Genomic DNA, 267,502 nt, shown 5'->3' with positions numbered 1-267,502 from the left:
TACAGTGTGCTAGAAATAGTGTTACATCAATATCCAGGCAAAAGAATTTGCATTTCTCCTTTCCCCAGGAGGCTGTTGAGGCCTGGCAGCTGCTTTGTGTAACAGAGGAGCTGCAGGGAGGGCTGGGGACCATCCTCCTGTCACCTTGTCCCCAGGCCCTGGCATGGCACCCTGGCCCCACTGCTACAGCGATGCACAGGTCAGGGTGACAGTGACTGCAGGAAACCTATTAATTATTGCAGCGCAGGGGGCTGGGAGGGGGCTGCTTGCGTGCAGGCAGGGCCTGGGGCGGCTCAGGGCATCTGCATCACGTGTTGCAACCTCTTATAGTTCAGTAATAAAAATCTCAAGGTCTATTTGGGAGGAGGGGTCTCCAGCTGCATGGCCAAGGGTGGCTGCTGCTCATTTCAGCTGTGCCCATGCCCAGGCTGGCGAGTAGCAGCAGCTGAGCCCACTGACAAGAGGCAGGGAGGGGAACTGCCTGCACCTGGAAACACACGTGAAAGCACACCCAGTAATACGGGTCACCATTCCCACTACCCCTCATTTCCTGCTGGAAGCCAGAAAAGCCCCATGCCACGCAGAGGCTGCTCCTGTGCTTTCACCTGCTGCCCCCTTGGCACTGAGCCCTCAGTGAGCCCTGGCCACCACCCAGGTAAGGCTCCATTCATGGGCTGCATGTGGGGTCAGGAAGGGGCAGAGGCTCCTGCCTCCCCTGATGGGTTTGGGTGTCCTGTGGGCAGAGCTGGGGGAACCACAAGGAAGCCAGTGGATCCCAGTCACAGTGAGCCTGGGCACTGAGAATCTGAACATAATCTGAGCATCCTGGTGTGACAGGAGGGAGGAGTTTGCCTTTTGGTCTGTTGCCCATTGTTTAAGTGTTGTTTTCCTTGTAATTATGTGCATAAACCAGGTCTGGGCTGGGTGGCAAGGCTTATGGAGGTAGAGGCTCCTATAAAAACTAAGTAAGGAGTTGACCCTTGGTTGTTATGGGTCTTGCTAGGGTTGATTCACTGCATCCTGGAAAGGGCTTGCAAAAGACAAGACTGGCTTGCTAATAAACATAATGATGCCTCTGAGCAAGCTGTTCTGCTGCTGAGCATCCAGGTCTGTGGCGGTACCAGTTGTCCCACTCCAGGGGTGTTGGTGGGAGCTGGAAGGATGGACCTGGGGGCAGCTGCTCCTGGACACTCAGTATGTGCCCGGCTGCTGCTGAAGGGGAAAATGTGGTGTCCTCAAAACATGGGCACCTGGGAAACCTGGGCTGGGTCCTGCTCTGCACAGCTGCAGCCAGATGTTTGTCTGCAGCAGAGAAGCATCTTTCTCCTTTTTTTCCAGCAAAGGAGAGTAACAGCATCTGTTGCCTTGTGGGGGGGTTTTGCCAGCGTGGCCCTGTGCAGAGCATCCTCTGACAGGTGGAGCGATGCTCGGGGTGTCTGGCACTATGGTTTGGGAGCTGCCATGGGCGTCCCGCACCCCAGGAGCCCATCACCCAGCTGAACCTTCCCCTGACTCAATGTGTTTCACAATCTTCTTGGATACAAACTGTGTTTTTTCCCATGGAAGCCTGGATGGGAGCACCCTGAGACACAGTCCCTCTCACCCACTGTGGGAGGGGGCACTGCAGTCCCCCCACCCGTGTCCCTGCAGGCCGGGGCACAGCGGAGGCACGCGATCCCCGTTATGCCTGTGGTGTGATGAGGCTCCCCTGCCTGGACCCTCCAGCTGAGACTTATAGCGAATACAAGGAAAACATACAGGATCTAGGGGGGGGTTTGTTTGTTTTCTCTTCTGGGAGGCCCTTTTCTGAACACCGGCCTCTTGGGGGCGGTTGGGGATTATTCACTGAATGCTTGCTGGGCCACCAGCACTCGGTGGCTTCTCCCTGCCATTCCCTGCCCGACAGCGCTGCCTGCCTGCTGCCTCCTGCCCGCAGCTTGAGATGTGAGGAGGGAGTCTTGATTTTTCTGTCGTACAGAAAAACTTTGTCTTCAGCCATCTCAACAGGGTCACTGCCTTATTTTATTTTATTTTTTTTAAATGCCCAGCAAATAGCTGTTAACAGGGTGCTCTGACAAGGGCTTTGGCTGTTGCCTGGAGCCGGGTGCCCAGCAGAGACAGTGGCATCGCACTGCTTTCTGAACCTCACCCTTTCCCAGAAAATTCCATTTTGCTCCAGAGGGCAGGACCCACACATAGCCCTGGTGTGCCGCTCTATTGATTTTATTTGTTTTCTTGTGTTCCGGGAAAAGGTGGATGGGAGAGCATTGAGTGAGCCAGCAAGTTTCCGATAAAAGCATGGGGATTTGTGCTCCACAGGTTTGCAGGACACTTCCTTGGCCTGGGCTCTGGACTGACTCAGTGCAGGTGACCTGCATTCCTTGGGTGGATAACACAAAGTCCTTGCAAGGCAAATACAGATGCAGGGGAGGTTTCATGCAGGTTTGCCTTGGCATCTGCCTTTGCCACCCAAGCACTGGGGAAGCCCAGGAGAGCTCAGGCATCAGGTCAGAGCCTGCCTGTGCCCTGAAGGAACAGCCTGTGCTTCTCCACAGCCGTTTCGTGGGATAGTGGTGATGTAGGGCTGTGAGGAAACCCTGAGAGATCATCCAGGCCACCCCTAGATTGACTCCTGCATCAGCCCTGAATGACCCCACTGGTCTTGGACATTCCACCACAGCTCCCCAGGAGCTGCCGGGCGCACAGGGTGTCCTAATGAGTAGCTTGAATCTCTGATGAAATTTAAGCTTATTACTTCTCCTAACCCCATCGGATGTTGGGAGTGTGTTCATAACTCCCTGCATCACACTCATGTGTTTGCAGACTTGGTGTGTCCAGAATAAAGTCCTGCAGGCTCTGGCAGCTGCTCCTCCTGTACCTGGAGGGGTAATGCAGGCAGCTGTGCACAAACTCTGGGCTCAGACTTTGCTGGCTTCAAACAGCGGGTCTCTTGCTTCATGAGTGTGTTAAGAGCAAACATCACAGTCAGCTTGATTTTAAAATAAATAAATAGTAACAATAACATCCCCCCCAACCCCCCTGAATGACGTCGCTCAGCCTGTGAGTCACCCTTTCCTGCAATCTTGCTCTCTAGCCTGCCTTTGCACACTGATTATTCATACCTGAGAGCAGAATTCTGCACTGGTCTTTCCAGAATTACATCCTCCTTTCTCTCCATCCCCCCTTTTTTTGTCTATTTGCCAAGATCATCTGTATCCTACCCCAGCACTCCAGTATACCCCCTTGGGGCCATCTCAGCTGTGTATTCATTAAGAACCCTGTCCTCCAGCTCAATTAGTGAGCTACTGATGGAGCTGTGAAAAACAGTGTGTTTCCTTCCACTTCCACAGGGAACCACCAGTAACAAGTGAGAATAATTTTGCTGCATGTTTTGCAGCTACCTTGCCGGTTGAGTTAATCTTGAGTTTCATTATTTTTCCAGTGGAAGGGAACACAGTCTTGCTTGACAAAAACCGTACTAAAGAAGTAGTCACTACTGTTCTCTCTTGGCCTTGGGGCCATGTTACCGTATTGCAAAACAAAATTGATTTGGAGTAACATGAATAATTCTTGTTATCTACCACCCTGCCAGTTTCTAGGTGCTTTGCCTCCCTGTTCCCAAGCTGTTCTGGGACACCATGGGGGCCACCTCCAGATCCAGTGCCTGGAACAACCTGCCTTAGGGGAAATAACCCTTGGTGGTGTCCAGGAGGTTGGGAAATATTTGGAGTCCTGGCTTTGACCCCGTAGGCAGGAGAGAGGTCACTGGCCTGTTTGGAGAACCGGGTAAAGGTTGTCCTTTGGAGGACAAGTGGGGCTGCTTGGGGCTACGGGTGTTGACGCATCCCTACTTTCAGCACCCCAGGTCCCCAGCACTTGTGGCGAGGTGGCACCAGGTGGCAGCAAGTGACCAGCATGGGGAGATGATGCAGCACCCTGAGGGGGCAGAAGGGAGCCCTGATGCTGCACCCCCCAACCCAACCTGCACCCCGCACAGCCCAGCACCCCCCTGCGGTCCTGCTCCTTGATTTGGGCTGATGTCCCAGCAGGGTCTGGCAGCTTTCTCTGTGAGAGCTGGGTGCTCCGTTCATCCCTAACCTGTGTGTCACCCATCCAGGGGCAAAGCCCAGCATTCCTGTCTTGTGTTGGGAGCTGGGTGCTCTCAGGGTCAAATTCTCTCCTTCCATAAGATGTCCAAACTTTGAAGTTTAAGGGCAAGTCACCCCTAAAAGGAGTTAAATCATTAACTTGTTTTGCAAGAGCCTTGATTTGGCCTGCAAGCAAACCCCTCTGTGTTCCTGGGAATGCTGTCACCAGCTCACAAAGGCTGTTTCTGGGCTCTGGCTCAGAGGGGGGGGTATGGTGCGAGGGATGCAAAAGGAGAAAACTGAGGGGTGCTGGGCCAGAGCACTGCTGCCAGGAGTGGTGCCAGTGTGTGCACCCCATTCCCCAGGGGGGCTGGATGAGATGGGGGTGATGCATGTGGGATCTAAGCCCCCTGTACACCTAGAGAAGCGATGCCAGGCCTCCCATCCCACACAGCTCGGGAGAGCCTGTGCAGCATCCTCCTCTCCTCTCTGCATCTCTCTTCAGCACCCACTCCCCTGCCAGCATTTCCCATCCATGCAGCCTGAGGGCCATGGCCAGGAGGGCTCCTGGAAATCTCCCTGCAGTACTTGGGAGCTACTGAGCTGGATTTCGTTAGTGGGAGATGCATCTGGCCACAAGCTACCCGGAAACATTACCTGTCTCACTGACCGACTTTGGGTTTAGCTGTGTTTGAAGCCCAAGCAGGCGGCTCCCGGTGGAGGCTAGCACAGAGCAAATGGGATCAACAGCCTCTTCCTGTTGTGCAACTGCCACACAGTCTATGTAGAGAATTTCTGGGAGATTTGTCAGGGCTTTTGTGTTTCCAGATAATATTTTGTTTGCTTTGGGTCTTGCTTTCACAAGTGACAGGCTGAGAGGGAGCACGAACCTTGCCTAGTCTTCCCTCAAGTGCCATATCCTGCCCTAGGGGCTCCCCATGCCCATCCCAGCAGCCCTCACCTGCCCAGCCCCAGCTTTCCCCAGTCCTGCTGGCTCTGGAGCTGGGATTCTGGCACAAACACTATTTACGGTTTCGCCAGGCAGCCTGCACGTGTTCCTGCTCTTATGTAATAGTTCAGCCCGGGGTACGAGCCCACTCATCCATCCCCTGCCTGGGCTTTGGGTACCAATGCCTCTGCCCCAGACCTTGTGCTGGGGGCAAGGGACAGTTGAGTTCATCCCACTTGTGTGCAGGGCCTCAGGTCAGCTCTGCCCACGGGCCTTCTGCCTCCTGGCAGGGCTGAGATGTGAGCTCCTCTCGGCTCCAAAACCTGCCGCTTTCCTGCTCCCCAGTTCCAGCTTGGTCCTCTCCTGGTTGATCCTGGGATACGCTGGGGCCAACAGTAAGGCACAGAGCTGTGTACTCAAACCAGCAATTTCTAGCAACATCCATATTTACTTGATTTCAGGTGTCTGGGCTGTGCATACCCCTGACCTTGCTGTGTTTCTGCTTGTGGTTCCTGGATCAGGCACAGAGATGCAGGGTGGCTGGGCTGCGAGCAGCATGCCCCTGGGCACCAGTGGGGGGCAGGAGCGCTGGCTGCCCTGGGCATTGGGCTTCCTGGGCCAAAGCCACCCATGATGTGTGGGGGGAAAGGCAGGGAAAAGTTGCAAAAACCAAGGTGGGGGCCAGGGCATGAGGTGTGCAGCTGACACACATCCATGGTTCAGGGGACATCAGGGCATGGGCAGCATTTAGAAAAACAAACCCTGGAGAGGGTACTGATTCTGGCGGGAGCCTGGTGTCCTGGCCCCTGTGGAAAGAAGCACGGCTGCTCATGGTGCTGTTGGCATGTGTACTGTCCCTGGGCTGGGGTGCTCTCTCAGCAGTGGGGTGCAGGGCAGCCCTCTCCCCATCTCTGTGTGCCAGGCACTGAGAGCTGTTGGCATAAACACCAGCCACGGAGAGCATCCCGTGGGGGGCTGTGGGATGGGGCAGGTGGTCCTCTCGGCCTCTCACTTTTGGGTGGGTGCTGTGGCGAAGGAGTGCTCCCCTCCCACCGCTTCCAGCCCCCCGCCATGCCAGTGGTCCACCAGTGAAAGGCAGTCAGCTCATGAGAGGTGTCCAGGGTTGGGGTGGGAGTGGTGGGCCAGAGGAGGCAGGGAGTGACCGCCTGCAAAATATCCCTCTGCTTTTTCAGGCTGTTGTTTTAGCTCATTCCCATGGCCCCCAGGAGCTGGGTGACCGTGCCCTTGTGCTGGGCACACTAGAAACCAAACACTTGTCACTTGACTTCACTGCAGCCCTGGGACGCTGCTCTTGGTGGGTTTGCCTTTAATCGAGTGAGTGAGGTGCCTGCCAAAAGAGCAGTTTGGGGTCAGCTCCAGCTTTCCTGGGTGAGATCCCATGCCAGGCATGGGAGGAGGGAGGCCAACATCTCACCCTGCTGACTGAGGGAAGATGGCATGTGAAAGGCCACCGAGGACTGGCAGGCAGCGTGCCCAGGCAGCACCCTCCTGCCCGCTCTGAGCTGCATTTAAAACTGCATGTGTCAGCATCAGGGTTGTGGGTCACTCCTGTAACTGGGAAGGTTGTTGGCTGTTCTGGTGGGTTCAGCTGGAGTCGTTCATGTTGCTCCAAGAAACTGAGGGATCCCCAGGAAAGGGGGCAAAGCCACCACAGTGGCATTGGCCAACCCCTGGGATGGGAGCATCACCCCGCTCCGGGGAGGGCAAGCCCTTAGGGAGACAAGCATGAGGATATGGGTGTCATTGGGAAGCGCCAGCCTCTCACCAGCGGTGCTGGGAGGGACTGGAAGAGCAGCAGAAACCTTTGTATGGTCCCAGCTGCTTTTCCCCATTATAAAGAACACAGAAAGCTTTCTTGATAAGAGCTGCTGTAAATCAAAAGCTGAATCACAACCAGGAGCTCTCCTGTGATGTGCCCTCATGTCTCAGACAGCAGGGATGGGATGTAACACTGGCACTCCTCCACAGCATGGTTGTGGCCAAAGCTGGCTCCCATTATACTCACACCTCTTCCCGTGCCGGGACCACAGCTAGCGTCCTGGCCTTGAATGCCTGGAGGGACAAAGGTTGCTGGGTGGTGGGATCATGGAGCCCTTGTTCCAGATACCAGAAGCAATGAGGTTCTTGTAGTTCCTTTGGGGAAATCGGGAGTGATTTGTCTAAGATTTAGTCATCGGGGGTGGGGGTCACTCTCCTGGGATCATTACTGCAGCTGGAGTGATCCCCCCCACTTTGTCTCCAGCAGGAGCTGGTTCCTCATTTTCAGGCTCCGTGACACCGCCTGTCCTTAACAATCCCCGTGTCCTTCAGTAATCTGCCCCAAGGTAATTACAGGCCCTGTGTCAGCCCACCCATGGCTGTGGGCGTGTCAGAGCTCAGAGCACCCAAGAGCTGGTGCTGGACCCCTGCCCCGCTGCAGCCCTGCCAGCGTCTCCTTCAGTGCAGCCAAATTTTGGCCATTAAAATCTGAGTGCTTGCGAAGTAATCTGGCTGTTGTAGGCTAGGCTGACCAGCACCACTTAGTGTTAAAATTGCTCAGGAATTCCCTTTTTGAAACTTTATTCACAACTGCTTGCTTCTTTACCCCATCTTGGCTGTGGGGCTGGTGCTGTACGGGACAAATCACCCACCTGAGGCGGCTGTTGCTGAAATAGTTTTAGATGTGGCCAAACCCAGTCACATCATCATCTCTGCATAATCAGAAAGGAAATATAAAATCTGAAAGGAAATATAAGATATTATGTCATTACAGGCACTAGGCCCCTGTGGGATGGGTCCAGGCACACCTGACCTGACCTAGGGCATCCTCACACCTTTCCTGGACCCTGTCACACTGGGATCCTGCGCCCCTGGGTTCACGTAGGGAACTGAAACAAAGGGGAAATGCAGCCATGAGGAAGCTGTCTCCCCTCCCTCTAAAGACATGGTTTCACTGGAGTGTTTTGGAGGAGCACATGGTGGCTCCGTGAGCTTTCCCGATGGGAAAAGCCTCCTGGCGCCACTGGTTTGGTTTCTGTGGTGGCTCCCTCTGCTAAATGTTTCATTACAGGGTGAGTTAGAGATTTCGATATTTTTAGATGCTGCTCAGCACAGAAAACACAAGCACTTGGGACTTTATAATTAAAGCAACTGTTTTGGCAGTTGGAGCTCTTAGTTTGAACCCTCCTTCCCACAGAAGGATGCACAATGCCAGCATCCCATCCTGGTGAGGGCATGGCCATGCTGGGAGGGACAGGGTCCCCATGGGTACCTGCCTGCCCTGCCAGGAGGGATGGAAGGGCTCAGGGGGCACAGCCAGGCTGGGCTCTGTTTTTTTGAGACCTGTGAATCTGGAGCTGTGGGCTCCCCATGCCACTGCTCCCCCAACAAGGGTAGCAGGAGTGGGCCCACCAGGCAGGCAGGTTGGCATGATGGGGACCAGCACGCTGGGGCTTGTCCTAACTGCATCTGCTGTGCCCTTGGTGCATCTGAGGTGCACCCCTTCTTCATCCTCACCGTGGGAGTCATTTGTCCCAGTGCCCAGCCGTGCCCTGACAAGTTGGGCAGAGCCTGCCTGAGCCAGCAAAGCCTATTTCCCTTCACAGGTTGAGAGATAAACCTAAGAATAACGTTGTTATCTTCCACTTGATCCAAATCAACATCAGCCCCAGCTATAAATAGCCTTGTGTGTGTCTAGGTGGATCAATGTGGGGAGAAGGGCTATCCGCAGAGGCTGCGAGGGCGGGTTGCAGGGGATGGGGGTTTGATGGGGTCCTGAGGGGGTCTGTCCCCACTGCAGGGGGGCTCTGCACCAGACTGCAGAGTTGCTGCTTTGCCCCTGCCACAATTCCAAGGCCCTCGCCATGCTGGGAAGGGCTGTGTCCCCGAAGTAACCGCATGCCGATGGGTGAGGAGGTTCTGTCCAGTTGCAAAACAGGTCCCAAAAATAGTCTGAGATGAGCGCTAAATAAATACTGCCCCATGTACCCTCGCTGACATGGGCCCTTGCGCAACTCGTTACCTGAAAAGTCCCCTGGCACCGTTACAGCTGCAGGACTCTGCCCCGAGGGGCCACTGTGGGGGTCCTACCCAGTCTCATCCTGCCCACGGTTTCAGCCGGTGCTGGCATGCCATGCTGTGCCACCCAGGGCTTGCCGCAGCCCTGCGGTGCCCCATGATGGCCAAGGGTAGGCTGCTGGCACCCCCTAATTTAATACCTGCACCCCAGGTTTGGCTGTGCCCCTCTGCCAGCCCCCCCCACCCCAGGTGTGCCTCCTTCCAGCTGCAAACATAGAGGAAGCTTTGGAATGCAGGCAGGAAAAGAAACTGTTCTTTGGAGGGGAGAGCAGTGGGGCCGGGTGGGTCAGTGAAGAGGAATGAGCAACCGGCTGGGAAGTGGGAACCCAAGCTGCTTCCCACAGGTTAAAGAGGAATTACTGCACCAGTTAATCCCTTGGCTCAGCCACTGGGAACAGCCAAACTGGGACAAATCCCTGCTTTCGCAACTGTGTGTGCGTGCTGGGAATGGGCTGCTGTTGACTCACAGCATGGCCACCTGTCCTCTTCCCCATCACTGGGGAGCGAAATCAGGCCGGCACATTTCACACCAGTCTCAAAGCGTGGTTTTCTCTGGCCCGGCTGCAGGATGCCTGGTGGCAGTGACAGGCATATGCCTGCCCACCTGTGGCTCTCCCCAGCTGCTCTGAACTGGGAAACCCCCGCGGTGGTATGTTGGGTGGGGAAAATGATACAGAGATCTGCAGCGTGCCAGTGGGGAGCCTGGCTCTTGGTCCTGGCATCAGCAGGCACAGGTGGCAGGAGGGATGGAGCAGCCTGGCATCGCACCAGTCACTGTGCCACCTGCTAGGGGGTTTGGAAACCGGTGCTCTAGGTGCTGCTGTCAGGGTGAGATCCTAGCATGGGGCTGTTTTGGGGCTCGGGGGCACAAGTAGCCCTTTGCAGCAGGGCTGGGCCTGTGCTGGCTTTGCAGCAGTGGCAGGAAGGGCAGAGACCCCACAGCGTTCCCGGTGCTGGGCCCCGGCCAGAACCCTTGCGCTCACTTCTCTGAGCACTGAAATTAGCCACTGACATCAAAGAGGTGTGGGGAAAAAAAAAAAGAGAGGTAGAGGCTTTGTTTACTTGAATCAAAAATAATTTGTGGCAACGCATCTTCTTCCAAAGCAAACAGAGCACGAGCCTGTCCATGCTAATTTGGGAAGCTGAAAGGGAGTTAAATAAAAACGTGAACCTCTGACAGGGAAACAACTGGTGTCTCGTGCTAAAATAGAGCTGCGGACGCTGGTTAGCTTGAGCTGGCGGAGCTGGGGGAGGGCAGGGAAGGTGGGGTGAAGTCCAGGGCGGTGGGAGGGAAGTGCACCTGCTGCACTCCAGTGTCAGGCAATAAACGACAAAGTCACCCTGTGCTGAGCCCTGTGCCAGCAGCCAAGGCCAGCCTGGGTCCCCAGGTGGGCAGGACAGCGCTGGGGTGCTTGTATGGGTGGGGTCTGCTTGTGTTTGTATACAAGGGGTTTATATGTGTGTATATATGTATATGTGTGTGTGTATGTCTGTCTGCCCACTCTGCTTTGGACTTAGGCTGGGGACCCAAACAGGCTGTTGTATGAGGCACAAAAACCCCAGGAGCTTATGTGTGTGGCTAGGATTGTAGGAGGTGAAGTATCACCTCCTATCACCCTGTCTTTCATGAGACCCCTAAACGGCTGTTGGGGTCCCCAGCATGGATGCTGGCACTGGCAACATATGTCACCACCCTTAGTAGCGGGGACTCAGAGGTCGGTGCATGCTGGAGAGCCCCTTGCAAACGCTGTGGGGTGGTGGCACCCCTGGCCTGGCAGCAGACATGCTGTGGGGAGGGGTCCAGGCACTGCTGCTGTGGGATGTCCCCTTCAACTGTGTTTCTGCTGTGGCTCTGGGCATGCCCCGGGCAGCTGGGGGAATCCCTGAGCCGGGAAATGCCACTGTGTGATGCAGAGCGGGCAGCTGAGCTGAAGCAGAGGTGGCTCCAGCTTCCCATGCTGCTGGGCGAGGTGGCAGAAATCGTCACCTCTGAGTGATGCTGAGCGTCACCACATGGCTACTGAAAGGCCTCCGGTGCGTCACCGCACCGCTGGCACCTGCCGTGTGCAGAGGTGTGACCATAGGGAGCCGCATAAGAAAACCAGCTGCTTTTATGAGTGTGGCGATGTGTGTGTTTGGGCAACAGGGAGGAGTGGGGGTGTGTGTGACATTCATACCTGCTGTGGGAATGGCACAGGCTGCAAAGACAACCCATTCTGGCGGGTTTCTGTACGCTCCGGGGGGGACCTGGGAAACACCCCCAGTATCAACTCCACTGGGAGCTGAGGGACTCCCCAGTGCTGCAAAACACCAAAGGAAGCCCTCGCAGTGTGTCCGAGGGGTTGGGACCCCACCGAGTTTGCTGGGGCAGGATGGGGCACCAGCCAGCAGCCATGCAGCTGCAGGAACATTCTCCGTTAGGAAGGGCACTGGGCTCGGCCTTGCTCAGCTCTGGCCCCATGCAGATTTCCTGTGGCCAAAAGCAATTAAAAAGTTGCCCATGGGGTCAGGCACTTAATAACAGCCTCTGACCTCTCCTCCACACCCTCATGGGAAATGGGCATAGTCCTGCCCACACTGCTGGCTGTCAGCAGGACTAAATGACCTGCAATGGTGGGGAACGGAGCGCTAGGGGCCTCAGAAACCCCGTGTCAGCAGCACTAGAAATTGGTTTTATCCTGAGTTTTCTGAATTAATGGTGGAGCTGAGCCTTGGCTGTGCAGGGATAGGAGTTCAGCTGGTGAAAGGGTTTGAGCTACAGAGGATGTGTGTCCCCAGGAAGGTGTGAACTTCAGCCCTGTGTTTTCAGTCAGAAACGTGCTGCCTCGCCGGCTGCCTTCTCACTCACTTACGGTTTTGTAACTTGGTGTGGTTTGGCTTCACCTCCCCACTTGCTCTCTATGGAGTGGGAGAAGTCCCATCTTGCAGAAAGGGATTAATTGCTTGTCAGTAATTTTAGCCAGCAAAGCCTGAAATTACCTGAAACTGGAGCAAGGGGAAATGTGGTGCCGAGGAAGTCAGAACGGCAGGGGTAGCTGGCTGAGCTGGGCTCCTGGGTAAGCTCCCAGCTGGAGCTGCAGCAGCAAATACCAAGGAAAACAAGTGCGTGTCCAAAATCCAAAGCAAACAAAGCCACCCACACCCCTGAAATCTGCACCTTTGCTAATGACGGGGCTGGCTGGTTCCAGCAGCTGGCGCAGGTGGGTGCTCCAAAGAAAGCCCATGTCCATCTGTCCATGGCAGCTTCTTAAAATAACTGGAGCGCAAGTGTGTTTAGTGCAAGGAGATTAAACCAAAGGCAGCTTCTCTTTGGTGTGATCCCGAAGGGGAGGGCTCCAGGAGAGCCGTGCAGGCGTGCCGCCTGAGCTGCAGCATCACCTCACCCACCTCACCGTGGACCAAGACATCTTGCAAGGCTGAAGCACACACACCGCTCCAAGGGCTGCCCGTGCCACCCCAGCTTTCTCACCTGGGGCAAATGTAGGCTGATGTCGTCATTAATGATATGACACATGGGTTTTTACCCCTAAGGGTATTTCTTTAATTTAAAAATTGGGCTGGGGAGAGACCTTCCACCAAGTACAGCTGTTGTCCCACAAGTAGGGTCGTTTACCTGGTGTGCAATACAACAGTATACACACAGAGCAGAGGTATTTTATTTATTTCAGGTTTGCACAAAGATGGGTGCTAGGTGGCAAGTCCACAAAGCTAGCACACTGCACAAAAGAACTTCAGTGTATTTATATACTTCAGATTACATGAATACACATTTACTGTAGTGACCATTGGGTAGTTTCTTATCACTTTGTCCCTCACTGGTTAACAACATGCCTCTGCTCCCTTTACAGTTATAGTGTCTTTTAATTATTCTGCGCAAACACAAAGGGTGAGGGGGGGGCAAGTCTTTTTTGTTTTAAATTGAGTCAGTGGTCACAGTCTCCCTGCTGCCTTTACCTTTCCCCCAGTTACCATAGATTTTTGCTGACTTTCTGCTTCTTTGGTAATTACTCAACTTTCAGCACCTTCCCTTTTTATCAGTCTTTTAGTTTCTCTTCAAGTCGCTACTAAGGCCTGCATTGTTTGTACACACAATGAAGCCTTGATTCCCTGTCCTTAGAGGAGTTAAATACAGTATATCTAATTCTAACTTGAATAGTGTCACTATAACCTAGGCACTTATTCAAACATACTGTTTTACAAAGGTAACACAGTTAATTGCTAACAGAAGCAGGGAGTTTCGGGGTGCCAGCCCTGATGCCAGGAGGGAGGGAGCCAAGGTAATTCATTATTCCTTTCCCATCCAGGTAAATTGACAACAATATTTAAAAAAAAAAAAAAAAAAAAAGGAGGATGCTGGCTATGCTCTTGGAGAGGCTCTTGAAAGCTGTATTGTGGCCTGAGTAGGGAAATGTTGCAGCTGGAGGTAGGTACCAGGGAAGGGGTAGTGGACATGGCAGAGGGGGCTGCTGGGCTGTCAGGGTGGCCAGGGGGCTGCTGAGCCCACAAAATTCTGCTCTGGCCTCCAAGCAGGACTCTTCCCTGCAGCAAGCACTGGCTGCCCTCTCCTCCCTGCCCTACCAGCAGCCGGGCTGAGCCGGACAAGCCTGCTGCCACCCCTGGGGACCCCATTAGCACTTCAGTACCAACCCCCGGCTGGGTCCCAGCCCTGGGAGCAGCTCCCTATCTGAGCAGGGCACTCCCTCTGATTGTTCTCATGTCCCCATTTACTTCTGGCCAGTAACTGCCCCTCAGTCAGGAACACTGACAATATTTAACTGTGGGGCACATTCCCCACCTGATGTCACCAGCACTGTCCCCAGGCCCTTTCCACCGACAAGCCCTATCTAAATCACCAAATCCGCATCCCTCCTATGGCAGTGACGCAGGACCTTGCATGGGGACCTGCCCACTGCCCCTGCCCAGCGTGCCAGGCTGCCGGCGAGCAAGGGGGACCCACAGCAGCCACAGCCATGCTGGGTGCTCAGCCGTAGGCAGCGGTTTTGAGTCCAGCCGCTACCTGCTGGGTGCACAGCACCCAGGACCCCCTGGGATGCAGGGGGGACCCAATCTTGGTGCAGCCCCTCTCTGTGCCAGGCAGCCTAAGCAGTATGTCTGCCTCTCCCAGGCATGTCCTTGGCAAGTTCTGTCACATGTGAGTGTCACTTGGCAGAGAGGGGGACAGCACAGACCCCCGGGGGGATGGCAAAGCTGCGGGCATCCCGGGGAGGACACACTGCAGTGCTTGTGCAGGGCAGTTACTGCAGTCAGCCATGCCTGGGCTTGTACCAGCTGACACAGGTCCATGGCTGGCAGAGAGCTGATGGCAGCAGTTGGAGCAATTCTCACTCCTATAGACCCTGAGAGGAAACTCCCGGCAGTGAAGGGCATGAGGGAGCACACCCAGGACCAGGGCTGCCTGGCAGGCCTGAAGGATGGCAATGCATCCTGCAGGATGCTCTGGGGCTGCCACTGGAGCGGGAGCTGGTGTAACCCAGAGCTGCTGCCAGGGTGGTGTGGCTCAGCCCTACCCAGCTGCCCGGGACAGAGGGTACCCTGAGGCAGGTGAGTCTCCTAGGGAAGCCACCAGCTGGCTCCAGCATCAGATGGCTGCGGAGAGGGAGCATCAGTGCAGGGCCTTTTCCTGGAAATCCATTACATGTCTGACTCGCGTCATTCCCCGAGGGAAACAAGCGCAGCCTGGTCCCGCTGAGGCTGAGCTGCACAGCAGGGAGGTGATGGCACATCTGTCAGGGTCACACACACCCCCACCTGCGTGCCGGACACCGCTGCCTCGCGCAGCATCAGCACAGGGGGACGCCTCGCAAACCACGATTAAATGGTCCCTGCAGCCTGCTCAGCTCCCAGCAGGCAGGACCCCACGCTGGGAGGAGTTGTGAGTGTGCCCGGCCAGAAGGAAGAGGCTTTGGTCTTCGCTCTGTGCGTCACCAGCCTGGGGGGTGACTTCTCTGTGGCTTCTCCCCAGCACACTGGCAGATGATGGCCAATTTTGCCTGTTCTCTACTGCTGTGCCCTGGGTGCTGCAAGGGCAGTGGTGGCCGCCGTGGGAGCCCAGGCAGGGGAGAAGGGCTGCCCCATGCCCTGCTCCTCTCTGGATTTCTCCCTGTGCGGTTTCTGCAGAGGGATGCAGGCTTTGAATGGCTGAAACTAGAACAGCCAAACCCAGAACTTGCTCCTGCCCAGCTGGGCTGCATGCACAAGTGAATACTAGTGTGGGGGCATGGGCAGTTACCTCCTCCCCCCTCCAAGAGCCCTTGCCACTGGGCTGGGAAAGGTTCATTTTCCCGGGCATATTATAATCTATTAATTAGGTAACAGATACCATTGGTCAAGGTTTGGGTTTCATCCACCATGATGTCAAATGGAGGTCAGGTTCTTGGCTTGTCCCCTGCCCTGCCTGTCCTCATTTAAAGTCTGTGCTCCCCGCAGCCACAACGGGGGCAGTGGGGGCATCTCTGCTGCCTGCCCTGTGCTTGGCATGGGCATGCCTTGGTATGGTTGGTTGTGGTGCAGAAGCTTCTCCTTGGGATCTTGGATATGGGGAAGGAGCACAGAGGGTCTCCAGGACTTGCCCCAGCATTCCGGTTCAAGGCATGGGGGACCACACCGAGGCTGGGGGGACCACATGGAGGCTGGGGTGACCTTAGCATCACCCCATGCTCAGGCTGTTCCCAGTTTTCCCAGGCGAAGGAGGGAGCACGTGCTGCCAACTGGCACGGCAGTGGGATGGCAGGACTGGCAGCAGCCCATCCCCATTCCTAGCACGCCCACAGCTATTTTTACAGCCCAGAAACATTGCACTCCCAATGCCATGGGTTAGCAAAGGTACTGGGATGGATCAGATCAATGAGAGCAGCTTCCTCATGACCTGGAAAGGTGCAGGGAGCCAAGAGCTGGTGCTGGGGGGCTCTGAGGACCCTGGTGGAAAGTATCCCATCTTCATTAGCTGTTGGGGACCCAGAGCCCGTATCTGGAGCAGAGGTGACATGCAGCCAGGCTTTCCCTGGGATGCAACCCAGTGAAATCCTGGCATAGGTGGCTGGGGAAGGCCCACCCCACCCCAGATGGAGGAGAGCCAGCTGCCCTGTGAGGGCTTATTGCGTCATTGCCAGTGCATCCGCTTGCTGCTGCAGCTCTCCCCTCTTATCTTAATTTGCTTTTCTCATTCGCCGCATTGTTGTTTTGTTCTGAAGGAGCTTTTGGAGGTCATTTTGCATCCGACCTGCTGGGAGGAAGCAGGGCCACCCCTCTGGTCTCCCTGCTGCCCAGTGTAAGGAGGCCTTTCTTTTCCTCCTTTATTTTAGCACTTTGATGTCCTTATAATTTATTTTTGCAGCAGAGTTGTTTTCATGAAAAAATGGAAATGTTTCCCGTGGGTGGCTTTAAAATGAAAGGCTGAGTGAGGAGGCTAAAAATAGCCCCGTGTAAGCCGCTGGCTGCATGAGCCGCTGGGCTGGGCAGGAGCTGTCTGCTCACTGAGCTGGGGAGGGGACCTGGTGGTGCTGGGGCTGTGATCATGGGGACCCTTGCCAATGGTTAACCCTCCCTGCACTGGAGCATGTGGGCTGGTTCACGGGCCAAGCTCTGGATTGCTTTTCTTTGGAGCTAAGCTTGGTTATGGTGTGTTTGAGGCAGAGACATCCCCTCTCCTGGTGTGAGCCCTTGTTGGCTGGGTGGGGACATGGAGAAACCCCACAGAACCATTGCTTATGGCATGGAGTGCACAAGGCAGCCAGGGTAGTGTCAGCGAGGGTGTGCTGAAGCCCCCAGCCTCTCCCCACCACCAGGAAGGAAAAAGTCTGGACCTGATGAGCAGGATGAATCTAAAATGCCATAACTCTGTAGCTGGGTCTGCCCAGCCCCTGTCTGGCTACCAGCCCCAGCGTCTCTCCCCAGGTGTGCACCGAGGGCTGCCTCCATGGGAGCTGGATGTGTCCTGGATAGGACGTGGCTGTCAGCCCTTATCCACTGGAAGTGATGCTGCTGGGGAGAGCTCTCCTGGTAACGTCTCTCTTTACATGAATCGACTGCTCCGCTAACGGGAAAGTTCAGCCCCACTTACTCTGTTGACTCATCTTCTTCCCTTTCATCTTCTCTCAGAAGTAGCTTATTATATGGGGCTATAAATAGGCTCTGCTCCTGATTACATGTGCCCAGCAATTACCATTTCTTGCCTAGGCATGACGTGAGCAGATAGCCTCCTGGCAGGGATGTGTAATGCTTCGTTATGGCTGTGGGAATGGGAGTGGGTGGGTGGGCTTGTCTGGGGCTACCTCTTTTTATTTTTGATGGCAATAGCTCTGCGGGTGCCTCTGACTGAATCTCACCGCAGCATCCCTTTCTGCTACTCACCCACATCTCTTCTGTCCTCCAAGTGCTGACCCCAAAATCCTGCTGCCATGTGCCGGGGTCCTGCTGACTATCTCCCAGCCCTGGGGCTGCAGAGCAGAACCATCCAGGCTGTGACCTTGCTCTGCAGTTGCTGTGGGTGACTGGGCAGCATGGCAAGTCCCTGTCCCTGGGGACAGGGTTGATGCAGTCACTTGGCATCCCACGCTTCAGTTGCATCTCAGCAGGATCCAACTTCTTTCCTGAGTGTGACTTCAGAGCCCTGTAAGTGTGCCGGGGATGGCAGTGAGACCATTACAGAAGCTTTATTCCCTGCGTAGGTGCTCTCAGGCTGTGATTGAGTCACCCTGCAGCCATCTCTGACGATGAGGTGCTGGGCAGGCTGGCCCAGCACAGTAACTCTCCCGGGAGTTTGTGGCACATCACTCAAAGGCATTTGATATAAATAGACAGGAGGCTGAAACCGAAAGCTGTAATCGTGTGCGTGCCAGCACGAGACAGGAGTGGGTAAACACAGGTGGCTGCTGTGTCCGCCAAAAGGGTCCTTCCTGAAATGCAGCTCAGTGACATGACTGGCATCTCGCAAGCATGGCCCAATGACACAAATATCCCCAGCATGGTTGTGAGAAGGATGAAGGTGCTGGCAGAGCCTCCAGCCCCGCTGGGATGGCAGTCAGAGTCAACGGGTCTGATGCGGACCTTCAGCCTCCTCCATTGAGATCCACCCCTGGGGAGTCATGGACATTGAAAATCCTGGCAGGGATTGGGCTAACCCCAACTGCAAGCCCTGCGGTGCCAGGGATGTTTGCTGGGGCAGCAGTCTCTGCAGAGTTTGGGATTTGGGGGCTGGTGATGCAGCTCACATCCCCTTAGGCACAGTGAAGTCAGCCATTTACTTGGAAATTACTCTCAGCTGAAGGCAGGGGAGGTTAAATTGCAAGTGAAAGTCAAATATTTACAGCATTCAAATTAGCGCTGTGATCTGCAGGGCTGGAAACCTTTTGCACCAATTCCTACGTTGCACAGAAATGTTTGCAAGTTGGCGGCTTTGTCCTGCTCCAGTCCTGCCACAGAGAGCGTGAACCCTGCTGGCCTCACTTCCCAGTGCTGCCCTTGAGGGATACCAGTTCCCTGCATGTTTTCAGTGCCAGTCCCCAGCGGGTGAAGGTGCTGGGGTGCGCTGCCAGGTTTACAAGGCCAGGAAGAACAATGATCTCCATTTAGTGGATCTGCTCCATAATAGGGACTATTGTGACTCTCACATTCCTCAGTCACCATTTGGGTGGTTAATTACCCTTGCTCTTAAGTAAACAGATAATTGTGCCTTATTGAAGGGTGGATGTTGAAGAGACAAAAGATGGGGTATGGGCTCTGCTTCCTTCATTTGCAGCAGCTCCTCCTGGCCCTGCCATGCAGGATGAGGATGAATGGCTGGTGCCAAGTCTCTTGCATGGGGCTGCATCTACAGACCATGAACCACTGCTGCAGCTCTGCCCTCAGCCTCCTCTGACACTTTGAGGATCCTGTCTCCATGGATCCAGGGTGATTTTTGATGAATTTGTGTGACTTGGTGAATAGGGAATTGATCACTTGCCAGCAGGGCTGACGTCACCGACCAGCATGAGGGAAATGTGATGGGAACAACTAGTATTTATTAAGCAGCTGGCACTTGAAGAGAAGGACCCTAGTGAGAGCCCTGGGGAAGTGGCTGAGACCAGAGAGGCTGGGTTTCCCGGCAGATTTAGGCAGCAGGATCTGGACAGCCTCAAGCTGGTGGAAGCAGAAAACCTTAGTGCCCTGATTACTGCTGTGCCGTGGTTTCTAGTTTTTCTTTGCATTGATGGCCAGAGACTTAATGGTTTTAACATCAGAGCTGAGATGCTGGAAACGGCTCCAGTGATAAGGAGCCTGTCAGAGCAGGGATGTGGGAGCTCATACTGTGATGCCCCCAGTTCTCCATTTCCAAAGCCCTCAGCAAGGCAGGAAAATGAAAGAACCACAAGCCCACACTTTGAAGACCTTCTTTGTTCACCTAAAAAGGGAAAAGATCCTGAGCATGTGTCCATCTTCCCCAGGAGAGCCCACAGCAGTGAGGCCACCTTGAAGCTGCCCAAGCAGAGATGCAGGATTTGGGACTCTGCAGGCAGCTGAAGAAAACTCCTGGATGGGTACCCACACATCACACAGGTGCAGTGTGGCTCTGCCTGCGATGCCCATCAGCTGCGTCTCTCCCATCTGGCACTGGCCGCGGCAGGGTGGCACAAGCTCTGCCCCGAAAGCCCCGGATGGGGCAAGCAGGGCTGGAGCTGCTCTGAGGGGGTTGCAGCCCTTGCTGAGCAGCACAAAGTGTGACCCCACAGGGTGACAGTGGTAACAAATGACAATCATCCCTGCCAGCTGTCAGCAGAGGTGCTCCGCGGGCTTCACAAGCGAGCATGAAGTGAGCCTCTTGTCGCCTTTGCGAGGACGGGAAACCAGCGCGAGCCCTGGTTGGCTCCCTGTGGCTCACGGCACATGTGCATGCCTCCAGCCTCGTGCCTCCCTGCCGGCACAGAGCCAAGCCGCCGGTGATGAGGGAACCAAAGCGCTGTGGCCAGGAGGATTTTGCAGGCTCTTTCATTAACCTTGGCCCAGATACAGTTTGGTTTAATAATCCCTACACAGATTGCCCAGATCAGGGCAGCATTTGCCTCACCTCTAAAATGAGAGAGAGAAAATAGTCAGGAATATTTTTTCAGATAACTTCACTAGCTCTGTGACCCCACTGACAGATTTGGCCAAGGAAGATGGGTAGCAGCCTTTGCTCCGTGCCAGACACAGCTCACGTTCTTCCCATCTCTAGTGTGGCTGCTGCGCCTGCTCTGCTTGCGAGCCTGCCCTACTTTGGATCAGCCCACAACATCTTTGATTTTGAGGTCAGTGACAGCTGCTGGCAGGCCTGGCCTTACGCTGTGTTTACTTTTTAAGCAGCTCAATGCAAATATAAAATGAACAGCTTCCTTGGGTTGCTTTAACTGTTTCATTATTCCTGCTGAGGAACTGAGGATGAATTAGTATGGGGCTCACAGCCTCCACGCAGCTGTGGCTGTTTGCACTGGATGAGGCTTTGGTCCTTCTACTTAATCCTGGGTTTGGTTATTGAGCCCTCACTAATTGCTTTATGCTGGGCTCATGTATAATCTGCAGTGTAACTCTGTTACTCCTTTTCCCTGGGGGATGGAGGGGATCTTTTCAGCTCTCTGGTGACCTGCATCCTCTTCGCTCCAGGGGATGCTGGGCTTTTCTGGCGAGGCGTTTGCCCTATGCTGCTGGCAGTGCACCCCCTGCCATCCCATTTGCCCTGTGGTGCTGGCAGTGCACCCCCTGCCATCCCTTCCCCAGGCAGAGGCACCACGAATACGCCCTCCAGTCCTCCATCCACCAAACCCTCCCGCCGCCTCGCTGGGAGAGCCTTGGTCCCGCAGTGACAAGCAGCCAAGGAGCGGCAGGAGGCCAGCAAGACGTCATCTCTGTGCTGGGAGCACATGCTGTTCCCTTCTGCAAATGACTTGGGAGGAAGGAATTTAACTCAGAATTTCCTCGTTAAGAGCTCCAGCCCTTGTTCTGGTCAGAGTCTTCTGGGAGGGGGATTTTGGCCAGCTGGGGTGCAATGGGAGGGCAGAGGGTGGCTGTGGGGGACCAGGATGCTGCTTGGGGAAGGGTGCTCAGCCAGATAGGATCTCCCTATTTCCTCATTTTTGGTAATGGCTCCTGCACAGGTTTCTGTAGCCCTGGCTACCAGGGAGGCTCAGAGATGGAGAGGTAGAGAGGAGAGAGGTTAAAACTTGCCATGGCTCAGGCAGCCCCTGCGGGGCCCCAGAGGTGCTGGTACATGCAGTGATGGTGTCAGTGTGCCTAGGGAGGCATGTGAAGCATTTGCAGCCTTGCAGGCATGCCAAGAGCTCACAGTGGAGATCCCCTGCCTCTCCTTGCTGCCCCAGGGCTGCATCACTTGCCCTGGTCTAGTTGCCTGCAAGTCTCCTACCCAGGGGCTGTTGGGACTCCCATGCCCAATGCACAGCATCTTTGCAGAGGTGCAAGGCGAACTTTCCACTTTGCACGTGGCTGCTCGTGCCATCTCACAGCCTGAGCCACCTTTCCACGTGGCTGGTCAGCATGTGAGTTGTTCTTGCCCAAAAGCAAGAGCCAGGCTGGATATTGTGACCTCCCCGCAGGAGCAGCTTTCTCTGTTACTTGCTCCAGAGCCGTGATGTTCTGCTTTTGCTTGCTGCTGTTTTGGCTCCACAGTGGTCTGGGTACTGGGAACAGCCAGCATAATCAGCGCTTTTGGTGTCACTTGCTCGTCATGGACATTGAAGCCCTTTGCACATTTCTCTGTAGGAAGTAGGTCAGCATAAACTCTCTCGTCGGAAAGAGGAGAAGCACAGAGGATTAATTAACTTGCTTGGTATTGCAAGGCAAGGCAATGGCAGTGCTGCTGGAAAGCATCCCCTGGTCCCGGGGAAAATGGGGGTTCTCGCGGCAGGGCCCTCCTCCTCCCCATCAAGCATCAGCACAGTCACGATGCTCCTTGTTTGCTCCCCCAAACCAGGCTCCATCCGTCAGCTCACTAGTGCAGCTTGATTGTCTGCTGGCTGAGTGATAAAGTTGCCATCCTTACAGCCCTGCGGCTCGTGGTCACTGATGCCTGGATGTTTGCAGACGGTGCCTGTTTCAAAGCAGCAGAAGCTGGCAATGATGTAACCCAGCACTAAAAATAGCCCGAGGAAGAGTCCCTGAAGCAGCAGGAGAAACTGCAGGGAAGGGATAGATGGGAGGGCTGAATTCGCAAGAAACGGTATTCCCAATTGACGCTGATTCAGTCTGTCCTCTTGGCATTGACTGGGGTGCTAGTGCTCCAGGAGCGCTGGCTGCTGCCAGCTCCCTGGGCCCTGGCGACCTGATGGAGCATGGTCATCCCAGCTGGGAGTGAGCACCACTCGTCCCCATTCTTCCCAACTCTTCTATTGGTCTTTTGGTTTGCACCCTTAGCCATGGAGAGCTGGTGGGGAAAACTATAGCTGGGTGGCGGGCTGGCAGGAAGGTGCAGGTCCCAGCCACGGCATGTTACAGCATTTTTTGGCAGAAGACAAGTCTGTTATTGAGCGGAGCAATCCGATACAGAAGTCTTCCATGAAATAACTATGAAATCTGCAATAGCTGAGCCCGTTCCTCCATAGCACCTATGACATGAGGCTGAGCTTCCCTGCATGGCCATGGCCCTGAGGGGGCTTGTAGCCCTGGAGCTCGCAGCTGCTGCCAGCCTGTCCCGCAGCACCGTGGGCTCTGCCATGAGCACTGTCGTCTCCTCAGTGGGAGCAACTCCATCGAGGGGAAGAATTTTGCTCTTCCATGAATAAAGAGGATCTGTTCTGAGGCAAGCTGGACCTTGTTTAGGAGAACCTGGTAGAGTTTTTCCCTTCAAAGTGAAATGAAAAGGCTCACCTGCAAAGCTGAAAGATACATGGGGGTATGTTCTGACTTCTGCAGCATCACGTCCTCCCTGATGGCTGGAGTAAGGGGCAGACTGGTAGGTGGCTACTCGGAGAAAAGCTACCAGGAGGAGCAGGCAAGGGGAAGGAACAGGAGGAAAAACACATCCAAGCTCCCCCACAGGAGATATAATGAGAGACCAACAGGGGGCTGCCTCCAGGGACAGACCAGAGGATGAAAAGGAAAGGAAGGGAGGCTTTGGTTCCTGCGGCAGTGGGTTAATGTCAGAGCATCTGCAGCACGAGCCTGTGGCTATTCGATTGCTGCAGGCTTGTCAGGCAGGGAATGGAGCTGCTGGTGACTCTGTGCTGTCACAAGCCAGAGCCACGCTTGATTTCTGCAAGAAAGCAGGTATCAGTGCCTGGCCCATCTGCAGTGAGATGGACGGCGGTGAGTGAGGCGTCACAAGCCCTTTCCTTCCTGCACAAAAGGCGCCCTGTGATGTGTGAAATACAGAGAGTCCCCTCCCAATCACTATTTTTGCCAGCATTTATTTCTCCCATTTGACTTACTGGTGCAAAATCTTGCAAGCATTAAATTTGTTGAATGGGGACGAGAAGTTTTCTGTAACCGGTTCTTCACCCAGGGGGACTCGATGCGGGATGCCTGTAGCTGCTGAGCCAAAGCTTCTGACCTTCTCTTGCCTGCAAATGCCTCCCAAAGGGTCTGCTGGGACTGGCCCTGATCCCACAGAAATGCAGTGGGAGCAGGATTTGTGGTGCATCTCTGGGCAAAACCAGGCTGTGCAAAGCAGCCGCAGAAGTGAAAATGGAAATTGAAGGCTGGGGGTGGCAAGTTTAAAGCAGCTGAAGGACAAGCTGACTTATTTTGGTTGATATTTATATCTGAACTGGCTTTTCCCTGCCCTAAATAGTCTGCACAGTTGAGCTGAGCAGTACCAGTGACATTTCAGCAGTGCCAGGCAGGTAGGTGTGGCGGGGCGTGCGACCGCGGGATGCCAGCCAAACCCCAGTATCACCCAGCTTGGGAAGTTCCCAAACTGTTCCCTGGAGGAGTATCAGCTCTGAGTCGTGCTCCTCTTTGCGTGCTGGGGAGGTGAGGCTGTTTCAGTGAGGGCAAAGCCATGAAATTGTGACCATATAGAGGGCAGAGAGCAGTGCCTCGGAGCAAGCACATGATCTGCTTCGTGGTGAGGTCTGGGTGTGTCAACAAAGACCCAGGGTCTCTGGGCAAAGCCTGGTGCAGAAAGCACAATCCCAGACATGGGAGTCTGGCCCTAAGCACTGCCATGATAAATATAATTATTCCACAAATAATATCACAAATAGAGACAATTATTCCAGTCTGTTGGAATGGCCCTGGTGCTGCTGCCCGGCCCTGTGGGATGGGTAAAGGAGTGGGGGGATTTATTCACCAAGGAGCGCCTGAGGGAGGCTCAGAAAAAGGAAAATCGGATAGCAAAGCTGCAGGAGGGCAGGCGCCAGGGGACAGAGCTGCTGCAAGCCTATGAGCACGAGAGGAAACCAAAACTGTCGGCTCTTTCCGGCTTCAGCTGTGGCTGAGATGGTCGCCCACGAAGCACAGCAGCACTGACACAGAAGGCAGGAGCAAGGGGCTGACCTAAACCTGTGTATTTGGGTTTCCACTCTGGCTGCAGATTCTACAGCAGGGCTGTGAGTTGCTCCAAACGCACACCCCACCAGCCTCAGATTCCCAGCACACTCTCCCAGAAGAGCTGGAAGACCACGTGTGGGTGATGCCACCGTATGGGAGAGGCCATGGCTGCATCCCACCAGTGTTGTCAGTGCACGCCAGGAGGTGGGGTCCCACGGGAAGCTCTGCCTGTGCATTTAAAGGCTCTGGCTTACCCTGCAGGAAAACTTAGAAAAGACTGCATGGAAAAAACCCTCTGGCCTCTCCTAACCTTTGGGCACTTGCTATCTATGTATTGTTCTTGTTCTTTTCATGTGTTTTTTGGCAAGTGATTGTTTTATCCTACAATAACACTTGAATTCTGCTGTGGCAGCAGTTCACTAGGTAAGAGTCCTGCTGGAGAGTTACAGCCTCAGCAGACAGGACTGACGAAGGGACACAGCCCTAACGGGCGTTTTGTTATCAGGAGCCCAAGCCAGGTCTCCATTAGCAGCCCACAGACACCATCTCCAGCACTCAGTACGGCTGAGTGGGCAAGGCAGGCTTTCTGGGGGTGGGGCGCTCATCCAGGATCCCCAGGTGTGGGTCTGGCAAGAGTTCTTGCTTTGTGAAGAGGCTGAAGATCTCCCTGGGACAGACCAGGGAGTGGTTTGCATGCATTGCTGGCTCAGAGGCAGCTCTTTGTTGCTGCCCTCTTTTCTGATTGCTCTCCTGCATCTTCTCTGGGCAGCGGAGCAGGCTGCAGCAGGATGCGGGCACACGCAGTCAGTCCAGGCCTTCTGCAGAAACCCAACAAGCACAGGCGGGCTGGGCTGTGGCATTCAGCCCTTTCCTGGCAGGTAAGCAGCCTGCCTGGCTGGGCACTGCTGCCGTCCCCATTTTCAGCACACTGTGGATCATGTGTGCTCCCTGCTTGCCTGAAGCATAGCCAACCAATTAAACCTTAAACCATAACTTACAGATATTTTTGCTTGTGGTTCCTGGGTCTGGTCAGATCAGTTAAAAGGAACTTGGGGTGGAGAAAAACCTTTCCATTAATCACAGCCTTTTGCAGAAAAGCACAGATCCTTCACCTGTGATCCCTCACGCCCTGGCTTGTCAAGCAGCAGCTATCAGTTCTCCATCTCTGCAGCTCTTGAGAAATCCCAGAGCTGAGCTTCCATCCCAGTAAACAAAGTCCAGTTGTGTTTTTCTTGTGACTCATCCATCAATTTGTAGTTGCACAGGAGTAATAGAAAGTGCCTGGCAATGGACAGGCCTGCCCGGCAGGTGACTTAACTGCTGGGGCTCAGGCAGCTGGCTTTACTGCTGCCCTGTGTGAAAAAATCCCATCATTATCCTTATTCTTCCAGCTTCATTCTCATAATTATTATTTTTGACCCTGAGAGGACTGAGGATAGAGCATGGAATCTATTTCCGTGCAAGACATCTTTAAAGCATGACATTTCCCTGCTATTTCATTAAATTAAGTGCTGTCCTCCTTCAGTGGCCTGGCTTTTTGAGTCCTGAATCAGACACATTGTCTGATGAAATGTTTTGCAAGTAAATAATAACTAGAACCACGTGCATTAATTTGAACTACCACAGGCATGGTAAAAATGGCACAGACCACACCATGCAGACAGAGCACAGGTTTAAGATTGTGGATGAGGACTATGCAGTTAGAAAACTGCATTGGGTTGGAACTGGGCTGATTTGGTGATAAGTGGCTGAATCTCGGGGGGTTTACATTTTTTGATTCAGGGTCACAGTTTTCATAGAAATGAAATTTTGCAACCCTCATCGCAGCAAGAATAATATTGAACTAGGGAACTTCATAACAGTCCTCTGATCCCTGTAAAAGGAATAATTCCCAGATCCTTAGCAGGGGAGACAAAAAAATGAATATACATGAACTTTATGCTCAAGGGTGTTTCCTCTGGATCATGGATTTGACACAGCCCAAGAGGGAGAAGTTTGCTCTGCTATTTCCTATATTGTACCAGTTCTGTAAATAACGGGAAGTGCTTGTTCCTTTAAACTGTCAGTCTGGCACTTTTCACCAGCTCTTTAAAAATGTATATATATATATATATATATGTATGCACACACAGTGCACACAAGGGAGAGGAAGGTGTTTGTGGAAGTGAGATGTTTATTGCCTGTTTATTTTGTGAATGATTTTGGCAGTGGGAGAAACTGGCGCCTTTCCAACTGCCTGCGTGAGCAGATCCTCACCGGATTAAATGCTGCATCTCCTTTGTCTTGGAGAGGAGGAGGAGGCTTGAGGAGTGTTGGTATTGCAAGCTCCTATCCTAGAGCTAAGCGTCTTATATTCAACAGCCTCACACCATTGCTCAGGGTGAAATGTTCTCAAGAAGTGGTACGGGGTTACCCGGCGTGCCAGGCGGCCAAAGGATCAGCCTTGCCTGCATGTCTGGGCGCATGGCTAGCTGGAGGATCACCCTAGAGCTGATGGGATGGGGGACTGGAAGTTTAGGAAGTGACCACAAGCCATGTGCGGGCAAGGGCAGTGAGGGAGAGAAAGGCTTGCCAAGCTAAGCTCGATGCTGACGTCTTATTACAGGCATGAACTGTATCAGGGAAGCTGATCGCGGGGGAGGTAGGAGATGGCTGAGTGACTTGCATAGCCTGGAATTGCTCCCCCGCTAATTAAAAGGAATGGAAAGAAGCGCAGTGAGGAGCAAGGCTTGAGGAAACCTAATGCCGTCGTGAGCATGTGGGAATATTCCCAGCCTCTGGAGGGATTGTGCAGCCATCCACTGGTGAGGGATCCCATGGGGTGGCACCTCAGCTCCCCTTTCCCTGTGGCTGGGGAACATAAATCAGACATGAGCCCTTGGCCAGATCTGGGCTTGCAAACGAAGATTAGAACTAGTAGCATGTCTCCAGCCATAACTGCCAGTCTCTTGAGTGAATTACAGACCTGCTCTCTCATGACCAGCTTCAGCCCAAAGAGGCATGGATTTAAAACAAAATCTTTATATACCCAAGGAAAGTCACCAGTTTTAAATGGTGAGAGACACATACAAAAACAGATTTTGAAATTAAGATAATCATGAGGGTGCCAGATAAATGAGGAGACTCCAACAGGCAGCCTTGCTTGGCTTTGACTGTCAGCCCGATGGACAAGAGGCATATTTTAAACAGTGAGAATCAAAGGGTGTAATTGTTTCTTACACAAAACTGTACGTGTGCTTGTGCTTTAGAACAAGGGAGAAATCAGAGATCTCTCACCCTTTGGATTTCTTTGGCAAATCCAATGCTCACCTCTCCAAACCAAGGAGCTGTTCCCGAGCCTGACAGGCCCTGGGCCCACGCAGGGGCCGGCAGTTGGGGAGCGGAGGTGGGAGGTTTGAGTGAGATGTTCTGTGCGCGCAGCACTGCCTTGGCAGCCCATGGACAGAAAGGCTGGGTCCCTACTGGAAACAAAGGATGCCTTTTGCTGGGTGTGTTGTACAGCAGAATTGTGGTGGCTTGTGTGGCTTTTAGCTCTCTGACCTTTATTTAAATGAAATGCAGAGTAATTTGTATTTAAGTGGAGTTGTTCTGTCTCATTAGCGTGATTAAATAGATGGCAGAGCGTTACTAAGTTCATTGTCAGAGAGACTGTTGCTTAGTAATTTAAACTGCAATAATCTCATTATTCAGACTTTTTTCCTTACAACGGTGGTGGCTCTGTTGTTACAGGCACATTCACAGGCTTGCGTGCAAAGCCCAACAACTGCAATGGCATTTAAAACATTCGGTCACAGGCTCTGAGAAGTCATTCAGGGTAAACCTGAGTAGGGGGAGCATGCGGGACTTTTGGTCACGTACGCCTGAATGAGATTTTTGGTGGTATAGAAACAGAAACACAGAACTAACGGGTGAGCTCAGGCATACAGCCCTATGAGCCTCCCCTGCTCAGGGACTTGACAGATGCTCTTCCTCTGCCTCCCCAGTGACGCGAGCGGCCAAAGCGCCCCTGCGGCCAGGCCCCAGTTATGTCCCAAATAACGGCACGTGTTGCACACAGAGATAAACCGTTTTCAGGCAGGCACTGAGGCAAAGTTAACGAGAGCCCTATCGATGGCTGCTGCAGCAAGTCAAGGAGATGTTACTCTTGGTTAAGGGCACAGAAAGAAGAAACCCAACCCACCCCGCACAGGGCCGGCACCAGGCTGAGGGTGCCCGGGTGGAGGCTCGAAGCCTGGGGACAAGGCGGGGGACGGCTGAGGCGTTTGCCTCGCAAAGGTGGAGGCCACATCCTGTGTTTGCCTGGCAAAGCTGAGGCAGGGAGCCACGGAGGGGCTGCTTCTCCCCGCAGTCTTACTCCCCAAGCCCTGTGGCTTCCGTGGACAGGCTGCGGAGCGGGTACAGGGAGGCCCTGCGGGACCAAGCACTGCCGGAGCCGGCGGCGCCCCTGCCCCGCGCCCGGCGCCCCTAGCAACAGCGGCGCTGGCGGCCGCCCAATCAGCGCGCGGCGGTGCGGGCCGAGCCAATAGGGAGGCGGGCGGGAGGGCGGGGCGTGTTGGGGGGGTGGGGGGGGACCGGCGCCGCGCCGCCATTTTGACGTCTGAGGAACAAAAGAGGCGAAGCCGCCGCCGGCGCTGGCCTAACAGCAGGTAACGGGCGCGTTCCCCCGCTCCCCTGGGCCCGCCGGCTGGCCCGCCCAGTGCCGCGGGTTCTTGGCGAACCTGCTGACGGCCTCCCCTTCCCCTGGGGCAGTTGGCTCTGAGGGGGTGGCCGGGGGCTGCCGCTGGCTTGTGAGGCGCGGCGGGGCCCTGCCTCTGCAGGCCCCAGCCCCGCCCGCCGCGGGAGGTCGGTGCTTGGCCCGACGGAGGCGGGGGGTGGGCGGCTGCCCGGCTTCCCGCTGGGGATGCTCGGCGGCAGCCTCGGGCGTGTGGCAGGGGAAGAGGCGTTGCCCGGGCTCAGCGGGAAGGGAGGGGGCACTGCCCTGGTTTCCCCCCCGGCGGAGAGGGAACAGGGCTCTGGCCTGGCATCACCCCGGGAGATGCGGGTTTGTTCCGGGGTCGGGGAGGGTGGGGAGACGACGACAACGGCGTTCACGGAGCATCCCCGTTGGCACACCGCATCGCGCTCCCTGCCGAGCCGTGCCCTCCCCCGCGGGGCGGCGGTGGGGGTTACCGGGGCGGGAGGCTTTCCGCAGCGCCGGCCCGGGCTCAGCCCGGGGGGGCCGCAGTTATGTGGGCTTACGTGGCTGGGTGACCCCGGAGCTGGTTGTCGCCCCTTGCTGTTACTCAGCAGTTCTCATCTGTCTGAATCATAAGACGTTGGTTTTCCGTTTTGTCTGAGTGATGGATGTGCTGCCGGTTTGACGACTGTTTCATACATTCGGTAATATTACAAAATGAAAAAAGGGTGCTTCGGGATGTGTTGCATAATTGGATGTGCTGCTCACGAATACCCTTTTTCTGTGTAAAACGGAAATCCTTGGTGATGTCTTGTTACCAGCTGGTTTGAGCATCACAGATTTGTGGCTTGGGGCCCTCGGGCTCTTAAACAAAAACACAGTTGAGGCTTTAGAAATCGGCATTCTGCTTAAGAAAATAAATGTTATCGTTGTTGATAGAATAACAGCCTGTTGGTAGTTACACCCTGATATGTCCTTGGCCTTAATTCCACTGTGAAAAGTATGCGTGTTTAACACCGATATCTTTCCTGATATACGCTGGAATTTAATTGCCCTCTACTTCTAGCCTGTCTTTTTATTTTTTTGACACAGTGCCTTATGTGTCCCATATACTCCGGTGTTCTGGCAATGCATCCAGTGCCCATATGCTTTTTTAGACTCATGAATATATAAGGGAGCAGTTCTGTGTCAAATACTGTAATTAGAATTTCGTTGTAATGTTTAGTTCTGGAACATTAAAGCTAATGTGAGTTTGTTTTAACTTTTCAGTCAGATGATGTGTTATTGGTCATTACTTAACATGCAGCAGTGAAACGAGAGCAGAACAGCTCAGATATGACACTTGAGAATAACAAGGTCAGGGTTATTTTGGCTTTTAAACGTGTGAGAATTGTCATTTTTCCTCATAGCTTTTGCCTTATATAAGCAAAGTTATTTGTAAAATGTAAAATTGTCTTTAAGTTGAAATTAACTTGCCTATTTTCAGGATTTATGATAACATTAAGGAATGGAAACTGGGTTTATCTACACATGCATCCACACACAAATATGTGTATTTTTAAAATTTGTTTACCTTTGGCCTGTTTAGCATCTTCCAGCTTATTATAATTTTTTCTTGATTATGTTACTAAATGAGGAAGAACTTAATGATTAGCTGCCAGAATTCAGGAAAATTTCTTCAAAAAAGAATAATCTTAAGTGCTCAGAAGTGTCTCCTGGGATTTCGGGGAAGGATTACAGGCATTCATATGTACTGGTTTGTAAAAATTTCAAACCTTAAACTTGGCCAGGTAGCTTTTCATAAATTTATATTAACTCATTTAATTGAAAAGCTGTTTTCCTACCTTTTCTGTCCTTGCTGTTTATATCTTTCTGAAGTAATAATCTGTTATCTTGTCTGTGGTACTTTGATCATACAAGTAATGTAAGCTTTATGTTGCTGTTTCTTCTTGAGGAAAGGTAAATTGGAGCCATTGTAGTAACCATGTGATATAGTAACTTCAGAAGGAACTGGAAAGCTGGGTAGTGGTCAGTCATATGAATGCTGGGTTTTGTGCTCTCAGAAATTCTTTCCCTACCAGTTGCTTGCAAGAAAGACTTTGAATTTGTCAGTCATGCAGTTTTGGAAAAACAGGATGAGAAAAGATGTTAAAGAAAGAAACTTATTGCTGCCTGTCAGTGGATGGGCTTCCAGCCAGGTCAGTGGTATGGTGGTACTTTAATTGTTCTCTGATCAGCTGGGGAGTGGATGTTTTTTCTTTCAAAGGATAAGGAAAGTATGAAAACCTTGAGCCACTAAGGGTGTCTCAGTCTGTCAGCTGTGGTGTTAGGGGCACAAATTTCTCCCCTTTTGGTTTAGGAATAGGTGGAGGTGGGGAAGTGCATGCTGTCAGGTTGATGGTGGAAGACCTACTTCATTAGCAACATAAATTCCACAAGGATGTTGTATCTAAAGGGATAAATTAAATAGAAGCCACTCTTAAAAATCTTTAATTCTTTACTATCTGAATACTTACAGTGAATTGAATTAGATAAGGTCTGGGGAAATTCTGGAGTAACTGGTATTAAATGTCAGTTACTTTCGACGATTCTCATCTGATGGTGTTTGGAAATCCGGAGACAGCTGAGGTGTTTCTCTGGGAGGTCAAGAGCACTGCTCCCACAGCCAAGTCGGTGCCTGCCCGAGGTTGGGAGCAGATCCAGAATAGGCAAAACAAGTGTTTCCTTGGTAACGCTTCTGATGCTGTCCTGCCTGGGGAGCTGCACTTCAGATGGGAACGGCTAGGGGCAAAGGCAGGGTTTTGAAGTGAAACATGATTTGATGTGGTTTTTAATACTAAGCTGAGGTGTAACTTCTTCCTTTTTGATGTAGTTCATTGGTTTCCTTAATATTTCTGCACCAGTGCTTCAACACAGAACTTGTTTAATGGGTAGGAACATATTCCAAAAGTTCAGATACTGCATCAAAAGACTGAAAGCACAGAAATTAAGCTGTGACTAAAAATTTTGAATTGAATGTGCTCTTCTGCTCTAGCTGTACCTAGAAGTGTGGGAGGTAAGAGCTAAGCGCAGTGGAGTTTGAAGCTTTATTAGGCTGACATTTTACATTCATAATAATTCTTGTGTATCTAGTGAGCATGGGATAGAACCATTATCTGAAAGCTATCAGGTTTTTACACTGGCGTGTGGAAAAAACTTGCTGCCTCTCATTCAGTTCATCCACTTATCAGTTGTTGAATTTGCTGATGCTTAGCTTGTCCCTGTTGGCAAGAAGCTGCGGTTGGTCTCCAGGCAACGCAGGTCCGGCTGAGCATCTCTTTGCCTTGCTTGAAGAGATGAAAATTTTCCATTGCGGGGAGAGGATTTTTCCTCTCGCCAGTTCTTTCATCTGGCTTTCTCTTTTGCCCAAGGTTATTGTATCTTTGAAACAATATAGAGATAGTTTTCAAATATTAAGAGGCAACATTTTAGGGTTTTAAGGATATATCTGCAGATGTTCATTTCCATAGCTTTTGTTAGACATATCTCATTAGAATGTAATTTTTGGGCCTTTCATAATAACTATATTGTTTCAAAATAATTCTTTCTTCCTGCCTTTTGCAGAAAAGCTGTATGACACAATATGATGTGCAGTAAGTAGCTAGAAATTTCTCCTCCTGCAAAGTCTGAAATAGTGGAAGACATAATGCAAGCAAAATTGTTTCTTCAAGTGAAGGTCTAACATTGGTTGTGTTCAATCAGATGTTTAGGAGCTTGAAATCATCACTGAAATCTTTTGCATCTTCTTGACCTGTGTAGCACTAAGTCTTTGGAGTCCTGACTGTGTCTCAGAAAGGTGGGCAGTGTTAATGTAAGGTAGTGGTAATCTTTGCAATAGGTACAGAAAGTACTCGTTCACTCTACTGGTTATCAGATACTTAACTTGCCATCTTTGATGACCCTGCGTCTGGATTGCTGGTGTGTATATATGGAGGATTGTCTATTGGAGATAGTTGGAACCAATTAGTGCCCAGTTTTGCATTGTTTTACTGGAAAAGGAAAGGCTTGTGCATAAAATGGCTTTGTCCACTGAGTGTCTTGCTTTATGAAGACAAACTGTGCATGTGCCATGATGAATGTTTGGGCAAGAGACAGGACAGGTGGTGGCTGGTTTGGAGCTGTGTACATGCTCATCAGCCAGTTAATAGCCAAACAGAGCAGGTTAGTACTGAATTCACACAGTAGCCTTTTAGTTGTACTGCCTTGCTTGGTCCCTGTCTTCTGTGCTGGTGTGTTGACATCCAAAAAGTTGAAAGGAACAGAAAAAAAAAAAATTGAATGACTTGCTGAAACTGGTTAATGATGACCCAGGTTGTTGAGATTTATAGTGAACAAGCTCAAGACAGAAGATACAATTATTTAGGCTATTATTCCCTAGAAAATCACACTTAGAAGTTTCAGGAGTTTATGACAGAATCTGTGTTAGAATGAGCACAGCAAAAATGTTGAATTTATTTTCTTGACACACAGAGGGCTTTGAGCATACCCAAATAGCTGTGCAGTGCTGTGATGCAGAAATTTTTCTGCAGTGCCTGAAACCTTACCAGGAATTGTGGGTGCTGCCTAATTTCATGCTTATTGAAGATGACCTCTTTCTTTTAACATTTGCTCTCTTCCTTTTTCATATATTTTTCCAGAAGAACAGTAATTTATTTGCCTTGTGTTTTGGATATATGGGTATAATGTGATGGCAATTGATTTTTTTTTTTATGGTGACATCAGTTAGATTAATGTAGTTCTTTGTTACAAAGATGGGAAGTGAAACTGCTGATAGGCATCATCTTGATGTCTCTGAGGTGTTAGCTATTTCAGAAGGTTGATTCAATTTAACTAGAGTTACATTGATGGGTTCATATGGCTATAACTAGCACTGTAACTGGGAATCTGAGCTAATTTAGGAAAAAAAAATCTGAATCTGGTTTAATAGATCCAGTCAGTTTTCTGAAGAGACAACTATGAATATTGAAGTTGAGGGTATAGTTCTAGATGGGGACGGAACAAAATGGTTTGGAGAATCATTTCAGAATTCATGGAAATAAGTAGTCTTAAGGATGAGGGGTAAATGAAGTAAATGCTGATTGAGCTGCAGAGAGTTGTGTGGTAAAAGGAGGACTGTCTTCCAGTTGTTGTGTTGAAACAAAACCTTTTCATTTATTTAAACATAAATGCTGAATGGTTATTTCTTGTTTTAAAGTGCAAATAATGATTTAACTTCACACAGTTTGCTTCCAAAAAATAAAATGCTCTTTCATAAGCTTGACTATTTGAAATATTTTTTTTTTTCCTGACACTATGCTGCTTTTTAGAAATACAGAATTGGAACATGAGCACAGTGTGAATGGTGGTGCTATATTGCAGGTTTTTGAAGAGAAAATAGGTTTTTGGCAATCATCCTGTCTGAGTCTTCCCTTTTTGGTTAGTTGTGCAAACTACACTTGCTTGTGCTGTAGAGTCACTGACTGCTATAAAAATTGCCTGTAAATCAACAGATGTATTTAAGGGAATAAACTTCTTAGTTTACGAACTTACTATAGTTTTGTCCCATGATCAGGGCGAATAAAACTAGCTAGCTCTTTTGCATCATTAAATGTATTTCAGCCTGTGGGGGGTGAGAGCAATACAGCCAAGCTCCTGCAAAAGCTTCCTTTTATAGATTGTTGAAATTGATAAGATTTTTTTTCAAGTGGTTTCTACTGCTGTTTGAATATGTAAACTGTATGAGATTAAAATGGATTAGTTCTTTGACAGTGATTATTATGGTGAGCTTGTAATTGGCCCCAGATGGTGTACTATGAGATCACTGAAAGATAAAATATGAAATATATAAATAATAATTTTTTAAAAAGGCATTTTGAAGTACCCTGCAGGTGTGCTTGTACAAAATGTCCCTTTTACTAGGGAGAAACTGTGCTTGTAATGAGTTACATTTACCAGGGGAAGCATTCACAACCTTCCGTTTGGTTTTGTTGTGTCACATCAGAGTCTGTCTTGTAAGACTCCTCTTCTGTTCTTACTTGCTCAAGTCCAGTCTGCTGCAGTTTAGCAAGAAGCATGGTGAAATTATGCTTTCGTATTTTGGGGGTTTAAACTTCTATAGTTGCTCAGTCATCCTGGAAGGAGCTGTACGTTCAAGGTCTTACGAAAATAACTGGGTCCTAACTCTTTTTAGGGAAAGAGCATGTAGAGGTCACTGAATCATACAAACTCTTCCCTTTAAGATGCGAGTCTGTGTTGTGTTACCTGATTTAAGATGTGTTTTCAGTAGTTTGAAATGTTTTGAAACATAAATACAATTTTAGAAGATATGTTAAATGCATCTCATGAACTTGAGCTGTCCTGGAGCAAAAACTCCATCTATCATGATCATCAGAAGTAAAGTCTCGGAACCTACACTTGAAGAATTAGTTAAAAATGTGGATGGGCATGTCAACTCTGACTATTTCCTTCTGGGCTACTTTTTAACTATTTTCTACAAAAAGGGAGTAAATGTCTTCATTTGAGCTATGTTGATGGTATAGATAGAATATACACATAATAGGGATGCACGAAATACATAACTGCATTTTGGGCACCATTCTTTGTGTAATAGTTTATTTATAGATGATCTTTGCTTTGTGCTCCTCGGGAAATTTTTGCTCAAGGAGTTAGACTGGATTGTAGGATTTTGCCATCTAAGCTTAAATTTAACAATCTTGTCCTGTGGGCCGCTAGTGCTTATGGTTTAAAAAGTATTAGGGATTGGGATTTCTGAAGGGAATAGATAGAGAAGAGATTTGTGTAGTTAAGTGAATGTGATCTTTGAACAAGACTTGACAGTTGTCCTCTTGAGCAACTTCTCATATATGGCAAATTGGTCACAACTCAAGGGCCAGTCACAAAGATACCATGTTCTTTTACTGAGTGGCTAGAAATATCGTTCCCAGACTGCTAAATTCATGGTAATGAGAAAGGCATGGCCTTGGATTTATTTTGATCTTAATGTTGGAATTTCTGGGGGTTTTGGTATCTTGAATAACACTTTCATGTGTGTAATCCACACAGTTTAGCTCTTGCTGTCATATTTTCAGAAGATTAAAAGCTGAGTGCTATTTTGGTTTCTCAACGACAAAGGGCAGTATTGTCTTTTTGTAGCAACTGGTCTTTTTAGCTGCTGGTGCCAGATACTGTTTTAAGATGGATCAGTTTCTAAATAGGAAGTTTAAGTAGCTTAGTTTTGGTGGTTCAGGTTTCTTAAGTTTCCATGGCATTTTTACTTGGAAAAGAGGCTAGTTCTTAAATTACACAATCCCTGGAAAAACTGCATGGGACAGAATTGCATGCTCTTTTCTGGCTGAATATGCTTAGTAACCTGTAACTTGGCTTTATTTTAGTTCTAGGCAGATAAAATAGCTTTACTTGAGAAGTAAAACGCTGGCATTTCTCCAGCGCTTTGTGTAGGTGGCTCTTAAATTTACAGATTACAAATAGTGTAAGGAAAGCTGAAAGCTGTTGGTCTTTGGGATCTTGAAATATTAGTTGTACTGAGCACAGAACCTCCTCACTGAGGTTTAAGAAATTGCAACCGAGGGTCTGCTCTGCATGCTTCTGTTAAGAGAAAGCTAGAAGCTCTTGGAGACTGCCTTGGTTACTTGCCTGGCTTTCCCAGACGAAAGGATTAGGGAACTGGGTTTCTCCTGGTAATGTAGAGCTGGTTTAAGGAAGATAGGGGTAATGACTGTGCATGAAGAACAATAACAGAACATAATGCAACTTCAGATTTTTTTGTTTATAGTTTGCTCCCTTGATATGTTGTGCTTAATGTTCTGTATTTCTCAGTTTAATCTGTAAAACTTGTTTTCAAAAGTCTCTTTGGTATTTGCTACAAGAGGTGGCTCTTCAGCTGTAGTGTTAAATTTACAGGTGTAAATAAATGTCTTAACCTGTATGACTGTTTATTTCTCATAGTAACTACTGCTCTGTTTGGGTTATATTTAAAGGAAGACAAAACTAGAACTCCATGTTTAGCAAGTAAAAGGAGATAGCATAAACATGTTGCTAGTTTAAAAAAAAGTTTTGTGCTGAAAGAGTGCATCTTTCTATACATTTTTGAGCATCTTGGTGCATAATCTTTTCATTTCTGTATTACAGACAAAATTCTTAGTAGATAGAAAAGGCCTGATGCTCTTTTTACAAAGAAAAGGATCTCTAAGGGTGCTGGCTTACACTCTTAAGAAATTCATAGCGGAATAGGATCTTAAATGTAGCACTTGGGAGCCCTTTGCCATTGTAACCAGTGTTGGGCTGTCCTTACTCTCCTTCAGTGGAGGGAGAAAAAGGTCTGGAGGAGTAGTACCTTTAGGTGTGACATATGTGACCTGAGGTCCTCAGAAGAACCTAGGGCATTTCAGAATGTTTTTCTGTAGTTTTAAACTGCCTAGAATTTTTTAAAAATTATTTAGTGGCTTTGAACAGATGTTAAATGTTTACCAAAACGTTGGGAACATTTTTAAAAAAAACTAAATACTATTTCAGCTCTGTTTGGCTTGTCATGTGCCAGTGATAAATGAGCTCTGGCACAGAGCATAGAATTTTCTTAAAATCTAATGCCAGTGGATGTTATTCAATTCTATTGTCAAATTCCTCCAATAATACAGCAGGAAAAATGTATACAACTGGATACAGGGAGTTCCGGTAATTGGTGTGGAGGAGGGTAAGGGCTGTTGCTTTAATTTATTGAACTGATGAATAGATACTTTCCACCCAATAATAAGCATGTGTTCTTTCTTGGTGGGAATCTTTTGTTCGCAGCCTAATGTTAAAAATAGGATTAGCATTCTACCTTGATGGGCCAAGGCTGCTATCCAGTTAGCTCTGTCACATTCCCAAAGAGTTTTGCAAACATGTTTTGTAGAAACTTTGTGCATGAGTTCATGTGTTATTCAGGGTTCCTAGATTCAGTCTGTTTTGTGTGATTAAGTAAATTCATTCAAGGAATTTTTTTTTTCCTTCTTATCTGGAGAAGTTACATGGTGCTGCAGTTACCAGCCATTTAATAAGGACAGAGAGAATATCAGCACTTTTAACAATCACAGGCGGTTTCTTTTATTGGTCTAGCCCAGGCACCCTACATTCACCAAGAAGGATGTGCTCTTTTTAGGCTTGTTGTATCTGTAGGTGGTTATGATAGACTCATCACTACAGTGCCTGACTCCCATCACCCTCATGATTTACCAGTGAAGGCTATAGCAAAAGTATTTGTGCTTGGAAAAGAAATGCACGTGTAGTCTCAATATGTAGGTGTGGAGGAGTTGGTATTTTACTCTTGGATTTGCAAGTGTTCCTGCTTGGTATTTTACAAAACCTCATGCTTACTCATCTCTGAGTACAAGTCATGTGGAGATAACTTAATAATGATCATTACATTGATTTGCTGTAGAAGAGCTTAAATAACCTTGACTTATGTAGAAACCTACAGCTCAGCATCTTTTTTTTTTTTCTTTCACAACCACTTAGTTTAAAGTTATACTTAATGAAAAAGAAGGGTTTTCTTCCCACTCTAGTCTTTTCGAGTATGTTCAATACTTTATGGGTCTGGGTATTTCCAGACACTAGCCAAATTTGTTAGCGAATGTTGCAAAGAGCTACAGCATGTTGCTACCTTGTGTCATGTTTTGTTCTTACATTTAGGGAAAACCGAAGATCAGACAACTAAAAAGCAATGTGCTTACCTGTGTGATGTCTTTCCCCCACTTGATGCTGTGGAACTGCCCCTCTTCTCCCCATGATGTTGGAAGCTATTAAGTCTACTGTATTAAATATGCATTACTTACTGTTTAGGGGACTGTTTTAAGCTGAAGATCGACAATGTCAATGCACTCTTGTACTGAAGATAAACTTTTTCTTTAAAATTAGATATCAGAATAATATAAGTGTTTGCTTCTTGTAATCATGGAAAATTTCAGGCTGCTCTTAAGGCTTTTTCCAAAACCATAGGATTCATGTGAGCACATTATTACATGGGTTCTGCATTTCTACCTTAACAAGAGAAAAAGTTAGAAACTGTAGCTTTTATTGCTTAAATTTAGTTAAGTTGTTACTACTGAAGATATAGAAGGCTTCAGAAGCATCCTGGTTTGGGACTTGCATTATATTTAGATGTATAATACATCCTCCAAGTAAGGAATCTATTAAAACAGTTGTGATAAATGAATGCAGTGGTCTTTTGTCCATTAAGAATGAAAAACATCCATTGTACAGGGTTTGCTCCCTAATCTATGTGCAGTTCATCTTTAAAAATGTAATTATATATTTCTGATACTCTTTGAAGGCAGCTGACTGGACACTAGAGGATTTGAGTATCTCCATTCTAGTCTCAAGGACTTCTGGAGCAGAGCACACCAGAGTAACTTCAGTTCATCAGCCAAGCTGCAGCTGAAGTGAGTGTTAGAAGCAGTTGGTTTCCGATGTTAGACTGGGCAAATTTGCTAATAAAATAGTGTTATGTGTAGAGGAATGACATTGGTTTTCATCAAAATGCATTACAAGTTGTGTAAGAACTTTGGGCCTGGACATGTTTAACATATCTAATGTTTTTAATATTCTGATGTTGCATCCTCTGCTTTGTAGCTTGTGTTCTTTGATTCAAGGAATGTAACTTGCTATTTGTAAAGTAACAGAAAACTTGTAACAGAACATGTAGTTTGGTCATGTAAGGACGTATAAAATTCCCGTAACTATTCCAGTTTGATAGGTGTACTGTAGGTTCTTAGAGTGTGTTTATACTGCTGCAGTTGTGAAGGGTTGTTCTCTTTGAGCATTGTAATGACTTACCAACTCAGACCTGATGTACCTTTTCAATTTGTGCATGAAACACATGGTGGGCTCTCACAATCATGCCACTTCCCACGTTGATATTAGTCCTTTCTCAGCTGGTATTCATTTCTTCCTATTTTTTGTGTTGAAGCAGCTTTCTTTTTGACTTCTCCAGTGGGTCACTGATACTCTTTTTTTTTTTTTTTTTCTCCTGTTGGCTGACTGTGCCATTCCTCTGTTTCCTTGGAACCTTGGGAAGGGGCTTAGTTTTGATTCAGCGGGGTTATAGAGTTCTGGAGCAGGTCTGCAGGTAGCTATCCCACCCATCAGCTTCCTCTTCGCACTACCCAGTGAACTGAGAAAAGGACAGGCAGAAAGCTTTTCTGCCTTGCTATTTCTGTCAGTGTAAATCTGATTTATGGCTATTTGGAGCTACAGTTATTGACCACCCAAAGTAAAAGCCTACACTTGACAGAACCCAGTTTTAACAGATTGGTTAGTAGGGCAGCTCTGCATCAGTAATTCTACTATTACAGAGTTTTGGAAAGATGTGTTATTTTTGAGATTGTTATGAAGGAATGAGCTGCTGATTAATTGAGAGCTGTGATCTCCAGAGGATGTGTTCGTTAATGCAGTTATGTGTGGGACTAAGTTGAAAATCGGTAATGACATGAAATGCCTTCCAAAGAATGCTGTCACCTGAGATTAATATTAAAAGTCTGAATACAGGAGTGCATTGCAATATTCTTTTGATGGTCACTGTCACACGTGAATGACAATAAAATATCTGTAAGTGCCACTTCTCTTTTACAGATTTGAGTTTTAAACATCTTCTGCTGTTTACTGTAAGAATGACATTGCTTAAGCTATTGTTATTATGTCTAGACAAGTTTTTATTTGCTTCCAAGTTATGTCAGATTTTTCTTTTAAAATGCTTGACACGTGAAGGAATAGTACATCTGCTTTTTTTGGCTGATGTATCCTTTGTAAAAAGATCTTGGCCAAAGGCACTTAAAAGCACGTAGGAGGAAAAGGGCAGGGTACACTGAGCCTGTGTTTGGTATCTGGGAAAACTGCCTAAAAACAGCTGTTTTGTGCTTTTTCTTGCTCAAGAACATTGAAAACAAACCGGGTGTAGGATCAGAGGAAAGGCAGTGAAGAACTGCATTGTGCTTATGCTGGTCAACAACAGTGCCACTTGAAGCTGTTGGTCTTAGGTCAAAGTTTTTATTTCTGAGAAAGTGCAACCATACTTATGAGGTTGTTTATGGACGTAAGGTATTTATAAATGAAACAGTGCAAAGCATTTCTGATGGGCAGTGCAGTTGTGCTCTGGGTCCTGTTGTTAATCTAAGTGGCAAGATTCGCAATATTAAGTAGAGCCAAAATGACAAACAAATCCTGATTGTTTGTAGTGGTAATGTTAAAGCATGCAGCAAAAAAACCCTTAAGATCTTACTCAGGTTTTTTTTTTTTTTGCGAGTGAGAACAACTCCATTGGATGAAAGCAAACAATATGTTAGGTAAACAAGTGCTGTTTATCTTGAAAGGCTAAAATACATTAATTGTTCAAAGTGCAAACTAAAACCTGGATTCATTAAAATGTAAATTACTGACAAGATTGTGTGGGCTTGCTGCTGCCTTCTTGAGTGCTGTTCCTCTGTTCAAATCATATATGCATTATAGGTTTATAAGAATGCAGTAAATTGCTTTGCACAATTAAGGAGCTTGGTTAAAGGCTTTATAGCAAGGAACTCCTTGCTGACACCGTTCAGCAGTCCTCTTGCACACAGCTCTACACTGCATAGCTGTATTAATACAGCCTTTTCAGCAGGACCACATACTACAGAAATCTCATAGTAGGAACAGAACATGTGGGAGTTGCGCTGTGGTTTTGGAACATAAAAACAGAAGGAGAGCTTAGTAACGCAGGCACACTAAACTCGATCTTCACTTGTGTGAGTTTCCCCCTTTATCTCTGGCAGATTCACATTTGCCTTGTGGTCATGCAGACTGGATACACTGTGTTCGACTAGTTATAGATGTTTCTAATGTTTCTCTCTTTAAAAAACCCTCACAACTCTACCTAAATATTTCATAACTGATACTTTTATAATATCAGAGCTATAAAAACCTTGCTTTGTTATCCCTCCAATGGGAAATTACACTGTGTGATGTGCTGCCAGATCTTACTTTTCCAGGAAACAGTAGTGTGAGTAGTGTTGTCCAATTGTGCTTGGCAATTCCATTGCTGAGTGAATGTGGTGCACCACATGCAAGTATTGTCCAGACCACTTGGGTATATATGAAAGCAAACAAGTTGAGCTGCTACTAATGAGCTCCTTGGAGATGTGTTGGGTAAACAAGGTGTTGGGCACTGTCTGTGGTAGAGGTTCTTTTTGCTAGTCATTTCTATAGCGTAAACATTTGTGGGCTTAACTCCTGATGCAACTGATGCAGTAGGACTAGGACTAACTAGGTGTTTGAGGTTAAGGGATGTTGCAAGGTGCTTTCTCAGTTTCAAATGCTGCAGCTGCCAATCAGTGTCTCTGCATCAGGGTAATTAGGAAGGCGGCCACGGGATGGTAACACTGTCTTGGAAAGGGTGACTCCTGTAATGCTGATGTACTGTGGTGCTGTGCCAGTGCAAAGCTTTGTCACCACAGGATTGTGTACCTATGTAACTGTGCCTCTCAGTGAAAGCCAGCACTCTTCTGGCTTCTCCTGGGAAATTCTAGAAGACTGGAGGCATTGTTGGCTCTAGGAAATCCGGATGAAAACTCTTGAGACTTGTAAAATTACTGGTGCGTTATACAAACACAGACTTACAATTTCTCTAATAGGAAATGGAAGCAACTGTCAGAGCTTACCCGGGAGCTGATGTGGCTTGCTAGGTGTGCGTTTGGGGAAAGGTGGAGGTATGTTACATACCTGCTGGTAAGTCGCCTTACAGTCGAGCCTTACGTGAGGAGTAGCATGGCTCTGCATGGAGTGGGTGGTACTGTGGGGAGCCGTCGAGTAGATCCATGACTAAAGCACTAACAGTGCCACCTTCTGCCGGCGACGGCTGCGGGACAGGTTGTGCCGCCCGGTGCTCCAGTCAGGCCCGGGTACGCGGCTTCCACGCTGGCTGGGCACTGCAGCGTGGCTCTGCTTGGTCTTTTGGAAATGGCTTGTGTCCTGCGTGGAACTGAGAGCGGTTTACCTGTGTGTCTCCACGTTGTCAAGCTGTTGATGTTGAGGTCGATGAGAAACTTCTCTGGGGATACAGTAGTAGCATTGTGAAAAATACTAGGAAAGTAGTGCAAATAGAGATGGAAAGTTTACTGGGTTTGCTCTAATCTTAAAATATAAATAGAATATCAGAAGAGAGTATTGTTTCTGGGAAACATTATTCCAGATTCAATTTTACATATTCTTGCAGAGAGGGCCTGAGTATTGTTTTCTGTATTAAATAATTCACTTCTAAAAAAAAAAAAAAAAGCTGGTAACTTTTTGTCATCTAAGGCTCTGGAAAGAAAAGAGAGCAGAAAAAAGCTAACTGGTGTGTAGTGAGTAAAACTCTATCGATCTATTATCCTTAGGTGCAGGTAAACATTCCGGGAGCTGGAGTTCAGTTGATCGATATGTTGTTTCTTTAAACAGTTTAGTTTAATTCAATCAATGCCCTTACGTACAGGGCATGCTGTAGGTGTCTGTAGTTCTGTTTGTGCCACTGCTTTAAGCCCATGGGTCTCTGCTTTTCCAGTTAATGTAAAGCTGTTAAATATCTAAGGAGGACAAATAAAAATAGACCTGTGACCTAGAACACTTTGTAGTCTCTTTGAATTAAGTGCATTATTGTTCGTGTAATGATCTTGAGCCAAAATAAGTATGAGGTTGTTTTTGGCTGCAAAAAGTTAATCATTAAAGCTCAGGTCTAAAATTAGAGCAACTCAACTTAAAAATTTACCGGAAGGTAGAGACCAAGACAGTCATGTTTTGTGTTTTAGCTTTGCTCCTTTAATTGTATATTCAAGTGCAAGTTGCATGAAACTGGAGCCTGGCCAGAACTGAGCAGTGTGTAGTCACAGGGGTACGGCAGCAGATCCTCTGGATGCAGATGGCACAAAACACTTGGCCTTCTGCTGCGTTTACGCAAAAGTAAGTTCTTGGAAAATGACTTATTAGCACTGTTTTTCATCTGAAAAGTTAGCATCTGTGTAGTATTTTAAATATCTGACACGTTGTGGTGAGTAAACCAGTGAAATACGTGTTCAGCCTGGACCTCGGCAGGTTTCTGTGATTGCTGTCCTTGACTGGAAGGGGGGAATTGTAAACTTGGTTTTAATTAGGAATTTCTCTGGTTGGCCTGAGCTGTGTGCTGGTAACCTTCAGCGTGGGGGCGGGAGGGATCGCTGGGAACGCTGGCGGGCGTTAGGCGTAACTTGCGGTAGGACTCGCTAGGACTTACCATCAATATTTTTTAATTTAAAAAGAAAGTCAGGAGTTCTAGCAGCAGCTCGCCTTCTGCCCAGCGCCGCCCTGCGCTTGCGCGGGCGGGGCGGGCGGAGCGAGCGCCCTGCGGGGCTGTCCGTCCCGCCCCGCGGAGGCTCCTATTGGTTGCGACGCGCCGGGGGGCGTGTCCGCGGCGTACCTGCCTGGCTGCGCCCCGCGCGGGTCCGCAGTCGGCCGCTTCCGTGAAGCGAGCGGCGCCTGCTCCGCTTCTCTCCGCTCCCCTCCGCTCCCCGCGGCTCCCCCCGGCTCGGCTCCCCGCGGCGGAGCCTTCGCGGCCGGCTGTGTTAGCGACACCGCGCGGCAGCGGCTCTCGGCCTTGCTCACCCAGGCCTCAGCGTGCGGGGGCACTGACGGCCCGGCGCTCTCTTGTGTTTGTTTTAACAGACTTTTGAATCGAATAAACAGCTTCGGGACTCAGAGGCTTCTGGCTCTAAACTGCCTGCACTACTGTCGCCGCCTTCTGTCTAATGTGCTACAAGGATGAGCCCAGCATTTGGAGCTATGGAAGTGGAGCACTATTCCAAGGGAGTCCTGCTCGAGCCTTTTGTCCACCAGGTTGGAGGACACTCCTGTGTCCTCCGGTTTAATGACAAGACCATTTGTAAACCCCTTATTCAGAGGGAACACCAGTTCTATGAGACTCTCCCAACAGAAATGCGTAAATTCACTCCGCAATATGAGGGTAAGTTACCAAACCTTAGGATGGGGTTGGGCTTTTTCTTTCTGTAAATACAAGTGTGCTGTGCTCTCTGTTATCTCTGAAATCTCTTCTGTGTGGAAGAGATTTTAGGGTTTTCTTTTCATGTATTTTGATGTTGTCTGAGGCAGGCTGTGGAGATGCAGGGTGGAAATGCTTGCCAAGTTGGTGTTTGGGCTGACTAACAGCATTAGAGTAGAGCAGCCCTGCTGGTGATAGCCCATGTATCTCCCTTAGGCACAGGTAAGTAGCTAATAGCTTATGAATGTTTTCAGTAATTCTCTGCTGCTTTTTTTTTGTGGATTTCTACTCTTTTTTTGGCCACTTGTTTAATGTTTGTTTATAGGGATTTGTTAAGATTGGTTGACAGTGTTTTGTGTAAGCTTAGTTGTGGTTGCTCTTGTTTTTGGATTTCTCCTCTGACTCTCATTTTGATCACAATAAATACATGCCAGTAAGGTGTCTTGTTGAATATTTGCAGTGTTGTTTTTGCCATTAAGGAAATGAAAATTCATGGCATTTAGGTAGGCAAGGATCAAGTAACCGTGATGAGGCTGAGTCAGATGTTATGTAGGAGTGGAAATTCCAGTTCTCCTAAGAATTGCACTAGTTAACAGAAACACTTTTCTTTCTCTTCGCTATTCCATCAACTGCTGACTGGTGATTAATAAATATGTCTGAAGCACTTTTTAAAATGGAGTTGCTTTTTAAAGCACCTTGATTTTAACAACTATAAGGGTGATGAAGTTTTGCATACTGTTTGTGAAACTGGCAGAAGACTTCAGAGGAGATGTTTCAAAGTTAATACTCCCTGCACCCTTACAGAGACTTTTTGACACGTCTAACTACAAGTTCTGTTGGACTGGAAGAAAATGTCATCTTCGAATGATACTTCTCAAAATGTAATAGAACAATTGTACTAGTGTATGTGGCTTTTTGGGGAGTGTGGGGAGGGATTTAGGGGTAAGGGGCCTCACTTGGTCCATCTCTGTTATTTTTTTCCAGGATAAAGCCAAAGGCCACTTGCTAGCTGGCTCCCCCCTTTTTTCCTGTTGTCCTTTCCTTTGTGGCAGCAGGACTGTCAGGCAGAGCTGCTGCGCTCCCTGCCCCAGCTACTGTAGGTCTCGGAGCCGCCTGCCCAGCTCAGAAGTGCTAATCTCTCGCCGAGACCTCTCCCCTCTGGCCTAGTGATGAGCTGCAAGAACTGTGCAGACTGATTGATTTGAGAATAAAGAGAGAGGACTGAAAAATAAAATTAAAAACAATTCAGACAATTGTTACAACTTCTTCATTAAACACTGAAACTTGCTAATGTAGCACTGAGTGCGTCTCTGTCAGAGCGCTCCACTAAGACTCTTAACATGCAATGCAGTGCTCTAGAGATTCTTGAGGGGAGGATGAGAAAAAAAAATGCTTTCAAGGTTCACCATGTTTCTGTACCACAAACAGATTTGTTTTGTATTGCATTTTTGTTATTTCACAAGATTGCTGCATAACCAATATCAATAAAATATATTCCAGAAAGGAGAAGAAAATGTATAATTAAACGTGGTGATTCTAAGTGGAAGCTTTTGGACTAGTTTCTGTTGTAATGTGACATTTTCCTTGTTTTGCTCTACTGGCAAATCTTTCCTTTCCCGTGGGGATCTATTAACCAAGTCTTGTTTGGATAAGTGCTTTTTGCTTTGCTGTCATGCAAAACTTAAAGCTTTTGGTGTGAGGGTTTTTTTTTTTTGTGCAGGTCACTTTTCACTGCAAGATGTTAACAAATGTTTTACATCTCACTTAGGGTCAGACCAGTCAGGTTTTTTAAAATTAATAAAAACTTTTATTAATTGAAATTGTCTCCTGTTATTATTTGATTCTTACTTGACTGCATCAGAGAGAGAAAAAAACCTTTTGTATTGTTGTTTTGTCAATATGATAAATTGTCTTTTGTGAGGTGTCATTTTTGTCTAGGTCTTTTGATATTTGTTAGGTTGGCAGATGAGGTTTGGCCTGTGGCAAGATAGAAACTAAGGACCAGGGTAAGAGAAAAAACCAAAAGTTGCTATATTCTTAGTGTAAAATCATGCATTCTAAAAGGCTTGCTTGTCACTTCAGCAATTCATAACTGTCTGCATCCTCTCTCTCTTCAGGTGTGGTGTCGGTGAGCTTTGAAGAGGATGAAGATGGAAACTTATGTCTAATAGCATATCCATTAAATGGGGACCATGATAACCTAGAAAACTTAGATAATTCTGACTGTGAACCCAAAAGTAAGCTGTTGCGATGGACTAACAAAAAGACAATGTTGTTAGAAAATGAGAAGATATCTAAGGAATGGGTCCGACAGCATAGAAAAGAGGAAAAAATGAAAAGGTAAGTTTAATAGGGGGAACTGGAATGTGGAGTGTTGAAGCATAACATTTTTTGCTGTCAAATTAGGATCTCCAGAATTCCAGAGAATTCTCTAGAACTCTTAACTTTCATTTTCTTTTCTTCTCTCGTTTCTTTTGTTTTTCCTGACCTCTGCAGTGCAGACAGGTTCAGTAGTGAAACTAGTATGTCCTCAGCCCAGTAACATGTGGAGTCTTTTTTTTTTCTTTTTTTTTTTTTGCTCTGGTCAATTGAAAAATGTTTCCCAATGTTATTTTTGAAGCCTCTGGGAAAAAAAAACAAACAACAAAACAACCCAAACAAACCAACCTAAACCCCACCTGCAAAAGCACAATAGTTGGAAAAAAAACCCCAAAACACCACCAAAAAAAAAACCCAAAGGAAAAAAACCTCCCAAAAAACAACAAACAAAACCAAAAAATTATTTCAGTGTTACTATGCATGGCATACTTCTGTAGGAATCCTGCTTTATCCTTTTTAGTGACATTTTTCCCCTCATTCATGTTAATTGTACCCACTGTAAACTGTGAGCTGTGATGTATTGTGCTAAAAACAGTGACCTTAGCAAAGGATAAATCTTAAAGCGTATCGCTGCTTCTTGCATTATTTCTGTGGAAGTAACCTATTTGGCTATATGCTAATTTATATTAATATGGAAGTAGCTTTTTAAAGGTTGAAATATTACTGATGGGCAACTTGTCCATTTGTACAGAAAGCAAAATAAAGCTTATGCTAGCTGTTAGTGAAGGTCAGCAAAATAATTCGTAAAGTTAAATCCACTGACAACCCCTTTAAAGCGCTTATTTTTCTACTTGACCTCTAATTTGCTGCTTTGTTCTGTTTACTAGTCACAAATTGGAGGAAGAATTTGAGTGGCTGAAGAAATCTGAAGTCTTGTATTATACCGTAGAGAAAAAAGGAAATGTCAGTTCACAGTTTAAACACCATAATCCTTGGAGCATGAAATGTCACCAGCAGCAGTTACAGCGGATGAAGGAAAACGCAAAACACCGGAATCAATATAGTATCCTTTCCTGAAAATACCTCATAACAATGACCTCATAACAATGGAATGAGTAGGGCTCTGCTTTTTATTTCTTGAACATGCCAGATAAAAGTACAGAACAGGCTTAACTGCAATTCAGAGAGACTCTCTGAAGCCATGATTTATTTGGTGACTTTGAAGGGATTGCCAGCACTTTCCAGAACATGGGCTTTTCCAGCATGTCATAAAGTCGTTAGGCTAGGAAATTCAGATAACTTAATTCCAATCTAAAAATTGTGGATTAGTTAGTGGACAGGTTTTACAGCATATGGGATCCACCACAAAAAAAACGTTTACTAAGGAAAGCTTTCAAAGGAGAAGTGTTCTGTCACTTTTTGTTACTGTTTTTGATATTGGTGATCTTAAAAACTAGTGTAATCTTTGCTTCTTCAGCAACTTCCTAAATATAGAGGATCTTCCACTGCCTGGAGTTGTCTGCTTCTAGTAGTCTCTTTGTAGAGAACCTTTTTGATAAAGAAAAGCTGAATAGAAACTGTTGTGTAGGATTGGAGCATAAGAAATGCAAAAAGTGACCGAATCCATGAAAGCTGCAGCACACTGCTTTTGGGCTATGGAACTGTAGGCAAACATCTCCACCCTGGGCATTTTGTGGAAAAAATATTACTGTATGCAGGCTTGGATGCAACCGATCCATCCTGCAAAAATATTAAGATCTGTATACTTAGGTAGACAAATTCCTCATGTGTGAGGAGTTCCGGTGAATGGATTACTGGAATATCTCTGACTGATAAGCTGTTTAAAACAATAGAAAGCATTTCACAGCTGGTATCCTCACCATTTCACTGTAGATTATAATTAAATTACCTAAGTAAAAGTGTGTGATATCTCTGAAACAATATTACTACAGATGTTCTGAAGTGCTTTTTAACTTCTGTGTTACAGAGGTGGTGTGAAAATGCTTCACTGTTTTTGAATGGTAACTGAAGCACACAAAATTTCATTTCCTGAAAAAAAAAGCCTCTTGCTAGGCAGGAAATACTTCATAATTCCAAGTCAACTGCCAGTTTATATTTCTATATGACCCTGGTTGTTTTTTTTTTTCTACTTAATGAGGAAATTCACCTGTCTTGTCTAGAGACCAGTGAAACTAGAACTAGATATCCACTCTGCTTTATGCTGAGTTTATGTAACTGTAATTTTTGATAGGCTGCTATACACTGGGCATGTTTTGGATATGCTTAAAGTTAAGACTCTGGCACTATAAAATCTGTGATAATGGTTTTAAAACCTGTATTCCTCATGGTGAGGCTTGTTCCTTAACTAACCAGAATTCATTTTACTGGAAAACCTAACCTCTCGGTACGAAGTACCATGTGTGTTGGACCTTAAGATGGGAACCCGACAGCATGGAGATGATGCGTCAGAAGAGAAGAAGGCTAATCAGATTCGCAAGTGTCAGCAGAGTACATCAGCTGTTATTGGAGTCCGAGTTTGTGGCATGCAGGTGAGAGGAAAACTAATTCTGTGTAGGGCACCAGACTTGCACCCATTTCTGTTAGTGGGGTTTTTGGCTTACGTAGTCATCCCATGTGCTGCTGCCCTTGAGATGCTGTGCTACATTTCCTTCAGTAAGGGGAATGAGGCTTTTGGGTATCACTGGTTGAAGGTGGCAGCATCTGCAGGAACAACCTGCAGCACGTGTTCTGCATCAGTGAATGCATTCTCTGAGCACAAAAACAGGCTTCTGCACAATAGCAGCAATTCAAAACTGTGTAGTAAAAATACTGATTTGATTAACATTTCAGGATACTGTAGGAAACGATTGAAAGGAGGGTCTGCCAGTACATGCTCTTTGAATAAAGCGTGTGGAAATTTGCCAGAATATTAAGAAGCAATCAGTTCTGTCTTACAGACTTTGAAAAGCCACAAATCTTCTGCTGCTTAAAGGAGACTTGTTGCAAAGTGCAGACAAGAAGTGGCTTGGTAAATGTGATAAGACTCATGGTCAAATAAGGAGATAGAGTTGCGTGGACTTTCACCTGAATTTTTTGTTTACTTGTTTCTGTATTCCTAGAGTAACAAATGAGAAACAACTTGTTTGTATTTGAGTCTTTTCCGAAGCCTCTCTCCTCCCATCCAGTAGATTCCAGGAATGCCAGCAGTGTTTGCTAGGACTTGTTCCACAACATGACTATTGGCATGTTTGGTGTTCAGCTCACTGTTTAACTTCGGAGAAAAGCACAAGGCAGAAATAGAAGTGTGGGAGCTGCATTTCTAACCAAAGTGTGCTGGGATTTGAGCAGGGCCTGCTTATTGTTCACCTTCCAGTAGAGACCTGTGCTGGAAAACCAGGGGGAACTTTGGAGGCACCTGCAGTCCTTAGTTGACCCAGATGTTTAGGCATTATCAAGCTGTGTGGTGTATAGACTCCTTTCCTATAGGAAGGAATCTTCCTGCAGGAGCACCTCTGACTTTTTTAAGTACAGAGGATTATGGGGCACACCTTAGTTTTATATAGGAGTGTTTGCTGTCAGTTAGAGCATTCTGGGAATCAACTGGTACGCTGGTGAGCAGAGGCAGGTAATGAGCTGAATGAGTGGCTGTGGTACAAGTTGTAGCTTGACTTTTGAGGCTGCAGCTTTCCTAATCTCACTTAAACTCCTCATTCTTACATTCCCGGTGGGAAAGCTCAAATCTAAACTGAAGGAATTTGCCATTTCCTCTGTGCCTCCGAGTTCCACAGACACTGCTGGATCTGTTGTTCGCAGTTTCTGTAACTCTGCAAGAGCAATTTTAAGAGAGTAGTATGTCATCTTGTAAAAGCTTTCTGTAGCACATCTTTTTTTGTTGTTCTTCAAGGCTTTGAGTCAGTAGTATCAGCAATTTTAACTATTCCTTTTGTCTTGTGTGTTTGTATATGCAGGTCTACCAGGCAGGCACTGGCCAGCTGATGTTCATGAATAAATACCATGGAAGAAAACTCTCGGTTCAAGGATTTAAAGAAGCACTTTACCAGTTCTTTCACAATGGCAAATACCTGCGCAGGGAACTCTTTGAATCTGTTATTAAAAAACTGACTGAACTCAAGTCTGTCCTAGAGAAACAGGAGTCTTACCGCTTCTATTCAAGCTCCTTGCTGATCATTTATGATGGAAAGGAAAGGCAGGAAGTTGCTGTCGACTCAGACCCAGAGGACTTAGAGGACCTTTCAGAGGAGTCTTCAGATGAGTCAGCAGGAGCATATGCCTACAAACCAACTGCTAGTACTGTGGATGTCCGTATGATAGACTTTGCCCACACAACCTGCAAGTACTATGGAGAAGATAGTGTGGTGCATGAGGGCCAAGACACGGGTTATGTTTTTGGACTTCAGAATTTAATAGATATTATTAAAGAAATAAGAGACGAAAGTAGTGAATAAACAGTGTGAATGCACATCAGTAGAAGGCACTATTGTGACTCTTTGTATTCCAAAATTATTGGCCACTTTCTGGTGGTAGGAATCTTTACAGGCTCTGCAGGGATGGTCCCGTCAGAGTCAGACTTGTTCAGAGGGCATTTACTTATATTGGTGCTGGACCTAGCACTGGCAAAACTTGGTATCCTTATTTATTTTAACTTTCTTAAACATTCCATATTTGATTACTCAGATACCTCTGTTATCCCTGTGTGTATACGTTCCAATAAAATTCTTTTTGTTCATTGTAAGTGATGCTCCTGTTGTTGCTGGTGACTGAGGAAAAGCTGAACCTCTTGGTGTAGTGCAGAAGCAGTGTATGAACAGCAGCAAGGCTCACCTGCCTCGTGAGTCCGCCAGTGGAACAGCACTTCTGTGCTGGGCCTCCAGTAAGAGCGACGAGCGAGTCCAGCAGAGCCCCCAGCACCTGCCCTTTGAGGAGAGGCTGAGGCAAAGGGGCTCACGTAGGCGGGGGAAAAGATGGCACAGAGGGACCAAACGGCAGAAAGTTGGATGAGACACCTGTGGAGGTCTCTTCCAGCCAGAATGATGTGACTTTCATAAGGGAGAACTTGTCTCTCAAAATCTCCCAACAACCTATTTCCTCTTTCAGGATCTTGTAAACTAGATCTCTTGCTGTGTAACCCATTTGTAGAGAGCTACTGACGTTTTTTAATCTAAGCTGAGCCAAAACATGCGTAAGAAACCCCTACAGGATTAGCTGCAGTGGCAGCAACTCAGGGAGAGCTGCAGAGTCTGAAAAGGTATCCTAAGAGGCTTAAAATCTTACTTGGGACAAAGACAAGAAGGAAGTGTCAGAAGGTGAGAGGACAGTGAATAACTGAAATAAAGATAACAGAGTAACTCTAAACCACAGTTTCTTCTTTTGAAAGGAACCTTTCTTTGTCGAACCATTTTTAGATAAATGATTTCTGCTCTTGTGAAGCTTGTAAGTCATCATGATGGTGCAAAAGAAAACTGGGTGTGGAAGTGCTGAGGTAAGTGTGGGGATGTTGTTGCTTGTTACAGCTCCTCAGGATAAAGCAGCGAGTTTATGCAGAAATGGAGAGTTTGGGGAGGTGGGTGATGGTAGGATCATCTCCCCAGCCCATCCTTCAGCTTCCCGCAGGCGTGCTTAGGAGAGGAGAGGTGGGATGGGACCGGAAAGCTGCAGGTTGCTGGTGGAAGGTCACCCTCTTCAATCAGCTGTAGCCCTGCAGCTTTAGTTTCATATTCCCCAGCTGTTGCTATCAAGTTCTCCTGATCAAAGTCTCTCTGATGGCTGTCCTGTGCTCTTTTGTACTTTTTGAAGAGGTTTTTTACCTTTGCTCTTACAACATTAGTTTGTGGTTGCTTTTTTTGTTTGTTCCATAGTGTTCAGGCACAAACTGATGTCAGTCCTAAACATGTATTTTTACATCTTGTAGTCACCTCACTATTTCATGTCTGCACATGGGGGATTTCCCCATGAGGTGGGTTTGTCCATCCTTAACCTGCTAATTATTGCTGCCTCATGAGTCTCTGGTGCTGGGTGCAGCTGATGAGGGCCCCAAGCGCTGCCCCTGAGTTGGCCCCAGCACTGGCTGTAAAAAGCCTTGGGGCGAGGATGGGGCTATTTATTCTTGGCACTTTCGATTGCAAGATGCTTTGGGCAGGGATCAGGGCCGCTTCCTGCCTGCTGGCCCGCCATGTGTGGTGGGTGTGAGTCTCAGTCCCCTGCACAGGGACAGGGACTGCGTCTCCAAGGTGATGTTTCCTTTTCTGTCCTGCTGCTTAGGATGCGATGCCCTCTGCTAATGAGCTAATGACGAGCCTCTTGGCTGGCGCTACCCTACCGTCTCCTATCACTGGTGCTGCATATGAATAAGCCTGCCTGTGCAGATTCATCTGATACACGATTTGACTTTGTAGTCTGAAATTAGCAGGGATAAAGTCCTCTAATGTATCTGTGTTACGTAGGAACTCTGGAGGGAATTCATAAAATCCGATGAGAACAATCGCATTTGCTCTGATGCAAGCTGCCTCCAGAACAAGTCCTCTTTGTTTTGCTGCCTGCAGACAGGGTGCTGGGTACAGGCAGGGAGCTGCCCTCTCAAAAATGCTGCCAGCAGCGTTAGCTTGGGTCTAGACCTATTCTCAGCCCAGTACGGTGTCAGCAGCCTGGCCTGGAGTCCTTTGGGGTGCATCTATAATAAAAAAAAAAACAAACAGGTGGAATTGGTGCTGCTGCAGGAAGTCAGGGGGGCAAACCTGGCCCCTGCGGGCTCTGGCCTGTGCTGCTAAAATCCTTTTGCCAATATTGTCTGAGGATTAGTAGAGGCTGTGCCAGTGCTGCAGAGCAACAACAAGGTGGTTGGGAGCTTCCTGGGCCTGTAGCAGTGTGAGGTGGGGTTGGGGGGGGGGCTGGGACAGAGATGACCTTTTTCTTTAGTTGCTTTAAATCTGCAAGAGGAAAATGTCAGCAGGAAAAATCTCCCTCACCTGCACGCTGATCTAACCTGCAGGCATCCTGGCCCCCAGACCATGATCTCAAGGGTTAAAGAGGGGGTGACCCAGATGGCAAGTCCCTCTGAATGACATACTATCTTGCAAAGTTCAAGAGCAGGTTTGTTTTCCTTCCATGCTGTTATGCACAAATCCCTCCAAGCAGTTCCTTGTGTTTGTGGAAAGGCAATTGCGTAACTGCCAGCCTGGGACATGCTGGGGTGGGAGCGGGGCTCCCACGGCCCCTGCCTGCAAATGGTCACGCTGCCCGTCACCCCTGTGCCTGGGCTTCTCAGAGGACAGGACTGAAGCGAGCAGGTTATGGGTCCAGGGAGGGTGCCTGTGGTTGCTGAGGGGCCTGGGGGTCGCCCGCCTTCCGGGTGCGGCAAAGGATGGAGTGATGGAATAATGGGAGAGCAGCAGCCTGCTGGGGAAGAGGCTCGAGGGCTTTTCTGTTCCTCTTTTTCCTCCATCGGTGCTGGGCAGCTGCTGGCAGACGGCACCAGGCTGACCTCGGAGACAGATGCTCTGGAGATGTCCCTCCCGGCCAGGGCTGGCAGCAGGGCAGTGACGAAGCAGCCCAGCCTCCGTGTCCCTGTGAGAGAAAACATCCAGCAAGCTCCAGGGTGTGCGTGCCACGGGAACCCATGCTTCTGCCCCTGCAGAAAGCGCTTTCCCCTCCGGAGACACATTCTGCCCTCACTGTGTGTGCTCTGAGCATGGCTCCCCGCAGCTCTGGTCCTCCCTGGGCAGTAAGCTCCCCGCTGGCACTGGCAGGAGTGTGGGGAAGGGGCAGCTGGGCTGGCTCCCCGGTCTGTCCTGGGGAGCACTGAGCCCCAGCAGATGCACCTCCGCAGCTGGGCAGGGGCACGGGGAGCTGGGGCAGCCTGCACCCCGGCAGGGACACCCTGCTCTGCAGTCGCTGCAGCCTCAGCTCCGTGGATGATGATGCTGAGCGCACGTCCCTGTTCCTCGCGGCTCCCCTGTGTTTGGTCTCCTCCCTGGCTGCTTCCTGATGCTCGGAGAGGACCCACCTTTTCCTGCCAGCCCAGCCCCAGCCAGGCCATCGCCCAGGGTGGTTGCAATGTGCCGGGCCTGGCCCTGCTCCGGGGGCTTCTCAGGCCCCTCAGCACCTGCAGTCCTGCTTCTCTACGGCCTCCCTTGCGCAACACGGTGCTGGCCCTGGGCTCGTGGGGAGCTCGTCTTATGTAAATAGGTCACTTCTAGCCCAAAACTGGGGTGTCTGCTGGGAATCGACACAGGTCAGCTGGCCAGAGATAAAACGCATTCCTGTGACCGGCGCCAGCTTCTCCGGTGAATTGAGATCCGCTTTGATAGCAAGGCACTGGGGACTGGGGCGGGGGGCTGAGCGGGGATCTGTGGACCTGCCAGGATGTTTTGGTTGGTGGCCTCCCTGGTGTTGGAGCTGGGCAAGGCAGAAGCAAGAAGACAAGGGACAGCCCATGGCCCCCCTTGGAGGAGAGGATGCCTCTGTCTCCACGCTGTCCCCATCCTGTGCTGCTGCCTCTTGAGTAGCAGCTGGACTTCTTCCCCCGAGCTGGGTCTCTGCCAGCAGGAAGGGACACACAAATGGCTTTTATGGAGCAAGAACAAAATATTTCCTTGTGGCCAGGCAGCAGCATCCCTGCAGGGCAGCGGCCCAATGTTGCTGTGACACCTGCCCAAAGGAGAGCAGCGCACCCCGCTCACCCCATGGCCCCTGGGCTGCAAAGAGCTCAGGCCTCAGCAAGGCATAGGGCATGTCCTGCTGCCCCAAGCCTTGCTGGGGACAAGGGGCTCCCAGTGTGCAGAGGGACCCTGTGCCCTCATGGCTCCACGGCACCCACTGCACCGAGGACAGCAGGTGCTGTGTGTGGCCAAGCAACTGTGCCTTTGTTGTTTCTAATGGGTGGGGTCAAGTTTGTGTAACTGGACACTAATAAAACTGGTTTTAAGCCATTTCTATGGTGATGCCATAGTGGGCCTAAGGGCAGGCATCCGTCTGTCCGTCCCTCCATCCCTCCATCCATCCATCCATCCATCCATCCATCCATCCATCCATCCATCCATCCATCCCACACATGGGTCCATCCTGGGCACAGGGTGCTGAGGGTCCTGTGCTGCCACTTGGCCAGCTGCAGTGGTGCCCCAGCCTGGAGCCACGGAGGGCAGGGCAGAGGGCACCAGGAACGGCTTCTGTCCCCGGCTGGGAGCTGCCAGGGGGCAAAGCTGCCTTCCCTGCATTGTATGGAAATGAGGGTTGGCCAAGAGGCCTCTCACAGCTGCCTCTTGCCCAGCCTTCACTCACGGCCTGCGACTCAGCCGCCTACGTGAGGGCAAAGCAAACTCCAGTGGGGTGCCTGGAGCCAGGACCCACCATGCCAAGCACCCCGCTCCTCTGGTGGGGATCCCCATCCCAGCACCCCTCGCCTGCCCACCAGGGCTTCCTGCAGGCACCCGTCTGCCCAGGGCTCCCCCTCAGGTGAGGGGTGCAAGCAGGAACATGGTACCTGCCCCCCCCACCATGAACAGTGTGGGCAGCAAAGGGTGACACTGGCAGCCAGCCTCATGCGCTGCAGGCTGGTGTCTGCCACGCCAGGCTGCCAGCTCTGGATGAGGCCACGGGCTCTGTCCTCTTTTCTTTCTTGGGTTTGCACTGTAGCAATGTCTCCACCGGCTGCTGCTCTGCGCTGGCCCCACAGGGTCGTTTCGATCTCTCTTTGAAAGGAAAGCAGGGGAGCTCCTCCGGCCCGCAGGGCCAGGATCTGCTGCCCCTCTGCAACCCCTCACCTCGCAGTTCTTCCCCAGCTGACACGTGTGCAACAGAGAATGGGCATGAGAAGGGTGATGTTGGACAATGCAGCACTGGCTTGGTTAGAGACATGAGCCTGAGAGTGTGTCTCTTGTCCCTGGCAGCCCTGCAGCAGGAAGGATGGCATGGGGGAGCCCGGGGCACGGTGCTGCACATTGCGGTGCACCCTGCGCTCTCGCTACCAAGCACCTTGCCCCAGGTCCCCCCCTCTTCTCTCAGCATGCACCCAGGTTTTACACCACAGGGAAGGTGAGACAAGGAGCCTGGCTGCTGAGCCAATTACAGAAAAAGCAGTATTCCCCTGAAACAGCTGTTGCCGCAGCACGGTGTTGCAGCCTGCAGAGCTGTCCTGGCAGGGGAGAGCTGGGAAGGGGCCGTGCCGGCAGGCTGAGTGCGTGGGCCAGCAAGGGGCTCATCAGGTCAGGATGTGAGCAGAGAGCTCAATAAAGAACAGGGTGCCGCTGTGTGAAGCCAAAGGCTTGTTTTCCTGAATCAGAGTCTCAGGGCGGGCCAGGCTGTGTGCTGCTCCCCTCGCAATCTGCAGTGCCTCAGTTCTTCCCGCAGCATTCCCCTGGTCCCCCCACCGCCATCCCTCAACTCTCCCGACCTTCTGTCTTCTTCCTTTCCAGGAAGCGCAGCTGTTGGCAGCGACTGGCCGCTCCTTCCTCCCAGCCACAGGAGGGGCCTGGGCCCCCCGCCAGCCCCGCTATGGGCTTTGTGCAGGACGAGTTGCGCAAGGAGCCCTGTGGACACCCCGTCCCCGCGTGCAGCCACAGCAGAATGGGCCCCAGAGCCACCCACCACCCCAACGGCTTCGGCTCCTCTGTTCATCGGGCTCCACAGGGGAGTGGCTGCCAGCAGAGCAGCCCCTCACTGGTGTTTTTGGGCTCAGTGTGGAGCACTATGTCCCTGGCAAGAGGTGGCAGCGGGGTTTGCTCCTGCTTGGCAGAGGGCCCTTCCCTGCTGCTGGCAGGCAGTGCTGGTTTGGGGGCTTCTCCTGTAAGGGAGCAGATGTAGTTGGAGAGGTGAGACCTCCTGTAAGTGATGTCGGTGTGAGCACCATGCAGGCTGGACGCAGGGCTGCCCTCCCGGCCGCCAGCCACTCCAGCTTTCTCAGGGCCATACACATGGCACAGGGCGCAGAGCTGCCCAAACCTGTCCCTGCCTCCTGTGTGCGAGCCCAGCTCCGCATCTCTCTCGGGAGCAGGAACGTGCACGCGTCCTGAGTGCCAGTCACCACGGTGCAGCCGCCCAACCCCGTGCACTGCCTAGCTGCCACGTGCGTCACGGTCCGGGCTGGCCTGGCCATGGGTGGACAGGCAAGAGCGTAGCCCCGTGCCTCACACAGCTCACCCTCCTGCTCTGCTGCAGAGGTGCCTCTGGTCCATGGCCGCCTTGGCAGCTCTCCCACCTGCAAACCTCCTCTTCGAGAGGAAGTGGCTGGCCCAGCTTCCAGCAGAGCTGCGGGAGCTGCTGGCAGCATCCCTGGAGCAGGTGAGGGCACATGGCACTGCTTGTGGAGGGGCTGGGGCTGCTCCCACCCTGCCAGTTGTGCCGTGAGATTGCAGGAGCGAGACAGGGCTGCCTGTAATGCAGGCAGGGCACCGTCCCCTTCCCAGGTGACCCCGCTCCACTCAGCAGGGTGGCAGGGCCGATGCTGGCAGGGGAGGTCTTGAGGCATCCAGTTGGGAGGGGTCCCATCTACAGCCTTTTAATGAGGTTTTGCAGGAGGGAGGGCTGCCAGGACATCAGGAAATAGGGGTATGCCCAGGAGACATCCCAATGCCTCCCTGCTCCGCTCATGGACACCCACAGGCCCCACGCGACACGCTGATGGTGTTGTCCCCGGAGCTGCAGGTCCAGGGTCCCGCAGTACCACCCACCCTGTATGACTTTTCGCCCAGAGAGCGCTGGCAAGAGTACAATAATATTTGTATACCTAAAAGTAGAACGATTGATCCCGCTGCTGTTTTGCAATGTGTTGACGACCAGGCGGTGCAGAATTATATAAGTGTACGTGGAGTTGGCAAGTTTGTATTTCAATCATATGAGTGCTGTTGTGCAATGCTTCCCCTCCGCGGCCCCAAAGGAAAGAGGGTGCGTGGGGGCTGCTGGTGCTTCAGCAGAGCCTGCCGTGCACACGCCGAGTCCTTCAAGTGCTTATGGTGATCCTGGTCCCCACGGCTCTGAGGGCAAGGGATGCAAGCATTACTATCTGAAGTCTCAAGTTCAGCTTTAAAAGTCGCCCGCAAATGACGCAGCGGGATCCTTGCTCGTTGTCCCTCCCTATCCAAGATAAATCACCCGGCGCTTGCGATTCAGAGCTGATTCCTCAGGAGCAGGAATCTGTCCTGGGCTCCCAACGCCCTCAGAGGCTCTTTGCCCCCGGTGCATTGTACCTGAGTGCAGGAGGGTTTGCAGGAGCCCTTGCAGAGGAAACCCAGGCCCCTTCCCGGCCGCTGGCTGGCAGAGCTGGCACACTGTGCTGAGCAGAGGGAGAGGCTGGGGTCCAGCCACTGTGTGTGCAGGAGGTGGGTGTCTGCATTCCCCTCAGCCGCATTTGCCTGCCGGCATAGTCTGTGCTGCCGACTTCATGGAAATAAAGCGCCATTATCCAGTGCAAACAGGAGGTGGGCTCGTGCCAGGGAGTGGCCAGGGCTCACCTGGAGCAGGGATGCGGCTGCGAGCAGACCCTGAGGCAGGACAAACACTGCAGCCGAAACCAAGGCAGGCTGCGGCACCACGGGCAGGGGATGGACAGGCCCCACAGGATCCAGGCAATACCAAGAGTAATAACCCCACAAGTGGGAAGGTTTGCCCTCCTGCAGTGCTGCTCCCCATCTGCCCACCTCTTGCCCACTGTCATGCTGTGCCCTGCTGGGCATCTGGAAAGGGCCGTGACCAGGCGTGAAGCCCAGACCCCACAAGGTTCCTGGAGGATTCAGCCCCAGTTACATCTCATGGTTCCTGTTCAAAGCGCCCCGTCACCTTTCCAGCCTGAATGTGCCTGGCGTCAGCACACCGTGGCGATTCCGGTAGGCCCGCAGCAGGGGAGCCTAGGCAACTACTCACTCCCAGCCCATCCTCCATCCTCACCACCGTAACCAGGCTCAGCCAGAATTACCTCACCAGTGCTGGGAAAACCGGGGGACTGGGGGAACCGTGCTGGGAGCAGGCAGGGGGCCATGGCAGCCAGAAGCCAGCTGTTATTGTATAACCACTGGCTGGATTTGATTGTTGATGGTTTCTGGATGAATTAAACTCCCCTGTCGCTGTGAGCAGGGCCCTGTGGACTGTTCCATCTCTGCGTCCCTCTATCCCTGCATCCCAGCGGGATGGCAGGGATGGGCAGGATGGGTGAGGGGTGTCTCTGCAGTGAGCTCGGCTGCAGGAATGTCTGTGCCAGCCCTGCTGGATGCTGTAACCGGACCCCCCCGCCTTGTTGCTATCAGCCCCTTGCTGGGCTCAGTGCTGGCTTTGCCAGGTGGAAAATTCCTCTTGTCCCTAGGGCAGCACAGAGAAAGACCTGGCTGGGGAAGAGGGACAGGGGGCAACGTGCCGCAGGGCTGCCACCCACCTTCCCAGGGCAGCAGGAGGGTCTCAGACCCCCAGCAAGAGCAGCAGGGGCCTGAAGGGAGTAGCTGATGTCTGGGGGGCTCACAGGGGTCTTGGGCTACTTGGGGTGGTGGCCCAAAGGGTTGCTCTCCTGAAATGAGGCATCAAGACATAAAGATGGACAGAGCTGGGGGTGGCTGTGTCCTCTCCAAGCACTCCTGGCCTGACAGGCAGTGCACCCGCGTCCCCATGGCCATGTGCCAGGTCACCGTGTCCGCCGTGGGGCAGTGTGTGGGGCCAGGTGCCTGCTCTGGCCATGCCCTACTTCCATGCTGGGTGGGGGGAGCAGGGCACGGCCCTTCTCTGGAGGGGGAAGGGACCATGGGGAGCAGCGCTTGGTGCCTGGGGTGGGGGTTTGCTGACACTTGGGGACCTTGGGGACTTGATGGTACTGGTTGGTGAAATACGGGACTCCCAGATGAGGGGGCTTCACAGGGGGTCCTGGCTGGGCTGGAGGAGTTTGGGGGGGGAGTGATGTGCTTGCGTTCGGCCTGGACGCGGTGGTCAGACGGGCCAGTGCAAGAGCGGGCGATGGGCAGGAGGTGGGAGCAGAGACCCCCAGGAGCCGGCAGAAACCCCCGCGAAGACGCGGTGAAGGAGGGACAGCAGGACACGACCAGGAGGCGTCAGTGCTTAACGGAGCCTGCCGAGGGCCCGTCCCCGGGGGGTCCATCCTGGAGGTCCATCCTGTGGGATCTGTCCCGGGGGTCTATCCCGTGGGATCCATCCTGTGGGATCCATCTCGTGGGCCCATCCCGGAGGGGGTCCATCCCGGAGGTCCATCCCGTGGGATTCGTCCCAGGGGTCCACCCCGGGGTCCTCCCCAGGGTCCGGCCGCCCCTCCTCGGGCCTGCGCACGGCTCCGCCGTCGCTGACCCGTCGGCGCTGCGCGAGCCGCTGGTGCCCCCTGCCGCGCGGCACCGGGCGGCGGCGGGGCGGGGCCACGCGCGGGGCGGCCGGCGGCGCCGCCAGGGGGCGGTAGGGCGCGGGGCCCGCGGGGGCGGGGCGCCGCCGTGACGCGAGGGGGCGTGGTCGGGCCGGGGGCGGGGCGGGCCGGGCCGAGCCGGGCCGCGGCGGTCGGAGGTGCCGGTGCCGCCGCCGCCATGTACCGGGCCCTGTACAGCTTCCGCTCGGCCGAGCCCAACTCGCTGCCCTTCGCCGCCGGCGAGACGTTCCTGCTGCTGGAGCGCAGCAACCAGCACTGGTGGCTCGTCACCCGCGCCGGCTCCGGCGAGACGGGCTACGCGCCGGCCTCCTACCTCCAGCGGCTGCAGGTGGGCCGGGCCGGCCGGGCCGCGGGGCCTAGGCCCGGCAGGACGCGGGCTGCCGGCGTGGGGGTAGCTGTGCCGGCCGTCCTGTGCACCGGCGCGGCTGGGGGTCCCGGGGCTGGGCGGGTGGTGGGGGAGCAGCTGGGTGGTGTGGAGCACCCCAGGGCACTGCCTTGGCTGCTCACGGCCCCTCTCTGGCGCCTCTGCGAGCCGCTGGCCGTGGCTGGGAGAAGTGGGCGTGTGGCTGTGGACGCGGTTACCCGCTGCGGTGGAGTTCAGCGCACAGGAGCCTTCGGGGATATCGTGTACCTGCCGGGGATGAGAACCGGGAGTTTGAAGTGAGGCAGGAGACATCTTCTGTGGGTGTCATCTTTGGAGAATGAGGTCTAGGGAGCACCAGCTTCGCAGGTCAGGGACGAAATGAAAGCTCAGCACATTCATCTGGAGGAGTTGGGCGAGGTATGGGTTCCCTGGGCACCGACTCGCAGGCAGAGGGGCTAAAGGGCTGGCTTCATTCCTGATGAACTGGGAGAGGAAGACAGAAAAATGCCTATTGATGCCCTGGGGAGTTGGTGAGGAGGATCCTTCTTCCCAGAAGCCGTACATGATTACTAGATAACCCCGGAATCCCCCAACTAGCAGCCCCAGTTGGTGTAAGTAAGCAGTGCTTGTGTGGCCATCTCTGTGCTAGCTGTTCAGCCGCGGGGGTTTCTATTTGTGTGGCACCCCAGCGCTGAGAGGGCAGTGAGGGGGTGATCGTCCACCTTCCTCCAACACGCCGTGACACCGATCGCAGACCCATACTGTTCTGGGGGCCGGGAGATCCGTGGCAGCTGGGTCCACCCCGGGGATACGTCCCGGGGGTCCATGCGGTGGGCCCAGCCCGGGGATCTATTACAGCCAAGCCGGTGATACTGGTAATTACAGAAAGTCCGAGCGGGTTGCTGCAGCCCTAACTGGGGTCAGAGGAGAGAGGGCACCTCCAGCAGCTGCAGGTGTGAGCCCAGTGCCCATGCCGGTGTCACAGGGAGGAGGAGGTTGCTTATGGCTCTACATTGCAGGGGTCTGTTTAGTGGAGGCTTCTGATGGCCAACATGGCTTCTGAAACTAAAATAGGCCTTTCATATAAGGCTAATTCATGGGGCTGTGGGAACTGCATGCTGAAAACTCTGCATCAGTGAATGGGTAACTGCGCACAAACGCATGTGAATGGTACAAGTGGGCCTTTTAATGTCTGGCTGAAAATGGTGACAACCCCCTTTATTTCAGTGTGCTGCTGACACTCCTTCAGATGCCATTGAATTTCTGATTAGCAGTAATTCAGCCTGTAAGTAAGTGTGGGTGTGCGTTTTGCAGAACACTTCAGTGAGACGAGCGTGTATGTGTGTTAGGGCAACGCCAGGTCTCTCTGCCAGCTGCCTGGATCAGGAGCCATCCTGCCTGCCAGGCTAGGGCTCATCTGCAGCCTGACAGAATGGCCTGTCAGGAGGGGACATCTTGTGATCAATAAGCCCTTAAGCTATTTACAGGAGCTATTTAGCTACAGAGCAAAGACCTTATTAAGCTACTAGATTTTAAAACCCCGCGGTGGCATTGCTTCAGGCTGCTGCTCATGAGTTTCCTCTCTGCAGTCCTCTGCTTCATTTGTTTGTGTGGCATGATGTCTTCTCGCTGCCGGGGATGCGGGAGCCTTCTCTCAGGCTGCCTTCTGGAGCAGTCTTCCTGCATCTCTCCGCCTTGCTCATATCAGTTTCAAAATCTTACAGGAAAAGCATTTCTCTGCTGACTTTACATTCATTTCTCAGGTTATATTTTGCTACACCCTTAAGATAGCTTACAGCCTACCAGGCTGACTCCTGACAGTCTGTTGGTAATGCACGAATGTTTAAGCAGCATTGCTGGTGGCTTTGTGAGCACTCTCCTCTAGTTCAGATGCAGCTTTCCAAGTGCCCTTAGACCTGGTAGCAGGAAACAGAAGAGCCTTCCCTGCATCCGCTCATCTTTTTTTGGCCATTAAGTTTCCAGCACCAGAACTTGCCTGATGATGCATGAGGCAGCAGGATCTAATTTGCTGCTCTGCAGTTGCTGTAATGCTCTGTGTCCGTGACTTACTTTCTGCTGTTGCGTCCTGCTCTCTCTGAAGAGCTGATCTGAAGTCAGAACACCCTTTTATTCATGGAAGAAGGCATCTGCTTGCTGAAAGCTTGCTTGCTTGAGACTGTTTGCTGAATGTCCAGGATGAGAATGCAAACAGTTTGTCACCCAGTTTTGATTTAATAAGGGCACTGAGACTAATTAGTGACAGTGATTTGGGAGGCAATTAGTGCTTCCTCAATCACAGCAGAGAAAAAACACAGCTAATGATTAGTGTTAGTGTGCTTAGCAGGGAGAGAGGGTGGCCAACAGGAGTCACCATTGTAAAAGTAAGCCTTCGGCTTTGTTAGCAGTGCAGTCAGGTTCCAGGTGAGCAATACGTTGTACAACAGTCACAGTCAACAGCAGCAAATCTCCTGAAAGCCCCTCGCAGCAGGCTGCTGAGAGGATGCTCACGGGAGAGGCTTGGACTGCTGTTGCTGCTGCCGTCGCTCTTAGGATCATTAGATTTCTTCTGAGCTTCTCTCAATTTTCAGGTTTTTTTGCTCAGCTTTCACAGATACGGGAAATTCATGCCTTGGCTTCTCTAGAGGAAAAAATAATTCCCATTTATTATTTAAAGCTTATTCTTGGCTGATGTCATCTTGTTGCAAATGCGGCAGAATTTTGTACTGAAATCCTTGTGGCTCACTGTTGCTATTAAAAGATGGTTAGTTGTAGGGGGAAAAAAACCCCAACAAACCCCTCTTAGAAACATATAATACCCCTAAGAAACAAGTTAGGGTTAAGCCAGGGCACCAGAAGGTGAAGATGATGTGCAGTTAATTTGGGTCAATTAGAAGTGCCCAACTTCAGCTGATATTCCTGATGATTTTACTCTTCTGTACTTCCCTTTTAGCTCTGTTGTGGGTTATTAAGAGTAATTTCAAGTTGAGTGCCATTCTGGGGATAGATACTGAAGCCACCAAGCAACGAGAGGGAAGGATTGGGCTGTGTGCTTCTCAATGGAGCCAGGTTGCAAACCACAAGCAGAGCGAGCTGCTTGCTGAAACACTGACCTCGCACGCGGCTGGACCCCAGCTCTGCACGCCCATGGCAGAGATCTTGAGCGGCGATGCTGGCAGGCACGGTGGTAGCAAGCAAAGCCGTAACAAGCTCAGGGGCTGACAGGTGCTGCTGCTGCTGAGAAAAGTGAAAACGTGTACCTAGTGCTGTGCTGGTCGGTAACAGCACGTAGGATAATTGCCTCCAGCTACTGATGGAGGAAGAGACAAATGCTAATATCTAATGCCGGGCAAATACTGCTGCAGCAAAGCTGTCAGCATGAGTGCCATGGCTTCTGATTGAATGGAAAGGTGCCCGTCAGCATGAGGTTGGTCTTTTGTCTCCAGCTGTGTGCTGATGCTTAAGTGATGTATGAGTGGCAGAAAAATGTGGAGGTTCAGTTGGAGCTTAGGGTGTCTTCTGAAGTCAGACAGTCACTCCAGAAGGCAGGCCTTTCAAAGCTTTATGTGAAGCTGTAAAAGATTCAATTTATAAAGCTTCCTTAGGAGCAGGAGGTTCACTAGGCATCAGGAAGGGACAAATGCCAAGTCTAGCAAATAATAAGGGTCCTTCCTTTTGGTTAAATAGCCTGCATGTTGCTATCATTATCATGGGGTATGTAATTTTGTAACAGGAATCTGGAATTATTCCAGCTTTGGATGAAGGTTTCGGGCTGTACTGCAGCAGCACAAGGAGCACAAAGTGAGTGGCTGTCCTGGAGGATGCCAGACTACAGGTGACACTTGGCCTCCCCCAGGAAAGCTGATCTGCTCTGCTCCCAGTGGGGCAGGGAGCAGGGCAGGGGCTGGCCTTGGTGGTTTGTTCCTGGCTGTGGCACCCATGTACAGAAGCAGCAGTCTGCTTCAGCTCTCGTCTTACCAGGCACCACGACTGGTCTTGCCTTGTCTCTTGTCTGCGCTGACCCAGACTGTATTCCCGGTCAATGGAAGTGTTAATACTACATGCTGAGGAGGGGAATGGCAGCCGTAAAATGCTGAATTGGTAAATGTTGGGTTGCAAAAATAAATGCTAAGTTGCAGGGGAGAGTTTCCTGGTGAAATGTGAATGGTTTAGCATTCTGGCTGCTGCAAATCAGCTGCTCAGCTGTATTAAGCTCTTAGGAAATAGCTTTGAAATGACTATTAACAGCCTTTTCAAAATTACTTGGAATTTATTTGGAATAACTGAAAAATGTTTGCAGTGTGGGTTTAGATTCTCTGCTCAGCTGAAGCCTTCTCCAGTTGGTCACACTTTCATGTTGTACCTCTGGAGGAGTGAGAAGGGGGCTGTCTGGGTGTGAAGGTGTATGCTGATGGCCAAGAAACTTTGAACTGTCTGGTGAGAAAATGGACTCAGTCGAGAGTATAACAAGCATTTTGAGGATGCCTTGGATTGCTATTTGCCATATCTTTTTCTACAAGAATAAACAGGCATGTGATAAAAATAAGAGACTGCTTTGTGCAGCCTAGCAACAACTTAAAATTCTCTTTCAGCATGAGCAAGTGCACAGTGGCAGGGTACAGGTAGTTCTGGTCGGGCAGGCACAGGAATGGCATTTCACCTCCCAGGCTGCAAAGAGAAAAGGGGTTTCTGTAAAGGAGTGAAATTTGAGAGTTCTCTGTTTGCAGGAAACCCCTTTGTCCTGGTCGGTGTTGTAGCATTGACACGGATTTGGGGTTGGGGCGCATCGTGCAGAGTGAGGTAGCGTAGGAGCTGCCTTTCCTTCCAGACCAGGGTGTGCCAGGGCTCAAACCGTGGGTCTGACAGCTCACGGCTGCAACTTGAGCCTGATCCCACATCCTACGCTCAGCCCCGCGGTCCAGCCTTCCCCTGCACTGTCTCTGCTCTTGTCAGCCCCACTCTCAATTCAGTTCACTGGCTTTCTAGAAAGCTCTTTGTTTCTAATCTGGTTGCTCTTCTGCCAGGATAGCAAGTACGTTGGTTTGGTGGGGCAGCACACGCCGAGGACCACTGGGGAAGCAGCGAGCTGGGGTAGGTCAGGTACTGCCAAACCTTTCATGCTAGCGTGGAGATGATGATGGTTGTGGAGCACTGAGTTGGTTGTACGGTGTCAATCAAATGATCAGATGTTCTGATAGCAAATCTGCAGTCGCTGGAAACTGAGCTTTGGCAATTGTGCTTTGCTGTAAGAGCTTCTGCCTCCATCTACGCAAAATCCAGCTTTAAACTCGGTGCTCCTGACCCCTGGCAGATTTTCTCTCGTTGCTACTGAACAGAAGGTGATGATTGTGCAGACTGTTGTACAGACCATCTCCTGCGCTGGAGCCTGCATCGTTATTTGTCATCTGCTGCAGATTTGATGGAGCTTTCAATGGGCATGTGAGCTTAATTGCAATATTTGCACAGATCCTGAATAAGCGCTTAGGCTAAAAATAAAGTTTTATTTTGGAGAATAAGCAGCTGGTAGTGCTTTGCCGCTGATGCTGCATTTCTTGACACATGCAAGAAACTGAAAGAGTGAAGCATTTTTCTCTGGGCTGTCACAGTAACAGAGATGCTATCATGTCAGAGCTGCTAATGCTTTGAGATGTTTTATTCCTGAGACTAAATTACACAGGCAGGGGAATTATAACCATTTCTAATTACTGTAGATAAAGACTTGAAACTTTAGCCAGAAGTTCTGCAATCTTTCACAGTTCAGAATTATTAAAGTAGAAGCACAGTAATGATCTTTAGCCTCTCTTTTTGCTTGGCTGTGAAGACTCATTCTTCTCACTTTTACTCTGATTAAAAATGATTAGGCTTTTTGATATCAGATACAATTTGCCTTTGTGACCTGGATGCCCATGTATGAGCAATGTTGGCGGTCTGGGCTTATCGCTCCTGCAGCTGCGTAATGGCTGAGCGTGGGTGGAGTGACACTGGTGGATGTGTGGATGGTCCTGGTGGGTTTACTTTGGGCTGGAATCATTAAGGCTGTTTCAGGGTTGAACAACATGAAGGCTGTCTTGGTCAAAGTGAGGAAGCAGTAGGGAGATGTCTGAGAGCCCGTGTCCGCTCCTGAGCGATGTGGCTGGGGCTCTGTTCACCTTGGAGGAAGGGCAAGGGGAGGGGGCAGACTGGAAAGAAGAAATGTGCCATTTTCTTCTAGGCCTTTGGAGAGGCATTTGCCTAGAGCTGATAGACACAGTCTAGTTTCCAGCCTCCTCGTGGGGTTGCAGTGTCTGCCAGGTCATTTGCACCCCCACTTTCTAGTGCTGCTCTTGCTGTGAGCATTTCACTGTGTTGCACAAGTGATCACCTTCTGTTATCTTGCAATTTTACTGATCAAATCTGTGATTTTCTGGGCTGCCTGCTGTATGGATTTTGAATGTTTTTCATCAGGAGAATATGGCTAGACTTCCTTCCCTGGTTTACATCTGGAAGGTGATCAACTTCTCCTTGCAAAGGGAAGAACTGCTGGTTTTGAACTAGGAGCATCTGTTCAAAATAGCTGGCGAGGTGCTGATGCTGGAGGACAGCAAACACAGACACCCTTCTTCTTGCCCCATTTGCAGGAGAAGGTCATTAGTAATGACTGAATTGTTTCTATTTATTGAGCAAGGTGCTTCTATGATTAACATACAGGAATCTGGATTCTGTTCAAATCTGCTACCAGCTCGCTATGGGACTCTCTGTAAGTGACTTTCTTCTCCAGACCTTGCTCCCCAGCCTGTAAGTGAGGATACAGGCAAGAAGCCCCACAGGAGGGTTGTGGCTCAGCTGAATTTCTCATTAATGTTGAAATTTAGTTGTTTCAGACTTAAGCTGATCAACACTGTTTTCAGCCTGTGGGAAAGTAAGATGTTGATGACTGCCCAGCAGCATAGGTATGTCTCTCTAAAATAACAGTGCTAACATAAGTCAAGCTGTTGGATGTGCTACACAACAGGTCTACTGAAAGTTGTCCCACCTTCAGCCATCGTTGTCTTCTGATGCTTCAGAAGATCAATCTTATGCTGTCCTCACCTTGAGCAGGACATCAACAACTCAGCCTCGGCTGCTTTTTCTGAGCCGAAGGGGATTGGCAGATGTCTTTGAACACAAAGTTTGAACATCTCTGGGCTTGCCGAGCTGCAGCTGCTCTGTGCTTGTGTTTGTGCACCTTTTCACATGCTGATACTCTTGTGTTTCCTTCCAGGATTTCCAGCATCCCATCAGGTGAAGTCTTAGTAAAGAAAAAAAACCAAAAAACAAAAAACCAAAAAAACCCCAAAACAACAAAACAGAGGAGAGATGTGTATTGAAACCAATAAACTGGAAAGTTCATGGAAATTGATTTTTTTTTTTTGTGATTGTTGCTCTGTGTGAAGTACAGAGCGAGCAAGACACTGAAGAGCAGGGAGGAGTTCATGTTGCTTGTCCTTGGAGAAGAATCTGCTGGTGTTAGTGGTGATGGAAAACAATGTGAAGAGTCATCCTCCTTGCAGGAGAAGAGTAACCTCTGTGCTCGGAGCAGCCTGTACACTAGGAAAGACTTTGACAAAAGCAGACTACATCATGGTAACTGGCTGACCTAAGAAGATCTCTTGCAAGGTCTGGGGCATATTAATGCCTGTGGGAAAGGGCAAATCCCATGGTTTAGAATGGGTATTTACATCTGTCAGTGGCTGAAACATGGAAAACAGCTGAACCTGTCTGTTGAGGTCATTGTTAGGAGAGCTCTGATTCTGGAACAGAAGCAGTCTCCTCTTTTTCTTCCCTTACTTGTATAGCTCAGATGTACATAAAAACAAAAAGAATTTTTAAGAGTATCCCAGCTTCACTCCCTCACGAGGGATTTGAATTTTGTCATTCCCAGACAGGATTAGGTATTTAGCATATGAGCTGTCAGTCTGGGTTCTGGAAAAAGGATAAATTCCAGAAGGGGTTTATAAGGAGGGAAGTACAAGCAGCCTTAGTGTGCAGCTATAGCATTAGATAGTCTGCAGGAAGATTAGACTTCACAGATGCTGACATCCTATGTGGCCAGTGCTGTAACGAAAATGTTACAAGCCACAGGTTCTAACAGAGCTCTGTGTGTTGAGAGTTTTAAATGAAAATGCATGTGCATTGCATTTCTTCCAGAGAGAAAACCTTAAATTAAGGTTTTCTTCTTGGCCATGACAGTAACAGTTGGCTCAGTTTATTTCACTAAAGAGGCACATTTGTATGCGGACTTGCAAGGGCCATGAGAGCTGGAAGCATTTGCTGCTGGACTGGGAGATCAGCCCCGGTTCACAGGCTCTTGCAGACATGCCCTGGTTTTTCACATCTGATCTCTTTCTAATGGCGTGCCTCCTGGTGCTTTGCCAAGGAGGATGGGGCAGAGCTGCCTGTGCCACTCGCTACCTGCACCGGACGGTGGTCGGTGATGGGTAGATGTGGTGGGGGCTGCTGCAGTGCCACTGGGGAGAGATGCTGGTCCAGCTGGGCTGGTGATACGCTGCTGCTCAGGCTTGGTGTTGCTGCCTTTGCTGAGGCTGTGCGTGCAGACTGCTGTGCTAACAGGTGCTAACTTCTGACGGGGAAGGAGGTCCCATCTCCGCTCACCAGGCTAGCTCTGGAAATGACAAAGCTGTGTCACGAGGTCCAGGAGAAATAATTGAGCTCGATGCTGGGGCTGCTCCCGAGTGCTCCTGCTAATGGGGTGTAAGAAGCAGTTTGGTCCCTGTGCTGTCACAGAGAGAAATGAACACTGGCACTATTGGAGGACCTCAGTTCATGCTTTTTCTGTGAGCTGGCATGTGGAACTGCAAAATGCTTGTTGTATTTGGAGGAACAATTCTCTTTTGAAATGACAGTCTGCTTAGGTCCACTGGAAATTCTTTCTGTGGACCCGGACTGCCCTCATTGCCTCTGGTCTTGAGTTGCAGCAGGAATTGTGGTGGGTCCTAGCTGTGTTTCTGGAGGAGCATCCCTTTGCTTCCCCAGCCAGTGGCTTGGGAATAAAGTTTTGACCTTTACAGGAGGGATTTGTCAAGGCTAATTTGTTTTGATTTTTATCACATGGCAAAAGCTTTGATTTTAAAAAGGGGTTTTGAAGCTTGTCATGTGAGAAGTGGAACAGAGGACACGATTCATGACTGCAGCTGTTTCTCTCTGTTCCCTTTCACCCCCTATTGCTTTCTTGCTGTGGGGATGTTGAGCACTATTCTGGGCAAAGATCCATTGAAGCTAACAGAAATAAGAGTTGTCCCAAAGACAAGACCCACCACCTTGCAGTAGGAGAGGAGGGCTAGCTTCATTTCAGCTCTTCTGTGTTCACGCCCTGCGATGCAGAGCTCACTTGGCAGAGCTGTTTGCTTCCCTTGTAATGGAACAAAGCACTAATACTTGTTCCCTTTTAGCATAAGGCTTAAGCAAGAAGGGGAAGTAAATTTTGGCAGTGTGGGCTTTTCAGAATGAGGCTGGAAGTTCATGGGTTTGTTTTTTCTGGTTATTTGTTTGCTTGTTGAAATTGTTTAGAAGCAGTTGTCACTCCCTTCCTCCTTGGAAGCTGCTTACTTCTTGATTACTGAGTTGTGAAGCCCATGTCCTTCCTCCTGTCTGTCTGGTACAGCTAAAGGGGCAGCATCACCCAGCTGCGAGCGTAGTGAGCCCATTCTTCCGACTCAGATTCCCTTTTATGCTAGTGAGATGTGCTTTTGGATAGGTGCCTACCTTTGCTGTCATGCCGAAGGGGTCCCATCTACACTGCTTTGTCCCTCTTTCCTGCTCAGGCTGTGGTGGTGTGCACAAAAGCAGTCTCTGAGATGTTGATTTTTGTGCCTGTGATCTGGAAATGCCACCATAGGCTGCTATTTTAGTTTGTTCAGCTGCTCAAGAGGTTTAATTTAAAAAAAAAAAAAAAGCTGTCGGACTAAGCACACTAGATAATTCCAGGCTGTGGGTCGTTTCTTGCTAAATCACTGGTTCCAAGTTAAGATTAGATCTCTTCTAAGTAACAGCTATTAATTATTTCTTGTTCTTTTCTAGCACAAGTAGGGACAGTGCCTTGTAGTATGGAAACCTGAGGGCAGGCCTCAGTTCCAAACCTTCTATTATACTGAATAAAAACAAAGGGATGAGGGAGAAGATGAGGCAAGAGCTGCAAAAATAGACACTCACCATGAGGAGGAGGGGATCACGTGGAAGCCTGGATAATGTCTTAGTGAAAAGGTCTTGAATGCCTGTCCATGGGGTTTGTGCCTGGGGTGATACCTCCACAGCTGCTAATGTGGATGGGGTGTCATCTCCCACTTTCCTGCTGCCTGCTCCAGCTCCACTGCCCTCGAGCTTGCTGACTGGGAGGCTGGGCTCAGCCGCTGAGTTGCATCCTCCTTCTCTGGAGGTGGGAAGAAAGCCTTGATGGACCACTCAGGCGACTTTTACCTGCTCACACGTGGAAGTTGAAAATGGTGGTGGACAGGTTTTCAGGGTGAAGGGGTCTCTGTCAGTCGAGTTCAGTCGTGTCTGTGCTGTGATGGTTGTACAGAGAACCGTGACAGCTCCTGTAAAAACTACATAGCTGCCTAAAGAAATCAAGCTGAAGCTCCTCACCAAGCAGACAAATGCAAACCTCTGTGGCCTCTCAGTCTGATGTGGTGACAATTTGGGTAAACTCAGTGAATTCTGTGATTTTCCAGGCTGCTTGAAGATACCCTTTTTCCCTCTCCTCCTGAGGAAAGGATGTGTGTTTGCAGGGGGATGGAGGGGTTACCATGGTTTGAACATCAAGTGTGCTATGCCCAGGTCATAAATTGCACCCAAGGGGCGCACCAGGTCAGGTCTGTGGTCCCTTTCCCTCTGTGCCCAAGCTTGGCTGTCCCTGAGGAATATTTCGGGAGAAGCTCAAATATCAGGGAAATTCATGTTTTTCAGCATGTAAAAAGAATAATTGTGTGAAAAGCCAGTACCTCAAGTAAGAATGATGATCATAAAAATTCATTACCTACTTAATGCAGAAGCTTAGGGATTTCCTTGAGCCTGGCCTAATCAAAGTGTTTATAGCTGAAGTCTTTTTCCATTTGACATAAAAAAATGAAGTCTCTTGAAGTGCTGAGTTTTAAGTAATGAAGTTTTTGTCCTCCCCAGAATCACCTTTATTGACTTAAACTGAAAAATGCGTCCCCTTTAATTTGTTTTTCAAATTGATTTCACATGTCTGTCTTCCATTAGCTTGATGAGAAGAGATAGCAGCAGCATTGAAATAATGGTGCAGTTATTATCAAGGAGCCTGTACAGTATAATTGTTTACATCAGGGATGGAAAGAAACCCCTCCAGCATCCAGTTTTGGAAAGCATCATCTTGTCTGTGGTCTGGGGCTCCTTTAGAAGCATTGTCCAGTGATATGGGCTGGCATGTGAGACTTTTACATCCATGAATGCATATGAGCTGGCTGTACTCTTGAGCTCTCCTTCAGAAGCTTAAGATCTCAAAATGGTACTGAGCTCTGGTCACTTTAAAAGCTTTTAAACTCTACTGATGTACTATTAATTGCTTAACCAAAAAGTTCTCCCAACAAAACTGCTATTGGCAATGTTTGGTCTCATGTGGCTTCTCAGATGTGGAGAACCACCCAAACCTCTCCTAGCTCAGCTGTAGGGAGTTACAAGCAGTGAAGAGTGATCAGTCTCGACCTGGAGGAATTTAGAAGGGGGGAAAAATGGGGCAAGAAAGACAGCATGCACATGGGTTGTGCAACCCACACAGCTTGAGAGTTAGTGTAGCCCCTTGCTTGCTGTCAGGCGGCTTCCACCTCCTCTGCTCTGTGGTGGCCTCGTGCACTGGAGGGGTCCTGCTCCAGGCCTCCTCTGTGGAAGGGCCACCAGCTGGGTTGGGTGGAGGTGAGCTGAGTCCTGGCTGTCTCCTTTCCTGCAGGATTTGTCCCACTGGAGTTGGGCTGGGAAGATTTCCTGAAACACAGCAATTCATTCTTGCTGATGTCGCTGAGCGAGGTGGATGCTGACATGGGTATGTGTGGCATGTGAAGAGGTGGATGAAAGAAATCGATACTGTAATAAGGCATGTGAGCTGGTTGAAAGTTTTGCACGTGAGAAGTGAACAGTCCAACAAATGCAGGTTTTCTGTTCACTGCCTCAGGAAGTGAGGAAAACAGGATTATGGCTGTTCTGCTGCCTGTAGCACAATGTCCTAAGAGAACATTCCCCTCCTGTTCCCATTTCTTCATGTTTTCTGGGGAGCCTGTGCTACTCTAAGCTGTGGAAGGAGATGGGATTATAACTTGCAGCTAGAGCAGTGGGCTATTTTTTCCCTGCGGATAGTGTGGGACACTAATGAATTGCTTTTCTTCCGTGACTCACGTCTTACTTCCTTATAGGTGAAATGTCACCAAATCCAGTTGAACCCTTTAATCTTTTTTCAAGGTAGAAAAGCCCACTAAACAAACCCCAGAATTTGTTCGTGAACTGAATCTGGAGATAACAGCAAGTTAGCCTCATTCCTCTGATAAACATAGCTAAACTTGCAATTCTCAAGGTACTTTTGTAGGTCAATGGAAACTGTCAGTCTGTCTCAGTTTTGCAGCACAGAAAAACTGTGTGCTGTCCACTCCCACTGTCTGCTGGTGAAAAAGTAACTCGGGGGGCTGCAGGGTCTTTAGGACACAGTTTTCTGGGGTATTTTTGGCTTATGATCATGCATGTAACAGTTGTAGTTGTGAGACACTGCTGTAGATATCAGTGGTGTCTTCGTTTATGAGTTTGGCATGAGGTAGGATTAACTTTATCATTGTCCCAATAAAGCTTGATTACATTGACTTGTTGGATTTGGTGTCTGGGTGCTGATTGCTGCAGCAGAAACATCTGCTTTACCAGGAATAAATGTGCTTGCAGGAGCAACTCTGAGCTAACAGGCACCTTGGCATGCTTGGGTATTTTGTCTATGGCCAGTTAGCATGATCTACCTCTTGACAGCGCAGCCCATGTGGAGTATTTCAGCCACTCTGATACCCCCTCCCTTGCTGCCCTGCACCTGCACCCTCAACAGTCTTTAAATGGCTTTGCTATAATTAGCTGGCACACCTAACTTCATGTAATTTTTGTGTATAGCACTATTAAGCCAAAAGCATGAAAAGCATCCCCTGTTTGATAGCGCTACTCTGCACATATCACAGTATATAGCTACCAGAATCCATGGTAGGGGAGTGAGGGAGATGCCTGTTTTCTTTCAGGAGGTGTTCCCTCTTGTCTTAGCTTTACAATGGCCCACCTCAAAGCAAATGAGCATTTGAAGGTTATCTTTTACTGGGAGCCCAGCTGTCATACTTGTTCAAATCCCTTAATGAGTATTTTGTACCCAGGTTAAAGTTACATGAAGGCTGCTGGCAGCCGGAGGGAGGCTGCAGGGAGTGGACATGCTGTTATACTTGGGTAGAAGAGTTGTTTGGGATTCCCATGTTGGGAAGTACCTGCCCAGCACAGGGGAGCTATTTCCTCCACACCAGTGGGAGCTGGTCTGTACAGCCTGAAAACACTGGGGAGGAGGTGGATGGGTATCCCGGGGTTTCCTTGTACTGGTATTTCAAGTACCTGTGCCTGTGACCCAGGGGGGTCTGTGAATCCAAGAGAAATTGCTGGTGTCATCCATATTATGGGAACATTATATAGAAACAAGGTTTCTTTGGGCACCTACTTTGGAGAAGCTTTGTAGGTGTGCTTGCTCTCTTGGGTTCCTGGCCTGAAACACCGTTAGCAGTAGTCCTCAAGGATCTTGGTCTGCCTGATGTGCTTGGGAGTTGTGTGAAGGGGTGATGGTAAAAGGACTGTTTGTAAGTGATCCCTCCTCCACCTTGGAACAAGCTTCGCTCCATGGGAATGTGGAGCTGGTCTCTTTGAGCAGAGGGACAGTGTAAACCCAGGCTTTCTGGTTGCTGTTACTCTGCAGTTGCTTGGAGCAGTTCTACTCCTGGTAACAAATACAAAAAAAAAAAAAACAAACCAAAACTGAGTATGGTGGTTTAGGGATCATTTTATTATGGAGTAGGTCACAGATACGATCTGATCACATCACTGTGAAAAGCTGCACTTCGGGTAGGATGCACAAGTAACTTGAAGAAGAGGAATGCTTATTACAGTGGGAAGTGCTGAGTTTTCTTTATGAGTTAATGTGGTTTCTGATCCTGCCCTGCTAGCTTTCTTTTTGTTTTGGGGTGTGCAGGGGCAGCTGCATCCCTTTATGGCAGAAGATGCAGTGTTTGTTCCGCACAGAGTCCAGGACACAGGAAAATCATTTTCTAGCCAGATTGTTAACTGATCTGCAGCAAGCAAGCTGCCTTTGATCCTTCTGACTGGAATCATCTTTGCTTGGGGATAACTTTCCAAGGCCTCCCTCAGGTTTGCTCATGGTAATACAAGGCAGGTTATCATCTTCGGAGTGACAGCTTTGCAGGAAGGAGCATCGGCTGCGCCGGGCCTGGCAGCTCTGATCCAGGTGCTGCTAAAAAGATCCTGGGGACTCGTGTCTGGTTTACAATTTTGTGCAATTTACATCTGTCCAGGAATAAAAATAGCTGATGACTTTCCTGTGTTTGCTCCATGAGGATGGAAGCTCGTTTCCCTCATTAGTAGCTTTAATAAAGTATATATGACTGTTCATACAGCGGATACCAGAAAGTGGCATTTCTTCTCTGCATGGCAGACTTGAATTGTTCATGCCCAAACCCACAGGTTCTGTGCCTCCTCGGATGGTGACCTGTCTACCCTCCTTACTCCTTCTCCTTTGTGCTGGCATTCCTGGGTTGTATGCCTGTGACCGCTGCCAGGTCTGCTTTCCCATGTTCACTGGGGCTGAGGCGGGAGGTTGATTTTCTTTTCCAGTCTCCCGTTTTCTGTTAAGTCAGTAAGAGACGCTTTACAGTTTGTCCATCGTTTTGCATTTGGGCAACATGGTAATTATGCCCAGAGAACATCATAGCTGCAGGTTGCCACCTTTTGTCTCTTGCTAGAAGGTTGGTCGTGGGAGAGGGAGGATTTTGGAAGAAAAGCTGATAAATCATAAATTCCCTTGCAAGATGAATCATGAGTTATTACCTCTTTCCCAAACAGGTAACTGCATGCTGTTAAATCAGTGCCAGTCTGTGGCATGCAGAAGGAAAGTTCCTTTTGGTTTACACATACATACGTGCTATTCTCTTGCATGTGTCTTTGTGCATCGGCTGAATTGCTGACTTGAATTTTTTCCTGCTTGACCCCTGGAGACTTTACTTACTCGATCCTCACGTGCTGGAAATGTACTCCAGGTTGGAGGTGAATGGAAAGGAAGAGATTTCTCCTGAATGTGTCAGAAATGAGAATTTCTTGGTCCTGCCTCTCATATAACTGTCACCTTTCCAGAATTTTGCTGTAATCTCTGCTATGGAAATAGATTTTGGGGGAGAACTGAACCTTCCTCCTTGAATGCCAGAAGAGAAGCCAGAACTTGCACAGTTTCCCAGGCTCATTTGGGCTCTGTCCTTGCCCCTTGTCCTGGCAACGCTTGGCAAACCTGATTAACTGTAAAGAGTGTTTCTGCGGCTGGGTCTTCAGCCCCCATCCACATTTTTGCCAATTCAGTCAAAAAAAGATGGGCTGAGACTAGCACCTTGTAGTCTGCTAGCGGGTTAGAAATTAGTTCTGGTTTTGATCACACTTAATATAGGGGCTTTCTTATGTGCCTGTGCTTGTTGCATGCAAGTGATCTTGGAGCTGTACTGAATCTCAGTGAGCAAAGGGCAACTGTAGCAGTTTTTTGGGCTACCAAACTGAAGACTCTGCAGAGACTGACACAGCCCCTTCTGTTGGGCTTTTTTGGCAACTTTTAATACTAATATGTCAAAACCGCTAGAATAACTGCTAGCACTTCGCTGCAGCATCTTTCCTTCAGCCTTTAGATATCCTGCCTCATAATCCTGAGCTTTCATCAAAGTAGAGGCTATCTGCAGTTTTATTTTCCATTGTAATATATATTATGTGTGTATAATTTATATATACATACATGTAAGTAGAAACATATGTTTCCCCTGCACAGATGCAGTGTTGATGATGTCTGATACTGACTTGGCTTGACAATTGTGTGCCAAAAGGATGCTAAATAGGTAATCCTAAAGAGAGGGGCAGCTCTGTTGTCTGGGACAGGCTGAGCCAGAGAAGTGTTCCCTGAAGCATGGAGAGCAGTAAGAATTCAGGCAGCAGAGAATGGCAAGATATGTAAGTATGTGTTGACTATTTTAAAAACTTCTGTCTCTGCTTTTATCCTCTTAGAGTGTTTTGACTTAAGAGACGTGTTCTGGTTACTGGAGGGTGCAGAATTACGAGGGGAAGGAATCGGTGGCCGATTCTGATCATCGTGGCCAGTAAACAGGGTCTGAGCATGGCTGGAGAGACCCAGGATGAAGCATTTGCACCTTGGGAAGTACACGTGTGCAGTGGTGGGTTGCATGCGTTTCGTTGTTCCTCAGTGTGTCTCTGCCCCCTTCTTTCTGACTCCGAAGCTGCCTGCTCCAGGGAGGGAAATTGGTTGCAGTTTGGTTGCTGTGCATCCCTCTGCTGCCTTCAGGGTTTTGTTTGTTCCAAATGCTGCTCGTACATCTCTTTTGCCAGGAACTCTGGCTCTTGCTTTAGCATGATTTGCACAACTTAAGCCCTTTCCTCGGCTATCCTTTCTCTTCATTTCTCATTTGTGCAAGCTGTCTGCTCGAGTGCCTGCTGTCAGCACACAGTGGAAAAACACCAATCTGTTAGAAACCCACTATAGCATATCAGCAGGAATTCCAGATCTGTTTCTGGGCTGCCTCTTTGTCAGAAGAGCTCAGCCATGTCTTTGTTCACTCGCTAGCAAGTCAGAGATGCTGCAGGTTTGTTTGGAGCTTTTCTCATCTTATTTGCTCAGTAACCAGGACAGTTGCCCATTGTTTCACTTGTGTTTTTATCATGCGTTTTTAAGTGCCACAAGGCACAATATCTTCATGCTGGCAAGAACAAGTTAATGCATATCTCTTAGCCAACAGCCTGGGGACTAAAAATTTCTCTTTGGGGCTGCAAAAAGGGGAGGAGAAAGGAGCTGAATTGTCCACAGCAACGCTAAAATCAAAACTCAGACCATTTGTTTGAGCTGTGTGGTTCAGAAGGGGGAACTCATATCCGGTACATCACTCTGCCACGGACAAAGGCTAGTTGATTTTTGTAAATTGCTGCCGCAATAATTTAAATGTGGAAGGAATACAGGGTGCAGACACTCTGGTGGTGACTGGGGATGAAGGGCATGTGGCCTAAGAGGTGGCTTCGGTTTGAGTAACAAAGAACCAGCCTGTGCCCGTGTACACCAGCGGGATAAATATCCTAATTTCAGCAGTGGTCTGTGTCAGTGCAGCTGCATGAAAACTGAGCTGTCACTGGAGACAAAACTTTGTCTGTCTTTTGTTGTCATGTTGTGAGAGCTGAAGCAATGACATGAGGGTGAAAATCAGCAGCCCTGCCTGATCACCCCTATGGCTGCAAAAGCAGTGGCAGGAATGAGGGCACTGATTTCTGCACATGCAGAAGAGCAAATGCCTTTGATCACTAAAAACTGGGGAGGCAGGAAGAAAAGAATGTCATGTTTTCTTGGATCAGCCCCCTGCGGAGGCAAAGAAAAGCCTGCCATACGTTAATGGGCCACTTTCATAAATGTGGGAGTCTCGCACACGCAGGGTGGCTCAGCCTGTCTGTGCTGATGCAGCTGTCAGCCTGTTTGTCTAGAAAATGCTTTTCTGAAAGGTATGATTATTCTAGACTGTTGAGCAAGTTCTTCTGTGTGAGTGCGTTTAAACAACGCCGTCGGTATGTGTGGAAGGACTCAAAACAAAGAGGGAGGGGGGTGACATTTTCCATAGCCCCAGGAGGGCAGGAGAGGAGGTCATGCTGCCTGCGCAGCAAGGACACCAACAGTATTTTTTTGAAACGCTTGGGTCTCTCATCAGCCCGTACGTGGGGAAGCAGAGATGTGCAACATGTCCTGTGCGCATGTGCTCTCTTTGGGGCAGTGCAGATGAAAGCAATGTGAGCTGTGGGGGTGAATGCATTCCTGTGCATGGCTGTGCCTCATACTGGCTGTGCTCAGGCACCCACAAGACATCCTGGAAGGAAGGATACTTCTTAAGCCTGGCCTTGGCCCTGGGAGAGGCATCCTTCCCTGCCTGCCTTGGGGTGGGGGGGTGTACAGAGCACCCTAGGGCAGTGCTGAGGTGTGGCTCTATCCCTCGTCAGGTGGGGAGCCCTCTCCAGCAGATGGGGGCAGGAGGAAATTGGCAGTGGGCTCTGGGGAAACCCTTTGTTTGTTCATGTTATTAGCAAGCAGAGAGGAAGTAATGATTTATTGATGCTTCTGTGATTCTCCTACACTGGGCTATGAAGGAAGAAATTCTGTTTCCTGGCTCATGTTCATGTCTCTAATTGAGCTGTAACTTGTTCCTGCAGGGCAGCTCGCCTGCAGGGTGCTGACAGTGCCCCCAGTTCTCTGATACGGCTCCCCATCAGCCAGTCTAGCTTGTGATCGTCAAGGGTCACTGCTCTGCTCTTCCCCCGCCTCTTGGTGTAGCCAGGCTGGTCGTGACAGGCTGTTTATAGAGCCCAGTGTTTCTCTGCTGCAGCGTTTTATTTGATTAAACCTGAAAAATCTGACAGAGGAGGTGGTGGCCACTCCTTTCTGGGGTGAGATGCCATGTGAATGTGGATTGATACCTCAGCAAAATACCCCTTTATTTTCACGGTATGTTGGGCAGAAGGTGGTGCCCTATTGATGCGTCTTGGCCGCAGGCCACCCCACGCTGACCAAGGAGACCCCCGTAAGGTTGGGCATGCATGGCCAGTACCTTCACCACCGTCATTGCCCTATCCCTGCCGCGCTCTCTGCGTTTTGGGAGACACTGGCATGGCCGTGCCACTGGTGAGCTGGTAACTGGTGAAGGATATAGTTAACAGCTAGTGTGCTGCAGTGGTTGCTCGGGGCTCTTCAGCCCCCACCCATGCAGTTACCAGCACAGCTTCAGTAAATCCAGCTGAATTCCTGGGTTTTACTTGGTACGTCTCCTCTGACAGCACGCTGTACAGTGATGCCCTTCTCATGCGCTCCCCTGCTTCTGTGTGAGCCTTAGCTTAGCCTGCTATGAGCAGGGTTTCATCTCGGTATCCTGGAGCGTGGGAAGGGGCAGGGGCAGGATCGTCACGCAGGGCACTGCAGGGGCAAGAGCAGACTTTCGAGCACCCATCTCTCCTGCCTGAGCTCAAAGGCTCGGCTCTGTTACCTTGGTGGCAGTTTGTGACCCCTCTCTTTTGCAGGCTGTGGAGCTGTGTGTGGCCAGGATCGCCCCTGAGTGTGTGAGAAGGTGCAGGCATGCGCTGCCTGGCTGTACCGCTTGGGATCTCTGCCTGCCCACATCCCAGCTGTGAGCATCCTCGGGAATGGGTGCTGGATGCTGGCAGGAATCCCCTGCAGCACTGCGGAGTGACTGGTCTCCCTAAGCTGCATGGGGACAACAGAGAGGCATGTGCATTATCCTGAATTGCTGTGAGCAGGTAATCCCTTGAGTCCGAGGGAGAAGGAGATTGTAGGCAAGACATTGGCAAACCTGACTTTTGCCCCCACACAACCCATGCTTCTTTTAGCCGCAGCGTGCTTTTTTGTCCATTCCCTTCAAACAAAGGAATGCCATTTTGGTTAACCCAAGGAGCATGCAGATTCCTTCTGATCACATGATTTATCCAGGATACTGATTTCTGGTTTTTAAGTTTATGACCATAGTGCAGGGGATCCCTAGTGCTGGGTGTCCTACAAACCCTGAATGTGAGGCAGCCCCTGTGCTGAAGATCCTGCCCCCTGACCAGCTCAGCTGAGCAAGGAAGAAGGAGGTGACTTACGAGCAGCATCAACAATGTCATAAAGTGCAAGTGGCAAGTTAATGCTGCTTTTTTTATTCCAGCCCTTTTGATGGGGCCCTGTTAATAGAGTGTTGGGGAGCAGAAACAAAGGAAAGAGCACAGCAGCTAAAAGCCGGTTGTCACAGCGCTGCTGCATTAGTGTGAAAATGTTGTGTTTTATCAGAAAAGAAGTGCCCTCTCCATAACAAATGGCATCGCACAGCATGTAGCAGCTCCAGCCTGTAGATTCCTGTGGGCTGTGGATGATGTCAATGTGCCCTTTGGAAGAGGGCAGAGAGGCTGAGCCGTTCAGTGGGATTCAGCACTCTTACTGTGATCTTCCCTGGAAGATCAGACTGAGAAAGAGTTGAAACACATGCAGTGAAAGCCTGGCAGGCTGGGGAGGGTGAGAGAAGGCAGTGTGAAGGGGTGCATCTCGTGGAGGGGATGGTTTTGGAGAGGGTGGGTGGTGGTGAATGTGGAGGGACTACAAGCGGGGGACCAGGGAGTGTGCTAGGGTGGGTGTCTGGAGGCTGTAGCAGGAGCTTTATTGAATTATGGGGTGGGAGCTCACATGGGAGCAGCATGAGGGAGGGCAGGCAGGCTGTGCAGAGGGCAGGGGTCTTGTGCACTCAGAGCAGCACTGGCATTCCCCTGTGGACAGCAGCGCTGGAGACTTCTGCACTGCTCCCGTTTTCCAGAAAAAGCATGCAACTTGCTATAATTTTCTCTTATCTTCTCAGAAAATGAAATGCGTTCTCTGAAATAACTTGTCTTTCCTTCCAGTGCTCCTTTAAATCTGTTCAAATGCTCCATCTCCGTACTTAGATCTGTAGTTAGAGGTAGTGTAATGCTCCATAGGCCATATGGGCCTGCTTGGAAGCTTCATCCCAAAACTGGATTCTGATCTGATACTTTAACAAATCTGGGAGATGTATTTTAACATACCTGGTTTTATTTTTAAGGTTTTCCCCAGTTGCTTTTTTCCCTATCTCTCTTTCTTGGGAAAACAAACCAACAAAAAAAAGCTCCTAAATTTTTCTTTTTCAAAGCTGAGTATTGCAGAGGGGGCCACTCGTCCCCACCTTGTTTGGAGGCTGTTTTTTTTTCCCTGCAGCCTGTGGTGGCTGTTAATTCACATTTGGTTTAGTAATTAATCAGAATATAAATAATACATAGCATGTTATCAGAAAACTGCATGCCAGTGCTATGGAGGCAGGCACTTTCGGCCCCGGCGGGGAGGGCTTGCCTTCTGCTGCTCTGCAGCCCCCTAAGGCCAATTAAGGTGCATCCTTGATGAGATTCCAGCCGTTCCTTGACTGGATAAATGGTTGCTCTGATGCAGGGCGGGGGCAAAGCAAGCAGAGATGAAGGGGGTTTTAGTGTTCAAACAGCTGCAATGAGCGCTGGAATCTGAGCACCCCCTCCTCTCCTGCTCCTCCCCTGCGTGCGTGGGCTGAGGCTGCCGTGGTTGTACCAGGTGGATGGTGCAGGCACCAGCGGCTGCTTATGGGAGACTGTGGATCTGCCAGATTCAGGGTAGCATGTCCTTTGCCTTCAGCCTTAGTCCTGTAAAGGTCTTGTCTTCTGAAGGTATGTCAACTGTTGATAAACGAAGCCTTGAAGAATGTCCCAAGTGTGGAAACTTGCTTTACCTTCCCATTCCCCTTCGCTACAGCTCTGCCAGCCTCCCAGTGTAAGCCCAGGGAATGACGTCTTTGGTATTTCTTGTTTCAAGGCTGGTGTTTATTTCAGCTGCAGTAACGAGTGCTAAACTGGCTGGCAGGAGAAATAAATGTTGCTATGACAGTTTGGGTGGAGATTTGGAAAAGACACTTGAAGTTGCAAAACAAGTATAAAAACCATCAAGAAAAAAGCAAGCAAAAATGCAAATCCAAAGCCAACGGACTCTGAAGGCCACCAGATTTCGACTCTGTCTTTAACATTCACAGCTGTGTATTTACTCCGTAGCAGGGCAGCAAGAGCAGAAATAATTGAGCCTGGGATAAGCTGAGCTCTGCTGTGGGATCTCGAAAGCTCCCTGCAGGAGGCTGAATATTCAGGGCTGTTGCATGCTCCTGAAGCTCTGTCCTTGGTCGTCTTGTAGGGATCATGGGACTTCAGTGCTTAAACAGTGACTTCCTTTTTCAACCATAAATCTCAAATAGGGAGACTTGGTTTGAAGCACAGCTTCAAATATGTTTCCTCTAGAGGAAGGAGGGAAAAGTGAGATGGTGCTGAGATGGGGTTCTGGCTCTGGGAGCTGTTTGGCCATTTGGCTGGTGTGGTGCCTGCTCCGGGGGTTTCCCATACTGTGGTCTCTCCTGCTCTAAGCTCTGGTGCAAAAGAGGCACAGCTGCAGCGGTGCAGTAACGTGTGGGATATTGTGTTTCTCAGGTGCTGGAGCAAGATGTGGTTCTCCAGTCTATCGACCGTGCCATTGAGGCTGTGCACAATGCGGCCATGAAGAATGGGGGAAAGTACAACCTGGAGCAGAGAGATGTCCTCCAGTAAGTACAATGGTCTGGGAGAGCTGGCAGATGGAGGGTGGTCAGCGTGTGATGCTTGTGTCTTTTCTATTCTTGGGGGTCAAGTTGGACATCATTGATTTGAGTCCCTGTGCTGCAAAGTGCTGGTGCACTCAGAGAGCTTCCCAGCATTTGAGCTGGTAGCCGACACTGCCTCTCCTGTCAACCACATCCAGCAAAACAGTGCTTTGGGCTTGCCCCTCTATCCCTATGCATGTAAAGAAAAGGAAACTCAGCTGCATTGTAGGCTTGGAGGAGAAATCCAAAACCTTTCCAGATGCATTTTCTCCTCTCTACCAGCCAGGAATTGTAGAGGTTGTTGGCATGTGGCACAAGGTCCTTTATATGTTCTCAAATAATTGCTTGTGAGGAGAATTTTTGTTTTTCTGTGATACCTCACACTCTGCACTGAGGCGCACTGGTTTAATCTCAGTTGAACAGCGATTCTAAAGTGCAGGCAATTTCTGAAGCTTGCAATGCAATATGGGACTCTCCCCTGAGGAAGAGGCATTTTTCTCCAGCGAACTGATGAATAAATCATGGGCTTTTGCAAATCCTCTTCCTTCCTCCCCCAGAAGTGCTTCCTTAGTTGTTAATGAAACTGGAGTTGGTGTTCAGAGTAATGTAACCCATTCTGGTATATATAGCCCAAATGCAATAAATCATTAAAAAATATCATTTAAATGTTGCAGCACGGTCGCTCCCTTCCTTTAGCTTTGCTGTTCCTGATGTCATCATTCTGTTTCAGAAAACTGATCCATCACCGAAAGGAGACAGTGTCCCGCAAAGGTCACTCTCCCACCCCGCAGGGGATGGTTATGACACAGTCCGCCAGCGATCACCACCTGGATGTGGCACGGCAGCCCAACGGGGTGTGCCGGACAGGATACGAGCGACATCACAGTCTTCCGAACACTGAGTTCGAGGAGGAGGATGAAGGTCTCTATCAGGTAAGGGTGGCTGGGCGCTTTCTAGCTTCTTCCTTCAGTGGCATGACATTGCTTGTCATGTTTAATAAAATGCCTTTGCAGCTGAAGTCACAAATCAAGTGTTTGTGCGGCTTACCTGGGATTACGGCAATGTAAATTGATGCTGTCTGTGTGAAAGAAGTCTGAAACAGTCCCTCTGCCATTTACACTTGTGATGCTTTTTGGGATCCTTGAGGGTCCATGGTTTTATGGTGACATGTGAGATCCACTCTATATTGTGTGACTCTCTCCTGACAACTTTCTAAAAGAGTTGCAAGCTCCCTGGAGAATACTTTGAAAACCGGTTCTGATGTGAGCAGCAGAACTCCCTCCGAGTACTCAGCACTGCTTTGTTTCCCCCTTGTTAAATCTGCACAACAAGATCTTTGGTCCTTAAGCATTTTGTCTGCAGTGTCTGCCTAGTTTTGCTACTCAAAACATTAAAAAAACCAAAGATCCTGCTTTGAATGTTGCTTGTCATGATGAATTAAAGGTAAATTGCAGGAAATATGAGTTAGAGCAGATTTTTTTTATCTCAGCACACAGTTCCAAGGTTACTGTGCGGCACCAGCTAGACTTCAGAGTAGCTGCCCGGGACGGATGCAGCACTTGTTGGGGATGAATGATGTGGCCGATTACACTGTGTAGGTATAGCTGGATGTTGGGGCTAAAGGCGCCAAGCAAGGCTGAGCACAGAGATTTTTTTTCTCCTACAGATGAACATGTGCACTGTAGTTTTTCTTCATGTATCTGGGATAAGTGTTTGGAGGCGGTGTTTGTAACGTACTGATACACTGTCACTCCTAGCAGATGAGGTTTGTTTTACACTTGAAGAACTGTGAGTCTGCAGAGATGAAAGGTAGCTCTGGCTCATGCAGAACATGGCAATCCCTACAAACCCCATTTTTCTCCCTGGTATTAATTTTCTTTTCTGGGCAGCCAAACCAGCTCCGGTCTCAAGCCTCTGTGTTATGGGCTAAGTGAATGGAGCACCTTACGGCCCATTCTCCATGCCAATTCCCCGTCTTTATCTGGTCTGTGGTTTGGTCGCTTGCCAAAAAGGAGCAAGACAGATTCCTTGGCTGACAAAGAACTGTTTCTGTCTGGGTGGCAGCGAGGATGCAGTCGAAGGGCTTCCAGCTTAGCCCTGTGCTGAAAGGGCTCCTTGAGATTTTAACAGCTCAGTTGAGGGATTTCCTGTGTGCTTTGAAAATACAAAATGGAGGAAGCAGCATTGCTTTCTTCCACTGGTTATGCAGCTGCCAAAGAGGAGACCTACTGAAATCTAAACTTTCTCACTAACTCCAGAGAAGCAGAGGTCTTGGGATGTGTTTTTCACTGCTTGGTATTTTCAGGTGCGTTCAATGTTTGCATCTGAAAAACAAAATTTGAGGTGCAAATTTCCTGTTAGTGGCTCTGTTCCCAGGGCTGAACTGGATGAAGTACTTGGTGATGGCACCTGTAATGAGCCTCTCTTCAGCTCCTCTGTAGTTCACATAAGGTGGGAAGCTGGGGCAGTTACATACCAGCTGCTAAGGGAGGAGGTTGGACTCACAGAGTATTTTAGTCATAGTCTGCTGCATTTGTGCATGCTCAGTGGGTTTGTGATGCTCGTTTCCGGAAGCTTTTGCTGCAGACCAGTGTGTCTGGCTTGGCAGAGCTTGCCTAGAGGAGGTGGTGGGCAGGGTTGTTGGTTTGGGTTTTTTTTTTTTTGTTTGTTTGGTTGGTTGGTTTTGTTTGGTTACAGGTTCCTACTATAATAGCATTATTCCCAGGAGTTGAAGGAGTGGTGGTGGTCTCTGCCTGCCCAGCTGGAAAGGGGATGGGAGTGTTGTGGTTGAGTCAGCTCTCGTCTCAAGCAGCACAGGGAGCCGAGCCTCTGCTAGCAGTCCCTGCAAAATGGAAAAGGAGATAAAGCACATGTGTAAAATCTGTGAATTTGGGGAGGTTCAGAACCTCCTTGTAGAGGCCTGAGGAAAGGGAGGCTTTCAACATGTGTGTAGGTGCCTCTCTCTGGACCACTGATAAGGTCCCTCCTCTTCTCCCCTCTGGACAGGAGGGATCTTAGCTGCAGGGACTCCTCCATGGTCACCTTCCCCATGGCAACTGGACAGAGGATGTTTTCTCCCCTTTCCTCCTCTTCCATCAGGGGGTTTTGGTGTTGTACATCCTCCTCTTGGCCCCACACGGCGGCTGGGATGTGGGGCAGAGTGAGGGGATGGCCACTGGTTACCCCTCACGACTCCTGACCGTGGGGCGGCTCACAGCTTGGGCAGGCATCAGCACAGGGAAATGCATGTGATGCTTCACGTTCTCATCGCAGCCACGTGGACTGTGGTGCATGGCTGTCTAATGAGGCTGGCAGGGCTCTGAGCTAACATTAGCTGTACATCTATTAATTTAAGCACTAGTCTGTAATAGCTGTGTTAAATTTGCATGGTAAATTTGGAAGGGCTAATGAAGCCATGGAAATACTCCAGAATGACCCAACCCTAGCTATCTCCAAATAACGTCATGTGGCTGCTCTAAGCTCTGAGCCTGCCTGTGTGCTAAATCCTGCTGCTTTGGTAATCGTGGCCGTGCCAAGCAGCTCTGACTCGTGCTGTTAGCTCTGTCGCTTTGCAGAGAGGGCTCTGCTCTTAGCACAGCTGAGCTTTCCAGATTTGGGACCAGCCTTCCAACCACGCGATGCAGAGCCCCCTCCTGATCTGTTTGGCCTCTCTCAGCTGTGCAATCTCTTTTTGGACCAACACGGATCATTTTTGAAGCTGTATGCAAGTATCATATAGCATTTTATCCAGAGAACAATGTGGGATGGATTGACAAGAGCAGAAGAGCTCAGGCTGGGAATCTGCAGCAATATCTCGTACTAATCCGCTAGCTGAGGCGCTTATAAAGAGGAGACTTATGTGACATAGTAAAAGGTTGATGGTATTAGGTGTTGGGTGGGAGAAAGGAACTGAGAGATCCCATTTTAAAATTCTTTGTAAGTTGTGCAAACTGCTATGTCTTTGCTTGTCTGGTAGGGTCTAGACATGGGCTGTGAGCACTGTATTGTCAGCTTTTGGCATTGAGTCTTGAATATTTGAGATGGGTCCTGAAGGTGTCTTATTTACAGGAATGTCTTTGCTCCCATTTCAGAGGAGGTTTCTGCCCTTTTTGGATCCAGTGAAAAAAAAGTACATTTTTCATTCCTTGTTCTGAGCTATTTAAGGTAGAGCCCTCTCAGGAGCCTGTCTCAGTTTTTCATTGCGGGGACTGGCAGTGCTCTGTGCCCTGTGTGGTGTTATAGGGCTGCTCAGCACTAATAGGTCACAGAAAAACTTCTCTTCCAGGGCTAAACAAACCTGGAAGATTGGCACTGTGTGATGGCCTGAATGTCCCTATAGATTTCAGCTGGCTTCAACCTGGGCTACCTGAGACATTCAGGCCATCACCTCTTTTCCCATCCTGTGCTGCCCTGGGCAGTTTTGTTGCAGGCAGCGATTGCAGTATCCCATAAAAACAGAGGCATGTTTCAGGCAAACAGGCTGTGAATCGCAGAAGTCCTGAGACCCCGAACTGAGTCTCCTGGCCCTGAGCCATTGGGATGTGAGGATTAGAGTATTGATGCAGTGTGCTCCCACCTAGCTTGGCTCCTGTGTTCAGTGGTGTCCTACTGATCAGAGGTTAACCCTAAGGTTACACCTCACTGGAGTAATTCTGGGTGGGAGCGATGTTGATGATCATGGTGTTTGGATCTGACAGCAAAAGATGAGTGTAGGAATGTAGGTTTGGGGCTCATATGCTGCTGGCTTGGTATTCCTAGCAGAGGACACTTACAGGAGAAACCCCAGATGCAGAGAGTTAATGCAACTCCCTGGCAAAAGCTCTTCCCAGCTGGTCTTGCTATAGGTAGCATAGGATTGTACAGAGGGTCTAGCCCTATTTTCTCCCTGCATGGGCAGAAATAGCTCTGAAAGCATGGAAAAGGCATTTACATGTCTCCAGTCCTTGGCTTTGTCTTTCTGCAAGGGTATTTGTAGCTGATGTAATGGATCTCTCCAGAAGAGTGTCTAAATACACGCTCTGTTTGCAGCTTCTGTGGAGCTATTGAGAGTAATGTGGAGTCACGGCGAGTGTGTGGGATTGCATTTAGAATAAAGGAGGAGTAAATGCTTGACAGGTCTCCACGATGTGTGTGCTGTGTGCTGCTGAACACAGCAATTAAACAAGGGCTGCTTTGCCTGTCACAGGGAGGGGATGAAGCCGGCTTGAGTCCTGCTTTGTTCTTCTAGGAAGCCGCCTATTAATATCTGTCCTCCTGAGAAAACTTCCCGGAATGATGAGAGAGATGTAAGGGCAAATTTACACACGCACACGAGAAAGGTTTCATGACAGAAAATGTCTTTATTGTCAACCTCCTTTGATTGCTCTGAAATTTTTCCTTATAGATCCCGCCACAGCCCCGGCGTGCTGCTCCTATCACCCCCCCACCTCCAGAGAAACGCAAGAACGCACAGATTGCCGCCTCTGTTAAAAGTAAGGACAAACTGCTTTCCAGATCTTGGGCATGAAATGGACACTGGAAGATATAACTGTCATGGTGCCCAGATGATTTTGCTTTGTGCTTAGAAAAGCATCCTTATATATATCCTAAATTCCCATAGGTTTTATATATGAAAAAAAAAATATATATCCTATATTCCTATAGGTTTCAATGTTAATGATCACGAGCTGGTGACCAGTGCACCTTCAAGCCCTCTCTGATCTTGGAGGGTCTGGGAAGCCTGGTGCTGTGGATGGGTGCCAGATACAGCATCCTCCTGGTCCTCCGGTGCCGGTGGCCCTGGGAAACATGGTGCTCTCTGAGGAGCAAACTCTGCCTGCTCACATGGCTGGTCTGGCCAGTGCACAACCTCAGTGACTTAAGATCCTTGTGGGTGTCTTTCTCCTACAGACACCATGGCCTTCTCCCAGCAAGGCAGAGGGAGTTTTCCCTGGCAGTGCAGAGTGCGGTAGTTCACCAGGGGGAGCTCACTGGTAGCACTTCCAGGACAGGCTCAAGTCTTGCTTTTGGCTCCCAGTTTGTCTGGCACTTTATTTGTACGGTGCTCATATGGGATTTCAATAAAATTGGTGGTTGGTGCCTATAAGGAGCAGTAATAATACCAGGGGCACAGCTGCCTACGTGCTGCCTGCAGGCAGGGGAGCAACTAGTCAGGAGCACTTCAGAGCAGGACCACGGGGCTGGGGCAGGACCTTCTCCATCTTTGGCACAGTTGGGCTGGCAGAGGCCGTGGTCATCCTGACAAGTTGCTGTCAGCTTGCCCAAGAGCTCTCCTGTGCTGTGACAGTCATGCCATTAGTGACACACAGCCCATCTCAATCCCACTCGTGTCTCCTTGTGAGGAGCAGGGCAGAGCTGTTGATTTGCAGAGATGAAACTTGGGTCTGGCACCAGCTTACTTAATGGTATTGAGCCATTTTTCACTGTGGTAGTGGGAGTTCACAAAGGTTAGTTTCCTTCAGCTCATTATCTTCATTTAATGAAGCATGGTGAGAGCTATGATTTGTGAATGCTCCTCTCTGAGGAAGAGGAAGAAAAAAGGGGGGTGCTGAACCCCTGTGGGAGAGAAGGGCCCTGTTTTTCTGCCTAGCTTGTGCTTGCCTTAGGGTGGAGTGGTGGATGGAGTAGTGGAGAGCTCCCAGGACCAATGGGGCAGGAAGGGCTGGAGTTCCCTGCAGAGGTGCAGCAAAGGCGTTTCACATGTCTGTCCCACTGGTCCTTCCTTTGGTGTGGGGGGAACTGCCTTCCCTGAGAGCTGGGCTCCCCATGGGGTATGCTCCTTCTCTTCCAGCACTGACATCAGCTGCTCTTGTGAAGCTCTAGATGAAGGTAGCCCAGTATTTGCCCGAGTAACTGTTTTCATAGTCAGGGAAGGACTCGGATACATTTCTGCCCTCTAGAAACTAATGGATAAGGTTTACCAAAACTATATATTAGACCAGGTCAAAGGAAAGAAAAATCTTAACGTCTCTTTGCTTGTAGTGGATTTTTTTCTTGGAAGATGGGACAGCTACCACTGCTAGAACTAGTCAAAACTAGAGGTGGGGGGAGAAATACAGCAGAGCAGATAACGTGGAGGCTTGTGAAAGTGGTGGATGCTAGCAGGGCTGCAGGACTCGTGATGAAATGTTGGAGAGTGTTGAAAGGGAGAGACTAGAGGTGTTGTCAGCCAAATGTTTCCTTCACTGTGAGTGCTAACCATGGTGTGCAGTTGGTGAGGTGCATGCAATAGGGAGGCGCCGGCTGGCATGTGAAGCCTTCAGTGTCTTGCAATTCTCAGGCACCATCATTCAAAAATGAGGGCTTAGATCCTGAACACAGAAAAAGGCCCTTGCTAAGCTGGGGGGAAAAGACTTTTCTGTCCCTTAGTCCTGTCCCTCCCTCCCTTCCTTCCCCTGCGTAAAACACTAAGCCCTTTGAAGAGTATTCATCTCAATAGAGTAGTTTTCCCCTTTCTAAGGAGGTGATTGTGTGGGAATGCTCCAGAGAGAACTGGTACAATTTTGCTTTGAGATAAGTGAGGCAGGAAGAGGAGTTAAACTGCTCTGGTGGCATGCACAATGAGCCTTTTAATGGACTGTGCTGTAGCAATTTGTTTTTTTCTTTTTTCCTTTGATGCTGTTGCTAAGGCATTTTTAATTGTTCCCTTTCAGATGCTGTTGAAATTATCCCTGGGTCAGCTTCTAGTGCCTCCTCTATAAGCACAACATCCCTGGATACCTTGTACACTGCTTCTTCTGTGTCAGAGACCGCTCTCCCGACAGCCACCTCCAGTCCTGCCAACACCCCACCCCCTGTCCCGAGTCGGAGCGTCCACACCACAATAACGCGCAATTTGGATGCCGGCTCTGTGGCCCACTCCCGCTATGGGACTTCCCCAAAGGATGGGGCCAGCAAATCTCCCCAGACCAAGAGGGCTGCCCCGGCACCACCAGCTGAAGGCGGGTCCCAGAGATCCCACACTGTGGATGGGGAGAAGACTTCTCAGGTGAAGAAAGCTGCCCCGGCCCCCCCTGCAAGCCTGGATGCCTTCAACTCCCTCTGCCTGGAGGATAAGAAGGCAGCTGCAGTGGAGCCAGTGCCACCAGAACCCAGTGGTCTGGTGGCGTCTGTGCCCAAGACGATAGGTGCCGAGCTGATTGAGCTGGTGCGCAGGAACACCCACCTGAGCTACGAGCTGTCCCGCGTGGCCATCGGCGTGGTCATCGGCCACATCCAGACCTCCATCCCAGCAACCAGCAGCATCATGGAGCAGATTCTCATCTCCGTGGTGGAGAGTAAGGTAACGTGCGTGAGGCGGGGCCAGGGGCTGCTGCAAACCACTTCCTAGCATTGGGCAGGTGTTACGAGCTCAGTGAGCAATCCTAACAGTTGGGATGAGAAGTGCAGTGAGATCCCAAAGGAAAGGGGAGGGGTGCTCGATATGGGGGTAAATGTCTAGCCAAGGGAACCAGGGCTTTAAACCAAGTCCGAGTGCTGGTAGTAGGGTAGTGGAAAACAGGTGAGTTTATTCCCCAAATGAGCTGCAGATATATGACATAACCTTGAGTTTGTTGCTGGGAGTGAGAGGTGAAACCAGCTGAGAGGGCCCTTCGTGCTGGGAAGCACTGGTATGCTGTGGTGGAGGGCTGGGTGTCTCAGATGAGACTGCAGTTTGAGGAGAGGGTGATGAGATGGGCGGCAGTGAATTGAACCACATTAGGTGGGAGATGATGACCTTCCAGGTCCCAGGGACAGTGCTGGTGACAAAGCAGTGGTGCAAATGGGTGCAGCAGGACTTGAGGCATGCTGAGAAAGCTCTGATGAGTTGTTGACCACTGATTGTGAAAGCTTGCAGAGAACCATTGTGGCAGCATAAAATCAGAGAAAGAAATGAATAGTGACTTTTTAAAGAGGTATTTTCTGTTATGAACATGACAAATAGAAGCTGAGGAGAATGGATCCTTCTCAGTAAGTGCTTCTGTATAGAAACCTTTTATAAAATAATGCATTGTATAAACTTGTTTTCTTATTTGGTGCCGCACATTGTCTATGTAGATTCTGCATGCCTATGCATACTATAAATCTGCATGGATTCTTGTCTCTTTTGATGATGGAGCACCCAAACTTCTATATGTCTGGCCTGGTCTTTTATCAAAGTGATGAAAACTAGTTTTCTGTAGATGGGAACCTCTCTATTCTATAACACACGCCCCGGCCCTACTTCTTTTAAAGACCATGGAAAAGTAGTTTTTCAGCTGCTGGAGGAAAAGCGTTATCTTGAGCTTGTTCTAAATAAACCTTATGCCACAATGATTGTATATTCCTCCTTCCTCTGCTGCAGACATGCAAGGAGGGAACTAAAAGGATGCTTCTTGTGGCAGTCATTGAATTGACGAAGTGCACCTGGGCAGCTCTCTGCTTTAGTTGGAGCGATAATAAATTTCAGCTCCCACTTGCTAAATACAACCCTGAGGAGTATGCTTCATATAAACATCTAAGATTGGAGTTCCATTGCTAATGACAAGATTATAATGAACTGTTCAGAGGCATTTGAATAGGGAAAACTAATGGCATTCAAATTTTAGATCAAATCGTAATCTGGTTAACTGTCTGCACTGAATAGAAGGTCCTATAAGCAATCATTAAGTCTGTGGCCATAACCCAACGGTTAATTGCTTCCTTCTTCAATAACAATACCGTGTCAATGTGCGATCTAGATTCAGCAAAAAAATTTAGCTGTTTCAGGCAAATGTTCTGGCTCTGACTTGCACGCTAAGAAGTTCAGTTTTCTTTTATTTGGACCTTGGACAAGATTTTAATATTATTTTTGTCTTTAATACCTGTTCTTGGGATACAATAAGCTTAATTCCACAGAAGTCATTTAGTGCCAGGTTTCTGCAGAGAGGATTTGAAAACCTCAATTTCACAGCTATTGCTGTAGACCAGCCTGAAAAAGATGGGGAGAAATTCTGATGCTGGTGCAGGGATGAGTATGGATCTACTCGTAACTGATATGGTATCTGTCATCTAGAACATCCACGGGACTTAAAAATGCCTGGTACTGTATGGAGACAGAGCAGGAAGGTCCTGTCCCATCTCATAATACCTCATCATACCTATCTTGAGCAGTACCACTTTCAGAAGCGGAGCCTGGGTGGGCTTGCACAGTGCTCAGGTGTAAATCTTGTGGTTGTGGTGTGTGTTTTTTCCTGAACGTCCCACGCAGAAGATACAGCTCTGCTGATACATCTGCTGGTCCCAGATGAGGTTGTTCACCTGGTGTAGAAGACCAGCTCTAACAGTTGAAAGGGCAGTCACGTGTAATTGTGGGGTGGCTGTACTGCTGTAGTTTCACTAGCATAGTTTAACAGTACAAATTATAATTGTTGACTTTGTGGTGTTCATTATACCAAATCATTCCACGATCTCAGGGGTTTCTGTGTAGAATTGTTGCTGAGTCGTCAGTTCTAAGTCAAGGGCTTTTTTTCTTTAATTTGTAACTTCTGAAATCCCTCTACACCCCAATCCGTGCAAATACGTGATCAATTCCTCTTTTGTGTATTTTTCACGGTTTTTCTTCCACCTCTTAAAACAGAGCAAGAGATCAGCTTTGATTTAAAGCTTTGGTCTGCTCATGGTAGATATCATACCTGCTTCAACCTTTTGTATCACATTCTTTAATTAGTTACATCCTTTCTGTTCCTATTCCAGTCTTAATTTGAAGTCAGATCACTGGTTTACTAAATCAATTCCAGAATCCATTACCTTGCTTCTATCCCCAGTGCTTTCTGAAGGTTGAATTGTAGTGGCACTTCGCTCTTATTTACCTTGCTGCTCTTCCAGCACGGAGTCAGCCCAGGCACTCATTTTCAAGAGAACAAAAGACGCTTCTGCTGGGACAACATCATGCTCCTGCTTTTAGAGAGGTAACACGAGGCTACGCTGTGGAAACAACAAAGACAAGGAGGGTGCTGAGGTGCTCACACCTTGGGAAAGATGCTTCAGAGGTACCGTACTACTTGGGGAGGCCTGATCTGCAGGCACAAACGTGCCAAGTTGGCTTCCCCGTCTCAGGCTTTGGCCTGGCCTCGGAAATGGCCCCTCTTCTTGTCCTTGAGCCGGTTCCTGCTGCGTGGCATGGTGACTGGGCAAGATGAGCAAAGGGAAATGAAACCTCTTTTCAAAGGCACTGCTGCAGTGACTGTCTAAACTGGAGCTGGCTTTCATGGGAACTCATGTGAAATTTGGACATAACCAAAGATAATATAGATGCTGCCTGGTTTTCAAGCATCTAGAGAATCACTCGGATTAGTATGTATTGGTGATATGTTATTGCCTTCAGCTCTGCTGAATTATCTCCTGTCTGAGAGGAGGGGGTAGTACTGTAGACATCTTGTCTAGGGAGGTCGATTTGAGGATTTATTAAACTGAGTGTGAGGCAAGCAAAATTGCCTAATACACAAGCTAGCTACACCTTGAGAGGGAGTGCTTAGAAATCACTTATCTGCTTTTTATTAAATTAGCATTGCTGTGTTGCACTTGTGACTCAGACCCATTTTGGGCTGCCTTAGATTTAAGCTTGAAAACAGCTGACAGAGGTGCATAATTCAGTTCGGTTTTGCAGATCAGCCCCTGCTGCTGGGTGGGGTCAAACAGTTCTTGGATGTGTTGGAGATGGAGGAACAAGTTAGGAAGGTGGTGTGGGAGGCGACGTATTTCTGGAGGGGGTTTCCCTTGTGCTCTAGTGTTGGGCTTTGACCTGCTCCCAGCTGCCCATCACCACTGCCTGGTGGCTGCCTGTTGTCCTCAACAAGCCTTGACAGACCTCATTGCTAACATGACCAAGCTCCCTCTCCTTCCCCTGAATCCACATGGGCTGCCTCTTGCCTGCAGTTCCTGTTCATTCATTGATTTGGCTTTGCTTAAAGGACAATTGCTTTTGACAAGACACAAATGCTACTCTGAGACTCAGCTTTTCCCTGCGGGAGCTTTGTCCCTCTGCTCGCGTGGGACAATGGGAAGGTCGGCAGGGTGAGTGCTTTCAAGGCTGAGTCCTTCAACTGGGCTGTTAGGGTGCCTATGCAGGGCTCCTCCGTGGTGTAATACTGTAACAAAAGTGAGTCTGGAGGGTGGGAGGAATGCATTAGTGCTTAGGCAAGTCCTTTGCTCACTAATTGCTACAGGAGCCTTTATGAAGGTCTGTGCCAGAGTCTTCACACGCAGCCGTCTCAGTTCAGCTGTAGATGGGCCACACTCATCCAGAGAGCACCACTGCTGAGCACATCCATGGAGCAAATGGGCATTGGGCTGCAGGTGGCCGGGGCACCTGAAAAACGAAGGCTGTAGACACCTGACTGAAGCGTAGCTAACGCAGTGGATGAAAGCAGAGTTCGTCTCTCTCCCCGTGACACCCCACATGTCTGTGCACAGTGGGCATTGCCTCCCCACAGAGCTGGCCTGCCCCGCAACAGGGCTGTATCCCAGGGTGTCCGGCCGGGAGCAGACCTGCTGCTGCCAAAAGAATGTGTGTGAAAGGCCTGCCCTGCAGAGCTTGGCTCAGCTCAAGTCAGGCGTCTCTCTTGCACCATGTTTCATCTGGTTTAGTGACTGCTGAGAAGCCTGCCAGTCTGTGTATGTTGAGAGCAGTGTTAGTAGCCTGGTTTTTATAGATGGTGCTGTAGTGGGAATGGTTTGCTGTCCAGAGGAGGGGGGAATTCCCAGACCAGACCCCTGAAATGCGTGTAAAAAGCTGCTATATGGTTGACCCAAGGTAAATCTGGGCTCATCTGGAGGGAAACTGCTGGTAGGTGTGTATATCCATGGCACTGGTGATCCACCACGCTTGCTGACGTGGTGGAGAGGGAGCCATGGGAGGGGGCAAGGCAAAAATGAGAGGAAGAGCTTGGCAGGAGAGCATCCAGGTTTTCATGACAGGTATGACCACCTCTGAGCAGTATGGGTGCGATGAGGTTCCCAAAATTATTTTGGGCTGCTCAGGAGGAACAAATCTCTACAGCAGTTTGTTCTGCTGGGCTGGGAGGAGGGAACTATTTGAAACAGCAAGATAATGCAAAGCAGCATTGTTAGAAATACTGAAACAACCTCCTGCTTATGAGCTCTCCGGCAGATTCCTGAAAACGACCATATGACAAAGCTGCAGGTTGAAGTAGCTGCCAAGATTAATAAGCAGAGACCTGACCCTGGTGGTGGGAGGGCTGAGAATGGTGCTGAGAGTGCACTGAGACAATGCGTGGTGTAGTTATACCAGTCGGATTGAAGTGCTTGTTAATGGATTGATCTCATCCAAGTCCATTAGGAGCCATAAGGGCTGCAGATAAAGGCTTGGAGGAAGCAGATTAGTGATAAGAGGCTGAGGAGAGTGATCATTAAAACGAGTACTCATTAAAATGCTTATCCAAAAAGACATCCCAGCAGTGGACTGAGGTAGGACCAGCCCTGCACTGCTCTGGTGAGGAGGATGTGAGTCAGTACATAAACAGAGAACCCTCTCCCAAGCAGCTGGGACATAGGAGGACAGGCAGGTGACACTGCAGTGTTGTAGGTCCTCCTAAGGAGAGGAGGAGATGGCAAGACCAAGCGAATCTCTTAACTAACGTATTTGCTTCTGTGATAAATCACCATTCAGTGGGAGATTCTCCTGTGTTTGTGCTCAGCTCCTGAAAGCTGCTGTCCTCTCTCACAGCTGGTTACTTGGTTTTCTGCTAGCCATCCACAGCTTTCCAAAATTTTAAGAGCATAGAGAGGCTTGTGTTAAAACAGCATGCTCCTTCCTTCATTACCTGCCTAACAAAAATTATGTAATGAGCAGTGACAACAAGAATACTTTTTTGTTATACAATTAAAGTACTGAAGTCCTAATTAGTTCATACCCCAAATACCCCAAAGCAAATTACTAACAATTCTGTCTCTAATAAAGCAGACAAGATGTTACTGTTAAACCTGGAGTTGTTTTCCTAGAAAGAGCTGGAGGTTTGAAGATGTGCAGGAAGGTGCCACTCCTACACTTGGCAGTCTTGTGTGACGCCAACTGCTTGTGTGGTGGGTGTGCGACTGTGTGTGCATTGCACTGACACAAAACGTGGGCTCGTGTCTCCGTACAAAATCATTCTGCTCTGCTTGTAATGTGAAGGTCTTTAAAGGCTTGCTGCTCCCGGCCTCACGGCCGGCCTGTTGGAAGGAGCTGTGCCAGGACAGGACTAAGTCTTCTCCAGGTTTCCAGAAGACACTGTGCAGTAGCAGGGTGTCCTGACTGGTAGTGGTAAAGGCCTTTTCACCCTGAATGATCATGACTTGTCACTGCACGCTGCAAGACAGCTTCATCCAAAAATTAAGGGCTTGGTCTCAGTGAGTGGGTTTTCCCCGTTGTTTGAATTTCTCAGCTCCATTCTGTTCCATCTTGCTGATCTGCTGCTGCTTGCTGTCACTGATGCCAAACCCTTATGTATATAATTTAGGTTCTTCTGTAAATTAGTCCTTACACTCTCTTAATGGTGCCAGCTGGGCTCATCACCTATAACCAGTGCTCGTCCCCCCTTCTTGCCCTGCTTTCAGGAAACCAGGTAGTTCATATGATATACTTGGGTCCTAGAGGGTTATCCTAAATCGCAGACCACAGCAGCTGTTGGGGCTGGTTAACTGCTGCCTGACTACTCCCCTCTCTTGAAGGAGAGGAAAAGTGTAGGAAAGGCAACTGAAGACTAAGGCCTTCATGGCAAGGGTTATGTATGAGGTGGAAGTGCTGGGGATGCAGATGACAGCAGTCTGAGAGGAGTATGTACAGTAAGATTTGCTGAGTCAGTCTGCATTGTAGCTACAAGCTTCAGAGCTGCTGTGAATGGTGGTTGAGCTCTCCTGTTTGGAAGAAAGCAAAACCAGAGCAGCCCAAGATGAATTGGTTCCTGTCCTTGCTGCAGAAGATGGCAGACCTAGTGTTGAGCAGTTAACATGTAGAGTACCATGCAAGCATTTGCTCCCGAGTCAGGGATTAAAGGAAGATCTGTCCCTTTCAGGCTGGAGGGAGGGGGCAGTGAAGGGAACTACTTCTTGGAGGCAGTTGTGCAGCGTGGTGGTTTTGTGTCCCGGGACACATCTGTTTTACTGGGGGTGAGCCTGGAGCTGTGCTCAGCCACTGCCTGGCAGTGGTCCTGGCCCATGCCAGGCTGGTTTGGCTTTCCTCATTCTCAGAATGATTTTTTAGAGTCTACAGTGTGTCCTCTGAAGGGCTTCCGAACACCTGTCCAATGCCTGCACCCAGAAGGAAAGCAGTGTTTTACTTGTTTTGTGGGGAGGTAATAGAGTCCCTTTGGATTCACTGCGGTTGGGTTGCCCCATGCTCTTGGAGCACTGGACTGATTTTGTGATAGATGTGGCATCTTTGGTTGCCCTGTGGGAAGGGTGAATGAGGGTTTAGCTGACACTGAGCATAGGATTCTGGCCAAGCATTTTGGTCTTTAAGTATATTGAAATGTGCAGAGGGCTGTGGTCATCTGAGCTGGCTTCTTGCCTTAAGTTCCTCTCTTACAGGACATTGGCATTCCCCTTACCGCAGGGTTTTCCCTCCCCAGGGCAGGCAGGCAGCTGGTGGTGTTCTGGAAACACCCTCTGGTTTGCTGTGAAGGGAAGTGGGGGAGTTTGTGGTGTGCATGTGTGCTAGGAGGTTACAATTATGTGTTCTAGGAAAGACTCGGGTACAAATTCTCACGGCCTCGGGAATGTTGGTTTGCCTGGATCAGCCTTTGGTTTACCAAAAGCAGTAAGAAGAAAGTGCTATAGCTTTGAGTGAGGTTATTTGGGTTCTTCAACATCCTCAGAAGACAGGTAATGCTCCAGCAGGATGGTGGCATCTTGGATTTAAAGACTTTAAGACCATGCACCAGTTCTGGCACCTATTTTGATTCATTCACTGCATTAGCTGTGCAAGGAAGGGAGGCGGGTAGAGGCCCCAAAAGTATGAGCTGAAATAACATGTGTCTTAAAACTTGCTGTCTTTTTGCTGCCAGCTCTTGACTGAATGAGGTCAGCTGCCAGTCCTGAGACAAAGATTAGAGGAAACAGGCACGCAGACAACAGCTAGCTGTCAGGACCCCACTAACCAGTGGTTTTGCTGTTGTACAGAATCTGAGTGCGGGGCTGCCCTCAGGACAGATCTGCCACGACGAGCAGCGGCTGGAGGTGATCTTTGCAGATCTGGCCAGGCACAAGGACGATGCTCAGCAGCGCAGCTGGGCACTCTATGAGGATGAGAATGTCATCTGCTGCTACCTGGAGGAGCTGCTTCGCATCCTGGTGAGTAAATTTCTCTCTTTATAGGCAAAGCAGACAGTCCTGGTGAAGTTCCTTTTTTCTGACCTCCTTCACCCCTGTGTTGCCATCGGGTCTGCTGTTTTGGAGGGCATAGGTTTCTTGTGCATCCCTTACTGTCAGTGTGATGCCCTGCCCTCCTGCCTAGGGCCTGCAGTGCTCTTGAACTGCCTTCCACACCACCTTATAGAGCTGTTCTGAAAAGAGTTACAGAACTGTCCTTCATGGTAGCTGTGATATTATCACAGGAGAATATAAACCCTCACCTCCAAAACTACAAACTCTCACCCTGCGGACACCTAGAAGTTTGCTGTGAGTGTTTTGCACTCCTAGGCCCATATGAAATGTCTTTGATTTCAAACATCCTCTGTGGCTGGGAAGTACCTGCGGGGTGAGGCCCATTAAATGCAAAGAAAACTCCGGTTGTCTTGAAAGTGAGCTTCAAAGCTATTTTTGTGAGCAAATATAAAGTATCTCACCACATCTGTGTGTACAGGAGAAGTACATCCCTGTAGTGAGCAGCAGTAGCAAATACTGTCCCGGTGCTGTCGCTAGCATGTACACCCCATCTGTGTAGAGGAAGCGTGATGATACGGGAGCTGCCGCTCAGTGCGGTGACACGGTCTGTGTTATGGGTGCCAGTGTGGGGTTTGCTCTTTTGTATTGCTCTCCAGTTCTGACATAAGCAGAACAGATACTTTTTTGTGTGATAAATGCCAGTATCTTTGTCACTCAACATACGGCCTGTGCCGCCTCGCTGTGGGCCTGCAGGGCAAGGCAGAGGGGGGGATTTTGTGCAACCATTTCCTCATAATTTAGGAGTGGGAGATGTACAGTACATCTCAGGATGGGAACAGTGCTGGAGCTGCCCTTTGTTAATTGCATGATGCACTCATCAAGGTGCTGCTCGGGTCATGGGTTTTTTAGATGTTTTCAGCCCGAGACATGCTGTATGGCAGAGATGTTTCTCAAGAATTCACTTTGCAGAATCTGTAGGGTGGCAGTTCTTGAGCTGTCTTTGCGCTCTTCCTTCAGTTTCATTGTGAGATGGTTGGGCTGGGGCTACTGAGATCTGAATGCAGCTGGCCTCCCTTGAGGTCCCTGCAGCAGGCACCTTGCTGTTTTGATGTGCCACTGGGCTGACCTGTTCATTCCTGCTTCCAGACAGATGCAGACCCAGAAGTTTGTAAGAAAATGTGCAAGAAGAATGAGTTTGAATCCGTCCTGTCCCTTGTGGCATATTATCAGATGGTAAGGTGACAGAATGCATCAAATCTCTCTTTTTGACATTTCCCTGAAGATGCAAAAGAGCAGGGTTGATGAATATATGTAAGATGTTCCTCCTGGATAGGGCAGTTCTGTGAACTAGATGGAGTTGCAGCACATCCCTTTTGCATGCTGGCTAATGCCAGTGCTATGTATGCAAGTTGTGTGGAAGAGCAGAGGATGCTGTAGACTTTGAAGCAGTAGCTAGTGGTGTGAAGGGTAAAGCTTGCTGCTTTTATTAGCTCCATTGAGGGACAGAATCAGAATTGCTAATATCTAGAGAAAGGATTTCCGAGGATACCTTGGGAAAGCTGACAGGCTGTGACCACTCCTTTTTTAATTGATGCACTCCTGTGCGTTAGTAAATAGCTTTGTTTAGGAAAGTAGATTGTGAGTAGAAGCCTTGCGAGTGAGGAAGGAAATCAGCATTCAGAGGAAGAAATGGAAGTTTTGCCTTCAATGCCTATGCAGTGTTGCTTCACCCCACTCCATCCTGGAATGTGCTGTTGTAGGAGTCTGGGGGGGTTGGAAACTTGTCCCCATCTTGTTCCTAAGTCCCCAGCTACAGCACATCAAGCCTTGTGGCATTTAGCTTTCATCTGGCACTTCTGTGTCTAAACCCAGAGCTCAGCATCAGGGGGCTGTAGCATATTTGGGAGCAGTGGGAAGGCAGGCTGGGCATAATGGAGCCTGCTCTTCTCTTCAAGGAAGCCTGACCAGGTGGAGAGCAGTTGGCTCTCCTGTCCTGGCTGCTGTTATGCCTAATGCCAGGCCTTGGCACACTTACGTTCTCTGAACCCTGGTGTTGCTGGCTGAAGCTGGAGTATGAAGGTTACCCCAGCACCAGAGCTCCTGTGGGGAGCTGCAGGTTGAGCATCATCTTTGCTGAAATCCCTGCATGTCCCAAAAGCCTCTGCTCCCAGCACAAACCCAACAGCTTCACAGGAGAGGAGCTGCTCCCATCCTGTTCATTAACCATCACATGCTGAAGAGGGTTTGCAAATATTGTGTTGTCAGAAAACCTCCTCCAGAGCAGCATTCGCAAAAAGTTCACTGTGCTCAGAGAATCCTGGCTACCCAGCAAATTAAATCTCTGTTTGCTGGGGATGGGTATAGGTAGTTGATTTGTATTATATTTAGTGAATGAAGTGGGGCATTTCAGATCTGAGCTCTGGCTGCTGCATGCCCTCAGACCACACATGCCAACAGCGTGTAGGCAGCCCAGCGCTGAATATTACTGTAAAATGACTCCTATGCTGTTGTTAAAGCTCATAGATCTTCTGGGTTCAGAGTCACACTGGGAGGGTCTGTAGCTTCCCAACAGCAGGAACTTCTAGCCAGTTGTCTCTGCCTTAGAGTGAGCCCTCATCTGGGACATCATTTCATCTACTAAATTGTTTTTGCAGGAGCACAGGGTGCCGTTACGGCTGCTGCTGTTGAAGTGCTTTGGAGCCATGTGCAACTTGGACGCTGCAGTCATCTCAACGCTTGTAAACTCTGTGCTGCCGATGGAGCTGGCCCGGGACATGCAGACTCACACTCAAGGTGAGCCAGCGCTGCTGTACCCAGGTCCCCAGGAACGTGTCTTTTCATGAGATGATTTATGGCAGCACTGGTAGCCCCTCACTGCCTGACTGTTCTATGTGCCCAGTGCTCTGGGGAGAATGGTGTCTGGTTTTGAAGTTGTTCAGGTTATTACATCTGTAAGTGGAGAATGCAGGGGAGGGGATGCTTCAGTCCAGTTGTGCAAGGCCCTCTAGCTTTTGAACATGCCAGTAATGATCTGCATCGCTTCTTGTAGATGTCTTAAAGCACATTTTAAGCTGTTCATTTTGTTTCATGATGCTGACAAGAGACACCTGCAGATCTCAAGGAAGATCTTTTCAGCTTCTTATAGGCAGTTTTTCTCAGCACTCTACACCAGATCTTTGCAGTGTTTCTTGCTGATGAGTGAGATGTGTGCTGGTTAAAGCTCTCTCCACCGCTGTACCAAGGGAGATGGTAGTGCTGTTAACAAAGTTGCAGCCTTGGTCCTCTGCAGGATACTGCCACAGCCCTGCTTTCCCCAGCATTTTGCTTTCCATACCTAGACTTCACCCTCATGTTCCTTCTACATCATGCTCCTGCTCCCTTTGTTAGGATGAGCTGTCCCTGCTATTAACAGGAACGCCCTTCCTGTCCTTTGAGCTCCATGTGCTCAAATGCTCGGTGGTGGTGGAGTGGTCAGATTTTGCTAGCGTTGTCCCTCAGATCTCCTGCTTAGCCCAGTGTCCTTTATCTCCCAGCAGCCAGGAGCAGATGCTGAGGAAGAGCCCAAGAACAAGGTAAACGTGTAGTAATACTCCTGTGACAATCCCTTCCAGGTCCCCACACATGCCTGGCCCTGGGCAGTCACAGCTTTGCTCCCCATTTTGGAGTCAGCCTGTAGGTCACCAGTGCTGGCAGTGGCATATACTACTTTTTCCCTTAAAGGGATATTGAAAATCAATTGTTTTCTACTAATCATGACCCACAATTACAGTAGCTGTTGAGTGACCATGTGGATCAAATCAGAAGAGCCCCAGCCTTGCTGCCCTGATTGCAGTGTGTAGCCTGTTGGTTTGCTGCGGGCGTCATGGAGCTGTGGAGAACTATAATTTTGTGATGAGATTGTGTAGGGATTGACAAGTCTGCACAGAACAGGGACAGTCACATCCATTTGATGTGAGCCAAGTAAATGTCCAAGATGACCATCTTGGATGTGCATAATAGAAGTCCCTGTTCCCAGCATCCCACCACAGACTGTGCCAACCCGACTGTGTGGTGGACAGGGATGACGGGGCTAATCTGGAAAGGGGTGAAAATAAAGCCTGTTGCAGAAGTCTTTGTGCTCGTCTTTGCTTAGATGCTTTGAAGTGCAGGCATTTCAAAGGTGAGGAGTGCCTGAAAAATAATGTTTCAGCTCGGGGCAGGGCAAAGCATTGGTGGTGTAGTGTGGGACCAAGTTCATTACGCCTGCATTGGCTGAGCTTTCTCTTTGTGCTACTGCTGCTTCTCAAGTCTATGTAGTGAACTTACCACACTGTTGGTGTTTTATCTGGTTATGCATGAGAAACTTCTTCTCTGGGGTGAGAGTTTACTGCTCAAGAAGCAAATCATACTTGGTTATGGGACTATGACTGTGCTTCTGTGGCAACATTACTCCTGATTTTGTGCTGCCAAAAATAAACTTTATCATGCATCCGTCATTAATCCATAGATTGTCTCCAGTTGAGCGTTTTCTGTACCATGCCCAAACAGGCTTCAGTTTCCTGTTCTGTTCCTCAAACTGCCTTTGTGCAGGGAGGGCTGGTTGCCCTTCTTATCCCTTGCCTGGTCACAGTGTTGCTGTCCAGGGCATTTTGCCAGGGGCTGTGTCATCCCAGATAGCACAGCTAACTCAGGCTCTTGACATGATGGAGCATTCAGCTCTGACCTACATGACTTTGCTGATCTCCACGTGGCACTTCTGGTTGAAGCAGGCATATCTCCTAGCAAGTGTTAGCTCTGCTTTGGGGACCTAAAAAGCATTGCAGTGGAAGTGGGTGAAAAGTGACTCTCCTGTGTCCTCCAAACTGCCCACCTGCAGCTCTGCAGCATCTCTTCTTTCCCTAGCTTTGTCTCAAAGTGAGGGATGTTTTTCCCCTCCTTGCTGTAATACATAAGCAGTACAGTCAAAGTGTGAAAAGCTGCTCGTCCTTTGCTGACAGACCACTTCTGGTTACAGGAGCCTCCCAAATCAGTGCCCTGATCCTGTGCTGCCTTCCTCGTGCTAAGCCTGTGGCAGGTGCTTGCACAAATGTCATCTGTGTGGCATTTAGTCCTCTTGGTCTTCACAGCAGGGCTACAGAGAAGTAACCATCCTTGACCCAAACATGTCTGTTCCTCAGAGGTGTTTCAGGGCATTAGTAGTTCCCTCCTGCCATTCTGGTACTTACTGCTCTCTGTTCTGCCAGCAAATGGCAAGCGGTACCTTGTGTGAAAACATGACCTTGAATCCTAGAACAACTTGAGCTTATTTTGGCACTAAAAACTGGGGAATAGCAGCTCATCTGTGACATACCGTGGAATAGCTAATCCCTTCTGTGGATGACAGGGGCCAGAGCAATCGGTGCCAGTACTAGGCAACTGGGGAGCTTTGAACTGGCTGCAGCAGCTCTGTGGGATCCCTCCTGGCTTGTTACTGAAGAGCAGCCGAGGCAGAAGCTCAGTGTGTGGATGCTGGGTGCCTTTGATGAGAAGGCACATTACGCTGGGGCTGATGCAGACGTGTTGGCTGCTGGCCAGTTCTTCTGCCAGATGCTTGGGTCTTATTGCTTCTGGACAGCCACTTCCCTTTGCTGTGGCTGGCCTGCACATCTATCAGCGTTAGAAGAGCTTATAATAAGCCACAGCGAGGCAGAATTAGCCAGAACAATTCCAAAGAAAACAGACGGGGATAATCCAGTCTGTAATCGTGACTTTCTCCCTTGTTGCAGCTCAGCGTACATGCAAGTCAGCTGTTGGGCTCTTTTCGCTTCAGTTGTAGACAGTTGTGTCTGCTCTCAGTGCCTGGATTTTGCACTGCTGTGCTTAGAGGTTGGAAGCAAAGTCTTTGAAGGCCTCTGAGAAATACCTTTCATACACAATAGCAGCTTTCTTAACCAGTACCTCAGCAGACTTTGGAGATGCAGTCTGGTGGGCAAACAGCCACATCTGTCCTGCCTTTCACGGCCACTTGAGGGATGCTTAGCAGTCTGTCGTCAGCAGAGTTCCTCTGCTTCAGGAGAGTTGTATTAATGCTATTTACTTTTCTGAAGCCACTGGTGCTGCTCTGGAAGTAAAAAAAAGCTGTACTTTGACTGACAGTTACTCCGTTCTTCAGTGTGGTGAGTCTTGGATGGGTCTTGCTGCAGCTGAGACACTCGTGAAGTCTGTGCTGAGTGAGTGCACTGGGTTAATCTGGATTTGCCCTGAGTTCAGCTTTCTGACTGGTTTCACCTTCCTTTGATTCAGCATCCTTAGGCAAATACAACAAGATTTGCCACCTAGTAGTGGAGTTTGCTGTCAACCAGGATGAATGGACATCAGTTCATGGCAGATGGGCCAAGGACATGTAAAACTACCCTCCCCCCTCCCATCTCTAATCTCTTCCTCCATATTTGCTACAACTACACGTTTATCAGTGGCTTCTGGTTTCAGATCGTTATTTCATTGCTCCTGATGTGATGAGGGAAAACGTTTTGTTCGTGAAAGCCTTACAAGGAACATGGGAACAGCAGGTCCATGTGTCTACCTACTGCGGTATCCTGCCTCTGATACCCAGCTCCTGAAGCTGTGGAGGGAAGAATGAAGAAGTTGTGTGGGAACAGTTTGTCAGATTCTTTTTTCTGCTACAGTGAGCTTTGGCATCACTGACACCTTATAGCTGAGAGCTTCTTATATAAGTATGAATTATATTTAAGTCATTGAATATCCTCCCTCTCTGTTTACCAAGAGTAAACAGCAGTTTCCAGCTTTCCTTTGCTGCCACATGGTCTAGAGCGCTCTCCTACAAACTCTTAATCTTGTTAATGCTGTAGTATCTCTGGTTAAGCCCCAAATGATCTATATTTACTCAAAGTATTTGCTATTTGAAAACTCTGGCATCTTGTGGAGCTCTGACAAAGTCTGCATGTTCTTTGTTTATAGAGGCTTTGCTCACAGAGCTGACTTTCCCGGGGCACAAGGCTGGAATGATTCACTAGCATTTTTCCCCCTGTGCTAACAGTAAATCTAAGAGCTGCCAAGTGTTGCAAGTCCTTTGGCCAAGTCCAGGAGTATGTGGCGACAGTGAAGGTGTCAGTCTGTGCAGTCAAAACCAAACTGCAGGGTGCAGGTGCTTAGAGATGGGTTGATTTGTGCATAGAGAAGTGAAATGTCTTAAAGAGTTTTGAGGAGGTTCTGGAACCCACATGTGTCATGCAAGGAAACAGTATGTTGGGAGAAGCATCATACACTGAAGGGACTTTTTCCTCTAATGAAAAGTAGTTTTGGTCAGTTTTTTATAAATACAGCCTCAGTTTCCTTGTAACAAGTGTCCCTAGGCTCTTTCTGGGAGATATAGCTGAACTTTATTTAGCCAGTATGTGTGGTAACCTACTTTATAAAAATAATGCTCCTTTTCCGATCGTCTTCAGACTTGCTGAACTGGATGGAGGCTATATTTGATGATGACATAGATCCTATTCCATGACTCTCTTTGCTTCTGCAAATAGCTATTGAGGTGTATCCATTAATTACAGTGCAGGAAAGGCACCGGCTGTGGTTCTGTGGAGCATTCACGTACAGCTGCTGCCAGCAAAAATTGTGTTGGACTAGCAGGCTGCGGGATGTATTAATGCTGGAGACACGTGTGGCCTGGGAGGTGGGCAGATGCACAGTCCGAGCCGTGAGCAGTGATCTGGTCTCCCCAGAGACCTTTTATACCTCCAGGCAGAGCTGAGGTAGTGAAAGTAGAGCAGTGCAGAGACAGTAACAAGCAGCGTAGCTGTCCGGGGGTGGTGTTGGTTGGAACAGTCAGTATTTTGAGGTGGCCAGATGGATGCTTTTTCTGGGTTCAGTAATTACATAACTATGGGATGTGTCCTGGGACTGTGCAGGGGCGGTTTTTAATTATTCAGATCAAGTTTGCCCAGATCCTCTTTAAGTGGAGAGGAAAAAAAATCAAGAATTCTTGTTGTGATTATTTTTACATTGCTTTGGAAACGCATGGCACAGAAGGTGTGTGGTGTGCTTAAACAGGGGAAAAAACACCCTTATAGCTGAGTAAATACAGGAACGAGGAGCAGTCTAATCAGTGTTAAATGTCTGTATTAAATGTGTGACTGCCCAGCCGCAGCTGGGGAACATCCTCAGAAGAACTAATAGCAGGACCTTTATCTTGCAGATCATCAAAAGATGTGCTACTCTGCACTGGTGCTGGCAATGATGTTCTCCATGGGGGAGCCCCTGCCGTATCATCACTACGGTAAGAGCAGCTTACGGCTTGGTAGGACAGCAGAACTGATGGTGGGACACCTGGGGCACACCAGCAGACACAGGGACGGGACCTGTCCCCGTGGCTAGGGTGGAGGCAGCTAGGGGGAAAGCCCAGCACAAGCAGGGCAAGAGCAGGGTCTGCTCTTTATCAGTAGAGCCTGGCTGTCAGAACTCTGGGCTGAGATGCCAGATTTCCAGAGAGCAGCACAAATCTGGGTTAGAGCAGTGGAGGACTGATGCCGTGCTGCAGAAGGAGTGGATTTGCCCATTGCTCTGACTAAGTGGCATTTTATTTTACCTCTGCCCTGCATGAAAGCACGCACCTCTCTTACTTGCCTCGGAGACATTCTGTCTGCTGATGAGGCTGAGAGCCCAGATCACTCCATGAACGCCCACTAAAGCTGTCAGCTGCATAATGTGGCCTCTTCCTGATCTCCCTTCTAACAGGACAGTGCAGCCCTGTGTATTTCAAGCCCTTAGGGAAAGCAGAGATGATTAAGGGTATAGCGGTCAGTAAGGAAGTACAAACGTGTCAGATCTGCCTATTTTATCCTCTGCCCTTTCATTCCAACCCTCAGCCAGAAAGCCCTGCCTGCCTACTCTTTCCCCAAGCCATGTTATGTTCCCTGTATTTGGGAAACTCTGGGCTCAGTTTTCCTAGAAATGCAGTAGAGATTTTTGTAAGCATCTCCTTAGCAGCTTCACCTTAACACCCCAGTAAATACATACTAGATTTAAGCTGGTGCAGTAGAGACTGTGGAATGAGCCTCCACACCTCCTGCTTTTCTCTCCTCATGTAACCCTGGCAATTATTTTCTGCAGGTGGACTTATTTGCATGAGCTCCTGAGCTTTCCTAATAGCTAAATTGAAAAATGGGTTATTACTAATGATCTGGATGATTACTTTTTTTAAATAGATGGATTGAATCGGTGGTCAAGAATACAAATCTCTTCCTACCTGAAGCCTTCATTGGCGGCAGTGATGCTGCAACAACAGCTGGAACAGGATTTGGTGTTTTATTTACTCCAAAAAATTGCCAGTGAGGGACCAACTTTCAGCGTTCCCCTGCACTGTGGGTAGTTCTCTGAGCCACTTATCTCTCACACAAAGACACTTCAGTGGTCTGTCTAGTCCTCTTGCAGGGCTGTTAATTCCCTGGAGGCTGGGACTCCATTAATGGTTTTTAAGCATAAAAGCGTGGAGAAGTGGCTTGCGTGGTCCCTTGTTGCTTGGTTTATTTTCACTGTGCTATAAATGCCCTTCTTTCTCCTTGTGCAGAACATCTCAACTCTCAGTTCGTGCAGTTTCTGCTGGATGTGATTGAGGACGGGCTGCCCTCGGACACCACCGACCAGCTGCCTGACTTATTTGTCAACGTCCTTCTGGCCTTCAATCTTCACATTCCAGGTCTGTTTGGTGCTGCTCTGACTTGGCAGGATTTCAGTGGTCTGGAGTGAGGGTGTGAAGAATGAGGAGAATCTCAGTGGGTCTTTATGGTGCTATGATAACCTCTCCAGCGCCTGTAGCTTCTGGCAATACACTGTGTTTAAATATTGTGCAAAACCCTAGAGGAAAAAACAGGTCTGAGAGCCCGTGTCCAACCAACTGACCCTCTGGGGCACAGCAGCTCCATGTAGCCCAGCTGATTTCTCTCTGTACTTCCATACTGCCTGGATCAAAGCAGTTACTGGACTGCACTTGCAGAACATGAGTGGGGTTAACTCATAGGCACAGCTGATTTAGGAGAGAAGATGCTTCAGCAGGTATATCTCAATATCAGTCCAGAAAGAAAGTCCTCTGCCTTCTGTAGGTCTTGACAAACCTTCTGCTTGCCCATCTGCCCCCCCTGAAGCTCATTCAGTGCCTGTGTTTTGGGGCCAGGCTCTTCAACTTTGGCCTGAGCTGTGCTCTCTCCTGATTGCCCTTGTTCTCTGTCCTCCCCTCCTGAGCTCCATGAGAAAAGACAACACATCTGGCCCCTAGAGAAGGGCATTTGCCCTATTGCTGCCTGTGAGTTTTGAAGCCTGTTGTTGGAAAATTGGAAAGTAGTTCAAGGTCCTGCCAAGAGAGGCCCCTCCTTAACCCAAAATCTCCTGTTGCTCCAATTGTCTTTACAACAAGACTTCCTCTTGTTCTGCTTCATGGCTTTATCTTTGGCTTCGTGGAGGGAGGGGAGGATAAAGCAGCAAGGACGTGTCCAGTAATTTACCTGTTATTTTGAGTTGTGCTTCATTAAAATTTATGTGAAAGTTTCTAATTTCATGTGAAAGTTGATTGCACAGACTGATTAAGTATATCTCTGCTACTTTCATTCACTACCCCTTCTCACACTTACCCATATACTTCCTGGCTGCAGTAATTAGGCAATAATGCATGACAGGCAGTGTGTTTCTGGGGGATTATTGCCCACCTGGGATGTAGCTGAGAGCAGTGACTTGTTCTCTGATGCTAAGAACATGCTAAATGATGTTCAGGTTGCTTATTAGTAGATTGAATTTTTTATTCCTCTGCCTGCAAGATTTATCTATTATACAGTTAAGTGGTGCAGCATTAGTTCAAAAACTCTTCTAAAAACATATTGATGTCCTTCACAGCATAAAGGATCCTAAAGCACTTTGCAGCCTGTGAAATATTATAGGGTTGCCAACCCTGTGCCACAGAAACAGCCACAGTGTGCTGTTTGGTTGCTTCTGAGTGTGCACACTCACACACATGCATAAGATCTGCTAGGATGAATGTACATTAGTTACCACAAGTCATCCCCAAAGCAGGCTAGGGGACATTTTGTAGAAGAATTCTTCAGCCCCTACCATTGCACAGCCCGATGCCAAGTGCTGGGAAGAAAAACTTTTCCCTTCTGGCATGCTCCTGGGACCTGGTCAGCCCTTCTTATGAGAGCTTGAGAGGCAGTAAATTCCAGCAGGGCACTACTGATATGAAGTAAGAATATAGCAGAGTGTGGAGCCCTTGGCTTCAGAGGGTTGTGAGCAGAGGTACTGTTTGACAACATAAAGCCTTTGCAAGGTATTTCACAGCATTTGGCTGGCAGGACTGGAGCCCACATGTGAATCAGATGCACATAGAAAGCACAAAGTCCCAAGTATTTCATGTGTTGTTTCCAGGTTTATTCTACCTTCCTTCTCCCTGCCCGCCCACCCTGTGGGGCTGAAACTTTTTGTAGCCCTGATAGACTGTGGTTCCCCAAAGCTCCCCAGAGCACTGCTGTGAAATAGGAGCCCTCCACCATTATTTTTTTTTTTATTGCCATGGTCTTCAGGAAACAAAGGGATGTGCTGAACAGGTTTCTCCCTTAGTTCCAGAACACAGTGTGATCATGACTACAATAAGCAAGCACTCGAATGTCAAGACTTTCACAGAAAAGCTGCTGCTGCTGCTGAACAGGGGAGGTGAGTGTTTGCGGCACTATTACATGCCTGGCAGGGGATGCAGCTAATGGTGACTCGGGGAGACGAGCCCAGTCCTCGTTAAGGGGTGGGATGTGTCAGGGATGCAGGTAGCTGAGGAGCCGTCAGCTCAGGCAGGACGTGCTGCTTCTTGGTGAGTTTCTGAGGGTGACAGGCTGCATTGCTGAGGATGGAGCTGCACAAAGAATAGTGATACTGATGGCGTCTAGGAAGAGAGGGCTGCCATTTCCATGTACTGGCTCAGATCCGCCTCATCTCATGGCGTGGCTGGCTGCAATGTAGGCAAGCTCTTGTCTGGGAGGAAAGCTGGTCCTGGGCCACTTCTGTCCTTGGATAGACAGGACTCCATCAGCGCTGGCACACAAACTCAGCCTGTGCTGGCAATCATCTGCCCCGGGGGACAGATCCAGAGTGAGGTCTTGCCTTCCAAAATGCTGCTTAGAGTGGAACTTCCCATTTCAGAATCGCCGGCAGAGGGTTAGCTTTGTGTCTGCTCCAAGCATAGAGTGAAATCCACTGTACGTGTAAGAGCTTTTGCAAAGCAGATTGCTAGAAAGCTGGAGATCTCCACAGAAGAGCGGTGCCAGGTATTTCTGCCTGTGCTGCATGCCACTATTGTGCTTTCTAATACCTTCTGGAGCACAGGGGCTTTGCTGCCTGAGATTCATTTTGTTGATTTGCAGGTAAATAACTCATCTGTGATGCTTGCAGCTCATCTTACTCTGGCTTTAGCTCTCTTTGGGGTTGCAAATCACTGTCTCCACACTATATCAGTTTGAGGGCAGCCGGCATCTCGGTGCTCTTCTGTCTGGCCTCTTCCCAAAGCCTTTGTTTAGCCTTTTCCCTGCCAGATTCCCTGCAGGGATCACCTTACTGCAAGGGGCTGGGGGAATAAGAAGGGGGGCCACAACCTAATGAAGATGCTTCTCTTTTGCCCGCCTTCCTGACAACTGCTGGGGTTGGGGGGGCTGCAGTGTCCGAGAGCCCCTCTTGGGGGTCTGCCAGGATGTGTTTTGGAAGACAACAGGATGTGGTGACTCATTTAAACATGGAAGTGTTTCTTTCTTGCTTCTGGGATGGTACTAGCCTGGTCTCTGTGGTGAAAGCTTGTTTCTGGTACAGGCTTTGATGGGCTTTTCAGAGGGGTTATTGGGCCAGGCTTAATAAATGAGGGAGAAAATGAGTGGTAGCTGTTGAGCAAAAAGGGGAGGCACTGAGAGGTGATGTGCTAATGAGCTCTCACCTGGGATGGTAGGTGAAACATAAACAATGATTAATGCCAATACTAATGAGTTTGGTCTCTGCTTGGTACCCTGCAGAGCTGCCATCCTGATTACGCAGCTTTGTGCAAGGCACTAAGGTCTGCTGGCACAAAAGCTAGCCACAGGCAGGGAGTGGCTGGCCGAGGCCAGGGGCAGCTCCTCTCCAAAGCCTGTAGGGCCTAATGAAGGGATGTGTGCTGAAGATGGAGGAGGGGGGCAACGGGGAGCATGTGGCTTAGCACAGTCTCTGCCTCCCCCAGATGATCCGGTTTGTATCTTCAAGCATCAGCCTCAGCCACCGCACTCAGTGCTGAAGTTTCTGCAGGACATCTTTGCCAGCAAGGATACAGCCAGCATCTTCTACCACACAGACATGATGGTCCTGATAGACATCCTGGTGCGGCAGATTGCTGATCTCTCCCCAGGAGACAAGGTGCTCACAGTAACCCATAGGCATTGGGGAAGGGAGCACAGTCTCAGAGCAACAATGTTTCTCCTGGCCCTCCATGGGGCCTGCTGGTGCAGGCAAGAGTGGAGTCCTGGGGTGGGCACGACATTTCTGGGTGCTCAAATCAACTTTGGGGGCTGAGGAGGAAGTGGGGATTTATCCTGCCCAGCACACAGTGGTAGAAAGGCGTGTTTGAAGAAAGATCTGCCAGGCTTCTGGTGGTCTGCACCAGGTCCAAGGACCTCTGGGAACAGGGACCCTCTGTGAGTAGTAGAAGTAGGAGGGATCTCTCTGTTTTGGTGTTGCAAGAGGCAGGGGATGCACACATGTTTGAGAGTGGGTGAAGAGCAGCACTGGATTGCTGTGGGAAAAGCAGAGTTTTCCATAGCTACTAATGAGCCTTAAGGAAAAGCAGGTGCCTCTGGAGTCGCTCTCTGGCTGGTGGTGCAGCAGCAGCTGTTCCTGTGCTCATGCTGTCATGGAGGCTGGCATGCTTGTTTATCTCACTTTAAATCTTTCATTGTGCTCTGTGTTTTGTCTCCCCTCCCACTTGGCAGCTGAGGATGGAGTATCTATCTCTGATGCACGCCATCATCCGCTCCACGCCCTATCTGCAGCACCAGCACCGCCTCTCCGACCTGCAGGGCATCTTGCAGCGCATCCTGGGGGAGGAGGAGGAGGGCCAGCAGTGCCAGATGGACAAACTGATCATCTTGGAGATTTATAAGGAGTTCCCAGAAATCTCTCCTGGTACCAGCTAACCGCCCCTCAGCTTGGACTGGAGTTTGAACCACTTGGATCGACGATGTCCCTTGTTGACACTTTCTCCCCATTCCCTTCCAGTACAGCTCATACCTTATATCCCTCCGTGCGAGGCCTAAGGGTGGGACAGCGTTCGCCAGCCCTTTAGAAACGCCAGCGGCAGAAAGGGCATGGGGTGCGCCCGGGGCCTGGTGCTGGGGGGGAAGTCGGAGTGGGGTGGGCGCTGGCACGTGGTTTGCCTGCAAGACTCGGGCAGGAGGTATTTGTGGGGCTGGTGTTAGCGGGAAGGGCAGAGAGCTTGCGAGGGACTTAGCAGCTGGGGTGGCGGGTGTTTAGCTGCGCTGGTGTCCCGAAGAGAAAGGCCTTAGAGTGTCACTTCTTTTCCATGTGCATCTCTCTCCCTGCAGTGACCAAGTGGCATCCGCTGGTGCTTGGAAGAAGCTTTTGTAACATCTGTTTTGTTTTCTGCTGCTAGTGCCAATGTGCTGCAGCCCTGCCAAGGGGAGGTAGCTCGCTCGCTGTCTAACGCCTCGTCTAGTGAGCCTTTCACTCCCTCCTGGCCGTCAGCTTTGCCTCTGGGTAACACTCCACCTAGGGTCATAGAGGTCTTACCCCAGCAGCTGCTTTTTTCAATCTGCTTTCTATAGTGACGTTTAAATCTGAATTTCTTGCACACTGTGGCAGCCTAGAAGTAACAACCACGAGTGACGCTGCCCTTAGGAAGCGTTTGGCCCGGACACAGCGCAAAGACGTGTCCTGCCGAGTGAAAGCTGCCGCTTGCCACCTCTCCTCTCTTGCAGCGTTGCCCCGGGGCCCCGAGCAGAGGGGCTGCGTGTGGGCAGGCGTGCTCTGTTCGTGAAGCGTGTGGATTTCTTGCCTTGAGCTTCATAGTAGCTCTGCCTCGCTGCCCTCCCTCTGCACGTGGCAGCGCTCAGAGGCAGCGTGAGCCTGGTGTCCAGTAGCTGTTTGTGACTATGCACGAGTGTGGGGAACCCTTATTTATCTTTCTTCTAGGTTTCTAGCAAATGGGATTAACCTGTTTCCCTGTTACAGATAGTCACACACACTAACGTGGGTCTCTTAGATATTTGTATCTGCACAGTCTGGTCGCTCCCTGTCCCCAGCTCTTCCTTTGCAGTATCCAGTGTAGGAACTATTGGAAGGTGGAACTGGAAATACTGGGCACTGTATTTTGTTCTTTTAGCTTGAGGTGATGACACGAGCTCTGCTCTGCAGGCCCAGACTCTGAGCACTAGGGCAGTGATGCTCAGGATCAGAGGGGGTTGGCCTGGCAGCCAAGGCAGGTGAGGACCTCTTGAAGTCAGCCTGGGAATGCCCAAGCTTAATAACCACCCTCGTAGAGAAACCTATTTTTCCCCTGTAAAAATGTATGAATGTCAAAAGGGATCCTGTATTTTCTTAAACACTAAGTGTAACATGCAGAGGAATAAAAATGTCTTAAACTGGACTCCTGTGAACGTAGCCCTGCCTGCCCCATCCTGTTGGGGGGCTGAAGCGGTGGGGGTGGCTGGGGTGCCTGCTGCCCACTAAGGCAAAGCAGTGGGTGCTGATCTTCAAACACGAGCAATGCAGTAGTTTTCCCACACTTAGCTTCTTGCATTGTGTTTTCCTACCACATTGCTGGCAGGTAAGGAGTGGTGGAGGGTATCAGCCCTTGCTAAGGGCCACAGCCATCACCCCCATGGGCCTGCCCAGCATCGCTGCTCCAGATTAAGGGTTTGGCAGAGCTGGACTCAGCAATTCGCTTCCCGCAAGGCAGCACAGCCTCAGCTGGCTCCCAGCAGAGCTGCCGAGGCAGCAAGCCCGTGCAGCAAGGGTTTAACGGTCTGTATCGAGTGCTAATGAATCACGCTCTGGCTGCGGGTGTCTGTTCCCAAACCTCAGCCCTGCATATGCTGCTTTGGGGGGTGCCTTGGATGACAGGGGCAGTGTGTGGTGGGAGGGCAGCAGGTGCTTGGTAGAGCACCGAGCTGGGAGCAGGGAAGCTGGTGTCTGCTCCTGGCTGCATGCTGGGGGGAGCCAGGGGGCCAGTGGGCTACAGCCCTGGCCAAGAGTAGGGGTGTAAATGCCAGGTGCAGGCTCTACCCCCTCAAACAGGGGGGCTGCACCAAGCACAGCTGCCTGCAGAAACGTGGCCAGGGCTGTGTCCCAGCTCTTGCCTCTTTGGCTAGCGTCTCCTTGTCGTAGCCTCACAGTGTGTCGAGCTGCACATCTGGGGGGGAACCACAGTGCATGGGGGCTGCCATGCTGTGGCTCTGCTGTGTCCCCTTGCTCAGTGCACGTCCCCCCCTTGCTCAGTGCACATCCCCCTGAGCTAACCTCAGCTTGCCTCTGGGCGTTGCTTGGGCTTGTTGTCGGCTCATGCCCCGCTGCAGCAGTGGGATGTTCCTCTAGCACTTGCCTTCAGTGACGCAGCCCGGGCTTTCCTGTGCCAGGCTGTCACAAGCCCAGAGCTCGGTGGAAGCCCAGAAGCAGGCAGGAGCCATGGCTCTGCTAGCCAGGAGCACAGCCTGGGCAAAGCCTTTTGTGACAGCACCCTGCCTGCCACGGGGGGCTGGCAGAGCCCTGGCTGGGCTGAGCCTGAACAGGCAGAGCTGGCGGGTCCCTTCAGCATCCCTGAGCCTTTGCTGTCCCTGGGGCTGGCTCGCCTCATGTCCCAGCTGCCCAGTGAGCGTCACCCCACCTGTACCACCAGTGTGCTGTCACTGCAGCCAGGGCTGGAAGATCTGGAGAGCAGCCTCACATGGGGGGTCCTGGGGGAGACCCACACCCACAGCCAAGGAAAGGCCTTCGCACATCACAGGGGAAAAACTGCAGCACCTAAACTCATTACCCTCAAGCCTGCTCCTTGGGGGTAAGGAGTGGTTCCTGCTCTGCACACGGGTGACAGGTGCAGAGAACACGCTTGTGTTGCCATTAGCCACAACAGGCCACTGTTGGAGTGGTGTTGCCTCGTATCTGTGTGTTTTTATTGCGGTGCAGCAGTGAGGGGTGTTGGGGGGCTGGCGCAGGGAGGAGCGATGCGCTGCCTGTGACCTGCGCCTCTGCTTTATTGTCTGGAATGATTCAATTACTACTATTTTGTGGCAGTAATACCCCGATGATTTTCTCCTCCTCCCCTGAGCTGTCAGCTGGGTAATTAGAACAAATAAACTTGAAAGCCTTCATAATTTTTTAAAAGCATCGCCTCTCTCCTGATTGGGTTTCTTGGCTGCAAATCCCCAGTTTGAGGAGGTGTGATGTATAATCTAGCCAGCGGCGGGGGCTCGCACAAAGCCGGCACGTTCCTGTCATACGCGGGTGCTGCGCTGCCCTTTATTAGACAAGGTTTCCTGGGTAAGCTGTGCACGGGGCCGGGGCTGCTCTGCTGGTCGGTGTAAGCCTGATGGTGCCCGGAGGGCTTGGGCAGGTGTGCAAGGGCCTGGAGGGGGAGAATGTAAATCCCCCCAGGGCACCACGCACACACGGCTGGCATAGCCACAGCCCCACCAGTGCTGGTGCTGGACCAGCCAAGCCAGAGGCATTTTGTGGTGGCTGAGGAGTTAACCATAGCAGATTACCGATGTTCAGGAATCCTATGGAGTTTATAAATTAACGTGTCAGGTTCTCCGGAGGCTTAGAATTCCACACCCACCAGGTGTAAGCACCATGGCGATTTCTCTCCGGCACGTGCTGAGCTGTGCTAGAACCGCTCTAGGGCTTGCTTGATATTTCCCATGGTGGTCCTGAAACATTTGCTCAGCCCAGGCTGCCTCTGCCCACTCTGCTGTTGCCTGGGTGGTGGCCAGTCCTTGGCTTCTGTGTGGCTGATGGTGGTGGAAGGGAGGCACCAGCCCCGTACAGAGAACCACCGACTGTGAGGATGGTGCAAGGTGCTCTGGGGACCTGCTGGCCGTGTTGCAGGCCCTGCTTTGTGTTCGCTTTCCACCCTGGGAGTGGGAGCCTGCTTGCCCAAATCAGTGGGCAGCATGCGCTCTTCCCACCCCCTCGTTTACACTAACGATAATTGATAGGGGACCATCTGTCACCATCAGTGGAACCGAAGCCGGGGGAGAGTCATTTGGTGGTCATGGTTGGCAGGGGAGCACAGGAACATGGGACATCGGGCAGAGGCAAAGTGCTGGTGACACCAGGATTCAGCGCTGCAGCTGCAGCGTGTGGGATGCTGCGGTCCTGTCCACAGCTGGTGCAGAGGGCACCACCCCGGCAGTGGCAGCTGGACCCCCTCGAGGTCCCCAGACCTGCTGTGCCCAGGGGTCAACACATCTCCGACCTTCTCCTTGCTGTGCAGAGGGCCTGCACGGTCCAAAGCAGTGTGCAGCTCCAAAGCAGCCACTCACATTTCTGCCAAGGGACCGTGGGACCTTGCCCAGCCTCGTTAGGTTTCCCGCAGGGTGGGAGCGTGTTTCGCTCCCCAGGAGCGTCGGAGACTGCGCGTGACTCCGGCAGTGCTGGAAGCGAGGGCTGAGCCGGCAGCGAAGCCCCATCTGCGGTGTGAATCCATCCCGCTGTTAACATTGTGTCTTTTTGGGAGCTACATAGAGGCTGCACAAGGGGTGCTGGCAGTGCCCAGCCTGGCTGTGGTGTAGGCACCCGGGGTCCCCCTGCTCCCAGCCTACCCACCCTGAACTGCAGCCCATCCAGCACAGCAGCACGAGGGGCTCCTGCAGCCCCCCTGGAGCTGGGATGTGCATGGAGGCACTGTGTGTCCCATGTACTCCCTGCCCTTCCCTACCCCATCCTAAATCTCCCCATCTCCCAGATTTACTGTGTTTTCCTCCCCGACATGGCTCTTCTCCAGATGCGCCCCAGCCACCCTGCCTCAGGCTGCCCTCTTCTTCAACAGGATGCAGCCAAGGATGTTTCCCCCGCTGCAGTGAACTGAACGCTAATGAGGACGTAAACCCCTGTTATTCCTAAGCTTATTACAAGCTTCAGTGGATTAGGCTGCGATATTAGTTGATTGAGATCAAACCAACAGCTAAGTTGCAAGGCTGATGTGCTAATGAACCATCCTGATGCAAGGGCCCCAAACTGAATTTTCCTTGGAAAAACAGGGTTTTTTCATGGATGCTGGAAGAAAAACCTGCAACTTTCTTTCCAGTGTTGATGACTCACCTGGAGGGTGGGGGCGGCTGAGGTCTGCATTGGGGCACAGGGGAGGGCCAGCTAAATCCCTGCCACACGTGTGGGTGCCCGTGGGTGGTGAGGCTGGGTGACTGGGGCTGTGATGCTGTTGCAGGTGTCTGGGCAATGCCTGGGAGAGCTACTGCCCTGCAGCACCTGACAAGGGGAAGCCCTTTCTCATGTACGTGGTAGAAAACCCATCCCTGAAGATGCCAGACTCGGTGCTGCTTGCAGACGGCCACGGGTGGGCTGCGGAGCATCGGCAGTGCCTCCTGCCAAAACGCCAGTGTTTCCCTGCCTCGCCCCTCCTGCAGCGGCAGGATGGCTAACCCCACGGTCTCTTCTTGGCACCTTGGGGAAGCAGCCTGCTCCTGGAGATGCTTGTGGTGGCACAAGGACCACGGTGCTGCCCGGTGCACGGCAGTGCCGCAGCAGCGGTGTCGGCGCAAGAGGAGCTGCACACTGAGGGCCGCCGTCCATAAGCCCCGGGATCCCCGCCTGACAAGCGTTGCCTTCGGCTGGAGGCTCTGTGTCCCCGAGGCCCAGGCAAGCGTCCCCGCGGCACCAGGCAGGACGAGGGGCTGGCTGGGATGCAGCTCCTCACCGCATCCCAGCGGACGAGCACCAGCCCGCACCAGCCACAGCGTGCCGGGGCGAGGGGAGGCCAGGCCGCCCCACCGGCAGCCATCACCGGAGCTGGCACTGCGCGCCTGGAGGCGCAGCCATGGCGGGCGGCTGTGAGCCGGCGGGGGCAGGCGGGCTGTGACGGGGGGCAGCTCGGCCGGTGCCCCCACACCGCGGGCTGGCGTGCCGGGCAGCGCCCGTGAGGGCTGGTGTGGCTCCCGCCAGGGCCCGCGTGCTCCGCACGACGCGGCCGCGCCTCGCACCGGGGCAGACGCGCGGCACATGGCAGCGGCACATGGCGGCGGCAGCCCCGCGCGGCGCCTGGCGCGGCTGACAGCCCCGGGACAGGCGCGTCCCTCACGCCGTGCCCGCTGCCCCGGGGAGGCGGCACTGCCGCGGCGCGCCCGGGCAACCGGCGGCTTCCCGCCCTCCCTCAAGATGGCGGCGGCGGCGGGGCGGGCGGGGGCGCGCGCGGGGGCGGGGCGGGGCGGGGCGGCGGGAGCCATGTTGGGGCTGCGGGAGGAGCTGCCGCCGCCGCCGTCGCCACCCCCGGCAGCAGCAGCAGCAGCGGCGGCGCCGTAGCGGCGCGGGGGGCGGCCATCGCCGCCGCTAGGCGGGGGCGGCGCCGAGCCCAGCCGCCGTGCGCCCGGGCCGGGCGGCGGCCGCCGAGGCACCATGGCGGCGGAGGAGCCGGTGGCCGCCCCGAGCCGCCGCCGCCGCCGCTGCTGCCACCACCACCGGGGGCCGCCGCCGCCGCCGCCGCCGCTGCTGCTGCTGCCGCTGCTGCTGCTCCCTTTGTTCCCCCCCGGGCTGGGGGCCGCCGCGCCGCCGCCGGGCTGGGGGGGGCCGCCGGCCCGCGGAGGCTGCCCCGCCGCCGCGCCGTGCTGGGCGGCGGCGGTGCCCCCGGGGCTGCCCACGGCGCCGCGCCGCCGGTCCCTGACGCGCTGCCCGCCCCCCGCCGCCCCGCCGCGCCCGCTGCCCTTCCCGTCGCTACCCCCGGGGCGGCGGGGGCGGCGCGCAGCCCCCAACCGCCACCCGCTGTTCCCCCAGTACAACTACCAGGCGGAGGTGGCGGAGAACCAGCCGGCGGGGACGGCGGTGGTGGCCGTGGCGGCCCAGGACCCTGACGGGGGCGAGGCGGGGCGGCTGGTGTACTCCATGGACGCCCTGATGAACAGCCGCTCGCGGGAGCTCTTCAGCATCGACCCGCGGGCCGGGCTCATCACCACCACGCAGGCCCTCGACCGCGAGAGCATGGAGCTGCACTACTTCCGCGTGACGGCCGCCGACCACGGGGCGCCCCGGCTCTCTGCCACCACCATGGTGGCCATCGCCGTGGCTGACCGCAACGACCACGACCCCGTCTTCGAGCAGGGCGAGTACCGGGAGACCATCCGGGAGAACGTGGAGGAGGGATACCCCATACTGCAGCTGCGGGCCACCGACGTCGACTCCCCGCCCAACGCCAACATCCGCTACCGCTTCGTCAACGAGCGGGCCGCCCACGCCGTCTTCGAGATCGACCCCCGCTCCGGCCTCATCACCACCAGCGGGCCGGTGGACAGGGAGAAGATGGAGAGGTACTCCTTGGTGGTGGAGGCCAACGACCAGGGGAGGGAGCCAGGGCCCCGCTCTGCCACGGTCAAGGTCTACATCACGGTCCTAGACGAGAACGACAACACCCCTCAGTTCAGCGAGAAGCGCTACATTGTCCAGGTGAGGGAGGACATACGGCCCCACACTGAGATCCTGCGTGTCACTGCCACAGACCTGGACAAGGACAACAACGCGCTGGTCCACTACAACATCATCAGCGGGAACAGCCGGGGCCAATTCTCCATCGACAGCATCACTGGGGAGATACAGGTGGTGGCCCCACTGGATTTTGAGGTGGAGCGAGAGTACGCCCTGAGGATCCGGGCCCAGGATGCGGGACGCCCTCCCCTCTCTAACAACACTGGCATGGCCAGCATCCAGGTGGTGGACATCAATGACCATGCCCCAATCTTTGTCAGCACCCCTTTCCAAATCTCTGTCCTGGAGAATGCTCCCCTTGGCCACTCCGTCATCCACATCCAGGCTGTGGATGCAGACTACGGCGAGAACTCGCGCCTGGAGTACAAACTGACGGGGGTCTCGGCTGACACGCCCTTTGTGGTGAACAGTGCCACGGGGTGGATCACCGTCAGCGGGCCCTTGGACCGGGAATCGGTTGAGCACTATTTTTTTGGGGTAGAGGCTCGGGACCACGGTTCTCCATCTTTATCTGCCTCTGCCAGTGTCACTATCACTGTCATGGATGTCAACGACAACCGTCCCGAGTTCACCCAGAAGGAGTACTTCATCCGCCTGAACGAGGACGCAGCTGTGGGGACCAGCGTCCTCAGCGTCACAGCGATCGACCGGGACGTGAACAGTGCCATCACCTACCAGATCACGGGAGGCAACACGCGGAACCGCTTCTCCATCAGCACACAAGGCGGGATGGGGCTCATCACTCTGTCTCTGCCACTGGACTACAAGCAGGAGAGACGCTATGTGCTCACCGTGACGGCCTCCGACCGTACCCTGCGTGACAACTGCCACGTTCACATCAACATCACCGATGCCAACACGCACCGGCCCGTGTTCCAGAGTGCACACTACTCTGTGAGCATCAACGAGGACCGGCCCGTGGGCAGCACCGTGGTGGTGATCAGTGCCACAGATGATGACGTGGGGGAAAACGCCCGCATTACATACTACCTAGAAGACAACGTCCCTCAGTTTCGCATTGATCCAGACACCGGGGCCATCACTCTCCAGGCAGAACTGGACTATGAGGACCAGGTCACGTACACGTTGGCTATCACCGCCAAGGACAATGGGATCCCCCAGAAAGCAGACACCACCTATGTTGAAATCATGGTGAATGATGTTAATGACAACGCCCCCCAGTTTGTCAGCCCTCATTACCAGGGCATGATCTCTGAGGATGCACCTCCCTTCACCAGCGTGCTCCAGATCTCTGCCACCGACCGGGATGCCCACACCAACGGGCGAGTGCAGTACACCTTCCAGAACGGGGAGGATGGGGATGGAGACTTCACCATAGAGCCCACCTCGGGGATTATTCGCACTGTCCGCAGGCTGGATCGTGAGAACGTTCCCGTCTACGAGCTGACTGCATACGCTGTGGACAGGGGCATCCCTCCTCAGCGAACTCCTGTCCATATCCAGGTTACCATTCAGGATGTGAATGACAATGCCCCTGTCTTTCCCGCTGAAGAGTTTGAGGTCTTGGTAAAGGAGAACAGCATCGTAGGCTCTGTCGTGGCCCAAATCACGGCTGTTGACCCGGATGAGGGACCCAATGCCCAGATCATGTACCAAATTGTGGAAGGCAACATCCCTGAGATATTCCAGATGGACATCTTTTCTGGGGAGCTCACAGCCTTGATAGACCTGGATTATGAGACAAAACCCGAGTACGTGATTGTAGTGCAGGCCACCTCTGCCCCTCTGGTCAGCAGAGCCACAGTCCACATCAAACTCATTGACCAGAATGACAACAGCCCTGTTCTCAAGAACTTCCAGATCCTGTTCAATAACTATGTGTCCAATAAGTCCAACACCTTCCCCTCGGGGGTCATAGGGAAGGTCCCAGCTTATGACCCCGATGTGTCCGACCGCCTCTTCTACACCTTTGAGCGGGGAAATGAACTGCACTTGTTGATTGTAAATCAATCGAGCGGGGAGCTGAGGCTGAGCCGTAAGCTGGACAACAACCGTCCGCTCGTGGCCTCCATGCTGGTGACTGTCACAGGTAGGGTCTGAAAATCATTAAATCATTAAATCTTTAGTGCAGTACCTTCAGGGGGCTCTGCATGGTCCTCTGCGGGGGATGGGTTGGGGACTGGCATCAAGATTTGGACTGGGAGTCCCTTACAATCGGGATAATAGTGGAGGGTCCGGGAAGGGTGGCAGCGGGGGGCATGCTGCAGGGGAGCGCTCTGTAAGGAGGCCGAGGCCGGAGGTGGTCTGCAAGAACAAAGCATCGTTACTCAGCTGTGAGGATCGCTTGTAGCTGCTAGCGAGACACCTTTGGAGGTGCTGTCACCAGCAAAGCTGTGATGTGTGCTGTAAGGTGCTTCCTGGGCAAGCAGCCAGTTTCTGGGGTGGCCAAGCTGCTGGCCCAGGGACCGGCACACTGCTTCACTCCCGAGCCCGGGTGGCTCTTCTCTCTGCTGGGACGGAGCGCTTCCTAGCTGTGCTGGGAGGGAGGGATTGAAGTCCGTGTTGCGGGAGCCCTTTTAAAAATGCCCATCTGCTGGTAGGAAATGGTTCAGACTGGTTTCTGGCTGTGGCACCTACCGACACCTGTGCTTGGTAGTCTGGCTTCTTAAAGCTGGTACCACCTTTCTTAGCGTTGCAGGGGACAGCTGTGACCAACCTCGGAGCGCGGTGCTTAAAACTTGCATCGTGTGTGTTGCCGGAGTATCCAAATGCAGATGCTAGCGGTAGCTGCTGGGGTGGTTTTGGGGAGTGTTGGGGTTCCCTCCAGCCCACCTGAGGGCAGGGCAAAGATGGATCTCGGGGCTTGTCTGTGAGCAAGCAGGGTTTCGACCTGGAGCTCTCCACTGCCTGAGCTTTGCCTTCACCATCAGCCTTTCTTTGCTCGCGGATGTGTGATCTGAAATGGAGGCATCTGTCCATCGCTGAACCGAGGAGCGGCTCTGGGGGAGGGAGGGCGAGAGCCCTCTTTGGAGGGGCCAAGCGCCAAATTACCAAGAGTGCCTGGGGAGCTGTACATTAAATTGTGATGGTCCCCTGATCCTTGGCTACCAGCTGCCCTCCCTTTTCACCTCTCTCTATCCGGCTTGTGCAGTGAGGGGAGGATTTCCTTCAAAAGATAGAGCGAGGGCTTTAAGAGAAGACCTGTTCAAGGCAATCCTGCATGGCCAGCACCAGCCCCTCAGTGGATTGGGGCTCTTTGGGGGTTAATTGTAACTGCAGGGCTGACTGAGAGCGGGTGCAGGCACACACATGGTGGGTGTTTTTGACCTTTCCAGCTTCTGCCCGAGTGTTTTTATGCAAGCCTTGCCTCCTTGCACACTTAACCCTGCACAAAGGCAGGAGACAATCACGTCCTGAAGTCCTGTGTCGAGCCGCCTCGCGGCGAGGGGGCCCTTGCAATTAGAGTGTCGTCATCTTCCAGCGGGAAGGGAGACTGGGAGAGGTGCGCGCACGAAGGAGGGGAGAAGATGGAAGGGGAAGAGCTGTAACCGGGGAGGGAAGTCAGACGCTGGAAAATGGGCCTTTTGTTGGCTTTGATATTGGCTGTGGAGGTGGAGGTCTGGTTTGGGTTTTCCGTCTTTATTGTTCAAAGCCCCCCGCCCAGCTGGCAGCTCCATCGGCCCCATGCTGTCGCTGTGTGCAGGGGGAGAGTGGGCGGGAGGGTTTGCGGAGCTGGCGGCCAGGACATTCAGACCCAGCTGCATTGTTTGCCAAGGCGCAGTGCTGTGCCGGAGCACCCTCCTCCTGCAGGAAGGCAACAATAGCACCTAGGTGGATGCCCTGAGGGTCAGCATCCAAGGAGGGAGAAGCTTGCCTGCCTGTGAGCGTTATGATTCCTTTGAGGGAGGTTGGATCCCCCTAAAACATAGGGCAAGGGCCCCTTCTGCCTGCCTGTGAGCTGTGTTTTCTCAGCACAGGCCCTTGTAGGAGGCAGGGAAGACTTGGGCCAGCACAAACCTGTGCCTTTTCACAGGGACTGACAGCCTCAAAACTGACCCCAGCTCCTTGCAGATGTGTGGGCACCTATGGCTGATAAGAACTGTCCTTGTTTTGCATCCTCAGCGACCAGTGGGGTGGTGGGACTGTGTCCATGGCCAGCCGCAAGCACAGTGTGAAGTCAGAGAATTGTAGGAGACTGATGTCGTGTTGACTTTAAACCATTCCAGACTGGTTTCACTGGGACAGGCTCCTGGGCTGGTGGCAAGGGTGGAGGCTCAGCTGCGCTCAGCTGTGACTGTTGCATTGCCCCCGTTCCCCTCAGGCTCTTTGTACACAGCTCCCCTCGGCCTGCAGCCCAGGAGCTTGCCCTGGTGAGGGGACCCATTTGTCCAGGATATCTCACCTAAAATCCCAGCCTGGCAGGGAAGACCCCCCCTAGAGCACATTTGTCCTGACTCCGATGTCTGAACACATCAGAACCATCTTTTCAAGATGGGTAAGGGTCCCAGGGCTGCCCTGGCCTTTCACAACTTGCATGTCTCTCCTCTCTTGAGGAGCCCACTCTCAGCAGCTTCCTCTCCTGTTGGGTCCATCACAGCTGGAGGTGCTGACCACAAAGTTAGGGTGGGAGACTTAAAGATTTCTGTTCCTGGTTAGGGAACAGTTTTGGAGTCTTCTTGGTTCTTATATTTTAGTCCCTGTCTTTAGAGCTACATTCATACTCTATGCTTGGTGAGGGGAGTCTGATTTACTTCTGAGATCTCTTAACCTGTCAAGTATCATCAAAATCTTGAGAGGTCTGCCAAAGCCCTTCAGAAGTGGTGAAGAATGTTCACCTTACCCATACCTGTCTCTTCCCTTCCTGGCTTCTGTCTGGAGGTGTTTTACTGCTCCTCAGCTGCAAATGCGAAAGCTACCTGTCTGTCCCCAGAGCACCCTCGCCATCTCTGGGGTGGCTGCTCAGGGTGTTGCAGTCAGAGCGGTGGCTTTTGCTCTCTCAGAGACTGGCTCTGCCGCACAGAAGAGGACAGGTGGTGATGCACCGGAGCCTGTTTCTCAGCTCCTGGTCCCCCCACGTGAGGGACAGGGGTGCATCCCTTCAGGGAGGCCGTTTGAGCTGAGCTGCCTTCTTCCCGGTGCCTGGAGCTCCCAGGGAGGCTGAAGGCCAAAATGTTTGCTGTAGGGGAAGGGGAACCTCTGCTAGTGACTCCAAGGCTCTTGGGGTGGGAGTGTTGATTAGAGCCTATGCCTTGTGCCACACAGTGGGCTGGGGTGCTGCCCAGGGATCCAGAGAGCCTCTGGCAGCACAGGGGGACAAGAGAGATGGGGTCTGGCAGACCCAGGAGACTGCTGGGCAGCAATCGGCGGCCCTGCTCCTCCCCAGGTGGTTTCCAGTGTAGGCCTGGAGCTTCATTCCCAGGTGGACAGCGCAGCTCCCCCGGAGGAGCCGGCTGCATATCTCGCTCTCTGGTCAGAGCTCTTCTTTCTGTAGTTTTGCTGCTTTTGAAGCTGGCAATTGTCAGTCTTGAAAGTGTAAACACAATGACCTGGTGCTGCCCAGCACGGGGGGTGGGGGGGGGTGGTGAGAGCCCCTTGCATCCCTTGTCCCTGCTCCTTTCCCTGTAGGCGTGTTTCCAGGGCTCCTCGCTCTGCTGCATGAATATTCACCAGGCACCAGCTCTCCAGTCACAGGATTTAATCAGAAAGGCTGAGCATTCGTGATTAAAATGCCTCCCAGGGGGGTCAGTGCCTCCAGCCAGCTTTGGGCTTTCTTTTGGTAGCTTTTTTTTCCCCCTGTTTGCAGAGGGTCATTCTCTTAACCATCTGCTTCCCCTTGCACAGAGCCAAGGGGGGAGGCAGACCTGGATGAGATGCTGAGGTGGGACAGCATGTTATGGGGGAGCTTACCAAGGAGGGCTGTGGAGCTGGGGTTGGCTCCGCGTTGCTGTGGGGAGCTGGGAAAGGGGCACCTGGGCTTTCCTGCCATGGGCTGGGCAGTGCCAACGGCGTCAGGCACCCTGCAGCCCACCTTCTTCCCTGGCCACAGCCTCCTTGTTCCTAGGAGGTGTTGCTGGCATCCAGCATGCCCCAAGATTGAACATCACAGCCTAATAACAGCCGTAAATCAGGCAGATGTCTGCCTGCCTATTGCTGGGCACTGAGCGGCCCTCACGGAGGGTGAGAGCTTTCCCCTGGGCCTCGTGGCTGCTTCTGGGTGAACCATGAGCCAGAGAGAGGAGAGCAGGAGGCAGCTGGGCTCAAACTGAGCTCATACTTGGCCAGAGAAGCAAACTGCGAGGAGGGGACAAAGGGAGAGGAGAGGGAGCAGGGACACGGCGCTGAGAAGGGAGCTGGTGTCAAAGTGGTGGCTGGTGCTGCCTCACCAGGTGGTCCCTCAGGGAGGGATGCCAGGCTGCTGGTAGCTTGGGGAGCATATGTGGCTGAGCCAGGCTTGTGGCTTTCCCCTTGCTCCTTTTTCCCCAGGGCTGGGTGATCTCAGCAGCCCATGAGCCTCTTGCAGAGAGAAGGTGCCTCGGGGGACACAGGTGATGATGCCAGTTCCTTGTGCTGAGCCCAGGCAGTTCTAAATCCCCTGGCACATCCAGCCAGGAGCTGGACGGAGCTGTTTGGTAACCGCTGCTAATGCTGCCCTCCATGTCAGAGCCATCAGTGTGTCACACAGAGCAGTGGTTTCTCACCTTGCTTCCATATGGGGCAGAAGCAGTTTGATTTCAGAGAGAAGCAACCCCCACTTCCTCCAGGAGATTAGCTCCTGGGTGCCTGTACTGGCACCGCTGCTCCCCCAGCCCGGTGCAAGCCTTATCTCCAGAGCACCAGCCCTGGTGTGCAGGCTGGTGCTTGCATGGGAATTTGCAGGGTCACCAGAAAGCTTTCACCTTCTGAAGAGTAGAAGAGAGAGGGAGGGAAAAAAGGGAGACATTTCAATCTTTAAATCCTCCTGCACTGCAAACTTCAAACGGTGCTGAAGGAAATCAAAAGGCTTTGCAGCGCAGCAACCATGGGAAGAGAGGAACAGTAAAGACAGCTTTGCACATGAGGCTTGGAGCTACAGCACGGGTCAGGGATGGGGAGCTGGCATTTACACCCCTGGTCCTCGTCGGGGCAGGTGCTGACTGGGGTGCCAGGAAGCCTGCTGCCCCTTGTGCCACCTTGCACTGGGTTGCAGGAGATGAAGCAGTGCTGAGCAGGGTTTGCCAGGCTTGTTTCACGTGTGGCCTCGACACAGGCTGGCCAGGGCTGCCTGGTGGCAGTGATCCGGTCCGTTAGTCTGTCCTGTGCATCCTGGCAGCAGTGCTCATTTGTAACTGCCCGAGTTACGTCTGTGTTGGGGAGATGTGCTGTGCAGTTACGTCCCGCTTGCTTGGCAGGGGAGGTGTGGCGGCATGGGGCTGTGCTGCACCTTCGCATGGCTCAGGACAGGATCGCCTCGACAATTGTGGGTCCCCTCCCTGCTCTGAACAGCACAGGGTGGTGTCATACCCAGGCCGAGAGAGGGGCAGAGGTTAGTGTGTGAGTAAAGGAGCAGCTCTCCTGTGTTCACACCAGTAAAGCACTGTGGTCCCTCAGGGGCCACCACGGGCTAAGCCGGGCCATGGCACATTTGGCACAGGGTGCTTCTAATGGGGTGGTCGTGCCAGTGTGCTTGGTTATAACCCACATGGCTGCCCCTGGGGCTGTGAACAGCCGGAGCTGCTGAGGGCTCGTCCTGCAGCTTTCTGACTGTGAGGTGAAGCAGCCCAGCCCTGGGCACCTGGTTTGCCCACGCCAGCGTGTGCTTGGGCACGGGTGAGGGCTGGGTCAAGGCAGAGGAGGCACTGCCCTCGGTGGTGCTGGGGGCGTCTTTTCTTTAGATGCTCTTCCTCTGAAGCAAGATCCACCCTCCTGCCTACCTTTTCACAAGCCCATCTCCCATGTCAGTGTTTAAATTGGGGCCCAGAGTGTTGAACCTGACATGGATGCCCAGGAGAGGATGCATGAAGCTGTCTCTGCCAAGCTGATTTGCCTGCCGGGGGTCAGCGTGGCAGACGGGGAAAGGGAAGCATCCCAGAAAACTCCTTGCCCATCGTTCAGGTGACCTTGCCTGCAGGGAGGCACAGGCAGCCGAACCCGTTGTCCCCAGGGGAAGGGGGTGGCTTGTGTTTGCCACTCATTGGTCACATGTAGGGGATGTTACAGCAAGGCTTGGTACCCTGGGATGGTCCTGGGACTCACTATTGAGATGTGCTGATGTAAATGTTGTCTTGGTATGATGATGGAGAGCCAGGTTTCCAAGGAAATGTGGGGGTTTGGGGCTCTCAGGTGGATGGGGAGTGGGAGATGGGAACAGCAGGCGACAGCCATGTGCTGCTGAAGCCCGTGGGGCACCAGTGTTGGGGTGCTGACAATGAGCTGGAAGACGGATTGCCCCATTTCAGCAGGAGCAGTGAGGCTCTCAGTGAGCCTCATCGAGCGTTTCTGGGGCCACAGAGGTTGGCATGGTCCTTGCTTCACCATGCTGAAGGCTGGTCTGCCTGCTGGAGCCTGCACTGGAGGGGGACTGGGAGAGAGGAGGCATCCTGGAGCAGCAGATGGGCTTCTCCCCCCTGGGTGCCCTGGCCAAAGCTGCTAGCCAAGGTGCCTGTGGTGGTCTGAGCGAGGGGGACATTGGCAGGCTGCTTTGTGGGATATCTCCTGGCAAAGCCACAGACGGGGGTCATGTGGAAAGGAGAGTTAATGACTGAAAAATAAAAACACTGCCCAACTTCTGCCTGGGCAGAGTGACAGCCCCAGCAAAGGGCCAGGCAGCTTGCATTTGGGCAGTGTAAAGTGGCGAGGCCACGGAATGGGCTGGGGCAACTGTGATCTGGAAGGGACCGGTGTGAGTTTTATCTGGACAAGGTATAGGGCTTGCTGCCTGGCGGGTCCCCAGCTGGAGTAATTACCGTCTCTGCCTCGCTGGGAGGGGTGCGATGTGCCTGCTTGTGCTTGTAGCAGGGTTTCCTAGAGGAATTAGGAACATGGTCACATCTGTCTGTCTGTCCAGCTTCCATCTTGGCCAGTATTTCATAATTTACAGCAGTGTGTGACCCTCCAAAATAGCAGGATGTGTTGGGTTTCTGGGAGCTGAGTAGATGGGGTGCGGCAGGGGACCAAAAATTGCATGGCTGCTAGGGTGGGTGCTGCAGTGGGAGCTGCACCATTGCCTGTCCAGGCTGGTGCTGTGCTGCCTGCACCCCTGAAGCCTGAGCTGCTGGCACGTGAGTGTGCCAAACGTGGGGGTGAGATGCTGCTGAAGGCCAAGGTCCTGGGAGAGCAGGCAGGCATGCTCCAAGTGTGTGTGCACACTCCATGTTCACGCCTGGGAGATCGCTCGGGTGGTGCAGGGTCCCAAGAGGAGGGAGTTTGTTTCCAAGGAAAATAAAGATTAAAGAGAATTAAACAAAACGGAGATGGGCCGAGGGAGGAAGAGACGTGGAGCAGATGGTGAGAAGGGGGAAAGCAGGGAGACCGGCACAAAGCTTTGGAGACCCTGGAGGAGAGAGGAAGGAAACGGCAGGAGGAGAGCACAGGGAAAGGCAGCGTGGGGGAGGCAGACAGGGCGCAGCGGGGAAGCAAAACACCCCCAGCCCTGGCATCGGCTCCTGTGTTTGCCCAGCCTCCTGCTGGGACTTCCTTCTGCCCCAGTCTTACCAGCATCTTTGTTCCTGAGAGCTCAGTTTGCTGCCGAGATCCAGGATAGGGAGGAAACGTGAGAGCTGTCTCAGTGGAGAGCCTGAGGGGATGGAGAAGGTGCAGCCGCACCCTCCAGCCCAGGTGGCACCCTGCTAGCCTCCGGGGCTGTGGCTCCAAGCTTCCTTAGCCAAGAACTTGGGCCTTTTGGGGGCTGCACTGGGGTGTAGGGCTCTGCCCCGAGGTGGGAGGGAGGAGATCCTCCAAGCAGCAGGCAAAGACCTGCAGTGTGTCCCTGTTCCCTCCCACAGATGGGATCCACAGCGTGACGGCCCAGTGCGTCTTGCGGGTGATCATCATCACGGAGGACATGTTAGCCAACAGCATCACGGTGCGGCTGGAGAACATGTGGCAGGAGCGCTTCCTCTCCCCGCTGCTGTCCACCTTCCTGGAAGGGGTGGCCACAGTGCTCGCGACGCCCAAGGAGGACATCTTCATCTTCAACATCCAGAACGACACGGACGTGGGCGGCACGGTGCTCAACGTCAGCTTCTCGGCGCTGGCACCGCGGGGCGGGCGCTACTTCAGCTCGGAGGAGCTGCAGGAGCAGCTGTACATGAAGCGCATGGCGCTAACAGGTGCCTCCATGCTGGAGGTGCTGCCCTTTGATGACAATGTCTGCCTGCGGGAGCCCTGCCAGAACTACATGAAGTGCATCTCTGTCCTCAAGTTCGACAGCTCAGCCCCCTTCATTGCCTCCCCCTCCACCCTCTTTCGGCCCATCCACCCCATCACTGGCCTGCGATGCCGCTGCCCGCAGGGTTTCACCGGGGACTACTGTGAAACAGAGATCAACCTCTGCTACTCCAACCCCTGCCTGAATGGTGGGATTTGCACCCGCAAAGAGGGGGGATACACGTGTGTTTGCCGCCAGCACTTCAGTGGTGAGTGCCCGGGGCTGGGGGGGCGGGTGGGTGAGCGGGTCCCTTGGCGCTGCTGTCACCATGGCAGGGTGCTCTTCCCAGTGTCAGAGCCCCTCTTTGCCCACAGAGGTCCAGCTCTGCTCCTGGCTCTCCGTGTTTCCATGGTGCTGGATGTGCAGGGCTGAGGTTGCCATAGAAATCTGTCTTGTAGGGAGCTGACATGGAGGGCTCCTGGGGACCCTGGCCACTGCCTCCCAGCCTTTTTCACAGAGTGGGAGGACCAAGCTGGGCCATGCCAGGCTGGGGCACAGAAGGCTCCTCAGCCCTGCCCCATGCCAGTGGGGTAATGGGCTCTGGGGCTATCGGAGGTGCTGGTTTCAGCCTATGCCAGTCTTCAGCTGGTCTGGCAGAGGTGTGGAGCCCATGCTGGCCCCACATGCAGTGGGTGAGCTGCTGCCCACCCAAAACAGAAGGGGAGGCTGGGCCTAGCTTCCCCACCAGGCAGGATCTGATCCAGGCAGATCTGCTCCTAGCTGTGGGGGGAGTCCCTGGGCTGGCCAGTGTCTTGTTAATGCAAGTCCCCAGCAGACTGTGGATATCCATGCCCAGCCACTGGCAACCTGGGGGTGAGGGAAGGTGGCCTGTGGCTTCTGGGGAGGGAGCCCCTGCCTTGCCCTCCCTGCCAGGAGGGAGTGTGGCAGCAGATGGCTGCCTTGGAGCTGCTCTCCTGTTGGTGGCTCCTGGTGAGATAAGCAGAGTCAGTGGTAATTAACCCCCGGCATTTGAAGCGTGAACAGCCATTAGCAGATGGGTTAATGAGCTCGTTTCCCTGTCACTTCATGCTGTCTCCTCATCCTCCTTATGTGCCATGGAGCAAGTAATGGGAGCAGGGCCTGGGGCATAGGACTGCAGCTGAGCAGTTCCCTGTGTGCTGTGGGGACAGCATGGAAAAGGGGCTGGCCAGATCCCCTGCACTGCACCGCTGAGCTGGCTTGGGGCATCCCCATTACCGACGCCAGCGAGGTGCAAGGATATTTGGTGTCCCTCATCTTTCTGGTTTCTGCTTGGCTTTTGCTCTTATGTCAGGCCTGCACGCAGGGTTAGGAGGCTCCTGGTGCTGTGGGTGAGAGTTTCATAGCTATTGGCAGGGGAACTCAGTGGCACTGGGCTTTCTCCACACCCTGGAGCCAAGGCTGCAATGCCTGTCCCAGGCCTGTACCGTGGCAGTGTCCAAGGAGGCACTCGGCATCACCAGGACTTTCCTGGCTTGTCCTTGCCTCTCCATCCTTAGGACTGTGCAGCCCAGCTGTTGCCAGTCCCCTCCTGTCCCATTCCCATGCCATCCTGGGTCCAAACTTGCCCCTTCAGCCGGAGCTGGCATCCCATCCAGCCCAGTGGCTCAGGCTGCAGGGCTGGTGGTGGCAGCCAGCTTGCTGGCTACTGTGGGGAACACCTGGGTGACACCTGGGATGTCACATCCTTCACCTGCCCCCAGCCACCCCACAAACTCCTGCGCCTTGGCTGCCCTGCCCCAAACCGGGGCTGAGGTCTGCACTCCCAAGGCAAGGAGTGGATGAGTGGCCGCTGCGTGTTTGCCCTCAGCCAGGATGTGTCCCAAGCCTCTCGTCTTGCTCCCGCCAGGTGAGAACTGTGAAGTGGACAGCCGCTCAGGGCGCTGCGTGCCTGGCGTGTGCCACAACGGCGGCACCTGCACCAACAGTGCCGACGGGGGCTTCCGCTGCCAGTGCCCAGCGGGTGGCTTCGAGACGCCCTTCTGCGAGGTGTCCACACGCTCCTTCCCACCGCGGTCCTTCGTCATGTTCCGGGGCCTGCGCCAACGCTTCCACCTCACCCTCGCCCTCTCGTGAGTCCTCTCTTTCCTCCACTGGACACCAGCACCTGCTGGTTCACCTGGCCCTGCTCTGGTGGCTCTTGTGCACCCTGGGCCTGTCCAGGGACTTGCTGATGCTCTCCAGACCCCTGCATTACTGGCTTTGCCTCACCATGGGGCTGCCCTAGTGCCTTTAGCAAAGGGCTCTGAATCTGCACTGGCATGTCTCCCCTGGCATCAGCTCATCCCTTCCTTCAGTATCTCTGCCCTTCCCTGCTGCCAGCTCTCTGCCTCCATGCAAGGCCCCCATGCTCCCAAAGCATCTGCTGGATCAAGCTCCCAGCCCCTTCCCAGCTGAGCTTGCACCCAGGGCCAGGCCCGGGTCTCGCCCTGTCCCTGTGCTGGGACACTGGTGCATGCCATGGGAGAGCGGGGATCTCTGCATGCTCTTTGTGCACACCCTGCCCTCCTGCTTCCTCCCTTGCCTCAGGTTCAGCACCGTGGAGCCCAGCGGCCTTCTGCTCTACAACGGGCGCCTGAACGAGAAGCACGACTTCCTGGCAGTGGAGATCATCCAGGGGCAGGTCCAACTGAAATACTCCACAGGTAGGCTCAGCCCTGCCTGTTGTAGGATTTGTGCTGTGGGAGCTGCAAGAAGGCCTGCTCTGAGCAGGGAGAGCGGGGTGCTGCCCTGGATGGAGCCCATGCTAAGGGAGACAGGGTTGAGAGAGGTGTTGGTCAGCGTCAGTGGATGGCACGGGGGACGAGTGTGTGTCATGGGACCCTCCCTAGGCTTAGGAGTGCAGGTGCAGCAGGAGGATTGTGAGCACAAACCAGGACAAAGCCTTTAGAGGCCTCTGCTGCTGTTCTGCCCCGTTATATCACCACAGGACCCTCCTGCTCCCAGGGTGTTTGCTATCCTGTTGGTCTCATCCCTGCTACCTTGTGCCATTGCTGTGCCCATCCTGTGCCCATCCTGCCTGCCCCAAGGGCTGTCAGGATCAGCTGCCAGGAGCCCTGGGTCCTCGTGTTAACAACTGGGGCTTCCCTCCCATCTTGGGTCCGGCACTCCTCCCCTCTCCCCTCCACGCAATGCCTGGTGGCCATTCTACTACTGCTCTGGTTGGGCTGATCCCCTCAGGGCAAGGCCCAGCAGAGGGCAGCTGGCAGGGGGTCAGATGCACAGTGCCAGGGCACCCCCGGCAGTCAGCCTGGACAGAGGAGCCATCCTGGGATGCTGGCTGACAGTCCCAGGGCTGCAATTCCCCCTGGCACGCTCCTGCAAGGCTGCAGCAGGCAGAGGCCAGCGTGCTGAGCTTGTATCCCTGTAGCCCTTCTCCATCTCAGTACAAGACCATCAGCACTGCAGCAGGCTTGGTGCCTGCAGGGGGGGTGGGCATGTCCGAGGGCTGTCCAGCTTCCCTCAGCGTGCCATCATTCCTGTCTCTGCAGGAGAGTCCAGCACAGTGGTGAGTCCCTACCTGCCGGGGGGTGTGAGTGATGGGCAGTGGCACACACTGCAGCTCCACTACTACAACAAGGTACGTGTGCCCCAGCTGTCCCACCACATGCCTGGGCCTTTCTCCCTGCCAGACGTGAGCAAGCGGCTCTGCCTCTCCTGTTCTTTGGCTCTGCCCCATGGGGGAGGCTAGTGGGGGAAGGTAGAGGTGGTGTTCAGCCCTTGGGGGTGGGTGCAGTGGAACAGACGGCTGGGTGCAGGGGTGATTGACCCTCAGGACTGCACTTGGAGGCTGCAGGAATGCACTCCACGCAGTGTCCTCGCCCATGTCCATCTCTGGCGCTGCTTGCTGGGCTCGGCTGAGATGTCCCTCCTGCTTCGCTCCCACCTCCAGCAGCGCAGCGGTGCCTGGGCCATGCTCAGGCCCTTTCCTTGCTGTTGTGCGAGCCCTCAGGTGCCTGGGTCTGGAGGCAAGTGTGCTGCTAACACCCTGCCTTTGGTTTCAGCCCAAGGTCAGTGCCCTGGGGGTGGTGCAGGGCCCCTCCAAGGACAAGGTGGCGATCTTGACAGTGGACGAGTGTGATGCCTCAGTGGCCCTGCAGTTTGGCAGCGAGATTGGGAACTACTCCTGTGCCGCAGAGGGTGTGCAGACCAGCTCAAAGAAGTGAGTTCCTTGGGGACTGCTGGGCACTGCTGTGGTGGGGAGAGGAGCAGGCCACTTGGGTCCCCTGCGGAGTCAGCCCTTCACATGTGGGACCTTGGCTGTGTGTGCCTGTCCCCAGCTGGCTGGCTTGAGGCTGCTGTAGCTCTTAAAGCCCTTCTGTCTTTTGTAGGTCCCTGGATCTCACAGGTCCCTTGCTCCTCGGAGGGGTCCCCAACCTTCCGGAAAACTTCCCTGTCACTCACCGTGACTTTGTGGGGTGCATGAGAGACCTATACATCGACAGCAAACGCATTGACCTGGCCTCCTACATCGCCAACAATGGAACTGCTGCAGGTACCAGTGCCTCTGCTCCTGCCAGCCCCTGCCCTGGGAATTGCCTTTCCTGCTCACACAGCAGCATTGCTGAGCTGTAACAGCGCCATGGCAGCATGGCTGGAGCTGAGCATCTTCCCATCAGAGAACAGGGCCTCCAGAGCCCCCTAAATGAGCCAGTCCCCACCCCAGCTAATGTTTTGGGAATGTCCCCTGATCCCAAGCGCAGAGCCTGCAGAGCTGGCCTGTCTGAGAGATACTAGATAGTCAGTCCAGCTCCACAGTGTCTTTCTTCTGGCATAAGGAGCAGCAACAGCCTTGGTCCTCATCCCTGAGCAGGCAGGGTCTGTGCAGAGAGGCTGAGCAGCTGGGCTCAGGCATCCCTCTGGCAGCCAGGGAAAGGGCTGGTGGGCAATGGTCCTTCTCAGTGTGGGCTGGAGGAGGTGGTGAGCAGGTCGAGGTTGATGTGGGTGACTTTGATACCTCCAGGCTGCCATGCCAAGCACACGTTCTGCGACTCCAGCCCCTGCAAGAATGGCGGCACCTGCTCTGTCAGCTGGGGAACCTACTCCTGCCTCTGTCCTGTTGGCTTCGGGGGAAAAGACTGTCGCCACCGTGAGTGAGCGGGCGCTGCTGGGCATGGGCAGGGTGGGTATGTGCAAGACTGTGCTGGGGTTGCTGCGGACGCAGAGTAAGGGGTCCACGTGAGATGCACTAGCTCTGTTGTCCTTGCATCTAGTGCTCCCTGTGTAGTCCCTATCCCTTCTCCTCACCTCCAGTTTCCTTTCCAGCCATGCACCATGCCCACTATTTCCAGGGCAACAGTGTCCTGACCTGGGACTTCAAGACAGATGTGAAGATCTCAGTGCCGTGGTACCTGGGGCTGGCGTTTCGGACACGCCAGCTGGACGGGGTGCTTCTGCAGGCCCATGCTGGCCAGTACACAACCCTGCTCTGCCAGGTAGGGCCACAGCACCATGCTTCAGCCTCTGCTGGCGTCTGCTCCAGGAGAGCAGGAGGACCCTGCCCTCCATGTTGACTCCAGCCCAAGCAGAGGGTGGTTGTGGGGAGAGGTGTTTAGCAGGGCTGGGTTTCCCTCGCTGTGCTTAGAGGAAGGGGAGGCTGGAGGCAGCCAGAGTTGGTGAGGCCTTGGCTCACTTCTGCCATTGCTGGTTCCCTCTGCAGCTGGCTGGGGGCCTGCTCTCCTTCATGGTGAGCAGGGGGTCCGGGCGCAGCACCAGCCTCCTCCTGGACCAGCTGCGGCTCAGCGATGGGAGATGGCATGACCTCCAGCTGGAGCTGCGGGATGTCCGCAGTGGGCGAGACTCCCGCTACGTCATCACCCTCACCTTGGACTTCGGGCTCTATCAGGTAAGTGCTGCTTGAGACCCCGGCACCAGAACAGGAACTGTGGGGGTGTTTGGCATAGATGGGCTGGGCTGGGCCTCTGCACCCTCGGAGAAGGCTGGGGCAGGGCTGATGCCAGTTGCCCCATGTTATTCCCTTTCCTTTTGCAGGATACGGTGGTTGTCGGAAATGAACTGCATGGGCTGAAGGTGAAACACCTGCACGTGGGGGGAGTCCTGGGCTCTGGTGAAGTGCAGAACGGGCTGAGGGGCTGCATACAGGCAAGTCCGTTGCTCTGAGCCTTCCTTTTCCGGTTACCTGGAGGGCTGGAAACACAAGCCTGGCAGCTGCTGCCAGCATCCATCGTGCTGGTGACACTTCCTCTGGTGACACTTCCTCTGAGCGTTCAAGGCTCTGGGGTGCTGTGGGGCAGCCATAAATCAACACGGCAGGGGTGAATGCGGGGGTGACTGCCCATGGGGGTTTGTGGAGGGCAGGAGGACTGGAGCCTCGTGTGTCTGTCCTAGCTTCACTCTGAATTTGTCACCTGCATTGCAGGGTGTGCGACTGGGTGACAGTATCACCGGGACCGTGCTGCCCAAGCCCAGCCATGCCCTGCGGGTGGAGGCTGGCTGCAGCGTGCCAAGCCCCTGCGACTCCAGCCCCTGCCCAGCCAACAGCGTCTGCAAGGATGAGTGGCAGAGCTACTCCTGCGTCTGCCAGCCAGGTAGGGCCTGCAATGTTCTGCCACCTCTTTGCTCTCCATGCCTGTCTGTCCTCTCCCCTTGTGGCTCCCTCCTGGCCTGTAACTGCTATCCTGTCCACCACTTGGGCAAGTCACATCCCTGTCAGACACTCATTAATTTTTCTGGAGGGCAGAATCCCTCCTGAGCCTGCTGAATCCACTCCTTGGTGCTCTGGCACCTCTCACGGGGAAGGTGCTTTACACAGTGCTCTCTGCCCACACCTCAGGGTATTACGGAGGGGACTGTGTGGATGTGTGTCACCTCAACCCCTGCAAGAACAAGTCGGTGTGTCGCCGCAAGCCGGGCTCACCCCTGGGCTACGTGTGCGAGTGCGGAGGGAACTTTTTCGGGCAGTACTGCGAGCACAGGTGAGACGTGGGGCACAGGGCAGGGCCATGGGCTCCATGCCTGGCTCTGTGATGCCCTCTCTTCCCGGCTACGTGACCAGGGACCTCTCAGTGCCACCTGGCTCCTTGGAGCTGCTGAGCAGTTGGGCCAGTGGGAGGAGAAGGCCCAGGAGATTTGGTTGCTGTAACAGTGGAGGTATTTCTCTCCCTAGGATGGACCAGCAGTGTCCGAAGGGCTGGTGGGGGAACCCCACCTGCGGACCCTGTAACTGTGATGTGAACAAGGGCTTTGACCCCGACTGCAATAAAACCAACGGGCAGTGCCACTGCAAGGTGAGGGGCAGCTGTGCCCATGGGGACGTGGCCCATGGCTTGCCTGGAGCCCTGCTTGTCCTTGGTGCTGTTCCTTGTCCCCTCCAAAGGCCTGGCAGCTGCCCAGACCCTGCTTTGTGTGCCTGCTTCTGGGCCAGATCCCTACTCAGCTGTTCTGTGCGGCCCTCCTGCCCCAGCACAGTGACAGTGGGGGCAGTGGGAGTGCATTCAAATCAGGAGAGCCTGGCCCTTCTCTGCCCTGGCTCTGGTGGTTCCCCAGGCACCATCCTTGGCTGCTGTCCCAGTGGGCTGGCTGATGGCTGTCCCTGTCTCCCCTCAGGACTTCCACTACCGCCCCAAAGGCAGTGACACCTGCCTGCCTTGCGACTGCTACCCCGTGGGCTCCACCTCACGCTCCTGCGACAGGGAGACGGGCCGGTGCCACTGCCGGCCCGGGGTCATCGGGCGCCAGTGCAATAGCTGTGACAGCCCTTTTGCCGAGGTGACGCCCAGCGGCTGTGAGGGTGAGTGTGGGCATGGTGGGGAGCTGGTGCTGTGGGGCTTGGCATCAGTGGCCCCTCTGTGACCAGCCCCCCGGGGTGCGTGTCTCCACAGTGCTCTATGATGGCTGCCCCAAAACCCTGAAGGCGGGTGTGTGGTGGCCCCAGACCAAGTTTGGCTTCTCAGCTGTGGTACTGTGTCCCAAAGGCTCCTTGGGTGAGTGGGGGATACGATGGGGAGGGGAAGGGGCAGCCTGGCTCTCCTGCCAGGGGCTGTAGCAGCCCCAGCAATATCACTTTGTTCTCATGCTGTCCCAGTCCTGTTTAGCTGGGCTTGAGGGCTGGGAGAAGGAAGTTGGAGGAGAAAATGCCGCAGCCTGGGGGAGAGCAGAGGGGTTGGGCCATGGGGCTAGGGCTGGGAACAGGCTGTGGGGTCTAGGCCCATCATTCAGCCCCCAGGGCTGTGCTGTTGCCTCGGTCCCCACCTTCTCCCTGCTGCTTTTTGATTTCAGCAGGCTTAAGGCTGGGGTCAGGCCTGGCACGGTAGCTCAGTGCCCCAGCGCCTTGCTGCGGCTCTGCAAGCCTCGTCCTCGCCGTGTGCTGCGAGGGGAGCAGGGCACAGCATGCCGTTAGGTGAGCGTCTCAGGACCCGAGCTGGAGGAGGCCGTTCTCAGTGGTGGCAAAGGTGTGAGCAGGGTGTCTGGGACTGTAGGGCAGCGCAAGCCCCAGGGGACGATACAAACCCTGTCCTTCTCCAGCCGTTCGCCCCAGGAGGAGGCAAGTTCGGCTCCTAACTGTTGTCGCTTCTCTCCCCGGTTCTCTCGCCCTCCGTGCTCAGGCTTGAGGGGTGCAGGTAAGGTTGTTCCCATCTCCTTCCCCCTGTGCTGTAAGGGCTGTGCCACATGGCTTTCCCTCCCTGCTCCCTGCCTGGCACCCTGCACACCCCTGCGCTTTCCCTGCTGCTTCTGGAGCTGCCAAGTGTCTTGCCAACGCTTTGCCTGGCCTCACTGTTCCTACACGCTATTCCCTGCTCCCAGCACACTAACCAGCACAAACCTGGCTGCAGCCGCATGCAGCTCCTGCCACCCGCTTTCCTGAGCCTGCAGCGTTGGCTCGGGGCAAGTCCGAGCTCTGCTCCCCGGCTGGGATGGATCCTGGCTCTGCCGGGCTGGTGCCGTGGGTGGTGAGGCCAGGGAGGCCATGGAGGAATGGCCGTGGGGTGGAGGAAGGGGGGAGCTGTTTGAGAGGGGGGCAGTCGGATGGGGGCAGGAACTGGTGGGCATGCACAGCACAAGGTCTCGTTCCCTCTGCCTGGCTGGCAGGGGGAGGCAGAGGGACCCAGGGGCCAGATCCTGCCCAGATCTGCAACTGAGCTGATCTCTGTTTGTTGCCGGGGCAAGGCAGCAGTGTGGAGGTTTCTTTGTTCTCCCTGCTCCCAGCTGCAAGGGCACTGGTCCCTGTGCTTGTGCAGCTGGGAGAAAGATGGTTGGGGAGGACAGCTAGGAGCTGGAGATGGTGGGAGGGGCGCACTAGTCACTGGGGCTTTTCTGAGCAGCAACTGGAGTGTGATCCAGGCTCCCTCTCCCCACCCTGGACATGCTGCTGCCCTCTCCCAGCCACGTGCACCTGGCAGGGCTCCCTGTGCCCTGGTGCTGTCCCCAGCAGGGCCTGGTCCACGGTCCTAACAAGTACACTGGGGTCACCTGGGTTCCTCTTGCCCAAACTGTGCGTGGAGAAACTCCCAGCCCAGGACACTGCTCTCCGTGTCGGCTTTAGCAGCGTTTTTGGTGGTGGTCCCATTCACTGCTGGTATCTCCATTGCTGTGCAGTAGTGCTTGGGCCTCAGCCAGGGACTGGGGTCTTGCGCTGGCTACTGAACCCACGCTGCTGGAGGGGTTCCCCCATTCCACTTGACTGCAGGGGCTCGTCTCTGGGGTGGGTTTGCCAGCCCCACCGCAGGGCTGTTGTTCTCCTGGGCTGACTTTGCCCTGTAGAGAGAGGCAGGGCCTCAGCAGGCATTGCAGGCTGCCAGCCGGGGGGAGCCTAGAACTGCATGGGCTTCAGTAGTTTGGGGTCAGATGTGCCCTGAGGACACAGACTTCCCCACCAGGAACCAGGGACTTCCCCAGCCCAAGTCCTGCCAAGTCACTTGTTCCTCTTTGCAATTCTGTGTGATGGCACTTGGTGTGATGCAGCCCAGAAGCACACATAGGAACCCAGCTCCTGGAGGGAGGGGACAGCCGCAGCTTGCCGAGGTGATGCAGACCAAGGGTGCAATGGGTTGCAGTAGTGCAAAGCAGGAGGATGGCCCTGGGGTGTTATAGGCCCTCCCCATCACTTGCTGGTGCTGCTCTTTGGTATTAGCTGGTGCAGAGGGTCCTACTGAGGGGGATGCTGCAGGGGAGACATGTATCCTGTGCTGAATTTCAGACATATCCTTCCTCCTGGCTTTAGGTGCAGCTGTCAGACACTGTGATGAGGAGAAAGGCTGGCTGGAGCCAGATCTCTTCAACTGCACTTCACCTGCCTTCAAGGAGCTCTCCATGCTGGTAATCCCCTCTCAGCTCTGCAGCCCTGACAGGGCAGGAGCCATATGAACAAGGGCTCACGGCCAGGTTTCAAAGAGCTCAGCTCTCCATGGGCACCTAGAGTAGGAGAGGGCCTTGCCACAGTGCTCAGCACCTTTCTCTTCTCATCTCCTGCCCTCAGATCCATCCTGTGGGAGCATTGGTCTGAGCTGAAGTTCACTTTGTTTTAGTCTGATCCTTTGAGTGTCCCCATCAGAAACAATGTGTGTTGTGCCTCAGTATTTAAGAGGAAAGCAAATAACTGAGCAGGGCTGAATTGTTTGCAGCTGGCAGGATGTCTGCCCCACGGGACATCTGTAAGCCCCAGACCCTTCAGTGACAAATCCCTTCAAAGTATCCAGGCAGGTCTATTGAACACTTGCATCCCACCAAGGCTGAACTGTAGCTGAAACCAGGAGAGTTTCCAGGGAATTATCGCTAGATGCTTGCCCTGTTCTTTCATCTTCTTGGCCTCTGTCAGGTATGGTACTGGGTTAGCTGGGCCCGGCCCAGTGCAACTCCTGGTGTGTTGCTGGAGGCTGGTTGTCTGCCAGAGATTCTCCCTGTTCTAGTGACCACCACTGTGAGTGTCCCTGGCTTATGCTGTGGTTTCAAAAATCATGTCTGGGTCCAGAGTGCCTGCAGCATCCCAGTTTTCCAGTGAGGAATCTGCTTAATTGTTTAATCCCCTCCTTTCTCTTCACTGGCAGCTGGAGGGCTTGGAGAGGAATGAAACTGAGCTCAACACAATTGAAGCCAAGAAGCTGGCCCACCGGCTCAGAGCAGTGACGGACCACATGGACCACTACTTTGGCAATGACGTGCACATCACCTTCCGCCTGCTGTCCCGCCTCATGGCCTTTGAGAGCCGGCAGCGTGGCTTTGGCCTGACAGCCACCCAGGATGCCCACTTCAATGAGGTGAGTCTTTCACCAGATCAGGGTGGCATCTGATGCTGCTTCTCTTTATCAGCCACCCTGAGCCTCGGTCTCTGTTGGGATCGAGATGTTGTGAGACCATGTCAAAGTACAGGACTCCCCAGTGCCACACAAACCCACAGCAGCGAGACCTGTGGAGGCCACCTGCATGGTCAGGGCTGGAGCACAGGGTGAAAGTCTCTGCAGGATGCTGGCTGATGAGCGTTGAGGGTGGGGGCCCATTGTAAGAGAAGGTATCCCTCTTTCCTGAGCCCTTGTGCAGCAAGCTGGACAGAGAGCACAGTGCTACAACCTGGGGGTGGTCAGGATGGGGCCCAAAGGCTCTGCTTCCCTCACCCCCTGCCCCGTGTCTCTCCCATGCAGAACCTGCTGCGTGCGGGCAGCTCCGTGCTGGCACCCGAGAACCGGGAGCACTGGGCCATGCTGCCGCACAGCGAGCATGGCAGTGCCAGCCTCATGGAGCAGCTGCGGGACTACTCGGGCACACTGGCCAGCAACATGAAACTCACCTACCTCAACCCCGTCGGTGTCGTCACCCCCAACATCAGTGAGTAGGATCTGGCTGGTGGTGGGGCCTGGCTGGGATGGTGTGGAGCCACTCCTCCGTCACACCCTGTCCCCTTCTCCTTGTCTCACTGCACCTCAGCAAGGGTGCTGAACAGGTTCTTCACCTCCTTGGTGGCTCTCTCAAACACGGGGAGGTGTTTGGTCTTGGTCCCATCCCTGCCTGAGGCAGCAGACACACCCTCAAGAGCCAGCAGAGCCAGGAGTGTGCTGCCCTCTCCGAGTTACCCCCAGTCAAACCTGAGTCTGTAGTGAAAAAGACACTGGTCCCAGTGGCAGGAGTGGCCTGTCCTACGGCAGAGCAAGGGCTGGGAAGGAGCACTGTAGATACTGGGATCTCATGTCATGCCCAACCACGGGATACATCTACAACCCAGCCTGTGGCTCATATGATCCCTTCGCTGGTGACTTCAAACCTGGGCTACCCTGGAGCATGGTTGCTCTCCAGATGGCCATCCTAGAGCTGGTTTTTACTCCCTTGCTCCTCCGCAGTGCTGAGCATCGATCGCATGGAGAACCACTCCCATATCCGCCGGCGCTACCCTCGCTACCACAGCAGCCTCTTTCGTGGCCAGCCCGCCTGGGACCCCCACACCCATGTTGTGCTGCCGCTGTCAGTGCTGAGCCCCCCAAAAGCTGAAGGTGAGCATGTGAACATCACTCGGGGAACAGCGTGGGTGGGCATGGAAGGGAAGATGTGCCCCTGCTGAGACCTGGCTCTGTCAGAGGTCCACAAGTCACCCCTGAGAGCTCAGAGCTTCTGACTTCACCGCATCCCAAAGGCTCCTGGTGGGTTCACAAGCTGCCTTCAGAACAGCGTGTGTGTGTTCTCACCATCCCCTTGTGTGCCTCAGCTGCCTCCACAGCAGTGCCCACGCTGGCTGGGGGCGAAGGGAACTACACTGTGGAGAACTCCCCGAGGCAGGCACTGCCGGAGCCTGAGCCCGCTCTCACTGTGATCATCCTCATCATGTACCGCACCCTGGGGGGGCTGCTGCCTGCACGCTACCAGGTGGATCGCCGCAGTGTCAGGTACGTCCTCCTCCCCTTTGCTCTCCACAAGCACCAGTGGAGAGAAGCTGGCTGGACTCTGCTCTGCTCCCTCTGGCAGTTGCTGTGTCTGTCTGCAACAGCTTGGGTTTGGTTCCCAGTCTGATGGTCTTGCAGTGCTCTGCCTGTTGCCACCTTGGCCTTGCTCTGCCCCATGTTTCCTGACCCCTTGGTGTGTGCTGGGCAGAGATATTCCTTCTAAGGCGACAGTGCAGGGCATCTGGGAAGTCCCCGGAGGGCTGCAGCTGCCAGGCACGGTGATGGCAGAGCTCCATCACTCCTTGCAGGCTCCCCAAGAATCCCGTGATGAACTCCCCCATTGTGAGCGTCTCTGTGTTCAGCAATCACACCTTCCTGCGAGGGCCCCTGGACACCCCTCTTGTGCTGGAATTTCACCTGCTGGAGACAGCCAACAGAAGCAAACCTCTCTGTGTCCAGTGGAACCACTCCAACCCGTGAGTCAAGCATGGCTGGGCTACTCTCTTTGAGCTGCTTTCCCCAGGCACCTCCTTGCTCCATGAGTCTCCCAGGCCATGATGGGCTGTGTGCCTGGGCAGCACTGGGACATGGGGGGTTTCCACCCTCTCCCAGGGGGTTCATTCCCACTGGGAGGGCACAGCAGAGTCCCTGCGGGGCTCTAGCTGCAGTACTTCAGCTGTAGGAATGCAGTTGTGTCTGCTGGTAGAAAAACCTTACTAATCACCACTCTTCTCTGCAGTTTCTTCCCCACACACCCCACTCCATCTGTCTTCTCTCCTAAGTGCCCTCTGCTTTTTGGTGGCTGCAGGACCAACCCCTCCGGCTTCTGGACAGCCAGGGACTGCGAGCTTGTGTATCGAAACACCACACACGTCCACTGCCAGTGCTCCCAGTTCGGCACCTTTGGGGTTCTGATGGACAGCTCGCACCGAGAGGTAACCTTGGGTTGCAGGTAGGGCGGGGGGGTGTTAGCCACTGGGTCCCAGAATAAGCAGGCACAGGCAGAAAATTCCCTGTGGGACACAAGTAGAGTTTGAGAACTCAGCAGGCCTCCTGCATCTCCCCCTAATGCCACCATTTGCGTTTGGTTCTCTGCTGCTGCAGCAACTGGAAGGTGACCTGGAGACATTGGCAATTGTCACCTATTCCTTGGTGTCTCTCTCCTTGGTGGCTCTGCTGCTGACCTTCTCCTTCCTGACCTGCCTCAAAGGCCTCAAGTCCAACACACGTGGCATCCACTCCAACATATCGGTCACCCTCTTCTTCTCTGAGCTGCTCTTTCTCCTGGGCATCAACCACACCGAGAACCAGGTCTGTGGGCTTGAACGAGCATGCCCATGGCAGTGAGGGCAAGGCATGGGCAATGCAGTTAGTATTGGCACAGTGGGACCATCTCTGAGTGGGTTTTGTCTCCCCAGTTTCTTTGCACTGTGATTGCCATCCTCCTCCACTGCTTCTTCCTCTCCACCTTCGCCTGGCTCTTCGTGCAGGGCCTCCACATCTACCGCATGCAGACGGAAGCCCGCAATGTCAACTTCGGGGCCATGCGTTTCTACTATGCCATCGGCTGGGGAGTGCCTGCCATCATCACTGGTAAGAGCTGCTCGTCCTACAGCTGTGCCAAAAGCGCTGGTTCTCAGCAGCCTCCTGATCCCCTGGTGTTACCTGGCTCACTTACCCAGTGAGAAGGGCTGAGGGTGGGCTTGCCATGGCCAGCAGTGCTGGCAGTGAGCAGTGCTGTGGTGGTCAGCTGGCGACCGTGTATCAAGGGCTCTCGTCTCACCTCCTGGAGAGAAGTAATTCCTCAGCACATCTCCCCCTGGCTTGTTCCATGGGCACGGGGCTGCTGCTGTCCCCAGGCTTGTGGTCGAGGTCTCCTGGTTTCCCAAGCCTGCGTGCTTGGGTGACCCGTGGCTGGCAGTAAACCTCTGCTGGGCTGGGCTGTGTCAGGGACAGCTGGAGAAAAGGAAATAAAGGCCCTGATGCTGGGGCTCGCAGTCCTGGCTCTTTCCCCTGTGGCAGGGACACCTGTGTGCAGGGCAAGGAGCAGGGAGAGAGCACTTTCATGGCCTTCAGTGCTGGGATGGGATCGACATGGCTTGGGCAAGTCCAAGGCTGCTGGATCTGGACCTGACCTCTCCCTTCTTCCCACAGGGCTGGCCGTTGGCCTGGATCCTGAGGGCTATGGGAACCCCGACTTCTGCTGGATTTCCATTCATGATAAGCTGGTCTGGAGCTTTGCAGGCCCCATTACTGTCGTCATTGTGGTAAAACCCTGTCCTGTTTCACCCACAGCCCTCTCCTGCCTCCCTTCTTCACACCGTGGGGCCCCTTCCTTGGCTGCCCATTGCCTGCCCCATTCTTTGTACTCTCCTTTCTCAGTTAGAGGCCCTCTCTCTGTCCCTCCTTGCTCCAGCCAAACCTGCGGGAGGCCATGGCTCGGGCATGAAGGGAAAAGGAGGGGATATTCGCGTGGGCCTGGCGGACCTGGAGTCTGCCCATGCTCTGCGCTGGGGATGTCAGGTCACCAGCCCTTGGCACAGCTTCTAATCAGTGCCAACACTTGCAGATGAATGGGGTCATGTTCCTGCTTGTGGCCAAGATGTCCTGTTCCCCAGGCCAAAAGGAAACCAAGAAGAAATCGGTTCTGTGAGTATTAGTGGCCAAACTCCCAGCAGAGCTCCTGTAGCTCGAGGTTTTTAGCATTTTCAGTGACCATCCTCCCTCTTTCATCACAGAGCGCCCCTCTGTGCATCAGTGTCAGCCTTGCAGCCACTTTCCTCTCCCACACCTGTCAGCCACATTAACCCTTCCTAAACTTTGTCCTTTCCTCTTGTTCCTATGTCCCCATCTCCGCACTTTCTGCCAGCCTGTCCCCCTTCACCGCCTGCCCTCAGAGCCACCCTTCATGTCTGCTTGGATTCAATACTCAGCTCTTGTCAACTGTCAGCACCTGCTTCTTCCTCTCCTACATGCTCCTTCTGAGACCTTTCCTCACTCCCTCCTGGGCCAGCCCTGGAGCTTGGCTCAGCTCTGTTTGCCTCCAAATGACCTGTGTCGTTTGGGCCCTGTGTTTGCCATGTGTGATCCAGAAGGGAAGGCCTGGGAGTCAGGGGGAGCTGAGCCGCTGTGCAGGGATGTGCCCGCCATGCTGGGCGCAGCAGGGAGGGCTGGGCAGGAGCACACTTTCCCCTCTGGATCTCTGTCTGTGAGCACTAGACTGTAGATTAACAATACGCACTAACCTCTTGGTGTGTGTCTGTGTGCCTGTCTGTCTGTCTGTCTCTCTCTCTCTCCAGCATGACGTTACGGAGCTCCTTTGTTCTGCTTCTAGTTATTAGCACTACCTGGCTCTTTGGCCTCTTGGCTGTCAACAACAGTGTCCTGGCTTTCCACTACCTCTACACTGTCCTCTGCAGTCTCCAGGTAACTGCCCGCCTCTGCCAGGGGAGGGCATGGGTCAGCCCAGGAGAGTGTCCCTGTGGTCCCCACGGCCATCTGTGGAGAGCGGGTGCCCTGCGCTGAGCCCCCAGCATCTGCTGGGCTCCTTGTCCCTCCTGCTGTCACCACTGTGGCAGCACGTGACTCCTGCCAGTCCTCGCTGCTGTGCCTGCGGTGAGTGGTGGTCTGGAGCAGGAGGTGGCTGCAAGGCACTTGGTTCAGAGGTGACATCCAAGGGGCAGCAAGGACCATCTTTGGAGGGAAGGGGCCTCCATGCTCTCAGAGGGCGGAGCAGGAGAGCGGCCTGCAGCATAGGTGTCAGACACCCCAAATATGACCCACAGCAGCACCCCGCAGACCTCCTGCCACCACTGTGGCTGGTGTTTCTTCAGAGGACCCTGCCAGCCAGGAGGACACCCCACCCTTTCCTCTCTCACCCATGGCCACCATGGGGCTTAGCACCGATCAGTGTTGGGGGGCTCTTTGGTGCATCTCAGTCCTGCTGGCCGCCTGGGCCGACATGCTGGGCTCCAGAGGAGCCAGGGACTGCCCTGGTGCTGGCGCTGCAGGTGAGCAGGTCAGCTGGCAGCAAGGGGCTGTCTCTCAGGTGTCTCTCCCCGCAGGGCCTGGCTGTGCTGGTCCTGTTCTGCGTGCTGAACGAGGAGGTGCGGGAGGCCTGGAAGCTGGCCTGCCTCAGCAAGAAGGGGCAGAGCGAGGAGGCCACGAGGAGCACGCAGGTGGGCGAGAGCAGGAGCAGCCTATGGGTCTGGGGACGGGCTGCCTGTCTGGGACAGGAGCTGATGGGGACATCCCTGATTCCCTGGGGGGATGGCAGATGCTGGTGGGAAGGCCATGCCCTGGGCTGCCGCAGCACCTCCTTAACCGGGCACGTGCCTTCTCTCCCCGCCTCGCCAGGGCCCCAATGCCTACAACAACACAGCACTGTTTGAGGAGAGTGGGCTCATCCGCATCACCCTGGGGGCCTCCACCATCTCGTCGGTGAGCAGCGTGCGCTCTGCCCGCACCCACTCCAGCCAGCGGGCTTATCTCAGGTAGGGAGCGGCACAGGGCTCCGGGGTGCTGGGAGTGCCCAGGCAGAGCCAGGGGCTCCTGCCGCTGTGACCGTGCGGGCCTCCTGTCTTTCAGAGACAACATGACAGCACGTCAGGGCTCGGTCCTAGATCACAGCCTGCTGGCTCATGCCGGCCCCACGGACATCGACGTGGCCATGTTCCACCGTGATGCTGGGGGAGGTAAGGCTCAGCCCTGTGCCTGGGCTTGGGGCCGACCCCGCGCATCCCTAATCAACTCTTGGCTCAAGGAAATTCTTCCCGGTGCAGACTCTGGCTGTGTGGTTACGTTCTCCACCCCGTGTTAGCTGTGACTTCCAGACATACTGTGGACAGGAGGGAGAGGCAGCAACTGTGTCATTTAGCACAGCCTCCTCCCAGACAGGTGGCAAAGGGCATATCCAGTCTCTGAGGAGATGAAAGGGAGGAGGCAAGGCCGGGGGCATAGGCTGTCACAGGGTCCCTGGGGACACTGGGCTCCCCAGTACAGCACAGACATTTGACTCGCTGGAGTGAGACCAGCCGGGGCCACTCGCGACTGGGGCTGGGGTGTGGGACGGGCAAGCAGAGGCTGAGGGAGGGGGGTTTGCTCAGCCTGAAGGAACAGGAGGCAAAGGGGATCTTACGGCTGTTTGCAACTGCCTTATGTGGAGGTGCAGTGAGATGAAGCCAGGCTCCTCTCACAGGCACCTGGTGATAGGGCCAAGGGAGCAGGTGCAGGCTGCTGCCGAGGGAAGGGCACTGAGGGTGGTCGCCGTTGGGGTTGTTCTGCCTTCCTGGCCCTGCCACCGGGAGTCTCTCCCACATACACCATGTCCCTGCAGACCAGGATTCAGACTCGGACAGTGACCTGTCTCTGGACGAAGAGCGCAGCCTCTCCATCCCATCCTCAGAGAGTGAGGAGAATGTACGCCTGCGGGGCCGCTTCCAGCGCCAGTTCAAGCGGGCGGCACACAGCGAGCGCCTCCTCACTAACCCCACCAACACCACTCCCAAAGGCAAGTCCTGGGGGGTCTGGCGGGGAAAGGGGTGAGCTCAGGTCCCTGGGGGCCAAGCTATGTCTTGTGATGGCTTTGATTGTTGCTCACAGAAGTATTCTCTCCCTCTTCACTGGGGCCTGTTTTGCTTTGCCAGATGTCGATGGAAATGACCTCATGTCATACTGGCCGGCTCTGGGTGAGTGTGAGGTTCACCCCTGCTCCCTGCAGAAGTGGGGCTCCGAGCGGAAGCTGGGATTCGACATCAACAAAGATGCAGCCAACAATAATCAGCCAGACCTGGCCTTGACCAGCGGGGATGAGAACTCCCTCACCCAGACCCAACGGCAAAGAAAAGGTAACGGCCTGGAGCAAGCGGGCAAGGGTGGCCTTGCCTATCTCAGGTTGACATGGCCCTGAAGGTTCAGCATCAGATCCATCTTGTCGTGTTCTTGGGGAGGTATGGCTTATCTCCCCCAGCTTTCGTGCTCTTTTCACTGTTACGCAGAGATTTGACTTCTCTTTCTGTCCGGTGCAGGGATTTTGAAGAACCGCCTCCAGTACCCTCCGACTCTCCAAGGCCTGCCGTCCGTCGGCAGGATGACAAATGAGTTGACATGGTACAAGACCTCCACGCTGGGTCACAGGGCTGTCCCTGCCGCCTCCTACGGCAGGATCTACTCTGGGGCGGGCAGTCTGTCACAGCCAGCCAGCCGGTACTCATCGCGGGAGCAGCTCGACATGCTGATGAGGAGACAGATGTCCCGGGAACAGCTGAGCAGACACAACTCAGGAGAGTGCTTGGAAGCCCTGCCCAGCCGGCATGGCTCCAGGGAGGAGCTGGACACTATCCCCAGCAGGCATGGGTCTACTGAACACCTGGAAAGTATCCCGAGCAGACACGGGTCTAGGGAAAACTTGGATCTACTTGCTGCTAGGCCCAGTCAGAGAGATCATGGGAACACGCTGCCCCGGAGGCAGGGCTCCAGAGATCACCTTGACACTTTACCCTGCAGATTTGGGTCAAGAGAGCAGCTAGACTGTGGGCCAGTAAGAGAGGTCACTAGAGAGTGGCTAAACACATTGCCAAGTAGGCAAGTGTCCAGAGACCGAATAGACACATTGCCAAGTCGTGATACTTCTCGAGAACAATTGGATTTGCTTTCTAGAAGACAGCCTTCAAGGGACCAGCTAGCATCAGCTAGACAAACTTCAAGGGAGCAGCTGGACTTTCTGTCCAGAAGATCTAATTCCAGAGAGCCTCTGGACACAGTGCCTAGCAGGCATCCCTCGCAGGACAACCTGGGGAGTCTCTCTAGGAGGCAGCTGTCTCGGGAAAGCCTAGAGCCGCTGTCGAGGAGACAGCCTTCTAGAGAGAACCTGGAGGCTATTCCCAGCCGACATCCCTCCACTGAACAGTTAGATATCCTTTCTTCCATCCTTGCTTCTTTTAACTCCTCCGTCCTGTCCTCGGTGCAATCTTCCAGCACGCCTTCAGGCCCCCAGACCACCGCCACCCCCTCTGCCGTGCAGACCTCCTCGACGCCCTCTGCAATGTGCCCCTCGACACCTCGCTCTGCCACCTCCCACAGCATTTCAGAGCTGTCGCCAGACTCAGAGTAAGTGTGTCCCTTCCTCATCCAGGCCTTGTTCAGCTGGTTTTGTGCATCGTCCTCCTGCCTGGCTCCTTCCCAAAGCGGGTTTTGTCTGGGGAGAGAAGGCTGTGTAGGAGTGAGCCCCCAGGGTGTCTCCTGGTGCTGAATAGTGACTGGGCAGGGAGAACCCTCAGGTGTGACAGCTCTGGGCACTTGCAGTGCAGCACGGGCTGAAGCGTCATTGATGTGATGGCCCTTACCTGTGGGCTGTGGGGGCTCAGGGAAGATGCTTTGTGCAGCCAGGCTGACCTCACGGCTGGTCTCCTTGCTCAGTGCTGGCTGTAAGTCCCAACGAGCAGATGTATGTGAGGGCTGGGCTGGCTGGAGAGGAGGAGGGGGCCCAAGTCCTGCAGGAGCCCTGCCTGCCCCAGCCATGTTTCTCCCCAGGGACCCCATTCCAATCTCATTTCTTCCTCTCCAGCTCTGCTCCCTGGTGGTACTGCTGCCATCCCATCCCATCCCATCCCATCCCATCCCATCCCATCCCATCCCATCCCATCCCATCCCATCCCTCCTTTCCTCTTCCCTGAACTCAGGGATTTGGCAACAGTTGTTCCTGCCTTGACACGGGAGTGGGTTTCTGCTCTGTCCCTGTCTGGCATAGCTGGGGGAGGCAGCTGGAGCCCAGGGGACATGCCACAGTTTAACACTCTTTTTCTTTCTTCCGAGAAGAATAGCAAGAAACGAGGGCCATTCCTGAGGGGCCGAAGCTGTCCACAAGAGAGACAGAAGAAGCCGGGCCCTTTGCCTAGCCAGGCGCTGCCAGCTGAGGTTTGGTGTCCCCAGGGGGCAGGGGCCAGAACTGATGGTGGTCAGAGGCCCAAAACCAACCCTGCCTTCCCCTGCCCTCCGGGCTGAGGGGCCGGCAGCCCGCACCACCCACTGCTAGGAGCCTCCAGGCTCTCGGCTGCCGCCGTGCTCCCCGTCGCCTGCCCGGTGTGACAGGTATGGCAGGAGCTTGCTTGGGCGAGGGTGGCATCGCCGAGCTCTTCCTCTGTGAGCCGTTTGTATGCGGTGTGTGCGTGTGTGTGCACGGAGGGCGGGCAGGGGCAGGGGGGACGGAAACAGAGCCCAGGATGTGGGGGTGGGGGAGGGTTTTTCTACCTTTTTGTATCTTTGTAATCAGAGAGAAGAGAAATTTCTATGGTTATTTTTACGGATGGTCTGTTCCCAGGACCTGGAGCATTTATTTCACCAACAGCCCTTTGCCAGCCTTCCTGGGGGTACCAGGGACTGTGATCCTGGTGGACTGGAGAGACAGTGCCGGGCAGCCCTTATGGCTTTGCCAGCACTGCTTCGTCCCATCCGCACTGCAGGGCAGCTGGCCCCGCTGCCCCTCGCCCTCCCATCGTGCAGCTCCACCCGTGTCTCGATGTGGCCTTTGCCTGGCATCCCTCAGTCCCCTGCAGCCATGCTGGCCCTACAGCCAGGCCCCCCTCTGCCCTCCCGTAAGACCCCCCTCGGGGCTGCCCCCCGTCCATGAGCCAGGACTCTGCGCCAGCGAGAGCGCAAACAAGCGGGGCAGTGAATTGAGCGCCCGCTGAGGGGGGAAGCAAACTTTGCTCTTCAGTCCCATCGTGTACCAGGGTGGTCCCACTCCTATAAGCGCTGGTTTCCTCTGCTCAGCAAATGAGCACTGTTTGTACCCACTGTATGTTGTGCTCTTTAACCTGCCTGTTATAGAGCAAACCTCTGTTGGTTTGTGGGTCCAGGCAAGGAGCTGAATGACCCTAGCTCTGCTCAGCAGCAGGCTAGGCCGTTCCCAGAGCCAGCGCTCACTCTGCAGAGGATTAGCATCTGCAGGAACATGATGTGGCTCCACTCTCAGGGTCCAGCATTGCCCACAAAAGTTGTATCTAGCTGGTTCCCTGTGGGCTCTGTGTACATACGCACACGTCCCTGCGCTCTCTGGCTGGCAGAGGACCCCAGCTCAGAGTAGCCTGGATTTTGGGAGATGAACAGCACTTTGCCCTCTGGAAATCCAGGCTCCCCTGATGGTTTCTCTGCTCTGCTGGGGGTCAGGCCCTGGTCTCCCACTGGCCCTGCTGCAAGGCGACACTCCTCTGTGCCTACCCCAGCCTCGGACCAGGAGCATTCGGCTCAGGGGGGATGGCACGCTCCCTTTCACCTGCCGAGCGTGATGCCTCTGCTCGGCTGCCCCCATGGTGCTCTCGGGGCTGCGTGACAGCATGCTCCTTACTGCCTTACTACCACACTGCCGTAGCATCTTACTGCAGCCCAGCCTGACATGTTTACAGGAGGACCTGTGCTGCTGTCCTCCAGGCCCCCAGGGAGGCTGAGGCCTCTCGGCTACCTCCCTGAGTCAGCAGGGAGAGTGTGCAGGGAACTGAAGGGCCGGGTGATGGGGGTGCTGTGGGCCTGGCAGGGGCTGCCTGCCCCAGCACAGCCCTGACGAGGCAGGCTCGCCACCACCCTTCTCCCAGGAATGGGGCAGGAAGGGCCTCCTGACATGTTTACATGCCATTCAGGACCAGCAGCACAGAGGGAAAGCGAGCCCGCCCCACATGCTGGGAACAGCCGGGCCCCTCCATGCTGCCTGTCTTTGCCTTTGGGAACAAGCTCGTTTACATGTTTCTCTCCAGCTGTGCAGCACTAGTGCTGGAGTCCTGGGGTCCTGTCCCTGCTACACTGTAGGGCCCATGTTTCTGCCAAGTTGGGCATAGGGGCTCTTTGTGCTCATGCCAAATGGAGAGCAAGTGACAAGTGCCAAAAAGTAGAGAGCAGCGGAGCTGGTGGCTGTCCCCACAGAACTGGGATGGTCAAGAAGCAGGAGTCAGTCTGTGGCTTGGTCCCCGATTGTAGTGCTGTGGCCTGGGCTCTGGGGAGCATCCTCCTTGGGTTTGGGTTTGGGTTCGTTTTGTTGGGGGGTTTGGTTGGGTATTTTTTTTCCTCTCTCCATCTCCCAATTCTGTGAGCAGGGAGCAGGGAGATGCCTGCATCCCCCCGCCCTCGGCTGTGTAAAAGTGTGTCATGGAAGCGCCAGATTTGGAAATAAAAGTCTATAAAATACTGCTGGTCTCTCTGCCGTCTCTCCCTGTGCTCGGGATCCGTGGCTGGGGCCGCGAGGGCAGCGCTGGGGCTCGAGGTGATGCTGGAAGGGGGGCTTGGGCAGGAGCTCGCAGCCAGCTTCTGGGCTGAACGCTGTGGCCTGGGGCAGGGTGACCAGGTGACAGGGACTTCAGATGCTGTCAGTTGCTTGAACTTGGTTGTGTTCCAGCCAGTTCACCCAGTGATGGGGTCAGCTGCGGTGGTGCCAAACGGCCCCGGCCCTGGCTGGCAGGTCTGCGGTGCCGTGGTGGCTGTGGTTAACCATGGGGCCCATGTCTGGAGCAGCCAGCACCCCCGGCCAGCAGCCTGGGCGAGGCCAAGGGGAGAAAATTGACTGTCTGAAAGCAGCGCGACCTCAGCAGGGGTGATGTGAGCTGCGGACAAGGAGAGAGAAGCATGAGGAGGAGAGGCCGAGCGTGATCCTGGTGCCTTCCGTCCCTCCCTTTCTTGCTGTTGGAGGGGAAAGAGCAGGTGAGCAAAGGGCAGTATTGATCCACGGCACCCTGAGCAAGGGTCACCATCAGTCGTCATCCCTCAGTCCTTCACGGTCTCTGTCCTTAGCTCTGGCCTGAGCCTGACCCAGCCTACGGCGGCCTCTGAGCACTGGGGGGCTGGACAAACAGTGGCGTCCAGGAAGTCGTGTTGGCGTTGTGGAGAGCTGCGGTCCTGTCCTGCAGCCCTTCCCGAGGCTGGCCTGGGGGTGAGGGGCCGCGGAGAGCTGGGGGGGGGCGGGGTGGCCGAGGGGGAGCCACAGGCACAGCAGCTGGCCCAGGGTGCGGGTGGGGGCCTGGAGGCTGGAACACATGGAGCAGCGACGCAGGCTGGGGATAGGTAGCAGCGATAAGGAGGCAGTAAATGGCACCCAGTGCTATCAGTTGCTACCAAGCAGGAGCCCTGTGATGGCCTCTGCTTCGGTGCCAGGTGAGCAGATAAACGATGGGAAGGCACCAGCCACGTGCGGGCGCCTGTGTCGGCATCGGCGTGCCGCTACCCAGCTACAGCGGGACTGATGGACGTGAGGGTGGGACAGCAAGTGCTGGGGATGTGTGAGAGGCTGCAGGGAGTGGGCTCAGCCCCACTGCTGAAGGGCAACCAAGGAGTCTGCATGTGGCTGCTGTGGGACCCGGGTCATGCCAACCACGGGGAGAGCCAGGGTGGCCATGGGTTGCCCCTCACCCAGCCAGCAGGGATGGGAATGAGTTGTTCTGACCCTGGAGAGCACGGCCCTGGGTGTCACCACTTGTGCCACTCACCAGCCCCATCCCACCACCCAGGGCATCTGGGACTCCCCAGCACCTGCCCTGCCCCGGCTTCACCTTGCACCCTGGCACCAGTCAGCCCAGCCCACAGGTGCCTGGATTTCCGCTGCCATGTCCCCATGGGCCTGGGCCAAGCGTGACTCAGAAAGCTCCGAAACCAATGGCAGTACCAGGTCGTGGTGGAGCCCAGGAAGGTGTGATGGGTTCAGCGGGACTGGTGCCCGCTGGAGACCTTTGGAACAAGATAACAGCTGGGTCTGCGCGTGCTGTGGGAGAGCGGGGCAGTCCACAGGGCACAGCACACCCCTTTCCAGCAGGTAAGCAGGGGCCAGAGCCTGTGGAAGATACCCTGGATTCCACGGCTGGAGGCTGCGGGTAACCCTCCTTGTCCCAGGCACAGCTCCTGCTCCAGGACATGGGGTGGAGAGGGGATGCTCATGGGAGCCCTGGGGGCACAGGAGGGTGATGGTGGGACCCCAAGCAGTGCCCCGGGGAGTTGAACACCCAGCAGCTCTTGGCAGGGGGCTGGCACCAGGATGTGCCCAGCAGCAAGAAAAACCTGGGGTGCACGGTGGCACCCAAGACATAGCTGCAGGCCAGTAGCTGAGACTGGCCAGGACAGTCCCCAGGATGGGATGGCCCTGGGGACAGTGATGACAGCCCTGGGCCTGCCACAGCTGCAGAATCCAGCACAACAGGGCACCAGGGGAGCATGGTGGGTGCTGTGCAGCAGCGGGGCTGGGAAGTGGGCAGCTCCTTGGCAGGCCAGGAGGGAGGGCAGGAGGCAGGGAGCGGTGTCTCAAAGATCACGGGCTGGTATTAATAAATAGGAGGGAGCAGAGTGTGCACCTGGCTGGTGTGACCAACTTGGGCACAGCAGGTAGGAAGGCTGGGGGCAACGCAGGGATTCGGGCTGGCACAGTGGCTGTGAATGGCTGATTGCAAGAGGGTGAGCATCTCAGGACCAGCCAGGGCCACCAGCCAGGTTATCCGGCAGGATGGTGGCAGCTCTCAGCTCGAGCCCTGAGCGAGGCCGTGGATCTGTACAGAGACACCTTGGTCCCACCGTTCCAGCCCAGCCCTGCTTCTCCATGCCGATGGGCTCACCCTCTGCTCTGCAGTGCAGGGGGCTGGGGAGGGCGCTGGTGGAGAGATGGTGAGCCCGTGACGCTTGCCGGGCGTTGACATTCCTGCTCCCCTCATGTGTAAAGGGACAAAGTCTGCAGATGGGGTTGTGGGGTGGCTGGGGCTTTGCTCGGTGGCTGCGCTGGCCTGCTGCCCTGGCTGCGCTGTGGTATATGGAGGAGGAGAGTGGTTGGCACTGAGGTGGGTCCTGTGTGGGCAGGCAGAGGGGGAGCCCCCCCCGGGGCAGCTCTGCTGGCAGCCCCCACCCATGTACCCCAACGGGGCGGATGGGGCTGGCACGGGGCAGGAGTGGGCAGTGCCGATTGCCGAGGCCTTAGCTCCCTCCCTGCCCACACACCGGCTGCCTGCTGCTTTCCATCATGAGCTGCTGCTGCTGCTTCAGGACTCCCAGAACTCGGCTCACTGCTGACCTTGGGCCCAATTCTGCATGCCTGGCTAGGATGGGATGGCCCCGTGGGGCGAGCAGGGCTGCAGGAGGGGCTGCAGGGTGGGTAGGGTGCTGGGTGCCCCCGGCTGTAGGGACATGGCTGAGCTGTCCCTCATCTCCCCGCAGTGAGCTGGTACGTGGAACGGCCGGGTAGCCATGGTGGCGGAGATGGCGCTGAGCCACCGGGCGCCCCGCGAGGTGCTGAGCGAGGCTGACCTGGAGGAGGTGGCCCAGCGGAAACCTCCCGCTGAGCCCTCACTGCGTGGCTGTCTCCGCAAGACCAGGTAGGACTGCGCTGGCCAGGGGGGATGTGCCTGGACCCCACCAGGCACTGTGAACCCCAGTCCCACTGCCACGGGTAGCCTGGCCCTGGCTGTCCCAACCCCTGTGGTAGACACAGTGCAGACCTGGGGGTTGGTTCCCCCAAGCCCAAACACCCGTGTCCCCACTCTGTCCTTCTGCCTGGAGGAACACCTGGCTCCAGTGGCTGGAGCCGGGGTTCCCATGGGACCCATTTCTTCCCACGGGCCCCCACCCACCCCCCACTGATGTCCCCAAGCCCCTTGCGCTTGTGCTCAGCCCTGGCTCCTGCTCCTTCCCCGCCAGATGCTCGGCCTCCACCGCCAAGTCCCTGCTCTTCCGGTTCCTGCCCTTCCTGCACTGGCTGCCCCGCTACCCAGTCAAGGACTGGCTCCTGGGGGACATTGCATCGGGCTTCAGTGTGGGCATCATGCACCTGCCCCAGGGTGAGTGATGCCATGTCCAGGCTGCTGGGGGCTTCCTGCAGGTCGGGGGGGGGGCAGGGCTCAGCCATCCGTGACATGTCTCCCTTCTCCACCATGTCCAGGGCTTGCCTACGCACTGCTGGCTGGGCTGCCGCCTGTCACCGGTCTCTATTCTTCCTTTTACCCCGTCTTCCTCTACTTCTTCTTTGGGACATCCAGGCACAACTCTGTGGGTGAGCTGAGGGGCCACGTGTTCCCATGGGGATGGTGGGGAGGGAGCGAGGATGAGAGGTGCAAGCCTTCATCTACAGCACAGAATTGCCGCATCAGTGGCTGGGGGAGGACCTTTCTTGCCTTTACTTTACCCCACCAAGAAAGTGCTTGTCCAAACCAGAGCCAAAGCACAGTGGGTGTGCTTTGAGACTAAGCCAAGGGAACAGGTGCCTGTGAACCTCAGAGAGGTCCTGGTGCTGACCTTGGGCTCCCTGCCCACACCCTGCCTGTTCTCAGGCCCCTTTGCCGTCATCTCCGTCATGATCGGGAGTTTGACAGACTCCCTGCTGCCCAGTGAGAATTTCCTCGAGTCTGTCAACGGCAGCAACACAACAGTCAATGAGGCACAGCGGGATGCTGCCAGGGTGGAGCTGGTGGCCACCATCACTGTCCTGACGGGCATCTTCCAGGTAAGGGGGCCTCAGCCTAGCCCGGCAGGGAATGGGGAGCCATGGTGTCCCAGGGCCACAAGCTGCGGGTCACTTCTGCCATCTCTCCTTCCAGGTGGCCCTGGGCCTCCTGCAGTTCGGCTTTGTGGTGACCTACCTCTCGGACCCACTGGTGCGTGGCTATACCACTGCTGCCTCTGTGCATGTCCTCGTCTCACAGCTCAAGAATGTCTTTGGGGTCTCCCTGGGCGAGTACTCAGGGCCACTTTCAATGTTCATGGTGAGTGGGGGCTCCCTGCTGCCCAGGACCCTCCGGGCACTCACCTGTGGGGCACATAGAGGCCCCCAAAAACCTGCCAGGGAGGCATCTGTTTTCTTGAGCCTGTCCCCTCCTCCTGTGTCCTCTAGACCTTCATTGAGATCTGCCAGAAGCTGCCAGAGACCAACGTGGGCACCCTGGTGACGGCCATCATTGCCATGGTGGCCATCTTCATCGTGAAAGAGCTCAACCACAAGTTTGCTGCCAAGCTGCCCATGCCCATCCCCATCGAGCTTATCACGGTACACAGAGCTTCCCCAGTTCTCTGTGCAGATGTAGCCCTGTCCCCTCCAGGGTGGGGAGGGGTGGGATGGGGTGCCTTGGCAAGTGCAGGTCCAGGGCATGCATCCCCTCCTCCTCCACCATGGTGCCTGTGCAGGAAGACCCTGCCTCACTCCAGCCATCCTCCCCCAGATCATCATCTCCACTGGCATCTCCTACGGTGTCAACCTGAAAGCCAAGTTTGGCATCTCCGTGGTGGGCAACATCCCCAGTGGGTAAGCAGGGCCGGGCAGTGAGGGTGGCTGCGCTGGGGCACCATGCTGCCCATGGGCCCCCCCTTTTGAGCCCCGTCTCCCTGTCTTGGCTGTAGGTTGAAGCCGCCTGTGGTCCCTAATGTCAGCTACTTTGGGCAGGTGGTGGGTAATGCCTTCGCCATTGCCGTGGTGGGCTATGCCATCTGCATCTCCCTGGGCAAGATCTTTGCCCTGAAGCATGGCTACAAAGTGGACAGCAACCAGGTGATGCTCTGACACGCAGGGCGCCCCTTCCCTTGGTGAAAACCAAGCTTGTACTTCTTGCAGCCAGGGGAAGGCATGGTGCTCCCCTACCACCTCTCTGTCCCTGCAGGAGCTGATCGCGCTGGGCCTCTGCAACTTCCTGGGGGGCTTCTTCCAGTGTTTCGCCATCAGCTGCTCCATGTCACGGAGTCTGGTGCAGGAGAGCACAGGGGGCAACAGCCAGGTGGGCCTGGGCAGCGCTGCCTCCCTCCACAGGGCTGGAAGGGGGGCAAGGGCTGCAGCAAGCCATGTGGGGCTCACCTCTCACCTCCCACTCTCCTTGCTCTCAGGTAGCCGGTGTCATCTCATCCCTGGTCATCCTGGTGACCATCCTGAAGATCGGAGAGCTCTTCCGGGACCTGCCCAAGGTACATCTGGTCCCACAGCCTCCATGTCACATCCCACCCTTGCACCCATCCCATGGCAAGGTGGTGTGGCAGGGGAACAGCCAGGGGCCCTCCTCAGACCTGCCCTCAGCATCCTCATAGCTGCACGGACTTCTCTCCTAGGCCATCTTGGCTGCCATCATCATTGTCAATCTCAAGGGCATGTTCAAGCAGTTCGATGATCTCCGCATGCTCTGGAAGTCCAACCGAGTGGACCTGGTGAGGCACTGATCAACCCCAGGGCTTTGCTCTTGTCCCTGGAGAGGGTTTCTCCAACCTCCCTGAGGCTTGCAGGTGCTGGTGGGGAGGCTATGCTGCAGCTGACTGTGTCCCCCCTCCAGATGGTCTGGATTGTGACATTCGTGGCCACCCTCCTGCTGAACTTGGACATCGGCCTGGGGGCCTCGGTGGCCTTTGGGCTGCTCACTGTCATCTTCCGTACCCAGCTGTGAGTACCCCGGGGCTGGGGCTGGTGTCACGTCCCAAGGGCAGGGGAAGCCCATGGTGACCTCAGCCCCTTGTTCTGCTCCCCACAGCCCCCACTACTCCATCCTGGGGCGCATCTCCGACACCGATGTCTACAGGGACGTGGCTGAATACCAGATGGTAACAGCACTGGTGGTGGGAGAAGAGCCACCTGCGATGGGGGGGGGGGGGGGGGCAGTTCAAAGCACCCCCAAGGGCTGTTTGCTGGAGAAAGGAGTGGGGGGCATTTCAGGGGAGGGAGAGAAGGGGAGCAGGGGCTCTGTCCCTGGGGTAGTACCCTTCTTGTCTGCCCCCAGGCACAGGAGGTCCCTGGTGTGAAGATCTTCCGCTCCTCCTCCACTCTCTATTTTGCCAATGTGGAGCTGTATGCCGAGGCTCTGAAGAAGAAGGTAGAAGAGCCACCAGCCCCCCCCGGTGCTCCCCGTGCTCCCCCCCCCCCACCAGCACTGGGGTGGCAGTGGGGTGTCTGGGGACACGGGGCTGTATTGTTTTGCAGAGCGGCATCAATGTGGACCGTCTGATTCAGAAGAAGAAGAAGGCCCTTAAGAAGTTGAAGAAACAGCAGAAGAAAGTGGAGAAGGAGAAGGCAAAGAGGAAAAAGGTGCTTCCCTGCCCCCAGGAACGCCTTGGGGGCCACTCTGCACCTGAGGCCTGGCCCCAGCCCTCCTGCCCGTGCATTTGCCGGGCTCAGTGGCCTGTGGGGCTCCCAGTTCAGTCTGGGGACACTGGGTGAGAAGGGGCAGGGGGGCAGAGCTGGCCCACAGCATCACACCCAAGGTCAGTGGGGAAAGCCGGGCTGTTAATGATTAGGTGGTGGAGCCAGTGAGTCATTAGCCATTTGGTGAGTTAATCAGAATTAAGAGCAAGAGCAAAGGCTGACCTGGTGCCAGCTAATGAACCTGGCTCTGGAGAGAGTCACTGGGGAGAGGGGTGGGTCTTGATGCATCTGGAAAGAGCGCAAAAGTGAGTGAAAGTGTGAACAAGGCACCCACTTCCAGGGCCACCCACTGCCCGTGCCCTAACGCAGTCAAAGAGCCTCGCCAAGCCCCACTGTGCTACAGGGCAAGGTGAGCCCGGCGGGGGGACACTGCCCAGCCAGGGGTGCTGCCAGCTCCCGTGCAGTGCAGCCAGCTCTCCTTCCCTCCCCCAGGACATGGAGGATGGGCACAATGGTCCAGGTGTGGCGGTGATCGAGCTGAGTGGGGCAGAGGGCGGCACACCCCCAGAGCCCACCCTGCACACCCTGGGGCTGCCCCAGCCCGGCTTCCACGCCATCATCTTGGACTTCAGCCCCGTCAGCTTTGTGGACACCGTCTCCATCAAGATCCTGAAGAATGTAAGGGGCCGGGGGAGCTGACAGCCTGGCAGCCTCACCAAGGGCATCCCCAGGGCCCTGCGGGGTGGCCGGATGGCTGCTGCCTGTCCATCTTCACGAATGAAACTTTTTCTGCCATTCGCAGATCTTCAGGGATTTCCATGAGATAGAAGTGGACGTTTTCATTGCCGGCTGCCCAGGTGAGGAGGCTCTGCAGAGCCATCAGTCCCAGCCAGGCATGCCCACCCCTTCGGGACAGAGCTGCTGGCCTTGGGCTCCCTCCATGGTGTCCCCATCCCCAGGGGTTCCCCAGGGGACAGGCGCTGCAGATTGTCCCATGGACCCAGTCTGAGCCCCGCAGCCCCCGTCGAGGCAGCTGGATCCCTGGTGATGGCCCCGGTGTCCCCTGCAGCGCAGGGGGGTGAAGCTGCTCCAGGGTCAGGGGGTGGGCTCAGCCAGGTGCTGTAGCTTCAGATGTTTCTCCCTCCACACAGTGCCCGTCCTCGCCCAGCTGGAGCGGGGCAACTTCTTCAGCTCGACCATCACCAAGCACTGCTTCTTCCCCTCGGTCCATGACGCCGTGGTCCACATCAGCGGGGAGCGACGCCGGGCCACGGTACGCACCCAGTCTCACCGTCCCCATCACTGTGATGGAGGGGGTGCGGCCAAGCCAACCCCTCCCCGTCTGTCCCCCTTAGGTGGACGTCAGCACCAGAATGTAGCCCTGCAAGAGGAAGACGTCTCCCCGAGGAGCCGGGTGGGTGAGGAGGGATTTGCCATGCTGATGGCACCAGCTCACCCACCCCAGGGCCCGGAGGCCTTGGACCCCCACCAGCCCCTCCGGACTCAGAGCTGGGGCCCTGCCCTGGCCGTGGCCTCCCCCCGCGATGGAGCTGCTGCGGCCATCACGCCAAGGCACCCGCTGGTGCCACAGCTCAGCCCCAGCACGGGCCTGTCCTGCCAGGCCAGGCCCTGATTTGGGGGGTGGCAGAGGGGCCCCCGCACACAGCCATGGGGGGCCCGCTCTCAGCAGCGGGTTGGCGTCGCATCTAAAATGGTGTAGCGTTTTTCAGGCTTCATTTTAACACAGTTTCCTCAATAAAGGTGACCTCTGGCAGGGCCGCCTGGCTGCACCCTTGCACTGGTGGGCACTGCGCGGCCAGGCCCGGGCCTGGCCCTCGGTACGGGCAGGCTGGCCCGCCACCCCCCTCCCTCTGGTCCTTTTGTGCCACTTTTCCCCTCGACCCGCTCCGGGCCCGTCGGGCTGCCGCCGAGGGAGCGGTACGGGCGGGGACCCCCCCACCCGGGCCCACCACCCCCCGGGGAGCCCCGCTGCGCCCCGCTGCCCCCGCCGCCCCCTCCCCTCACCCGCCGCCAGGGGGCGCCGCCGCCCCCCCTCCCCGCCCCAGTTGGCGCACGCGCTCTCTCCACCCGCGCGGGTCGCCCCTCGTGCACATGCGCGTGTAGCGGCTGACGGCCGCTCGGCCTCGTGCGCCCGCGCGGCCCCGCCCGCAGGCCCCGCCCCCCTGCGCAGGCGCACTGCGGCGCGCGGGGGCAGTGGCGACAGGGACGAGATGGCGGCTTCCTCTGTGTGCCGGGCGGGGTGCGCGGCCGGGCGGGCCCTGCTGTGGGGCCCTCGCCCCTCCGTGAGTCACCGCGGCCGGCGGCGGGGGCAGTGGCGAGGTGGGCCGGGAGGAGGCCGGCAAGGGGAGCGGGAGGCCCTGCGGTGCAGTGGGGCTGTCGGGCCCAGGCTGCCGGCCGGCCGGCTGGGAAGGTCATGGGGAGGCGGCGGCCGGTGCGGGGCGGGCGGCGGTCGCCATGGAAACCCCCTGTCTCCGGAGCGGGGCTGGGCCGGGCGAGGGGCAGCGGTGGTGGCGGCCTTCACCCATAACGGGGCTTGCCGGGGGCCTGCTGTCCGCTCCCTTCTTCTGCTCCGGTTCTGGGTTTTGACCGGTTGGTAGGACTCTTCCCTGGGGTTTTCAGCCTGCTCGAAACCTTTGGCACTGCGGAGGGTTTCTAGCTCACCGGTTCACGAATAGCAGGAACTCCTCAGTATACACGTGAAAGAGCTTGTCTGGCCTGGCTTTGGTCAGCTTTCTGCCCAGCAGTCTGCATTCTGGAGGTCTGCCGTGCAGAGGCGAGTTGCTGGTTAATGGTGATGATAGCCTTTATTTTTTTAGGCACCTTTATTGACTTTGACAAGAAACCGAGGTGCTGCCACCTATGCCCAGACACTCCATAATATCCCGGAGACCCAGGTCACCACTCTAGACAACGGTCTCCGTGTAGCTTCAGAGGAGTCCAATCAGCCAACATGTACGGTAAGTTTAAGACAGTTACTTGAAACGGTCAGCCTTGCCTAGTCTGTAGCTGGCCTTCCAAAAAAGGATAAACCCCTATTTGAACTGAAGCTTTTAACAGAGACCCTACCAGTCCTCTTTGTTAACTGATGGGATTAATGTAACAGTAGAAGGCCTAGCCTGGCTTTGTATAAGTCTGTAGTCGAGTGTTCACACTTTACAAGTTTTCTTGGCCTTACAGTTTTTGTGTAAGCATTAAGTGACTAGTAGTAGTTATATATCTGGAAAAACTAGCAAAGGCTTTTGCAAAGCTGCTGGATAAAAAGCCAAAATGTGTATGGGAAACAGCTTCTTGTGCTTGCTCTTATTTTGGTGCTACTAGTGCAGTGTCTGTGGAGCAGCCTTCTTGTCCCTGCTGTTACATTTGTGGCATGAGGCTTGAGCGTGCTGTTTGTTTTCTTTTTTAATATGTGTACTTGATGCTTTTGCCATTAGGTGGGTGTGTGGATCGGGGTGGGGAGCCGCCATGAAAACGAGAAGAACAACGGAGCTGGTTACTTCTTGGAACATCTGGCCTTTAAGGTAAGGAGGTATGGTAGGTCTGGTACAGGACTGCATGGAGAGCTGTTCTAAATATTCATTTATATATTGCGCTCTCACTTCAAAGGTTGTAGCTGTTAAAACAGAATGTAAATCAGGTCATCTGAGTCCTGGAGACTTTGCACATAGTATAAAAATAAACTTCAGAATGTACCTAGCCTGTAATGTGCACTTTGTTTGAATATGTGGCAACTTGCAAGCATGCACGAATTAAGGCAACTCTTACTTTCTAGTTGGTATTTCTCCTCTTAAAGGAAAAAAAGGTGTAAGTAACAAGTGAGACTGAGTCTCTGATGCTGTGGTTCCAATCCCTGAGCCACTGTGTAGCGCACGTACAGGACTATATTATGAAGCATGTTTCTTCAGGTTAACAGGCAGACCTCAAAGCGGCATTTCCTGTAACCATTTGTTTTTCTTTGGTTTTCTTAGTGGACCAGCAAAGTTTAGAGGCTACAGCCCTTACTTTTCTAGTAATGTAAGTGTCTGCTGAACAGCCCTAAGGCAGAAGGCATCTAAGCCTGGGACTTGTTGACTTGAGTCCAGCCTGTGCCATCATAGGCAACTGCAGCATCTGGCTTGCTCCTTAAGAGATGAACTCTGTATTAGAAGTAGTTTTCTGCTCCTATTCTGGCTGCTTCTGAATATTGCTGCTTGGATAGCTAGAAACCTGCTTATTTTTGGTTTAGGCTTGTTCTTGGTTTACTTCCATGGATATGATTGTCAGACACTGTTGTCTCTTAGCATGGGTCTTCTCTTTCCCTGGTGAGTTCTTATTGGTCTTTCAAAATACACCTCAACCATCCTTTAGCTAGAGTAAAGAAGCCAAGTTTTAAATCTCTTGCTTCTTGCACTTGCTCCTGGCTTTTATGAATCATGTGACAGGCTTTATTGTTTTAGATTTTTATTGTTCTTTTCCTTACTTTTGCTCTGCCTGAGAGGGAAATCTGTTCATTTCATAATTGTGTTTGTCTGCTTTCTTTTAGGGCACAAAGAAGCGTCCTTGCGCTGCCTTTGAGAAGGAGGTGGAGAGTATGGGTGCTCACCTGAACGGGTACACCTCGCGTGAGCAAACAGCCTATTACATAAAAGCTTTGTCCAAGGACATGCCCAAAGGTAGGATGGCCAGCGGGCAAAGTTCTGATTTGGAGGTTAAGCAAGCGCAGGTGCTTGTGTTTCTCTCCCACCAGTACCCTTTCTAACAACAGACCAGGGCATGAAGTCGTAGCTGAGCAGTAAATTGGAGGTTCTAGTTGGTAGTTGGAGAGCACTGCCATGACATGGTGCTTCAAGGCTGCAAGTTCCTGTGTTCCTAAAACCAGTTTTGGAAGGCTGTTGTTCTGTCAGGCTTCACTATATTGCCAGGAGGGAGGGGGTCATTCAGTAGTCTGTGCTTGTTTCACGGAGCTGAGAAACTGAGGTCAGTGACAGCTACTGTGTCAGGAATCCTCAGTGCAGCTCTTGTGGGTGTTGGTTGTGCTCTGTACTGCCATGTGCAGACCCCTCTTTGTCCAGAGGCGGTGATTTGAGTCAGAGCTATGGGCCCTGCTGTAGATGTGGGCTACACTGTAGATGTTGCAAGCTCTCTGTAAGGAATCAGCATTTCTGCAGCAGTACTCTGCTTCTGACATGCTTCACCTTCTGCAGTTGTTGCCTGCTTTCCCCTGGCAGTGATGAGCTGGTGGTGATGGTTGGCAAGCTAACTTGGAGACTTCATGCTAAACCAGTGTTGTTTGTCCCTCCCTGATGCTGTGGGGATGGATAGTACTCTATTATGTTGCATCCCCTCCCCAGTGTGACTTGTTGATCTCTCCTCTTGCGGTGCCCCTGCTGCCTGTGTGTTTTCTCCTTTCAGCAGCACTGGATAGCAGTCAGGCAGTGGGTTTGCTAACATAGGAAATATGTTGCAGTTGTAGAGCTTCTGGCTGACATTGTGCAGAACTGTGCGCTGGAGGAGTCTCAGATCGAGAAGGAACGTGGTGTCATCCTTCAAGAGTTGAAGGAAATCGACAGCAACTTGACGGATGTTACCTTTGATTACCTTCACGCCACTGCTTTCCAGGGGACTGCGCTGGCCCACACTGTCGAGGGGACCACAGAGAACATCAAGTGAGCAGCAGGCTGGATGCAGTACACAGCCCCTGGGTTCAGTCCTTGGGGTGCAGGACTGCTGCTTCTCAGTAGTGGTGACTGCACGAGGAAACCAGTCTGTACACAGAGATGTCCGTGGGCTTCTCGTTGTGTCTTGACTGGATTTTCCCTGTTGGCACTGGTGAAAGCATAATGCTGCACACATTCTTTAGAATCCCCCTCACACTAGATGTGTGGTTGGTAGGACCAGGCTGAACCTTCTCCCATACTTGTCAGTTTGACACCATTAGAGAAATAAACAGCAAGGGGTGGGTGCTCATCAAAGCAGTGGCCTTGAGCATACACACCTGTTAGGGTACTGGTAGCACAGTGACTAGGGTCAGGACTTTCTAGTCTATATTGAAGTCTATCCTTAACTCTCCATCTTGGCCCTGGTTTCTGTTGTCTGTGTTCTGGAACTAGAGCACAGGGAAAACACAGACAGTGCAGTCTTGCTTCTGAAAAGTATTGTTACCCCACAACTAAGAGAATCAACAACATCACTGCTATCTGTGTGCTGTGAACTTGCTTCTCTTAAGTCTGTCATCCCTCCAGCTCAGAGATGCTAATATACTGGGTCTCTCTGTGTTCTTTGTAGGCATATGACTCGAGCAGATCTAGCTTCATACGTTGATACTCACTTCAAGGCACCTCGTATGGTCCTGGCAGCTGCTGGAGGTAAGTTTTAGATTCTTGTGATTCTGGGAAGCCTGGGTATTTTCAAGCTGGTGGTCAAACTCCTGTCACGCATCTCGAATGTAAAATCAGATTATTTTGTTAAATTAAGCTGTTTAAGACTGCAAATCTCTCTCTTTCCCATTGCCAGGTATTTCCCACAAAGAGCTGGTAGATGTAGCTAAGCAACACTTCAGTGGAGTGCCTTTTACATACAAAGAGGATGCTGTGCCTGTCCTCTCACGCTGTCGCTTCACAGGGAGTGAGGTAAAGTTGTTTTGGTCCCAAACAAAACAAGCAGCTGTTGCCAAACTGTTGCATGAATGTAAAACCAGTTATAGCTGCTTCTGAGAGGAAAAAATCTGTTTGCATCATCAGCTTCTCTGAGATAAACAGCATCTTGGCAGTGCCCCTGTGTTCTGTTCTTGGAACTTATTGCCACAACGTGTTGGGTTTTAGATAGGACCCAAATCCTTTAGGAGTGTGAGGCTGTTGCTCACATCATCTGCCAGAAAACTCGTATCAGAGCAGCTGGTTTGTACTCAGTAGTGCCTGAGGCTATTTCATTTCACTGGGATAATATCAAGTCCCCCAGTTTGTCAGCCTGGCATTGCAGCAGGCTTCCGACAGAGCCACAGTGCTCATGCAATTCTCCCCTGCTCCTTGATGATTTTCTAGATCCGTGCCAGGGATGATGGTCTGCCCGTTGCCCATGTTGCTCTTGCCGTGGAGGGGCCAGGATGGGCTGATCCAGACAACGTTGTCCTCAATGTGGCTAATGCTATCATTGGACGCTACGACCGCACTTTTGGAGGTGGTAAGGTAAGAAGCTTGGGAGTGTGATAAGTAGTATGGAGACACTGGGTGAATGTGCTTTATGGGAGGCTGTTGTGGTTAACTTCCAACTGTGAAGTGGTTAGGAGTCTCAAAAGTAGGATAGAAGTGTAATCGAGGCTAATCCGGGACAGTTCTTGAGAGGTTATGCTGGGAGATGAACTGAGCCTTCTCTGCTAAGTTTGGAAGAGGTTTAGCTGATGAATTCTCAGCAGCTTATTCCTGGCCTCACAAACTAACCACTCGGGGTGGTGAGGGAAGCAGGACAGAGTAGTCTATAGTCTCATGATGCAACCTTGCCTTACAACTGCAAAGCAAGTGGAACTTGTTAAAAACGCCAGTATTGCATCCATTTTTGTCTGGAATCTGTCTGGCCTGCATAACTGTGCTAACCCCTGCTACTGGGAGACCTTGCATGTCCAGTTTTCTCCCACTCTACAGTGGTATGCATACCAGCTCTTCATCTGCAGCTGGGAAAGGAAATGGTTTTGCTGGATGGACTCTTAGGCCATTGTCTGTGGCTTTTCCACCAGTGAATCTCATCTGTTGACCACATGAAGGGTCTAAATTAAGCTCTCCTTCAGCAAAGTGTTCCGTTCTGTCTTGTTTGTGGTCTTTGTGAAAACAGCTCAGTTGGAAAGAATTTGAGCTGTGAGGAAGCTGTAAGACTGAAATGGCTGACAGTATCTACTTATTTACAGAATCAGTCCAGCAGGCTGGCTACTCTTGCTGTAGAGCATAATCTCTGCCACAGTTTCCAGACGTTCAACACCTCTTACTCTGATACGGGCCTCTTTGGTTTCCATTTTGTTTCCGATCCTCTGTCCATAGATGATATGATGTATTGTGCTCAGGGGGAGTGGTAAGTACAGCCTCGGCAAAAGTTCCTGCTTAAGATCTGACCCTCTTGTGGAAGACTGAGCTGGTGGGGGGAGCATTTTAGGTCTTTGGAGAGCTGTGTCTCTTTATGAACTTCTCGGTAACTAGCATTCTGGTTAAGCGATCCTGTAAGTGGTTTCTGCAAATGTCTTAGGATGTGGCTTTTGAGGAGCTATTTTAATCCCTTAGGGCTCTTTGGGTCTTTTATTCATGTTTCCAAGTATTAGCACTGAGGCTTTGTTATTTTTTATATACAAGTGAGATCATTCCTTAGAGATGAGGCTTTCCCAGGTGCCCAAGAGACACATCTCCATTATCTTGTTAAGCCTGAGCAAAGCAGGCAGAGTTCCTGCCTTTCAGACTGTTGTTTTGTGGCTGATAAATGCCCCACTGATGGAGTCGTGCCAGTGTTTGGGAGCCTTTCTCTGTCTGTCTTATTGTATATGTGTATATCCCAGTAATGGTCCGAGGCTATATCTGAGATGCTGAACTGTGCTGTGTATGGAGCAGATGGAGTTAGCCCTTGCCCCAGAGATGTTGCAGTTGGCAGGGGAGGAAGGGATTTAGCAGCTGGAGTCCAAACAGACTCTGTGGAACTGTCTTGTTCTTTCAGCATCAGTTCCCATAGCAGCTTGCCGTGCGTGGGAATAGCTGACACGCCTTCCTTCTCTTGTGATAGTGTACCACAGACCACTTGCTGCTGTGCCTGATGGGCAAGCTGGAGCCAGCACCAGGGCTGCCTAGACCTTTGTGAGTGTAACTCAGCGTGTAACCTGCTGGCTGATAGCCCCTGCCTGTAAGATTGAGCTCTTGCCTTCCACTGTTCAGTGTTCCCCAGTTCTTAGCTGCTCTGTGGTGATCAAGAACGAATCTCAAGCCTGCAAGACAAGTGATGCTGATAATAGCTTATTTCTGCAGAGGCTTAGGAAAGGGAGGAATTCACTTTGAGCCAGACAAACATCTTTAAGAGCTTTAGTGGTCTTTCCATCTCCTCTCCAGGATGCGTCTGTGCACTAGTACCACAGAGTCAGAAGTGAAGAGAGCCAAGAACTATCTCCGAAATGCCATGGTGGCTCAACTGGATGGTATGTTCTGGTTTATGGTTTGGCCACTGTGCAGCTTTCAGAGGGTTACTGCTTATGTCTCCTGGGGAGCAGGAGCTCTGCTAGACATTGCAGTACTGCTGGCAGACACTGGGCAGAACTTCCTTTCCCCTGTTCTGTGTTCCTTCTGCCATGTTGTCAAAGCAGCTGACCCCAGCCTGCTGTGCTCCAGGCTAGCTCTGACTCTTAAGCTTCTAGTTGTTCTGTTGCTGATTGAATAATGTGCTGCCTGGTGAAGTTAGAATTGAGGCCCTCAAACTGGTCAGCCTTGGCTGTAACACTTGGGAGGCTGGTGAAGCAATCTCACTATTGCTTAACTCCTGCCGGAGCTGCTTAAAATGGTAACTACGACTGGTACTTCATTAGAAGCTGGTTTAATGGCTAGAGTTTCTTCTATCTGCTTTGATGATCAGGCTGTGCGATTCTGGAAGGCTTTCTCCTGTGCTGACCATGTGATATCTTCTTCGACATCTAGGTACTACACCAGTGTGTGAGAATATTGGAAGCCATCTCTTAAACTATGGACGCCGTATCCCACTGGAGGAGTGGGATGCCAGGATTGCTGTAAGTATCCATTTGTTTTGGTTGGGGTACCTGAGCGTGGTTGGTGTCAGTGTTTTCTGGCTTTAGTTTGCTGCAGTAACATAAGGTTTACTTATCCCTTAGTCAAGCTGCCTGGAGTCCAGGTGGTTAGCTCACTGACACTGATATAAATATGTCAGAATGTCTGGCATAGACTCAGTGTATTATCTGTCCCTGTGGTGGGATTTAGTCCATCCCAGAAAGAGGGCACATGCCTGTGTGAAGCAGCACAACTGGAAATTCCTTTAACAGTTTCCCTAGAGGTGCCAGCACCTAGTTTGTATAATTCTGCAGCCATTGTATCCCTTGGAAGGCTTCAGATTTTGGACTGCCATGTCTTCTGTACCCTCAGAAGAATGTGCTGTGTAGAACGTTAGCCATCCTTGCAGACAAGAGCTGGACAGTTGGTGCAGATGGTCCCCAAGGGTCTGACTATCTTATAATGATCTTAATATGTAATGGCAACAGTAATTTCAAACTTTGAGAAATGCAGATCTGCTAGAAGGGTCATTAATTGCTTGTCTGGTATTTATTAGGCTGTTGATGCAAGAATGGTGAGAGAGGTCTGCAGTAAATACATTTATGACAAATGCCCAGCAATTGCAGCAGTTGGTAAGTCGTACGCGGCAATTAGTACACGGTAGTTCAAAAACCAGGAAGGGGTCAAGAGCTGAGTGGAAGTGAGCTGCAGGCAGTTTTCATGTGTCTGTTCTGGGCTCCTAACCACTCTGGTTCTTTGCTGGTATCCTCCTACCTCTGCACATTAGATGTGCCAAGGCATATTTGCCAGGAGATCAAACCTGCAGGTGATGGAGACACGGTGGCAGTGAGCTGCTGGCTGTCCTCCCATCTCTCTACTTGCTGTTGAGTCGTGACTAAGACTGGGAGTCCCATAGCTGGGTGTGGGCCCAGTGGCGTCTGCCAGGTGTCCTTACCCTGGGGTCATGGTGGTTTATGTAAGGGAAGTGAAGGGACCTGTGCTGCTCTGGCATGTCTGTCTGGCCGAAGACAAATTCCTCCCCAGAAACCTGCCTGAGCAGCTCAGCTCCGCTCTGCTGTCTCCTTCCTGCATGATGTGGATTCCCCTCCTCCATGCAGCTGTTTCCTCTGGCCTTCAAAGTGGAGCAGCTTGGAAGTGGTTTTTGAACAGGAAGTTGGAACAAACTAGCCAAAATCTCCGTGACTTGGTGGCTCCCTGTATTTCATACCTGTATGTAGAGCTGTACTGAGCATTGTGGAGCAGTGCGAGAAAACAACTTACTCTGAGGAAACAAGTAACGGTTTTTCTGTCAGGAGATGGTATCTGCTGGTTTTCCTGATGCAGGTTTGAGCTGTAGTTGTGTGGTTTTGTGCACAGCTGCTCTGGATTGTGAGCACAGTCTGCTCTGCCACCATCTGCTTAAGACCATGGGAAACTGCAGAGGGATTTTAACCACGTCTCCAGTGACTAACTCTTGTTTTGTTCACTCAGGTCCCATTGAACAGCTCTTGGATTACAACCGTATCCGCAGTGCCATGTACTGGATCCGTTTCTAGGACGTGTCCCTGCAGGTTGGAAATAATGAACCTGTGGACTGTGACAGGTTCCCTCTGGCTCTGAATGTCTTGTGCACCAGGGGCAAGATGAGTCCTATCAAAACGGCTGATTTCTTGGTGTTAAATATATAAAAATAAATATATCTTATATGGAGTTTGTTCTGCTGGGAGTCGACTGTGTCTTGCTGAGTTGTGTATGTAGACATGGTTAATCTTGCCAAATTGGTGAGATATTGGACCAATCAATCTTGATTTGTCAGAGCTCATGCTAGAATCTTTCCTCTGTGTCTGTCTGCAGCCCTGCCTCCTCTGTCCTGAGCTGGCAGTGCCTGGTTCAGAGGTCTTGTCTTTAGGCTGGTTGAAGGAAGTCTTTCCACCAGTACGAGGCTGCCGGGGTAGCTCTGGCTATTTCTGCTGTGTCCTTCTGTGCAGGCAGCAGTGTGATCAAGCCCGAGCTGTAGCAGTGCTGTTTGTGCAGACCTGAGAACCAAGGGCCCTTGTCTGAGGGCACCTCTGTGCTCTCCTGCTCATCAAGGAGATTGAAATGTATCTATGGAAAGTTGGTCCTCTTCCTGTGCGTGGGCCATGGCATGGGTGTTTCTGGCCCGGCTGCTTGTGGCCCTGTTGTTGGAGTGACCACCTCTGCAGCAGGGACAGTTTGTGCAACCCCTCTCTCCCTAATCCCTTATAGACAAAACTGGTAGGCTGAGTTCCCACCACCTATGGAAGCTGGTGAAGGTGATCGGCCTGGCCTTGCCCAATGCTTGGTGTGATTGAGGCGGTTGTCTCTAGCAGAGTTGGGGTGGTGTGAAGAGCTGGAGCTGTCGCTAGACAGACATCTTTCCAGAGCCTATACTGGGATATGTTACTTCTCATCTTGAGCTTCCCAGTTACCTGTAAACCAGGTCAACAATGAGCAGAGATTGTTGTGGAGTATGCTGGTGTTGGTCTATCTTGCAGATGAGCTTCCATCAATCCAGTCTGAGCTATGCAATAGCTGAGAAGCCGCTGACTGACGTATAGAGTGACCTGGCCTATACCTGGAAGATAATCTCTAGGTCTGAATAGTTGAAAGAACTACCCAGCCCTTTCTGCTTTTTCTGATGTTAATTTGGTTGTTGCTCCCTTGTCTTGCCTCCGGGAAGCTGGAACATGGAACGGAAGGGATGAAACTGAGCAAGGGGGGATGGAGAAAAGCTTCCCACCAGGTGGCACTATCCTGTCACAGCTACCCTGGAAGCTGCGAGGTACTCCTGTTTAATTTTTGTCTTTGGGATAAATCTCTCTGGGATTCTCATTTAATTTCCAGGTGCTGCCCTGACAAGTGGGTTTTAAAAATAGTGTAAAAGTTTCTAGGAGTTAGTCATTATACTTGAGACTAATCCAGTGTACTAAATCATTTGTGCTGAATCTAGATTCTTGATGAGAGAGTCAGTGTGTCTGAACTCATTGCATATTATACTAGGCAAGTTTGAAACTGTTAAATGTTCTTGATGCAATTTGGGTTTAACTATCGTCGCAAGCTCTGGCTCGTTACGAGTGCACTGAGCGCTGAAAAACTAAACAACCTCACACGCCTCAAGCCTTGTGGAACCAGTAAATGATTCTGTCTTGGTTTTGTGACTGCAATCAGACTGTAATCCTCTTTTGTCTTCCATTGCTGTATTTCCCCCCCCCCCTAAGGTGAACTTCCAGGGTGTTTTGCAGTTGGTGAGAAATACAAGGAAAAGGAGATGTACATCCTTGCTTTAGCATTTCCTACAAGTTTTCTTCTCTGGAGGTATCTGCTCAGGAATGGTTGTTTTTCTTGAGTAATTCCCCAGGCCCTCCTGCACTACTTTGTACTAGGAACAGATTCAAACCCCTCTGCAGCTGCTGCCTTCCAAATTGCTGTTTGTCTGCAAAAGCAGCAGGCTGGCTGTGCTGAGCAGCATGCTCCCAGCACTTCAGCAGGGACTAACACCCGCTCCCTCCTGACCAAGAGGCTGCAGCTCTGCAAGGGTGGCTAGCTCATGCAGCATTAGAAGGTATTTTTGAAGATGCTTTTATCCATGTAGAAATCCAAGTATCTGGGCTGATCTAGACTAGGAATGGTGCCCTGGTGAGTGGCATTGGGTGCAGAGTGCTGTTGGGTGCCTGCTAGCAGCTAGGAGTTGAGGCTGAGCCATGCCCAAGATGTTGGCATCTTCTGGCTGCCATTCTGATGGCACTCTGCCTTGTAGTGCCTGTCGTGTTTGGGTGCTGTGGCAGTCCGTACTTCCAGAAACACAGGCATCTCACCAGCTCTAAGGACTGAGCGGGCTGTGATGTCATTTTTCCTTGGTAAACAACAAGCAGCCAGACTGGGGATCTAAAAGGTGGGGAGGGGAAACCCATTCAGGAGTCGAGAGCATTACTGCTTGGCAAAGACACCCGTACTCTGAGACTTAGTGAGGGGCTTGGGAAGCGTAACCTGGAGTTGGTGCAGAGTCGTCAAGCATTTGGCAGCTGAATCCCTCGGTGCTGGAGGAACTGAAGCTCTAATCTCGTGGGCAGGTCTCGTGCTGTTTGAGCTGTAGGGGTGTGTTTCTGTTCCTCCATGGGAGCAGCCTCGGTCTGAGGAATCCAAACTGGGAAATGTCTGGCACGACGGAAGTGTGCTACCTCAGTGCTTTTCCTGAACCTTGAAAAAGTGAGATCTTTTGCTAGACCTCTCCCCTCCCCTTCCTGCGATTTCCGCTGCCCAGTGAAGGACAGTGGCAGTACCAGAGGAGGGAGTTGGAACCATCCCTAGAACAGGGCAATTTCGCTGAAACTGGAGATGGCCTGGGTGACCTAATAAATCTGTTTCCTGGCTCCTTGGACAATGCAGGATTGTTCAGCGGGGCTCTTTGACCAGTCTAGTTTTCAATGGCTTAAGTGTTTTATTTTGCTACTTCACTTGGAAGGTTACTTGGGATCCCATTAGACCAGGCTGATAAATTTAGTCTGGTGTATTAATTGGCCTTTGCTCCCTCCGCTTCTGCACTGTCTTATCCTCTGCCGGTAAAGTTCCCTCTTTGAAGCTCGCGCCCTCCACCTACCTCTAGGCAATTGCTTTCCCTCCCTGACACCTTGGCACTCTCTCTTGGCTGGAAGAGAGAAGGATTTGGAAAGGAGGGTACTGTGCATTGTTCTGTGCACCCTTTGCGAGGCTCTGCAACACCACCTGCACAGTGCTTCAGTGACTTTCTTCCACCATACAGAGCTATTCCGGGTACATAAAATCTAGCTGGGAAAACAGGGAGTGCTCGCTAGAAACCTGTGCTGCGCGCTCCATGTTTCCCTGGTGTCTCATCAGGAAAAGCTTTCGGTACCCCCGGCGTGGAGCTGCAGGGCCGGGGCAGATGTACAGGGTGGATCTGCTTGTGGAGCAGGCAGCCCCTTTGATATGTGAGCTGCTTGTTTGGGATTCGGGCGCTTGCCAAGAGAGGGGCCACAGCAGCCAATTGTCAGTAGTTGCCTCACCTGAACTAATTACCCACCCTGGAAAGTACAGTTGATACTAATCATAGGTGCTGAGCCAAGCCTGTCCTCGGGGAAGCAGGGAGCTGCAGAGAGGCTTTCACAGAAATGAGAGGCTTGGAGCTGTGCCGCTCTTCGGTGCCAGAGAGCTTTTGGGAGGAGAGCCCGCAGCCCTCTGGGCCTGCTTCTCTACCCGCTCTCCTGCCGAGGCTGGTGTGAAAATGGCAGCGGGAGCAATAGGTGAGTGGGGTTTAGAAGACGGGGCAGAAGTGCAGCTCTGCTGGTGTCTCGTGTTGCTGGAGCCTCGTGCTACTTGGACCCCTTGGTGCAGGGATTGACCGAGGCATCGGCGTGGCTGTGAGCAGGGGTCTTTTCCCCCGGCCAGCCCCTCTATAGTGCAGTTTGCTCAGAGGAGGGCTGAGCTCTCCCTGTGGTGAAGTGTCACCCAGCAGGGTTGCAGGATTGCTGGCGTGAGGGTGGTGGCTGATGCTTGGCAGACTCACAGGCTTGCTCTGCCCAGGCCTCCTGCTCTTCACCTTGCCCTTCTGTGCACCGCTGGAACTTTGTACACCAGGAGAGAGGAACAGTGAGCAGCGGTATCTGGACACATATCCAGACATCCCATTTCCTATCTGGAAAAGGAAACAGTGTATCTAAAGCTGTAGTGTATTCATTGCATGGAAAAGCAACGGACAAAGGGCCCATCCAGGCCTGACCGCCAGCTACAGCCATCCCGGGCTGCTGGGAGACACGAGGCTGAGCAGGGCACCACGGCAGGACTTGTCATCTTTGTCTCAGCTCTTTTTTCAATGGTGTGTCTGAAAGTGGGTGAGTCTGAGCCCTGAACACCCTCATTAAAAGCTGCTTTACCCCACATGCCATCCAAAGAGGATCAGTGGTTCTCACTTTTCCCTGTGTCTCTTCTTTCCAGCTCTTTCCCCTTACACATTTTCCTTAGGGCTTTGGGGTTTTTAGTGGGGCTGCCAGGCTGAGGTTTGGTTTTGCTGCCCATTGAGCCCATTGCTGGGGATGCCCAGAAAAGCTACAAGAAGTGTGGTGCCTGAAGGAGGATCTGTCCAGGAACAGAAAATGGAGCTGCTGGCCCAGCACTAGGCTGCTGGGGGTGGCAGCCTGGGGAGGTCCCAGCCCTGGTCTGTCAGAGCAGGAGGGACTTTTTTTGTACAAAGAGGTGTCGATGGGAATGGTACCTGTGCTGGCTCATGTGCCAGGTACTCTGGAGACTGCTCCTCCTCGGTGTCCCACCACCCATTGCTGAGCCTCCACTGTGCTCAGGGCTTATTTAAGGCTCTGTGTGCTGCCTTGGTGTGAGAACTGCATAGCACAGACAGCACAAGGACAGCGAGGGAAGCTGGTTCGAATGCCACATGACCTGCTTTGATCAAGGCTAATTATGTAATTAAGATACTGAAACAGGAGCCTGAATATCTGAGTGCTCTTCCTAGTTTCGCCAAGAGCCTGCAGTGCAACGTTGAGCATTTAGCTGTTCTGGGCTGCCATGAATGTGAGTACTGACACTCAGTGCAGTACACAGAATAAAGCTGCTCCGGCACACGACGACTCAAATGTGCAAAGTGTTTTGTAAAATAGCCCCAGTACTGTGCACTGTTCTCTACTTCTCATGGAACTTTTATTCAGAGTAGACATTTGGGTAGAGCTGAAAAAGGAACATGCTGCTTATCTCTTATTTGTTATATTTAGGGAAGAGTGAGCTGACTCTTTGGGGGGGATTTTTTCTTCCTTATTTGAATGTTTAATCTAGGGAATTAAAGTTGTGTTGCTTTGAGATTTAGGATTTGGCGTATATTCAGCTTCAGAAAACTCTATTCTGAGCTTCTCTGGGTACAGTTTAGCATTGTACAGATTCATATGTACCAAAACCTCTCCACTGAGACTGCATTGCTCTTGAGTGATGTTCGTAGTAATTGAGAAACAGACTTGGTTCTAGTGATGAAACTTGGAGGGTGTGATTTCCAGGTGGGGATCCGTGAAGTCCTAATTGCCCACGGACACGGCAAGCGGGGCTGGGGCCTCTTGGGGGAGGCTTGGTGAGCAGTGGCTCTAGGCAGCGGAGCAGCAGGCACTGCATCTGTGGCAAGATCCTGCCTCCGCTCCCCTGGCACAGAGGCTGCCCCGGTGTGCCGAGGGCGTCCACGAAGAGGCGGCGGGTGAGCGTGCTTGAGCCCCGGGCATCTGGGCTCCACATGGCGGTTCTGCATTTATTTCCACCCCTTCCCCCTACCCGGCTGCTGCAAGGCTGGAGGTCCCCGCTGCCCCTGGCTGCTATCTGCCGTGATTCTCCAGCTTCCCCTGGTTTGTTTACAGCTGTTCCAGATGTGCAGCACTTGGCAGGAGCCCCTATGACATGGGAACACAACTATCTCCTGTTTCTGCCTCGCACGCGTGGCGGTGACTCACAGGTGACCTTGCCCCAGCTGTGCTGAGGAGGATGGAGAGCGATGGAGGTCCCATGGTCCCAGGCTGGTGGCTCATGAAGGTTGCAGGGGGCCAGAGGCAGGATCCTGCACTCCTCCCTCTTCGATGGCAACAAGGAGGGGTGCAGAGGTGCTGGAGACATGTTTTCTGCAAGGAGCAGTCCCTGTTCCTCGGGGGATGCGCTGCGTGGGGGCAGGCTGTACCCCGTCCTCTGCAGGACCCTCACCTGGGCTGCTCCGCCTTCCCCCCGGTGCTCTGCAGCGTCCTGCCCCGTGTCCCCTGCCACCAGCTGCAGAGGTCCTCGCATGAGATGTACGTGTCCGCCCGCCCTGTGCCATCCAGGTGACGCATCCCTCCTGCTCAATGGAGATATGAAGTCATCCTGGGGGGGTCTGGGGAGGGAGGAGTTCCCATGGTGACAGACAGCGACTCACCCGATGGGGCAGGGCGGGTTCTTCGTCCTTTTTATTCTTTTCTTCTGGAGTCGGGCACCCAGCCAAAGAGCTGAAGGAGCAATGGCACAGCCTCGCGGGGGAGAGCTGTGAGGACAAGTCTGGTCTCGTGAACTGCACAAATCCCTCTGGAGCACAGTCCCTCACTGCAGGGGTGCTCCCAGCCCCTCCTGCAGCCTTGGTCCCCTGGGTGCTGGCCCCCCATCTCCCCGGCTTCCTCACCCCCCCGCCAGTGGACTGATGGCCGTGGCTGCTGCATAAAACATTCAGGGCACTGCACTACAGCTGCTGGGGATCCAGCACCCTTAGCTGGTGTACCCCTGGTACAGAAAGGCATGGCAGTGTCCTGCAGGTAAAGGAGCTTGTGCCATCCATCTGCCTTCACCAGCACCCAAAGACTTGCAAAAGCCCCTTCCCTGGAGGCTGCAGCATGGTCCTGGCTCTCCGGCGGTACGTACCCGTTTCTGTGCCCCGACGTGTCCCAGGGTAGGGCTCCTGCTGTGCCTTGGTGCAAGCTGTGCTGTCCCCTCCCTGGCAGAGCCCACATGTCTCCCACCAGCCCTGGAGCTGTGGCTGTGCTCCCCATGACTCTGCTGGGTGCCCCTTGCGCAAGGAGTGGCCGAGCCCCGTGAGGAGGGGGACGGGGGCTCTTTCATCAGCACTGCCAGAAATTTATATGGAGCCGCAGGTAGTTTTTAAGGGGTGTTGGTGCAGATTGTGAAACACTTGAATAGAGGCACAGAGGGTGCATTGAGCAACCACCCCATCCTCCCAGCCCCCAGAGCCGCATTGCAGATGCAAGAGTGGGGAGAGCAGGATCAGCTGAAAGGGGAGCGAGGGGCAGCCTTTCCCTGGCACAGGGGTTGCAGGAGAGCTGAGGTGGGAAAAATCCCTCTTGCAGAGCTCCAGAGTGGGTCCCTCTGGCCAGCTGCTTGTGGTTGCAGGCCGGTGTGCTGCTCTGCCAGCGCTGGCTGTCCCTCTGCCTGCGGCTCAGCAGCAGGAGGACTTGTGCACGAGTGTTAAGTGGCTCGTTATTTCCACCTCTTGAGAAGGCAATGACCATCCACTGCGAGCCCTGGTGCAGTAGCAGGGTGCTGGGACAGTGGTCCAGCATGTCCTCACTCCTGTCCTTCGGGGCTGGGATAAGGGCCCCCGAGGGCCGGCTCCTCGGACTCACAGCTATTCCTCTTGGCAACACTCCTCCCCTGGGAATACAGCTGCCCTGAGCCGCTGCAACCAGGGAGGCTGTTGCCGTTGAAGGGAAGAACAAATACTCCCAGCCCCATCAAGCTGTGTGAAACCCCCTGCGAGGAGCAGCTTCTTGCAGCACAGCTGGCAGCATCCCGGGAACGGCTCCAGCTTCCCAGGCCCGCATGCTGCCTGCCTGCCATTCCTCCTCCCTGCCTGGCGAGTGGTTGCTGTGTGCCCCTGCCACCATGCTGCTCCCCCGGACAACCCCTGCCACGCTGCTGCCTGCTCCTCACGAGTCTCTGGGGTCTGTGGGGACTACCATGGCCGGGTTAGCCCACAGCTGGCCTTGTGGCCCTGGGTGCCATGCTGGGAAGCCAGGCAGCTGCCGTTTCCCACCCCTGTGAGGGGGAAAAGCTTGGTGTCAGGCAGCAGAGCAGCTCCCGTGCACAGGGAAGGTGGCAGTGCCTACTCCATCTTGCCCTGCATCAGCTGCTTCCAGCTCTGGGGCGGGGGGAGGAGGGATGGAGCAATTATGGCTTCATGGTGCTCATCCCCCTCTGATGGGATGTGGAGGTGCTGTGGGGTTGGGGAGCCAGCGGGCAGCTTGCCCCCACATGTGGCAAGGGTGCCCCGGCTCTGCAGGGCTGGGCTCTGTGTCCTGGGCTCCTGCAGACACCCCTGCTCAGCTGCTCCCTGGGTCAGTCTGATTTGAAGCAGGGAGCGGTGGTACCATCCTGCCCGCGGTGCTGGTGAGTATTCCCGTGAGGTCCCCGGGAGCAGTGCTGGGTTCCTACGTGTTCCTCCAGTCCCCTGAAGCCATGGTGCTCCTCCTGCCCTGCTCCTGGGAGCCAGTTGTGGTACAGAGTGGCAGGCACTGTGCCAGGCCACAAGCAGCCCTGGTGACAGCCCCCCCAGCACCCAGTGGGGGCTGAGCTGCCCCATCTGCCTGCACACCTTCCTGGAAGGATGCTGGTGAGGACTCGAGGCAGCCAGAGACGTGGCACCTTGGTGTTTGCAGGTAAGACAATCTCCTTGCCTCCCCCGGCGCTGCAGGGAAGCCCCAGTGACCTGGCCTTGCCCCGAACCGCTCTCCCAGGGGATGGCTGCAGGAATGTCACCTTTCACCTCTGCATCCCGCTGTCTGGCCCGAGGCGCTGCGCTGCCCACCATGCTGGACCTGGGGACCCCTGCAGCTGCGTGGGGTTGGGCAGCCAGGCCGGGCGGCACCGGTGGGTGCAGGCACCCGGTGCAGGCGGGCACGGGCTGGCTCAGCCGCCTGGCGTGTCGAGTCACGCTCTGCGCACCGTGGGCCCAGCCCGCACATGCCCTGCGCGCGCGCCCCGGGCTGGCAGCTCTCCCTTGGCTTCCCTTCGCCCTCTCCTTCCTGCAGGCATCTGAGGGGAAACCGCTCCCTCTGCTCTGCCAGGCCCTGCTCTCACACTGCGACGTGTCCCTGGGTCCCCCTTCATGCACCCCAAGCCGGACTGTGCCCCAGGCGCTGCCCTGCTGCCTGCATACCCCACAGCCAGGGTTGGGCTGGGAGTGCCTGAAGCCACTGTGCCCCCGAGGCAGGCAATTTTTCTGCCCCCACCAAGAGGCAGGAGTTTCCCTTCTGTAGCAGCTTGTGCTGGGCTGGCTGGGGTATCTCTAGGGCACATGCATTCCACAGGGCTGTCAGCACAGGGAAAAGCAGCACTGGCCCCATGTGGAGGTGCTGGGGGAGCTTTGCTGCACCCAGTCCCTGTGTTTCCACCCTCTCCTGCATCCCCATCCTCGGGGGAAAGCCAGGCTCGTTTTCCAGAGCCTGGTCCCTGCTGCAGGTTGGGGCCACAGGTCCAGGAGCGAAGGGGAGCAGCAGCTCATGCCTCAGCCAGTTGAGAAGCTGGATTCCTGCAGGATGAGCCAGGCCATGTGAGTGGTCACATGCAGCATGGGGCACATCACCTCCAGGGGCACTTCAGCCCCTGTCTCCCCCTGTGTCCCCGACACCCAGCCCCAGCCACTGTGCAGCCCCTCTGGACATCCCCAGCATCACCCAAAGCCCAGCCATAGGATGCAGCTGATGAACGTAGCTTATTAACTAGGGATTCTTGAGCCTCACACAGTGCTTCTGGCTCCTCATCCCGCTGCCATCGTCCCCACCATCCCCTTTCTGGCACCCTGGCCCCATGCCATTGCAAAGCACCGCCAGCCCTCGGCAGAGCCCTGGTGGTGCCTGGCTTTGCCTTGCTGTCCCGAGAGCTAGCTCAGCCTCCACGGGTGGGCTGACCAGGGCTGCCTTCTCCTGCCTGACTCAGCCAAGGGGAGTCACGTCCCTGCAGTGTCACCATTCCCTCCCTGAGCCCTGCATGCATGGACAGCAGGGCCTGGCCACAGTCCAGCGCAGCTCCATGAGACACTGGTGTGCGGCCGTGCTGGCAGCAGCCTCCAAACACAACAGTTTATGGGCAGAACAACTTCCCATCCCTCCGCAGCAGCTGTGGGGGGGATCCAGGGCAAGTGCCTGTCTCACAGGGAGCCCTGGCACGGGGGGCATAGCGAGCTCAGCCCGACCCCAAGCCTGGCTGCAGCGGGACCACTTGCCTTCATTCTCCTTCACCCACCCTCCCTGCTGCTGTGTCCGCAGCATCCCCCTCGTTTTGGGCATCCCTAGAGCTGCTGGGCAGAGAGAGCAGCTCACCAGTCACAGGTTCACCCTGATGTGATACTTTGCTTCCTTTCCCATGTGGGTTGGGACAGCAGCAGGATGTGGTGCTGCAAAATATCCCCTTCAGCACAGAGGACGTGGGGGTCTGCTGTCCATTCCCCTTGTGAAGCACAGCTTGGAGGGTTGGCATGGCTGTGTCCCACCCCAAACCCCTTGGGGCAGGTCAGCAGGAGGCAAGGGGTGACCAGTTCCCAGCCCTGGCCCATTCCGTGGCCTCTGGGCTTGCTGGGGAGCCCTGCGGAATGGCACAGGGGTCCCCCAAGGCTGCACCATGAGCATGATGGTCTCCCCCAGCTGGCTGGTGATGGCAGTGGGGGTCCACGGGCCCCTTTCCTGGGATGCTGGGGGTGAGCGGCTGGGTGCCATGGCAGGGAGCTGGGAGACGTTCCTGGAGCGTGTCCCAACCGGCCCCTGCGGCAGGCGAGGTTCCCCCTCTGGCTCCAGCCAGCTCCTCCTCCCCTTGCCCGCCTCAGAGCCAGCCCCCCACTGCTCCTCTGCCTGCAAGCCCCAAAATTTAAGAGGGCCTGGCGAGGGGCAGGCACGGAGCTGCCCCATGCATCCCTGCCGGCTGGGGATGCCCACGCTGTGCCCAAGTGGGGAGCACTGCCGGACCACCGTAGTGCCAAGAAAGTAAAAAACTGCAAGGGTTATGCTGAATCCCAGCCTGTGGAGGATCAGTGCTGAAGGCAGCAGCCACGGGATGAGGAGAGGGTGGGCAGAAGATGGGGCACAGGACCCACGGCACCGTGGTTGCAGCTGGCTCTGCAGCCCAGCACACATCTCACTGGGCCGTGCCTCACTGTGCGCGTGACTCATCTTTCCTGCCACCCGACACGGAGCTGAAACCTCACCTGGGGCTGAAGAAAACAGATTTTCCTCTTGTTTCCCACTAAGGCAGTGGTGAGGCCACCTGCCTGGTAAGCACAGGGTAGGGAGAGGCTCAGCTCTGGTGCTTCCCACATGCCCGCTCTCAAACTGGGGGGCTCCGGTCCCTGGGGCTGGTGTGACCCCCTGTGCCTGCAGCCCAGGGCAGTGCCCTGCAGGGATCAGGGCCAGTGCGACCTGGGGAGATGTTTTGGGGCTTCTCATGATCTGAGACTTGTGGGGTAGCAAACACTGTGCCACTGGGGGTGTGTGGCCAGCTGGTGAGTGGCATTTGGGGACCAGGGTGGCATGCACAGGGCAGGAAGGGATGAGGGGCTGGGGTTAGGGTCAGCCCTGAAAGCTTTGATGAGAGTCAGTGGAGAGGAGTCAATGCCCTTTGGGGCCAAGCCAGCTGGGAGACGGGGAACCCCAAGCCTGTGGAAATAAGGACTGGCGGCCTGGCTGCCAGCCCACCAGGCTTGGGAAAGGGCCGACAGCTTTTCGGGATGTTCCCGGAGGGACTGGCGTGCAGCGGCGCGGGGCGGCTGCGTGAGTCACTCGCACCTGGTGCTCTCTCTTCGCTGAGGCAGCACCGTCCCGCGCCCGGGGCCGCGGATTCCTTCCCTGGCCCTGGTATGTGGGGGAGAAGCTGGGAAACACTGCAGAGGAGGAGGCCCTCTGGTTTTGGGGACCCAGCACCCTCACATGCCCCCCTTCAGTGCCAATGCAAGAGGGATGCTGCTGGCAAGATGGTCAAGATGCTGCTGGGCTGCCCATGGGGGAGAAATGTTTGGGGATCACCCCACACCAGTCCCTGCCGTGTTCCTGGGTGCTGAGGTGGCAGGCAGAGCCCTCGGCACAGCTGCAGAGCATCGCTGCGCCAGTGCCCCTGGCTGCGGTGCTGACTGGGCGATGCTCACTCCAGCGTTGCCCCCCATTAGCCAGGGCGACAGCCGCCCGCCCGTGCCCTGCTGCCGGCACCGCACCGTGGGGCTGCTCTGCCAGCTCCGGGCCTGGGGCCAGCCACAGAGCCCTTGGCAGAGCCCTCCGCTCCCTGTTTAACGAAGCCCCTTGTCTAATTGGGACAGGCCGCCCTGCCTTCATTAAGCAAGCTCCAGTGGGAGGAGGGTTTGGGGACAGCCCTGACCTGGGGATGCTGGACCCACAGCCAGACCCACAGAGCTGGGGCAGGCTGGGGGAAACCCGTGGCCACAGTGAACTTTGGAGCCAGCCAGCCAGGTTTGGGGGCCAGGGCTGGGGCCTAACAAGAGGAAGGCTAATGAAGAGGAGGGGATGCACTGCTTGCTGCGCCTTTAAGAAGAGTGGGGGCATCGCCGCTCCTCCCCTGCTTGGGAACAGTGTGTGCCTGGGAAAGTTGCCTGCAGCCGGCCCTGGAGCATCTTTGCTCAGTGGCAGGTGGCCCTGCCCCGGGCCCCCAGCTGAGAGGTGGCGCTGGGCCCCAGGGACCCCCACTGTTGCTCCCCTCGCTGCCCACAGGAAGATGCCCCTGGACCTGCCCACTGCGCCGCCAGGAGCCGGAGGGGAGCCCCTGGGCCGGCGTCCGGGAGGGCACAGGTATGCGGGGTGCTGGGGACAGGGGGTTGCAGGGTGACCAAGGGGACAGAGGGGAGGTGGCATGGGGCACATGCTGGGGCCATGAGCTTGGGTCAGCCCCAGGTAAGCACAGGCACCAGAGGGGAGGATGGGGTGCAGTGTGATGTGCCCCAAGGAGCAGTGTGGTCCCACAGGGTATCCTGGGGGTGAGAGGCACCCTAAGGGTCAGGGCCACACCCTGGGCTGAGGAAGAGCCCCAGGGGACAGTCCTGCCAGTCGCTGGGTAGGCAGGGAGTGAGACCAGGGCAGCGCAGGGTCCCTGCCCACCTTGCTGGGCATCCCCTCCCACCTACGGCAGCCAGCAGCTTCCCAGCAAGTTTCTCCAGCTCCAGGGTAGGTCTTGGTCACCAGTCTGCTCTGGTGGCTGCTGGGAGACAGTGTCCAGAGCAGGGCAGGAGGATGCCCCACAGCTGGTTCCAGGGCAGTCCCCATACTTGAGCCATGGGTGCTAGGGTCCCACGTCATGGGTACCATGAGCTGTGGGTGCAGGAAAGGTCCTGCAGCCGTGTGGGAGCTGTGGTGGCGTGGGGAGCAGCCCTTCTTCACCACCATCGTCCTTCCCAGGGCTGGTGCTCAGAGCCAGGCTCTGGCCCGGAGGGGTCCAGGGCTCGGGTCCCCATGGCAGCTCCATCCAGCTCTGCCCAGGGCCAGGCAGTGTCCTGAGGTCCCTGGGGACACATTCCCCCGAGATGGGTGGAGGTGCGTGGCCGGCTCCTGGCTGGCAGGTCCCAGAGCCTCTCACCACGTTCCCGGGACATGGAGGATGGAGATGCTGGAGGGAAAACTGCCTTGAGCCCCACCGGGGCCCACTCGGCCCCGCACCGAGGTCTCCGTGGCAAACGCAGCAGAAACCCTTCCTGGGGGTCCAACCCCTCCTGCTTCACCAACCCCTGCCCAGGGTGCAACCAGCGGGGGAGCCAGCGGCGGCACTTTGGGGGGGAACAGCCCGAAAAGCCACTTTCCTCCCTTCCCCGGGGACTGCGTAGGAAAAGTTTGTTTTGGGGGGCTGGGCTGGGCGGGGGCCGCGGCGCTCCCGTGCCCCCCCCACGTCCCCCCCACCCCGGCACCGCGCTCCGGGCCGCCCTCAATAAAGGGGCGGGAGCGCCGGGGGCCGCTCCGCGCCGGCACCGCCTGCGCCCGGCTCGGCTCGGCTCGGCACGGAGCGGCTCGGCAGGGAGCGGCCCCGCGGGGGGCGGTGGGTGAGTGTCTGCGGCCGGGGGGGCTGTCGTGGGGGTCCCGGTGCAGGCGCGGGGCGCCGCCGGGCGGGACCGAGCTCCCACGAGGGCACCCGTGGGCGCCCGTTCGCCGACCCGTGCCGGGGCTCGCTCCTCCTGGGTTCAGCCGTGCCGGGCTGCGCTTGGGCTGAGACCCGGCGTGGTCATCACAGTGGTGTCAGGCCGGGTGCCCCCCGCAGCCGGGGACGTGGGAAGCGGCGGGGCGGGGGGGGGGTCGCGGGCAGCGCTCACCCAGCCTGGGTCCCCAGCTCCCTAGAGCACCCCGCTTCTGCCACTCTTCCCGGGGTGGTGGGGAGCCCCTTCAAGCTGGGGGCCGGTGGGCAGGAGCAGCCGGGGTGAGCGGCTGGTGGTGCCGAGGCGTGGAACAGGCAGGCGGGAGGCAGTCAGGAGGCAGCGGGAAGGGCTTGTGGAGGCAGAGCCCGCGCACACCCTGCAGCCGGGGCTGGGGCACGGCTCCCCGAGCGCGGGGCAGCGAGTGGGGCCGCGGGGAGGCCCGGCCAGGCTGACCGGGGAGGGCTGGAGCGGGGCCAGGCTGCCGGGCACAGGCCACGCAGGCGACCATGCCCTCCCGCGCCTGGCACCACCGCCAGCCCCTGCCCTGCCGTGGGGCAGCCACCAGCACCGCTCCCACCTGGCCAGACGCAGGCCGGCCACTGCCCGCCCGGCACTTTTCGGTGAGCCGGCAGAGCTGGCATGCCGTGTGTGTGCTGGGTGCTGCTGGCTGCTCCCCTGGCACGGGGGACGCCTGGTAACACAGCCGGGCACAGCCCCGCTGCCTCCCTGCCCCGGCCCAAAGCGGGGCTCCCCTGCACCGCGGGGTGTCAGCGGTGGTACCCAGGTCGGCGCTGGCACCTTGTCCTTCCAGGCATCCTGACACAGCACAGTGCTGGGACCTCCTGGACCGAGCTGCTCTGTCACCGCTGTCCCCAGAGGCGTGGGGCTGGTGTGGGGTGGTGGTGGCAGCATCCTCTCCCTCAGGCTCCCACGATGAGTGGCCGGCTCCTGCTCCTTGCCGTGCTCCCCGCGCTCTTGGGCCCCCCGGCAGCCACGGCACAGAAGAGGAGCCAAGGTGGGTGCTGAGCACGGGGTGCACGCAGTGGGGGAGGGTGAGAGGGGCCCAGCAGCACCATGCCATGGTGCTAGTCTGTGCCCTGAGCGCTGTCACCGCCCCGCAGCGGTGTGCAAGGACGTGCTGGAGGCCGACATCGCCTTCCTGGTGGACGGCTCGTCCAGCATTGGCAGGAACAACTTCCGCGCCGTCCGCACCTTCATGGAGGACCTGGTGGTGCCCTTCGTGCAGGTGGTGGGCGAGAAGGCAGTGCGCTTCGCCGTGGCACAGTACAGTGATGAGCCACGGTGAGCCCCGGGGAGGGGGTATGCGGGGTGGCGGGGTGGCAGGGCCGGGAGGTGACGTGTCTCCTGCGCCCCGCAGGGTGGAGTTCCCCTTCTCCCAACACACGGACGGCACAAGTGTCCGGAAGGCCATCCAGCAGCTGAGCTACAAGGGTGGCAACACACGGACCGGTGCCGGCTTCCGCTACATCGCTGACAACTTCTTCAGCCCCACGCAGATCCGGCCAGGGGTCCCCCAGGTACGTCCTGGGGACACCCCGGGGGGATGCACTGGGTCTGTGGGCCCCAGGCTGGGTCTCATGGCTCTCGTCTGGCCCTGCAGATCTGCATCCTCATCACGGATGGCAAGTCCCAGGATGATGCCGAGGGGCCGGCAGCGAAGCTGAAGAGCCAGGGCATCAAGGTCTTTGCTGTGGGTGAGTGAGGCTTCAGCGCTGGCTAAGGGGGGTTCCCACTGGGTTCAGGGTCCCTGCCCTCACCCATCATCCTCATCCCTGCCAGGGATCAAGAACGCTGACCACAAGGAGCTGATCCGTGTGGCCTCAATGCCCACTGAAGCCTTCTTCTTCTACGTTGGTGACTTCAAGCTGCTGGGGACGCTGGTGCCGCTGATGACACGCAGGGTGTGCACGAGCGTGGGGGGCACCCTGCGCCTCCTGGGTATGGGCATCCACCCTCCTCCCTGCAGGGTATGGGTGCTGGCAGTGCTGGGTGCCAGGCTGCGCTCACCCTGGGTGCACGCTTAGCACCCATCCTCCCCAAAATACCCTCCTGGCTTGTACTGTCCCACCGGACACATGGCTGTGCCACCCTGGCAAGCTCTCCCCACTAACGCATGCACCCTGAAACTGATGGCCCCTATGCTCCCCCACAGATGGGACGAGCCACACCGGTCCCTCCAACCTGGAGATCCTGGAGCGAGGCCTTGACCAGCTGCGGATCCACTGGACGGCAGCCAGCGGCCCTGTCACCGGCTACCGGGTGCATCACGTGCCGCTGACGGGGCTGGGGCAGCCGATCGTGGCAGAGAGGCAGGAGGTGAGTGCTCACACCTGCTTGTTCTGAGTCCCCGGGGGTACCCGGTGGCCCCGTGTGTGGCCTGGGAGTGGTGGGGGGTGACACTGTCCCTGCCCAGGTGAGCCTGGGGCCACGGGAAACGAGCACTGTGCTGCGGGGACTGCGCACGGGGACAGAGTACCTGGTCACCGTCACTGCCCAGTACGCCAACAACATCGGCGAGTCGGTGTCCGGCCGAGCACGCACCCGTGAGTGTCCATGCCCACGAGGATGGGGACGCAGGCAGGTGCTGGGTGCCCACAGCACATGGCGCTGGGGGCTCATCCCTGGCTCCCTGTGCCCCCAGAGAGCCGTGCCAGCTCCGTGCTGGATTTCCGTGTGGTGGAGACTGGACCGACCTTCCTGCGGCTGGCCTGGCAGCCCAGCCCTGAGCCCCCCCAGGGCTACAGCCTCGGCTACACCATGCAAGGTGGGCGGACGGTTCCTGAGAGGGGATGGCCCTGCCTGGATGCCCTGCCTTTGTGCAGCCCCTGGGCTGGGCAGGACGTGGCAGGAGGTTGCCTGGCAGGGTGTATGCATGGTGGGGTGCATGCTTGGGGGGGTGCCTGCATGGGGGTGATGCAGGGGGCGCATGCCGAGAGCACTGCGGGTGTGTGCATGCCTGCCTTCACCACGGCAGCTGCCGCTCGTGTGCAGGCAGTGGGGCACGTGTGCGTACAGAGGAGTGGAGGCAGCGTGTGTGTTCCTACACCCGGAGGCTTTTGTTCCCAGGGCTTGAAGTGTGTGCATGGGTGTACATGGTGGCCGGGAGCCCCATGTGTGCCTCCTCCCGGGACTGAGAGCGCGGTGGCTGCATGTGGGGGGTAGGCGGCAGACCCCTGTCCCAGCCCGGCGCTGGGATGGAGCTGCACACCTGGAAGCCCCTCCCTGGCCCTGGGCGCTCTGATGGGTGCCCCTGCCCTGGCCGCCATCCCAGCCTCTCCCAGCGCTCCCCACCCCTGGCACCGCCTGGCATCCCTGGGGCAGGGTGCCAGCCCACGGACACCCCTTCCCTGCTGGGCCCGGCATGTGCTGTGCCCCTGCGCCCACCCTTACCCCTCCACTTCCCCCTCAGGAGCAGCCCAGCGGGAGGAGAAGAGCCTGGGGGCCAGCGCACAGTCGGCCACACTGAGCAACCTGCGCCCCAACACCGAGTATGTGGTGACGCTCCAACCCCGCTATGCGCAGCAGCCCGCCATCCCTGCCACCCTCACCGCCCGGACACGTAAGCACTGCACCCAGCCCTGGGCTCAGCCGGGGACAGGGATGAGTTCCCAGCCCAGGGACAGCCCTTCCAGTCACCATGCCCCATGGGGATGGGGCTGCCTGGCCCATTGCTGCTTGGGGGGGCCGGGATGGGGATGTGGGTGAGAATGACTACAAGGTGATGCTCTGAGCCCCAAAAGGTGCTCCCGGAGGGGATGGAGCACAGTGTGCTCTCCCAGCTCCTTCATAGCCTTATGGGAGTGTTTCCTCTGGAGCTTTCCCCACGTGATGTAAAAAATGTTGACCGAAAAAATGCAGGGTTTTTTTTATAAATTCAAGCACCGTGCTCTTTGGGGGGGAAAGCACTGTTTCCGTGAGGGTGGTGGAAACCATTGCTGGGCAAGAGTGGGGGTGAGGCCCCGGGGCAACACATTTACAAGCCTCAAATTTTGGCAAACCAATTCCTTCAGCTGCCCCAGGCAGCCTTAACCAGCAGAAAGTATTTAAGGCATTAAGAGGAAGGCGTTTGAGCTCCAGTTTGGTGGAGCTGGGGTGCTTTGAAGGAGCCGCCCGGGTGTGGGCTGCACTCGGTGACCTCAGCGCAGCTCAGCATCCATGAGCAGGGGCAAGGGGGCTTCCCCCCTCCCCAGAGCAGGCGGGTTTGCAGACGAAGGTGCTTCCTGCTGCCCCCTGCCCCGTTCTTGCGTGGGGGATGAGACAGGCACCTCTCCCCCACAGGGCGCCCGGCGGGCGTGCAGCACTTGGCCATCCACAATGTCTCGGCGCAGAGCATGCTGCTGGCCTGGCAGCCCGTCAGCGGTGCCACCGGCTACCGGCTCTCCTGGGTGACCCTCACAGGTAGATGTCCATCCCAGAGCTTGCTTCCCTTCTGCCGGTGGCCCCAGGGAGGAGGGACAGGAGGGGGGTGGTGGCATCCACTGCCCAGACCCCCCAAGGGACTGCTGCGCCGGCTCTCATAGGGCAGGACAGGCACAGGGTGGACCTGGATGCTGGGCGGACGTCACACGCGCTGGGGGGGCTGCAGCCCAACACCGACTACGTGGTGACAGTGGCCCCGCTCTTCGAGCAGCTGGAGGGGCCCACAGCCACCGTGCGGCAGAGGACGGGTAGGTGGTGGGTACGGGTGATGCCATCCTGCCTCTGGCCTCTGGCTCTACCCCTGGTGCCATTGCCACAGGATGGGGTGGGGACCATCCCACTCCCTACCCTGTTGTGCGGGGTCGGGGACACGCCGGGGTGAGTGGCCAGCAGCAGAGCAGCATGGGGCAACCTGGCCCATGGGGTCGCTCTTGCAGAGGCAGGTGCGGAGCAGATGCTGCAGACCAACATCCTGGGCCCCACGTCCATCCAGGTGCTCTGGAGCGGCACCCGTGATGCCCGCGGCTACCGCCTGGAGTGGAAGAGAGCCACAGGTGAGCTAAGGGTGCCCGGTTGCCCCTGAAGACCCCTTGTGCTGGCAGTTGGTGGTGACCCTCCCCTCCCCACAGGACTGGAGCCCCCCAGGACAGTGTCACTCCCCAGCAGCACCAACACCTACCAGCTGACAGGGCTGCAGCCAGGCACCGAGTACCGCATCACCCTCTACACGCTCTACGATGGCGGGGAGGTGGCCACCCCTGTCACCACCTTCCAGACAGGTGAGTGACTGCTGTGGTTGTCCCTCAACCTTCCAAGCCGTTGTGATGGAGGGACATCCCACGTGGTACTGCTCAGCCCGGGGACCCCCTTGGCCATGAGACCCCCCAGCTCTCCCGTCATGGCCCAGAGTGAAGGTGGGGGCCATGCTGTCTGGGCTGCGTGGCTCCAGCCATGCCTCACCGCATTCCCTTGCAGGTGTGGAGGCACCCGTGGGCACCGTGTCAGACCTGCGGCTCATTGAGGAGTCGGGCAGGCGGGTGCGGCTGGGCTGGACTGGTGTCCCCGGTGCCACTGAGTACAAAGTGGTGGTGCGCAATAACCAGGGTGAGTCTGCGGGCAGGGGCGCAGGTGGCACCCGGGTGACCCTGGCTGGCCGGTGCTGAGGGTCTGCGGCTGCCCTGCTCCCCACAGATGGCACAGAGAGGACGAGGCGTGTCCCCAGCAGCCAGACGGGGCTGGAGCTGGGTGACCTCCGGGAGGGCATCGCCTACCTGGTGCGCGTCTCGGCGCTAGCGGGCAGCCGGGAGGGCAGCGCTGCCACACTCACCGTCCGCCTCAGTAAGTCCACACCGGGGTTTAGCACCAGGAGTCCCGGTACTGTGTTTTCCCCCCCAGCATGCATTTATCCTCTATCCCTCTGCAAGCCCTTGGGATGCTGGGGTGGCCATGGGGACCCTCTGGGCACCCCGAGGTGACCCCACGGTGCTGTGGGGTGGTGCAGAGTACCCAACAGTGGGCAGCATCTCAGAGCTGCGGGTGACGGAGGCCGGTCCCAGCCAGCTGCGGGTCACCTGGCGAGGGCTGCCAGGTGCTGGGGGCTACCTGCTGACGTGGCGAGGCAGCGACGGTGAGTATGGGGACTGCAGGGCGCTGTGGCAGCAGTGCCAGAGCCCTTCCCATCCTGGCCATCTCTCCTAGGTCTGGAGCAATCCCGCTTACTCCCCGCCGACCCCACTGCCTTCACTATTGAGGGACTGCGTACCGGCGTTGTCTACACCGTTGGCGTCTCGGCCATTGTGGATGGCCGCGAGGGCAGCCCCGTCACTGCCACGGGGCGGATAGGTGAGGTGTCTCCCCACCCATCAGTGCTGGCTGGTGCCTCTTGCTGCGAGCCCCTGTGACAGTGGCCCTCTCGGTTTTGCAGCGCTTGAGCAAGTGGGGACGGTGTCCCGGCTGGAGGTGCAGGCATCCAGGAGCAATGTCGCCCGCGTCACCTGGGTTGGCGTGCCGGGAGCCACCGCCTACCGTGTGGTGTGGAGCCGCAGGGATGGTACCTTGGGACGGGGACAGGGGCGGGCTGTGAGGGCGACAGGGTGGGGGGCTGATGCCACGGTCCTTGGCAGGGGGCTTGGAGAGCAGCCGGAGGGTTCCTGGCCACACCAGCTCCTTCGACATCCCGGACCTGGAGGGAGGTGTCTCCTACACCGTGAAGGTGACGGCGCTCATTGGCAACCGGGAGGGCAACCCTGTCTCCATTGTCGTCACCACCCGTGAGTACTTGGGTGAGGCACAGCACCCTGGAGTGACACTGAGCACCCCTACCCCTAACACCTGCCTTTCTGCCCCACAGCGGAGGCAGCCCCGCTGCCCCCCGTCAGCAGCTTCCAGGTGATGGAGGCCTCGGAGCACCGCCTGCGGCTGGCCTGGGTGCCAGCGACTGGCAGCACCGGGTACCGCCTGGTCTGGCGCCTTGCTGAGGGTGAGCGTGGCCGGCCGGCATCCCTGCATCCCCACCAGCCCCACGCTGCACCCCTTCATTTCTCTCTTCCCCTGGGCAGGGGGACCCCAGCGCAGCCAACAGCTCCCAGCCACTGCCAGCTCCTATGACCTTGGGGGGCTGGAGCCAGGCCGGCACTACCACATCAGCATCACCAGCCTGGCTGGTGGCCGGGAGAGCGAGCCAGTCACTGTCACCGCCATCACTGGTAAGGGACTGTGTGGGATCAAGGGGTATTGGATCCCTGGTGCGGGGCTGGAGCCCAGGGGCGCACCTGGGGACTGGGCTGCCCCAGCCCTGGGCTGGGGAGGGTGATGGTTGGGAGCCAGGAGCGGGATGGGGGCTGCCCTGTGGGTCTGGGACACCCTTTCCTCCTCCTCTTCAGCAGCTGCCCCGGGCCACATCACCAGCCTGCGGGTGACAGAGGTGCGGAGAGACTCAGTGACTCTCACCTGGGCTCCAGTCCCCGGCGCCTCTGGCTACATCCTGTCCTGGAGCCCTGCTGCAGGTGAGATGGGTGGGTGGCCCCAGGACAGGGGGCAGCATCCCCACAGGGTCCCCGCCAGTCCCCCTGACTCTGTCCCCTGGGCGGCAGCCGGTGGGGAGACAGGGCGGACCCTGCCCGGTGCTGCCAGCTCCCAGCAGGTCTCCGGGCTGCGCTTGGGCCAGCGCTACACCTTCACCCTCCGCCCAGTCCTGGGGAGCGTGCCGGGTGCCGAGACCTCCATCAGCGAGCGCACAGGTACAGTGGGGTCACTACAGGGACAGGCTGGGCTTGTCTCTGCTCCGGTGGTGGCTTCACCCCTTCCTTGCCTGCAGTCTGCAGGGATGCCCGCGGTGACATCGTCTTCCTGGTGCATGGCACCCGCGACAGCTCCTCGGGTGCTGATGCCGTCCGCACCCTCCTCTCCAACACTGTGTCTGCCCTGGGGCGCCTGGGCCCTGAGGGCACCCAGGTAGGGTGCTGCTGTGGTGGCGGGGGGCCCAGGGGGTGCGGGCAGGCAGTGATGCCCAGTGCTCCCCTGCACCCTCACAGGTGGCTCTGGCCACGTACAGCTACCGCAGCCTGCCCTGGCTGCTCCTCAACCGCTCCAGTGACCTGCCCGCCGTGCTGGAGCAGATCCGCACCATGCGCTACGAGGAGCCCAGCGGGAACGCCATTGGTGAGGGGCTGTGCCGGGAGCTGGGGCAGTGGCTGGCAGGACTCTGCTGACCACCCCCCTCCTCCTCCTCCCTCCCCAGGCGCAGCCATCACCTTCGCCAGGACCTACCTGCTGAGCCCTGGTGCGGGGCGCCGGCCCAGCGTGCCGGCGGTGCTGGTGGTCCTGGCCGACGGCCCCTCCGGGGATGATGCCATCACCGCAGCCAGGGACATCAAGGCTGGGGGTGAGGATGGATGGGATCCCAGCAGGGTGTGTGGGGAGTTCTGTGGGGTGCTGAGCGTGTTCTTGGCTCAGGGGTCCAGCTGCTGGCGGTGGGCTTGGAGGGGGCAGACAGGGAGCAGCTCCGGCGCATGGTCACCAGCGAGGACCCGCGGTACATCTATCGTGGTGGCAGTGCCCTGGAAGAGCTGGAGGGAGAGCTCACCGACGACCTCTGCACCATCATCTCCACCAGGGTAAGGGCAGGGGTACCCCAGGAGCTGGGAAACGGGAAGCAGCCCCACGGGGGCTGGTGTCTTCTCCTACCCTGAGGTTCACATGGGCTTCCTTTGTCTTGCCAGCCGGAGCTGGAACCGAAGCCGAAGCCCTGCACTGTGCAGTGCCCCAGGGTGAGCATCCCCACGCCATGCCATGCTGTGCCAGGCTATGCTGCACCACAAGGGCTCAGCATGGATCAGGGACCCCCCAGCTTGCTGATGTCAGCAGTGCAGTAGGGAGCCAAGCATGGGGGTGCAGCCCCAAACCCCTTCCCTCTGTCCTCTTGCAGGGCGAGAAGGGAGACCGCGGCGAAGCAGTAAGTGTTTTGGCATCCCCTCCCCTCCTAGCTGGTGGCTTGGAGGGGGGCTGTGTCCCCCAAACTGTGCTGATGCCAGCCTGCAGGGGGTGCTCACTGCTGGCATTGTCTCCGCAGGGACCTCAAGGACGCATAGGGCCACCGGGCCCCCCTGGCGAGCCGGTAATATTCTGGGGTGGGTTGGGGGGAGGTGGGGGGCAGCTCTCTGGCAGGGGTCCCTGCATCCCCTTGTCCTGCTGGCAGCGGGTGTGGGGCAGGGACCTGTCCAGCCCTTGCTGCAGGGACTGATGGGAAACATCCCTTGGCCACCACCCGCCACCCAGCTCATCCTCTCCACTGTCCCTGCAGGGCCGCCATGGGCTGCCTGGCTCTCCAGGACCCCCGGGGCCACAGGGTCTGCCAGGAGAGAGTGCTGAGCGGCCAGGCAAGAAAGGCGACAGGGTGCGTACCTGTGACCCCCTCACCCAGGCACTCCAGGGTCCCTGGGCACAGTGACCTGGCCCCACAGGGCCCCTCTCTGCCCCTCGTCCCTCCCTTGTCCTGCTTCTCGCCCAGGCTGAAGCAGGGGATCCCCCTGGAGAGCCCCAGTCCAGCCCCACGCTGCTCCCTCACACCCCAGCTCAGCACGCAGGGGAAAGGCACCCCGGGACCCGGCTCTGTCATGGGGTTGTCCTGGGCTCCCAGTACTGGGACCAGCACTGTCTGGCGCACTGGGGGGGTCTGGCAGTGCCAGGGTGCACTAGGTGCTGGCATGATGCTCCTCTCTCCCACAGGGGTTCCCCGGAGCCGATGGGACACCGGGAAGCCCTGGCCGCCCTGGGAACCCTGGATCACCCGGCCAGCCAGTGAGTGGGGGTGTCCCTTGGGTTTGTTGCTGCATGGTGGGCTCTTCCCATCGCCCTGCCTGCCCTGCCTGCTCCCTGAGCCAGCCTCTGCCTACCCTTTCCGTGTGCCAGGGGGTCTCCATTGCTGGCAGGGTCACTACTGTCCTCTGTGTGTGTGTCTCAGGCCAAGTGTACTGGGCAGGGACTGTCCATCCCTGCCTTGGCTGGAGCCCATGTCCCGTCCCGTCCCATCCCATCCCATCCCATCCCTGTTCCCCTGGCTGATAGGGACACACGTTCATCTCCTGAGCTGTTATTTTCCAGGGCACCCAGGGCATCCCTGGCCCCCGAGGGGATCCTGTAAGTACGGCCCCATCCCTTCCCAGACCCACTCCCCTCCCTGTGCCCCCCACCTCACTCTTGTCTTTCCTTCCCAGGGGGCACGGGGGCCAATGGGGCTTTCTGGCCCGAAGGGGGAAAAAGGCGAGCCGGTAGGTGATGGGCATGGGGCTGCCCCACGGGGGTCCCTGGGGGGCAGTGGGGACCCTGGCAGGCACATCTCAGACCCTGGCATCTCCCAGTGCTTGATGTCTGGGTGACCCCAGGGTCTCCCAATCTCCCTGCTGGGCTCCTGGCCTCACAGCACCATGGCCTCTGTCCTGTTGTGGGGACACAACAGGGCACATGGGGACACTGATTTTTCCTGCCCCTCCTCATTCAGGGAGAGCCCAGGGTGATCGTGGATGGAGGACAGGGGCTGCCAGGCCGGAAAGGGGAGCCGGGCATGCCGGTAGGTGTGGGAGCAGCAATGCCAAAGGGTCTCTGCCAGATCCCCAGCCTGTGTGCTGCAGCCCCAGATAATGGAGTATCTCTGTCCTCCAGGGCAGCCCTGGTCCCCCCGGGAGCCCTGGCCCACGGGGGCCATTTGGTGATCCAGGCCCCCCCGGTCCACTTGGACCCATGGGGCCAGCAGGACCTCCGGGAGAGTTTGTGAAGGTACATCCCCTCCGGTGCTGTGCGGGGACAGCTGGGGGGGGTGTGGACGGACAGACAGATGGAGGAACATCCAGCAGCTTGAAGCTGCTCCCCTGTGCAGTCCTCTGGGTCCTGCTCATGGGCTTCGCCCCCCACCAGCTTCACCCCCCACCAGCTGTGCCCACACACACACACATACATGTACATGAACTGTTGCTGACGCTGGGTAGTGTGGGAAGGGGCACATGGCATGCACATGCCCTGATACCACTGATGATGGGCTCTGTCCGGCATGTTCCCCTTCTGTTCAAGGGGGGCATGGGAAGAGCCCAGACCTGCCCTTACTTGCTTTTTTTTGTTCTCGCAGGGGGAGAAGGGTGACCGAGGGGAAAGGGTGAGTGGCTTTGCATTTCCCTGGCTCCTCTGCCCTCCTGGATGGAGGTCCCATGCGTGCCCAAGGGCACTGCACCCCTCCCAGGGTGCTGGGAAGTACTGAGCACCCTGGAGCCATCACACAGGAGCTGACCCCTGTCTCTGCAGGGTCCCCCTGGTCTTGTGGATGGGGCAGCGCCTCGAGGGGAGCCTGGCCCCCCGGTGAGTATGGCCCCTAGGCCAGTGGGGACAGCAGAGGGGAGCAGGGCTGCCGCGGCCATGTGTCCCCAGGGCTGAGCTGCATCCCCAGGGGCTGAGCTGTGCTCTCTTGCAGGGCCTGCCTGGGGACCCTGGGCCCCGGGGACCTGCCGGGCCCCCCGGCCTGAAGGGAGAGAAGGTAAGAGGGTGGTGGGGATGCTCCGTGCTGGGGCTGGACCTCACACCGCTCTCCAGCAGGGATGCCCATCCCCATCTCATGAGCATCCCCATCTCATGGCATGGCTGTTGCCTTTCCTAATCCCCAGGGTGATGGCCAAGAAGGTTTCCCAGGGCCACCCGGCCGCCCCGGGGACCCAGGAGACCGGGTGAGTTTCCTGAGAGAAGGTAAGGTGGGCAGGAGCTCACCTCACTGGTGAGCCAAGCCCTGAGGGCACCCCAGAAAGTTCCTGCTTCAGACAGCCTGGACAACTGCCCTGCCATACCAGGTGACATCTCCATCCTCCTTTGCAGGGCCCTCGGGGACCACCGGGGGAGCAGGGCAGGAAGGTGAGTGGTGTAGGGACCAAAGGGATGCTCTCGCCTTGCCTTTGGCGGGGAGAAAAGTGGTCTGGGTGCCACGCTGGGACCTATGCCATCCCCCGTGCATCCTGCTGCCCCTGACCCCATCTTCCTTCTGTGCCAGGGAGACCGTGGGGCGCCAGGCGAGCTGGGAGAGTTGGGCGAGAAGGTGAGATGATTCCAGAGTGGGATCGTGCCATTCGGTAGCATCAGCGGCCCTGGTGTCCCTACAGCCCTGTGGTGGCTGTGCCCCAGGGTCACTGTCAGAGCCTGGTCATCTCAGATGGGATTCAGGGCTGGGGCTCAAAGGGCTCTGGGGCAGTGGCCAGTGTGGCGAGGAAGGCTCCCTGAACTCCTCCTCTGCTTTGTTCTCCAGGGGGACCGTGGCATGCCGGGCCCCGAGGGCGAGAAGGTAGGTGGGTTGGGGTGGCTGCGGCCATGAGGGGGCGATGCCTGCCCTGCCCTGGAGCAGCCACCCTGGCACAGGATGGGAGGGTGCCCTTGACACCTTCTTCTTCCTCCCCTCCTGCAGGGCGAGGTAGGAGCCCCAGGGCGCCCAGGACCGCCGGGCAGAGAGGTGAGTCAGGGCAGTGGCCACAGTGCTGTGGAGCCAGCACCCCGGGAGCAGGGGGCTGCCATGCCCTGGCTGTGTGTGTCCCCACACCCTGCCAGCCCCCTGAGGTCTCTCCTCTTGCCACAGGGAGCTCCGGGACCAGCCGGCCCCCGTGGGGAGAAGGTGAGGGTGAAGCGGGATCCCGGTGGGCTGGTGAGGGGCTGCTGGGGAAGGGGCTGGCAATGACACCCATCTTTCTGCAGGGCGATCCGGGACCACCCGGCAAGCCGGTAAGTGATGCTGCCCGGTGGGTCCATCTCTGCCTGCCCCAGCCCCGGGACACGGAGCTGGGGGCAGCGCCCAGCACAGTCCCCTCTGCTTCTCCCCCAGGCTCCCAGCGTGGCCGGTGTTGGAGGAGAGAAGGTAACCCTGCCCTAGCCGTGCCCCCTGGCCCCACGCTGGCACCCCCTGGGGCACGGCCATGGGCTGGGGAGGGGGGACAGCACAGGTGGGCATCAACATGAGGGGATGCCCATGCTGGTCCCCAGACCTGGCTGTCCCCAGCTGCAGTGGGGTGGAGGGGGGTGGTTTGGAGGGACTGATGGTGCCATTTCATCTGCTCTAGGGTGACAGAGGCTTCCCAGGACCAGAAGGACCTCCTGGCCCCAAGGGCGATGCGGGAGATAAAGGCGCCCGTGTGAGTATTGTCTGGGGACAGGGGGCACAGGAGGTGTGGCACAGCCCCCCCTGACTCATGGTGCCCCTGCCATTGCTCCAAGCTGTGTCCCTTCGTGTCTAGGGTGCCCCTGGCCTGAGCATCCCAGGGCCAGCTGGTCCCAAAGGCGAACAAGGCGATCGGGTGAGTCTGGGTGCGCCCCGGGGGCTGGGGCTGACCGGGCTCTGCCCCAGGGGCACCAGCTCACAGCCCTGGTCCCCACCCCAGCACGGGGCCATGCTGGTCCCTGGTGACACATGCTCTCCCTCTCCAACAACCAGGGCATCGTTGGCCTCACAGGCAGGAGTGGCCCAAAGGTAATGTCGCTGCAGGAAGCATTGCCCCTCTGTCCATCTGTCTGTCCATCCATGCATCTGTTAGGCTCTGGAGGGGCTGTCCCTGCAGGCCATGCTGTGATGCTGCTCCAGGGAGTGGAGGGTGCTGTACTGAGCCCCTTCCCCCCCTGGCAGCCTCTACGCTCCCCCCATGCTGCCCTGACATGTTGCCCCTTCTCCCCCTTCCTAGGGTGACCCAGGGGAACCAGGGGAGAAGGGCGAACCGGGCCGAGCGGGCGCTCCAGGGCAGACGGGGCTGCGTGGCAAGGAGGTAGCGTGGGACGAGGGGTGTGGCAGGACCAGAAGCCATGGGGCAACCATGGTCCTGAGGAGGTGGGGGGCTAGCAGGGAGCAGGAGGACACTGGTGACTTGTGCTTCTCTCCCCCTGGCTGGTGCCCGCTGACCTCTGCCGCAGGGAGAGCGTGGAGAGAAGGGTGATGAAGGCACCCCGGTGAGTAAGGACCCCCCAGGACCACTGTCCCCCTCCCCACTGCCCCCCACTCACCCCCTTTCTCCCCACAGGGTGAAGCGGGTCTGCCTGGCAAACCTGGAGACAGGGGCCCCCGGGTAAGTGCAGGGCAGGCACCCCAGGACACACAAAATGCCTAGTGGCCTCAGGGTGTCTCCCACTAACAGACACCCTCCTTCTGCCCTCCACCCAGGGCCTCCCCGGCTACCGTGGCCCCCCCGGGGAGAAGGGCGACTCAGGGGACCCAGGTCCTGAAGGCAGGAATGTGAGTACCACCTCGTGTGCGCTCACTGCCCCACAGGCACCCACCCTTACCCCAGGGGTACCATCCACCGCCTGGGACCCACCACCCCCCAGGTCCTCCATTTTCTCCTCCTCTCACCCCATCCCTCTTTCCTGTAGGGCAGCCCCGGAGCACCAGGGAGCAAGGGTGACCGTGGGGAGCCGGTGAGTGACGTGGACCGCCACCCCAGAGCCAGCCTTGCCCTCCCTGGGGCCGTGCCAGCTCCCCTTAACCCATTTCCCTCGCCCTTCTTTCAGGGGCTTCCCGGACCCCCAGGACGAACCGTAAGCTCTGCCCCCACCCCTCTCCCTGCCCACAGGCTGGTGCCTGGCCCTGCGTGCTCTGACAGCCCCTCTCTGCCCCACAGGTTGATGTGGGGCTTGGAGGAGCAGGGGAGAAGGGTGAGAAGGTAACGAGTGGGTCCCCTAGGATGCTGGGGGTGGGGTGCCCTGTGCTGTCCCCCACTGGGCTCTGCCTGTGCACTGGGATCCTGGTGCACCAAGCTCTCCCTGCCCAAAACAGCCCCTGCCACGTGGAGCTGATGCGCACCATGGCTGAGAGCCATGTGGGATCAGGGGGCACATGGGATCCGGGGGGAACATGGGCTGATGCTCCTGCCTAGTGCTGGGAGGAGGATGCCAGGGTAGGACAACCCTGTAGGGCTGAGGTCCTCAAAGGAGCCAGGATGTTCATGGCTCCCCAGCCCCACAGGGATCCCACAGCAGTACTCCACGCTCTGGGTGTTCTGCTTTTACGAGCCAGCTCAGGCTTGGGGCAGTTTTGGCCACAGGCTGTGCTGTGTGCTGGATGGCATCATGGTCCCTGGCCATGGCTTAGCTGGCTCCTGGCTCAGAAGTGCTAATTGTCGCATTTCTTCTGCAACCACTATCTGGCCACCCAGGAGCTGCGTTGAGCCCAGCAACCTCTTTTTTCAGCCTTTATTTGGAGACCTTTGCTATTATCCCGCCCTTAAACCATGCAGCATAAGCAGAGGTGCTCAGCATGGGCTCTGGCACGGGCTCCACACAGGCGTTTGCGCCAGCGGTGGGGCAGTACCTCTAACCGCAGTGCCATTCCCTGGTAGGGGGACCCTGGGGACCCTGGCGAGGACGGTGCGAAGGGCGCCCGGGGCGATGCTGGCTCCCCTGGCCTGCCTGGAGAGAGGGTAAGTGCTGGGTCTCTGGTGTGGGAGGTGGTGGGACAGCAAGATGGGCGATGTTCTGCAGGAGAGCCGGGTGTCCTGGTGTGCAGGGGGCAGTGGACAAGCACCCAGGACCCCTCCTTCCCCCCATGCCCCACTGCTGAGCATGTCTTTCTCTTGCAGGGTGTGGAGGGCCCCCGTGGCCCCCCCGGTGCACGGGTGAGTGCCCTTTTCCCCACGGGGGTCTGAGTGGGGGGTCCATGGCCCTGCTCGGTTCCCCTTCAGGGGGGACAATGCTCACTCCTCTTTCCACCCCACAGGGTGACCCTGGGGACCGAGGCCTGCCAGGAGAGAAGGTGAGGGGGCTGGGGGCTGGGGGGGCTGCCCCATGGCACCCCTGTCCCGTCCCACAGCTCCAGCCCTCCTGCCATGCTCTCTTACAGGGGGACCGTGGCCCACCAGGGCTGGATGGCCGCAATGGGCTGGAAGGCAAACCTGGGCCCCCAGGTCCTGCCGGGCTGCGGGTGAGCATGGTCCAGGGAGTGGCATGGCCGCCCCCCAGGCACTGCGGGTGGGGGCTGCAGGATGGAGGGGTGATGGGGTGGGAGGAGCCACCCCCCCAGACAGCCTCTGCTCCGGGCTGGGGTTGCTTGTGGTGGGGCTGTGGCAGGGCGGGGTGTCCTTGTCCCTGCTCTCACCTCCTCCTTGTCTGCAGGGGGACTCAGGGAAGCAGGGGGACCCTGGCCGGGATGTAAGTACCTCCAGAGAGGGCAGGTTTGGGTTGTGCTCCCACTGGGGCCATCGCGCTTGCAAGGGAACGATATTCTGTCCCCAGCAGGGTGCCACTGTCGGTCATGCTCTCTCCTCCCAGAACCGGCTGGGGGAGATGGGTGCCCTGCCGCCCTGTGCTCCTCCTGGCTCCTTTCCCCGCAGGGGCTGCCTGGGCTGCGTGGGGAACAGGGACCACCTGGCCCCGTGGGCCCCCTGGGACCGCCCGGCGTCCCCGTAAGTACCAGCCACCCTGTGCCCTGGGGACGCATCCTGCCCAGTGCCCTCTGCAGTCGGTCCCAGCTGGGTCTGTCTGCTGGGGCTCGCCCCGTGCCCAGCTCCCCCTTCTCTGCACCCTGGGGCCACGGTGGGGCCTGGGGACCCCTGACTGATGGTTCCCCAGGGGAGTGCGAAGGTGCTCTCTCACTGCCTCTGCTTCCTCCCAGGGCAAACCCGGAGATGACGGCAAACCCGGCCTCAGTGGCAAGAATGTGAGTAGGAGTAGCAGGGCTTGGCTTTGGGGCTCACTCGAGGGTCCCGAGGGCTGGTAATCCCAGTACAACATAAAGGCGAGGGGGGGGATATGGCAAAGAGCCCCATTGCTCTGAGCCATGCCCCTGGTGCCTGTCCCCATCCCATGCCGTGCTTGTGCCGGGGTGGTCGAGTCGGGTGCTGACTGGCAGCCTGTGTCCTCAGGGAGAAGATGGGACACCAGGAGAGGATGGGAGAAAGGTAAGGAGCTGAACTCCAGGTGGTCCCTGCATGACCCCTGCATGGTCCCCACCCTGCTGGGTCCAGGAGCATCATTTTGGGGCATGAGGATGGGGCAGCATCCCTCTAACTCCTCTCTCCTGGTTAGGGAGACAAAGGTGACACTGGACCCCCTGGCAGAGAGGTAAGTACCACCCCGCAGAGGAGCGTGGTGATAGGGGGTGCTGGGTACACACCCCCACCAGGGACAGACCTGGGCACCCAGGTCCTGGGGGTGACACTGCTCTCTCGGCAGGGCCGCAGTGGTGCCAAGGGCGAGCAGGGGGACAGAGGTGTGCCAGGCCCCCTCGGGCCCCCCGGCCTCCCTGGTGTCCCGGGACAGGTTGGCCCCCCAGGCCAGGTGCGTAGTCCTCGAGCCCATGGTGCCACCCAGCACCAGACCCTGGAGTCTGGGTTGCAAGAAGCCTTGTCCATGGCTCCCTTGGGGCACTGCCCCATGTCCATGGGTGCTGGGTGCCATTGTGTCCCCTCTGCATCTTCCAGGGCTCACCGGGCCTCCGTGGGGTGGCTGGACCGAAGGTAGGTGTGCTTTTGCCCCCGAGCCCCCCAAGGCAAAGGTCTGGGGGACCCCATGCTAGAGGGGAAAAATCCTTGGTGGGACTCTCTGCCCCCAGGCTGGCAGGGCTGGACCCTGGAGTCAGCACTGGGCAGCCTGGTTCTGCCTCTCTTGACACCTTTGCTGTGTTTCAGGGGGACCCAGGGGAGCCTGGACTGCGAGGGGAGCCGGTGAGTACCTAGCACCAAGCCTGACAAGTTGTAAGCACCCCAGGGTGGTGGCAAGCACAGCCCCTGCCCGGGCAGCACAAGCGGTGTTAACTCTGAAACCTACTGAGGGCAGCATCGGCACTGCTCACCTCATCTACCGCACCTCTGTACATCTTTTCATTCCCTCTTTCTCTGCAAACCTAGGGGCGACCTGGTGACCCTGGAGCACGCGGAGACCCCGGGACTGCAGTGGTGAGTCCCCCCCCAACCTGCTGGGCTGGGGTCCACAGACCCCATGGTGGGAACAGGCCAACACCTGCTTTGTTTTTAATGTCTTTTTATTGCAGAACATTGAACGTAGCTTGGAAGCACTTGGCATCAAGGTATGTAGTCCCCAGCTGTCAGGGGAACACTGAGGTGGTGGGAGACCCAAGCGACCTGGGATGGGTTGGTGAGGCCATGGGGTGCTGCCACAGCTGGGTTGCACTGATCCCCTGACCGGTGACTCTTTCCTCTCCCAGATTTCATCCCTGAAGGAGCTCACAGGTGCCTACGACGGGAGCTCGGACTCATTTCTGCCGCTGTCCGAACGGCTGCGGGGACAGAAGGGCAGCCGGGGGGAGCCAGGAGAGAGGGGACCTCCAGGCCGAGAGGTGAGCGGAGCCGGGCATAGTGCCATTGCCAAACACGCTGCCCCGCTCCCCACCTACCCAGGGGGCCATGCAGCTGGCTCAGCCCTGGGATGCTCAGAGAGGGCTGACAGCCCCTGGCACAGGGCTGGCTCTCTGGCAGCATGGGGTTATGTTTTGCAGGGCTCCTTAGGCTTTCCCGGTGAGCGAGGACCCAAAGGTGACAAGGGGGACCTGGGCGCCCCCGGCCCCCAGGGCCCCATGGGCCGGGCTGTGGGCGAGCGGGGTCCCGAGGGGCCACCCGGGCAGCCGGGGGAGCCTGGCAAGCCGGGCATCCCCGGGGTGCCGGGCCGGGCCGGGGAGCTGGGGGAGGCTGGGCGGCCCGGTGAGAAGGTGAGTGTGTGCGGAGGCGCGGGGTGAGGGCTGGGGGACCTGGTCCAGGGGCTTGGGGATGGCCCTGTGACAGCCACTGCCTTGTTTTCCCAGGGTGACCGGGGCGAGAAGGGTGACCGGGGTGAGCAGGTGAGCCGGGACGGGGACACGGTCCCCTCTGTCCTCCCTGTGCTCTGCACCTCTTGAGGGGATGGGGGGCTCTCCAGAAGGGATGGGAATGCCCTGCGGGGGCCAGGAGTGGCCATAACGGGATGGCTCTGCTCCCCCATGCTCTGCTGTCCCTTTGATGCTCAACCTATTTTTCTCCTCTCCCAGGGCAGGGATGGCTTGCCTGGCGCCCCAGGGCCCCCGGGGCCCAAGGTAGGTGATGGCTGCTGCTGGGGACCATCCTCAGGAGGTGCCAGTCTGCACCTCCGGGGATGGATGGCCACATCCACTACCTGGCACAGGGGCTTGCAGAGGGCTGTACCCCTGGGGAGACCTTCCTGGGGTCCCCCCCCGGGTGCAGGCCCTGACTACACCCTGCCCGCAGGCAGACGTGGTGGAGGGCAGCCTGATGGGCTTCCCGGGCGAGCGTGGCCCTGCTGGACCCAAGGGAGTGAAGGTGCGTGGCTGGGCAGAAGGGAGCAGGGGGGACTGAGCTGGGGACAGTGTGATGGGCTGGGCTGGGCTGGGGACAGCAGCAGGATGGGTGTCCCCAGGGTGGCAGTGGGGGGCTGATGCCCATTTGTCTTCTCCCAATGCAGGGCGAGCCAGGAGCCGAGGGTGAGCGGGGACCCAAAGGAGATAAGGTCTGTGGTCGTAAGTCTCCCGCTGCCAATGGGGTGGCCCCATGAAGCAAAGTCCCAGGCAGGACTGCTGGGGGCACCCCTCTTTGGGTGTCAGCAGGATCTCAGAGGGACGGGAAGGTCCCTGCCTGTCCTATGACCCTGCTTCTGTCCCTGCCGCAGGGTGAGGGTGGCCTGCGGGGCGAGCGAGGGGAGCCTGGCGAGAAGGGCAGGGATGGTGCCCCGGTGAGTACTGCACTGTCCCCCTGCCTGGCGCTGACCCCAGACCCCTGCCTGGCACTGACCCCATCCCTGTCTCTTGCTCCAGGGTCTCCCGGGTGAGAGAGGGCTGGCTGGCCCCGAGGGGAAGCCGGTGAGTGGGGACATGGTGGGGGGATGTGGGCTGGGACAGGGGGAAGGTCCTGTGGTCCCACACCAGCCACCACCAGCACCAGTGGGAGCATTCACAGCTCGTACATCTCCTTCCCACCCTGCGCAGGGCCCACAGGGCTTTAGGGGGCTTCCCAGTACCCCCTGTAAATACCCCAGGCTGGGTACTGCATTCTGGGAACGGGAAGCATCCCTGGGGGGCAGGCAGGGCTGCGGGGTGGCAGGCTCCCACTCACCCACCGGCTCTGATGTGGTTCTTTGCAGGGCTTGCCAGGCTTCCCCGGCGTGCTGGGACGCCCGGTAGGTGTCTGTGTCCCCCCCATGTCATTGCGTCCCCCCATGTCACTGTGTCCCCCCACCTCAGCGTGTAGCCAGGCACTTCTGGCTGCAGGCGCTGGGTGAAACCGTGGGGGCCACCCTGCTGCCTGGGTGGGTGCTTGGCCCCAGGCATCTTGCCAGGAGCTGACCAGGCTTGTCCTCACTTGGTGTGGGTGCTTACCAGAGCTGCTGGCACTGTCTGGGTCTCCTCTCCCAGGGGATACCCCATTCACCCACCAGGGAAAACCCATCCCTGCAGTGACCCCATCTCTTCCTCCCTTCAGGGCAGCCAGGGAGACCCAGGACCCCCAGGACCTCCGGTAAGGAGCCACCCCACACCACATGCAGGGAACTGTCATGCAAGGGGGACTTCAGCCCGGGGGGGCATCCCCCAGAGGAACAGGGGAGGGGTGGCAGTGCTGGGACAGTGCTGCCCCTCTGCCCCCTCCCCAACCTGTGCCACCAGCAAGCACTGCCAACATAATGTCCCCTTGTCCCCCACAGGGCAGCACTGGCCCACCAGGGACCCAGGGCCCAGCAGGGACCAAGGTACAGTATCAGCATCGGCATCACCACGTCCAACCTTGCCAGATTTGGGGGACCTGGAGGGAGGGCCACGTTTCAGGATATTTTGGGATGGGGGGAGGGACATTTTGGGCTGGCTCCTCTCTCGGATCCAGCTGGCCCTGGGGAACAGCCCCATGGTGGGGTGGGGATGTGTCCGTGACCATGGTGGCCATTGGGTCGGGGTGATGGGACAGACATGGGCACTTTCTTCACAGGGCGATCCAGGGGAGCCTGGCTCCGGCATCCGGGTGAGCACCTGCACCCTCCCCACCTGGCCCCCCAAAACCATCTGGCCCCACCAAAGCCAGCTGGCCAGGCAGCCACACACCTTCCCGTGAGGGCAGCTGAGCTCCTGGTTGTGCCAGGGCAGTGCAGTGTCCCCTCTCTGACGTGGCTGTTTCCATTGCAGGGCTTGCCCGGTCCCCAGGGCAGCGTGGGGCTACCCGGCCCCCCTGGTCCCCCTGGCCCAGGGGTAAGTATCTGCAGCCCCCCAACCTGCTTTCTGGCTGTTTCTGGTGCTCAGCTGCTGCTTGATTTCTGCTCATGTCTCCCTTGCAGGGCCCACCGGGTGTCCCCGGGCTGCCAGGACAAGTGGTGAGTGTGTCATCCCTCCCCTGCCCAGCTGCCATCAGTGTGGGTGCTTGGGGCTGCTTGGGAGGCTGTGGGACCCTGGCACCCCAGCCCTGGTCTTGCTGCCCACAGGGGGAGAGCGGGAAGCCAGGTGTGCCAGGCAGGGATGGCGTGCCGGGGAAGGACGGCGAGGCAGGGATGCCTGGGAAGATGGTATGTTGCTGGTCACCCCATCCCATCCCAGCGGGAGCCCCACAGGGGTGTCTGCAGCTGAGGCTGAGGGCTGTGCTGTTTGTGCCAGGGCGTGCCGGGACCTTCGGGCCCTGCTGGTCCCAAGGGAGAGCCAGGGGATGCCGGAGCCCCAGGGCAGGTGAATGCAGAGCTGTCTCAGCAGCTGGGAGCTTCCCCTTCGTTCCCAGGCTGGGATGAGGGGGAGCATCCCCATGCAGCCCTGCTCACCTGCCCCCTCTCTCCCCTGTGCCTCAGGCTGTTGCTGGCCCCCCCGGTGCCAAAGGCGAGAAGGTAAGGAGCCAGGGTGCAAGGCTGGGGGACCCCCACCCCTGGGTGCTGCCAAAGTCCCCAGGGTGGGCAGGGGTCTGCAGGGCACTGGCACCTGCTGCAGACACGCCTGAGCACCTGTGTCACTGCAGGGCGAGCCGGCGCTGCTGGAGGGCATGCTGCTGGGAGAACCTGTGAGTTGGCCCTGTTAACCTCGTCCCCCCCCATTAACCTCATCACTCCCTGCTGCTACCCCATACCTTCCGGGGGGCAAGCCAGCCCTGTGTCTGCCCCCCTCCCCTAACGCCTCTCTCCCCCTGGTAGGGCTCCAAAGGCGACCGAGGCTTGCCGGGCCCCAAGGGCGAGAAGGTGAGCGCTGCCGTGGGGGGCTGGTGGGGAGGGAGCTATGGAGGCCCTGGGCTCCCCAGCTGCCTGCCCATGGCAGGGGGGGGTCCAGCTGCAGCGCTCCCCCTGCACATTGTCTCCCAACCCTGCTTTTTGCTTGTTTCCCCCTGCCAGGGGGAGTCGGGAGGATTCGGGGAGCCGGGGGATCCTGGGGAAGACGTGAGTAGGAGTCACATGGGGGGGGTGGAGGGTGGGTGCTGGGGGCAGTGGATGCTGTTGGGGGGGAATATGTGCCCCCACCACCCAGCCCTTCCTGGCATCTTGGTGTCTTTGCAGGGAGCCAAGGGGTCCTCTGGAGCCAAAGGGGAGAAGGTAAGTGTCCCCTGTTCCCAGGGGAGTGGGGTGCTCCCCAGCCCTGCTCTGGGTGGTACGGTGCCTGCGGCACCCCCGTGCCTGCCAGCCCGGGGACACACCATGTGCTCTGCCATCACACAGGGATCACCAGGTGTTGGTGTGCGGGGACCTCCAGGACAGGATGGGCCTCCAGGCTTGAAGGTAACCCCTGCCCGCGTGTCACCCTGACTCTCACCATGTCCCAGACATCCAGGTGCTGCCCTGGCTCAGCCAGCCATGTTTGAAGCATGGTCCTGGGGGCTGTTTCCCTGAGCCGTCCCATCTTTTTCCTCCCTGCTGCAGGGTGACATCGGCTTGCCAGGACCACCAGGACCCCCAGGCTTAGCAGGCATCGCTGGAACACCAGGACAGCCTGGCCTGAGAGGGGACAATGGGCAGCCTGGACCGCCTGGTCCCCCGGGAGAGAGGGTAAAGGCTATGGCCAGTGCTTGGCCTCACTGGGATGGGTGACCCAGGACCCTCAGGGAGTGCAAGCAGGGTTCCTGCAAGCTCTGCCAGCTCCTGGCTGTGGTCTCTGCCCACTCACTGTGTTTTCCTACCAGGGTTTGATCGGCTTTCCTGGGAGAGATGGCACCTCCGGACCACCAGGACCCGCGGGGCCCCCAGGGCCAGCTGTGAGTACAGGGCTCTGCTGTTGCAGCATCCTTGCGGGGTACAGGCTCTGCCCGGGCTCCCCTGCCAGCTCAGGCAGGGTGATGGGGCCTCACCCTGCACCTTCCCAGCCCCAGGGGCTCCAGCACAGGGCAGGACCCACTGTGGGAGCCTCAGGGATGCTTTGCAGGGTGCCTGGTACTGCCTTCCTCCTGTGGTTTACTCACCCCTCTCCTTTCTTCTAGGGCATACAAGGGGCCTCTGGCCTGAAGGGTGACAAGGTAGGATGGGAGCAGCCCTATAGCATGAGGGGTGTGGGGCTACTCCTCTTGTGGGGTGTCCCTACTGCAGCCACCCCCTGGGTGATACTGAAACCACTCTGGATGGTGGCACATGGGAGCCTGCTCTGTGCCGCCTACCCGGGACAGTGGGGGCTCTGTGGGGTGTCCCCTGGCATGGGGGGGGACATGATGTAGCTGGGAGGAGCGGTGGGGCAGCAAGGACAGGGACGAGCTCTTGCCTTCCTCTGGCAGGGTGCCCCAGGGGCTGGGCTGCCAGGAGCCAGAGGCGAGCGTGGAGACCCGGGGCCACGGGTAGGTACCACCACAGGTATCCTTGCTGCATCCCCACTGCAGACCCCCATGTCCCCACCACCAGGGATGGGAAATCCCACAGCACCAGGGCCGAGGGGACAGGGAGCCAGCACTGCACCTGTACCCAGGGTGGGGTGACACTGGGGGTGTCCCCATCCCAGGCCCCCTTCTCACATCCTTTTCTTCTCACAGGGTGAAGACGGGCGCCCAGGGCCAGAAGGCGATCGAGGGCCTGCGGTAAATATCCCCCTTCCCAGCTGCACCCCTGGCCAGGACCGTCCCTGACCACACCTCTTCCTCTCTCCTGCAGGGCTTGCCTGGGAACCGGGGGGAGCGTGGGGACAAGGTAAGGGACCCTGGGGGCTGGAGAGCTGGGAGGGGTGAACAATGCACCCCTAGGGATTGGGGTGCCCAGGGACATGCTTCCTGCTCCCCATCGCGCATCCTTGCAGCATCTCACCATCTCCCCTTCCTCTCAGGGAGACACTGGAACCCCAGGGCCCAAAGGAGACAAGGTGAGTCCCTGAGGCGGGGGACAGTGGGAAGGGGGACAGCAGCACTGGCCCCCCTGCTCACCTCCCGCTTCCTTTGGGCATGCAGGGTGACACTGTGGTGGTGGAGGGGCCTGCTGGAGCACGAGGCAGCAAGGGGGAGCCGGTAAGAGATATCCCCATCCTCCCTGTCCCACTCTGAGTCGTCCCTCTTGTCTTGATGGGCTGGGGCCCTCCTGTGCATCCCCCTCCCCAAGGCCCTGCCTGCCCTGCTCCTGGCCCAGGGCAGCTCCCAGCCCTACGGGTTTGATCCTGCATCCCCTCTCCCGAGTGGCACACAACAGCCCCACACACACCTCTGCCTGCCAGAGGAGTTGGGGGTCTTGCTGCTGAGGGGCCCTGTCTTGCAGAGCACATTGTCTCCTCTCCTTCAGCCACTCCACGGACCCCTGTGTCCCTGCCCCAGGGGGGTCTGTCCTACCCACCCCAACGTGCATCTGACCATCTCCATCCCTTGACCCCTCCCTGTGTTTCACCCTTTGCAGGGAGAGCGTGGTCTGAAGGGCATGGAAGGGGACAAGGGGGACAAGGGGGAGCAAGGCATGCCTGGAGAGAAGGTACGGGGCTGGGGGGACCTGTGCTGATACTTGTGGGCACCCTGGCACAGTGCTTGGCACCCTGGAACAAGGGGAGCTTCCAGAGCTGGCCTCAGAGGCCACTGTGGCCATGCCATGGCCATGCCATGGCCAGAGCTCTCCCTCCTGCCCTGTGTTGATCTGGGTTTCTGTTTGCAGGGGGCAAGGGGCGAGCAAGGTGAGAAGGGCTCCACAGGCTTCCCTGGGGCACGTGGCCCTGGTGGGCAGAAGGTAAGGAGCTGGGCACCCCTTGCTGCTGGTGGGGTGCTGGGGCAGTGCTGGGGAGGTGCTGGGAGTACCATCCCCCTTGCCTGCCTTGTCTGATGCCTTTGCCTTCCCCAGGGAGAGGTCGGAGCGTCGGGAGAGCCTGGTGAGCCGGTGAGAAGCTGCGTTTCCGTGCTGCTGCCACCCCACCACAGGGCAGGAGCAGACCCCTATCACACTGTGTGCTCTCCTGCAGGGCCAGCCCGGCCGTGATGGGATCCCTGGAGCCCGGGGAGAGAAGGGGGACACAGGACCCCTGGGCATGCGTGGCCCCAAGGTCAGCTGGCCCTTCTGCCTGCCAGTGGTCTCCTGGCCAGGACCTGTGCTGGCTCAGCAGGGCTCTGACTCCCCTCCTCATTCTCGCAGGGTGACCGGGGCATGAAAGGCGCCTGTGGCCTCGATGGGGACAAGGGCGAGAAGGTGAGTGGGTGCCCGCAGGGTGCCACAGGAGCTCGGATGGTGCCTGGAGGCTGTGGCCCTTTGGATCCCCTCTGCCAGCTGGCAGGAGCAGGGAGATGGCTGAGGCCAGAGCTTGGCCCCGCGGCAGGGGCATGGGGTCCCCTCCTTCGCCCGCAGTTCTGGGGTGAGCATTGAGGGACACAGGACTGACTGCCCTGCCTCTCTCCTGCCTGCTGTAGGGAGAACCGGGGATCCCGGGACGCTCGGGGCTGCCGGGAAGGAAAGGCGAGCCGGTAAGCACCATGCTGGCACCAGGGAGGGATGGGAACACATGGCCAGTGGCTGATGGATGTCTGCTTTGTCCCCCAGGGAGAGCTGGGTCTGTCGGGACCACCGGGCATCCCTGGGAAGGAGGGGCTCATGGGACCCAAGGTAGGTCAGGGCTATGCTGGGAAAAGCCGTGATGGCACTTCAGCCCCTTGGCTGCCTGCCCCCTGCTGCCAGCCCCCCACTGCCTGCCCCTGGCTGCCTGCCCACCACTGCCTGCCCCTTCCTTTTCACAGGGCGACCGGGGATTCGACGGGCAGCAGGGAGCCAAAGGAGACCAGGGGGAGAAAGGAGACCGGGTGAGCAGGCTGGAAAGGGATGGTACACATTGCACCACGTTGCTTTTACCAGGATCCGGCCTTGGTCCGAAGCCCGATGCTCCCAGAAGAGCCATCTGGCACTGCTCTAAATTATGTCACTAAACCATAAGTAACAACAGATCCCTGCTCTGGACAAGAAGGCACTGTTGCTGGTGCTTTGGGGATGCCCAGATGTGGGGTCAGAGGATGCCCATGGCACCTGCTCTGGGGTCAGGGGCTCCAACATCCCTGGCCTCACCCTTTGCTCTCCCACAGGGCGCCCCAGGCATTATTGGTGGTCCTGGTCCCCGGGGCAGTGACGGTGCTCCTGGCCCTCCCGGGCCACCGGGGAGTGTTGGCCCCCGAGGTCCTGAGGGCATGCAGGGCCAGAAGGTGAGTCCCCACCATGGGTGGCCCTGTCCCTGGAGTGGGAGAGGGTTTGGTGGCATCAGGAGCCATGTCCCAGCTCTGTCCCTGCCCTGCCCCTGCCCTGCCCCTGCCCTGCCAGCTCACTGGCTTTGGGGTCCTCCCTTGTGTCCGTGAGCCCAGGGGATGAGAGTCTGGGGGTTGGGGACCTTCTTGTCGTGGGGCTGGACTGGACCCATCCCCATTCCCATCCCTGTTCCCATCCCCACTTGCACAGGCATCCGCGGGGTGTGGGGACAGGGAAAGCAGTACATCCATGGTGCTGGGGAGGGCAGAGAGGCTCTGGAGCTACCAGCCAGACCCTGAGCATGTGTCCTTTGCAGGGGGAGAGAGGCCCCCCTGGACAGTCGGTGCCGGGGGCCCGCGGCGTGCCCGGCATCCCCGGCGAGAGAGGAGAGCAGGTGGGTGAGCAGGTGCCCAGTCCTCGGCGGGTGAGCCCCAGCCAGGGCCAGCCTCCCACCTCCCCTCTGCTTGTCCCTAGGGCAGTCCTGGCACCCAGGGGCTCCGTGGGGAGAAGGGGGAGCCGGGCATGACGGTAAGGAGCTGGGAGGGAGCTGGCACGGGCTTGCCGGGAGGGAGCTGGCACGGGCTTGCGGCACTCAGGTCACCAGGGTGGGATGGGGTGCTGGATCCATCCCACCGCCGCTGACGGATGGGCTCTGCCCCACCACATGGGCCTGGGGGAAGGGATTTTCCTCCTCTCTAATTACACCGTCCCCCATTGCGACGTGGGTCCTCTGCCCCTCTGCGTGCCCGGCAGGAGGATGAGATCCGCACCTTCGTCAGGCAGGAGATGAACCAGCACTGTGGTAAGCATCCCCCACCACACTGCCCTGGGGCCGGGGGTCTGGTCCCCACTGCCCCTGACCCCCTATCCCATCTCTCCCACAGCCTGCGGTGGCCACTTCCCGCGGCACCTGGATTCACGTGAGCACTCAGGTTGCGACTCTCCCTTCCTACCCCCTGCCCCTGCCCCACATGTGTGGCACTGAAGGGGTCCTGGCACCCAGGTGTGCCACCAGTTTTGGGGGGGCTGGAGGCTGCTGGGACCCTCTGAGACCTCCTCTGTCAGGGCTGGCATCAGTGTGGGACTGTGTGCAGGGAGGAGGGATGGTGCATGGCAGAAGTGATGGCACAGCAGGGATCCCCAGGGGCAGCCGGCTCAGGATAGTGCCCGTGGGGTCTGGGTGCTGCCAGGGTCTGCCCAATCGAGAAAGGACCATGGGGACTGCACCCCGTCCATGCTTGGGTGCTGGAGCCGGGGCAGGCGGGCTTGCAGGGGCCAGGACTGCTGGAGGGGAGCATGGACTGGGGTAGTGGGATGGAGTGATGGAGGCAATGGGGGGGCTGGGATGAGGTGGGTGCTTTCTTTCCAAGGAGGCTGGGGGGCTCAGGCCAGGAGCAGCCTCCATTCTGCCCTGGGAGGAGGAAGAAGCATCCGCCAGGAGAGGGAGCATGGCCAAACAGGTGACGGAGAGCCCGGAGGACCTACAAGACCTGGCCCTGTGGGCACATGTGCCTCCCTGTGCCCATCATCATCCCCATCCCCATCCCCATCCTGCTGGGCTCCCAGTGGGCACTGTCTCACTGGGCAGCAGCTCCTCCTGCCTGTCCCCCCTCTGGATGGCCTCAGCAGCCCTGGTCTGCACTGGAGAGAGAGGAGGGGGTGTCCCCAGGTCCCCCATCCCTGGCCGTGAACCCTGGCAGGCTGCAGCAGTGCCAGGGAAGCACCCCGGGTCCCCTCACCTTGTCCCTGATGCCTGTGCCATGTCCTTGCCCTTTGCAGGGCTCTTCCCCACTCAGCCATTCCCGGTTGGCAGCGCTCGAGCAGTCCCTGTGCTCAAGTTGTCACATGCTGAGGAAGAGGAGGGTGAGTGTCATCCCTGGGCTTTTAGTCCCTGTCCCCCTTTTCTCCTGCTCCATGTGTGTGACTGGTCATGTCCCTGCCCTCGGCTTGCAGGCACTGAGGGATAATCCGATCCCAGGGGGCTTTAATTAAAGAGCGGAGAGAGAAGAGGGCAGCAAGGAGTGTGTGTGCATGTGTGTGTGTGCGTGCAGGCGTGCACAGGTGTGTGCTGTGTGCGTGCAGGCATGTGCAGAGCAGGGGCTGTGGCTGGGGGGAGCAGGATGGAGGGTGAGGCAAGAGCTGCTCATGCCCAGTGCTGTCTCCCAGGGCAGGACAGGCAGGTCATGCTCGACACCGATGACCTTGAGTATGATAGCGTGTATGGGGAGGAGGAGGACTACGATGAGGTCCCGGAGATGGACAGCTCGGAGCAGCCTTCGATGGATGGTAAGCTTCCCTGCAGCCGTCTGGCACTGAGGATGGAGCCACCAGAGGCAACCGCGGGGCTGCCTGGGCTTTGCTGGGGTGACGCCTCCATATCCCACCTGGCAGCAGGTCCCCATGCCCTCTGGCTGGGGGGATTTGGGATTTGCAGCCCTCTCACTGGCACCCAGGTGGGGTGCACGATCCCCATCGCAGCACTGTGCCATGCATCCCATGAAAACCTCATGCTCCATCCCCCTCACCAAAGCTGTCCCTGGTGATTTGCTGGGTTGGTGGGACCTGCTGCCCCTGGCAGGTTCCCTGTGCTCTTGGTCATGAACTGCAGGAGGGGATCCCAAAGCCCCCAGGAGAGCTGGGACACCCCAGTGGCAGCAGCAGCATGCAAAGTGTCCCTCTGGTACACTTCCAACGGATGTTGTCTTCGTCATGTCCCCGTGCCACCTCCCTCCCGGCTCTATCTCCAGCCTTTGCTGGGAGCTGCCCCTGGGACATGGGCAGAGCAGAGAGATGTCCCCTCAAGCCAAACCCTGCCTGCGCTCAGCTGGGAGCTATCCCCTGCCTTCCCCTTCTGGGGTTTCTCCTCTGCCAAGTGGGTCTGGCTGCCTTCACCACCGCTGTGCTGCCAGCTCCTGCCTGCCCTCACCATCGCTGTTTGCCCCCCACAGCTGAGCCCTGCAGCCTGCCGCTGGACGAGGGGGACTGCCAGCACTACACGCTGCGGTGGTACTACAACCAAAGAGTCACTGAGTGCCGGCCCTTCGTCTACAGTGGCTGCCGGGGCAACCTCAACCGCTTTGACAGCAAGGAGGAGTGCGAGCTGCACTGCAGGCAGCGCCCAGGGGCAGGTGGGCAAGGCATAGCACGGCCACTGGCAGCGGCAGGTCCAGCAGCATCCCCAACCAGTGCCATGGGTTTGGTCAATGCAAAGCTGGGGGGATGATGCTGGTCCCCCACCTCGGCTCTGACACTGCCTCGCTTCTCTCCGCAGATGCTCATGGCATTGCCAGCGGCAAGGCAGGAGAGCAGCCAAAGGCGTAGGTGTGGGCAGTGTCTCGGCAGGCAGGGCTGCCTGGCAGCTGGGCCCGGCTGCCACCCCGGCCGGATCTGGGCTGCCCACCGTGGTGGGGGCTGCGTGCCCACCAGTCCCCAGCAGGAACCTGGTGCTATTTTCTAACGTGTCTTTTTGCTGCTCATGGGTTTTTCCTTTCATATCAGTTTTATTGCTCGTTAAGGTGAAATTTATATCAAATGGGAAACCACCACCCCCCCAAGGCTCTTAACCCCCTTTCCCACCTGGAGGTTTCCTGAGTTGTTCACAGTTTGATTTTTAACTTATTTGCTGCCAACAGGATGACGCTTGGCCCTGTGCTGCCTCCCTGGTGGCCCAGGAATAGAGCTGGGACTTGGCATGGTTGGGCTCCCGTCCCCTCATCTAACACCCTCATCCCCTTCCCTGCCCCTCCACAGACCCCCAACCCCCCCCCCTGCTCCCCACTCTCTGCTGGGGGAGGCTGTCTGCATCCCTGGGCCAGGCAGTGTCTCCCTGCACAGCATCACTCACCCCCCGACCCTGCAACCAGCTCCATCTGAATACATTTCGTCTTAACCTCAACTGGGGTCCGGTTCCCCTTTTGTGGCTGCGATGGTCTAGCAAAGACCTATGGGGAGGCCAGAGGCTTCCTCCCTGCGCTACCCTCCAGCTCACACACCTGTCAGCAGCACATCTGTCTTTAATCCAGGGGGGCTCTCCTGTACCCCCCAGCCTGTCGGGGAAACCCTGAGGATGGTGCTATGTTAGAAGAGGTTCCTGCTCACCTACGCTCACTCTCAAAGGCTTTGTGAAAGCCATGTCAGCTCCCGTGGGTTTGCAGCCCCTGCCTTCCTCCAGCCCCAGGGCTGAGTGGGACGTGTCCCCCTGCCACCCTGGGGCCTGGGGGGCTGCGGACTGCTGGGCAGGCTTTGTGGCACCCATACGTACCGCTGCTCTGTGTATATCTGTATACAGCGAATGTATATGTGTACCGATGCGGGAGGGGGCTGTGATATTAAAGCTGTGCTCATGGGGAGATGCCGTGCTTCTTGGCGTGCCATCGGAGATGCCTGTGCAGTTTGGGGCCAGCTCTTGAGCCAAGCGTGCCCCCTATGCACCCCAGGAATGGCCTTCTCAGCTGCTCATTGCCGGGCAGTGCTGTCTGGGGGTCCTCACCCCCAAGGGACCCTAGTGCCCTGTCCCTGTGCCTGGCGCGTGCCTAGCTGACGCAAGCCAGGCCATGACCCCCCAGCTGGGCCATGACATGTCAGCACGTGGGGCTGTGGTGCTGCATGATGTGCTGGGTGAATCAGTGCCACCAGCTAATTTTGGCTGCTGGGGTTGAGTTCCTGGCCGTTCCCCCGAGGAGGAACAGAGCTGGCGTTATTTTCTCTCCCTGCCCCCGCCGGGGAGGCTGGCATGGGACGGGTCACCCTGCGGCCACGAGGCTGGGTAAGACCCCCAGCGGTCTGAGCACCAGCCCCAGGTGCCCTGGCTCCTTGCCCTGGCCAACTCTATGGGCTGAGCACCCACCAACTCATCTCAGGTGCTTGCCCAGCCTGAGAGCCCCTGAGTGCTCCCACAGCTGCTAAGGGGGGCATTTGCGGCAAAATCCTTCTGTGTGGGGCTCACCCTACAGCAATGCCTACAGGCTGCTACCCACCATGGGCAGCTGGCAGAGGGGCTGGACCAGGCTGGACTGGTGCAGGTGGGCTGCAAACCAGTGGTGTCCTGGTTGAACTGGTGCAGCTGGCTGCAAACCAGTGGCCCAAGCAGCACTCAGGGGTTGGCACAGGAGGAGGAGACGTGTCTCTAGATATATCCCCCCAGCTGGCCAGGGCCAGGGTGTCCATCAGGATGGCAGCACCAAACTGGCACCGGGAGATGTCCAGGAGCCTCATGCGGCACAACGCCTTGGGGGCTGGCACTTGCAGCCAGTGCCACAGATGCCAGCCAGTGGCGATATGCACGTGTGTTTTCTCTCTTCCTTAAGTGATTAAACAAGGCTGGCAGGAGCAGGAAGGCTCAATTAGATGGAGAAAAAACATCTCACGAGTCAGATGTGAGATGATTACGTCTGAGCTGCCCTAGGTTCCTGGAATCCCCTCCAAATGCAGCTGATGGAGCTGTGAGGGGGCACACACCCACCCACGGCCCGGGATGATTTCATCTGCTATTAGGCAAAATGTATTAATAACATTGTGTCCCCCCCTCCCCCGCATGTCACCGTCACCCCCTCCATGGGTTGGAGGTGGAGCTGGGGGCAGAATAAGAGCCAGGGCTTGGTGGGGAGCAGGGCAAACCCCCAGCTCGTGGTCCCCGCACCCTGGGACCATTGCCTGAACATCGGCGGGACTAGGACCTGCTGGAAATGGTGAGGCTGCGCCCTTCGGTGATGCTTTCCAGGGGGCTTTTAGCTGGGAAATCGATTACAGGGGGTTGGATGCTTTTCACTACCCTCTTCCCAGCCCGTTAAACGGCCTCTGGCTGCCTGCTCCGGTACTTTCCAAAGGGTTTCACACGGTAGATGGGTTGCAGGATGTTGGATGCCTTTCACTGCCCTTCTTCCAGCTGGGAAAACCCTGCTGGGCAACTGATTTAGGGGAGAGGCAGCCATACAGCAGGATTTGTGTGGGGGTTCCCCCTGCATCTGCTCTGACACCCACCCCACAGCACAGCACCCTGACCCCCACTCTGTGGCACAGCACCCGGCATCCCCCAGGGCCCTCCCTAGGACCAGGGTGGGGGATAGGGCAGAGGAAGATGCTGAGGCTCAGCACAACTCAGTGCACATGGCCAGACTTGTGCCCTTGCCACCCTACTGCAACCAACCCACTGTGTATTTTAGGCCAAGCGGCTCGTGTCCCTCCTGGTGGGTTGGCTTTTGCCTCCGAGAGCCCGGTAGCCCCGTGGGGGATGGCATCTGCTGGGGAAGGCGTGGGAGGAGGAAAGCCCCACAGCCTGCACGGCCCCAAAACCCTGGGCACGTCAGCTTCCCTGGCCAAAGGGCAGGTCTGGGCTGGGGAGCAGCTGCTGTCTCCAGGTAGCCACCCTGCCCCAGGTCGGAATGTCCCTTCCTCTGAGTGGCAAAGGGCTGGAGGGTGTGAAGTGGAGGGGATGGCCAGCGTCCAGCCAGGGGCTGTGGGAAAGGATGGGGACACCCAGCTGATTTGCTTCTCACATCCCCTTCAGCCTCCCCAAAACTCTGCTCCATGCAAAAAGGTTAAAATCAGGGTGGAAAACTGAAGGGTCCCCAAAAGGGAGGTGAGCCCCCACTGCCAGGCATGCCCAGCTGGTGGGGGGAGTGGGGAGGGTCTGCATGTGGCACCCCGGTGGGGACTCATCCTGCCTGGAGGGCTGCAGGGCCATGGCAGCATGATGCGGGGGATGATGCTCAGCACTGACCGGCTGCTCCCCACAGGCGCTCCCAGCCAGGCCGTGTTGCAGGATGCTGCTCACCTTCCTGGTGGTCCTCGGGGTACCGGCAAGAGCCTGGAAGGGGCTGAGCCCTGAGCGGCTCCTGCTGGGCCCCCAAGCCAGGGATGGAGGCAAGTTGACAAGGCAGGAAATCACCGGTGTTAACGAGATGGTGCCAGGTGTCCCCGAAATGAGGAAGGACGACCATGGATCTGGGGCAGGGTCTCATCCGGACACAGCCAGCCTGCCGCTGCTAGAGGGCACAGCAACAAAAGCACTGCCCTGGCCGATGAGCCCAAGTGCCAAGAGACCTGCTTCTGCGAAAAAGGTGAGAAAGGTGTCCCTGTCACTTGATGTCCCCACCCACGTACTGAAAATCCTACTCGACCTGGACAGAGAGAAGGAGATGCAGGCCAAGGCGGCCGCCAACGCTGAGCTGATGGCCCGCCTCGGGCGCAGGAAATGAACCTTCCCGGCTGGGGCACGGCTTCTCGGCCAGGGCTGGAGGGGGCACGGATGGAGGGGAGCAGGGGGTGGCATTGGTATGCCCACGAGGGGCCACAAACACGGCACCTTGTCCCCCGGGTCCCAATGCCCATGGCAAAAGCAGCAGCCATGGGAGGATTTGGTTTACTAACTGTCACCTCAGCACCACTGGAGAAGATACAGCTGGGTTTGCCTTCGCTGGGGCCAGTGCCAGAGCACAGCCAGGTCGCAGCCCTGGCACCACCAGGATTTCTGTGCCTTACTTCTCTCCCCTCTCACCCGTCGCTGGGATGTCTCCAAAAGGGCTGCATCCAGCCAGGCAGGTTTTCCCTTTGCCGCCTCTCTCTGGGTGGCTGCAGCACACAAAATACTCCACGAAGCTCAGCTGAGCCTCAGAATCATAGTTGGCAAGCTTGCACAATAAAACGTGGCATCAGACACGACTTGTGGTGGTTTATATCAGTCCTGCAGCCCTGTAGACCCCCATTTCATGTTCCCTCTCCCCAGAGCTGCAGTGGGGGCACATCCCAGGCCAGGGCCGGCACCAGAGTTCGTTAAACCCCAAATGAGAGGTGTCAGCCCTTGTACCAGCAGCAGGGCTGGCCCCCAGCCCAGGGTTCCCACAGCTGCTCTAGGCCAACGGGGACATCACATTGTGCCTCCGGAGCCGCCGTCTTCGTCAAGACTGGGAGATAAGAGCAGTGCGAAGCAGAGTGCGGCCGCCCCGTGCAAAGTACAGGGCGGCGCAAGCAAGGCAGAGCCTGGGGGACGCCTGCCACACAGGCCGCTGGAGCTGGTGGGGGACATGGCCATGCTCTTTGAGGATTACCTGCTGCAGGGTGAGTGCAGCCCCTTTGTCTTGGAGCAGGTGCTGGCTTTGGGAAGGGGGCAGAAGCAATCGGGGTGACCCTGCGCCCCATGGGAGGGACATAGTTTTGTAGCCATTGAAGGGATGTGCCAGCAGGTGGATGGGTTGGGGTGAGGTGGCGGGGTGGGTAACAGGTCCTTTGCCTTCCCCACCTGCCCCAGGGCCCAGGCGATGCCCGGGCAGCGCTGGACCCCAGGGACACCCCGCTGCAGCAGGTGGGTGCCGCAGGGCCGGGCTTGGGGGTTTGGCGGTGCAGGGTAGAGATGGGGTGCCGGTGGCAGTGGGGACATGGAGCACAAGAGGAGCTGCCAGAGATGGTGTGTCACAGCGGGGATGCTCCAGGGCAGGCAGTCCAGGGGACAACTGCCCATCCCCAGGAGGGGGTTCTCCCCCACCATCCCCCTCATCCCCCGGGGCACTGAGCCCCTGCCAGGATCTCCCCCTTCCCATGTCCTGCCACATCTCCCCTCCCCGAGTCCCAGTGTGCCCCCCTTTGCTCCAGTCCCCCTCTGGCCCCGGTGTCCCCCGATCTCCCCAGTGCCCCACTGCCCTTCCCCTCGCTCCCAGGGTGTCCCCCTGCCCGATGTCCCCCCAGGGATCCCCACGCCCAATCCCAGTGTGTCCCCCCATGCTGTGTCTCCTACAGTGTGTCCCCCCATTCCCAGTGCCCCCACTTCCAGCCCTGACCCAGCTCCAGCGCGGCCCCCAGGCCCAGACTCCCTCCTAGCCCCGCCCCCGCCTCCCCGCCAATCAGACTGCACCCTTCCCAATCGGTCCCCGCCCCCCCTCCTGTCAGTCACCGCTCCGCGCCACACCCCCGCGGCTCGGGCCGCCGCCGGGAGCCACGTCGGGGGGCGGGGCCGCGCCTGCGCACTGTGGCGGGTGGTGGCAGTGACAGGCTGGCAGGAAGGGGCGGGGAGCAGGAAGGGGCTGGCGGTGGCACCGGCACCGGGCTCGGGACCGGGACTGCCACGGGGTGGGAAGGGAAGGGCCTCACCGAGGGGCCGCTCGGCAGCACCATGCTGAAGAAGTTCGACAAGAAGGACGAGGAGTCGGGTGAGGGGAGGCGGGGGGGAGCCGGGCTGTGAGGGGAGAGTCCCCCTGTGGGTAGGGGCGGGAGCTGTGAGGGGAGACCCCTGCTGTGGTTAAGGGGGGAACGGAGGGGAGACCCGTCCTGTGGGTAAGGGGGGAGCTGAGGGGAGATCCTGCTGTGGGTGAGGGGGGAGCTGTAAGGGAGACACTGCTGTGGGTAAGGGGGGAGCTGAGGGGAGATCCTGCTGTGGGTGAGGGGGGAGCTGTAAGGGAGACCCTCCTGTGGGTAAGGGGGGAGCTGAGGGGAGACCCTCCTGTGGGTAAGGGGGGAGCTGAGGGGAGACCCCTGCTGGCGGTGAGGGGGGAGCTGAGGGGAGACCCTCCTGTGGGCGAGGGGGGAGCTGTAAGGGAGACCCTGCTGTGGGCGAGGAGGGAGCTGTAAGAGGAGACCCCCGAGGGAGGGAGCTGTGAGGGTGCCACACAGCTTTGCAGCAGGGCTGGCTGATGTGCTCAAGAGCGCAGTGGGAAGCAGTGTGGAAGCCCTAGAGCAGTCTGCTGCCGTCCTCTCAGTGCTGCAGCCAGAGGCTAAACCAGTTGCATTGGCCCAGCACACCGAGGTGACCTGCTGCATCACCAGGTGTGGAGCCTGAGACTAAATATTGAACATATTAGCCCTGTTCACAGTTGCCCAACTCTCAAACCAGGTGCTAAAGCAGGGTAGAATCCAATTTGTAGTTTCTGGTGCTTTTTCTGACACACCTGGTCTGCTCTTCCAACAAGATCACTGCCACTTTCAGTGGGTCTGAAAGACTGAGAGCACTGAAGAAACATGAAGTGATTGCTTGGCCTTTGAAAACTTTAGGCCTGAGTAGTAAGAAAGAGATTGATATTTTATGTGGTGTGGAATTGAATCTAGATATGACAGTGTTTACGTTCATGGTTGTGCCTTGTGGTATCTTTTTCATCTTCCCTGTGAAGCTTTCTGCGTAGCTTGTTCTGCATAACAAGTCAGCGTGTCCTGAAGCGAATTGATTCAGTGTAAATCTTAGTGATTATTCTGTGTGACTCTGCTTACTTTTTATTTTAATGTGCATTAAATGCTTTGCCCTTGTTTGCCTTGTCCAAAGCCTCCAGTGACATCTTGATATAAGTAGAGGATTTAGTGATGCAACTGTTGGAGGGGAATCGCTCTTGACTTTTGTTTTTGGGGCTATTCTTCATTTGCACCTGCCACATGCTTCAAGGTATTGGCGTTACCTATGGCCAAGGCTGGCAGGAGGTGCACTTCCTTGTATGATGGTGCTGACTCTTGTTGATTTTGTTCATACCAAGAGCTCACAGAGCTCTCCTTTCTTCTTTCTGCCACTACTGCTTGCATGCTTCCCAACATTTTTCTTTGCTATTGGATTCACTTCTCATCCCGTTGCTTGTGTCTCAAATGAAGATTCCTAGCATTTACTGCAGGTAAGAGAAAGGCAGGTGCCTTTTTCTTGTGGATTGCGTATATGTCCAAAATATACAGCCTGAGTGCTTGTCATTCTCAGTATTAGGTGGAGCGCATCATCCATGAATGTACAGGCCTTGGATACCTATTTTTTTCCCTGTAAAGGCTAACAGGACAGTCTTTTTGTTGAGATGAGTGTGTCCACTTAATTGGCTTCTGTGTCTTTGCTTTTCATGGATGGTGTAGGTAGCCTTGGATGAGCTGCTTCCTCTGGCTCTCAGAAATGCACTTTGAGATGTTATTTTGGGCATATAATTGTTCTGAGATCCTTGCTCAGTTGGTGGCTATTTCTCTGCAAATCAGTACAAATTGTTGTTAGTCATCCGGTACTAGGAGCTTCCTGAACACACAGCCTCTGCCTTCCCTGCATCTTTCTCCTTCTCTGATGGAAGAATACTTTGACACAGGGTGCTGTGAGGTCCAAGACCTCACGTACAATATATTTCAAGATCCTTAGTGCTATGAAAGGTGAAGAGGTGGTGCTCTGTTGTTCATGGCTGATTTAGGGACTGTAGACATTCAGGGCCATGGGAAATATGGTGTTTCTGGGCAGGTTTTTTGGAACACATTTACATGCTCATACTAGAACTAGTTCATATTCATACTAGAGATGTTTTTGTTCTTTATCCTTGTTTTTTTCTCTCCTCAACCCCACATAAGTATCTGCACTTTGTTCAGCCACCTACTGCATTTGCAAACTTCTCCTGAGCCAAAGGAGGGCAGTTTATGAAGCGGGAAGGAGCCAGAGTGCAGATGGGTTTCCCTTTAAGTATAAGACTTACTCTTGCAAAGGCTCCTGGCACTAGTGTAGGATGCTTCGAGCCCAGGTCAGATCGGAGCTGCGCCCAGGAGCTGTGCTCTGTAGCAGATCAGGCTTGTTAAACATTGGAACAACGCTGGAGATGGCTGTGTTTTGTCCCAGGGCCAGACTGAACATAGGTACTAATTAAAACCTGCTTATCAATAACTGGCAGCTTTTGAAAAGCTGCAGCTCACAAATGCTTTGGAGGCGAGCTAATAGAGACCATGCAGAACCATAGTGCTTTTCCCTCTGATTATTTCATCCTTAATTGGCGAGGTTTTTAACAGAATAAATTATATTAAACAATTAAGTGGAACAATGAAAGTTACTCTGTGTCCAGACTCTAGTCCACTGTCTTGTTCTCTTAATTAGTGATAGAGCCAAAAATACTTTACTGGTGGATTCCTGATTGGTTTATAAAGCACTCCTGACTCACCAGTCTGGCAAGCAATACCTCTTTTTGTCTGAGCTCTTGTTTCTAGGCCTGTCTTATTGATGCTCTAACTGTCAGCAAGCTCCCAGCCCCAGGGATGGAAATAGGTCTTTGGGGATAACAGTGGAGCAGTTACTTTCCAGCTAATCAGTCCACCTCAGCTCATGGCTAGTTACTTCTGGAGGGGATGACAAATCAAAGAATGTCCTGTCTGCTCAGCCTCCCCTAACTGCTCCGAAGACATCCAATTAACATTGCTTAAAAGAGGGAGCTCTGTTTGCTTAGTATTCATGAAACATTTGCCCCAAAACACTCAGTGTGTTTTTAAAATATGGGCATGGTTAGAAAGTTGCTTTCCCATAGCACTATCCCTGGAAAGACTTTGACTCTCTTTATTTTGCAGGTGGGGGTTCCAACCCATTCCAGCACCTGGAGAAGAGTGCAGTCTTGCAAGAGGTAAATCCTCAGATGATCTCCTCTGTGTACCCCTTTCTGAATAAAGTCTCTCCCTCTTGAGTAGGTCACTGAAGAACTTCAGCAAAGAAGTGGGGGTTTGTTACAGTCCTGCTAGCTCTGAAGGAAATGGGCAGCACTCCCGTTAGTTCTTATTTTATTGTTGGAGGGAGGAAGGGAGAGAGTTGAAATGGTCTCTGTGACTATAAATAGAAAAAGACTGTGAACTATATAAATAGTAATAAAATGAATAAAATTATCTGGGAAAGCTCACTCTAAAACAGGAAGGTTGGGAGATTGGCTGTGAACACCCCAAATGCCTTGCAGATGACAAAGTTAATGAGTGGGGTGTGACTGATTATTGAATAGTCTATGAATTTGCTCTGAAAAAATGCCTTTCTATTCAACAGTAGGTAAACTTCTTGATCCCTGGACCCTGTTGTTTCAGCGTTAACTGTTTGCTTGCAATGTGGTGAATGGTGTTGGCTCCTGTTAGCCTCGCAGAGCTCGCGTACATCTGTCGGAAGAGTAGTGTTTTAGCTAGCACACAATCCAGACTTGTGTGGGTGAAAGTGTGGTGAGGATTTGGCCTTTAAACCTTAATTGCACTTGGATTTTCAATCCCAGACTGTAGAACCAGCTGTTTAAGAAAGTTCCATGTTTAACAGGAATTAAGGGGAAATCTGATCCAAAGTCATTAAGAATCTTGCCATACCTGGCTCACAATGCCTTGTTTGTATTGATGGCCAAGACCAGACAGGACAGTGTTTGCAAGGGGTGTTGGTGTCAGCATCCTTGTCTGTGCTTTATTTCCAGGCACGAGTGTTTAATGAGACTCCCATAAACCCACGAAAATGTGCTCATATCCTCACCAAGATCCTGTATCTCATAAACCAGGTAAGGGAGAGAAAATTTACACCTATACAGAGACACCTGCAGCAGGTCCAAAGCTGGTTGTGGTAACTGGGATTTCCTTCCTTCTTTCCAAACATCTTCTAGGGGGAGCACCTTGGTGTCATGGAAGCTACTGAATCCTTCTTTGCTATGACCAAGCTGTTTCAGTCCAATGATGTGAGTCTGCTTGTTTTTTTCTGCTGTATTTATCTGGTGGGACAAGTTGTCAACAGTGTCTTTTCCAGCCTTGAGATGTGTGTTTTTATACTATCAGCTTTTCTGTCCTTCCTGGAGCTACGTGATCTGAGTGGGAAGAGTAGGATGAAAGTTTAGAAGCAGAGATCAGCTTCTTAGCCCTTCCCAGACCTTGTAGTAGCTTAACTGATGCGTTCTCTGTTCCTGAGACAGAGATTCCTCCCTCTGAATTGTTGTTTAACTCTTGAGATTGTGCTAGGCAGGGATCAAGCATATAATCAGCTAAATACACTGTGCTTTGTGCCCAGCATAAAAGATCCTGCTTCCTGCTGAGAGTCAATGACTGTGTGTCCTGGAGGAGGCCAGGAATTAGTACCTACCCACAGCAGTAGTACCATCACTAGCTGTCCCTCAAACCACAGGGCATTAAAATCATGAGACTGGTGTAGAAATCCCCAGACTCAGGAATATAAATTGCTGGCCTTCTTTCTTCTGAAGCATCAGGGTGCCTTCAGCTAATGATTTCAAGCTTTTCTCATTGGTCATGTGAATGATAAGTTAAAGATGAAACTGTAGATCCAGCTAAATGTGGTATTTCTGCAGCTTCACCCTAAGATTGGGGGATTTAGAAGAGGAAGGGGTGTTTCATACATCTTTCACACTGAGGCACTGGGGCTCTCTGAAGGTATCAGGTTCTTGATCTTCACAGTAAAATCATGGAAGCAGATTGAAACTGAAATCCCTTTCTATCCAGTATCCTCTCAGATGATGTCTGTCTTCCCTCTTTCCTTGTCAGCCAACTCTTCGCAGGATGTGTTACCTGACTATCAAAGAGATGTCTTCTATTGCAGAAGATGTAATCATTGTTACTAGCAGGTCAGTCACTTCACTTTTCTTACTGTTATGTTCACATGCCCTCCAGTAATACCTGTCCAACCTCTTGGAGATAACTGTAGTCCCTAAGCAGGTTGAGGATAGGGAATGCCCTTGGTGAGGAAAAATTTTTCCTTTAAAAGAGGCCATTAAAATACAGACATTGAACTCCTAGTGATGTATGTGAAATATGCTGTGTCCCCATATCCCATGCCTATGGGTGTTTGGATTGTCTCTTCTGGTTACGTGATAGGGCAGCATTGCTGTGTTTTCCCCTTTGCAAAAAGCGGTTTTATTAACTCCTACTTTCCTCTCTGAATGCCTTGAAGCTTTTTGTAGATTTCTGGCGTAAATCTCAAGGCTTTCAACGGGTAGACAAGGATTTACTGCTCCTGTAGCAGCACAGGATGTGACTTCACTGGGGAACAAAATTCCCTCTGTGAATCATTCCTGAATTGCTGATCATCCCACTGAGAGGCTGGTGCAGTATGGGGAGACAGGAGCCTGGGGCTTTAGGGTCTGCTGAGGGCCGAGGCCATGCAGCAGGCAGAAACCAGCCCCAAGTGCTGTGACGTGATGAACTCCCATCCCCTCATAGATGGTCTCGCACTGACCAGGACCCTGGGGAAAGGGCAGGAATGAGCATTCAGTAAGGAAGGCAAATGCCTCAGGGGTATGTGTGCATGCTGCAGCCTCGCTTGGTGATCAGGAGCCCATGCAGCCTACCTGCCTTCCCAATCCAGTGGGACTTGCCTGAGGCCCACAATTACCTGCTGGGCATTCAGCTGTGATGCTGGCTGCCTGCTGCTCTGTGTGCACAGTGTGTGCACCTGAGAGCTGCTGGCTCAGGAGTGCAGTATTGAGAGCTTCCTGTTTTCAACCAGCTTGACCAAAGACATGACTGGGAAGGATGACAATTACCGAGGCCCTGCTGTGAGAGCGCTCTGTCAAATCACTGATGTAAGTGCTGCTTTTCCCTGGGGGCAGCCCTAGGCCCTTCACCTTTCCCTGCTTCACCCCATCCCATCTTCTACTCTGCTTTTCATGCTTTTGCATCTCCCCTTTCATGCTCCTAACAGCTTTTCCATATCAGCTGTTGTTTCCCTCTCCCTGCAGAGTACCATGTTGCAGGCCATCGAGCGCTACATGAAGCAGGCGATTGTTGACAAAGTGCCAAGTGTGTCCAGCTCTGCTCTGGTGTCCTCCTTGGTATGTACTCCCTGCAGGGCAGGCCTGAGGGACAGTTAAGCTGGGAATCATCATCTGTGGTGGGACTGGATGTGTTGGGAGTTTCAGGGTTTTGTTGTTGCTGTTCCTCTCCTTGTGAACTGAGGGACTGGCACTGACTTTGTCGGAGATCATCGACCTCTTGAGGCCGCAGCTGTCATGGCCAGGTCTCTGCATGCTGATCCCTTGCTCTTCTATAAGTGCTGCTGCCAGCACCCTCATGGGGAAGGCTCTTTGCTTCTTAATATGAGCTGTGATTCCCAAAGCTTCCTTCATCCTCCTCTCATGGGTTGTCCATGGCTTTGTCTCCCCCAGCACCTGCTGAAGACCAGTTACGATGTGGTAAAACGCTGGGTGAATGAGGCTCAGGAGGCAGCTTCCAGTGACAACATCATGGTGCAGGTAGGAAACCCCCACCAGCACAGGGAATAGCAAACACCAGCTGATTGTGGAGCAAACTGCTCGAGCTCAGCCAGGCACCTCTGGGCAACAGAGGGGATAAAAGTGGAAAGAACACACTGTGGGTTTGTGACAATCTCTTTCCCTGCACAGTATCATGCTCTGGGCTTGCTCTACCATGTGCGGAAGAATGACCGCCTGGCAGTCAACAAGATGCTCAGCAAGTTCACACGCCACGGCCTCAAGTCACCATTTGCCTACTGCATGATGATTCGAGTAGCCAGCAAGCTGCTGGAGGAGGAGGCTGGCAGGTGAGGGGCCTCCCTTGCCCTGCTGGAAGAATTTCCTCAGGTCCTGCTTCCATCTCCTATTGCAGGCTCTCTTGCCATCTCATGAGGGCATTTATTTCCGCCTTTGAAGAGCAGCATGCAGCTTCTTCCCTCTTATTGTTGGGTAAAAGGCAGCAGAGAAAATACAGGATGCTTTCATCATTGTTATAAGACGGCTTCTGTGAGTCTTGTGTGTGTTCTTGCACATCAAATACTTTCTTGTTTCTCTGGACTGTTTTGCATAGCTGGTCTTTATTGAGGTAGTCCGCTTCATTTTCTCTGTCTTCCGCAATTACTTGGCTACCATGTATGCAGTGTGTCTTCCTGGTAGATAAGACTTGTGGTGTGTACAATCAGCTCTCAGTGTGTGAGGGCTGAGGGAGATTCCCTTTAGGCTGTAAGGCAGAGGGTGTCTTCTCAGAAGGCAGCCTGACTTCCAGCCCAGGCGTGCTGGAAGTACAGTGTAATGACCACTGCAAAATCTGGGGACAATAAGTCTATGGCTGGTTTTACCTTTCCAGGGACTGTGGGACCTGCCCATTTCTGCTGTTGGATTCTTCCATTTCTGTTAGCACCTTTTGTTTTAATTCATTCTTCTGGTTTTTTGTCCCTTAGTCGCGATAGCCCCCTGTTTGATTTCATCGAGAGCTGCCTCAGAAACAAGCATGAGATGGTGGTCTATGAAGCTGCATCTGCCATCGTTAACCTGCCCAACTGCACTGCCAAAGAGCTGGCTCCAGCTGTCTCGGGTAAATGTGGCACTCACGACAGTGGCGAGGGGATTATGGCCCTGCAGTGGCCACACTTGCTGATTACCCCAAGAAACAAGGACCTTGTGTAGTTTCAGGCTTGTAATGCTGCTGTGCCTTTTGTTGCTTTATGCTGCTGCTGAGAGCCTGTGGTGTGTGTGAATAGCTTTGCTCCTGTAAAGGTATTTGCCTGGTGTGTTCAAGTGTGGGTTACTGGAGGGGTCCTTTCTTCCTGTGAAACAGGGCTGAATTCTAACTGATAAATCTCCCTGCTTTAGACTGAATGTAACCGTGCAAGAAACCAAGGTGGTGGGGTCCTGCCTTCCCAGCTCAGTCCAGTCCAAAGGTTCTCCTCAGCTGGGACTGTTGCCAGGTGGGGAGGCTGTGTGTTGCCTTTCTGCACAGGGAGGGTGCCCTTTATGGGCCAGCCCTGCAAAAGGAGCAGGGTTTGCACAGAAATGGAGAACAGTAGTTCAAATTGACTTAATAGGAAAGATGACATGGTGATGAAATTGGCTTTCAAGAGGAGTGAAGGATAACAGCACCATGGAAAAAGAGGGAGGTGGGTAAGAGCTAGTTGTCAGCAGGGATGTGTGGCAAAGGGGACAAGAGCGAGGAGGGGAGGAAGCTGGTAAATTAACAGTTGCTTCTTAAGCATGCTTCTAGTTACCTTGTGTGTGCAGCTGTCTCTTCACTGAAGCTCTTGCTTTAGGTATGAAACACTTCTCAATAATAGATTGCCTAAATGTCTGCCTTTTGTTGGTTTTCCCACCTTGCAGTTTTGCAGCTGTTCTGCAGCTCCCCGAAAGCAGCACTGAGATATGCAGCCGTCCGTACCCTCAACAAGGTAGGAGCTGGTCTCTCGGGAGCTGTGATAGTTTCTCATGTGCAGGGTGATGCAGACTTCAGAAGAGAAAAGGGGCCAGGTTATGTGATGATTTTGTGTGAATAACCTCTATCCTGGGCTACAGCCTTACATTTCATTGCTTTCTGAGTGGAATAAAACCTCAAAGAACACTTTACAGAAGGAAAAAAAAAACCACAATCATTTCACAGGTCTGTATAAGAGTGTCACTGGTCTTATGTGTTACTACTTTCCCTTCCGAGCTTCCTGTGGTGAAGGAGCTACTTGTAAAACAGGCATCAAACTCTGATGTTGCTTCTTGCCTGCTCCATGCCACTCTTTGCTCCAGCTTTGCCCTTGACCTTGTAAACTAAAAAAGAAAAAGACAGAATGGCAATGTCTGGTAACTGCTGTACTTCCACCCACAAAGCTGTTCTGCACAGCTAGGCTCGCTGAATTTTTGCTGGGAGTTCATAGCTTTCTTTTCTTAATATATAGAGGAGAATGAGAGTTAAAAACAGTAAAAGATCATTTATTACTACTTTTCCAGCAAGAGATGCAATTCTGCAGAAGAAAGAGCTTGTTTCTTTAACCTCAGTTCAGTTGTTTGTCTGAGATGACCTTCATGTACAGTCTGTAGCATTTATTTTTACAGAAAGGAGTGAGAGCTAATAGAGACTTGGTGGGTTTTACCATCTGGGCCTTTTGCATCTGTTGAGTGATTTCCACTCTTCCTTCTCTGCTCTAGGTGGCCATGAAGCACCCATCTGCTGTGACTGCCTGTAATCTAGACCTGGAGAACCTTGTGACAGACTCCAACCGCAGCATAGCCACCCTGGCCATCACCACGCTGCTGAAAACCGGCAGTGAGAGCAGCATTGACCGGCTCATGAAGCAGATCTCCTCTTTCATGTCAGAAATCTCTGATGAGTTCAAAGTAAGGAAGCAGGAGGAGGAGGGACACACAGGTTCCTGGTGTTTGCCCATATTTGTGTGTGCACTCTGAAACCTGCATGGAGCTGCTCCCAGGAACTGGACTGCAGAGTATTTGCAGGGAAGAGAAAGAATCTGAGGCTCTCGGCCTAAGCCATGCCTTTGTCATACAGCACCCAGCTCCAGAGTCACATGCTCTCTTCTGGGGAGATGCCTTTTGAGAATTAAATCTCTTTTTCTTCTTTCCAGTGGGTGTGGGCTTTTGCTAGGGTCTGGCCAGGGTATAAAGATCAGTCTCCTCCAATTCTTAGGATTGTACCTTCTGGAACTGCATTTGTTGGATAAGTAAAGGCAAAACTGTAGCTTCCAGTCTAGGGACCAGCACAAAATTGACACAATTCAACTATTCTTTTTTTTCCTGCCTGGTGAGACAGAATCCTTTTTTACTTGCCCCGCTTTTCCTGCAGGTCGTAGTGGTGCAGGCCATCAATGCGCTGTGTCAGAAGTACCCTCGCAAACATGCTGTCCTCATGAACTTTCTCTTCACTATGCTTCGGGAAGAGGTAAGTTTGCAGGACAACTACTTTGTGTTCCATGTTTGTATGCATGAACTGCAGGACTGCACAGTGGCCCTGTGAGCGTCAGGCTTTTACTGATAATGCTGTGCAGTAAGAGCCTCTCTCTAAAAGGCTTGCAGTCTAACTGACAGAAATGGCCAGCTGTGCACAATAGTTACACGCATACTGCCAGGCATATTTTGAATGTGGTCTTCATTCTTTGATTTTTCTGGGGGTTTATTAACTCTCAAAGCAAATGCAGGCAACAGCAGATCTGTTGGCAGTCCATGTGTGTTTCACATTTGAACCAGCTTTCTTTTATACTTTGACAGCAAATTCCAAGAAGTTTTGTCTTGTACACAAAGATTTGATAACAACCTATTTATTGATGACACGGGACCCCTTTTGTTCTGTTCTCTGTGCTGTGGCAGTGAAGGGATCACGAGTACCTATAACCATTCTCTGCATTCAGTCAGACATAAATTGCAGAAAGACAGCTTTACAGAGGTTTGCTGAGGCTGTTTCTAAATGAGCTAACATGCCTGCAACACAGCTGGCACCACTGCTTGCTCTGACATCACTTTTTGCCAATTACAGCCTCTTGTACAGACCAGAGCATCTCATTTTGCTCCTGTGAAAAATGGACCATTCTCCTTTCCCAGATTTTCTGTGGGTGGATGATATAATTTTGAATGTGGTTTTGTAGTTCAAACCATTCTGTTTAAAAGCTTTTTAAAATCCAAAGTAGCTCCAGAAAGATCCCCCAAATGCCCAGCACTGTGCATGTAATCGGCAGAGGATAGTGTGCAGTTTAATCCCCTGGTGTGTATCGAGGACACTAGTAAATAATGTCTGAAGAGAACCAAGCATTAACGGCATGTCAGGTTATGGGGTGTGCCTAGGGAGGTATTGATTGCCTGCCTTCCCACACTAATGGGCTATTTGCTGGGTCCTGCTGTGGCAGATATGATCCTAATATATTGTGATTCATTCTCAGATGTCTGGTGCTAAAGGGGAGAGGGTTGGGTTTTTTCTCCTCCCATGTGGCTGTTCTTATGTACTGATTCTAGCAGCAGAGGATTTTGAAGGAGATGTAAACCCTTCAGGCGGATGGATTCTTCTACCCTCTTTAGGTCTTGTTTTTATCTTCACTGCAGCCATTCTGAAGGGAGCTGGCAAGAGAACTTGAGTATTAGCTGGCCCTCTGAGTGTAGAGAGGGTCAGAAGTGGGGGCAGCATTACTGCCCTTCTCCTTTCAAATACAGATTCAAAGCACTAAGTGCGAATGACCTCTTCAAAGGAAATTCTTTCCTGTCTGGCTAGTTCAGAGTCTCTAAAATACTGAGATTTTCAGCTGAGCAGTTCCCTTTTGCTCCTTAGGGCGGCTTTGAATACAAGCGAGCCATTGTGGACTGCATCATCAGCATCATTGAGGAGAACTCAGAGAGCAAAGAGACAGGCCTGTCTCACCTCTGCGAATTCATCGAGGACTGCGAGTTCACTGTGCTGGCCACTCGTATCCTCCACCTCTTGGGGCAGGAAGGGCCCAAAACCAACAACCCCTCCAAATACATTCGCTTCATCTACAACAGGGTTGTTCTGGAGCATGAAGAAGTCCGGGCAGGTAAGAGACACACCTGGAAAGCTGTCAGCCCTATGACAGACCTTCAAGGAGACATAGTGTATGAAGACCTCTGCTTCTGAGAATTGTGATTTGCTCTAGTCCTGAGCAGATCTTTTTACACAGCAAAGATCCTGCAGTAGTATTGATGAAAGAGGTGGCCTGCAGCTGAGAAATGGGGAGGGAGATGCAGTGACTCTGAATCTAGACAGAGGAGGTTTGCAGGCACTTCGCTTTAATACATCTTCCTCTTTCTAGTCACAGTAATGCTTTATACTAGTGCTAGCATCTCTGACGTGGCATTTGATCAAGGCCAGGAAATGGAGGAAACTTCAGCTGATTTCTTTGCTTTCTAAATCTGTTTTCATGACTGGTGCTACAGGTGCTGTAAGTGCCCTGGCCAAGTTTGGAGCCCAGAATGAAGAAATGTTACCCAGTATCTTGGTGTTACTGAAAAGGTGAGTTGTACGTCAGAGTTTCTCCATATCCTGAGTCAAAAACCCTGTTCACTTGAGAGCTTGTTAGCTTCCCCGTGCATGTCTAGTCTCTTCTAGTTGTGGACCTGAGAAAGTGCAGTGAGTCCCCAGGATCCTGTGACGGGCTCACCACTGCGTTCAGCACCACAAAGTGGACAGAAGCCAAGTGTGGCTGGTCATTGCCTTTCTAATACAATTACTAGTGGATTGCTGGTTGTCTGCTATGGCATGTTCTTTCTCGCCCTGTAAGGTGGCTTAGTTACCCATTTTCATTTGCATGGACTCTGCTGTCTTGCACTGAAGAAAGTTTTCCACTTTTTTCTCAGGTGTGTGATGGATGATGACAATGAAGTGAGAGACAGAGCTACTTTCTACCTGAATGTTCTGGAGCAGAAGCAGAAAGCCCTCAATGCTGGCTACATCCTGAATGGTAATGCAGGAATTCCTCAAAACAAGTCTGCACCTCTTTCCTGGTTTAACAAGTGACAAAAGAGGTGGCATTATCTGTGGTTTCAGTGACCTGTCCCTTCTGTCCCCAGGTTTGACGGTGTCCATCCCTGGCCTGGAGAGAGCTCTGCATCAGTACACCCTGGAGCCCTCCGAGAAACCCTTTGACTTGAAATCTGTTCCTTTGGCAACAGCTCCTATTGTCGAGCAAAGAGCAGGTGAGGAACAGTCCCCTGAATGCTGGTCCAAACTGACAGTAATTCCCTTGCAGCTCCAGTCCTCAGACAGGCAACTGCATTGGGCTTGCTGGGAATTGCTGAGCTCCATTCTGTTTGATTTTTGTGGGATTACATCTCCTGTAAAGACTAAGGCCAGCAAATCTGGTTGTTCCCACATTAGTGTTTCAGTTTAGTTGAGCTGCTAATAATAGTAATAGCTGGTAATCCTCACTGGAGCTGCTGCAATTCCAGAGGTGTTTAGGAAGCTAAATACGGGTGTCTAGTCCATAGCAAGATGAGCAATGAGCTCCCTTACTCTCTTTAGTCAAATCCCTCTCCAGACATTGATCTGTTTTCTGATTTAGTTACTGCTTACTCTTCATCTTCGAATCTTTTGGGTTTTTTTTCTTCGTTTTCTTTTTCTTTTGCAGAAAATGCCCCTGTTGCTGTAATCAAACAGCCAGAGAAGGTGGCAGCAACACGGCAAGAAATATTCCAAGGTAAACTGATGCAAAGCCTCTCCTATGCCTGTGTGTGAGAACAACATAGCCACCTCTTTCTGAGCCTTCCTTAGCCCTTCTGGCTTTTTCCCATCTCCTTTCAGAGAGTGACATGGGCTCCCAGCTTTGTCAGCTGTTCGCTCCTGGGGGTTGGGGTTGCCTGCAGTCCTGTTCTTTCTATCTTGCAATAGATGTGCGATGACTCTGCCTTTAGTTTATGGATGTTTGTTGAATAGTTCCTTGCTGCAGCAGCTTCTGGCAGCTTAAACGAGGGCTTTGAAACTGCTAAAAACCTTCCTGTGGGTTGGGGAAGGCAATAGTTTGTGTCGTCTGTTTCAGAGCAACTGGGGGCGATCCCAGAGTTTCGGGGACTGGGCCCACTCTTCAAGTCTTCCCCAGAGCCTGTCGCCCTGACAGAGCTGGAGACCGAGTATGTGGTCCGTTGCACCAAGCACACATTTGTCAGCCACATGGTGTTCCAGGTGGGTAGCTGTGGCACGTGGTGCTGAAAGAGGATTGGAAAATAAGCTCCTGACCAGTTTAAAGCTCCACTGGGAAGAAATAGCTCAGGGATATCTGTGTTCAAAGCACGTCACTGCAATGAGGAGTCCTTAGTTTCTCATCCAGGGCAGCAGAGCCCCAGAAACAATTAGTTAGGGAGCGTGTGTGTGTGTCTGAACAATGCTTAAATGTACAGTCAAAATAAATGAAACAAGCACTAGATGGGGCTGTTCTCACTGAACAGTCGGCAAGGGCAGCTGTGTTCTTTCCTTAGGGTCCCCAGGCACGTGGTTTGGGCATAAAAGAGTGAAACTTACTGTATCCGAGCGGCTGAAAAGGGTACCCAAGAAAGGGGCATGGTGGGGGAGAGCTCTTCATCCCCTGTGTTTTATTTTAGACTGTGTAGTACAGGGTTTTTTTCTGTATGTCTTGGCCTTGGCTGTACCGCCCTGCTGCTGCATGTGAGATGTTAGGATTGATGTGCCAGCATCTTTGCCTGGGCCTTGGGGAGTTCAAGGCACAGCGAGTCCTACGCTAGCCTGTGAGCAGCAGTGTTTTGTCCTTAGCCAGCTCCTTCTTCAAAAGCTTGGAACTGCTTACACAGCCCCCATAGGGGTTGATCTTTGTTTCTGTTGTCCATCCACCAGATACAATTGTATGAGGTTAAGTGGCTTGTCATTGCAGCTGGAATGAAGTCTAATCAGCAAATTTAGACTTGCCAAAACCATCAAGCTTGCTGAAACTTGCTCAAACTCCCCCTAGTTTGGGCTGTGCAAAGGATCACTTTCCCATCTGTTGTGGGGCACTGTGTCCCTGTAGCATCAAGTGACAAGATGTAGGCAACACAGCGCTCGCATTTCCATACAGCAAAGAGTTAACCTGGGAATTACTGTCCAGGGAGAAAGGACAAAGTACATTTAGAGGAAAAAGTTCCATACAACAGGTGAACTGAAACAGGCAGAAGCTGACACATCCCTGTGCTCACTGGATTTGTGCTCCTGCCTGGGTTGCAGAGGGCAGGCATTGGGTAGTTGTGTGCTGGTTCAGTTGTTTCCTTTTAAAAAAAAAAAAAAAAAGTTTGCCAGAGCACTGGAGTCCCCTGCAGGGTTTTAGTTTCTCCCTCGAAGCATTTAAATGTGTAGCTTGTAGTCACAGTTGTTCTGTGACTAAACTGGAACGCGTGAGCCCTGTGACTAGCCAGCTGATAGCGAGGTGCACTGTGAAACACAAAGAGCTAGGGGTTCACAGCTTGACACCCTGCTCCCACTCTGCCTAAAGCGAGTCTGCTATTAGATCTGTAGCGAGCAGCTTCAAGATGTTGCTGCTTTCCTCTTCCCTGTTTAGTTTGACTGCACGAACACCCTGAACGATCAGATCCTGGAGAATGTCACGGTGCAGATGGAGCCAACGGAGGGGTATGAGGTCATTGGCTACGTACCTGCCAAAACCCTGGTGTACAACCAGCCAGGTACCTGCTACACGCTGGTGGCACTGTCTGAAGAGGATCCAACAGCAGGTAAACAGTTTGCTCTCTGTTTTCCTAACATCCCCCAAAGTAAGCGTACTGTATTGCTTGCCTCCACACGTTCTACCTTGCGTCCTAGACAGGTATTTATAGCCTGGGTGTGGGTGCAGCCCTGAGTGATGCGGAGCATGACTTCTCTTTGCTGTCAGGCCTCCCTTCTCCTCTCCTGGTTCCCTTGTGCTGTAGCATTGTCGAGTCAGGCTATGAGAGCTGGCAGATGAGCATTCAGCTCTCTGCTGAGTTATCTCCCATGCACAGTCCTTTAGCCTGTCTATTCTTAGTGTTAGTATGTGAGGAGGCTGGTACTTGTGAAGTGCTGTAAGTGCCCAGGTGCTCTGAGTAGCACAGGGGTATTTCAGACAAACCACTAGAATTTCAGGGATGTCTGTTGGAACTGAACATTTATCACTGTCCAGAACATGAGCCAGGCCTTACCTATGCTTTGGTCTCCCTGGTTTGTGTTCTGGGGCTGCTCACCTCTGTGGTTGCTGCTGTTCACACAGCAGTGCCCATGTTAGGGTTGAGTCATCGCTTCCCCTCTCGGCCGGGTGGTATTAATCAGCTGCTGTGCTGCAGTGCGAGGCGGCTTCATTTCGGAAGTGCATGAACTGATCCCTAGATAAGGATCTCGCCTCTTCATGAGGCGCTGGTGGGACATGTTTAGTTACACAACTTGAGACTCATTGGTAATAGCGGTTGATCTGAGGATTATGGTCTTGTACAACCGTCATGAGCCCATCTTTATTACTGTTTGCTAGCCTTAATATTACAAATAAATACCTTGTTCTTGAGAGACGGAAACTGTTGGAGACCCCCCTCTAGGTCGCTGGCTAAGCTTGTGCTGGTGACAGTAACGGGGAGACCCCAGCTGCCCCAAATCTCCCAGCCCTGTTCTGCTGCAGGGGAGTGCGGATCTGGTGGTAACGTGGGCTTTGCCTTTGCCTCCCCTGCCTCCAGTGGCCTGTACCTTCAGCTGCATGATGAAGTTCACTGTCAAGGACTGTGATCCGAACACAGGAGAGACGGATGACGAGGGTTACGAGGATGAGTATGTGGTAAGGAGCTGGGCGTGTACCTGATCACAGGAACTGCTGGCATTTTGAGGGTTATTGTGATCTGTACTTAGATCCCTGCAAACAGTGATGTGACCACTGACACTGATGTGGGCAGGATCGCCTGAAGAGGGGGTTCTTGCTGTCTCCGGTGTCTGTCCCAGGATGCAGATGCGGGTTTGCAGAACTTGCTTTGTCTTGTTCGGAGCATCCTCCTGTTGCTCTCCAGGCAGACACCTGACTGCAGGATGCCTGTGTTTTGGGAGGCCAAGGTGTGTCCTCCAGCTTTGGCTGGCTGTGCCCTATGGGCTCTGGCAACTGCACAGTCAGATTTGTGGAGACAGAGGGCCTTGGACATCTTTTGTTCTCCGTGAGTTGCTCTCCGTGGTGGCACAGTTAATTGCCTAGTGGCTTGCCTGATACAGGGAGATTGCCATCCTTGTTCTTGCTCTGGGGAAGGTGGGCTTTTCCCTCCACAGCACCAAGACCGATGAAAGCACCGATGCTGCAGAAGCACCTCTCTTCCAGGCTTTGCCATTTACAGGCAGGCTGTTTTACCACAGAGGAAGAAGCTTGAATTTAATGCTTGGTCAGAAATTGAGACTAGCTCGCAGAGGGTGGTGCTTACCCTCTGCAGAGGAAGGGATGTTGTGACACCACCTCAGCTTGCCCTGTTAGCTCCAGAGGCTGTTTTCTATGCGTTGCCTGTCACTGCTGTGAATCTGATTAGAGGCACTGCTGTGCAGTGAGTCACTGAGGATGTAGCATCCTCCCAGAAGGAGTGGGGAGAGTTTTTCCCAATGGAACATGGAAGGTTAACCCCTCTCTCTGTTTCCCACCCAGGGCAGTTGAGTGATATTTAATCAAACTCTTCCGGGTGTTTCAGCTAGACTCAGGAGGAGACTCTTTCCTGCAGCAGTCGCTGAAATGAATGCAGGCTGGTGTCCGGCCAGCTCTGGCACTGACTGCCCTTCGATACGTGCTCTGGAGGGACAGGCCCGGTTCTGCCTCGCACAGACACAGTCACAGCAGCAGTTCGGCTAAGCTGGCAGGCAGCGCTAGGTGATAGCGAGCATCTGCCAGTGTCTCACTGTACTTTACCAGCCAACAAAACAATAAGCCAGAAAGGCAAAATAGAAGCTTATGTGCACCCTGGGAAAGCAAATGCTGCACCTGTGTGAGCACAAGCAGTTTTTTCTTAGGTTTTGGTTGTTCCTCTGTTTTGGACCTTGGTCCAGTGGTTTGATCTCTGTCAGGCCAAGGGCTGTGCTTAGAACAGAACCTGCTGTGTGAAATGGCTTGGCCAGTGGCTTTCCCAGGCCTAGCAGTTGCTCAGCCAAGCCGTGTTTGCTCAAGCAAACCAGAAGAGGCAGGGCTTGCTCTGACGTATCCATGAGTGGAAGTGAAGGCTGTCTCCTACATTCACCTGATCTCAGGAAATCCAGTCTAAAGTTCACTCTGGAGAGAGCAGGGTTAAGAACAACCATGTTTCACTTGAACTTCTTCTACCGCCAGCTTGAAGACCTGGAGGTAACAGTGGCTGATCACATTCAGCGAGTTCTGAAGCCAAACTTTGGAGCAGCCTGGGATGAAGTGGGTGACGAGTATGAAAAGGAAGAGACCTTTACTTTATCTGCTATTAAAACCCTTGAAGGTAAGGGGGTGTCTGAGCCCAGCAGAGCTCTTAACATTCCCTCCAGCAGGCAGAGTCTGGCCGCACAGTCTGGCTCACTTTAGATCTCTCACAGAAAGGCTAATGGGGCAAAACCCTTCACAAGCTATTTCACTGAAGCTGTTAAATGCGGAGCTACAGTTACTGTGATAACAAGTTAGTTCAGGTTTCAAAAAACCAAATGAGTATTCTGGGCCCTGTGGAGACCAGGCTGGGTTGTGGGAGGCAAGAGAACATCTCGCTTTGCTCTCGCACCCTACCCTCCCAAGCAGACAGACCATAGCTCAGCTGTGAGCTCCCACTTCCCTTCTTGAGACCAGTAAGAAAAGATGCAAAGAGCAGAAGACATGAGGTTGGTGGGCAGGCTCGTGGTGTAAGCCCTCTTTCATCGTGTATTAGAGTTCTTTTATTTTTCCTGAGAAGCCTGTAAAAACAGTCTTTTTGATGGCTTAGAAGGGTGTCCTTGTCCTATAGCCATCTCTGGGCTTCCTTGCCCAGCCCCTTAGGATTTGAAACACCCTCCCTGAGGCCTCTTCAAATTCCTCCTGAAGACCTGTGTCTCCTGCAAGATGTCTCCTTCCTTCTGCGTCTGTCCCCAGAGAAGCAAGCAGGCTGTCGGGGCTGTGCAGTAAGTGTGCAGCCAGCTGCACTCCCCTACTTCCGTAGTCTGACTCATTCACCCTCTTCTTTCTTTTGCACCTTTGCTGCATCAGATAACAGAACTGCCGTGTGGCGGTGGGTATTTTGTGTGTTGCCTTTGCCTCCCTGGTGACCTCCAAAAACACTATCCTGGCCAAGTGTCCCTCAAGACAAGGAGCATGAACCCTAACATATGGGGAGGGCTTGAGTCACCTTCAGGTGCTCTTTGTGTGTCCCTGTTAAGATACCTGCAACATGGAGCCTATTTTATCTACTTTTTCTTAACAGAGGCAGTTAGTAATATCGTGAAGTTCCTGGGGATGCAGCCCTGTGAGCGATCGGATAAAGTGCCCGATAACAAGAACTCTCACACTCTGTACCTGGCAGGTGAGCTGTGGGGTGAGGTCTCTGCTTGAGGAGCAGCTCTTCGGGAGGTTGCACAGAGCTGCCTGCTGAAAATCAGGGCAGGAGTTTCTGATGGAGCCCGCTGCGCTCCGGGTAGGATCTGGAGGCTTTGGTGGCGCGGGGAGTGTTGGGATCAGCCCCAGGCTCTGCTGGGTGCAATTTGCTGTCTTCATGGCCTGTGGCACCTCGTTTGGAGTGAGCCTGTGGGGGAAAGTACAGCACCCGTGCCCAGCAAAAGGGATGTGCGCTGGAGCTGGTAGTCACAGAAGGGAGTGCCTGGATCTTTTCTCAGCTGGAGTTTATTTTACACTTTGCTCTCATGAGTTTTACAGTAGCAAGAGGCCCAGGTATGTTATAACGAGTGAGAAATGTGCTGCTCGAGGGTCTCTCCTAGCCCAGTGCTGGGGATTGGCCAGACTACCTCCAGGAAACCTGCCCTTGCCAAGCAGTAGTGTTCAATTCTGGGCTTGCAGGGGAGGGCGGCCTGCAGCGCGCTCACTCCTTCCTCCCACTCTCCCTTCCAGGCGTGTTCCGGGGTGGCCATGACCTCCTGGTCCGGTCTCGTCTCGTCCTGACAGACACGGTGACGATGCAGGTCACCGCCCGCAGCAGCGAGGAGCTCCCAGTGGATGTGATCATGGCCTCCGTCGGATAAACCGCCTTCTCCAGGACTGTCCCCAGGCCGAGCCCCCGCGGGCAGCGCTTCTTTCTCTGGCAGCAGCGTAGGGATCGCGTTCACCACAGCAGCTTTTGTGTTCTCTGCAGTACAGCTGTACTGGGGCTCTGTCTATAAAATAACGATGTTTTCAAGGTCTGGTTTCGCGAAGCGCTTTGTCCCCGCACCGGCCGGTTCCGTAGCGGGTGGCCAGACGGCGCCAGCCGTTCCCTGTCCTTCTGGTGTCGTTCCAGTAGAACCAACCCCCCGTCGGGGCTCCCCGGGGGGCGGGAGCGGCGTTTCCGCGGTGCGGGCCCGCCGCGGCCCCCGCCCCGCCCCTGCGCGGCCGCGCTCCGCCCTCCGCCGCCTCCCCGCCGGGGCGGAGCGGAGCGGGGGGCTGGGCCGGCCCCGTCCCGACCCGACCCGTCCCGTCCCGTCCCGTCCCGCCGCAGAACCGGGCGGGCGGCGCGATGTGCGGGCGCACCGCCTGCTCCCTGGGCGCTGACAACCTCCGCCGGGCCTGCGCCTATCGCGACCGGCAGGGCCGGCGGCGGCAGCCCGAGTGGATCCAGGCGGAGCGGTACCGGCCCGCCTACAACAAGGGCCCGCAGTCCCGCGGCCCGGTGCTGCTCTCCCGCCGCCACCTCCAGCAGGTACCTCCCCCCCCTCCCGCGCTTTGCGAACCGCCGGGGGCGCGGGGGGGCCCTGGCTGCCGCCCGCAGCAACCCCGCGGGGCCGCTCTGCATCCGGGGGCCTGAAACCGAGGGCGGGCGGACGGTGGGGACGGGGTTGTGCCCCGGGCGGGGTGGTACCCCCCTCTGAACTGTAGCGGCTTGGCTGGCCTCTCCTCGCTCAGTGCAGGTGGCAGGTATTGAATTTGCTAATTGAAAAGGTGTCTGTTCTTGCTGTATGTACGTGTTCCTGAGGGGGGCGGGGAGTCAGTACCATGCGTCCAGTGTAGTGTTGTATTTTCTGCAAAAGATCATATACAAGTGATTAACTGCGGTAGAAATTTTTCCCAAATGCCTATAATTACTCTGCTGGGTTTGTTCTGCTTTCCTGAGGCTTTTTTTCATTTCATAACACTGCTGAGAGTGTCCAGGTCTCATTGCTAGGGGAGGGTAGAGGGGAAAAAAAAAAAAAAATCTCAACTTCAGAGCTGTAAAATAACTGTACACCTGTGGTGACCGTTATCCCGGCTAATTTAAGCCTCACCAGACCTTCCCCAGACAACCTGAGCAGCCTGTACAACTGCGTGTGCATCCTCTTTGGTCTCTGTGTAAGGGGGTGCCCGGCGAGCTGCTGCTCGTTGGTGTTCAGCGGGGTGAAGCGGGGTGCGCTGAATTGAAACACCCCGGCCTGGGCCCCCTCCGCTCCTCCTGCCCTGGCCAAAGGGGCAGCCGAAGGGGCTGCTGCGCTTCACAGCCGTTACCAGCACAGGGGAGGGGGTGGGATGCCTCGGTGGGGCTGCTTTGGAGTGCTGTGGGCGATGCCATCAGGCATCCTCATGCCCTCCTTTCCTGCCTTGGGGTCCCACATCCCCCCAAGAACAGCTGGTGGAGCAGGGGAATACAGGGCTGGGGGTGTGAGGCAGGTCCAAGGCAGCCACGTGCTGGGTTGTCCATCTCTTGTGGAGTCATTGGGACAGGGACACGGCCTAAGGTGCCACTTTTTGCTGCTCCTCATCTGTGGGAGGCTCTGGAAGACCTCATGAAACTGGGCACATACGCGTCCCTATATAGATGCACCTATAGTAGGTGTGTATATATATGTATAACTAGTGCAGTTCTTTGGGGGCCGCTCGCCCCAGGTGTGTGCTGCCTGGAGCTGGCAGCTGCGGGCAGAAAGCGAGAGCAAGCTGGGGGAGAAGTGAAAGCCACAAGCCCTTTCCATTGTCCGAAGGCAGATGATATGCAAAGCGCAAGGAGTGAAAGTGAACCAGGACAACAGAAATCACGTTATTAAAATGAAGGTGAGGCTTACACCCTGTGGCACGCTCGCTGTGAAGAGGAACGGATGTTTTGAGGACCTTAACACCAGCCTGACATTTTTTTTTTACTTAAGAGCTGGGGAGTTTGTGTGCCCAGGCACTGCCCGTTGAAGTAAAACTGCATTTATTCCTCTCGAGAGTTGTCTGCCGAGCCTTGCTGAGACACTTAGTTATTTCTGCAAAATATTCTTGTGCTTTCTGCTGAAGGTTAATTCTTACAGGAAAGCCGTTAAGAATATGCAAAGGGTTATAGTTAGTGGCTATTTCTGCATGGCCTGTGAGTGCGTCCCTGCAGCAGAGCAGAGGCAGATTTGGTGCTGGAGGGGCCATGAGCCCCAGCTCCGCTCTCAGCAGAGACGCTGGCCTGTTGCCCCCCATGCAGGGGGAAAAGCCAATTGTGCGTGAAGCCCCTCAAGCTGTGGGGATGCTCCCCACACCCCCGCCACGTGGCTCTGACCCGGGGTGTTTTTCTCTCATTTGAAAGGATGCCGACTCCTCCGAGCGGGTCCTCATGGACATGCGCTGGGGCCTGGTTCCCTCCTGGTTCAAAAAGGACGACCCCTCCAAAATGCAGTTTAATACCTCCAACTGCCGCAGTGACACCATGCTGAAGAAGTCCTCCTACAAGGTGAGTTGCTGCTGCCTTTGTGTCCAGCTTGAAGAGATCTTGCAGTCGGCAAAACCAGAGCTGAAGCATCTCCCTAGCGAGTACCAATCACCGTTTGCCTGCTGCACAGGGGAGTAGGTCCCTGTACTGCAGAGCTGGCGGATTTCATAAAATAGAACTGAAAAGGTAGTTGCTGGTGAAGCTCATCTTTCATCACAGTGCTGGTGGTGGCGTTTGTGCACCCTGCGGGGCAGTTTAGGGGAACCCCGAGAGGGAGTGAGCAGGCTGGGTGGTCCCAGGAGCCCCCATCCTCCCTTACAGGCTGCCCAAGGCTGCTCTTCATCGCTCACTCGTGCTTTCTCTCCTCCAGGGTGCTCTGCTCAAGGGCAAGCGCTGCGTGGTCCTGGCGGATGGCTTCTATGAGTGGCAGCAGCAGAGTGGGGGGAAGCAGCCGTATTTCATTTACTTCCCCCAGACCAAGGACACCGTGGTACGTAGAGTCCCTCGCCATGTCTGAACGCTCGCGCCCAGCTCTGAGCCTCTGCTCTCTCCAGCTGCCCTGGGAGAACCCCCTTCCCTCCAGCTGTGCCCATCTCTGGGGGTCTCTCTTTTCCAACTGGGCTTTGTTCTGCGGTGGGCTCGGCACTCCGACATCCTTCTGGCCAGCAGTCCCTTCCACTGTGGTCCCTTGGATACAATCGGTGTCGCAGCGTCCCCGCCGTCACGCTTGCTGCTCCCCACATGCCAGATATTTGCATGGGTGGGTGATGCATCTCGCAGGGGACTGTGCTGGGAGTTTCACTACCTCTTTCCTTTGGTCGGGATGTTCAGAAGGGGAGGAGGGCGCTGGCTTACCTGTAGAATGATGAGGCTCCCGGTACCTCGCCTGGAGTTACCTCAGATTAGTAGCAGGGCTCCTGGAAAGCCCTCAAATCAGTGCAGTTCATGACTTAGATGTGAGTCGTTGACCTGCTGCAGCACTGGCAAGTCTGCGATCCTTCAGCTGCCCATGGGTCGGCACTGACTGGGGCGATGGGGCCTCTCCCCTGCAGGACGAGGGGAAGGAGGGCGATGAGGAGTGGAAAGGATGGAGGTTGCTCACCATGGCTGGGATTTTCGACTGCTGGGAGCCGCCGACGGGAGGAGAAATGCTGTACACTTACACCATCATCACCGTGGATGCCTCCAAGGACGTGAGCTTCATCCATCACAGGCAAGTGAGCGGGCAAGGGGGCTGCAGGGTCGGTGGCAGGGCGAGGGAGGAAAACTGCACCTTTAAACACCAGTCTGGCAGCACGCAGGCAGGGAATCCTGCTTCCTCCCGATGCCCTCAGAGAAAAACACTACAATGTTACCGGCTCGTTTTGGGTCACTGGCTCATGGCCTTTTCATAAATCACCATCTTTGTGCCCCGGTGGGTGGCAGAGTTGGATCATGCTCTGCCTGACTGGAGCTTGGCAGTCAACCCCTCTGCCTGTTCCAGTGAAGCAGCTACCGGGGCAAAGCAAATGCACGCTCTGCCTTGCGGAAGAGCATCCTGCTGCTTTGGTCTTCCCCCTGTTTCCCCCCACACTGCCGGCTGCTTGCTAGCTTACGACCCTGGCTTTTGTCACCACACTCTGCCATATTGGTGCTGGGCTTTGGCTCTGACTGTCTTGTCCCCTAGGATGCCAGCCATCCTGGACGGGGACGAGGCCATCAGGAAATGGCTGGACTTTGCTGAAGTGCCAACCCAAGAAGCGGTTAAACTCATCCAGCCCACGGAGAACATAGTTTTCCACCCAGTGTCCACCTTTGTCAACAGCGTCCACAACAACACACCTGAGTGTCTCACACCCATCGAGCTGGGAGCCAAGAAGGTGAGTGCTGGCAGGGGCTTGGCAGGGGAGAGCTTGGTCATGGTGACATCCCTGAGCAGGGACAGTGCTGCCAGGCTGCAGGAGGGGCAGCAGCAGGCAGCGTCTGCAGGGCATGCCTGTGCTGGATGCTGGAGTGCAGAGCCCTGAATAGATTCCCTTCCCTCCACTTCCAGAAATAAACTGTCACCCCGTGCCAGGATTTCTCTGCCAAATGAGGCAAATTCCATGTGAAATGGGGCTTGGAACAAGCCTGTTCGCAGCAGCCCAGGGAATCTCCTGCAGATGTACCTGATTGCAGGCAGGGCTGTTGCTCCAGCCTCCACATCCCGCTCTGGAACAGCTCTCGCAGTCGGCTGCCTGCCCTGCTCTTGCCATGCTTCTGACTTTTCCCACGCTGTCTTTTGTCTCTCCAGGAGGTCAAAGACACCCCAAGCAGCAAAATGATGCTGGGCTGGTTAAAAAACTCCCAGGAGGGCTCTCCTCAGAAGAAAGAAAATGATTTACCCAGGTGGACAAGTCAGTTCATCCACAGCCCGTCACCCAAGAAAACCAGCGTGGATATCATGCAGCAGTGGCTGGGGAAGGAGGGAGAGCCGGCTGCGAAGAAGCGCAAGGCTTAGGCACTAGCTGGGATGGCTGGCCATCCTTTTTCCTCCTGATTTTCCTAAGCAGAACGAGGAATGTTTTTTTGGAAGGCTTTGCAGACTGGTGTTTAGGTTCTCCAAGCCTCTCAGGTGTTGATCTGGCGCTCTAGATTGTTGTCTCTGTCCTTCGTGTTTTGTTAAAGGTTGGTGTTTGTCTTTAAAAGTTTTAGTTTTGTCTTGTGCTGACGGGAGTGAATATAACCTGCTGTCCTCCCTCCCTGCCACTCGCTTGTGCCCAGCAAAGATAAAGCCCTGAGAAGCATCTCAGCCTGCCCGGGAGGAGTAGCTTCTGCCTTCTGACAGTGTTCATACTTCATGTCTCCTTCTGTTTTCTCTTCTTTTCCCTTTTTTTGGTATTAAACTAATACCTCTCTTCCATTTAATTCCCTATTGATTCTGTACAAATTGCTTTCTAATACTCTCACCCTCAAAAGATGGCTCCAGGACAGAGGAACATGCAATAAATGAGGAGGAAACCCCAGGCTCGGAAGATCTGCCAGAGTCATCCCACTCTGCATCAGCGTTGCCACATGCATTTGTGGCTCCTGAACAGGGAGATGTTTAAGCTGTGTCTGGGAGGAACTGGACTTTGCTTGGGTTTTCCCTGCGGGCAGCGGGGTGGGACAGCATGTATTGGTCACGTTGTTTGTACAATCATTTTGTTAATGGGATTTGAAGACTTAGAGAGGATTTTCTTGATCTGTGGAGGGATGTGCTCTGCCTTGTTCATAAAGGTCATTCATTAAAGCCCAGATAACCAAAGTGCCATTACAGAACAGCATAGGGTAGTTGTTTTTGCGGTCAGGGATTTTGTAAACAGAGGCAGATGTTACAGGCCAAAAGCCTTACACCGTGGGACCCTTGCTGGAAAGTAGGACTTCATTTGTATTGGGAACAATAAAATGGAATTAACTGGTTGACTGCACAGTGCCCTTGTCTGTGTGTGTGTGTCTGTGTCCCCCTTGCACCCCGCAGCCCCCTTGCTCCAGTTTCACAGGCAGAGCTCATATCTCCTCTCCATCTTCTGAGGGGGAGACCAGCTACCCGCTGCTGAACTCTCAGGCTACCAGCAGGGCCCCGTTGCTGGAGCATTTCCATTCGCCAGTGGAAAATATTCCCCAGTGATTTATTCTGAGGTTCCTCTTGAATGATCTGTCACTGGGGAGTTGCAGGGGCGGCATAGCTGGGACTTGTCCCTGGGGAGGGACAGCAGAGCTGGGGCAGGAGCAGCAGGATGGGCACCAAATCCATCTCCGCCTCCCTCGCACGCTATGGATGTGACTGAGCCCAGATCTCCTGGTTTATGGGAAACGGGTGGGATTAGGATTTCCAGCCAGAAAGCCTGTTGCTAGCTGGTTCCTCATTGCTCCCACAGTGACTTGAGTGAGGCAAGAGAGTTGCTGCATTAGCAGCTCCTGGCAGAATAAATCGATCTTCAGGTGCTGGGGCTGTCACCTCCACCTTGCTGGAACCATAAGGGAGGTTCTTCTCCCTGCCTAGCCATCACTGCTCAGCTGCCCTGCCCTGCTCAGTGCTAACTGCAGATGAGGCTTTTCCAAAGGTCACAGGCTCATCTCAAATTCGTTTCAGGTCTCCAGTTGCTGTGGAGAGAGTGAAGATGCTGAGCATGAGTGGGGGACGCTCACCTTTCCCTGCTCTGGGGAACATAATCCTTTCCTTGGGGAGGCAGGGGTGATACAAAGACGAAGGGTACAGATTATCTCCCTTCAGGCTGTGAGCATCAGCAGCGTCATCACCCAAAACCCCCTACGCTGAGGGTTTAGCGAGGAGGTGTTACTGCTGAACTACCCCACCTTTAAACTGGACCCTGGCTGCTCACCCAGCGCCGTTTGCAGTGGCCGCTCCCACCTGGGGAGGAGATGACCGCACTCAGCCCGGTGCGACCTGGCCCCAAAAGCTGGTTTGGGAGAAACTTTCCCCTTTGAGGCATAATGATGCTCTGGCAGGGAGGGCAGCACCCGCAGGCCCTGGCACCCTCCCGGGAAGAGCATCCCACTGGCCGGAGAGGGGGCTCTGCGTTTGGGCAAGGCAGAAGGGACGGCCGATGAGGAGCAGCGCAGCCGGGACACCCACGGGGACTCCGGCCAAACCCCCTTCCTCCCCCATCCTCGGCCCCGGCGCAGCCGGGAAGGAGCTACCCGCGCTGCCTGAGGGCGGGCTTGTCCGGTTGGGAGCCAGGAACCCCCGGGGCGAGGGGCAGAGCCGGGCCGCTCCCCGCCGAGCGCTGCCCTCGGCCCCGGCCCCGCGGCAGAGCCGGGGCGCTGCGAGCCCTATGCAAATCAGGGATCGAGGCGGCGACCAATCGGCGCCGCGCCGGCCGCGGCGGTAGCCAATGGGAAGAGGCGGACGGCGGGGCGGGCAGGGATATCCGCGGCGCGGCGGCGACGGCGCTGGCAGTGCGGCGGCGGGTGGCGCGCAGGGCGGAGCGGCGGCGGCTGCGGGTAAGGGAGGCGCGGCGGCAGCGGGCGGGGACGGCGGGGCCTCGGCGCGGTGTAACGGCGTTTGTCTCCCTGCAGGCGCCGGGACCGTCTGTGCGCGGCGCTTCTCGGGAGGCGGCGGCGAGGGGCCGCTGCCTTGCCGGCCATGTCGGGCCGGGGGAAGTCCGGCGGGAAGGCGCGGGCCAAGGCCAAGTCGCGCTCGTCGCGGGCCGGGCTGCAGTTCCCCGTGGGCCGGGTGCACCGGCTGCTGCGGAAGGGTAACTACGCGGAGCGGGTGGGCGCCGGGGCGCCGGTGTACCTGGCGGCCGTGCTGGAGTACCTCTCGGCCGAGATCCTGGAGCTGGCGGGCAACGCGGCCCGCGACAACAAGAAGACGCGCATCATCCCGCGGCACCTGCAGCTGGCTATCCGCAACGACGAGGAGCTCAACAAGCTGCTGGGCGGCGTGACCATCGCCCAGGGTGGCGTCCTGCCCAACATCCAGGCCGTGCTGCTGCCCAAGAAGACGCAGAGCTCCAAGAAGTGAGCGCTGCCCCCCCCCTCCCCCCTCCTGGCCCCCTTCTCACCACTGCCCTGTCTCTGCTCCCGATGGGGCTGGGGTCCCCCTTCCTGCCCCCCAGCCCGGGCTGGGTGGTGAGCAGCGGCAGCACCCTGCCAGCCCTCCACTAGCCCCCCCAGCCTGGTCTGCGATGGGGTGCTGGGGGAGCATGGGTGAGGTCAGGCCCCGCTTGTGCCCCCACCCTGCCCCTCTTCTCTGTGGAAGAAGTGTTTTTGGAGGAGGCAGCTGGATCACAGCTGGTGGTGGTGGCATCTGGAGCCGTATAGTTGGGTCACGGTGCAGAGCTGCTGGTAGCTGCTGAGGATTGTTTTGGCTGACGTGGGGATGGACACGGGCACCCCCGGCTGCCTCTCCCCTCTGCCAGCCCTGGGGCTGTGCGGGGCCCCTTGGGCTGGCCCTGCTCGCCCTGGCACGAGGATGGGACTCACTGCTGCTGTGCCCCCCCCCCCCACCCCCTCCCCACCCCCCGCCCCCAGCAACGCCATCCCGGCCGCACTGCAGCGGGGAGGGCAGAGGTCTGGAAAATGTGAAAAGGAGGAAAAGTTTCTCCGTTGGCAAGAAGTGACTGTTAGTCTTAGTTTTGTTCATGGTAGTGAACATAGTGCATTGTGCATTGCCTACTGCATAGTGCTCATAGTGCATTGCCTACTGTAAAGAAGCTCTGGTCCTAGTTATTTTAAGGTCTCTTATTTTGGGGTACCTCCCTGCAAAGTCACCTTCCGCAGCTCCCTGGCTCGGTGGGTGCTGGGGGACTCGGTGGTCCCACATGCCGTGGGTCCCGCTGGCGGGTGGGGTGGAGGCTGCAGTGACAAATCCCCTCGGAGAGCGTCGCAAGGTCAGGCGCCCGCCGGGAGCGGGAGCTGCCATCTTCTGCCGTGGCTCCCCTCCTCTCCTGGCTGCAGAAGCCCTTCGTCTCGCTGAGACCTACCCTGTACCCTGGTTGCACTTCTGGAAATGACATGCTGTGTCTTTTTTTTTTGTTGTTGTTTGTTTGTTCAACACTATTTCTGGTTCTAAGAAATAAAGCGATGATGATATCTGTTAACTGTAACCCTCGATGGATTAATATTTCTTTTTAAAAACAACCCTAGAGTTTGTATAAACCCCCCTTTTAGCTAGTTCCGTATTTATTTAATGGCTGTGTGGCTAACGTGCGAGCACGGGGGCAGGCTAGCTGTCCCGTGACACCTGGAATAGCTGATGCAGAGACAGCTTTCCTCGCTGCCCAGAGCAGCCCGCTTCTGTGGAGGCCGATAGTCGTGTGCATGCGACAGTGTCTAGGCAATCGGACTGTAGACCTTCATAACATGTTTTTTTAAGTAAAAAAAAAAAAAAAAAAAAGAGCAACTTCTATTTATGTGCTGTAAGTAGCATGTGTTCAACCTATTGAATCAGCTGTTAATCTTGTGGATGAAGTAACTTACCCTGGCTCTGAGTTTATTATTATCTATAGAGTAGATGAACCTGGATGCTCGTCAACTGGTTTCATGAAGGGGTTTTTCACTCTGTTGTGGAACGTGGAAGCGGTGTGTTCATTAGTGTCGTGCTGAGGGGGGTATGGACATGTTATGGTGGGGTACCCTGACCTCAGCACGGACCCACTGGGATCCCTCTTCCTCCTGTAAAGTGGCTGTTTCTGTCAGCGAGGTGGGGACGAGGGGTTTCCACTGCCCAACGCGGTGGTCAACGTGTCTGTATCTGAGTGTCTTGTTCTCTCCCTCTTGTCTTCTCCAGGACCAGCGTTCTGTACAACCCTCGAGTGCTTTGTATTTCTTAGAAAAATGCAGAACATGTGATACTGAAAAGAACGGTGCAAACCCAATATCTGATTAAACTGGTTCCCTGTTGAATGCTGTCAGATGTGCCGTGTCTTGTCACCTCACCAAATCTACTGGATCTGGCAGTGGTCTGTGGTCGCAGCTTGGTGTCTGGGCTCGGTTTTCTCCAAGGGGGGCAAGACTAGTAAAACACCAAATCTGGCCTAGCAGTGCTCCTGCTTGCCCTTCGTTTGGACAAATAGTCTTTCCCTACTCCTGGGTGCACAAACTCCTTCTTTGGCTCTTCTCCCCGCTGTGGGAATGCCTGAGCTGCCCCTGAGCTGGGAGCAGCAGAGGAGGAGCAAGGCCCAGGACCCTCTGCCTGTGCTGGAGGTGTTTTCCCACGGGCTGCCCCAGGACCCACCAGTGGCTTTGCAGGCGAGTATGCAGAGGTGGGCTTCCAGGGTCAGGTGGGAAAGGCTGATTCCTGGTGGGGAGGGAGGAGGCTGTTTCTCACTCTGACACCCTCTCCCTTTGGGGGACATCTCACAGTTTGCTGTCCTCGTGTGCAAGCCAGAGTTGCTCCCAGCTTGGGTTCCGGGGAGGAAGAGTTGTGGGGAGCTTGGACAACTTCCAGTGTGGTCAGGGTTGGGTGCTGGCCAGGCTTGGGCTGGGCTGTGGAAGGTGCAGGTCAGGACTGGAGCTGCCGGGCTGGGCTCTGTAGGGCAACGTGCTGCCTTCTGCCCCACCGACCGTGCTGGCCAGAGCCGTGGCGGAAACGGGCAGCGAGTGGTTGGGGGTGACCCGGGGCAGGGACCCAGGCCAGGCCAGGCTGGTGCTCTGCACACCTGGGGCCGAGTGGCTCTGTAGCCACAGTAGCTGTTGTGTGGCTCTGCCTGGGCTAGCGGGGCGATGCTGCAGCTGTAATGAGAGGGGTGGCTGGGCGCTGGTGGCACATGTAGTGCCCTTGCCACAGAGTTCCAGCTCGTTCTGAACTGCTGTTGGCCACGTGACGGACCAGCTGGGAAAGCTGGGCTGTTGCAAGGCAGACCAAAGGAAATCCTGTGCGTCTCGCCAAGCGTTGCTAAAGTGCTTGGCCTTTGTGTCACCTCCGACACTTCACATCTGAACATCGTCACAACCAGGAGAGTGGAAGTCTTGGTTTTTATTAGAAAGCTGGAATGGACTTTGTCACCTTCAAGCCCGCAGCTCCAGAGATGGGTCTCATGGCTTTTTGGAGCTGTGTTGCTGGTCCCGGCTCTTCTGATTGCTTCGTAGCACCACAGCAGTTGAGCTCAGGAGATGTGAAGGACTTGGCTGAGTAGAGCCTGAAGGGGTGTCTGTCAGTCTTTGCCTCCCTCCAGGAGAGGGTAGGGGGGCTGCAGGGCTCTTCCCCCGCAACCCGTGGGTGGGATGAGCGGAAGGTCTCTGCCGGAGGAGGCTGCAGCATGCCTCGCCCAGTGCCGCCCAGTCCCCACCAGCCCTGTGCCTCAGCTCCGGGACTGGCTGCGTTTGGGTGAGGGGAGTCACGGGCCCTTGGAAGCCCTCGGGTCTTGGGTTTCCCTCCAGAGCTCAGCCCTCATGCTGGCAGCACCCACAGGAGCTCATGGGGAGATGCTGCAGCATCACAGCTCCTGGTGACCTCAGCCTGGGGGGCCATATGCTGCCAGCCCCTGCGACCAGGAGCCAAGGGCTCTGCCTGGGCTGGCACGGTGTGGCCCCCTGCGGCTGGGCAGCCTGAGGCTCGCTGCCTGCCCCTGCTCGCCCCTGCCTATGTGAGCACCACGGGTGGTTTAACTTCCAGGTGAAGCTTCTTATCAGCCAGGGCTGGGGGCAGAGCTGTGCCCTTGCTGAGCCGGGTTTGGTGGGACCCCCCCCTCCCGGGGAGTGGGGACACCCCCCTGCCTGCAGCTGTGCCTGAGGTGTGACCTGCTGCTGCCTGTGACATCGGGCTGTGACACCAGCCAGGCCCGGGGGTGACATCCCCTCCGACCCTTCGAAACCTGCAGTGTCATCTGCTGACGGAGGAGACCACTGCAGCTCAGCCCAGCTCAGCGCAGGAAGGCAGCGGTGCGCTCCCTCCCGGTACCGTGCCGGGGGTGCAGGCAGGTGCCCAAGCTCGGCGGGGGGCCTGCGCGGGCAGCTGCCGGTCCTAAATACAGATGTGGGAGGAGGCACAGCTGGCTGCTCGCGCTGAACTCAGCCGATGGACCTTTTTCTTCAGGGAGCAGAACTTGGGGCCCTTCTCCCTGCGTGTGCTCCCAGGGGCGAGGCAGCCGCCTGGGGACTGGGCCCTGGGGGAGGGGGCTGCTCCTTTCCCTGTCCTCACCCGGGCTTGTGGCCATCCCCAGGCACCGGCTGGCTGCTGTCCCTCTGTGCCCCCCCCAACGGGGGCCTTGTGCGCTGGGCCGAGCCGTGCTGCGCCCCCGGGCATCGTCGATGAGAGAGCATCGGTGGCAGCGGCTCTGGGGTGATGCCCCCGCCCGGTGACTCTCCTCCCCGCTTACGGCGGCAGCCGAGCGGGTCCCTGGCGTGCGGCTGTTACCGCCGCGGGCTGTGCCGTGAGCTGCAGCCCGTCCCGCCCCGCTGCAGCGCCAGCCTGCGGGTCGGGCTCCTTCCCCGCCCCCGCTGCAAGCCGAGGCTCCCCGGCGTGCGGAGCTGCGGGCTCCTCCCTCGCCCCGTGCTCCCGCGGTCGGCGGAACAAGATGGCCCAGATCCCCGGCAGGGCTTTACGCAACCTCGCCGGTGTGGGCTATAAATAGGCGCAGCCATGGAGGCGAGGGGGGGCGGGGGGGAAGCTCCGCGGCGCGGGCGGCGGGCCCCGGCTCCCAGCGCCCTCCCCGGGCTGTCGCGCAGGCCTGCGCGCAGCAGGAGCCCCGGCCCCTAAGGGAAAAGCTCCCCCCGGGGGCAGGGCGCAGGCGGGAGCTCTGCCGCAGCCCCCCTGGGCCCGCTCTGGCGCAGCAGCATCTGCACGGCCTCAGGGAGACGGGCTCCCCCCGCCCCCCCCCCCCCCGCGGCGACCGACGCTGCACGGCCGGGCCCGCCCGCCTCGCCCCGGTGCCTGCAGGGAGCACACAACAGCTCGACGTTTTTTAACAATTTATTTGAAACGACGATAATAAATGAAAAAAAGAAAAAAAACCACAAAAAAAACCCCACCCTCCCAACAAAAAAAATAACCCAAAACCGATTTAAAAAAAAAAAATTAAAGGCCATTGAAGATGCGACCTGAACCGGCGGCCCGAGGGCCCCGCAGGCTGTCCCGCCAGGGGGCGGGCGGCCGCCCGCGAGCGCTGGCCCTTTAAGAGCGCCCCGACGCCGCGGTAGCCAATTGGCGCCCAACGGGCCGTTGCCATGGCGCCGGGGCCAGGAGCCAATAGGGGGCGCCGTGGCTTTTCGAAATCGCTGCGAGCAGGCACGGGGCGGCCGGCGGGGGGGGCGGGGCGGGGGCGCGGAGCGGGCCCGGGCGGCGGGAGCCGGCCCACGTGGCGCGGGGGGCAGCGGGGGCGCCGCCGCAAAATGGCTGCTATGGAAACCGGGCGGGAAAAAACCCTGTGAAGCACCGGGGAGACTGGGAGGGGGGTGGGGGAAGGGGGGGGGGGTCGGGAACCGTCTACACGCGGGGAGGGGCACGGCCGAAAACAAAAGGGCGCGATCGGGGAGAAGCCGCGGGGTGGGGGTGGGGGGATGGAAAAAATAAGGCGTCGGAGAAGGGGGAAGGGGGGGCTGGGGCAGCCGCAGCCCCGCTCACCGCGCACGGCGGCGGCTGCGGAGCCGAGTCAGCAACACAAAGACAAAGCGGGTCCCCTGGGGTCCGTCCTCAAGAGCAGTCTGTGCGGCGGGGCTCACAGTCCGGGGGGCGGCGGGGGGCTCCCTGCGCCCCGCTCTCATGCCTTCCTGCTCTTGAGTGCCTTGGGCTTTGCGGACTTCTTCACCTTCTTGCCCCCGGGGGACGCGGCTCCCTTCTTGGTGGCCTTCTTGGCTTTGCCCTTGTCCTTCTTCGCCGCCGCGCCGCCGGCTCCTTTCTTGTGGGATTTCTTCTCGGGCTTCTTGCTCTTGGCCGCCGGCTTCTTCTCCGCCCGCCGGGACGTGGAGGCCGTCGCCTTCTTGTGGGACTTGTGGGCGCTGCTGCCCGCGCCCCCGTCGCCGCCGCCTTCCAGCTTCTTCCTGTTGAGCTTGAAGGAGCCGTTGGCGCCGGTGCCCTTGACCTGGAGCAGCGTGTCGTTCTGCACCAGCGCCTTAATGGAGTACTTCAGGTAGGTCCTGCCGTTCTGCTGGTCGAACCAGGCCACCTTTTTGGCCTCGTTGTAGATCTTGGCCAGCGAGGAGCCATTGCGCTCCCCCAGCTTGCGGATCGTCTCCACCACCAACTGGCTGTATTTGCCCGGCTGGTTCTTCTTCTTGTTGTTCTTCTTCTTCTTCGACGGCGACAGCGAGGAGCCGCCGCCACCGCCGCCGCCGCCTTTCGCTTTCTTAGCGGCCGCTTTCTTCTCCGGGGCGAGCGGCACCTCCTCCGCCTCGGTCAGGGGCAGATCGGCTTCTTCCAGCTCTACCGACATGGTGCCGTGGGGGCGCGGGCCGCAGGACGGAGGCGGGCAGGGGCAGCCGCGGCGTGGCAGAGGCCCGGCGCGGCGCGCTGCTGTCTGGCTCCGCTCCGCTCGGCTCCGCGCCGCCGCCGCGCTCTGGCGGGGCGGGCGCCGCCGCCGCCCTTTATATGGGCGCGGGGCGGACCACGTTGAGAACAACAACAGCCTGGTCCGCCGCCAGCTCCAACTTGTGCTTCTTGGGGCCCTTTCGCGGGGCTCCCGCGCCGCCGCCGGGCCCCCCCGCGCCGTCCCGCCCGCCTGGCGCCCCGCGCCCCACCGCCCCCCAGCCCGCCGCCGCCCCACCGCCCCCCGCCGCGCGCCGCCCGCCGCCCCCCGCCGCGATTTCGGGGGCGCGCCCGGCGCGGCGGCGGCAGCGAGGAGGGGGGCGCCCGGCGCGGCGGCGGCTGGAGGCCCCCGGCGGCCCCCCCGCGCATCGCCGCCGCCGCCGCCCGCCGCCCAAGAGGGGCCGCCGCGGGGGGGGGGAGGCGGCGGGCAGCGGGGGGCGGCGGCGGCGGCGCTGGCCCCGGGTTCTCCGGAGGGAACTAACACAGGCGACGCCCTCCCGCGGCCGCCGGCAGCAGCGCGGAGACGCCGCGACGAGGCCGGGGGTCTCCGCCCCGGCGACGGGGGCCGCCCCCCCCCGACCCCCATCCCCGCGGCCGCCCGGACGAGGCCCCTGAGGGGGGAGCCCTGCGTGTCCGGTGTGCCCCCCCCCCCCCCCCCCGGCGGCATCGCCCCGCAGCGGAGGATGGGCGCAGCGCGGCAGGTCCGGGTGGGTCTGCGGGGAGGGGGGAGTGGGGGGACCCCCGGTGTGGCACAGTGAGGGGGGGCGCTGTGAATCGCTGTCGCCCCCGCAGACCCGGCGCGCCGCGGGGTGTGGGGGGGCGGCTCCTAACCCCGCGGCAGGCCGCAGCTCTGCATGGGCTGGGGGAGGCAGCAGCGGTGCTATGATCCCCCCCCCAATACACCCCACCCCCCCAAATCCCACGGGGGGAACGAGGCTTCCGGGGGGCGGGGGAGGGGGCTTATACACAACGCCCCCATTGCAGAGCCCCGGGGCCGGGCGTGGAGGGGCCCCTCTCCCCCCGCACCTGGGAGTGGGATCCCCCGTGGGGGGTTCGGGGCTGTGAGTGTGCAGGGGCATCCCCGCGGCCGGCACACGCGTGCCCGGCCCGCAGGCGTGTGCCGAGACACGGGGCACACGCGCAGGGGTGTGCACACGCGTACAGTGCCCCCCCCCACCCGCACACACTCTCGCACCCCGCCCCCTGCCCACGCACGCCGCGCCGAGCCCGCACGGCCCCGCCACCTCCCTTTCCTCCTCCTCCTCCTCCTCCTCTCCCCATCCCCCGTCTACTCTCCGCCATTTCCCTCGCCCGGGCCCCCGCCGCCGGCGGGGACAAGCCCCTGCAGCCCGCCGTGCTGGGGGTCCCTGGGGCCGCGTGTGTGTCCGTCCGTCCGTCCGTCCCCCCTGCATTGGGGTGCCCTGCCCCCCCCACCCGAGGACAGAGCCCCCCACCCCAACAGCGAGCTTCTGCCCCCCCCATGGCAGCCGTGGCTAGGCACCCCTGTGATGAGTTGCGTCCGGCCTCTAGGAGCTGCAGCGTGCTCGGGCAGGACGGGGGTGTCGGCCCGGACGGGTGCAAGGGGGCCTGCGTGTGCCGGGGAGAAGGGGGGGGACACCCCCCCCCCAGCGGGAGCCCCTCGGCCCTGGGGCGGGCAGCATCGCACACCCACCACCGGGACACGGCCCCCAGTGCCCCGCCTGCACGGCTGCGACCGGGGTGGTGGGGGGGGGGTGTAGGGGGAGGTGGGTTGGGGTGTGTAATGTCTATAGGTGTGCGTGTGTGGAACGTGCGAGCATCGAGTGTCTGCGTGTGTAGATGTAATGCTGTAACCAAATGGGAACACACGGCAAAGCTGGCTGCGGGGTATGGTTGGACAGGGGCAGTGTGTGTGTCATACGTGTATTATGTGTGTCCAATATACAATTGTATTGATTGTAATAGCTATATGTAAATTTAAAAGAAATGTAAGTGCACGCGTACACATAAACACCCGGGTATATATTTTTTAAATGTTGACATAAACATATCAATATTTAAATAAAATCTATCTGGGGAGGTGGGTGTGAGAGAGGCCGGGCTGGGATGGGCTCACGCACGTCAGTGTGGCTGTGGGTGTGCAGCGAGCACTGTGAGGGACCAGCACAGCCCCCGCAGGGCACCCAGGGTGTCCCTGCCAGCCTCCCCCCCCCCCCCAAGAGGTGGTAGGAAACAAAACACATGTATACATATATGAAGATTAAATATTTGAATAAAATCTAAAGGGGGAGGCTGTGTGTGTGTGTGTGCGTGTTTCAAGAGAGAGATACACAGAGAATGGGATAAAATAGCCCCAACACACACACATTCTCTCCCTATATGTACATATGTGCTTATATAGACACAGAGAGCAGGTCTTGTTCACATACACGTCTCATATACATATACAACAGAGAGCTGGTCACACATACACACACGCTTCTCTCACATGCTCTGTATATGCATATATGCACATATACTGACAGAACTGTTCTTACATAATTACTCTTGCTATATATACACATATAGGCATATATGCATACACTTCTCACAGTTCTATCAGTATATATATGCATCTATACATATATACAGTGAGAGGTTCACACACAGTTCTCTGTTACTATACATGCCTATATACATATGTAGACATATAGAAAAGGGGGGATGAGATCGAGAGGGAGCATGCTCTTCAAATACACAAACAATAGTCTCACTGCGCACACGTGCACACACACACACATGCATAACGCATGCATATATACTGCTGTGGGGGCGAGAGACCTGTTCTCTCTCTCCCCGCCCCCCCCGACCTCTCTGTAAGCACATACATATACAGACACGCTGAGAGAGCGAGTGTGTGATATTTCACACGCAGACACACGCTACCCCCCCTTGATATACAGAATTGCACAGATACATCTATACTCAGCGGTTCACACGTGTAAGCAGAGATACGTGCATGCAAAGGGTGAGCAAGAGCTGTTCACACACGTTCTTTTGCTGTCTTTTTCTTGAGAGAAATATATGCATATATACTTGAGAAAAAGAGCGAGAGCTGCTCTCTCACACACATGTATTTTCTACCATTCTCTGTCTCTCCCCACCCCATATCCATGTATAATCTCTGGGGTGCATAAATGCATGCATATATATATATATGTGTGTGTGTGTGTGTGTATGTTCTCTCTCTGTATGGGTATACACATGTAGAGAGTGCGCAGGAGTTTTTCTCACACAGACAATACCGTCTCTCTCTAGATGCATATATACATGTATACTTACGTATAGAGCGAGGCTGTTCACACATAGTTCTCTATATATGCATATACACATATATAATTAGAGTGCTTATACAAACACTCACTAGGCTCTCCATATATACTGAGCTGTTCTCACACACACAATACTCCCTTCTCTTGCTGTATGTATATATATGTGCATATATACTCTATATACAGAGTTGTTCACACAGTTCTTTTGCTATACGCACACACATATGTGTATATGGGGGAGGGAAAGACCTGTTCACACATGTAGTTTGCTCACTACCTGTATATATATACATAGAGTTGTTCATACACAAATACTCTTGTGCTATATATACACATACACACTTACATATATTTGTGTATATAGAGAACAGTTCTCTCTCACACACACGCTCCCCCCACCATATGCACATACACACACTTGCATGCCTATATACTGTATGTATATATACAGAGAGCGCTGTTCTCAAACACATAATTCTGTCTACATATTTATAGATACGTATAGTTAGGGAGAGAGAGAGCTGTTCACACACACACACAATTCTCTCGTTATGTAGAAATATATATAGGCATATATGCATACATACTTGCAAACATACATACACACACAAAGCTGTTCACACACACACACAAGTCTCTCTCTATTAAAAAATTCATATATAATGAAGAATAGACCTGTTCTCTCACAAACACTTCTCTCTTGAGCAAGATATATATACATATATATGCATATATATACAGAGAGGGAGTGTGAGAGATGATCACACAGAGAGCTCTCTGTCACTGTACATATATACACACACACATACTCATACAGAGAAGGGGGAGAGCTGTTCAAACACAAGTCTCACTACACACACACGCATACACACACGTATGCATATATACATATATATGGTATGGGGGGAGAGAAGTCTGCTCTCTGACAGGCACATGCACACTTTGTCACTATGCACATATATACAGAGAGAGAGAGCACCACACACACACACACCCCCGTATATACGCACATGTATATTCCTCTCTCTCCCCCCTCTCCGCAGAGATACATATGTACAGAGCTGTTCTCACACATTCTTTCTCTTGCTATATCTATATATTTAGAGATATATATGTAAGAAAACGAGTGAAAGCAATTCATATGCACAAACACATTTTCCATCACTTCCCCCCCCCCCTATAATCTCTGGGGTGCATAAATATATGCATCTATATGTGTATATGTATATTGATATATTCCCTGTATGTATATGCATAAGTAGAGATAGCAAGAGCCCTCCTCACACACACTACTCTCTCATCCTATATATATGAATATATAGATGTATATATACATATATACACACACGTAGTTGTCACTGTCTCTATACATATGTGTATAATTCGAGCGCATTCCGTTTACACAAACCCACGCTATTCTGTCCATATGTATGCATACATACGTATATTCTGTGAGCTGTTTTCACACACTACTCCTCTCTTGCTATATGTATACATACATACGCAGATATACATATATGCACTCTATAGAGACTGCTGTTCACAGACACACTTCTCAGTACATATATATACTTAGAGCTGTTAACACTCACAAATCTCTTCCTAGATACACACACTTATATATTTATATGTATATATAGATATATACACAGACAGCTTTTCACTCACACAATTGCACGATTCTTTCTTGCCACACACATATAGTTAGATATTGGGGAGGGGGGAAGAGGTAACAGGTCTCACTCTCTTTCCCCCCCCCCCTCCCCCCTGCATATATACATATATGCTGAGAGAGCTGTTCAGAGAACTGTTCTCACACACAGAGTACTTTCTTGCTATATATACACACACACAGAGGCTGTTCACATGCATACAAATATAATTCTCTTTTTATATACATACACACACACATATAGGCATATATACTGCAAGGGCCCTGTTCACCCCCCCTTCTCAGTCTCTGTCTGTAGACGTGTACATACGCATATACACATGGAGAGGGCACACGCACACACACACACACACACACACACACTTTCTATCATTCTCTCTCCCTCCTCCTGCCCCATGTATAATCTCTGGGGTGCACGAATATATACAGATGTATGTTTATATGTTGATACATATTCTCTCTCCGTATATACGCATGTAGAGCATGAGTGATAGCTGTGCTCACACACACACAATACTCTCTTGTTATAGATGTGCCTACCTATATAGATGCATCTATCCATACGTACTTACATATATACACAGACTGTTCACACATATAATTCTCTTTAGATATTTATATATACATATATAATTAAAGTGCAGTTTACACACACACACGTATATAAAGAGGAAGAGCGTGCGAGCTGTTCACACACACATGTATAGTTCTCACTGTATATACTCACTTCATGCACAAATTCTGATATATATATACACACGTGTATATACAGAGTTGTTCTCACACACACACACTCTTATTTCTCTCGCTATAAATACACACACAAACACATATATATGCATATATACATATATACTTATATATGGAGGGGAGAGTGAACCATACATCCACCTTTTTCCCTCTCTGCATATATACACAGATACTCACCAAGAGAGAGAGCACTGTTCACACAGACACACAATACTTCCTCATTATATAGATATATATGAATATCTAATTTTATATAACATATATAGAGATGTTCACCCACACAGTATCCCCCATCTATACATATATACTTAAAGACACACAATACCCTCTCTCTCTGCATGCATGTATACATTATACTGGCAGAGTGTGAGCAAGAGCTGTTCACACACACTTTCTCTTGCTATACACACACCTGTGCATATATACATATATGCGAGAGAGCGCGTGCACTATTCACACACAGAGCATTCCCCGTATCCCCTGCCACATATACTTTATTTAAGCGTTTACTTATATTTGTAACTACCTGTGTGTGTGTCTGTATTTGCTATCATTGTCTTCCCCTCCCCCCCCAAGAGAGAAAAAGACACAGAGAATGGTAAAACATACCCACCTCACATCCTCCCCACCCCTAAAAATGCATGTGGAGTATCTGTGTGTGTGAGGCTGCGCTCTCTCCCACCCTCTCTTTTGCCCCCATATATAATATCTGGGATGCATATACATACATACATATGTGTGTGTGTGTATCAATCTTGATATATATTCTCTGGCTGCGTGTGTGTGTATATGGAGTGAGAGCCTGAGGGAGCTGGTCGTTCCCTCCCTCCCAACTCACACGCATCACCATATCCACCTCTACATCGAATTTATTTAAATATTTATTTACATGTCTGTATTTTCTTTCATTTTCTCTCCCTGCCTCCCTCCTTCCCCCTCTCTTTCTCAAAGAAATATGAAAATAGCCAAACTACACACACATACACCCCCCCACGCACACGTGTATGACCCATTTCTATATATAAAGCACACAGAAATATATAATCTATAAATATATACAAAATTATAAATAATATATAAAAATATATATAAAACACAGGGTATAAATATAAAAAAATAAAATATGGCAGTATCTGTGTCTGTAGACAGAAAGACAAAACACACATGCACACGTACACGTATATAAGCATAAAATAATTTAAAATGTGTCTGAGTGTGTATGATCATCTCTGTCTCTCCACATACGGGGGTGATAGATAATACATAGACATCTGTATGTGTGTACATCTGTATCTATATATTCATATTTAAATGTTTTTATATAAATGTATAAATAAAATACATGAGGGTAGCCATATCTATGTGTGAGACAATTTTGTTTTGCTGAATATATATCTATATGCTGAATATATATATATGTATGTTGCATGTGTGTACATTGGTAAGCCCGCAACCACATATGTCTCACAAATGGAAAGCTGTAACTAAACGCACTTGTGCTCTCTGCCTTGGAACCTCAGGGTATGTGTCTGTGTAAGTATAATACAGCAACACACACACGTGTGCACACACACTCCACGTCCATACTGTCTTGCTTGTGCTCTTGTGCCTCCTTGCTCTTTCGCTCTCTAGCTCTCAAAAGATGTGTCTTGATAAATACACACATCTACACATTGCTGCGTGTGCACATGTAAACCACATACACGCAGATGTTTAGCTAAAATTATTTCTCTGTATCTATAGAATCCTGAACACGTTTTTGTGCTTATATCACACCTTTCCCTACAAGCACCCCGGGGTGTGTGCCAGGCAGGGGTCTGCGCACACCTGGGTGCCGGGGGGTGGCAGTGGGGGCTGGTGGCCGTTTGGGGTTCCAGGTGCGCAGGGTCGGGGCTGGCACCCTGCCCGCCTGAGGTGGCTGCGGCAGCGGGCGCTGGGCTGCCGGGGGGTCCCGCTGCGGGGTCGGGGCAGGTGGCAATGCAGGACACGACCCGGGTGCCGCTGCCAAGGCACGCACCGAGCTTCCCCGCCCCGGGCTTCGCAGCTTGGCAGCTCCGTGCTGCTTTCCATGCGCCAGCGGTCGGTGGTTTAATTTCTTCGACGCTCCTCCCCCCGCCCCCAGCCCCTGCAGCAGAGATGCCGTTGTGTGATTCCCCAGCTTTTATATCTGCACCAATATCTCACAAAACACAGCTGCCTTCACAAACGGCTCCAAGCCCCCCCGCAGGGAGCAGCCACAGCCACCAAGCCCCACACCTGCCTGCCCTGCCACAACCTCATGAGGTTTTACCCCCTGGCAGGGGCCAGGATCACACCAGTTTGCAAAGTCATTGCTGGTTGTAGCCTTTTGTTACACTTGGTGTGAGCTGGGGAACCGACCCCCTCCCCTCATGCCACCAGCCTCCTTCTTCAGGTCTCTCCCTCCTGCCCAGCCAGGACCTGGGCAAAGAGCAAAACCAGTCCTCAAGCTTGGCTGCCTCGGTGCATCGGCTGAACATCTCAGCCTCCTCCAGGACGAGGTTTCCTCTGCAATTTGCCCAGCAGCAAGTCACCCTCGTACACATCATCATTGCACCTGCAACTCATTGGGCCAAAAGGCCAGCACAGAAGTAAAAGTCACAAGGCCTCACTGATGCTAGGAGGGGTTTTGAAGAGCAGTTTTAAGCACACTTGCACCCTGCAGGGACAATCAGTCCAGCCAGCTTCTCCAGACCACAGTGATGACAAGTGAATCTTGCACAAACACCCATCCCCATCTGTGACACCATCAGCACCAGCACTGAGCACAACAGCAGGGCACCAGTCCCCACCCTGCTCCCCTCCTGCACTGATTTTTGTACCTATCATATTCCCACCTGCAAAACCATCAGTTTGTAGGTGGCAAATGGAATCCTCCTCTTTAGCATCCTTAACATCCTGTGGCAAGGAGCTCCCCAGCTATCCTACCCCCCGTGGAGCACTCCCCCTTTGCCTCATGTCACTGACGGTTTATTTGATGGGAGGGAGATTAAACACAGTGGCTCTTCAGGGCTCATCACAGCTGCACGGTGCAGCCATTGCAGCCCGAGCTCCACCACCCAAGGCCAAAGCAGCAGGAGACAGGTGCAGAGTTAAGACCCAAAACATCACTTTATAGTTATTGCTCCCCCCCTCCCCCAGCTTGGCTCTCTCCACACTAGAACTGTATCTACAGAAAACAAGTGCAGAGTGATGCTTTAACTGGAGACGAGCAGAAGGTCCAAGTCTTTCAAAGAGATGCAGACAGGAAAGTGGTCCCACCAGGACACACTGCTATTGCAGAGTAGTTAT

General features: G+C 54.5%; 10 protein-coding genes across 18 annotated transcripts; 9 read left to right on the top strand and 1 right to left on the bottom strand.

Moving 5' to 3' along the window:
* Window positions 1-29,160: 29,160 nt before the first annotated feature.
* Window positions 29,161-52,380, top strand: IP6K2 (inositol hexakisphosphate kinase 2). 3 transcript variants are annotated; one of them, XM_074879262.1, is made up of 6 exons: window positions 29,161-29,234; window positions 44,975-45,272; window positions 47,426-47,648; window positions 48,515-48,690; window positions 50,001-50,176; window positions 51,596-52,380. In XM_074879262.1, exons 2-6 carry the CDS (start codon window positions 45,071-45,073, stop codon window positions 52,091-52,093), a joined length of 1,275 nt encoding a protein of 424 aa, XP_074735363.1. In that variant the 5' UTR covers window positions 29,161-29,234; window positions 44,975-45,070; the 3' UTR covers window positions 52,094-52,380. The 3 variants fall into 3 exon arrangements, with proteins under 3 accessions (XP_074735363.1, XP_074735365.1, XP_074735364.1); XM_074879264.1 differs by lacking the exon at window positions 44,975-45,272 and having other exon boundaries at window positions 29,196-29,234; XM_074879263.1 differs by lacking the exon at window positions 29,161-29,234 and having other exon boundaries at window positions 44,764-45,272.
* Window positions 52,381-62,093: 9,713 nt separating this feature from the next.
* Window positions 62,094-116,797, top strand: NCKIPSD (NCK interacting protein with SH3 domain). Of its 4 annotated transcripts, XM_074879259.1 has the most exons (14): window positions 73,984-74,381; window positions 78,668-78,834; window positions 84,698-84,810; window positions 85,577-85,778; window positions 90,230-90,317; window positions 92,499-93,127; window positions 100,963-101,133; window positions 102,313-102,399; window positions 103,821-103,959; window positions 109,340-109,420; window positions 110,711-110,839; window positions 112,747-112,839; window positions 114,380-114,552; window positions 115,125-116,797. In XM_074879259.1, the coding sequence occupies exons 2-14, from the start codon at window positions 78,796-78,798 to the stop codon at window positions 115,326-115,328; spliced, it is 2,148 nt and encodes a 715-aa protein (XP_074735360.1). In that variant the 5' UTR covers window positions 73,984-74,381; window positions 78,668-78,795; the 3' UTR covers window positions 115,329-116,797. The 4 variants fall into 4 exon arrangements, with proteins under 4 accessions (XP_074735359.1, XP_074735361.1, XP_074735362.1 ...); XM_074879258.1 differs by lacking the exons at window positions 73,984-74,381; window positions 78,668-78,834 and adding an exon at window positions 62,094-62,314; XM_074879260.1 differs by lacking the exons at window positions 73,984-74,381; window positions 78,668-78,834; window positions 114,380-114,552; window positions 115,125-116,797 and adding exons at window positions 62,094-62,314; window positions 113,320-114,362.
* A 4,979-nt stretch (window positions 116,798-121,776) lies between these two features.
* CELSR3 (cadherin EGF LAG seven-pass G-type receptor 3) lies at window positions 121,777-156,198 on the top strand. Of its 2 annotated transcripts, XM_074879256.1 has the most exons (36): window positions 121,777-124,906; window positions 132,798-133,430; window positions 135,051-135,273; window positions 135,731-135,846; window positions 136,693-136,781; window positions 137,206-137,363; window positions 137,533-137,696; window positions 138,165-138,290; window positions 138,467-138,636; window positions 138,861-139,046; window positions 139,193-139,303; window positions 139,581-139,749; window positions 139,995-140,136; window positions 140,328-140,448; window positions 140,768-140,951; window positions 141,043-141,144; window positions 141,766-141,780; window positions 143,382-143,476; window positions 144,205-144,414; window positions 144,796-144,979; window positions 145,489-145,638; window positions 145,851-146,028; window positions 146,334-146,501; window positions 146,834-146,960; window positions 147,130-147,336; window positions 147,444-147,618; window positions 148,180-148,292; window positions 148,595-148,674; window positions 149,325-149,451; window positions 150,090-150,203; window positions 150,382-150,518; window positions 150,613-150,719; window positions 151,361-151,534; window positions 151,671-151,871; window positions 152,052-153,132; window positions 153,841-156,198. In XM_074879256.1, the coding sequence occupies exons 1-36, from the start codon at window positions 121,777-121,779 to the stop codon at window positions 153,866-153,868; spliced, it is 9,495 nt and encodes a 3,164-aa protein (XP_074735357.1). In that variant the 3' UTR covers window positions 153,869-156,198. The 2 variants fall into 2 exon arrangements, with proteins under 2 accessions (XP_074735357.1, XP_074735358.1); XM_074879257.1 differs by lacking the exon at window positions 141,766-141,780 and having other exon boundaries at window positions 122,049-124,906.
* Window positions 156,199-156,618: 420 nt separating this feature from the next.
* On the top strand, window positions 156,619-164,861 carry SLC26A6 (solute carrier family 26 member 6). 3 transcript variants are annotated; one of them, XM_074878776.1, is made up of 20 exons: window positions 156,619-156,708; window positions 159,196-159,353; window positions 159,676-159,815; window positions 159,917-160,027; window positions 160,305-160,477; window positions 160,572-160,736; window positions 160,865-161,017; window positions 161,190-161,272; window positions 161,368-161,515; window positions 161,625-161,738; window positions 161,845-161,922; window positions 162,064-162,159; window positions 162,282-162,388; window positions 162,477-162,546; window positions 162,723-162,815; window positions 162,923-163,027; window positions 163,577-163,762; window positions 163,887-163,941; window positions 164,236-164,357; window positions 164,440-164,861. In XM_074878776.1, exons 2-20 carry the CDS (start codon window positions 159,226-159,228, stop codon window positions 164,461-164,463), a joined length of 2,151 nt encoding a protein of 716 aa, XP_074734877.1. In that variant the 5' UTR covers window positions 156,619-156,708; window positions 159,196-159,225; the 3' UTR covers window positions 164,464-164,861. The 3 variants fall into 3 exon arrangements, with proteins under 3 accessions (XP_074734877.1, XP_074734876.1, XP_074734875.1); XM_074878775.1 differs by lacking the exon at window positions 156,619-156,708 and adding an exon at window positions 158,808-158,822; XM_074878774.1 differs by lacking the exon at window positions 156,619-156,708 and having other exon boundaries at window positions 159,152-159,353.
* A 408-nt stretch (window positions 164,862-165,269) lies between these two features.
* Window positions 165,270-174,531, top strand: UQCRC1 (ubiquinol-cytochrome c reductase core protein 1). Its single transcript, XM_074879254.1, has 13 exons — window positions 165,270-165,387; window positions 165,922-166,062; window positions 166,537-166,623; window positions 167,625-167,754; window positions 168,549-168,747; window positions 169,367-169,446; window positions 169,595-169,710; window positions 170,122-170,265; window positions 170,979-171,139; window positions 172,156-172,241; window positions 172,735-172,823; window positions 173,378-173,453; window positions 174,313-174,531. Exons 1-13 carry the CDS (start codon window positions 165,316-165,318, stop codon window positions 174,375-174,377), a joined length of 1,446 nt encoding a protein of 481 aa, XP_074735355.1. The 5' UTR covers window positions 165,270-165,315; the 3' UTR covers window positions 174,378-174,531.
* An 11,503-nt stretch (window positions 174,532-186,034) lies between these two features.
* On the top strand, window positions 186,035-218,395 carry COL7A1 (collagen type VII alpha 1 chain). Its single transcript, XM_074878713.1, has 122 exons — window positions 186,035-186,161; window positions 186,454-186,515; window positions 187,026-187,103; window positions 189,356-189,446; window positions 189,553-189,733; window positions 189,810-189,969; window positions 190,053-190,146; window positions 190,232-190,390; window positions 190,605-190,768; window positions 190,866-190,995; window positions 191,094-191,216; window positions 191,862-192,011; window positions 192,731-192,850; window positions 192,973-193,119; window positions 193,309-193,425; window positions 193,501-193,650; window positions 193,847-193,975; window positions 194,063-194,209; window positions 194,373-194,498; window positions 194,570-194,713; window positions 194,796-194,921; window positions 194,995-195,141; window positions 195,222-195,350; window positions 195,430-195,576; window positions 195,754-195,876; window positions 195,964-196,110; window positions 196,188-196,324; window positions 196,405-196,531; window positions 196,611-196,754; window positions 196,826-196,986; window positions 197,092-197,139; window positions 197,298-197,324; window positions 197,442-197,486; window positions 197,673-197,765; window positions 198,098-198,169; window positions 198,473-198,508; window positions 198,586-198,639; window positions 198,870-198,938; window positions 199,031-199,144; window positions 199,491-199,517; window positions 199,664-199,717; window positions 199,830-199,892; window positions 200,020-200,079; window positions 200,225-200,260; window positions 200,397-200,441; window positions 200,649-200,684; window positions 200,805-200,849; window positions 200,973-201,008; window positions 201,089-201,115; window positions 201,216-201,248; window positions 201,451-201,522; window positions 201,625-201,684; window positions 201,822-201,857; window positions 202,066-202,146; window positions 202,292-202,327; window positions 202,399-202,443; window positions 202,539-202,610; window positions 202,748-202,792; window positions 202,886-202,912; window positions 202,996-203,037; window positions 203,713-203,793; window positions 203,953-203,988; window positions 204,090-204,125; window positions 204,213-204,293; window positions 204,485-204,520; window positions 204,703-204,774; window positions 204,984-205,028; window positions 205,234-205,269; window positions 205,397-205,432; window positions 205,544-205,648; window positions 205,792-205,827; window positions 205,999-206,034; window positions 206,218-206,265; window positions 206,361-206,396; window positions 206,535-206,666; window positions 206,826-207,035; window positions 207,129-207,164; window positions 207,351-207,395; window positions 207,568-207,639; window positions 207,782-207,826; window positions 207,986-208,048; window positions 208,131-208,175; window positions 208,457-208,492; window positions 208,795-208,830; window positions 209,015-209,059; window positions 209,293-209,325; window positions 209,487-209,549; window positions 209,636-209,671; window positions 209,780-209,860; window positions 209,949-210,017; window positions 210,134-210,169; window positions 210,298-210,339; window positions 210,470-210,514; window positions 210,665-210,709; window positions 210,827-210,862; window positions 210,986-211,045; window positions 211,187-211,312; window positions 211,447-211,518; window positions 211,741-211,776; window positions 212,029-212,088; window positions 212,281-212,325; window positions 212,399-212,434; window positions 212,568-212,603; window positions 212,689-212,745; window positions 213,125-213,196; window positions 213,374-213,445; window positions 213,557-213,592; window positions 213,675-213,755; window positions 213,845-213,898; window positions 214,117-214,170; window positions 214,247-214,309; window positions 214,441-214,503; window positions 214,780-214,896; window positions 215,253-215,330; window positions 215,411-215,464; window positions 215,690-215,738; window positions 215,821-215,868; window positions 216,307-216,396; window positions 216,716-216,799; window positions 217,103-217,222; window positions 217,885-218,064; window positions 218,208-218,395. Exons 1-122 carry the CDS (start codon window positions 186,035-186,037, stop codon window positions 218,255-218,257), a joined length of 9,387 nt encoding a protein of 3,128 aa, XP_074734814.1. The 3' UTR covers window positions 218,258-218,395.
* A 5,553-nt stretch (window positions 218,396-223,948) lies between these two features.
* COPG1 (COPI coat complex subunit gamma 1) lies at window positions 223,949-244,110 on the top strand. The gene is made up of 24 exons (XM_074879252.1): window positions 223,949-224,076; window positions 227,195-227,247; window positions 228,061-228,141; window positions 228,244-228,315; window positions 229,130-229,209; window positions 230,091-230,166; window positions 230,323-230,415; window positions 230,749-230,835; window positions 230,986-231,143; window positions 231,777-231,910; window positions 232,690-232,757; window positions 233,503-233,691; window positions 234,155-234,250; window positions 235,625-235,868; window positions 236,248-236,323; window positions 236,668-236,771; window positions 236,881-237,006; window positions 237,438-237,506; window positions 237,846-237,988; window positions 239,352-239,523; window positions 240,490-240,587; window positions 242,100-242,238; window positions 243,184-243,282; window positions 243,825-244,110. Exons 1-24 carry the CDS (start codon window positions 224,040-224,042, stop codon window positions 243,953-243,955), a joined length of 2,625 nt encoding a protein of 874 aa, XP_074735353.1. The 5' UTR covers window positions 223,949-224,039; the 3' UTR covers window positions 243,956-244,110.
* Window positions 244,111-244,333: 223 nt separating this feature from the next.
* Window positions 244,334-249,982, top strand: HMCES (5-hydroxymethylcytosine binding, ES cell specific). Its single transcript, XM_074879253.1, has 6 exons — window positions 244,334-244,608; window positions 246,430-246,573; window positions 246,923-247,042; window positions 247,605-247,765; window positions 248,219-248,411; window positions 248,825-249,982. The coding sequence occupies exons 1-6, from the start codon at window positions 244,426-244,428 to the stop codon at window positions 249,029-249,031; spliced, it is 1,008 nt and encodes a 335-aa protein (XP_074735354.1). The 5' UTR covers window positions 244,334-244,425; the 3' UTR covers window positions 249,032-249,982.
* Window positions 249,983-251,468: 1,486 nt separating this feature from the next.
* Window positions 251,469-253,923, top strand: LOC141947776 (histone H2A type 2-B). The gene is made up of 2 exons (XM_074879251.1): window positions 251,469-251,517; window positions 251,593-253,923. Exon 2 carries the CDS (start codon window positions 251,660-251,662, stop codon window positions 252,038-252,040), a length of 381 nt encoding a protein of 126 aa, XP_074735352.1. The 5' UTR covers window positions 251,469-251,517; window positions 251,593-251,659; the 3' UTR covers window positions 252,041-253,923.
* Window positions 253,924-256,914: 2,991 nt separating this feature from the next.
* Window positions 256,915-258,517, bottom strand: H1-10 (H1.10 linker histone). Its single transcript, XM_074879250.1, has one exon. The coding sequence runs from the start codon at window positions 258,387-258,389 to the stop codon at window positions 257,718-257,720; it is 672 nt and encodes a 223-aa protein (XP_074735351.1). The 5' UTR covers window positions 258,390-258,517; the 3' UTR covers window positions 256,915-257,717.
* Window positions 258,518-267,502: the final 8,985 nt, after the last annotated feature.

This window comes from Strix uralensis, chromosome 10 (assembly GCF_047716275.1).
Source record: "Strix uralensis isolate ZFMK-TIS-50842 chromosome 10, bStrUra1, whole genome shotgun sequence".
NCBI lineage: Eukaryota > Metazoa > Chordata > Aves > Strigiformes > Strigidae > Strix > Strix uralensis.
The sequence above is the reverse complement of the archived record's forward strand: the minus strand, read 5'-3'. Positions and strand labels throughout refer to the sequence as shown.

Bases quoted from the DNA above. Each gene is read 5' to 3' on its own strand.
- IP6K2 (XM_074879262.1), top strand. From the start codon at position 45,071: ATGAGCCCAGCATTTGGAGCTATGGAAGTGGAGCACTATTCCAAGGGA. The intron at 48,691-50,000 runs GTATCCTTTCCT...TTAACTAACCAG, and splicing joins AAAACACCGGAATCAATATA to AATTCATTTTACTGGAAAAC. The intron at 50,177-51,595 runs GTGAGAGGAAAA...TTGTATATGCAG, and splicing joins TCCGAGTTTGTGGCATGCAG to GTCTACCAGGCAGGCACTGG.
- NCKIPSD (XM_074879258.1), top strand. From the start codon at position 62,144: ATGTACCGGGCCCTGTACAGCTTCCGCTCGGCCGAGCCCAACTCGCTG. The intron at 85,779-90,229 runs GTAAGGGTGGCT...TTTTCCTTATAG, and splicing joins AGGATGAAGGTCTCTATCAG to ATCCCGCCACAGCCCCGGCG. The intron at 112,840-114,379 runs GTGAGTGTTTGC...TGCCTCCCCCAG, and splicing joins GCTGCTGCTGAACAGGGGAG to ATGATCCGGTTTGTATCTTC.
- CELSR3 (XM_074879256.1), top strand. From the start codon at position 121,777: ATGGCGGCGGAGGAGCCGGTGGCCGCCCCGAGCCGCCGCCGCCGCCGC. The intron at 139,047-139,192 runs GTAAGTGCTGCT...TTCCTTTTGCAG, and splicing joins TGGACTTCGGGCTCTATCAG to GATACGGTGGTTGTCGGAAA. The intron at 148,293-148,594 runs GTAAAACCCTGT...CAACACTTGCAG, and splicing joins CCATTACTGTCGTCATTGTG to ATGAATGGGGTCATGTTCCT.
- SLC26A6 (XM_074878776.1), top strand. From the start codon at position 159,226: ATGGTGGCGGAGATGGCGCTGAGCCACCGGGCGCCCCGCGAGGTGCTG. The intron at 160,737-160,864 runs GTGAGTGGGGGC...TGTGTCCTCTAG, and splicing joins GGCCACTTTCAATGTTCATG to ACCTTCATTGAGATCTGCCA. The intron at 161,739-161,844 runs GTGGGCCTGGGC...CCTTGCTCTCAG, and splicing joins GCACAGGGGGCAACAGCCAG to GTAGCCGGTGTCATCTCATC.
- UQCRC1 (XM_074879254.1), top strand. From the start codon at position 165,316: ATGGCGGCTTCCTCTGTGTGCCGGGCGGGGTGCGCGGCCGGGCGGGCC. The intron at 167,755-168,548 runs GTAGGATGGCCA...AATATGTTGCAG, and splicing joins GTCCAAGGACATGCCCAAAG to TTGTAGAGCTTCTGGCTGAC. The intron at 169,447-169,594 runs GTAAGTTTTAGA...TCCCATTGCCAG, and splicing joins GGTCCTGGCAGCTGCTGGAG to GTATTTCCCACAAAGAGCTG.
- COL7A1 (XM_074878713.1), top strand. From the start codon at position 186,035: ATGTTCCCGGAGGGACTGGCGTGCAGCGGCGCGGGGCGGCTGCGTGAG. The intron at 207,036-207,128 runs GTGAGTGTGTGC...TTGTTTTCCCAG, and splicing joins CTGGGCGGCCCGGTGAGAAG to GGTGACCGGGGCGAGAAGGG. The intron at 212,746-213,124 runs GTAAGAGATATC...CACCCTTTGCAG, and splicing joins GAGGCAGCAAGGGGGAGCCG to GGAGAGCGTGGTCTGAAGGG.
- COPG1 (XM_074879252.1), top strand. From the start codon at position 224,040: ATGCTGAAGAAGTTCGACAAGAAGGACGAGGAGTCGG. The intron at 224,077-227,194 runs GTGAGGGGAGGC...TTTATTTTGCAG, and splicing joins CAAGAAGGACGAGGAGTCGG to GTGGGGGTTCCAACCCATTC. The intron at 227,248-228,060 runs GTAAATCCTCAG...CTTTATTTCCAG, and splicing joins AGAGTGCAGTCTTGCAAGAG to GCACGAGTGTTTAATGAGAC.
- HMCES (XM_074879253.1), top strand. From the start codon at position 244,426: ATGTGCGGGCGCACCGCCTGCTCCCTGGGCGCTGACAACCTCCGCCGG. The intron at 246,574-246,922 runs GTGAGTTGCTGC...TCTCTCCTCCAG, and splicing joins TGAAGAAGTCCTCCTACAAG to GGTGCTCTGCTCAAGGGCAA. The intron at 247,766-248,218 runs GCAAGTGAGCGG...CTTGTCCCCTAG, and splicing joins GTGAGCTTCATCCATCACAG to GATGCCAGCCATCCTGGACG.
- LOC141947776 (XM_074879251.1), top strand. From the start codon at position 251,660: ATGTCGGGCCGGGGGAAGTCCGGCGGGAAGGCGCGGGCCAAGGCCAAG.
- H1-10 (XM_074879250.1), bottom strand. From the start codon at position 258,389: ATGTCGGTAGAGCTGGAAGAAGCCGATCTGCCCCTGACCGAGGCGGAG.